The 269,154-nt window shown below is 40.2% G+C and overlaps 3 protein-coding genes across 5 annotated transcripts; all 3 read right to left on the bottom strand.

The window, feature by feature from the left end:
• Positions 1-54,829: 54,829 nt before the first annotated feature.
• Positions 54,830-55,126, bottom strand: LOC311177177 (transcription and mRNA export factor ENY2; the record flags this gene model as incomplete). The annotated part of the gene is made up of 1 exon (XM_084242997.1): positions 54,830-55,126. Exon 1 carries the CDS (start codon positions 55,118-55,120, stop codon positions 54,830-54,832), a length of 291 nt encoding a protein of 96 aa, XP_084099123.1. The 5' UTR covers positions 55,121-55,126.
• Positions 55,127-132,429: 77,303 nt separating this feature from the next.
• On the bottom strand, positions 132,430-156,661 carry CCDC34 (coiled-coil domain containing 34; the record flags this gene model as incomplete). Of its 2 annotated transcripts, none has more annotated exons than XM_084241622.1 (6): positions 132,430-132,644; positions 134,686-134,827; positions 136,186-136,344; positions 143,967-144,074; positions 151,125-151,257; positions 156,205-156,661. In XM_084241622.1, the coding sequence occupies 6 exons, from the start codon at positions 156,657-156,659 to the stop codon at positions 132,430-132,432; spliced, it is 1,212 nt and encodes a 403-aa protein (XP_084097748.1). The 2 variants fall into 2 exon arrangements, with proteins under 2 accessions (XP_084097748.1, XP_084097749.1); XM_084241623.1 differs by having other exon boundaries at positions 156,246-156,289.
• Positions 156,662-161,552: 4,891 nt separating this feature from the next.
• Positions 161,553-257,575, bottom strand: LGR4 (leucine rich repeat containing G protein-coupled receptor 4; the record flags this gene model as incomplete). 2 transcript variants are annotated; one of them, XM_084239488.1, is made up of 18 exons in its annotated part: positions 161,553-162,829; positions 165,242-165,325; positions 165,581-165,696; positions 166,511-166,636; positions 166,931-167,002; positions 168,739-168,810; positions 169,547-169,612; positions 171,346-171,417; positions 172,870-172,938; positions 173,269-173,340; positions 173,525-173,596; positions 174,508-174,576; positions 175,999-176,070; positions 177,204-177,419; positions 184,868-184,939; positions 186,165-186,236; positions 206,955-207,026; positions 257,391-257,575. In XM_084239488.1, 18 exons carry the CDS (start codon positions 257,573-257,575, stop codon positions 161,553-161,555), a joined length of 2,856 nt encoding a protein of 951 aa, XP_084095614.1. The 2 variants fall into 2 exon arrangements, with proteins under 2 accessions (XP_084095614.1, XP_084095615.1); XM_084239489.1 differs by lacking the exon at positions 206,955-207,026.
• Positions 257,576-269,154: the final 11,579 nt, after the last annotated feature.

The following is a 269,154-nucleotide window of genomic DNA, read 5'->3' as shown; positions in this document are numbered from 1 at the left end:
CTGTGACATCCTCCAGACTGGTAGAGCCAGGTTACGTAGTAGCTGAAACTCTAAAGCAATTTGGAGCAGCCTCCAGACTGGGAGTGACAGTTTCCCTAGTAGCAGAATCCCGCAAGCAACTTGGGACATGCTCCCGTCTGCCAGAAAGGGGTATAAAGACAGAGGAACCCCTAAAGAGACTTGTGACGTCCACCAGTCTGAAAGTGACACTTCAAATGGTAGCTGAGGCCTTCAAGTCACGTGGGACCTCCTCCAGCCTGTCAGAGAGAGGGTTAAAGGTAGCTGCACCCCTAAAGCAACGTGTGACATCCTCCAGTTTGGTAGAGACAGATTCAATAGTAGCTGAGCCCCTAAAGCAAGGGGTAATACCGTCCACTCTGGCATCAAGAGGTTCAATAGCTGAACCCCTAGGGCAGTGTAATAACAGCCTCCATCTGGTAGAGAGAGGGTTAAAGCTAGCAGAAGCTCAGCGGAAGCTCAAAAGCCACTTGCAACACACAGCCTGCACTCTGGCAGTGGTTTGGAAATGGCATTTTGGAAAACGCAGGACTTGTTGGGGAAGTTGTGAGTAAGGTCGTCGGGCCTGGTAGAGACCAGTTAAATAGTGCAGAAATCCTAAGCGAACCCGGGGCCACCCCGGTGGCTCAGTGGATTGAGCAGCTTGTTGTGAAGCCGTCTGCCGCCCAGCAGCGAGGGCTCATAGAGATAGGTAAGTACTGCAGATATCTTGAGGAAACTCGGGCCTCCCCCATGGCTCAGCCAGTTGAGCGCCTATGCAGCAAAGTTCCGCTGCTCAGGTTCGAGGCCCAGCGCAGCGCGGGGTCGAGTTCGAGACCCTGCGCAGCGCTAGCTCCCTGCTCCGTGTCTGCGTGTGTGGTGTCTGTCTGCGTGTGTGGTGTCTGTCTGCGTGTGTGGTGTCTGTCTGCGTGTGTGGGTGTCTACGCGCCTGTCTACTATACTGTGTGCCCCCTGCTCCTCTATCTCTGGTGAATTCTCTCACCTTCCTGCGACTCTCCTCTATGAGAGGGTGTTTTCAGGTGGTGGAACTATATTCAATTTGCAATAAACTGACACATCAACTCATAGTGTGAATTTTTTTTAATTAAAAAAGGACACATGGGGGGGTGGGGGGGACTGTTGTAGCACACCCATGCCGATTCCAAGAACGACCAAGACCGACCTTTATGGTCCACAGGTCCAAAATCAGGCAGTTTATATAGGCAGTTTCAGACACTTTCTCAGGATGGTTCATTACATTCTTACAGAACGACACTTGTGGGGGGTGGGGGGGACGGCACACAGCGGGGGTAGCTGTGGGTTCTCTTCTGTGTTTACCTTTGTTCTCTCCTCTCCACAGCAAAGGCCCTCTTCGTCTGGTTCACACAACCCTTTAGTCCTCACCCTCCAGCACATCCCAGCTTCCCTCCACCTCCCATCTTGCCATTCAAGGCCGCAGCTAGAAACCATGAATGTCAAATGGGGAAAAGCCAGACATACCCTACATTCCACCCCCCCGTCAGGATTTCACTGTACAATCTACCTGGCAAATATGATCACTGTCATGACCCACAAAAGGAAAAAAAAAAAAAATAGTGTGCTTCCCTGGTGGTGCCTGGGTTTAAGCACAGTGCTAAAGCAATCCGCAGCCTCTGCAGCACGGATTCCATGCCAAGGAGCTACACATATGGTGCTACCGTATGGTGCAGCAGAGCTCTCCCGTCTCGCCCGCTGCTCCCCTCAGCAGTGTATTTCATTCAGTCTGCCTGTTCCGTCCCCCCACTCTGTCTCTGGTGAATCCTCTCACCTCCCCGCAAAAAGTAAATAAAATACAAGTAAATACATTACTACAAATTACAACATAATGCAAGTAAACCAAGACAGGCCACCAACCTAGGTAAAATAATAAAGGTTATTAGCACAGCAGACTGTCAATCAAGTTTCCTACCCACAGGCTCATTCATTTGAGGGGGAGAACCACTATTCACTGAAAGCATTTGTGGTCACACACCAGGAGCCATCAGGCTTCCTGACCTTCTCAGGCTGGGGTCTCCGATACATGCAACTTACTGCACCCACCTCCAGGGTGTGGGCACCCTGACTGGCAACACTAACTCTCTTTTCTTGTCCAACACTTGGCTTTCAGATCCACCAATGTGACAGAAAGACACTTGAACTACAGCCAGGCCTTCCCACATACATGCGGCGGGGAGGGGAGGGGGTACCTGTGGAGGGTAACCTCCACATGTGGCCACTCTGGTCCCCTCTTTGTGGTCTCCACCAAGCCTTGTTCCCCACCTGCCCCAAAGGACTCTTCTAGCCTCTTCCAGTCGTAATCCTGAGAATGGGTTCCTCCACACCTCACCCTAATTCAAAATCAACAGGGCATCACACACAGCTAGTATTAAGAGGCTCACCTGCTTTCTGTAACTTCCTTTGGCTGCCTAACCACTGAGGACTTCCCGACCTTGCCACCAGCTTTTGCCTTAACCATATTGGCTTTTTGATAAATCTCTGCCTGGCTGCAGAGAACCTCACACAAGGCTGCTTAGGCCACCAAAACTCGCCAGCAACCCCTTGATTTTCATCTCCTGGGTTGCTGTAGTGTAAGGGAAAATGTCAGGCTTTTCTGTCCGCCCGCCATCAGGATAGATGATGGATCCTAGTGGTCCTGAATGCATGCCTGAGGGCGGGCACCTGGAGTAGGGTGTGGGCATAGGTAGATGGGATTCACCTGGGCTAAGACTGGGCTTTTAAGGGCGTTGTCATGGGGACGCCAGCAGAAGCAGAGAAAGAAGCCGAAGAGAAGCCGATGAGGGAAGCAAAGAAGCAGAAGCAGAGACCGCCAGAGAGCCCAGAGAGAGTGAAGACTTGCTGGGGGCTGGGAGGACTGCCAGCCTCCCAGCCTGCCATGTACCTGCTGAATCCCAATAAAAACCTGCAAAAAACTGCTGAGGATTCTGACTCCTCCTTTACCCAGTCTGCATGGGATCGGAAACCTGCTCAGTGGTCCGTTCCTGACTTTACAGTTGCACAAATGACATAACATCCAACCACCAAAAGTTCTCCCACCTTCTAACAGAACTGTTAGTCCAACTCCATCAGTTTTTTCCGAGCCCCAGCACTGGGTAAGGTCTATGTGACGAATCGTGGTCCTTTTCTCCTACATATCTGCTGTCTCAGGAGTTGTGGGCTATTCCTTGCAGGTTGTCTCCTGCACATGATGTCTGTCCTGTCCTGCAGCTCCTGGACCTTTTCCTCCTCCTGTGCTGCTATGGCGCCTCCAGTGTTGTCCTTGACTCCATTTGCAAAGCTGTGAGGAACACGCAACCCCCAGCCCTGCCTCCAAGCAGGCACCATATCTGTGTTCAGAGGCCTCTCCAACTGCACCAGGGACTCAGCCACCAATCACTAAAGCCTGTGGCCTGCCACCTCTCAGTCCCTCCTGAGGTCTTCAGAGGGCTCCATACCTGTCTGCACTGAATCCTGCTGACCAACACCAATTGTAGCAGCAGGAAGGCAGTAGGGCAGAGCAAGTAAAGTCCTGGAGCCCTCAGTGGCTTTTCCAAGCATTTAATGATCTCTCCACACCATTTGTAGTGTAGGGGAGGCAGGAGAGCCAGAGGGCTAGAAGGCAGGGAGGCCTCCTACCCCCAGTAAATCCTCAGGCTTTCTGGGGCTCTCGGGCACTCTCTAGCGTTCTCTGCTGCACTCCACTGCACATTCCTCTGCTGCTCACCCCATCTTCTGGGATGCCGCCCATATATGTGCAGTCTCTCAGCATGCCTACACCACACTCCAGCTGTCCATCATCAGGCATGCGCACCTAGACCCTACACGCCCGAGCACCTCCCACATTCAAGACCACAGGTGATAGCCATAGAGGCTAATGGCGCAGAAGCCTGAGTAATCTTCATTTACCCTATAGCTGCCCATGAAGAAAATGCCATAGAGAAAGGCTCCTACCCATCCCACTTTTCTCCCCCCTTGTGGTAGGCAGAGTGATGCCCTCCAAAGATATCAGTATTCTTACCCTGAGACCTCTGAGTATGTTGCCTCACATGGCACAAGGAACTTAAACAGGTATGATTAAGGACCTTGACATGAGGCGATCATCTAGGATTAGCCAAGTGGATAATCTAATCACACAGGTCCTCAGAAATGAAAAGCCTTTCCCAGCTGTGGTCAGTAGAAGCTGTGATTACAGAATGGTCAAAGAGGCAAAACAGCCCTAGCTGTGGAGACTGAGGAAAGGCCATGAACCAAGAAATGTCACCTCCCAAAGCGAGAAAAGAGGCTCTTCATTCAAGAAATGATCCCTGGGTGACTCCATAAAGGAATGCAGTCCTGCAATCTCCTGAGTTTCCTCCAAAGAGACTGCTCTGACTTCTAACCTACAGGACTATAAGATAATTCATAACTTATTTTAAGCCATGAGAGTCTGTGGTAATTTGGTATGGTGGCAACAGAACCCCGTATTTCCCTATTTCGATCAGAGTCTCCCCACTATTACATTTTCAGGATCAGCTGTGGTGTGATATTTTATTTGGGAAATTAAGCAAAAGGACATTTCCTGCTTAAAAAAATATAAAAAAAAACCATGGTGGTGGGTGTGGTAACCTACGCCCGAGGGGTGATTCCATACCTCTGAATCATACAATGCTGTAAGCCTGTGTTACACAGTCACACAGTGGCAGAGTGGCAGGGTAACAGGCCCAGGGTTTCTGCTACTCCAGCCCTAGTGGGTGCTCAGAAATGCCTCTCCTAAATTTCCTGGATCTGTGGGCTGTTACCCAGGAGCCAGTCCCAAATATTGGATGAAAAACTTGTCATGCAGTCATTCAATAAATATTCACAAGGATCAGGCACTGTGCCAGGCATGTGACAACAAAGGGGTGAATGCAAGTCTATTCCACCCTGGGAAACCCATAAGTTTCCCTATTGGAATAGGAGTGCCACAGTATGCAGAGAATGAAAGCACAAATAAAGCCTTCCTAGTCCAGTGCTGATGGTCAGGAAAGGCCTTCCAGAGAAAATGACTCCTACTGAGGTCCCATGATGACTCAAGAGTTGGTGGGGCACAGAAGGGAGAGAAGAATGTTCTGTGCAGAAGGAACAGTAGTGCAAAGGTGGGGAGAGGAGAAATGTGCAGCTTCCAAGAGATGAAATGGATGAAACATAGGATTCTAAGAGTAGGTGTGTGTAATGGCAGGAATGGGCACAGTGCAGGTTTTCTATGACCTGAGCAGATCAGGAGGAGAGAGTCCCAGAGCCCTCGGTGGCTTTTGCAGGCTTTTATTGGGATTTACCAGGCACATGGCAGGCAGGGGTGCTGGGGGGCCGGGAGGCTGGCAGGCCTCCCAGCCCCCAGCAAGCCTTCACTCTTCCTGGGCTCTCCCGTTCTTTCCGCTACTCTCGTGGTTCTTTCTGCTTCTATGCTCTCTTCTCTCATGGTTCTGCTTCTCCTGGCGTCCCCGTGACGCCGCCCTTAAAAGCCCAGTCTCAGCCCAGATGAATCCCATCTACCTATGCCCACACCCTACTCCAGGTGCCCGCCATCAGGCATGCATTCAGGACCGCAAGGATCCATCATCTATCCTGATGGCTGGAGGTCAGAAAAGCCTGATACCTTTGCACTTACCCTATAGTGTGTGAGAGGGAGGGAGAGGATTGTGAGAGTAGAGAAGCCAAGATGAATACAATGGACCTTGTAGGTAAGTTGCAAATATACAAGTTCCCATTCCCTGATGACAAAGGGAAGCCACAGGTCTCCCCAGATCTGTTGTAGAGAAATACCGAGCACAGGAACACAATACATGCATTCAGACTCTGAGTTCGAATGTCAGGATATGTACCGTCAAGGTGTGTACAAAGTGCAGTGGGAGAAAGGTCTGGCTAGCTCTTCCTGGAGGGATAGGAAGATTCAGAATGATGAAGACCCAGGACTCAAAGGATGGGTACAAAAAGGGCTTGTTAAACAATTTGCTTTCATCTGGAAAATCCCTTAGCATCCACTACTGTAACAGGGTGGTCCCCAGGAAAGGGGGAGGTTCCAGGTTCTCTGCCCCACCCAAGGGAGGGTGGAGCTGAGCAGGGAGAGAAGAAGCTGCAGAGGAGGCTGACGAAGGAAGCAAGGATGGAGAGCCAGAAGGAGACCTGGAAGAGGCACATGGAGCTGAGACATGTGAAGAAAAAAAAAACTGTGCTTGCCTTTTGGTCATGGACTGGGTGACACAGATGTGGGTGAGACTCGTGGGGAGGTGACAATGGCGATTTTTGTCTTGATTTTGATTTTGCTCTTTTCCTTCCAGACTTGACTTGTGGTTTCTGATCTTTTTCTGTGGGTCCCCACTGGAAGATGCTTTAGACCTGGGGCAGGCTTTGGGGCCTTGCTCTGGGCCAGTCCCACTTGGGTAGAATTTTACCCATGAGGGGACGGGTAACTTTGGGGTCTTGATTTAGAAATTATATTCTTCGCCTTTCCTGTACTGTTTCCTAATTGTATTAAAGTTTCCATTTCATTAGAGTCTCATATGTTTTGTGTTGATGCAGTGGATGGCAGAACCTATTTAGAGCAGGCAGGTTTGTGGGGTGTGGGCTGCCCTTCTCCCTGCCCTGTAACATTACCAGTCTTTAGAAGGCATCATAAAGCATCATATGCCTACACAGCATTCTGTCTTGAAATCTCTAAATTCATACCTATATTCTGTTTGTTTTATTCTTTTAAATAATGTGTTAATGATGTAACTTCATAGTGAACTGTTTACCTAAGGGTATATGACAGAAACAATTCTCTGCACCCAATAAACTTCTTCCTTGCCAACAGAATTTCAGTTTTATCCAAGACAGCAAGGTGTATTGACCTCAAGAGGACTGAGTCATAATTGGTGTCAGTCAGTCATGGATATTCCATTAATATTTTCCCATCACTCACTTTTCCAAACTCTTCTGTAGCTAAGGGTAGACATGAGACCCAGTTTTTATCAATAATATTCTGATCAATTAGAATTCAAGTCAATTAGAGTTCAAGTCAGCTGGCAGGGCTCCTAGAATATTTATCCTCCTTCCTTGATTAAATGGCTTAGTCAGTACAAGAAAAGAAGCCTTTGCCACTCCACCTCCCCACCCAATGCTACCTTTCTACCTTTGAGTGCGGTTGTGATGTCTGGAAGTGTGGTGGTCAGGAGGCAACCAGCAGAAAGCTCAGTCCTCTACATGCACATGGCGGATGATAAGGGGAAAGAGTAGAAAAGTATCTGGCATCTCGATGTGACACCACTGAATTGCTATCCTCACTTTAAACTACTTACCTCCAGAGTTCCTGTTATCTAAGATGATTAAACATATTCCTGGCTTAGGTCATTATCAGTCAGGTGTTTTGTTACTAGTAGCCATCCTGGCTTAGGTCATTATCAGTCAGGTGTTTTGTTACTAGTAGCCAAATATATCCTAAATTATTTAGTTATTTCCAGAAAGAGAACCACTTTCTTCTCACCAGAAGAAAGTGAAACACTACCCACAAAGTAGTGAAGTGACTCATCACATGAGGATCCAAGACGAAGTTACTCCAACCCTGGAAACAAATCTTTCTTCTTCCAAACCTCCCTGCCCAATGATGACTCTTCCTTGGCTGGGCCATATTTTGCTCTTCTGATTTCATGCCACCAGATATCAACCAATGTTTCATTGCCCTTTTATTTGCATTCGTCCAGGTCTTTGTTCAAGGTAGTTCCTCTGAGAGCCTGACTGGTTAGGAAAGTTGAACCTGTCAAAATTCAATGTCAGATTCCACTTGGCAACTGCAAAGGTAAGCTGTCACCAGTCCTGTCAGCAGTCACAGCAGAAAGAGAGCTATTTATTCATCTAAGACCTTCATGAGTCACAGTCTAAACATTCTATGAACCCTCCTCTGGCAAGTTATACCCTGCCCCAATCTCTGGAGAGAGTGCTTCCCACCCAGCACCACTTCAACACAGCAGACTCTTGGCTTTTGGCTGTCTAATTTTTGGGGCCTCATAAGTGGTCATGTTATTAACAACTCTGAGTCATTATTTAGGACATTCCATCTGGACTGTGTATGTGTAAAGAGTAGGAGAGGGACAGAGGTCTACTGTGCCCCCAAACAAAAGTGAAGCTTCTGTTGGTTATGCGTCTGCCTTACTATATCCCCTTCAAAATACAACCTGTTCTTTGAATAACAAGAATTCCATTCTCTCTACCTCTTGGTGACTGCCTCTTTTAAATACCTTCTTGTTTTTCAGTGTCAATCAAGAGTCAAAGAATTTAATTATACCCAGGTAAGACTACTCAGTGCTGACAGAGGGAGGTGAAAGAGAGGAGCTCTGACCTTTTATTATGTTATTAATGAGTCTTGAATTTTAATTTTTCATTTTTGTTTTAAACTTCTGCTCAGTCCCAACTTAAACAGTGAATAAGACTGTCCCATTTGGAGTAAGAAAATCCCAAGCTTGATGACACAATTACTGGAAAGTTTTACTCCTTACCAGTTCTTCACAAGTGTGGACATAGTTTTGTTGTTAAGTCTTTCAGAAAGTCTAATCTGATCTCATTCAGTGGTGCTGTTTTAATGAGTCCCTGTAACACCCATTACTTCCTTAATTAAAATGTTTATCATACTGCAATTGCCTTTTCTCATGTCAATCATCACCATGGGATTACAAGGCCTGGGCAAACAGAGTCGATATCATGTTGTCAGTGCCAGTTCTGTATTCTGTAACACACAGTAGGTGCCTCAAGTAATACGTAGCAAGTTAATGAAGTAAAAGGAACTAGCTTCCACAGCCAGGCAGAAACCAAAATTGGTGTGTGGATCTCTAAACTTGAAAAAGAGGATGATGGAGGTTAGGACTAACCAGAGGGATGTTTCTGATGTTCTATTCATGTGTGTTCATGAAAATATCAACTCCTTGAGGACATGGACCAAGTCATACATGTTTCTGTCCCAAAACAGGGAAACAAATCTCCCCTTTCACCTCTAAATCTCTACTGGATCATCTTCTGAGGAGTTCTGTTTGCATAACAACTCAAGATCTTGTGGAAAATGCTGCAAGGACATAGGACAGATAGGATTCCTCCAAAGCTTTGAAATAAATGCTGTGGAAATGGATAGACTCACATCAAAACAAGATTTCCCTGTGGGCAGGGCCATCATTCAGTGGAAGGAGAAAGTTAAAGTCCTATGGTTCTGTCTGAAATGTCATTGTCAGTATGGGCCATTTTTGTGAAAGAACTGCATGGTGCTACTCAGGGGTGCTCTAGCCTAAAATCAGGAAACAAGGCCCTCCTCCTTGAAGTCCTAATACTATAGAGTGGAGAAAAGGCCTCCCATGAGCAGGTAGCCAGAGTCTGCCGAGGGAGAAAAAGCACACCAATTCTTTGTTAAGAACTCCCTGGGTAGAACTGGCAACAGCCAGTAAAATTTCTGGTTACTAATTTGAGCACAAGGGCCTTGCAGGGCCCTGCAAGGGGAAAAGAGGGATGTATATGAAAAAAGCTCAAGAGACCAAAAAAATTGCTAAGAGGGGAAGTCAAGGAATCAGAAATCACTGGTTCGGCCCCGCTGTTTTCTAAGTTTTTAACCAATACCAGGTAGTATTGGTAGTATTGAATACCAGGTAGTTCTTCAGAGCAAGAGGGAGAAAGTGGGTCAGTATGTTCACAGCACCTGACCCATAGTAAGTGTTCTGTATACTATTATTAAGCAAATATTATCATCACCACCTAGGTGGGGGCTAAGAACCAAAGTCATTTTTTCTTCTTACAATGTGACCACTCATGCTTCTCCTCCTGCCTCCCCTGGTCTGGTGCTGCCAGAGAATTCCAAGCTTTATCTGGCTATTTTCCAATGCTAAATATACCACACAAGCCCCAACTCTACCTTCTGTCTTCAAACTAACATCAGGCATTCTCACATACTATGGATCTTTTCTAAAAATTCAGGTCATCTACATCTGTGCTTATCCTGGAACCTCCTCACTTGTAATTTGATCGTCTGCAGATCCAACCCAACTTTTCAGTTTGCATGTCTAATCTCTAGCCTCTGTGATCTTACTGAACTTTGGATTCTCTGAATAACTCCAAACCACCATTATGAACTCTGGCTTGAGTTTGTTATCTGCCGGCTCCCCCATGTTCCTGCTTCCTTGATAGGATAGCTCTGACAGATCTAGTCCCCCAAACAAGACTGCAACCAGCCCAAAGCCTTGGGTTGAGACACCTGGCACAGAAGCAGTGTCCTGAAAAAGTACATTGAATCAGTGGTTTCATGTCTCATAACCATTGCCAGCTCATCACTGGAATGAGATTGAGGCCCTACCCCCTAACCAGCCTAACACCTCAAAGGAAATGCCTCAGACCAAAGGGCAAGGAAATTGTTCTTCCACAGACAAATTTGAGTGTGCAATTAATCTGAATACTATCAGTTACCCTGACCCGAAAAACACAATCAATAAAAAAGGCAGCCTATCTGAAATAACCCAGAGAATAAACAAGTCCCAAATCGATTTCAGGGTATGAGTGATTCTAAATAAATCCCTTTTCTTGGGACCATGATAAAAGAAGGGAAGAAACTCATTGAGCACCATTAACTGCCAGCCATTTTCTCATGTCATCCAAACAATACCCTGTAACTAATAGTCCCACTTACACAGATCAGGTGAGTAATTTATCCTGAAAGTCACACATCAAGTGACTATACCTGGGCTCAAGTCCTACGTCTCCAAGCCCAGGTGTCAACCCTCTCACTCCCCAATACTAGCCATAAAAATGTAAACCTTACCTTCCCAAGGGGCAGTAACAACTATAATAACCATAGAGAGGTAATGTCTCTTACTGGAAGCCATTCCCATTCCAGCCTTCTTTCACTAAGGATTCTCTGTTGAGATTCTGGTCACTGAGCAAGCAATTGGACTATCATTTACTTAAGGCTTTTCCCTACCCCCAACATGCACCATCCACCTCATTGAATTTCAGCAACTGTTACTGTGAGTCAATTTTACAACACTTTGATGATTTTTCTACCTCACTGGGCAAATAAACTGAAGCAGAGAACAGTTAACTAGCATGCCCACGGCCACACAGCTCCTTAGATGTGAGTTTTAGATTAGAAAGAGGGTTTCCCAGTTCCTTATCTAGGGCTTTCTCTCCTCCTGTTCTCTGAGCCAAGAGACTGAAGAAGATATTAAGCTGTTGATGCAAGGCATAACTTCCTCTCCCCATGGTTCACCCTGTCACATGAACTACTGTCACCACAAACATCCATGTATTTATAAACCTACAAAATTAACCTCTTCACTTAAAAGCCTCTTGGAAAGTTGCTGGTTAAAAGCATTTCACATTCTATCAGAGAAACAAGCTCACGCTGCCATCTTGTCTCCATATGCCTTTGAAAACCTGCTCAGGGCCTCCCCTGGTGGCGCAGTGGTTGAGCGCCAGGCAGCGAAGCTGCCCACAGCCTCTGCAGCGCTGGTTCGATCCCCGGCTACTGGTGAGGGTCCCACATGGCGCGCAGACCTCTCCTGCCGTGCCCGCTGCTCCCCTCAGCAGTGTACTTCGTCAGTCTGCCAGTTCTACTCCCTGCTCTGACTCTGGTGAATTCTCTCCCATGCTTCTGACTGTACCCAGTGCTTGTATAAAAATAAATCTTTAAAAAAAAAAAAAAAAAAAAACTTGTTCAGAGCCCCCTAATCCCTCACCCAGGGACGTTCTCCTGCACTCCACTCTTCTAAGGTTTCCACCATCGGGTGTGGGTATTCTCTGAAAGCTCTTGCTTTTGAAAAATTCTGCTTTGAGTCATGAGGAAAAGAACACTGCCAAAGGTTTCCACATTTACATAAGCTCTTAATCAACCCTCCCATTTATTACAATGAAACGTGTCGATTACATTGCTGACCAGGGGGAGGAAGGGGGACTTGAGTCTACAGTTTTGACTTAGCAAATACAGCAAGACCTCAGAGAATTGTAATTTGCCAGTGGTGGTTGGGCCTTAGGAACAGGTACCAGCTTCTCCCTTTCTAAAAGCTTAATTTTCAGTTGCTTTTTTATTTATTCATTCAGTTTATATTTAATGGTTTCTGACTAGGCACCATGGGACTGTGCTAAGTGCCAGAGATGCAGTAAGTAAGACAGACATGACTTGGGGCTCCCTGGTGGCACAAGGGGTTAAGACACAAGCTATGAAGCTATCCGCAGCCACTGCAGCTCGAGTTTGATCCCTGTTCAGGGAGCTACCCACACGGTGCTGCAGACTTGTCCTGGCTTGCCCGCTGCTCCCCTCAGCCGTGTATTTCAGTCAATCTGCCTGTTCTGTTCCCCACTCTGTCTCTGGTGAATCCTCTCACACACACACCCATACCTCTGGCCTGTACCCCAGTTCTTGTATACATAAAAATAAATGTTAAAAAAATAAAAAAGCATGACTCCTGGCTGCATGGAGCCTACATTCTAGATGCAAAATAAAGGGTACTATCGAGCAAGCACAGCAGGAAGACATAAACTTGACCATGTCTGGGAGCAGGGAAGGCTTCCTCTGGCAAATGATGTTCCCCCTTTGATCTGAAGGTTTGGGAGTGGAACCTTGTAGGGGGTAGGATGACACAGAGCAAGTTCTCTACAACCCGAGTACATGGGGTAAAGGAGGAGTCCTAGAGCCCTCAGTGGCTTTTCAGGCTTTATTTGGGATTTACCAGGTACACTGGCAGGCCTCCCAGCCCCTAGCCAGTCTTCACTCTTTCTGGGCTCTCTGCTCTCTGCTCCTCATGCTTCTGCTTCTGCTGGTGTCCCTGTGACACTGCCCTTATAAGCCCAGTCCTCAGGCTGGGTGTATCCACTTATGCATGCTCACACCCCACTTCATGTGCCCGCCATCAGACATGCATTCAGGACCGCAGGGATCCATCATCAATCCTAATGGCGGGAGGGCAGAAAAGTCTGATATCATTTACTTATCCTACAATCCACCCCTTCAGGGTTTATGCCATACGGTCTATCTTCAGTTTATATACAAGTCATACACGTTTCTCTTGGCAGTATCACTGCAGCCATGGCCCACAAAAGTAAATGGTATACATCACAATATAACAAAATACAACAGAACTCAAATAAGTCCAGGCAGGGCACCAAAACTAGTGGCAAAAGACAAGATTATTGGCACCAGCAGATAATCCACCACTTCTGCTGCCAAAGGCACTGCTCATATGAAGGAGGGGAACCACTCAGGCATCTGCTGTCACACACCAGGAGCCGTCAGGCTTCCTGGCCTTCTCCGGCTGTGGTCTCGCCACAAGCCACACCCCGCATCCACCCCCAGGACACACTCACTCTTGGATTGTCTATTCCATGCTGTTGGGGGTAATCGCCAGCCCTCAGGGTTTCTGTCTGCAGTCGCTCCAACACTCGGCCTTCATAGCCACCCATGCGACTCGCAGACCCCTGCACTCAGGCCAACCCACTGCACAAGCACATGGGATCCGTGGATACCAGTTCCACATGCGGCCTCACTTGGGTCCCCTCTTTGGCTTAGCCTCCACCACAAGCCACGTTCCCCACCCGTCCCCCAAGGATGGGTTCCTCAGCTCCTCACCCTCACTCAACAAGCAAGGCATCACCCACAGGTGATTTTAAGAGACTCACTGGCCTTCTTCCACATATTCAAGGTGCTTAACAGCTGCTTAGGGCTTCCCAATCTGAGCACCAGCATTGGCTTTTCAAAGTTGGCTTTTTCTCTCCCTGGCTGCTGGGCAGTACACAGGTTGCTTTGGGCCACTGAGGCCCACTGGCCACCCCCAGATTCCCATCTCCTGGGGTGTACAAATGATACCATCCACCCCCAGGGTCCCCAAAATGTAACAACCTACCAAGGTTTCTCCGCCTTCTGGCGGGATTGTCAGTCCAAGTGCATTAGTCCCAAGTCCATAGGCTTCTTCCTTGTGTCAGCACTGGTGAGCTCTGAATTGTGGTCCTTTCTTCCCCGACGATTCTGCTGCCTGGGCGGTCTTGGGCTGGTCCTCTCAGGTGTCTCCTGCAGGTGAGGTCTCGTCCCGCAGCTCCTGGATCTTGTCCATCTCCTGTGCTGCCATGCCACCTCCAGCGTTGTCACAGGCAGAGTCTGCTGCTCCTCAGTCCCTCCTGAGGTCTTCAGAGGGCTCCATACCCTCTGCATGGATCATCTTGCCGACTTAAGCCAAAGGTAGAGGGCAGGAAGACACAGGGCAGGTTTTCTATGATTCCAGCAGACAGGTGAAGGAGTGAGTCCTGGAGCCTTTGGCGGCTTTTCAGGATTTATTTGGGATTTATCAGGTACACAACAGGCTGGGGGGCCGGGGGGTCGGGGGCAGGGAGGCTGGCAGGCCTTCCGTCCCCCAGCCAGACTTCACTCTTTCTGGCTCTCTGGCATTCTCTAGTGGCCTCTGCTCCTCATGGTTCTGCTTCTGCTGGCGTCTCCATGATGCTGCGCTTACAAGCCTAGTCTCTCAGCCCAGGTGTACCCACTTACGCATACCCACACCCCTCTCCAGGTGCCCGCCATCAGGCATGCATTCAGGACCGCAGGGATCTATCATCAATCCTAATGGCAGGAGGGCAGAAAAGCCTGATATCATTTACTTACCCTACAAACCTTGTAAGGTATTATATACAACCAGGATAGATGATGTAAAGAGAGAGCAAAAAAAGATGATGACAGGAAATATTTTAGAGCAATAAGAAGCTGCTGAGAGGCTGTAGCCACCGTGTCCACGGGCATCAGCATCCTGGTTCCTGGGAGCTGTTCTTCACTGTGTTACGGTTATTACTCTTTCATCTTGTAACAACTGTCATAATAGCTACCATCGCGGCACTGTACCTCCTAAGGTATTTACTTTGCATGTTCTATCGCAGTCAACCCTCAGCCCAACCCTTTAAGGAAAATATTCTCATTTTACAAATGAGCGAGCCTCCGAGTAGTACTTTCCTAAAGCGACACACATGAGATAATGGAATGTAGTTTCTCCGACTCCGGGTCCAAGTTTTGAACAACTCAATACAGCAAGTTCTGCGCAGGCTGGAGCTAGGTTTTTCTGATTTGGTGGCTTGCATTGCTAGTGTCCTCACCCACAATCATTATAGGTAGAATTGCTCACCTCTCAAAGCGTCCAGTCCACCACAGCCCAACTAATTACAGCTGACACTTTTGTAGTGCTAGCTGCATGCCAGGTGTAGTGGAAGCACTTTACCTAGATTGGCTCATTTTACTTTCTTCCACAGCCTATAAAATGGGTATCATCATTTTCATCCCCTCCATTTCACAGACAAGAAGAGAGAGTCACAGAAAGTTTGGCAGCTTAGCCACGACACACAGTAAGAAATGACCCAGGGAAGATTTTTTTTTTTTAAGATTTACTTATTTATACAAGCACTGGGTACAGTCAGAAGCGCGGGAGGGTGAGAGAATTCACCAGAGCCAGAGCGGGGAGCAGAGCAGGCATAAGGACCGAAGTACACTGCTGAGGGGAGCAGCGGGCGGCAGGGGAGGTCTGCGCGCCATGTGGGACCCTCTTATGCCACTGTGGATTGAATCGGTGCTGCAGAGGCTGCGGGCAGCTTTGCAGTCCAGTGCTCAACCGCTGCGCCACCAGGGGAGGCCCCCAGTGAAGATTCTAATCCAGGCAAGATCTACTCAAAACCCCTAGAGATTGTTAATCCTCTTGTCATCCAACCCCATGGGCATCCTTTACATGTCTTCACCTCCAGCTTTCACAAGTGTCAATCTCCTTCCTTCCTGTTCATTCTCCTGCCCCACTGCCTAACTTCATCATCCCTGGACTCCCTCTTGCCCATCATCCAGAGCTCGTGGTCAGGATCTGCGCCCCTATGGATGAGAGTCTCTCATCGCCCACCACTCAGCACAGAAACAAAGTATTTCAACTGAAGATTCACTTGTCTCCTCCCACGCTGGGCAAGGTGAAAGCTTCCAAGGCATCTCCACCACCGCCGTGCCTGGAAATCGGCAGGGGCTCTGTCGCTATCAGGAAATGTGTCGACAAAATACATAAGTGAGTGAACGCTGAATCATTCTTTTTTGTGCCCCATTGTGCTTGGCACCCAGCAGACCCCACTCAATGTTGCTGAATGAACAACCGAGGACACGATCTAATTTCAGAATTTACTTTTCCTCTTGGCTTTTTTCCTCCCTTTTTGTTTACAAAACCAGAAGAAAGATGACAAAATAGAAATATCAAAGATGAGACTTGAGGGCCTCCTGGTGGCACAAGAGGTTAAGCACCATACTGTGAAGCAATCCGCAGCCTCTGCAGCACTAGTTTGATCCCCGGCTGGCCAGGGAGCACCCCACATGGCGCAGCAGACCTCTCCTGTCTCGCCCGCTGCTCCCCGCAGCAGTGTATGTCAGTCAATCTGCCTGTTCTGTTCCCCATTCTGTCTCTGGTGAATCCTCTCACCCCCCCCACATCTCTGGCCTCTACCCCGGTTCTTGTAAAAATAGATAAATAAGTAAATCTTAAAAAAAAAAAGATGAGACTTGATTTACAGGAAGGGTAGAGAAAAATGAGAATCCAGGATATTTCCTGCAGCATATACATATATGTGTGCATGTATACATGTACACACACACGTTCAGCTATACGTATATGTGTATGTATCCCCAAGTTTATCCAAGGTCCTTAGGCTTTTGAGCACTTTTGAGCCTTGGCCTCCTGCCCTTCTGATGGTCTGCCTGGAAGCTCCAAGTCTGCAGCAGCAGCAGCGAAAGTTCCAGGATTCTGCTGAGAGCATGGGGCACCTGAAAGTCGCTGGAAAGCCGGTGTAAACTCTGATTGTTCCTGAGCCTCAGCGGCAGTGGCTGTTCTGGGCACTTCAGGAAGTACTTGCTCCAAGAGGCCCTTCCAGCTATTGTTTTTCAGGCAGAGCCTGCTGGGCTTGCACGGGGACAGATTGCCCTCTCCAGGCCAAGTGTCCGGCAGGGCACTGGGAACAGGAAGGTGACACTGGGCAGGAGGCTCAGTGAGGAATGCTCCAAGAAAGCAGTCTTAGCAGTCTCTCTTCTCAGGCCATTAATGCCCGGAGCTGCCTGCCTCTAAGTTTATTTCTGTCTCCTCTGGCTGTGCCCCAAACAGATGAAAGATAAGCCAGATGCTGCCTGTGGTTTGGTGGTTGGGCCTCAGGGACTTTCAGAGCCTTGAAGGAGCGTGGACTTTGGAGGGAGACCTACAGTTTGAAAAATGGACTTTGGAGGGAGACCTACAGTTTGAAAAATGGCTCCGCCCCTGCCAGTGCCCTGCAGCTTCCCCTTCCGCTTCTGTGAAAGAGGAACGATCACCACCTTACGAGGTTATAAGGATGAGCTGCGCTAAGATTGATGAAACTGTCAGGTACACAATGGCAGTGGAAAAGGCTGGTTTCCTTCCTTCTCCCAAGCAGCTGGACCAGGGAGGGAGGTGTGGGGACGCAGTGGGGCAGCAGATGTCACGTTTCTCTGCATTCCTCCTTATCACAGGCTGCCCGGCTGGCACAGAGCCCCACCAGCAGCCTGAATTCTCATGACAGCTGCCCTGCTTCTCTGCTTGGCCTTGCCCCTGACTCCTATTTGAAACAGAAAAAGTTTTACTTTGCTCCAGTTGCAGAAAATAAGAGGAATGGTGCAATGCTTATCTCTCCGGGCACCAGGCACAGAGGAAGCTCAGTCTTCCAGATCTCTACCCCAGATCCATTCCAGGATTGCCAACCAATTTCCCCCTGTTGCCAGGAATCCTAGCAAACTTCTCTGCCATGACTCCACCTGGCAGCAGCTCTGCCACCCCCTTGCCTCATGTTCAAGGCCACCAACCCCATTACTGAGGCACAAAATTGCCCAGAGGGCAGGGAAAGAGTTTCCAAGTACTCAGTCCCTGCAACCTGATCTTTAATAACAATTGTGACATTTATGAAGTACTGGGCACCCGGCACTCTCCTAAGCTCTTTATGTTAACACATTTAATCTTCAACAACACATTTTGAGGTAGGTACCACTTACAGCTCCATTTTACAAAAGAAGAAATAAAGTTGAGTATTTAGTTGCAGCCTAGGGCCACAGAGCTGGTGAGTAGCAGGTCAAATCTGAACCCACTTCTGCAGATGCCATGTCTCCTGTTTTTTGTTTTCCCACCATGCCACGGACTCCCAAACCAAACCAAACTGGCAGCCTGAACTCCTTTCAGAGTGACATAGCAAAATAGAATTTCCCCCAGCAAACCCAACTTTTAAAATTCCAAACTAAGTTTGAGGAGCAAAGCAGGGGTCTGGGTGTGCTTCAGAGGGAAAGGAAATGGAAAATGGGATGTGGTCAACTCTTTCAACCTTGAGCTACCGGTGTGATTCTGGACCAGGCAGCAACCCTCTCAGGCCCTCAGGGTCACACCTGTCAAAGAAGAAGGAAAAATTACTCGGATTTTGGAAGTGACCCCTCAGAACCCTGGCATTCCACGGCCCCACGAAACAGCTACTGTTTATTCAGTTTCCTCGGTGCCAGGTTGGGCAGGAGTATTTTGCATAATCACAAAATAACGGCAGCTAACAATGAGGGAGCACTGACCCTCTGCGGAGGTTCTGCTCTAACTCTGTTCCCCTGTGTTATCTCATTGCAGCCACAGAATAATCCCAAGAGACACATATTGCCATCCCTTCCCCTTCCAGGACAATGAAACTAAAAACAGTAACATGAATTCACCTTAAGTCAGTCAGTCAGTAAGTGAGGTGGGTGAGATTCGAGCCCAGCTTCTCTGACTGAAAACCCAAGCTTTTCATCACCAGACTAGTTAGTGTCTCCTCCACCTCAGGCAGGGACAGCCGCCAGGAAAGGCATTGTGGCTTCTCAACTGCCCCACTCGCTGTCCATCCCAGCAGCTTTTTTTTTCTGTTCAAATCATCAACAATGACAGCATGATTTAAATGGATTGGGGAGAGGGGGGACTCCAGCTGCCCCTGAGTGGCCATAGCAGCCCTCTGCCCACAGAGGCCTTCCTGTTGGCTTGACGGCAACATCTTCAGAAAGCCCTGCCTTTGAAAATAAACTGCTGTTTGGGGAGGGGGGTTCCCCTTATTTATTTAGTCACAGGCCCAAGGCTAAACTGGTGGCCTGGCAGCTCTGAGTGTTTTCTCTGAGCCGAAAAGCAACTCCAAGCGTTCAGAGTGAACAGGTTGGGAAACCTGAGAACCACACAGACCTCAGGGAAAATTCCATGAACAGATGCCTGTGGTGAAAGGACTGCATGAGCCCAAGTTCCCCCTCCCAGGATGACTTGCAAGCTGCCCCCACTTTCCCATCCCATACCTCCTGTCCCTCCCAACTAAGTAAACTAAAAAGCTCTAGGAAGTGGCCAAGCCTGGGGGAGCTGGCTTGGGTTGAGGGTGGGGGCGTGGAGGGGGTTTGGGGGGAGAGAGAGCCAAAGCCCTCAGGATATTTCTCTCAGGACTAGGCGGTGGGTCATTCAGAAGTCCTGACCTGCACCCAGGACTAATCTCACTGGTCCAGGCACAAACACTAATCCTCTGGGCTGCACTGCCCAGCGCTGACAGCAGAGAGGAGCTAGGAAGAAATTCCTCCCAGTCAGAGAAAAGGTACCCAGCTTGACTCTGTCAGGGAGAGCTTCTGAAGTGCCTTTCTCGGAGGAAACATCCAGAAGCCACATGGGCAGAGCTTGAACTGAAGAAGCTTCCAGTAAGAAAGCCTTTCTGTGAGCAGCAAATTCACGAGGTTAGACTGTGCCTCCCTCCCTCCCAGAAAAGTTTCTTTCTAGTATTCATTTAGAGCCTTTTTCAATCTATCAGTTGAAAAGTAAAACAAACAGCCAAGCACGGAATTTTGGGATAGACCCATGTTTGCAAACACTGTGAACCTGTCAAGAATTCCATCTCTTACCCATGGGAGGACCAGTCATAACCCCACATGGTGTGCTTCAGGTTTCACTGCTCCCCAAGGGTTTGCTCAACTGTGCTTCGAGGTACTACACATGACTTGGTGTGTGCCCGCTGCTCTCCTTCACACTCACATGGTTTTCTTTCTGGGAGCAGAGAGATGGTGGGCTTTGGCGCCCCAAAGTTCTGATTTCAGATCACAGCACAGTGGCTTTATTTCTTTAAGATCCTCAACAATCCACCTACACTTCCTACACCTTGCTTTCCCCATCTACAAAATGGGGCTAGTGCTATTTATCTTTAAAAAAAATTGTTAACAAACCTCGAGAGAGATTGTGTACAGAAATCACCTGGCACATCATAGTAGATTTTCTATAAAATAAATTCTTCCCCCTTTTTTCTCATTCCAAGAAAATAATACATTAATGAAAAAAAAAAAAAAGCAAAAGCCAATAAAGAAAAAAGGAAAAAAACAAAAAGAAAATCCCTTGCAGCCCCAAATCCCACTCCCCTCAAGATTTACTGTGGTTCCACCTACAATTCCTAATCTCTAAACCTCCACACTCTGATCCCTTAGGGTAAAAAAACAATAATGAGTCTGAAAGTCTCCCCTATGTCTATCAAAATGGCCCTTAAGTGCACACAATAAGAAGACTGGGGAGCCCTGTTGTCAAATCCCTGTACATGCTTTCAGCACACAGATGGATGTTGTTGCTCCATCTGATGTCACCATGACTCGGGGTTCTGCAGTGATGTCCCCCACCCTGGGATGTCACAGCAATTTTTGCCAACGTCCCTATTTCAATAACCATTTCACAATTTTTCAAAAAGGATCCTACTATTTCTGCCCAATCCTGCCCCCACCTCCAAAAAGTCATTAACACCATGAAGAACACCTTCTTTTAGCAAAAGTGATTAAGGACATAGACTCTGAAGTGAAGCAACCTGAGTATGAATTAGACCTGCATGACCCTGGACAAGTCACCTAACTACTCCCAGTAGAATCACGTCGTCCACAAGGACACCCCAGTGCTTATATCTGAGGATTCATTAAGGTCATTCATTTCAAATAGTTCACACACAACCTGCAACATAGCAAATGCACAATAAGCAATTGTGTTTTTGTGACCTAGCCACTACAAATGTATAAATCACTTCTTAAAATTCCAATTTTGGGAATTTAAAAAAAAAAAAAGAGGAAGGAAAAGGGTGATAACGTTTAGAGAAGAAAAATTTTCTAAGAATTTTTTATAGAAAGGTAAAGTGTGTGGGCTGGTCAGGCTCTGTTTTAGGCACTATGAATAATTTTCATGATACCCTTTAGAGTAGATACTTCCCTCAGTGGAAGGTTAAGTAGAATAATAACTGGGAAAAGACTGAGTCTGAACGCTGACTTCATCACTTAGCTATGTGACCTGAGGCAAGTGTCTTAACTTCTCTGAGCCAGTCTTTGTCCAGTAAAATGAGAATAACATTTAAAGGTGGTCATAAGGATTAAATGAAAAAACAAAAAACAGTAATAAGAGTATCAGACACACCATAAACACTCAATATATAATGACTACTATTACCTTACAGAACCTGAACTAGAAGTTCAAGGAGATCAGTTCATCCAAGTTCAGTGCTGGTAAGAGGTAGGGACAAAATTTAATTCTAAGTCAATAGGCCAAAGCCAATGGAAGGTTTAACCCCCTATTGTTATCACGTACCTGGTAAGAAAATATTCAGGACTTTTTCTAGGCAGAAAACAGGAGACCAAAGGAATAGAGCCTGGGAGTTAGGGGTGCAATGGAATTTCTGGCAGAAGCAGGAAAGACAGAGGTTTGGGGAGAACTGGTTTGGGGGAAAAGATGGTCAATTATATCATGGCATGAGAAGCTGTTATAGAGCAACCCCGATATTAAACGGGTTCCTGGCTGTGGGTCCTCACACGCGCGTTTTAAAGGGACTTATGAATACTCTACTACAGATACACACAAAAGGTTAATAAAAGGTTTATTTACAAGAGAAAAGGAAATAAGGAAAATGTACAACTCAGGGAGAAAATAGGGAAATAAAGTCTTTAATGCGTCCTACCCGATCCGACGACCTGGAAACCCAAAGTCACTCTCCGAACTGGCCGGAGAGCCAAAAATGGGGGATCCCCAAAGCCCACGTGTCTGCCTTTTATATCCACCTGGCTGCTTAACCCCACCCTCAGGTCCCAGCCACCTTCCCTTTGGTGGTGATGGGATTTGGAGTTCCCAGTGTCTTTGGCTTTGACCTGGGGTGGGGGTGGAGTCCACAAAGCCTATATGGAATTAGCTTTGGGACATCCTTTTCCCCCTAACAAAGCTACTTCTGCAAACAAGACAGCAATGTTTTGGGCCATCTTGCCACTTGTGAGTACAGCTGCCATTCAAACCAGTTTCAAGGTCCCTCCTGGAAGCGTTCCAGACATTTTTAATTCTGATGAACCCAGCGGAGGGGAGAGAAGTCTCTGTGGCTACACTTTTGCAGAGTTGGTTTTCCTATGCATAGACCTTCCCTGAGATCCAACCTGCAAGGAGGCATACATTGTTCCAAAACACTAAAGCAAAACTATTTGTTGCTTTCCTCGAGGCCCCATGCCTTCAGCTCACAGAACATGAAAACCTGGCATATGCAAACCACCCAATCTTGAGGAAAAACTGGGGGGCCTGGTGGGGTGAGACAACCAAAGACTTCATGTGACTGTCACAGGCTTCGGGATTAGCAGCGATTCCTCCTTTTCAGGGTTTGCTTGTGCCCTGGGCAGCTATTGCTCCAGTGGTTAGTAAAAAAATGTAGTTGAAGCACAGTGGTTAAAAAGCAGCACGTGTTCAGCTCTGGGTTGTGGGATTATCGTGATTTGTGTTGCTGCTTCCTTCTTTGTGTGTTTTGTTTTACTACACTATCTGCTTGGAACATGTAATGCTTAAGGATTGAGAAAAAAAAGAGTAAACATCAGTCAAACTCAAAAGAGAAAGACTTCACATGAGTGTGAGCTCTGACCACGGAGGCCTCCCTCGCTCCTGTCATGACATGTTGAAGGTGGAATTAGGTAATGTCCTCCCTCCCTGAAGAGAAAAAGATGCCAATGTGGGGGACTCCTCTCCCAGGGGTAGGGGCACAGGTTGTTTGTGCCACCAGTTCTGCCACACTGAGAGGCCAGCGTCTGTTTAGTGTGGTTTCCGTTCAATTGACTAGTCCGGTTATTTCTTACCAAATGAAAACAAATATGTTTTCACCTGATCAAACCAGAAAGGAAATATTCAGGTTCCCCAGAGAAACTTTTAAGGCCTGTTGATTCAAATGTGAACATATATGAGTTCCTAGGGGATATTATTTCTGCCAGGAAAGAACACACTTGGCCAAAGTCAATTCTCTCATTTTTTATGTTTCTTCTTTGGAAAAAAAGAATAAAGGAGAGAGGAAAGAAAGAGAGAGAAACATAGGGGATAGTGGGGAAGGAAGAGAGGGAAGGAGGAAGAAGGAGAAGAAAGGAGTGAATTATAAAAATCAAGGAAAGTAGGGTAACCATTAGAAAGCAAAGGTAGTATCTAGAATAAAGGGGCTTAAAAAATTATTACACTACCCCCCACCCTCATTTTCCTGATGAGAAAGCTACGCCAGGAGCAGTTAAATCATTTGCCCATTTCCAAAAGTTGTATGTTGAAGAAGCAAGATTCAAAGCCAAATTTCCCAATCCCAAAACTGGCCCACTTTCAACTCCACACACTGTGTGGGGAGGTATGTGTGACCCACCCAGTTTATTACAAAGGCCTTGACATTTAAAGGATTAAACATTTGGATCAGGCTGTGGTAATATTCCTTCGAGATAGTTCTCTCAAAAGAGGTGGATCAAAGAAGGCTGATGGAAAGCGGGGTCTATATCACTCAGGGTGCTTTCAACTGCCAGCAACAGAAAATCTTACTCAAACTGGCTTCATAATAAAAGGGTATTTTGCTGAAAGTGCAGTGATGTGCCACCTTCAGAGAAGGCTTGTTCCCAGCTCTAACTTAAGTCACCAAAGCTCTAGTTTCTCTCCATGTCCTTGCTCTGCCCTTAACAACATCATTCTTCTCCCACAGATCACTCCCCTGGTGACCCCAACTCAGCAACTCTCAAGACAGATCCCTCCCTCCCCTTACCTCAGTCCCCTTAGTAGTCCCAGGAGGGGTAGGTCACGGAAGATCTAAGCCCTCACCTACCACAGTGTTTCTCAGAAGGTGGGTCACCGTCCATTTGCATTAGAATGGCCGCTTCTTGCATTTGTGAAACCAAGCATTCCTGCAGCCTGGCCCAGTTCCACTAAGTCATAATCTCCTAGGAGCTTGGGAATCTGTGGTTTCAACAAGTCTGCCCAGAATGTCCTCAAGCCCATTGAAGTTTGATAAATATTTGTTGCCAAAGCAAGAGAACCAAGAACAGGGAATAAACCATGTTTCAGAGTTAAGAAAAGTCTTTACATTTTTAGAGAGTTGTGTTTAAAATATATTGTGTGTATATATGAAAAGAAGACTATGAAACGGAGGCCTTACATGGCTAACAAAGTCTAAAATATTTACTACCTGGCTCCTTACAGAAAACGTTTGCCAAACCCTCGCCTAGAATAATGAGGTCATTGGATGGTGGAAAGAAAGGCGGGGGGTGGATCTGAGCAGTTTACAGGGCTGAGGAGGCCAAGAATTCCTGGGAGCAGGAGTTTTCAATGTTCCATCAGCTCCATGGAGAATCAAAGAAATAAAAAAATAAAATGTGCTCAATTTCTGGAATTTGATTTTAAAAACATCTTTTCCCAGAGACCTCTTAGAGGGCCTCACTGGGTCACCCAATATCTAATGTTGACAGAGCATAAGAGTCAGCAAAGGCACAATAACGGTTCGGGAAGGACACCACTGGTTTGCAGTCTTTCTGTTCTGAAAGCCACCAAGTAGCTCTTATCCCTGCCATGGGGAACATTTGGGGCTCAACTTATTGTGGTTCTGTTATAGAGCAACCCCGATATTAAACAGGTTCCTAGCTGTGGGTCCTCACCCGTGCGCTTTAAAGGGACTTATGAATACTCTACTACAGACACACACAAAAGGGTTAATAAAAGGTTTATTTACAAGAGAAAAGGAAATAAGGAAAATGTACAACTCAGGGAGAAAATAGGGAAATAAAGTCTTTAATGCGTCCTACCCGATCCGACAACCTGGAAACCCAAAGTCACTCACAGAGCTGGCCGGATGCTGCGAGCTGGCAGAGAGCCAAAATGGGGGATCCCCCAAAGCCCACATGTCTGCCTTTTGTATCCACCTGGCTGCTTAACCCCACCCTCAGGTCCCAGCCACCTTCCCTTTGGTGGTGATGGGATTTGGAGTTCCCAGTGTCTTTGGCTTTGACCTGGGGTGGGGGTGGAGTCCACAAAGCCTGTATGGAATTTGTTTTGGGACAGCCTTTTCCCCCTAACAGTTCCTCACTGCACCTTCCCTTCAATGACAGGCACACACTAATCAGCTCAGGAATGGGCACTCAGACAACCATTCTGATTCAGAGAGGTGTTTTTCCCAGGGACATAACCAGGAAGACACCCCAGTCCTTCCCAGACCGCAGGCAAGAAGAGGCTCTATGACAGGAGCAATTTTGGGCAAACCCGAGGCTCTGGGAGTCGTACTAAGATCAAGCCCTGCTCCAATTCCTACTTGCTCTGTGTCTTTAGATTTGTAGGGTCTGAGATACTAGTCACTAGCCCCCTGTGGCCACTTAGATTTAAATTCATTAAAATGAAATAAATTTAAAATTCAGTTTCTCTGTCACAGTAGTGGTCACTAGTCAAATCACTAACTACATGTGACTAATGGCTAACATAGCAGAGGATGCAGGTGCAGAAAATTACCACCACCCTAGAGAGTTTGATGGACAATTGGTTCAAGTCTACCCTCAGCCTTTCTTTCTACAACCCAAGGTTCCCATTACTTGAGCCTCTATTTCCTGGAGAATAATGGTTATCAAATTTCAGGCTAAGTCTCAATTATCTCGTTTGTTAAGTGGGCATTATAATATATCTCTCTGTCAGGTTGCCTCGAAGGATTATAGGAGATAAAACAGGTAGAGTGATTAGCATAATACCTGGCACAGAGAGAGTGCTCAAAAAGTGACCCTTATTATTATTAGGTGCAAAATCTCCTGCTCAGTCATTGCTAATACTCTCCAATCTTTCTCTTGGCCTAGGTTCCAAAGTCTAGCAGGCAAAAGACTTACCTGGAAGGCTTGTTAATGTCTGGCTGCTTGGGTGTTCCTCCAGACTTCCTGGGAACCCGACAGTTTGCATTTCTAACAAGCTCCCCAGTCTTTATTTTTAAGGTAGAGTTAATAAAATTTCACTGCCATATAGAATTCATTGCAGCTGGCTTCATACTTCATAGTTGATATTTCCTTTTTGTAAATAAAAATACCATTTTTAAGCAGTCAATGAGTAGTTATGTTTTCAAAAGACATTAGACTAATTTATTAGTGGTGTCTTCCAGGAAATTCACACATCTTTTCCCCCTTAAAAAAAAAACAAAACTGGGAGGTTGACATGCATTTGACTTCACACTCTGAAGGACAGCCTCACCTCATCCACAAGGAACACCACATTGGAATACTTTCCAGAGAGGGAATGAAAGAAAGGCTTGATCATTTTGCAAGGTCCACATCACATGACTGAGAAGTCAGCTACTGTGAGTTTCTCTCCTGCACCATGTAAGGCTTCCTGAAAAGTACAATTGCTCTCAATCTTCACGACTTTAACTGCTGGGGACTGACAAGTCAGCTTCCAAGACTTATTGATGCAGCTATTCTGGGAAGAACACTTGAGATCTGCTTTTCTAGACCTCTCTTCCTAAGGCATTGCTGCCTCTTTTTTTTATTAGGGTTTATTTCTTTGAGGAGGTTGTTCTTTTCTGAACAAACTCTGCTAGGTTATCACCTGCCTTTGGACAGGCTATACTTTCTCTTCCATGAGTCCCTGCATCTGCCAGTTTTCCAGCCTTCACCAGACTCTGATAAACCTAGCCAACAGTTATCCTTCAATGCTCTGCCTCCAGGCTTAGCTCCCATGTCTCTGAGGCACTTCTTATATTTTGCTTGTTGATTGTTTGCTGTAGCCTAACAGCTATTTGTTTCCCTGTCCATGTTTCCTGACGAGTACAAGGTACTCCATTGGTGGTACCCAAGGCAAATTTTTGTGGCACATCAATGATTTCAGATGGTGCACAGAGAAATAATCATTGACCACAAGATCAGGAAGTTTTATTATTTTCAGTTCTCTCCAAGTCTACTAACAATACCAGGGAATAAACCTCAGTCTGGGGGTGTTATGTCTTTACCCCCTTCCTAAGAATTCTCTAACATGTAGATCCTGAGCCAGGTAATTCCATCATCATTATCATCATCGTCATCATCATCATTATCAAGATAATGACAGCTTAAACTCATTAGTGCTTTTTTGTACCTGGCAATGTCCTGAAAACTTTGCATATATTTACATAAATTAATTCAGTTAATCCTCACAATCCTATGAAGTAGAGAGAATCCTGATTCCCTGTTTACAGGTGAAGACACTTGCACAGAGAGTTTCTATGACTTGCTCATGGTCACACAGCTAGAAATTGGGAGAAACCAGGATTCCAGGGCAGGCAAAGTATCCAGAGAGTGGGCTCTTAACCATAGCAACAACAAACTAGAGCTTAATAGTGCTATTTTGTTTTATACTTATTTTTCATGAATATATTTGTTTAGGAGATGATAAAAAGTCTTTTTTTTTAAACTGAATTAGTATATGGTTTTAAAAAAATGAGACAAGTTAAGCAGAAATATTTAGCACATAACAGTAGAGCAAGTTCTTGGCTAGAACAGCTGTGAAGATGGTCTGCACCTGACAGATGTTCGGCAAAACTAGTCTAAGCAGACCGTGAGTTTCACAGGGACAAGACCCTGTCCTTGTCAGTCAAGGCCCAGTCCAGGAACAGATGGCACACCCAAAGGCTTAATAACAAAGAGTGCAAAGAAGGTGGTATTTGGGGAAGTTGTTGACTGATAAGTCAACTACTGTGAGTTTACACAGTAAACAAAATTTGTGAGGGAAAAAAAATGTGTAAATAAATTTACAGAGGTGTGTGCAGGACCCAGAAAATGGCAATGAGAAGTGACCTGCCAAGCACTAGTGCAAGGGGAGGCTGTTAGCACTCTGGACCCAAGGAGGGGAGACATGCTATTACCAGATTATGGTGGGAGCCAGCGTCAATAGTACTGGCGGAAAAGGTACGGGTAGAGAGACAGAGGTGGAGTCGGATGCTAATCCCATAGAAAATGTTGCCAAAGAGAGCCAGCTAAATGTGGAGAGGGCCAAACTGTTTCTCCTCTGGTCCTCTCCAATCTCCTACTGGCCAGCCCCTAACCGGGACAGAATCAAACTGGAAGCCAGAGGGCAAAAGAGCCTGGTATGTGGCTATAAACATCAGCCTCCCAGATACAGAGCGGGCCCGAGAAAAGTGAGGAAGTTTCTGGAGCGACCACGGAGTTTGCCCACCGGTACTGCAGCCAATGCAGTGTGTCTCTAAGAGGGCAGCGTCCATTTAGGAAGAGCACAGGGCACGTCTGTGCTTTGAACAGTGAGGAATCGAATGCAGAGATCAATTTCAGTAAAGGGCACTGCCAATAGGAAAGGCAGCCAGACCCTAGACCTCTGGGGTTTCACTTCCAGCTTATCTGGGCAAGTGAATCATCAGATTTCGCTGACCTCTTGGGGCCTGAGTCACACACGTGCGGGAGAAGCTAAGTTGCTGGCGCATGTAAAGTGTTTCAGACTGTAATTATATCTTCCACCTCCTCAGAGTGTCTAGACTAGATTGCGAGAGCTGGGGAGGGGGAGACGACTGTGGCTTTCTGTGACCCTCAAACAAGTAGAAATTCCTGATGGAGTCCTATTTCCAGAGTCCACAGGGGCAACCCCCCGAAGCCGCGGACACTTCACCATGAAGAGTGAAGATAAAAACAGCAAAGGGGTACTTCCTTTAAAATCTGTCTGGGAAAGAGAGGCCAGCCAAATACTGACAGCAGAAATAGGACTCTTGGTGCTCTTCAGGGGAAGCTCTTCTGTGACATTATTAGCAAAATATTAATGCTTCATATTTACCACAGCACTAGGAAGCATCGTACATACTTTGCTGCATTGAATCTCTACAATAGCTATGAAACAACAATATTAGTCTTATTTTTAAAAGAGAAAAATGATACTCAGAAAGGCAAAGGAAACAGTTTTAACTACAATTGATTGAACCCGTATGATGGAACTGGTGCCATTTTAGATGCTTTTTTCTGTCACAGTGGTTGTCAAAGTGAAGTCTGTACAACTCTTTGGGTCTCCAAGACCCTGTCAGGGGGTCTGCAAGGTCAAAGCAATGTCCATGATAACATCAGGACATTATTTTCATTTTCTAGTGTGTTTACCTTTGCACTGATGCAAAAGAAAAGGTGGGAAAAGCTGATGGCACCACAGCAGCCATCAAGGCAGGCAGCAAAATGCACTAGTGGCCATGGCGTTCCCATTCCCGGTAGGAAAAAAAAAAGCACCATTTCATTGAAGCCTGTCTTTGATGAAGAAGAGTAATTAATTTCATTAAATCTCAACCGTTGAGTGCTTTGGTGGTGGGAGAGCTACGATGACCACACCTAAGGGGAGAAATCCTATATTGGCAAATTAATAAATAACAAAGACGTTCAACAATGGTACTTCACTAATTAAAAAAAAATTACTCAACCCTTGAGCACATGTCTACGTGAGCACGTCTGTTAAGAGTCCGCATGAGGGCCTCCCTCATGGCGCGAGGTTTAAGAAGCAACTTATGAAGCAACTTATGAAGCAATCTGCAGCCACTACAGCACAAGTTCGATTCCCAGCCAGCCAGGGAGCAACCCACATGGTGCAGCAGACCTCTCCTGGCTTGTCTGCTGCTCCCCTCAGCAGTGTATTTCAGTAGATCTGCCTGTTCTGTTCCCCACTCTGTCTCTGGTGAATCCTCTCACCCCCCCACACCTCTGGTATGCATAAAAAAATAAATCTTTAAAAAAAAAAAAGTACACAAGGAGGGCCTCCCCAGTGGCGCAGAGGGTTGAGCGCTGTGCTGTGAAGCTATCAGCAGCCTCTGCAGCGCAGGTTCGATCCCGGTTGGCCGGCGAGAATCCCACATGGTGCCACAGACCTCTCCTGCCACATCCCAGTTCTTGTATAAATAAATAAATCCTATAGAAGAAAATATAGGTAAAACACTACAAGACATACATCTCAAAAACATCTTGAAAGACTCATCACCCAAAGCAGTGATAGTGAAGGCAAAGATAAACACCTAGGATTACATCAAACTGAAAAGCTTCTGCACAGCAAAAGAGACATTAACCAAAATAGAGAGACACCCCACAGATTGGGAAAAAATCTTTGCACTCCATCCAACTGATAAAGGACTGATCACAATGATATACAAAGAACTCACAGGGCTCAACAAAAACAAAATAAACAATCCAGTCAAGAAATGGGCAGAAGAACTCAAAAGACATTTCTCCAAAGAGGAAATGCAAATGGCCAACAGGCATATGAAAAAATGTTCAACATCCCTTATTATCAGGGAAATGCAAATCAAAATCACACTGAGATACCACCTTACAACAGTGAGAATGGCACATATCAAAAAAACAAGCAATAACAAATGTTGGCGGGACATAGAGAAAAAGGAACTCTCCTACATTGCTGGTGGGAGTGCAAACTAGTCCAACCATTATGGAAAGCTGTCTAGAGGTTCCTCAGTCTACTAAAAATGGAGCTACCATACGAGCTGGCAATTCCACTACTAGAGATTTATCCAAAGGGCACAAAAATATTGATTTAAAAGAACATCTGTATCCCTATGTTTACTGCAGCTCTATTTACAATAGGTAAACCTGGAAACAACCCAAATGCCCAAAAATAGATGACTGGATCTAGAAGATATGGTATAAATATTCACAATGGAATATTATTCAGCAATCAAAAAAGATAAACTCATGTCATGCGCAGCAACATGGCTGGAGCTAGAAGGAATTATGCTCAGTGAAATAAGACAGAAGGAGAAAGAAAAATATTGGATGGTTTCACTTATAGCAGGAATATAGGGGAACCAAATAAGACATCAGAGTAAAAAAAAAATAACAACAGTACAAAACACAACAAAGCAAAAACAGACAATTATAAACCAGAGACATCCTGCAGGGGAGGAGGAGGAAGAGGGGTGAGAGGGAGGGAGGGAAGGAGGAGCACAGGGGACTGTGGTGATGGTGCACGGGTGCCTTGGGGAAGGAGATTGTATGGGGACTCAATCTGAGGGGGTGGGGGGAAGCAAATATTGTCTTTAAAAATGTAAAAAATGATAAATGTTAAAAGAAAAAAAGATAACACCAAAAATAAATAAACAAATAAATCTTAAAAAAAAAAAAGTCCGCATGAGGAACTGGGAAGTCCACCTAATGCGTGTCTACTCATGTTCAAATCCATGTGGTTGTCTCAGGAACGGCACCTGCACAGTTGTTTGGGTTGCAATGGGGACTCAATTGGTCTTTTTCTCTTGGGTTACTATTTGTTCTCGAATGAATAAATGAATGAAAATCTATGGACATTCAGGCTTGGATAATTGGCAGACATGTCATCAAAAATTAATTAAGCCTGTTATGTAAAGGAAAACAACTGACAGTGTTAGTGGCCAAGGGTGGCAAATTACCGGCTTCCCAGTACTCAAAGACATCTGATGAGATCTGTGTAGCTTGAATGAATGTCATATTGTATAAAGTAATGTGTCACCATCCAGAAGACCTACATAATTCAGTGAACCAATATTTTCTAAATGTCCAATACATTATCTTACAAAGTCATACACAGGTAATAAAACATTGATTCAAAGTGCAAAATAGCCCACAGATTTTAAGATAACACAGTATGAAGATTCATTGATGTTTTCTGATTCCATATGACAACTAACTTTTAACAAAGTGGTGGTCAAATTTTGCTTTATGCCTTATTTCAGAAAAAATCTCTTAAAATACATCTCTACTTTCCAACTAAATTATCTGCATGAATCTAACTTTTTTCCTATACTGCAAGCAAAGCAGTACTTGGCAATACATTGGATGCAGATGAAATTATGAGAATCTGTCTTCTATTAAGTCACACACTAAAAATATTTGTAAAAATACTACTATCCTAACATTTTTTAGAAAAATATAGATATCACAAAAAATGTTCATCATGTAACATATAATCAGTTCATTATTATTTTCAAATAAATAAACAAATTATTTTGTTTTGCTAATACGATACATTTAAATTGCTATAATTCACATTTAAAAGTTTAATTAAGAATAAAAAGCTCTCTGGAGCCATTGGTAGTTTTTATGTGTGTAAATGTGTCCTAGTGCCAAAATGTTTGAGAACCACTACTGTATCAGAACCTCCCCATGCCATAAGACCACAGAGCCTAGAGCTCTTCAGGAGCCTAGAAAAATGTATGCAAACCATGTAGAAAACAGCTGCTGGCTCCAAATCTACAAAAAGAAAACAATAAAAAATTAAAATTAATAAATGTTTAATTAAATGTCTACAAATATACCAGCATGGCAACTTCATTCATGGTTAAATTTAGTATCATAAAGATTGCATTCCCTGGAGTAGAAGTTATAGTTTCAATTTTCTCACTTCACAAATCCCCTGTGTATACACAATAATTGTGGGGAGCTCACAGCCAATTGCAAATTAAATGAATAACATAGCACCCAATAATTTCTAAAGCACAAATATAAAATTCCTGACAAAAATTCTCAAAATATAAAAGCACATTTAATGTGAGATAGAGGTGCCACTAGCATGTTTAAGGTATTGTATGTGGGGGCCGCCAACTGTCAGAATTTGAGGGGCTCCTATTCTACTTTAAACTCTGCATCTTTGTGGTGCAAGGGGTTAAGACACAACGTATGAAGCTATCTGCAGCCACTGCAGCATGAGTTCAATCCCTGGCCAGGGAGTTACCAACATGCTGCAGCAGATCTCTCCTGATTCGCCCACTGCTCCCCTCAACAGTGTATTTCAGTCAGTCTGCTGTTCTGCTCCCCACTCTGTCTCTGGTGAGTCCTCTCATCCCCCAGTTCTTGTATGTGTAAATAAATAAATCTTAAAAAACAAAACATAACAAAACAAAACTCTGCATCTCATTACCTTTGAATTATAGCCCTCCTAGAAATATTTCAATGAAAGGAGATCTCTTTACCAGGCAAAGGAGATGTCTTCACCAGGCGAAATGCTTCCCTAGGCCTTTGGCAGGACCGGGGAAGAGAAGCATGTAATGAAAATACAATAAACCCGTCAACGGAGAAATAAAACCACAGGAGAAGGAGAGACCAGACACTCTGTTCTTTGCATCTGAGCAATGGTACAACTGGCCAGGCCTCTGCCTCCTGGACAGGAGGGATTAGTGGGGTGTTCTCACACCCAGGCTCTTGTCACTAAGGTGCGAGAAAGGCTGGGCTGATGACTTAGAAGAGGCCTGGCCTTCTTATCAGGGAAAGAAAGTTTGAAAGAAAAGACTGGGGTCATTTTCTAAAAGTCAGTCAGCTTGAGGCAAAAAGTCCCCCAGAGTTTGTTCCCACTTCTGTTCTGGGAGTACGGTGCCCTCACAGTTACCTCAGATTTACACTCTCTGGCCAGCAAACAGTGCCCCTCACTGCAGAGACCTTTCTGGACTTCACTCCCTTAAAAAGTGTCTTTCCCATCTTTCTCCCATTCCCAAGGCCCCACTGACCAGAGCAAAGCAATGTTGGCCTCTCATTCAACTCGTCGGGTAGATGATTTTGAGACAACATGGTTGCCTTTTAAAAGGAGTTTCCAGCGATGGGAGTCCCGGTAGGTTGCTTGTTTTCTTCCTCATCTGATTTTTCTGTTATTTCCACTATAAATTCACTTTATTTTATTATTTAAAAAAAATATTAGTAAAGTTATTCTCTCAAAATAGGTTTTCGGTAAATAGTAATCGCTTTATTTGGCATTGAATCAGACTGTGCATTGAATCAGCCATTTCCTGCACAGCACCAGGAACTCTCCACTATGGAGCGACAGGACAGATTCACTTCTGTTTACTGGAGCTGCCTAGTTTAATTAAAAAAAAGAAAGTGGTTTGATCCAGCAATTCCACTCCTAGGTATTTACCCAAAGGACACAGAAACATCAATTCCAAAGAACACCTGCACCCCTATGTTTATAGCAGCACTGTTTACAATAGCTAAGCTTTGGAAACAACCCAAATGCCCAAAAATAGATGACTGGATCAAGAAGATGTGGTACATATATACCATGGAATATTACTCAGCATTCAAAAAAGATAAACACATGCAATTTGCAGCAACATGGATGGCGCTGGAAGGGATCATGCTCAGCGAAATAAGCCAAAAAGAAAAAGAAAAATACCGGATGGTCTCACTCATAGCAGGAATCTAGAAAACTTAAATAAGGGACCAGGAAAATGAATAACTGTAAGAAAGTGAAAATCAAAATCAACAAAAAACTATGAACCAGAGACACTTTTAGGGGGGCGGGGGCGGGAGGGAAGGGATTGGGGTCAGAATGGGGGGGCTGCAATTGTATGGGGAATATAACAATAAAATTTATAAAAAAAAAAAAGAAAGTGGAAAAACAGGATTATACAAAATACAACATATTTGGAAAGTTTTGTTTAAAAAAAGCAATGCTTTACTTTGTAAACAACCCAAATGCCCAAAAATAGATGACTGGATCAAGAAGATGTGGTACAAGACACCATGGAATATTACTCAGCATTCAAAAAAGATAAACACATGCAATTTGCAGCAACAGGGATGGCAGGAATCTAGAAAACTTAAATAAGGGACCAGGAAAATGAATAACTATAAGAAAGTGAAAATCAAATTCAACAAAAAACTATGAGACACTCTTTGGGGGGTGCGGGTCGGGGAGGTGAGGGATTGGGGTCAAAATAAGGGGGTTGCAATTGTATGGGGAATATAAAAATAAAATTTATTTAATAAATAAATAGATAGACAGATAAATAAATAAATAAATAAATAAATGAAAAAGCAATGCTTTAAACATACACACACCTGCCAAACCACAATATAATAAAATTGTGCAACTGACAATATCATTGCAAGATTTATGAAAAGTAAATCATGCATTTCACATACACTGAGTAGGCAATGAAGACTGGTAAGGAGATCAGATATAAGGTAAAGCCCTATGACATACAACATTTTTCAGCCATGTCAGGAAGTTCTGCAACTCAATGGTATCATTTGGAGAAAGAAACAAAGTTCCGAAATTGGATTTCATTGCTACATTGCCTTCCTTAAGCATCTCCTCCCTTCACCAACACTAATAGATTCTGGCTGCCATTGGCCATTTATCCCTTGCATTTAGACCAGCATCTTTCTATGCAATGCCAGGGCTTTCCAACCCAAGTGAGATTTCATGCTTTTAACAGATATGGAACATACTCATTGAATTATTGACAGCTGTCAAATATCAAGGTTTTTTTTTTTTTAAGATTTATTTATTTATTTATACAAGAACCAGGGTACAGGCCAGATGCACAGGAGGGTGAGAGGATTTACCAGAGACAGAGCGGGAAACAGAACAGGCAGACTGATGAAATACACTGCTGAGAGGAGCAGCACATGAGACAGGAGAGGTCTGTCGCGCCATGTGGGACCCTCGCCGTTGGCGGGGGATCAAACCGGTGCTGCAGAGGCTATGGGACAGCTTCACAGCGCAGCGCTCAACTTCCTGCACCACCAGGGGAGGCCCTCAAGAGTTTTTTTTTTTTAAGTACAAGCTGTACAAGCTAATGAAAATGCACTTCTCTCAACTATGAATTAATATTTTCTTTACCTTTCTGACTCATACACATTCTATCCCCCCATCTTATTCTAACATATTAAAGGAGAAAACCTCAAATTAATCCCTTTTTCTTTGCTTTCCATCCAAATCTTTTTGAGTAAGGATGTCCCTCTCTTTAGCGCCCCTCCACAGAAGACTAGCAAGGATCTCTTGGCAGCTGTTCCTTTTGTCCCTCCGGAGGCAGACACCTCCTTGCATTGTTATTTCAGTTGATCCAGTTGTGACTAAGGCATCTGGTGCACTTTGTGTAAACATTCAACCTCTGATCGCTGAAAAGCAAGAGATTTGGATCATAGTCCCTGACAAGAATCTTCTCCCATCTGGTTCCATTTCAGGGCTGGCCTCCGATGGCCCTCTGTCTCACCCCATGATTCTAAGTGGGTGTGGAAACTCCTTGACTCTCTGGCAAATTGAGTAGGTCCAAGGGGAGCTGTTTATTTTTCCAAGCAAGAACAAGGAGAGCTTTTGTGTCTCAGCATCAAATAGAGGAGCCTGCCACCAATTCTCTTATCTCCAGAACAGGTGTGTGTGGTTTGACATAAAGGAAGCGCTGTTATTAGGCACAATGGCCTTTTAAATTATGATTTTGCTGTAAGGGAACAATGGTTGTTAAAAAGTTGAAGTAACTGGGGTCTCCCTATATCCTTTAAGGGTATCATGGAAAGATCCTTGCCATTTCCTCATTCTATTCCCTCTAATTGAAGCCATTACTTCTTATCTGGAAAACAGCAATAATTCCTAATTGGTCACCTGCCTCTCTTCTTGTCCTTTGCCATCTTCCTTCCATTTGCTGCCAGAAAAATTTTCTTGAAAATCTGAGCACAACTGCTTCCCTTGCTCAAATACCTACAATAGCTACCTGCTACTGGTTAAGAGAAAATACATTCAAGACACTATAACAGATGAAGATAAAACAATCAAAACTGATGGAATCTGTGAATAACATTCTTTTTTTTTTTTTAAAGAAGTTGTGGCATACCAGGCATAAGCATGAAAAAATTTGACCTATGGTGACCATATAAAAGTTTCACTCTGAGCTTTTACTCATGCTCCTCCAAGTGCCTAGAAGGACCTCAGTGCTGTTTGCCACTCCTGCTTCTCATCTAGTTCATTTCTCACCTCACAGAGCTCAGTTCCAATGTAGACTCCTCCAAAAATCTTTTCCTGGTAGTGAGTCTGGGTTAGGTTCTACCCTCTCCAGACTCTCACAACCATCAGCAGGCCCCCTATGGCAACAGAAACCACCCTGTTATTTGCTGGATTCCTCCTTAGACCAAAGTGAGACTCTTACTCCTCCTTGACTATTCAGAAAAAAATTCATTCCAGTAGACATGTGTTTGTCTACCCAGGACCTCCTCTTGCTTTTTCTTGGCAATACCAGCTGCTATCTTCTCCTTGAAGAAACTGTCCTTCCTCTGTTCCTTATGGTTTAGGCAAAGAAGACCCCACTCCCATCCTAATGTAAGACACATTGGTCCAAGATGGACCAATCAAATTATTTTACCTGGAAGTAGGGCAGAGTCCAACAAGAATGTAGGCAATCAGAGCAATGCCAGCTGGTGGCAGCTCTCTAGAGAGCCACATGTGCCCTAGATCTGCAATTCTCAAGACTATTGTGCTAGTGAGCTTTTGCTGTGTAACAAATTGTCCCCAAATCTAGCAGCATAAAATAGTATCTATTTATCTCAAAATTCTGGAGGTCATTGAGTTGTACTTGGCTAAGGTGGGCACATCTCCTGGTCTTGAAGCTGCAACCAGGCCCACACATGCTTTCAAGACCTGCTTTGGGTGACGTGGAGGAGGCTGGCTGGTCTAGGATGGCTCCACTAGGATTATCTCTGTTCTCCAAAGTATCTCATCTTCCAACAGGTTAGCTGGATTTATTCACATGCAGATGAACAGAGTCCCCATAGCGGAAGCATACAAGGCTTGCTGAGGATCAAATGTGGTACATCATCATCTCCACTGCATTCTATTAGCCAAAGCAGGTCACCGGCTCTGTGCAGATTCAAGGGGTGAGAACTAAGCTCTCCTCCTTGATGATAAGACCTACAGGTCACACAGTAATGGGTACAGAAACAGAGAAGGATGGAGAAACGTAGTCAGATCCACTTCTATTTAGTTCTCTTTCAATGCATCCTTTTTTTTAAAAATTAAATTTAGTCATTTGGGCCTCCATGGTGGCCTATGGGTTGAGTCTCAGAGCTAACACCATGACAGCCCATCGCCAGAGAGCTAACCCACATGGTGCGGCAGACCTCTCCTGTCTTGCCCACTGCTCCCCTCAGCAGTGTATTTCAGTAGATCTGCTTGTTTTACTCCCCATTCTGTCTCTGGTGAATCCTCTTCCCCCCACCCCCAGTACCTCTGGCCTACTTCCCAGTTTTCTATGCAAAAATAGTCTTTAATAAATAAATAAATAAATGTTCAAAAGGCATTATTTAAAAAAAATAAAGTTAGTTGATTCCTGTTGTTTGCAGTTTATAAGCTATTAACTCATACCTGCTTGGAAATGAAAGAATGAGTGAGTGAGTGAATGAATGAATGAGCATTTGTCCCAATGGGTCAAAACTTCACCTATGGGGCCTGCCCAGTGGTGCAGTGCAGGCAGTTGAGCGCCGCACTGTGAAGCTGTCCGCAGCCTCTGCAGCGCCGGTTTGATCCTGGCCGGCCGGCGAGGGTCCCACACGGTGCGGCAGACCTCTCCTGTCTCGCCCGCTGCTCCCCTCAGCAGTGTATTTAGTCAGTCTGCCTGTTGTGTTCCCCGCCCTGTCTCCAGTGAATCCTCTCACCCTTCCACACATCTGGCCTGCACCTGGTTCTTGTATAAATAAATAAATCTTTAAAAAACAAAAAAACTTCACCTATGAGAGTACTGAAGGAGTAGGGCGGAAGGGTGAAGACTACATTAGAGAGGGGAGGGAGTTACAGAGCATGCTACACGATGGTTTCCAGTAAGCACGTTGGAGCCAGGATACCACTTTCCAGTTTCTTAACTTACCCTTGCGTTCACAGCCACCAATAACTTGAGTCTTTTCAAAAGCGAGTACATGGAACAATGAGTCTTTCACTTGAAACTGCTCTCTTGTCACTACCTAAAGTGAATTTGAGACCCTGACTTACGGACACCTACTAGGTGACTATTCTGAGGTGTGTATTAAAATAGTCACATATTGTACTCCACATTGACTTTATATTACTACATGACTACAGGGCATACCTTTCTTAAAGGAAAAGATATTTTAAGCAAGGGGAAAATCTTAAGGCTGAAGAGATTAATGGAAATGGTCCTGTATTCTCCAATTTTAGCCTTTCTCACACCCCACTCCCACTTCTCAGTAAAAGCTCCATTCCCTTAGGGATTGATCAAAAGGATATCAGGGGAAAGTGAGTTACCTAACTAAATGATACAAACTTGGGAATGACTGATGTCTCACAGGCCTCAATTGAAAACATTTTAAAGCAGTTTTGGTTTGTGGTTATTTTCCGTAGCATTGGGGATGGTGTAAATAATTAACAAATAGTGTCGAGGCATAGTTGTAACAGTAGATGCTTATGATGCTTAGAATTTTCTCCTTTGAAATGCATGCTTACCACCACTTCAAATTCTCCCCTGCTAATTGGTGTGGTAAGTTACAATAAAGAAACACTGATCAAAATGGATAATTCCCCAATGTTTTTGTAGCCTCAAACCCAACATTTGGGGGTTAAACGGCACTCTCAGATGAAGTGTGTGCTCCTCCGGCTCCACGAGCACTTCTCCCCATCTGTAAACCACAAAACTGTCTCTCACTGTGCTGAGACACATCCTTGTGGGTGAGACAGGAGGAGCCATATCTGCTCTCACCATGTCTCAGGCTCGGGACACGTGCCAGAGCAGCCAGATAGGATCTCCAAGGCTGAGAGAGATGGTGTGATGTTCCCCATGTGGGAGGCCTCCCGGGGAGACAGAGAAGTGACCTCACTGGGAAAATGAAAACAGTTCAATAAAAAATACTTATCTTGGAAATGATCTGCTTGAATTTGAGACCAATGAAGGGATTGGATTTCCAACACCCTTTCAAAGAGAAAAGCCATTTTCCATTAATCTAGTATGGGAAAGAAATCCCACAGCACTCCTTGACTGTGAGATGATGATTCGTGCAAAACAAGTCTCAACTCCAGCTCTATATAAAGACACAGTAAAGGAATCATCTTGGAAAACACCAATTATAAAGTTTTCCTTCTAAAACCAGAGCAGAGATGTATTCCCAGAAGTACAGCTCAGGAAACACCCAGTCATACAAGTCACCTTTGACATTTTCTCCCCTCTAGGATTTCTCTCAGGATACTGCTGATGTCATCTACAGAAATGCTATGTGGCTCTCTTTATGGCCTAATGTAGTCAAAGGGGCAATGGTTGGGTGTTGCAAAATGGCATTCTGCATTTTACTAAAAATACAAAAACACAAAAAGGAGATGATCAAGAAAATGTCAAGTAATTTAGAAGCCACCTTAGGTATAAAATGGACTTCCTATTCCTCCAGAGTTGACCTATTTTGTTGAGTCCCTGGTCCTTGCCTAAAGAGATTTCTTGGCAATTCTCAGTAGCCACCCCTGGCACTCCTCAGGAAATTTCTTTCAGGAGATTGAAGTCACTCCCATTCAGTTATCGTGAGAGACAGTTTGGTGGAGATTTAGTATTCTATCACCATTAATACAACTGAATCACCTTTTCAAGTGATATTTACAAAAAATTAACCTATCAGAGAACTATCTCTTCTCTGATTTATAGTAGATTTGCATTTGGTTGTGGTTTAATTAGCAAAGGGCTCAGACTAGAGCACCCAGGAGAATTTGACACCCCTTAGGCTTTTTCTGAGTTCTTCTCTAGTCCCATATGTTTCTCAGCCTCTGAAGATATAGGCATTTCTGCCAACAATTCAGTCAATAGCTGTATTGCTGTTTCAATAAAAATATCACGTTCAAAGTCTGCATATGTCAGAACTTTCTATTAACATGATAAAGCTTAGCAGTACCCAAACCCCTTCTTTGCTTTGAGATCTAGAAAACTCAGTCAAATTTGCCATCCTCCCTTAGAAATTGTGCAGGATTTCATGTAAAACTTTCTGAAACAAACTGCACCTGTGGATTCATTCTATCCTTCCTTTTCTCTCTCTTAAATGTATCTATTTATCATTTTTTGTCCTATTTTCCATTATGCTGTTTTGTTAGACAGCTCAAATTCATTTTCTACCAATTCAGTAGCAGTAAAAGTATCTAAAGCTTGAAAAGCAATTGCTGGATGTTCTCCAAGTGTAGTGATCTTCTGACAACCTATTGCCTGAACTATTTACAGCTCTGTTGGAACAGAAGTTAGCTTTTACATTTTTGTATGGCTAATATGGAATTAATTTATTGTGGAACAGGTAATCTCAGAATTTATGGCTTATGACCTTGTTAGATAATGACAAGTTTTGTACCTAACTTAGTATTAACACTTTTTAAAAAAGATTTATTTATTTATGCATACAAGAACTGGGATACAGGCCAGAGGTGCAGGAAGGTGAGCAGATTCACCAGAGACAGAGAAGGGAGCAGAACAGGCAGACGGAGGGAAAACACTGCTGAGGGGAGCAGAGGATGAGACAGGAAAGGTCTGCCACATCATGTGTATATCTCCCTGGCCATCTGGGGATAGAACCAGCTCTGCAGAGGCTTCAGACAGCTTCCCAGCGCTGCTCTCAAATCCCTGCACCACCAGGGAGGCCCAGTATTAACTCTTAACTCATACTGAATATGCACCTTCTGCAATGTCCCTTGGACTGAATTTAGTACCTTTTACTTTCCTTCAGTGATCCATAAGCTAAATACAATCTCTGACACATATGTGTATGAAAGTAATTTTTTTAAACTCCTAGGAAATATTCCTTAACAACTAGTGGAGGGGGGAGGTAACACAATGTATTTGTCAAAATCCATAGAACTTTCCAACACAAGGAAGGAAACTTAACATGTGTAAACTAAAAATAAAACATTTTGGAGATCAGAGGAATCCTAGGTGGAATGTAGAATATGACAAAAGAATCAAACCAAACTGCAAATGCATAAAAACAAACCTCAGTTGGGGAGAGGGCAAAGCTACTAACTTAACTAACTTTGCAAATAAATGAAGTTTTTTCAAACTTGGCAAAAGACTGAAGACTACGGGAACAAGCAACTGCACCTAATGCGCTAGTTGATAAAACTGTTTCCCACAGAGATAGACATTGACAAATGGCCAACCACTATACATGCACACTGGAATTCACGATTAAGTAAAGGAATGGCAGATGGTAAGGAGCAGGTTTCTTACTGTAGGAGACAAAGTTGCAAATTAGCAAAGACAGGAGGTTAGATTAGAATGGGGGACATCAAAAACCCAAAAATTATGATTGGCTTAATATAGAGCTTACATATAAAAAATCAATAGATCCGTGCATTAGTCTATCCTAGCTCAGGCAGCCAAGAAAGCCTAGAAGCAACCTCAGTCCAGTAGTGTTGAGCATACATAACACCCCAACCTTGGTTCCTACTACTATTCTTAAGTAAAGGAACCAGGATGTCTTGCAGAAATGGTAGATTTTAGAACTGGGACTGGAATTATTTAAGATGAGGCTGAAGCATCTGGTTGTGCCAGAAAGTGAGGCGTGCCCTGAAAATCAAATAGATTTAAAAAAAAATGATGGAACTGTGTCAAAGGGGTATAGAAGCCAAGTGACAGAGTTTCTGATGACCAAAGTTGGAACAATCAGTGGATTGTAACTGTGGATTATAACCCAAAGTATGAAATAAATATCAAGCCCATACTCATATAAATAAGTGATTAAACATCCAGGAGAGATAAGGCAAATCTTACATGCAGGGGAATTCTTAAGTCACCCCTTAAAATTAGATTGTACGTAGTGACTTTCTTATGAACAGTGCAGTGTGGAAAAGGCAGGAGAAAACAACTTACAGTGGAGATATCTGGCAAACACTCAGTCAACGTACCAAGGTCAATGTCAAAGTCAAAATTTATGTTGATAGTATGTGCCTTTTATATGATGTGATAAGAATGACACATTTTACCTCTGTTGTCTTCCTCTCAAAAAAAACCATAACCCCAATCTAAATATGAGGAAACTGGGCCTCCCTGATAATGTAGGGGCTAAGTTTCAGCACTATCACTTCTGTGGTCTGAGTTTGATCCCCAACCAGGTTGCTAACCCACATACGACACAGCAAACCTCTACTGTTTCACCTGCTGCTCCCTTTAGCAGTGTATTTCAGTAGATCTGCTTGTTCTGCTCCCCATTCTGTCTGAGGTTAATCCTCTCACATCCCATACCTCTGGCCTGCACCCCAGTTCTTCTACGCATAAATTAATTATTTAATAAATAAATCTTTAAAACAAAAAAAAACACCAATCTAAACATGAGAAAACTAACAGAAAAATGACAAGAAAAGTCCACAAAATACCTGAGCTATACTCTAAACCATCAAGCCATCAAAATTAAGGAAAGTGTGAGAAACTTCCATAGCGTAGAGGAGTCTAGGAGTCATGACAACCAAATGTAATGTGGTGTCCTCATGGGATCCTGGACCAGGGAAAGGTAAGAATGGAGGAATGTTAACAAGCTATGGAGTTCAGTTAAGAATATTATATCAATATTATTTTCATTAATTATATGCCCCAAATATGTAATATGTTAATAGTGAGAAACTTGGTATGTGAACTCTGTTCTATCTTTGCAATTTTTGTGACTCTAAAACTACTATGAAATGAAAAGGTTATTTCAATAAATAATTGCAATAGACAAATCCAAATATAGATACATTCTGCAAAATATTTGTTTATATCATGAAAAACCGCAATAAAAAAAAAAAACTGTTACAGATCAGGGGGGACAAAGAAAACATGACAACTTAGAACAAGGTGATATCCAGGATTGAATCACGGAATGACAACAAAAAATAAACACTGATGAAACATCTGGCAAATTAAAAAAAAAAAAAAACAAAACCTCTAATTTAGTCAATGGAATATACCAATGTTAATTTCTTGATTCTGGGGCCTCCCCGGTGGCGCAGTGGTTGAGCGCTGGGTTGCGAAGTTGCCCGCGGCCTCTGCGGCGCCGGTTCGATCCCCGGCTGCTCCCCGGCCACTGGAGGAGGGTCCCACATGGCGTGCAGACCTCTCCTGCTGCCCGCTGCTCCCCTCAGCAGTGTACTTCGGTCCTTCTGCCTGCTCTGCTCCCCGCTCTGGCTCTGGTGAATTCTCTCACCCTCCCGCACTTCTGACTGTACCCAGTGCATGTATAAACCAAACAAATAAATAAATAAAAAACATGCCTCTATTAAAAAAAAAAAAATTTCTTGATTCTGATGAACTTGCATGATTGCATGAAATGTTAGGAAAAGGTGGGTAAAGGTATATTGAGATTCTGTACTATCTTTGCAATTTTTGTGTAAATCTACAACTATTCGGAAATTAAGAGTTAAAAAATAGGTGAGCCATAGGAATCTGTTCAAACCGGAAGCTAGGGGTACTGCCATCATTTGACCAACTGAGATATAAAATTCCCATTAGTGGAACCAAGATGTTTTAAAGAAATAAATGATGAATAAAAGCTTAAGGAAGACTGTCTGAATAATAGTGATTCCCTACCCAGGATGGGAGAACGTAATCATTGGGATAATAAATTTTATAATACCATTTGTCTTAGTAGAATTCAGGCCAAAGCTTAAGGAATTCTGATTTTCTTAGAACTCTTGGTGACAAAACACACCTCTCTTAACAGAGAGGTCTGTCCCAGACATTGGGTGTTACAGAAGGGGACACAGGAGTTAATGAGATCTCCTTTCCATATGATCCAGTCATCTGCCCTTTCCATACTCAAGAGCTGTGCCCTCATGAACACAAGTAGAGCAGGTCTTATCTCACTGACCCTTTGGAAGGCCAGCTATTACAGGAGAGTCACAAACAGCTGAGAGCCTGCAGAGAATGGGAAGAGCTTCTGATCCTTGCTTGGCTGAGCTTCTACTGCAGGCTTTTCCCAAGGTAGCCAGAAAAAGGTTTCCTGGAATTGTTTATGAGGATGCCAGAAGGTCAGCCAGAGTTCTCAGTCCCAACAATCACTCATTCTTCCTCCCTTACTAGAGTAACAATACCATATGTTGCCCCAAAAGAGTTACTCACCTATTCTATCATATACCAAGTACAGTGTTAGGTTATGGGGAACAGGGAGAGAGCCAGGAGGGGAAAATAAAATAACAATGATGTTACTGATAATGACGATGACAAATATGTGATAGTATGTAGTTATAACAAATCAAGCCCTGTGCTTCAAGCACTGACTCACTGAATTTGTATATAACTCAATAAGATAGATTATATTTTCTCCATTCTACAGGGGAGAAAACTACTTCTTCCTTCAGGAAGCTGGAGATCAGAGGAACTTGTCTAAGGTCATATAGGATGCATCAAAGTGGTTAAGAACATGGTCTTCAAGGTCAAACAGGTCTAGAATCAAAGCTCAGGTCTGCCCTTATTACCTGTGTGATCTTAGATAAGTAGTGTCACCTCTTTGTCAAGTAGTCACTAAGTAGAGGACAAAATCAGCACAAATTTATTGAGTGCTTTGGTCCATTAATAATGTCTGCCACAAGTTTGGGGATGGGAGCAACTCACATTTACACCCCAGAATTTGCCAAACTGTGCCAAGTGCCTTACAGGCATGAACTCAGTTTATGCTGACCACGCAATATTCAGTAAGGACTTACTATTTTATTGATGAGAAACTGAATGTTCAAAGAGGTTCAATGAACTTCTCAATGGTCGCCCACCAACTAAGTGGTCCAGCTGCAGAGTTCAGCTCCATCTGTCCCAGTACCTAGAGTCTTAACTACTCTGCTATATGCAATGAACAATCTAGAAACTCCAGAAAGCTGTTTCTGCTAAGTAACATTTTTCACTTGAACTGAAAGCTTAGGGAGTAAAACTTCCTGCCTGAGGGTGTCTCGGCTGGATTAGGTGGGCCCTTCATCACTGAAATCGGTGCCTTGGGAAGTGAGGAGGGTCCCCTGGGAAGCATTTAGAAGAAAAGGAAGTGTGGACCACCTGGGGGAGAAGAGAAAGACGGCGCGAGAAGCCTGGAGGACTAGGAAGGTGCTTCTTTCCATTTGGAAGTGAACCTAGAGTTTATCCAATAAATCTTGCCTTGGCTGAGCCCCTACCAAGAAGACAATAACTTCTCAACCTCAATGCTATTCAGGGTAAGAACAAGATGTTAACTATTGATTCCAACCCCTAAGCCAACCTTGATTCCTGGGAGAGCTGTATTAAGGATTATGATTCTCTACCCATGTTCAGCTGCACACAAAAAAAGAAACCTTGGTCCATTATTAATTCCTGCCACAAGTCTGGAAGTGGAAGAGGTGCACGAAGCAGCAGAATTTGCCATCCCTGCCTTAGGGGATGTCGCAATGCAGCCATGAATGTCTTCTCCAGAAGTTAACTGGGCATGTCCAGGAAGGGTGCCAAAATGTCCCAATGACACCCTGTTTCTGCCCACCTCGCAAACTAGGGCAAAACAGCATTGACAGCTAGAAAGGACCTAATTTGAATTCTTTTGGTTTTAATTATTTTGAAAAGAAAGGCAGGCCACCAATGCCAAGACCCTTTAGGAAGAACTAAAAACCAAGGAGATTCAGGCCAGCTGGAGGGGGTGGAGGGGGGAGTTCCAGCCAATTAGTCTTCCTTTGTGACATGGTCACCCTTCACCCCACCCTCCGGAAGCCTTAATAACACTCATGTGTCAACAGGACCTCAAGAGAGGGGAAAAAGCGGTGAGCCAAACCTCAAGAGTGAAGGGGAAAAAAAGCAAAATCTGGAATTTCGGCTAAAAGCTGCACCCTTGAATGGCTTAACTGCTGTCATTATTTTTTATAGAGCTCTCACTGGGCTTTCCTGACCACCAGGAACTTGGCCTCAGAGCTCCAGGGGCCACATCTACCCTCACCCGCCAAGCCCACACCCTCCCCAGCCTCGCTGCTGCCTTGCCAGACAAGCCCAACCCACCACCTCAAAGTCCACATCTACCACCGCCAACCTCCCCAAGTGAATTAAATTTCCCATGGCTAGACTATTAAAGGGGAAGCAGTCCTACTGTTTCCCTTAATAAGCAGTTTTTATGGGGTGCCAAATGCCCTTAAGGAGCCCAGAAGCCCAAAGCAGTCCCCCTAGGTTCCAGAAACCCCAGCCAAACTCAGAGGTAACCGGAGACAGAGACCCAGACCCAGACCCAGACCCAATCAAATTAATCTCCAGGGCATCTGTTTGATTCAAGTGTTGGTAGAGGTGAAAGATGCTAGGGTTACCATCGGCATTAGTTCAAGGCGCTGCTAGTTCCTTGGAGAAATGAACCAGAGTCACTTTAGTGGTGACTCTAAAGAAGGTAACAGAGAAAATTCCTACCATCCACCGTCTAAGGAAAGTGAAAGCTGTTTCATAGGAGCGCCATGATAGATTTGAATTCACAAAAATAAAAATGAAGCAGAATTTGAAGCTGGAGCAAATGGAATGACTCCACTCTACTTAATTGGTGGGGGTGGGGGGAATGGCGCATCCAGGACAGAAGGTGAAAGGGACCAGGTAAGAAGACAGCCTGAAATTATTTGCGAAGCACCCAGTGCAAGGTCCTGAGTTTGCTGGGAGAGGTGTCTGGGGGCAGGGATATTTAATGTTCAGTTTGAAGGTTTTTGTTTTTCAACAAAATAAATTGTTCTTCTATCCCCCAACTACACTCAAAAATTTAGTAAAATCTAGTAAACTATACATGGTTTATGAATGGGGCTTTTGTGCAAACCCAGGAAAGCCCTGCATTTCACTACTAGGTCAATGAGAAAAAAAGGTCTTTTGTATGTGTTGGCAAACTCAGAATGCAAGGGTTAGGGAACCAGGGTGACACTGGGTTCAATCCCCAAGAACTGACCAGATCCTTCAGTTTTTTCTATACTTCACTCTAAGGGGGAAGTGAACTGAATTGATAGTCTCCCTCTACCTTTTTCAATTTTCTTCTCTCTATATAAGACATAGTAGGATACTATAGAGAAGTGGTAATTAGTATTTAAATAGCTGGAGGCCTGAATTCCAGTCCACTTTCATGACTGTGATTTTGAAGCCTCAATTTCCTAATCTAAGAATGGGAATGAACAATGCATTCCTTATCATGGTCATTCCTTGTAAATGGAGAATGAGTTAAATTATGTGCCATGTTTACATGGTAAGACTCAATGAATGGTGGTTGCTCTAGTTCATCTCTTGCTGATGGATGATGTGATGGTGATGATGATAAAGATTCCACTGACAGTGACTATTCCTGATAGTGGAATGCCTATATTTAGGGGAGAGAAGGACTGGTTACATAGATTTTTAAGACAAAAGGAAATAAATCTTGCAAATCTGCTCTCCTAATTTTCATTGGACCATGAAGTGAGCATGAAATAAACTTTGCTGTGCTTGTCGCTGAGTTGGGAAGATTGTTTCTTAACACAATTAGCCTGGGTGTGCTCACATAGGCACCATTCCACACCAGTCAAGTTTGCTGGGGATATAAAAAGGAAATACATTGGGGAATTGGGTAGACTTTATACAAAGAGACAGGTGAATGATGACCTCTGTCCAAAGACTTAGCAAATCAATGTTATGCTTTACTTCTCATGCGATCTAATCCTTCCCATAACAATTCATGTCCAGGTGAATTATTTTTCTTCCTAGGATATTTTATAAAGATTTAGATAGATACAGAAATGTGCCTTCTGTGCCTCTTTGGATAGAACAATTACTTTTTTTTTTTACAAACTTTATTAAGATATAATTGACAGATAATGTTGTGTAAGTGTAAGGTGTATGTGAGGATTTGATTATTATGAAATGATTATCACAGTACATTTAGGTAATACTTCCATCACATCACATAATTACCCTTTCTGTTTTGTGATGGGAACATTTATTATCTAGTCTCTTAGTGACTTTCAAATATATAATGTAGTATTATTAATGATAGTTCATCATTCCTAGAACTTATTTACCTTATAACTACAACTTTGTACCCTTTGACCATCATTGCTCTATTTCCTCAACCTTCCAGCCCCTGGCAGCCACCATTCTAATCTCTGCTTCTACCAGTTTGGTTTTTTAAGATTCCACATGACAGTGTACTTGTCTTTTACTGACTTACTTCTCTTGGCATAATGCCCTGAAGTTTCGTCCATGTTGTCACAACTACTGCTTTGGGGAAGAGTCAAGTCAAACATTCCCGTTACCTTGATCTATGCATCTAGACTCATTTTTTGCTATTGTTTGTTTGATTTTGCTCCAACCATATGCTGGAACTTCTCCAATAGACTCCTGGGCTTCCATAAAAGCTCTCTTGTCCATGAGTCATAGTCTATAACAGTGTTCTTCAGGGCTCCCAGACCAAGCCCACACAGGGATGGTTAACAGGCTGTGAAGGACCTACAGTTGGGACTGAGGTCTGCATGCCTATTGCCCAATGCACAGCTGGGGAATACTCCTTTTGGCTTCCTTGGTGTGGGGTGCAAGATTTCAGAGCTCCCAGGAAGGCATTCTTGGCCCTGGGTGGATGCCAAGAGGTTGTTGAGACTATATGAATGCAAGACATCTTATTTGGCCATCTCACTGGCATCTAGAGCCCTCAGCCTGGATACCACTGGTCAATCTTCCTTCTGACACAGCTAGTCCGTGCTGCCTCCTTCTGGTTTTGCTCTGTCAGAGGAGAATGTTGACTAGAATCTGGCATACATATTTTACTGGGTTATCTTTGCCTGGGGCCCATCATTTTGTTTTCAGTCTGAAAGATAATACCTTCCCCAAGCTGTGAAAGCCAAAAGGAATTTACTTCCTTCAAAAGACATTACAGGAGATGCTGTATTTATTGTCTCCCTTGTCTCTGCTCACGCAACAGTCAGATTTTTAAAGGTGGGTTTAATGTGAAACTTAGACAATCCAGTTTTACTTTTCCATCCTACTTTCAGTACAAAAGCCCTACCTTGGAAAATGAGAATAAGCATTGTTTCATTAATCATAGGATTTCAGATCTTTCCAGTGGGAAGGAAGATGAAAATAGTCCTTTACTAGAATCAAGGTTTGAAGACACAAAAGCCTTCTAAAAGGAAAACTCCTTAAGATCAAAGGAAAAATCAATTGGTTTGCAAAAATAAAAAATATAAATGACAAACTCTCTTTGTGGGAAAATTAAAAAGCCATATTTCATGCCATCATGGGCATGACATTGATAAATATCCTTTTTATTGTCCAACGTCACTTTGAGGAGATAGGTTTCTTTAAAAACAAAACCGCTTAACATGCACCATAGCCATCATCACGAGAGTATTTCAGTATATGTTTTGTTAGCTACTAATCTTACTGTTGTCTCCCTTTAACTTGGTGAGAAATCTCACTTTATGCAATGAGATGAAAATTAACTTCAATCACATTTTTGTTATCTAACTTTCACTAGGTCTTAGTTTCTCCATAATTAAAATAGAGAAAATAATGCCTAATTTGTAGCTGTTTTATGGATTAAATGAAAAATTTATTTACTTATTAAACAATGTTTTATTATTGCTGCACTACTTATTATATGCAAAGTACTTTATATGTTATTTGTTCAATTAATCCCATATGATAAACACTAACATCAACCCCCTTTTGCAGATTTGAAAAGAGGCATGCAACAGTTAAATAACTTGTTCAAGATTACTTGCTGGAATAAGCAGAGAAGTGGGCATGTTTAAAAGGCAAAACCACGCTGAACAAAGATGAGGACTGAATGTTTGGGCTATTTATATTCCACAGGTGAGTGAAACCACCCATCGTGATGGATTCAGGGGCTACCCAACAGAAAGTCATCATCACCTCTAGACCTGAAGGCAATGGAGGGGAGACTGAAGTCGATGAAACCAAGTGAAAGTTGCACACAGGGGAGATATAGGCATCATGAGGCCCAGCCACCGCCAAATCCCCAGCTTGGCAGGAAAGGAGAGAGGGGATTAATTGCCTGATCTCCCTTTTCTCCCATTTTCTAATTTTCGGTCAGTGCCTCCCATTCTCCTGATCAAATTCAACTGGAAGTCATAGGTCAGAGGGCCCAGGTGACATGGAAGCCGGCATCCCAGGGCCGGCTTGATTGAGACAGACCAGGGAATGCAAATGGAGAAAAACTAAAAATCAAGGTAGTTAGGATTCAGATTCATATGCTTAGCCATTTACTTCGTGCCTCTTATGGGTAAATTAGTCTTTGACTAGTTTAGGCAAATAAGAGTCATAATATCTACCTACGAAAACACTGGTTCTTAGTCATTGTGTATGTACTTATATAAGGCTTAGCATAGTGCTAGCATAATGCATCCACAAAGGAGGACCCATTAAATGGAAATTAGTAGCAGCAGTAGTAGTGCTAGCAGCAGCAGGAGCAGTAATAAAAATATGTTATTGTTGGGCCTCCCCGGTGGCGCAGCGGTTGAGCGCTGGGTTGCGAAACTGCGCGCGGCCTCTGCGGCGCCGGTTCGATCCCCGGCTGCTCCCCGGACACCAGAGGAGGGTCCCACATGGCGCGCAGACCTCTCCTGCCGCCCGCTGCTCCCCTCAGCAGTGTACTTCGGTCCTTCTGCCTGCTCTGCTCCCCGCTCTGGCTCTGGTGAATTCTCTCACCCTCCCGCGCTTCTGACTGTACCCAGTGCATGTATAAACAAAACAAACAAACAAACCAGCAAACAAATAAATAAAGCATGCCTCTATAAAAAAAAAAATAAAAAAAAAATATGTTATTGTTACTTTGCCTAACTGACAAAAAGCCAGTATACAAAGACTGCAGAGAATGATAGGGAGACCAGGCTTCTGTGGGGACAGGGTGAAACACTTCCTGGAGTAGACACAGCAACGCTGATGCCATAATACATACATTTCTACTTGACTTTTCACGGTGACTTTTCACAACATTTTTGGACTATTCTCCAGAATCATTCTGTTAGGCACCTACATCCACAAGGAATTTTTTTTTTATAAGTTGCAGATGTTTTTCTTTTCCTGAGAAACACCCCAATGCATATTATTTTTCAAAATGTTGAATTTCATGCCATGAAAATTATATTCCTGGCCTTGAGTTAGCATGATATAAGAAACCTGAATAACCATGACCAATGGAGGGATAATCTTTTGGTTTTTAACTTTTTAACAGGCATTTTTTTCAATTGTCCATAAGTCTTCTACACTTTCAGACATCTGTCTGAATCAAAGCATATTTTCCAGTCCAAACATATAGCAGGCTTGAATTTGTTCCCATTACATCACCTTTGTTTGCGTCTACAATCTATCAAATATATTAAACACAGAAGACATATAAGGTGAAAGAGACTTGTTTGCAGATCATTAAATCTTCATCAATTTCCTTGCTTTAAATGGTAAACTTTAACACCCACAAAATGGGTAGTTGTGTGAGTGTGAATGAGACAAGGACTATGAAATGGAAATAGTATCACAGGCACAATATGGTATGAAAATAATCTGTTTCACTGAAAAAAATTACTGTAGCTATTTCTATTTCATTGCAAATTTTCATAGCAATTTGGATATAACCTGCGAATCTCACTACTGTCATCCAAAACTGACCTCTGCTCATCTCTCACTGTTCTGGCTTCTGAATCAGCACTCTCTTGATATAAACTGCCCTCACTGTGCTTCAGCTGCTCCACAGAACTCTTGTTACTGTTCTGCTTTTTGGAATGTGGGATGTTTGTAGGAATTATCCATCATTCTGCCGCATGTGCAATGATGGCAACATATGGGAATTAACACCCCAATAGGTGATTGTGAAGCACTAGGAGACAGGAGTTGAACAATTCTGAAACATATTTCTACCCAGGTGGAAAGTAGCCCCAGTTATCAGAATCTTCCACGTGACTGGATTAACTTTGCTTTTTTTCCCTTTCTAACACTTCCTAGTCTTCCACTTCTGGGAGTTAGGTACCTTCCTAAACAAACTATCTATACATAAGCCCTTGTCTAGAAGTCGACTTTGTGGAGAAACTCAAGCTTTAAACCTTCTAACTTTCCCAGGATTTTTTTTTAAGCATCTATAATCTGTTCTACAGCAGCCAGAGTAAGTATTCTAAAATATCAAGCACACTATGTCACTTCTTTGCTCAAAATCTTATAATGGCTTCCCACTCTCAGGATAAAATCCAAAGCCCCTTCGATGACTCCCAAGGCTCAGTGTGATCCAGACACTGGTCCTCCTTGACTGTGTTTCCTTTTTCTCCATAGCATTAGTAGTATGTGACCTTATATGTATATTTGTCTATTGATGGACCACCCCTTGTATTGGAATTCAAGCTCCATGACAGAAAGAACTTGTCTAGCTTGTCTGATACTTTCTCCCCAGTGCCTGATGAGGTAGACATAAAAAATATTTATTTGACAAATCTTTAAAAAAAAAACATTGTCAAATAAATAAATGAGGCACATGATTTTCATTATGCACATAGTTGTAATGCTAGAACTAACATTCTATCAGACAAAAAAGAAACAAAACACTGTCAGCTGCATTGTTTGAATGATTTCATGATATGTTTACCCAACAATGGGTGGAAAATGTGATAAAAATGGCTAAGAAGCCTTGTGCCAATGATAGTCTTGGTGAGGATTGAAAAACAAAGGCCATTCCTCTTGATCAAAAGCTAGATGTAATCAAGGCTGGATTTGCCCAGGGATATTTAGCTTTATAACTATAGACTTTAAACTATTTTTGAAAAAATAGTATTATTGAAGTGCCTGCAGGCAAAATTATTACTGTGAGTCTGGATATTCTGGCCCCAAATCCCTTATTTTCTCATTGAAATAATTATTTGAAAGTGATTTTTTTTAAAGAATAAAAAGCCTACTAAGATAGTGTGTTAATGTCAGGGAAACATTGGTAAGAAATATATAGGAATTCCAGATTCTCTTTGCATTTTTCTGTAAGCCTAAATTAACTCCCTAATAGTTTACTTTCAGAAAAATAAAGAGCTGTCTTAGGAATGCAACTTTAACACTATATAGCACAGATCATACCCCTGTCCCAATGAATAAGAGAAAGAATGGGATCCAATCTATAAGAAAGTTTCCTTTGGCCCATAAAAGGGAGTCTTAGAAAGAGTAAACTATGGCAAAGTCTTCCGAAATCATGGCTATAATCTTAAAAGGAGATGGGGCTAAAAAAAAAAAAGTCACCTGTTGAGACTGTCATTACTAAAATTAAGCCAACTCTGGAAGGCAATCAAGCTTTCAGCTGGTGCTCAGAAGGGTGACTGACCCTTAGATATACTTTAGATCTAACACCAATTAGCAAAGTGAGCCTGAATATGTCCCTTAAAGTTTGTGCCAAATGCAATTGGGGGCACAGGCACTCTCATTCACCTTGGATCCCAGCACCCACCACAGTGCCTGACATAACACAGAGGTGAGGCCTAATGAGGTGCAGAATGAGGTGAGGCCTAATTTGTACTCTTAAAAACTTAGTGTAACTTTCAATGAGAATCAACGTGAATTATTTCTTTATTCATTCTGTAGCCGTTCATTACATTTTTTTCAGTACTTTAACCCCAGGCTAAATTAACTATTCACTTCCATGGACCATATGACTTTCATGATATCAAAATTATTATTTTAAATTAGGAATCACAGTCAGAGAGCAGGGATTGTGTAAATAGAAAAATGCTTATATATTAGTTAGATTGGGTCTTACAACATAATTGTGGTTTGAAATTGCCTTTGAAAATAAAGATTTTTTTTTTTTTTTTACAAAAAAGGATTTTATTTTGGAAAATGATTCCTAATTTATGTCAAGTTTTACTTTCAGAAATAAAACCACAAAACAACACAATCTAATTCAATCTTAAAGGCTGGCATGCTGCGCAAGGAATGTTCTTATTCTTTGTAGAAGTTCCTTCTTTACACTGTCAGGTACCAGGGCTCTGCCTTTTGGTGTGATTTCAGCCACCAAGTCATCAACAGTAACGTGTTCTAGTCCTTTTTCTTTAATTACCTCTTTACAGTGTGCTTTCAATTGATCTTTCCAGCCACATTCAATTAATTTAGCTCTCAGCAACTCTTTGAGGCGTTCTCTTTCTCCAGTTTCTATCAACTTTTGGTTAATCGCTGCTCTCATCTGCGCATCTTTGTTCATCTTGCTAACCACACTCTTCGGCTGCCCAGACTTAGACCCTCAGTAGCTCCTAAAGATGGTTTTTCATTGAAAGAACATTGGCTGTTGAATCAGGAGACCTACTATGTGATTTTGGACTAATTACTGACTCTTTGTGAATCTCCGTATTTGCATTTGTAAAATAACTTTTTCTGACAAGATGAACAATCCTTCCCAGATTAAACATGAGCTGTGATTATTGTGGACACCAAGATGTATTTTGGAGCTATATCAGGGGATGTTTCCATTTGGTCTATCCAGGGCTACAGAAAGGGAGAAAGAGACAATATATCTATTACCTGTTGTTAAATAAACATGCCACCCAAAATTTAATGAATTAAAATAACAATGCATTGGGTTACCTAGGTTTATCTTCTCCTCAGGGTATAGCTAAGGGCCTGCAAGTGTTGCATACAGCTGTCAGCTCAACTGAGACAAGAATGCCTACATTATCTTTTAGGGTCTTTTCACAGAGTTTCTTATCATTCAATAGTCTACCCCAAATCCAGAGAAGCCTGGATTCTAATAAGTACATATGCTCCTATGAGCAAGTATTTATCAAACTTCTGCTTACATCACATTTACTGATATCCCATTAGCCCAAGCAAGTCACTTGGTCAAGTTCAGAATCAGGCCGAGGGGTGGGAGTAACATAAGAGTGTGAATACAAGGAGGTGTGGCTCATTGTAAGAGCAAGAAGGACTTCACCACACCATGAAGCAAGCCACAGCCTCTGCAGCACAAGTTTGATCCCCGGCCAGGCAGGGAGCAACCCACATGGTGCAGCAGACCTCTCCTGACTCGTCCGCTGTTCCCTTCAGCAGTGTACTTTGGTCAGACTGCTTGTTCTGTTCCCCACTCTGTCTCTGGTCAATCCTCTCACCCCCTGCATCTCTGGCCTGTACCCCAGCTCTTGTATGCATAAATAAATAAATCTTTAAAAAAAAAAGATGTTTCACAGAGCTTGATCATTTTCTCTCAAGGAGTCTGTCTCCTTATTCTCCAGATTCCACTGGAGGTCATTACATCTAGCTGGGGCAGATCAACCTCTTGAAATCATTAATGACTTCCTCCCCATCAATACGCCTCTGACATCAATGGCAATTTCAGCATCACAAGAGTTATCTGGGGTTCATCATATTTGAAACATTTTTTTGGCCACCATTACTCAGATTCACTAAAATGACCTGGTGAGTAATGAAGGAGAAAGTATGGTTTGACGAATTAAAAGAAGAAAGAATTCCAATTTAATCTTGCCTTTAGAAGGGTACAGAAACAAACCAACTGTGGTCCAGCAGTGTGTGCAGACATGCATTAGGGAACTAGCCTGTGACAAGAGAGGAGTAAAGTAAAAACTTCAAATTCTCACCAAGAAGGGCATAGATTTCTTTTTATTTATTTATTTATTTATTTATTTATTTATTTATTTATTTATTTATTTATTTATTTTAATAGAGGCATGCTTTATTTGTTTGCTGGTTTGTTTGTTTGTTTTTGTTTATACATGCACTGGGTACAGTCAGAAGTGCGGGAGGGTGAAAGAATTCACTAGAGCCAGAGCGGGGAGCAGAGCAGGCAGAAGGACTGAAGTACACTGCTGAGGGGAGCAGCGGGCGGCAGGAGAGGTCTGCACGCCATGTGGGACCCTCCTCCGGTGGCCGGGGAGCAGCCGGGGATCGAACCGGCGCCGCAGAGGCCGCGCGCAGCTTCGCAACCCAGCGCTCAACCGCTGCGCCACCGGGGAGGCCCAGGGCATAGATTTCACACACCCATTTACTGCACACCTCAGGATTTAACTACACCCCTGGCCCCACCATCGGGCTGGAGTTGCTGGTCTAGGTCTTGCAGACAGTGCCCTCCCTGCCATAGCCAACGTATCACTGCAGATGGAGAGAGCCCTGCCCAGGTCCCTGCCTTGCGCTCCCTAGGAGGTTCAGCCATTCCCTCCCTAAGTGCAGACACAATTACCACACAGCCTGGAAGTTAGATGCACATGTGCAAGCCCACGGGGTAGAGACTGTTTTGACCAGAAAGGGTGTGGCTAAGCCTTCACCAGGGACTGCGATTGAGCTGAGTATGCTGATTCACACTGGAGAAAAGCCATTTGTTTGTGCAACTAGTGGTCTGATCAAAAATTCAACACAAAAGCAAACTGGAATAGCTTGAGCACAAACATGAACATCAGCAGAAACATGTGGTTTTGAAGTTTGCAAGCAGACTTTTAAGAAAAATCTACCCAACGAACACAAAATTTGAAAGAAACCTCCACTCTCATGCTAACTGCAGCACATTACAATAGCCAAGTTATGGAAACAAGCCAGGCACCCAAAAACAGATGCATGGGTCAAGAAGATGTGGTATATAAATATGGCAGAATACTATTCAGTGATCAAAAGAGATAAATTCATGCCATTTGTAGCAACATAGGTGGAGCTGGAAGGGATTATGCTAAGTAAAATAAGCCAAGAGGAGAAAGAGAAATATTGGATGGTGTCACTTATATGTGGACTATCGAGAAACTAAACAAAGGACTAGTTAGGGACAAACATTAAAGCCAATCCTTAGAAGTTGACCATAGTGGGGAGGTGATAAGCACAGGGGACCATGATGGAGAACTGTCGATGTTTGATGGTGGGAGAGCAATGGTGACCACCTCTGAGGAGAGAATTCCTATTCTGTTAAAATAATAACAAGGATGTAAAATAATCTACTTCATTAAAAAATAGTTTGAAACAGCCCACTCAATTATGTCTTGGGCTAACCTTCAAATAAAGAAAGAAAGAAAGAAAAAGAAATGTCAGCAACTGAAAGTTTTTAGCACCAGCAGACCAATGAAGGGTACCCAGGAAGGAAGTGGGGGACACTTTACTCAAGCTGCAGGCTGAATTGTCTGTCACAGGAAGTTCCACGAAAGCTCCACATGTCAACAAGTATGTTTCTTTGACAAAAGCATGGACAGGATTTCTGACACATGTGAGAAACACCAATGAGGAGGAAATAGCATGTGAAATATGCCAGGAAACATTTAAATGCAAAGGTCATTTCAGCAACATATAAAAACATTTATGTGCCAGAAAGGGTCGTGTGCCATGTTCAAGGGGAGGTCGTGGTAGACCCCACACAACTGTTTGCTCTGGAGGCTTGAAGGAAGAATTGGATCTCTTAGGTAGCTTCTCGGGGAGAGAAGTCTGACTAGTTGTAGGTATACATTTAGGGTAAAATACACCAGGCTTGAGGTCCTCAGGCAGTCTGACTAAGTGAGATTTTCCAGTGTAAGGCACAGTTTGGCCCTTGGAGTTATGGGTGGATAAAAGGAAAGCCTTCTTAGAAGACACAACTAAAGTAAAATATAAGAGTGGGAAGAGACAGTGAAGTATAATAGGAATTCAGAGAAGACTTAAAACGAGCAGGGTGGCCTGTCCCTAGTAAACATCACCGGGAGTTGGAGAGCTGCCTAGGCGTGGGAAGTGAAGACTAGAATGAATAACTGAATGAACAAATAGGGGAAGAATATTAAGTTGCATCTTCTCCACATGGGATCTTGAAGAGTTGCATTTCCAAGAAGACAGAGGAAGTGACTGCCTTCCCGGTTTTATTTGAAGAGGGGAAATAGACTCTTCTTCCTGTAAAATGCTCTAGCAGCCCCATTACAGTGAATAAAATGTCCACCAACAAGCCACTCCTTGAAATCAGGAATTTAAAGAGCACTATTTGTTCAAAATGAGAGAGCTGTCACAGTGAAAAAAAAAAAAAGATTTTTCCACCCATATATTTTTAACCAAATGGATTTGATATATACTTTTTTGATATATACTTTTTAAACAGAAAGACCACTTCTTTTTTTTTAATTTTTTTTTTAAAGATTTATTTATTTATTTATTTATACAAGCACTGGGTACAGTCAGAAGCACGGGAGGGTGAGAGAATTCACCAGAGCCAGAGCAGGGAGCAGAGCAGGCAGAAGGACCGAAGTACACTGCTGAGGGGAGCAGCGGGAGGCAGGAGAGGTCTGCGCGCCATGTGGGACCCTCACCCTGTGGCCGGGGATCGAACCGGTGCTGCGGAGGCTGCAGGCAGGTTCGCAATCCAGTGCTCAACTGCTACACCACCGGGGAGGCCCAGAAAGACCACTTTTGAGTGATTGAAAAATAAGAAATTTTTTTCCTTCTTTATATTTTTCTAAACTTTCTAGGTTATTGTAGTGATCAATAATACTCTGGGAATTGGGCCTCCCTGGTGGCGCAGCGGTTGAGCACTGGGTTGCGAAGCTGCCCGCAGCCTCCGCAGCGCCGGTTATATCCCCGGCCACCTGGCGAGGGTCCCACATGGTGCGCAGACCTCTCCTGCCACGCTCTCTGCTCCCCTCAGCAGTGTACTTTGTCGTTCTGCCTGTTCTGCTCTCCGCTCTGGCTCTGGTGAATTCTCTCACCCTCCTGGGCTTCTGACTGTACCACAGTGCTTGTATAAATAAATAAATAAATCTTTAGAGTACACACGACTACTATTTAAAAAAAAATACTCTGGGAATCAAGGAAATAACAACAAGGAGATAGACATAGATGATCTGAGGAAATAGTACTCAGGGCAGGTAAACTTTGGTGAGGTCAGGAGAGCAGAAGAGGGGCACTAGAACTTAAAGTGTCACAGGAGTGGGGACAGTATGAAGTCATTACCGGGGGGCAGAGCAAAGATAAAAGGAAAAGGAAACTTTAAAAAATTGTATCCATTTCACGTTTTTTTCCCTAAAATTAAGTTTTGTAGAAAAACAATACCAGTACTACTCAAAAGAAAAAATAAACCAAACAGAACATGAGATTCGAGTATACTTTAGAGTGCTCCAAATGATAAAATAGGAGACTGATTCACAAATCTTAAAATGACTGTATGCATTGTATCACCTGCAGAACATCTCCTAATCCCTACTTGTCTGTGAGAGAACAAGGTTCCTTCATAGAAAGTATCAATTTTTAGAAGAGGAATATAACCAAGTCTTCATATAAATGTATGTTTTTCATTATAAATGTGAAAACCACATAATTTAAAATAGAGAAGAAAATTTGCTTGTAATATCATTCTGCATTGTGTTTTTTTCTCTTTACCATCTATCAGATTGCAGAACTATTATTCTGTGTTGCTACACGGTGTTCAAAATGACACATTTAAATGACTACCTCCTATTATAACATGTTGTAATTTATAAGTTTCTTTTCAGTTGAGTGTATGGAGCAGTCAATACACCCCATTGGAAATGTCATCTAGACAGCATAGAGCAATTCATTTCTTGGTTGAACAATTTAGCTCGTTGCCTTTCTTTTAATGCATGGGCTCATTAAGTTTTCAATGCCTGAAGATAGAACTCTCTAGGGGCATTCAACATATTTTCTTGTGAAATGAATGAGGTCGTAACTGGCATGTTTATCAAATTTCTTTAGGTTGATGTATAACCACTTTGGAAGATGACAGATTCTGAATCCAAAAAGGTTTTGATAGATTATAAGAACAATAGAATGAGTCAAATAAGAGCATATCACAAGGTAAAAGTTGAAAGAACTGGTGGTTTTGATTAGAAATAAGAAGTCTTCAAATGGATAAGTTGATGGTCTTCAAATATGCAGGAGGGGAAAAGAGGTCTTCATTATGAAAAAGGAAATCCAAAGAGTACTGTAAGAAAAAGTAACTATGCATGACTACAGGCACAAACTAAGAAATTATTCCATAAAAAGCAAGCTGTTAAACAAAAAGAAATCCACTGTCATTTGTTCATTCAATCCATAAATAGCCATTGAGCACACCTACTATGTGTCTCATTGTGCTAGTTTCCAGGCCTCAAGGTAGTCACTTTTTGACCAAAGACATAGGCTGAAGCAAAACATACAAAGTAATTTAGAAATTATAAATTATGTGCTATAAAGCTAACAACAAAAGGGCCTGAGATAAAGATTAGTAAGAGGGACTTGTGTAAATAAGCCAAGAAAAACCTTTCCACGTAGGTGACTTCAGCAGAGACCTAAAGAAAGAAAAGAAGTCTGTTAAATAAATAGCAATGGAAAAAAAATATTCCAGGCAACAGTTCTGAGGAAAAAAGAGGTTGTGTGTCTGCAAAAATGAAAGATGGCAAGCAGTTCTAGAACAAAGTGTGAGGTGAAGAACAGTGAGACAAAAGGTTGGAGAAATAGACAGCAGGACTTCATGGGTAGAGAGAGGAGTGTGGATTTAACCAAAGACCATGATAAGCTATGAAGAAGATTAAGGTAGGTGTGTCTGGATTGATTTTTGTTTTTAGAAGAACATTCTGCTGCAGTGGAGAATGTTTATGTAGAGAGGCTGATGCAAAAGTGGGAAGACCAGTTAGGAGGTTATTGCAGTGGTCCAGGCTGAAGCAAATGGAGGCTCAGACCAAAGTGGTGGCAATGGACATAAAGAGAAGTGAGCAAATGCAGGGCAGAATCCTGTTCAGAGTCCTTAGAAGAGGTCCTTCAGAGTTGAACCCCCACTCTTCCATAGGTCATAGAGGGCATTAGGTCTTTTACTGCCCTTCCAACTCTGTGACACCACCAGAGACAGAGAAGAGATTTTAGAAGAGACATTGGCATGTGAACAAAGTCTCTTGTGGGCTCAAGACATTATTCCCATTGATTTACAAGTACTGGCCTTAATTTTCTGAAAATTTTAGCAATGAAAGACACCAGGTTGGGCCAAATGCCTCCAAAGAGTTAATTATTGGCCTGGCCCTGTGAGGATCAGAATAAAACAGGAGCATGTGGAAGGCATCAAGCTTACAATGTGAACATGAGCAGCACTAATGGGAACACTCCATTGCCAGGCACCATCCCCATAATTCTACAAATTAGCCAGAGCCTCTGGAATCCCAGCTCTGCAGCTGCGGCACAGATGTGTGCAGAGCACTGGGATGGGAGCAGAGAAAGGAGGTTGGAGCAGAGCAGATTGATCCAAATCAAACTAGAACTCTTGGCATTTAAGAAAATGACCACCATTCCTCTCTCCACAGTGTAGCCAGAAAGAGCCTTTCAAAATGCAGATGTGATCATATCCTCATTCAGATCCTCAGCCCCATACACTGTTTAGCATTACTTTCAGGATGAAAATCAAAAAGCCTTAGCACAATTTCTACGTAAGGGCAACACTATCCTGGTTTACCCAGAATACTTGGGATTTATTTCAATGTTGGTCATTATTGATAGCTTCTCATGATAATTTATGTGGATCCCCTACTTAAAAGGTCCCATGTGATGCCCCATTCTCACTTCCTGCCATGCTCTGAGCAGCAGCCATATTGCACTGCTTTTTGTTTCCCCAGCTCTCCAGCATCCCTCCTGCTATGGCGTTTTCACATAAGCTATTTCCTCCAGCTGGGAGGCTCCTATAGCCCCCTCTCTTTCACCAAATCACTGCTACTCCTCCCTCAGATCCTTCCGACAGAGGAGTCCTCCTTCACATTAGCCCAGGTATAGTCATCTCCCCCTTAAAGTGGGTTTTGTTTTGATTTGTTTTGTTTATATTTATTTGGTGATTCTTTGACTAATATCCAACTGCCTCTCCCATTTGAATGAGGGCAATGAACATGTCTTCTTTGCCACTGATAGCTAAATGCCAAGCAGATTTTTACTAGCTGAATGAATGGACTTATTAGTGAACAAATAAATAAGTTAATTAACAAATTATGGCTATATAGTAACTACTGCTAGCAAAAAAAATACAGATAAAGAAAAACTTTCTAGTAATACACTAGGGAAAGGGTGAAAGATGATCTGATAGGTATCTTTGTAATATATTTACTGCTGTGGGGGGGCACGCACACACAAATCCATATTGACATCATAATGGTCACTTCATCTCCAAGACGTAGGAATAAGTCAGTGAATTTCTAACACTCCTCTTTGGAACTTGCCTGAAAAGTCTCAGCACATTCTATTGGATCTCCTCAATGATGGCAAGACTACAACTTACTTAAGGGAGCACTGATTTCTGGAAAGTCAACTGCCAATTTGTACTAAGTCTGATGAATGAGCCAGGAGACCAAGCCAGACAGGTGTGTTTTGGTCAAAACTGGGGTGCAACTTTACAGAGACCAAATCTCTCATGTATCTCCAGAACTGGCTCTGAAGGTGATTCTAAATACTCTCTGCACCCCCTGGGCAGACAAGTCTCAAGGGGGGTTAAGAGATAAGCCCTACTGGGTCATTTGAAAACAATTGTGGAAAATCACCCTGTGCAACAAATTCCTCAAAATGACAATCCCTCCTTCCAAAAGTGTGATGTTTTTGACCTTGTAAAGAGTTTTCCCCTCATTTATCTAAGATGCCCTTTTCAACAAGTGCTTAATCTAAGAGATTTTGTTATTTTCATTTCTGGAGAGCAAAGCAAATGAGATTGAGGAGGTAGGGATGTGGAATCTAAATTCTGCTAGGGTGGTGAGTCATGATGGCTTTAAAGAAACCTAACACCTCCTGGGACTAAGTCTGACTGGAAAAATAAATAACAGTTCCCTGTGCTAGCATCACAGTGCATTCCAGCCAAGGGTAGACATCCCTCAGCGCCCACCTGTTTGTGCTTCCCAAATTCACTGCAACCTGCCCCAGGATTGACAGACAAATTCAACTCTGAAATTCCATTGGCATCACCAAAAAGTTTGCCTGTTGTTTTCTGGGTAGAATAGGAGGAGAAAAAGCATTTTCTGATTACCACTTTAATGAGACAAGAGATGCAACCTATGAAGCTAACGTAGCCACTGCAGCACCAGTTCAATCCCCGACCAGGGAGCTACCCACATGGTGCAGCAGACCTCTCCTGACTTGCCAGCTGCAGTGTATTTCACTCAGTCTGCCTGTTCTGCTTCCCACTCTGTCTCTGGTGAATCCTCTCACCCCCAGCACCTCTGGCCTGTACCCCAGTTCTTGTATGAATAAATAAATAAATCTTTAAAAAAAAGACAGGAGTCAAGTGCAAGGAGAAGCTACAGAATATAAAGCTTTAGATCATGTGATCTACTTTATAGCTATTGAAATGCATTGATAAGAACTGCAAATGAATATGCTGAGGAGTACTAGTAAGCTCCATCTTAAAGGTCTCTCCATCTTTCCATTCTTAACTATCTAGTATCAAATCTAGTTACACTTTCAAAATTTCAATGCAATAAATTGGTCCAAAAATATCTTGCCTTCTTGCTAGCACTTATAAATTAGCCTTTTACTTCTCATTTAGAGTGCAAGGAATTTAAGCTATTTGGAGCACCATCTCCTCTATCCTGAAGATGAATCAGGAGACCAAAGAAGTCACCTAAGATTCACAGAAAGGCGTTCTTCATTGCATTCTTCATTGTGTCACTGGTGGCAACAAAAGTTCAAGGGAGCTGAAAACACAGTCTGGTCCTGGGTGGAGGCAGCAAAACCAGAAAGACAACTGAGACTGGAGAAGTCAGAGGTTAGATAAAGGTGACAGGATACAATCTGAGAATTAGCACCAATTTGGAAGTTGCTCAAAACACACCAGATGACCTAATACCCCCAAATAGCTACCCTCAAGGTCAGTGGCTGAGGAGGGACTCTTTTTTTTCTTGGACTTTGGCTACAAATAGAATCATGGCTGTTTTTCACTCTAGCTCATTAGATTAATTTTACCCAGGTCTGCTTCCCCTGGAATCTGTTATAGCTATTGAGAGCACAATTTGTTGTTCAACAAGAGATACAATTTATGTGAAAGTGGCATGAATAATTTTTCTGGGAAGAAGATTTACCTGGGACTGTCTCAGAAAATCCAGGACTTCCTACCCTTCTCGTAACAGATACGTTCTCAGTAGATGACCTCCAATTCATTCTGCGGTTCTCAAGGGAGGGAAAACAAGCAGAATGATGCTCCATTCTGAGCCAACTGAAACCACCCAACATGTCCTCAGGCCAGTGCCTGACAATATACAACAGGTCCTGAAACCACAAACCGCATCACCTACTATTCCTTGACAAACAAGAAAAGACCTGATATTTATCAGGACAACCAGACATGTACCTCCATGACTAAACGTCTTTTGTCCAGAGTCCCAGAGAAAACCACCACCTCCCCACATAGGCATGCAAACCCTCACCACTCCACCCCTGCCCCACCCCAACCCCATCTATTTTCCAAGGGAATGGAGCGCCTTCCGTGACCATGCTGTTGGGACGCCTCTGTGGGTTTAAGGTTTGATGACAGATTTTCAATGGGTTGCTTGATTTAAGAACATGATCAATGAATGCTATGGTGGTACAGCTCATGCCAATGAATCACATGGGATCTTTTTAAATGCAGGTTCTTTCTGTATGGGGTAGCACCTCAGACCTTGCATTCTAACAAGCTCTCTGGTGAGTTTGAGGCTGCTGGCCTATGGCCCACACTTAAGGTAGAAAGACTCTGCAGCATTTCATGTGAAGGCTTAAGGATATTGTGGACATCTTTAGTGTCAGCATGAGGAAAAGCATGCCAATTATGTCTCCACTCAAAAGGCAACACGCCGAAAGGAAAGAGAGGAAGAGGAGGGGAAATAGAAGAGAAAATGTAAAGGGCTAGATTGATAGAACACTGGTGGGGAAGGAAAGAAGGAAAAAATAGCTCAACCAAAGAAAAAAAGTAGAGTGAAATAAAAAGCAAGGACTAAAATCCACTGAATTATGTTAGGCTAGGAAGGAAAATAACAATGGTCTAGAGGGTTCCTTCACCATAAGTGAGAAGAAGCAGCTCCATCTTCTTTGCCCATAGCTTCAGGGAGAAGCTGCTCTCATGCTGAAAGAGGCTCAGCTCACTTCAATAAAAATCTCAAATGCTTTTATATTCATAATTGTTGGCCAATCACTTCCAGATCTATAGCATTGAGTCCTCTGGTCCAGTGACTTTGAAACTCTAATCACAACTCACCCAAGAAATACAGTTCATGTCGTGACCCCTCAACACACACTCTCTCTCTCCCTCCCTCTGTTCCTTCTCCCTCCACCCCCCACAAATGCCCTATAAAATAATTCCTTTAATTTGAGCAAAATGATATTTTCTATTCAACTCAAGGTCACACTCTCATCTAGTCCTTTTTCAGTTGATCAAATTGCAGTACTGATTGGAGGAGAGACTTGTCTGGGGTCATAGGGCTAACTGTAAACCAGGCAGAGCTTGATCTTCACTCTCCACCCACTTCACTTCACAAGACCATGCCTCGCTTGGGTTCACTTCACAGAGCAAACTCCAGAAGTGGACTTGAAGGCAGGTTATCAAGCTGAGATTTGGGCCATGTGTTAGGATAACAATTATTTTAAAATTAAGAGTTTCCCTCTCCTCCTATTTTCTGTTTCATCACCTCCAGCCTCACCCCTTAAGTAAGAGCGAGCTCCATGATTATTGTCTTTGAGAAGGGAGCAGGAAAGTGGAAAACACGTTTAGGTCTCTGCCTGCCTTTGGCTTCCAAAAAATTAAACCATTAAGGGAATACTAAGAACTGGAGCCAGAAAGGACAACTATATTTGAAGAGATTATCTCCCCACCCCAAATTATGAAATTCAAGTGAGGGTGAAGTAGAGGAATGAGAGAGAAGACAGAGTTAATTATAGAGGATTTATATAGGACGTGTACAGTGAAATTCTCCAGAGGGAAGGGTCTGCGCCTCTTTCCTGAGTAGGGTCTGAAGGAGGCATCTGAATTGCAGACACTTTGCTGGTAGAGAGGAATCCCCAAGAGACAATAGCAACAAGGTGTGTGTTCAGGCAGGTACATCCCTTTCAGCCTGTGATCTTTCAGCCTTGTGACCCAAAGAAGCCTGCAAGAGGTATATAGAAGGCCTCCCTGGTGGCTCAAGGGGTTAAGCATCAGTACTATGAAGCTATCTGCAGCCACTGCAGCACAAGTTTGATCCCTGGCCAGGGAGCTACCCACATGGCACAGCAGACCTCTCCTGACTCGCCTGCTGCTCCCCTCCTCAGTGTATTTCAGTCAGTCTGCCTGTTCTGCTCCCTACTCTGTCTCTGGTGAATCCTTTCACCCCCCGCACCTCTGGCCTGTACCCCAGTTCTTGTATGTGTAAATAAATAAATCTTAAAAATAAATTAAAAAGAGGTACATAGAACTCACCCAAGGAGAAAAGCAGATAGCAAAAGAGCATGTCTTCATGATAGTCAAAGCGCATGGAAAACCAGCCAAGCTCTCAGTGGTACCAGATGAAGTTCTTTGTGATCTCTCTCAGAATTTAAGCACAACATTGAGGAAAATAGCAAATTCCCACATTGGTTGAGATTTATTTTCTCCTCCACACAACTGATGACACAGAAAAAGTTGAATTAGTGAGTATCAATTTAAATTAAATTTTAAGAAAGCTTTACTTCTTGAATACCTGAGTTAGCGAAGCAAGAGTTTCTTTTCTACATATAAGATGGCATACAGATGTAGATTTCTCAAGTAAGCAATCAACGAATTACTTCTAAGAAGAGGTTTTGACTTTCACTGAATATATTTTTATATCTCTTGCATCTTCAAAACCTGTGCAAATATTTACTTTGCAATTTTTAATATCTCCTGTGGTTAACATACGCAATGGAAATTATGTATTAAAATGGTCATTTAAGACCAACAAAAGGATACTATATGGAATATCCATCGTCTCAAGAATGCATGAAGATTTCATAGAATACACAAAAAACTGTGAACACCTCTTCTATCTGAAGGTTGGGATAAGACAATTTCCTATTAATGTTACTATTTGAATGTGTCTTACCAGACATTACTTTTCCAATGCAAAAATATTGCTTGCTCCAAAACTGACTTTTTTTTTTGCCATCTTAATCATTTTTTTTATTTTTTAATATTTTATTTTATATAATTTTTTTTAATAATAAATTTTATTTTTATATTCCCCATACAATTTCAATCCCCCCATTTTGACTTCTTTTCTAATCTCCTGTCCTATCAAATGTGCACTGCACAGTGAGCACATGTGATCTTCATCACTGCAGAGAGCACAGGCTCCTCCAGTGGGCTGGTGATGGTGCTGAAGATGAAAGCCGGGTTAGCCTGCACTCACTCTCGCAGCACTAAGCACAAGTTTGGGGACACAGTAGGCATTTAATAGCAGCTTATTGATGGACTTTGCAACATAGTATTTATGTATGCACACGTGGAACCATTTGCTTAGTGATTTGTCTCCCTCACTGGGGGATTAATGACTGTTTTGCTTACCATTGGGTCTCTAGCATTTACCCCAGTACCTGAGACAAGGTGGGTATTCAACAGATATTTCCTCAAGAATAAAAGAATGAATAAATAGGCCATCGCACCACCAGAAAGTTCTATCATTCCTCTGGATGTCTCCATGTTCATTTTACTCTTTCAACTCTATGGACAGATAATTATTCAGTGAATTTTGTTTCTTGAGAGAATTAAAAGCATAACCTCATCTGCCCCTTGTGTCACAGGCCAGGAATTCTGTCACAGGGATGATTGTCCAGGATTTCCCTGAAGATTTAGGGCTAGTGAAAACAATAAGCTGTTTTTCCAAAACAAATCATTCCCAACATTGCTGTTTACTTCTTTTGCAGAAGAAGCCAGAATTGCAGCTAGAGATTCATGTTGGATATTTTTGGTCTAAGAGCTTGAGTTAAATCTTCGCCAATAAAGTTGCCAGACTGGTATGTTTCAAGTGATTTGGGGGAGGGGAGGGACTTTTCCTAGTAATTTTGTAAAGAACAAAGAACAAATAACACTGGGAGATGGGGGAGCAACAATAAATAATGAGAGGTTAGCTCTGTGTGGTAAGATTACAAGTAATGTTTAGAATGAATGAATAAATAGGCCATAGCACAGCCAGAGAGCCAAATCATTCCTCTGGATGTCTCCATGTTCATTTCACTCTTTCCATTTCAACTCTATAGACAAATAATTATGCAGTGAATTTAACTTTTTTGCCAATTTCCTAAAATAAATATAATGAAGATAATTATGAAAGACATTTATGTCTTCTGGCCCTCCCATCTTCCCATTCTCCCTAGTTGAAGAAATCATCATTCAGATACTCTCCCAAATCCACAACCTGGAATCTGCATCCTAAGTCTCCTCACTATGCCTCCTTTTCCACAGACAATGGGGCACTGTATACTGAGCTGACTATTGTCTTAGCTCAGGCTGCTATAGCAAAATACCATAGTCCATAGCAAAATACTATTTAAGTCCAAGTGACTTCAATAGATCTTTCTTTCTTACAGTTGCAGAGACTGTGATGTCCAAGGTCATGGTGTGGGCAGATTTGGTTCATGGTGATAATTCAGTTTCTTGCCTGCAAACAGTCACTTTCTCACTGTATTTTCCCATGGGAGAGACGAGGCGGTCAAGCGCCTTCTGGTCTTTCTTCCTCTTATAAGGACACTAATCCCATCATGAGGGTCCAATTCCCACCTAACAACCCCATCTCCTAATACCATCACATTGTAGATCAGGACTTTGACATTTGAATTTGGAATTTGAAAATACATTCAGTTCATAACACTATTGAACAAATCATCTCACAACTTGGTGCCTCAAAACAGTTGTTACTATCTATATGGGTTGACTGGGATCAACCCACTGGGGTGCTTCTTATTGGGGTCTCTCCTGAAGTTGTGCTCATACGTCAGCTGGGTGTCCAGCTTTGCCCATTCACATGCTGACAGCTAATGACAACTATCAGCTGGGAACTCAGCTGGAGCTGTCAACCCAAGTGCCTTCACACAGCTTGCCCGGGGACTAGCATGGCAGCTGGATTCTAAGACAAAGTGACATGGGAGGCCAAAAGACAGAGGTGATGGTTAAATGACTCCTGTATTAGTTGTACATTGGAAATGAGATAGAGAATCTTCTTTTCCTAATGCTTTTCTTTCTTTTTCTTTTAATTCAACTTTTTTATTTTCTTACATTGCTGTTCATTTTTGTACCATATTTGATTTCTCCCCTCAGGTGTAGTCTCCATAAATCTCCCACTACCACATTACCCATGAACCATCATCATAGTCCCTTGTGCTCTTCCCTCCCCGTAGATATAGAATCTTGACAAGATTCAGCTTCTACCTTATATTAAGCACATCTCCTGAGTAATATTGTGTGCTTCTAGCAGGTGGGACATGATACCTTGTTGTTAGCCTTTGTATGGTAACATGATTGATGAGCAAATGCCCACAGCGAGGACTTCATCAGTTCAAATTTGCAGTTTTCAAAGACCATAGTACAAATTATCTTAAAAGTGAGTAAGTGTTATGTGCAGCTTCATGAGCATGACAGTCAAAACCAAGTTGTTTGATAATCTTCGGATTTACTAGGTACTTCATCCTGGTTAGGTCATTTTAAGAGTCTCTAAAAATAAAGAAGTTCAAAGGGAAGAGAAAAAAAGGAATTAATTGTTTGGGGGCTATTCAATCACTGATCATCTAAAAACATTTCTGAAATAAAACATTAGCCCTAAAAAAAAAGAACAAAAATGTGTTTATCCCACCAACAAGATAAACTACAGGATAACTGCAGTCCTGTTAAAATAAGCATTGGTTTTCCTCAAATGATTCCTTTTTCTTTTCTTTCTCTTCTTCCATTTCTCTTTTCTCTCTCTACTCTGTCCTCGCCCTCTCACTTTCTTTCAAGTTAGGAAATATCCTGAGTATTTGGACAAATAAAGGCAACATATCAAAAATAACAAGATTATACACACTTCCGTAAAAACTGCTCTCATCTAGAAGTCTCCTGAACCGAGGGGTGCCCCATAGTCACAGCCATGGAAAGGCTTTGTTATCAGAAGGGCAGATTGCATTTCAGCAACAAGTCAGTCCAGGCTGCAGCACCTGTAAAAGGCAGGGAGGACAGAACCTGGGCTTGGAAGTCTGACAGACCTCAATTGGATCCCCAGCTTCATCACACACTGTGCTGTCACTGCTGTAGTTCAAAGCAAAGTGCTACTTCTGAGGCTTTAAGGGGCCTTCCAGCCACCAGCGGATTTTACTAGAACACAGAATCTGCTTCAGCAGTCCTGAAGTGGGGCCTCCAATCTGGCCTTTCTGACAAACTCCTATGTTGCTAAACTCTAGACCAAGCTCTAGAAAGACAAACTCTAGAATCCACAGAGCCACTGTCTCTGTCCTGAGAGAAAGTCAATCCTTTGTAAGTTTTTCCTCCATGGAATAGTAATCTCCCTCTTGGACCATGAGCATATCAAGTGACATCACCACTGCCTTAGTGATCCTTATTAGTTGAAAATGTTTCCCAAGTAACTTTATAATAAATGGTATCACTTACTCCTTGACTGCAGGGTATTATAGTCACTTACTCCAAGTAATGCTACATGTGAATAAAGAGCCCCAGCGCGGCCCTATACAAAGAGCAGACAGCAAGAGCATTTGGAAGCCCACCAAGAAGCAATACTCTTGTCTCTGTCCAAGGGAAGCCACGATTTTACCACAGGGCTGAAGTCTGGGTGGCCCTTTGGGTTTCCAGGCTGCATCAGAGGCACCAAAAAAAATGATTTTATGATAATTAGCCCCCACAAGCTGATTTCAAAGGAGGCATTATTAGACTCATGTTATAGGTGGAGAAACTATAGACATAGAGAAGTTATTTTTTCCCACCCCAGGCCACCCAATGTGGCAGGATGAAATGAGGCTAAGAACCAAAAGCCATGGGTAAGCAGCCCTCAGCATAAGCCATGAGACATTTTCTATGAGAAGTGTTTACGGGCTAGTTAAAAAGCCATATTAAAAGTGACAGTTCGGAAAGCACAGACAAGTTTTAGATAGGTTTTTCTATTATTGGCTGTAATTTGCCATGGTTTTTGAACTTTCATTTTCTCACAATCATCATCTTTTAAATGTTTTTTTTATGACTGTGTGACTGGGACATAGGATTCAATCTCTTTTTGCCTCCATTTCCTCACTGGTAAAAAATAGGGATAATAATTCCCTCTTCTACACAAAGTTGGGATCCTCACTAAGGATGAAATTAGATAATGCACGTAAGGAATTTGTGTAGATAAATTAGGTAAGTATTAGGTAAGTAACAGTCATTACTATGCAGAAAGCCCACATCTCCTCAACCAGGAGGTGTTTGCCCGAGATTGGAGACACTTCACTGCCCTTCTCTCCATGACGCCTGAGTGGTGCTCAACTTAGAGCAGGCTTGAAAAATGATTTCCTGTCTGAATCCCCCAAATCAGGGATTTTCTGTGTGACTCAATTCCCTTCCCACGTTTCCAAATGTGCAGACAGACCCTTATAACTTTCCCAGAATACTTACCATTGATGCCCCGTGAGACGCCCCATCTCCAAGATCATTTTTTAATTGATCATGATTTCCTCATGTATTATAATTTTTGAAGTGATTTCACAAATACCATCTCATTTAAGTTTATAATAAAGGCAAAATCTTAATATGTCCATTGTATAGAGGCTAAAACCTAGCCTTCTGATATAAAATAATTCCCTCAATGTCATACTGATTAATAGTAATCATCATTATTACCGCTAACATTTTGAACACTTTGTTTTAAGTTGAGCAAATGTGCTACCATTTTTTAAAAAAGATTTGTTTATGCATACAAGAGTTGGGGTGTAGGCCAGAGGTGTGAAGAAGATGAGAGGATTCATCAGACACAGAGTGGAGAGCAGCCGGTGAGACAGGAGAGGTCTGCTGCACCATGTGGGTTAACTCCCTGGCCAGGGATGGAACTCATTTTGCAGTGGTAGCAGATTGCTTCATAGTGCTGAGACTTAACCCCTTGCTCTACCAGGGAGGCCCAGTCCTATCATTTTAACCTACCAAAAAGATTAATTTCTTACTATTCAACGAAATGCTGTGTATTCTAAGCACTTACTCCTCATACCAACCCTGTAGGGTGAAAACAAATCCCCATTTATCAACAAGGGGGATGAAGGTTTAGCGGTAAAGACAATTAACCTGGCCACACAGCAGAGCCAAGATCCAAATCCAGATAAATACAACTCAAAACCCATAGTAATGACTCTCCCATGAGGTCTAAGAAAGGGCAGCACTTGCACTGTTCCCAGGATCTCTAGCTATTGATGCAGCATTTTTAGTATTAAAAATGTATTATGTTTATACTCACTCTCCATAACAACCACATAAGAAAGAAAAGACTCTGCCCATATTAAAAATGAGAAAGCTGAGGCTCAGAAAGGTTTCATGGCTTGGTCAAAATCAAAGTTATTAAATGCTGGGGTCGGGATTCAAACCAGGGCAGTGCAACTTCAAAGTGTGGGCTCTTAACTACCACATCAGTGGTTTCCAAATTACCCGGGGATCTTTGAAATGCTCCAAGTCCAGGTGACTCTGCAGACCAATTAAATCACAAACTCTTGAGGTGGTACACAGGTCTGGGGAGTTTTTAAAACTCTCCAGTAGATCCCAAAGTGCAGACAAGCTTGGGAACACTCCATTCCACCTACGTCTCCTACCACATGGCACCTACAAGCTGATAAAATCTAACCCCCGGGCCTCTAGTGCTCGTTCAGCCCCACGGTACTGATTTTAATCACTTCTTATACAGAGCGAATACCTATTTCCCAGACAATACTCTGCAGAGAGCTCCCAGAGGAACCCAAACAACTCATAGCAATGGGCCAATCACAGTTTCTTCCCACTGACAACAGAGGAAAACGCTTCATCAAGGGAGGTTCTCCCGATCCTGAGTGTTTAGCTGAGCTGTGCTGGTGCCCGGCTGAGGAAACAGGAGGGGGGTGTGGGCCCTTCTTGTGGAGTGGAACACCCTGTGCCCTGGTCATTTCTCACATGTGCCATGTAGGGTAAGCGCCAGGCAACTCAACGTAAACCCGGAGACCTGCCTTCCCTACCACTGTGGCCAGTCACCACCAGTCTAGAATACTTCATCTTTATGAACTTCACTTATTTTTTTAGAATATGCTTCTTTGATTCCTGCAAGCCAAACCCATGGAAAAATAACGGAAACCAAATGCCAGAGAAATGACGCCAAGGCAAACACATGTGAGCCCTGAAATAACAGGAGATACTGTGGTCATGTCTGACCTTCTGAACTGGGCTATGGATTGAAGCAAAAACAGCTCTTGCTGCTACTTAAGGGATGCCTGGTAACAGTTTATTTGTAATGCAGAAGAGCTTGGGTTTTAGAGAGCACGCCTTTTGAAACTGTAGAGACTTGACCAATGGGCCAGAAATAATATCATTTTAAGGAATGACTTAAAAATAAAGAGGAAAAAAAGGTCACCCTTCTCGGTGATCAGTAGGAGCCCAGAATCTTATGATTGTTAATCAGTCTAATGATGAATCTCTAAGACCTCTGGAGCTTCGACAACTGTTTCCCTTTGGCTGTACCAATATTTTGATGAGTTTGACATAGAAGCAGAAATGCAAGTTTACTTGTTTATTTCAGTAGCCTGCAAGAGAGAAAAGTGAGCACAGAGGAGGGTCTTGGTTTCCACCCTAGCCAGTTCAGTCCCCAGCAGGAGGGCAGCCCCAGACCTGTTGGGGGGCTGCCAACACTTACATTCCTGTGAGACGCCAGTAGCTGCATTCTTGGGCACACAAAACATGTCACCAGGAGGAATTTGCCCCATGTTAACATTACCAAGAAAAGACCACAAGCTACAGAGTTCATGCAAATAAAGACTGGCTCCCAGCGAAGAGATGCCTGTATTAAAATAATTGCCAAGTTTCATAGTTTTTCAGAAAATAATATTATCTTCCTTTAACTACATCACTCCCTACATATCTAGATGTGTGCCTTATAGAGAAAAAAAAATGTGGTTAAACTAACTGTATTATAATTATTCTAAGGAAAATAACTTACAAAAGAAAATATAATAGTTAATGCCATTAACACAATGCAGTTTAACTGCTTCTCATCTATTAATCCTCACAGTGATTACTATAAGTGTCCAGAACTTTTATTTTTATCTTAATGCAATACAGTTGTCAGTCTTTTCATCTATTCTTGCTCATGTTTAGGCATCAAAAAATCAAAACACTAAGAATTTTTTTAAATTCCTCCAGATCATAAAAATATTTCTCCTGTATTTTCTTCTACAAGGTTTATAAATTCAATTTTCACATTAGGTTAATAATTTATCTGGAATTTACTTTGGATTAAGACACGAGGTAGGAACTTAAAAGGTCTTTTTCTAAATAAATGACCAATTTTCCTAATTTTTTTTGTAGGGGAAGAGAAGAAATTTCCCCCAAGTCTTCAAGGTTCTTTTTAAGAACTGATTGGCCAAGTAATCAAGTTAATATCAGACAAAGAAGATATATATATATATATATATATATATATATACACACTAAGAATATATATATATAATATATTATTACAAACAAACACAAAGTTCACACAGGTTAGTGAGGGTATTTATCCTGAGCTAAGAAATGGGATAGATGCCTTGGGTTTTGAGGCAAAAGGAGGGGGACTCACATGATGAGGACAGGGTATTCAAATGACAAAGAACAGATATTCTATAGTTATCTACTTGCCCATCATATAGATTTCTTTAATAGAAAAGTTATTTGTGGTAAAAATCCTAATTCTGGGTAATACCCCCAATTTTCATTCTTCTAGGTAGTTAAGGGAGTGGTAAAGTTTCTCAATTGAGGTCATCAATTGACCTCATTTCAAGATCATTCCCATACCAACGTGGCACATCTGGGGGGAGGCCTGTTCTGAACGTATTAGGCAGATGTTCTTGCCATCTTGGGGAGACCTGCCCTTCAACTTATTCCCAAAACCCACTATCCTTACCACTAGCCTCTCCACTAGCCTTCCCTCACCTTTTTGAAGTCTATTTTGGCAATACGAGTAGAAGTGACATCTACCCTTTTGGGTCAGAAAAGTGTTAAGAGCCTCAGACTCTTCCCTGCCCCTGCACCCAGGAACATGCCAGATGGTGGGAGCTTAGGCCTGCCTCAGAATGAGGAAAATGTGGAACAGAGCTCCCAGCTGAATTATATCGGAAATGTGGTATGAATGAGAAGTGAGCCTCACTGTTTTAAGCTATTGAGATTTTTAGGTCTGTTCATTTTGGAGTATTATTTACACCAACCTGTTACAATGACCAAAAACCCTATACAAGTGTTTTCCCTTCTAATTTTCAAATGTGGAGACTAATTTCAAGTATAGTTTTCCTTTCAAGTTCACCTTTTATTGGAGTGTGTGCTTGGAGAGTATGTCCTGTATGTTACTGGGTTTTTGGTATTTGGTGAGACTTCCTCTGTGGTCTATCAAGTGATCAGTGATTGGGTTATATATGAGTAGACTAGTTTAAACTACTAACTCAGTTGTTCAAACTTTTCATCTCTTTAATAGCTTTTGACTTTTAAACCTAACAGTGACTAAGAGAGAGAGTTTTAAGAACCAACTATGTATAGACCTTTACATTTCTCTTTATAAATCAACAGATTTCTGCTTTTAATATATTTGAGACCATGTCTTTAAGTACATGCAAATGATAATTGTTTATGTTAGATAACGAATTGTTAGATTAGGCCATCTTTATTCCTAAAATGCATTTTATCTTAAAATGTTTGTTAGAGTCACTGCTTCTGACAAGTGCTCCAAAGTTACCGCTTCTGGAATATTACTGGCCTGAGCTCATTTTTTATATTGATTTCTGGGGAGAAGTTGTAGGCACTTAGGACCATGTCCCATGTGAGGTAGTCCTGTCTTCTTTGTCATCTTCTGCATGCAGGGCATTTTTTCTAGTCACCTTTGAGTGAAGACATAGCCCTTTGGTGGTTCCAGGTTTACTAAAGGGCTTTGGTGCCAAACCTTCACCTCCACCAGACCCATAGCTTCATCTCCCATCAACATACGTAGCCACAGCATCTGCTTTCAGGCTTTCTCCCTTGGTTTCATAACCCCATTCTTTTGCCCCTGGGGATTTCATTTATCAGGACTAGTACTTTCAAAAGCAGGTTTCCAACAGCAGGGGTTTATATTGCCTAGTACTAGCAGAACTAGAAGTCGTCTTAATTATATTTTATAACTGCACGTCACTGAAGCTTTTGCCCTTCTGAGCAAAAGTCAAGTGGGATGGAAAGGGCTATGATAGGATAGAAATGCTTCATGTTCTTATTCTTTGGAAGTTATTCTCTTTATTCTACCTACTACTCATGAAAGGATGATAATTACCATCACACCTAATATTTTTTTTATTTTATTTTTTTTAAAGATTTTATTTATTTATTTATTTGTTTGTTTGTTTGTTTATACAAGCACTGGGTACAGTCAGAAGCGCGGGAGGGTGAGAGAATTCACCAGAGCCAGAGCGGGGAGCAGAGCAGGCAGAAGGACCGAAGTACACTGCTGAGGGAACACTAGAAGAAGAAGTACACTCCCCAGCGGGCGGCAGGAGAGGTCTGTGTGCCATGTGGGACCCTCCTCCGGTGGCCGGGGAGCAGCCGGGGATCGAACCCGCGCTGTAGAGGCTGTGGGCAGCTTCGCAACCCAGCGCTCAACCGCTGTGTCACCGGGGAGGCCCACACCTAATATTTTTAAAATTTTCTTTGCTTTCTATTTCCCTCACCCATTATTTTTTTCCATGCAGGCAAAAATCAGGGAGAGGAGTTTTATGGAGTGTAGAAGGGTAGTCAGTGAAAGAACACTGTTGAAGATAAAAGCAGCATTAATGATAAGTTGATATCTCTTAACATTTAAATACACCAAGACCTGAGCAAATGCTTTACACATGTTTTCTCACTGAGTCTGAACAGCCTATGAGGCACTGGATCTTAGAAATGCTAAGCAATTTGCTAATGTACGTACACATACAAAATGGTAGCAATACCCCTCCTCCCAAACTTACACACACACACACACACACACACTCTCACAGAGTATCTGCTTAGTCCTTTCATTCTTGATCCTTTGATGGCAAAGGGATATTACACAAATACTGATTTCTGGAGGCTAACTCATCACTTGCTACAAGTTCCACCATCACTTGCTACAAGTGACACCTCCTCCAAAAGGCTTCCATGAATTCCTGTTGGCTCATTAGATGACCCACCTTAGGGCATCTGGAAGCATAATGAACCACAATTACTTAATTCTATGACTTTCTCCTACCAGTTTATAAGCCTCCTGGGACGACAGTAGATCTCTCATTCTTTTTTGTATCCCAAGCACATAACACAGGTCCCGCCACATGAAGGACACCTGATAAACACTAGAAGAATGAATGAATGAAAAATGTCTTTCAGGGAGATCAGATCCTTGGCTAAATATATTTCCAAGGATGAAGATGTTTCTTATTATTCATAACAAATATTAATTTATCCTACTTATGTTCTGACAACATGCAATGATCTCTCCAGAGATGCATAATTTTCCCATTTATGTGTAAGTCTTTTTCCAAATTGCCAGGGTGTCACAAGACAAGGATGGAAGCACCTGGGTTCCTATACCCTACTCAGAGATTGTGTGGACACAGGGAGGACTGTGGCCTCAGACTTCAGTCTCACTACATGCCATCCATCCAGTTATGAGGCACATTCTATTCTGCCCTGTGCCCAAGTGCTGCTCTCCCCTGTTGGGACAGCATGACAACCAGATGTTGCCTCCTCTGTGGGTGGCCACTCTGAGAAACCCTGTGAATTTTTGCAAACTGATGCATTTACCCTAAAAGCAGCAATTTTGTGTCTTCTTGTTCTTTGTCCCCAAAGGAGAATTTCAAGGGGATAGTCTTAAAAAAAAAAAAAAAAAAAAAAGTAACATATCTATGTACAGGTTTAAATCCACCTGGCCAGGACCAACACTGCAGGAAACTTTATTTTCCATTCATTAAAGGTGATGAACCATCTTTCATTTTCAGAAATAGCACTAAGATGTCTCAGTCACCCGACTCCTATTAAACCATACCATGCCCTGTGAGCCAAAGAGTTGCTGAAACTGGTTTTTTTTTTTTTCCTGAAAAAATAAAAACCACATTTAGTCATGAACACAGTTCTTTTTAATTGACCCCAGATGGGATGGGTTAGTATGCCTCCTCCCATTCCATAATAAATCTTTGTAATTAAATAACAAATACTTTTTATTCTTGTGTATGCAGAAGCCAGAAGCAGCTTTTTCTCAGCATAGAAAAGTGAGAGAAGTGAGAGCTGTGAGGATAGGGATGAGTTTGGTGGTAGTTTTTTCATCCTTAGATGAACTAGGAAGGTTATGTACAAGGTGGGTACAGCAGATCTTGTCTGAGAAATCTCATTCTGTTTCTGCTCTATTGGGTTGATCAGAGAACAGGAGTCTGTAGGATTAAGAACATGAGCCTCAGTCAGACAGACCTTAGCGTGAACCATATTTCTACAGTGTAGTATAGCTGTATGATACTAGACAAATAACCTAACCTCTCTGAACTTCAATTTGCTCGTCAGTACAATGAAAATAACTTTCTACATCACAGAGTTGGTTTGAACCTTAAATGAGGAATCTGTTAAACCCTAGTTATAGTACCTGGAACATAATAAATAACTACAATTAATAATCACATGCAGCAAGAGCTATTATTATTATTATTTATGGAGAACAGAACCATATAATGAGGAGTTGCATGACCGGAAACTGTGCTAAAGGGCCCAGGGAACAAAAAGTTTCTCATCTGTGATCTTATCATGGTCCTATCCCCCCACCCCCTTCTCCCCTATAGAGCCACTACCGAAGGGTCATCTGGACACATGTGTTGAGTGGATTAATGAATTATGATGCTGAGCAGCCAGAAAAAGCAAAAGCTATTTTACACATTATCGAGGATTTGGTAAGGGAACCAAATTTGTTAACAGCCAGGTTCATGTTGAATAAAGCCAGCTGCTGAGAGAATCAGATAGGGAACAGGTAAGTTTTAATGAGGGTAAAGGTCAGGAAAGCGGTAATGAATGGTTCAAGGCATAGAAGGAAACTGCCAAGAGGAAAACCTTGGAGATCAGGTCACCTGTGAAGCATAAAATAGAAAGGGTGGGAAGGTTTTGAAAGAGGGTAAGGACTTTTTAATTTTTGCCAAGTTCAATTTTTTTGCTTTAGGTGAGAACTAAAAAAAAAGAAAGAAAGAAAGAAAGAAAGAAAACTACTTCGGAAATTGGAGTCATTTCTAAAAGTCTTCTGAATGATCTGATTGTGTGATTCATGAGTAATCATGAATCCTTATCCTGCATTTCATTGAGGACATAAGTGAAGCTGGATATAAGAAAGAAATGCAGGAAATCTTAAGGCCCTGGAATGAAGCCGGGTGAAGTCCTTATGAGGAAGGACTGTCCGACTTCACCCCTGCTCATGCAATTTCTGGCAGTAAGTTCAGAACCCAGCCCCAGGTTTGTTGTTCAAGTCAGAAGCTGAAGCAAGTGAAGCAAGGAAGTGCCAAAGGCGCAGGCCCTAGGCCTGAGCAAGTCTTTTGCCCAACAATCAATCTGTATTGTCTCCTTTCAAGACAAAGGAATTGCTCTCCTCCCTCTCCACTCCCCAGTTAAATGGGTAGTGGGCAAAGCCATGGAGAGACAGCTGTTCATCCAGTGGGAGAAAAGGCTTCCTAATAGTCCACGCTGCTCACAGGATTTAGAAGGTAAGAGTATTGACAGTAAGATCCCCATCACCAAATGCATTTTAAGTAGAGGCTAACTTGTAGAAATTCAGACATTAATGAGGAAGTTGGGCTGGGTGAATATAAAGTTCATTGTGACTTTTCTAGTTCTATAAAATAGAAGTCATCACCTCTAATTATAACAAACAGCTTAACCAAAACAAAAACAGAAATTGTGGTAATAACAGCAACAGCAGATCCAAACAACATACAGTAAGTCAGGTAAGAACCTAACAACTCTGTACAAAGAAATTGTTCTCCTGAAAATATTCAAGAAAGACTTGAAACTTCTTCCACACCTGATAAAGACTTAAATCTTTGCGTAAGTGATAATTAGACTGGGTTCCTGATACTGAGGATAAGGCTGAAGCATATAGAAAATTTAGAGTTAGAAGAACAGGCACTCAAATTCTCCTGAGGTTCCCCCCTAAAGTTCCACTTAAATGTAGATGTGTATCAATAAAATTAAAAGAAAAATAAAAAAAAAAACCTTTGCTTTGCCATCCAATAATAATAAAAAAAATCAGACCCACTTGAATTCCGTTTTCTGCATGCGCACTCCAAGTCTATTCTCAATATTTTTCTTTACAATAAATTAGAATTCAAAGTCATGGCTTATCAAATGTAATTGTTAATTCAAAAGATAGAATGTGTGACCTCATGATTTCCCATGGGCTTTGCAATGATTACTTATCCATTTTTCATTTCTGAACAGTGTCTGAGGATCAGATTAGAAAAGGTATTTTTCATCTGACTAACATGTGTCAGCTTGAAACAAGAAATAGAGATAAATTACAACACTCAGTGTGGTCCAAACACCAGCAGCATTGGTACCACCAGCTCCTCCCAAACCCCAACCTCCAACCCCCAGATCTGTTGAATCAGAAGCTACATTTTAACAAAATGTATTTGTATCTATCTTAATATTTGAGAAGCCCTAAATTAGGGAGCAATGATTCTATCACCTAGCTCTGACCTCACACTCTGAAAACTTAAGAAGAAACAGCAGTCTCTGGAAAACCAAAGGGGAGAAAATTACTCACACTGTATTCATTAAAAGAATCATCGATCAAGTTGTTTGCATTGTTTTAATTTTTTCCTATATGCTAACACAATACAGCCATGTTTAAAAGTACTGGCAGAGCCTCTGGCTTGTTCTGACCCAAATCAGCCGATTAGTCTCACTTAGTTTTTAGACTACAGGGGAAAGGAGAGAAAAATCTTCAACAAGTGCCTCCACTAGGAAAGGCAGCTGTTTCTCATAAACTCCAGTGAATGGGCCTAGCAGGACTTCATCTTTTATAACCTGCAACCACCTTCCTCTGTCACCACAGAGAAATCCCTTCCTGCTCGGGTAATTTCTGAGACACCATTAGCTGCAATGAGAGTTCCAATATGGCAGCAGAGGGAGTTTAGTGAACATCCAGGTGTAAGAAATATATAATCCAAAAATCAAGTATTTTCTCGAACACATCATCAATACAGAAAGGACATTTAATGCTGGAAACACCATAGATTTAATAACAGCATTTCAGCAACAGCGGGCAACACTTCCTTAAATAAGTCACAGAAACATCCCCATTTTTAAAAAAGTAAAATTGAGGAGCCAGGGTTTGAGGGGCTATATCTAGGCCCCCAGAAAATGTGGCAGATCAGGGCTTAACAATTTCATTCACTGGTTTCGCTAATAGATATTATTACAGTTAAGTCTCTGCCTTGGTCCCTGGAAGTATATTTGAAATGTGTTTACTATAAAGTGATGTTTACTGTTTTCTGCAGGCATCAGTTTTGCTACAGGACTGACATACTGAAGGCTACAAGGAAGAGAACTATGAAGACTCGATAAATTTGGATTGAAAATCAGAGAAATCTAGGATCTTCATGCTCCTGCTAAATGTTGTTTTGTGATGATCTGGGACCTAAATCTGCTCACCTAATGCTCCATACTTCATGAAAACAGTCAAGCCTTTTAAATGAGCATGATTCCCCTTGCTCTAGCCCTAACCTGAGAAAAGCACCCCACCTAAGTGCAGAAAGTGCCATCAGGAAATGCAGAGGAAGAGTTCTAAGTGCAAGCCAAAGTTAGACAATGCAATTCCCCATCCTGCCTCATACCCTCAAACAACCATTGCCATGTGTCATAGAATTTACAATGAATCATTTTGCCATAGAAAAGATCTTTCTTCCTATGGCCTCCTAGAAAGTTATTTCCTACCTTTTTTTTTTTTTTTGGTTTTGATTTTAAATTGATGTGCATAAATTCTAGGATTTTCCATAAATGAAATATACCATAGAGAAAGTCAGAAGGGGGCCTCTCCTGGTGGCACAGGTGGATGATAGCCTCGATGTGAAGCTGTCCGCGGCCTCTGCAGCGTCAGTTCCATCCGGGCTGGCCAGCGAGGGTCTCACATGGCACAGCAGACCTCTCCTGTTGTGCCCTCTGCTCCCCTCAGCAGTGTATTTCGTCAGTCTGCCTGCTCTGTTCCCCACTCTGTCTCTGGTGAATCCTCTCACCCTCCCGCGCATCTGGCCTGTACCCTGGTTCTTGTATAAATAAATAAATAAATGAATGAATGAATGAATAAATAAATAAATATTTTAAAAAATAAAAAAGAGAAAGTCAGAAGGAAGAATCCTAAGAGTTAATTGGTGGAAAAATCTGTGTCACTATGAACTGTGTTCATATTCGCTTTTAGAGACCTTTACCAATTGTTTCTAAAAAGAAAAATCTACATGAATATTTATAAAATACAAGTTTGTTTTTTTAAAAAAGAATTCCTCTTAGAGACTTCAAGCCTTCAAGAAGTGACATCGCTGGCTTATCTTTCCCCTGAATCCTAAAGCTCCCTCTAGTGACCAAGAACACAACACTGGCTGCAGGTACAGAGAGGAAACACTTTTATAAGAGCCTCTGATTTTCAGAAAGCACCTCGAAGTTTCCATAGCATATTCACATACCTGTGATCACTTAACACAAAACTCATGTAAAGTGGAAAAGTACCCTTTCCCCCATTTAATAGGTAAATAATCTGAGGCTCAAGTGGAGGTATACAAGGTGTACAAGGTCACCTGGCTGTTAGCAAGGGGACTGGAAGTGGAGGGTCTCCACTGTGTGACTGCCATGTTATGTGACAATTATATGAATTCATGCATGAATAATCTCATTGAAAGCATTTTCAAGGAACTTTTAGAAGTGATTTTTTTTTAAGATTTATTTATTTATGCATACAAGAACTGGGGTACAGGCCAGAGGTGCTAGGGGTGAGAGGACTCACCAGAGACACAGTAGGGAGCAGAACAGGCAGACTGACTGAAATACACTGCTGAGGGGAGCAGTGGGCGAGTTAGGAGAGGTCTGCTGTGCCATGTAGGTCACCTCCCTGGCCAGGGATCAAACATGTGCTGCAATGGCTGCAGATAGCTTCATAGTGCTGTCCTTAACCCCTCGTGCCACCAGGAAGGCCCCTAGAAATGATTCTTGACTTTCAGTGGGTCTCTTTGAGAACCTGATGAGACTTACGGAACCACACCTACACATTTTTTAACACAACATCAGGAACCACCCCATTCATAACCATCCTGACAGCTATCTACTGACCCTCTAGGATTCCAAAGACTCCAAGTCAAGAAGCCATCAACATCTCCTCAGTATATTCTTGATATATTGATAGCTCAGGAAATATAAGCTTTGAAAAGCTTTACTTAGGATGCTTTAACTTTGTTTTCCATGCTTATCCAGTTAACTCTTTAGCCCCTTGTTCAGAGTATTTAAAAGGATTGAACAAATTAGTATCTACTTGCTAACTTTTAAGAAAAAGCTTGTGGATATTGACATAAAGGCATTCTAGTATTCCCACAGGCATGTCTGTGATTAGTGGCAAACTGGGATATTTCTAGAAAAGTAGCAATTTGGAAGCATGTTTTCCATACAACAGTCTTGCCAGCTGACTCTGAGAAGCAGCAACATAGTGAATGGCGTAGCAAAGGACTTTTTTCCAGGAACAAAAGCCAGAACTGTTTCTAAATTCCTCTTTTTTTTTTTTTTTTCCTGATGGTGAGTGATCCTACGACATTCTTGTTCACTTCAGAGAAAACAGCATTCATCAGATTAGCACAAAAGCTGTGGACTGACAGACACAGTTGCTCTTGCTTCTCTGCTGAAAGTTCAAAAACGACTGAGCAAAGCACCAGAGTCCATTGAGGCATTTTATTTGCAAATGTGTTTTACATCCCTAGAAAGAGTCCTAGGATTTTCTTTCCAGTGTGTTTTCGTCTTGCTTCTTCATGGCCCATGATGCCAGTGATGTCCATGCTATGAAACCTAACCTGGGAGTAGGTTATTCCACCATTATTTTAGATCTTTGAGTTGTACATGAGATCTTAGGCTGATGACTTCACATTTGTTTAACCTGCCTCTGAGGTTCATGGCAATTTTCCCAGCTCTATGATCATGGATGATTTCAAATACACCAATGTAACCATGGATGATTTCAATACACCAATACAACCATGCTTCCCACCACAGATGATGGTCAATGACTTTGGAGCCTATAAGAGCCTGGCATTTGCCTCTCTTTCAGCATTGTTGATGCTAGAGAGCGTCAGTCAGGACATTCATGTACACCATCACTGAGGCATGGAAAAATGATGGAAAGAATGTTCCAAATTCTTAACCTCTTTTCATCCTGCCAATGACTTTGAAAAACCTGAAGGAACAGTGACAGTTTACTTAAGTCTCTTCCACATAAGTTCCACGAGGATTGGGGCCATGTCTATGTTGATTACCTGTATTCCCAGCACCCAGCACCACCTCTAGCACTACCTCACACTCAATGACTGATATGAAAATGGCTGTCACTGAGTGAATGCTTCTCATTTATCCAGGCCTCTGGTTCCCTGGAGTATTCCTTATAATGATCCACATAAGCAACCTCAGGCTCAGGCTACTTGGCTGCTATTATGTTCTATTCTGTGACCCACAACCAAAGTCTAGACTGGATGACAAACAAAACTAAGCAATGATCACAGCTTCCTGCCTTTGCCCTCCCAAAAGGAGATATCATGATTTAAAAGGAATGAGTTAAAATTTGAGCAAAAATTCAGCATTCTAATGACTAGAACATTCCCATCAAGGCAGACTACTAAGGGTTCATCTGAGTTAGAAATCTTTTTTTGGATCAACTCATACATCTTCTACTCCTCATGGCCCAACAAACCTCTGACTTCTGTTGTGTAACTTGCCCCTCCCTACCCCACCCCACTTTCCATTGATCCCACCCACCTAGTGAAATATCACCTCGAAAGTGTCTTCTCCAGTGTCTGCTCTTTCATACAATTTAATGCCTTTATAATTGTGCTATGATAGTATCATAATTATAAATGTTGTCCCCTCTGTTCCCATATGCAGTACATTGAACAAGAAGGGCTGGGATGATGAATTCATGAGTAAACTATTTTACTCTCAGGTTTTATTTTTGCTTGATTCTGGTAAATCCCATTTTTTTTCAGCAGTTCCTGGTAGCATCGCCATGAAAACACAGGGGTTTCTCAGTGAAGAATTATGGTATGAGCCACTGCAAAGCTGTGATTTCAGGTGCAGCTGGATCTCAGCACCACTCACCAGTCTTTTCCTAGTGTTCCTCTTTTCCCCATTGACCTGTTGGATGTCTTATTAAATAAAAATTTCCCAAACTTTTGAGCACCACCTTTGGGATTTTGGACATATCAAAGTAGCACCTGAGCTAATATTTACTGAATACCTTTTTTAAAATTAACTCAATTCTTAAACAGCCCTTTTGTTTCATAAGTAATACCCATGCTATATTAGATTAGATGTGCTAATTATTTTTTCCTAATAGACATTAAATTAAAAACAAAGTTATTAAAATAAACTCATAACTATTGGAATTTTAAACACACCTTTGCCTACATACCCACAAAAAATCACTTCCAGTCTCATAAGAGATAGGCCTGCTCCACTTTGTGAAATGCTTTCCTAAGCCTTTGCTACCAACTCCATGACTTCAATCCAATACCATCCCTTCATTCTCAGCAGAATCCCTCTCCCTGAACACTCTCAAAGAGTCCAACAGAATTGAATTTCTCAGGCTTCTTACAGTATCTTCCCGTGCTCATCACACAACTGAAAGCTTATCTGCATCTACTCTCATCCTTACTCCTCCTACTCTGTTCTCAGAAGAAGGAGGGGTTGCCCTTCTTTCTGTTCAGGAAATGTCCGTTCACATGTGTTCTGAAGCCTGTTCCAATGCATCACTTCAAGGATCTCAGTTCACCAATTAACCTCTCTCGCTTGCATCTATCTTTATAATTTTAAATTGTGAAAACACAGTCATGCTTCGACTAATAAGGGGGATATGGCCTAAGCAATCCATCATTAGGCAATTTTGTTGTTTTGTGAATGTCATGGCGTGTAATTACACAAACCTAGACGAACAGTCTAACGCACACTCAGCTGCACCGTATAATCTATTGGGACCCCTGCTGCTCCTCATTGACCAAAGTGTCATTAAGTGACACGTGACTGCATATCATGCATACACAAGGCAAATAAATTTATCTGTTCTGATTAAATAGTAGTAAAAATACAAACATGTATATGTCCATCACCCACGTTTCAGCACTACTGGCACCCAAAACAAGCTTTGATCTTTCTGCACTGTCCCTCCCTCTCCCCAAGAGTAAGTCTGAACTTTACAGTTTTATATATGTATGTAAATTTAAGCAACATATTAGTTTTGCTTAGTTTTAAATTTTGTGTAAATGCAATCATACTGATTATATTTTGTAACTCATTTCTTTTACTCAATATTATGCCTTTGAGATTTATCTCTTTTGGTGTGTATAGTGGTAGCTCCTTTAATTTCATTTCTATTGAGTATTTCATTTCATGACTAATTCACAAGGTTCTTTCATTTTTATTTCTATAGAATATTCAATTATATGACTAACATACAATTTATTTATTATGTTACTATCATTGGATATTTGAGCTGTTTTCAGCTTTTTGTTATTATATGTAATGATACTATTATGGATATTCTTTTAATTTTTTCCAGTGCCTGTTAAGGATTTCTTTTTTTTTTTTTTTTTTTAAGATTTATTTATTTATTTATACAAGCACTGGGTATAGTCAGAAGCGCGGGAGGGTGAGAGAATTCACCAGAGCCAGAGAGGGGAACAGAACAGGCAGACAGACGAAATACACTTCTGAGGGGGGCAGTGGGTGCAGCAGGAGAGGTCTGTCGCGCCATGTGGGACCCTCACCAATGGCAGGGGATTGAACTGGCACTGCAGAGGCTGCAGGAAGCTTCGCAGCCCAGCACTCAACCGCTGCACCACCAGGGGAGGCCCTTAAGGGTTTCTTTAGGGTGCAGCTTTGAAAATATTTTTAACATAGCTCATTCTATGAAAGATATTTCATAACACTACTGAAAATGATTAATAGGAATATAAATATTACTTTTAGCAATGCCCCTCCCCCCAAAAACCAAAACGGTACTAGAAGCAATACCTTCTATTTTCCATTTCTATTCTATTCTATTCTATTCTATTCTATTCTATTCTATTCTATTCTATTCTATTCTATTCTGTTTGGTTCTATCAAATGCTGTTTTAGCTTCTTTAAAAAAAAAAGAAGAGGAGGTTGGTTCACCAATGTGATCTGACCCCAATCAAGAAAAATTAAAACTGCTTTAGGACATACACCTAGTAGGAACACAGCTGGGTTGGAAAACACATGCATGTTTTAACTTTCTCTGGTAATGATAAACTGTGTTCCAATGGCACTCTCAGTTTATACTCCCACCAACAGGATATGTGAATTACATTGCTTGTGACCTCACTAACTCGGTTACAAGTGAACTTACAATTTTTTTTCCAATTTGATAATACATGGTAGCTCATTGTGGTTTTAATTTGTGATTCTATGGTTGCTAATAAGATGGAGCATATTTCCCATGTTTATGGACCATTTGTTTTTCCTCTTCCATAAAATGCCTTTTCATACATTTAGGTAATTTTTCTATTAGGATATGTACATCTTATATATTTTCTAGATGTTGACCTTTTGTTGGAAATGAGTTGCAAATATCATTTCCCTCCTTGTGGATAGTATTTTTTCACTTTACTTTTTTTTTAAGATTTTTTTTTTTTTAATTTATACAATAGCTGGGGTACTGGCCAGAAGCGCAGGAGAGTGAGAGAATTCACCAGAGAGAGCGGAGAGCAGAACAGGCAGAAGGAACTAAGACACTGCTGAGGGGAGCAGCGGGCATGGCAGGAGAAGTCTGCTGCACCATGTGGGTATCTCCCTGGCCAGCCAGGAATCGAACCCAAACTGCAGAGGCTGTGGACAGCTTCACAGTGCTGTGCTCTACCCACCGTGCCACCAGGGAGGCCCTCACCTTACTATTTCTTGATGACCTTAAGTTATATAATACAGTTGAATTTTTCAATCCTTTGCATTTTCATTTGTTCAGTGTTTTAAGAACTCCTGTATCAGGGTTGCATTAAATTACACAGTCTCCTAAAAGCTCTATGCTCACTAATAAATCTCACTTGGGAGTGAGATTCCTGAGGTAAAGAGGTAGAGAGGGAGAGAAGGTCAGGGTATAAAGGATAGTGGTATAAACGATAGTGGTAGGAAGAGAATAATAATAATAAATAAAAGTTCTATGCTTATGCTTTCATAGTTGTCTTTCCCACCAAATTTGATTTTCATGAGGGGATTCCATTTTCTTTTATAAATCTACATGCATCATCCCAGCACCATTTACTGAATGTTTGATCATTTCTTCCGTGGTCTGCAATGACTGCACCATGACTCAAGCTTGAGTGGGTTTGTTTCGAGGTCCTCTATTCTGATCCATGGATCAGTTTGTGAACCTCTGGGTCAATACAATACCTTAATCATTACAGCTTAACAATGAGTCCATATCTTGGTACGGCAAGCCCCTTCATCCCTTTAAGTTTATGGTCTATTTTTTGACCTTTTTCTCTCCTACATAAATTACATAATCACTTTAAAGTTTCTCACAAAGCCCGTCCAGTTCCAGTTGAATTTACAGTGCATCTGGAGATGCATCTGGAGACACCTGGCATCTTTACACTGAGCTTTCTATTCAAGATGATGGTTTACTTCTGTCTTCATTTAAGTTGTTTTTAATGATGTTCAAAGATACTTTATAATTCTCTCTGTAAAGGGGTTTATATCCCTTAGAATGTGCTACTTTTGTGTTGACACTGTGAAAAAAGCAACTATCAGCTACTGGTGAATAGGAAAGCATTTGATTTTTCAATATTAACACCAAACAGCCACTTTGCCTAACTCTCTCTTTAAGTTAAGTGATTTCTCTGAGGAATCTCTTAAAATGATTTAAGCAATGGTAATAATTTTTATTTCTTTTTCTTATATTATGTGCTGGTCTAGACAGTAGATTCAGTTGCTAACTGACCTATTTTCCTAGTTATAGTGAATCCTTTCAATATTTCATAATTCATAAAACATATTTACATGTTTATTGTATTTTTTTAGCTGCCCTCATCAAATTAAGAACATTCTTTTCTATAGTTAGAGCTTGTATTATTTCCTTCTAATGGTACTTCTACCTCCCCAATCATTCCTTCTCTGTGATTCCTTTCTCTATTCATTTCTATTCAATATTCTAAAAAGGGTTTGCCCTGATTTTCTCTTCTAATAATCATCTTTCATCAAGTTTAATCAACCATATACTACTAGTTGCTAAACCAGAACCATCCTTCCTCTATCCTTAGTAAAAGCCCCATTTTTAGCTGGAACAATCTGCCCAAGATGCCTTACACCCAGCCCGCCTGGTCTTTAAATTCTTTGTATTTAAGTGACTCAGTTGCAGCCCATGATGTAGAAATGTTACATATGGTTTCCAGGAAGACTGTCTAAAGGAAGCTAATTCACCTGGGAGGGGCCGGTCTCTGAGGGTCTCTTTTCTCTGTCTCCTGTGTGGGCACGTGGGCAGTGAATGATTTGCTCCACATCCCTCTTGGAACAACAGGTGACTTTGCAGTTGGCAGCTATAAGTAAAAGGATAAAGTAAAAAGACAGGAACACAGGGCCCTACTGAGCCCATGGAGTCACCTCAGCCTAAACCGTCTGCTTGTGGACTTCTTTGTGGGAGACAAGCAAACCTTGTGTTTAACCCCCCTTACTCCAGAGGAGAGGGAAGGTGTTCTAACCAGCAGGTCTAGGCCTCAGTAACATATCTCCCAACTTTGAAATCTCAGTCATTCTAGATTCTTTTCTCTTCTGTGGTCTCCACATCTAACAAATCGTATTGACTTTGACCCCTGAATAGCTCTCAAAAATTCCCTTCTCGTTTCATAGTCCCTGAAGTACCTGAACATTTTTTGCTGAGGCTATTAAAACAAGTTTTCCAAAACCCAAGCCTGTCTTGCTTTGAACCATTTAAAGTCCTGTACAAGCTCATTATCTGTGGAATAAAGTATAAACCCTTTAACTTTGCTTCCTTGGCCCTTCACGCTCAGATATCTACTTTCTTTTCCTTCTACTCAGATTTTACTGCCAATAATATAAATATATATATTAGATAATGGGTTCTTTTTTCTTTTCTTGGTTAAGGTTTATTTATTTATGCATACAAGAACTGGGGTGTAAGCCAGAAGTGTGGGGGGTGAGAGGATTCACCAGAGACAGAGTGGGGAACAGAACAGGCAGATCTATTGAAATACACTGCTGAGGGGAGCAGCGAGGCAGGAGAGGTCTGCTGTGCCATGTGGGTTGGCTATAGCTTGATAGTACTGTCTTTAACCCCTGCACCACCAGGGAGGCCCTGATAATGGGTTCTTATTTATAAACCAGACCAGTGGCTTCATGCCTCTACTCTTTTGCACACATGTGCTCTGTATGGGAATGTCTTTCTCCCTTTTGCTCATCTAATTAACTCTTTTTGCCCTTTAATTTCCATGCATTAGCTTATCCAGCCAGTCTTCTTTAATGTCTTCCATTCTTTTCCACATTTCCTCTTCTCTGTTGACTCTTTATCTTACTCATATTTATAGCTTATACATATTTATATCAATGAATTTATTTTTCTCTCAAAATTACTTCCCCACTCCCATTTACCTCCAGTATGAGTGAACCCTGGTGGGGAACTCTATTACAGAGCTTAAGCAGCACTAAGTTTTGGCTTACATGTGTGCCCTCCCTCTGCACAATGAGCTCTGAGATGGGAAAAAATACCCTATTAATCTGTGTGCCCAGAAAATAGCATCATGGAGTTCTTAACTCATAATATGTCTTAAACTACGTACTGAATAAATGAAAATGCTTTATGAAAATTAAATGAGTGGAGCACAAAAATTGACAGCTCTAAAGAAAGAACATTTTCTCTATGCCTGAAGATTTGGCAATGGGGTTTTAACTAATTTAATACAAAGAACCATCAATGAAATGAATATAATAATAGCATCTACCTAATGATGGTATTGAACAAATTCTGTGAACTATGCTATAAAGGGCTTAGCAAAGTGCTTAGAAAATAATTAGCACCTACTGGCTATCAGGATTGTGCTATTATTAATGTGTGATTGGTCATAGAAAACCAAAAAAAAAAAAAAAAAGGTCATTTTACCTTTTATTTACCCTTATGTAATAGGAAGTTATCTCAGACACCTTTAAGACATTGCTGGGAAATTAGTAAATGTAAAAACTAGGGGGTTTTCTTCCTAAAAATGAATCCACTACACAGCTTCCTAAAGTGGTAGGTATTGTTTAGGGGTGGCAAGTAGCCACTATTTTACATGAAACTATCTGTGAAAATTGGAGCCATAAATCTAGCTATGTGACCTGCCTTTTTTACCTGCATGAGAAGCCAAAACTCCTAATCTCCTTTAAGAACTCAAACCATACTTATTTCCAAGGAGTTGAACGTGGGTGTTTGCATTTTATAAAAACGTATATATAAACAAAGCACTGTTTTAGCAGGATATGGAAGGAGTACGGACGGGAATTCCACCCAACGGACACACTGTCTAGCTTTCTCTGGTGTGAGATTAAAGGAGTGATCATAGCTTCACACATACTGCATGTTTGTGCAGCAATTACACTTTACAGTTGATTCTGGCTTCTCTATTAATGCCAAAGATTCTTTTTTTAGGATGTGATAAATCTTTTTGGCTCCAGCTTACTGGTTCCAAACATTCCTTGGCCTTTTTGTGCTTAATGGTGGAGTTTTAAAAGTTATACTTTATATTACTGGTGGTGGTTGGTGTGTGTGTGTATGTGTGTGTGTATGCTGGGGTTATGAATAGGACCAGGGATACAGGAAAGGAATTTTTTCTAACCTTAGGCATATGGTCTTAACCTCTCTGTGTCTCAGTTTTCTTATATGTAAAGTGGGGATAATAATAGTTTCTACTTTCTCAGAGTCAGCCTTCAATAAATATTATTTTGATGTTTGTGCTAATGATCACATTTCTTTCTAAATCAGGGCTACCCTGATTCTATGTAAGCAAGTTAAGGAAAAAAACATGACTGACTACACAGTAAAGTGACAACCGATTTTGAATGCATCTTTCACCTAAAGATATGATTCTTATGGACCTCCCTGGTGGTCGCAGGGGTTAAAGTCTCAGTACTATCAAGCTATTGCCAGACCTCTCCTGTCTCACGCACTGCTCCCTTCAGCAGTAGATCTGCCTTTTTTGCTCCCCGCTTTGTCTCTGGTGAGTCCTCTCACTCCCCGAACCTCTGGCCCATACCCCATTTCTTGTATGCATAAATAAAAATAAATCTTTTTTAAAAAAAAACATGATCCTTATATACTAAAGGTCCTTTTAATCTGCTTAACATTTTATTTCTAAATTTCTCTTTGAGCCTCTCTTGGAAGAACCCTAACATCTTTATGTAAGAATAACAGACTCAAACCACCTGAAATAACAAAAGTAGGGATTTTTTTTAAAGGGGATCTGTTTGTTCTGGAATACCATGAAAGAAGTCAGCTAATTCAGCAGATTACTAGCTTCAAAGCAGTTCAACTTGACCAACTTAGAAGTCAAAACAGTCTTCATGGTCAGCATGCAAATGTAAATTTAATGACTGGCCTGACAAGTGCATGATAAAAGTTGTATGTAAAAGAAAAGGATAAAATGGAGGGCAGGGAGAGAGGGCCCGCTTCATTTTGATGGGAGTCTAGTTTATGATTGCTAACTTGTTATTTCAACAATCATAGTTAATACTTTCTGGTGTCCGGTCTTGTTTCAGTTGTTACTCCCAGTTGAATTTTTTTTTTTTCCTGAAACATGGCTTGCTCTTCTTTTTCTCAAATAGCAAAGTATTTCAAATGATCTTCTAAAATCCAGAGGACTAACCAGGGCATCCTTCAAAATTAGGCTTGTCAGAACTAAAATTTATCAAACAAAATCTAAACTCCTACAAAGAATCAAATCTCTTATTAAAGGATTGCTTATCACATATGGCATCACTAACTCTTAATAATGCAACTTTTGAAAATGTGACCCAGATAGTTGCCAAATCATTTATTTGATTTTGGAATTTATTTTGGTATTTACATTTCATCCTAGGAATATCTGGAATTCTTAGGATTGGAAATGGAAACAAAATAATGAGGTCACACTGACTCAAAGAACCAGGAAAAGAAGTCCAGATTCTTGACCTTGAACTTGTCCCCAGCTCTGTCTACTTTCAGTCCTTCTAGGATTTAAGATTTCATTTGCTGGACTACCCACCTAGAAGGACTCCTCCGTTTTCAGCCTGCAATGTTTGTGCTTATACCTTCTATTTAATGAAATTGAAAGCAGTAGAAAGTGAAAATGTCTTCCTTTCTTTTATATATATACATATATGTGCATATATTATGTATGTATATGTGTATATATAATTTATTACATCATCCTTCATTTTTGTACAATTATGTTTTCCCTGTGAAATTCCCACCACCAATTCACCCGGGCACCATCACCATAGTCCCTTGGGCTCTTCTCTCCCCTGTCCTGATCCTTTGCCCTCTTCCTCCCCTACAGAATGTCTGGTCCTTGGTTGCTTGTTAATTTTGATATTTACTTTACAAGGGAAAAGTCTTCCTTTCTAATGCCATGATCCCTTTACCTACCAGCCAACCTGATTCTACTGAGTTAAATTTTGTTTTGTATGACAGCTCTGTTTTATTAACTTGAGGCTGAAAGAATCTTTGTTTCTGTCAAAACACATGGGGAATTATCAATCTACAGGTAAGAATTAAATAAACCCCACAAGAAAAATATATTTGTAAAAATCATTGCACAATAATTAAAAAAACACCACTGTTTATTACCCAGTCAGGGCATGAATGAAGGGATATATTTAAATTTAAAATGTCAATAGAGAATGTCCAGAGGGAAGAAAACATTGTAATGCTGACAAAACACAGTCAGAGAACCTCTGGTCTTTCTAACAAAAAGTCCTTTTTCAGTTGCCTGCAATTATTCCCTTATGTTATCCCAAATATAACAAACTTGTTCCGTTCAATTACTTGCCACCAGTAAGCAATATACTGTGTCACTTTTGTTTCATGGTGGGTTCATTATACCTCTGGATTACTTATTAGTGGCTTGTTTATTTAACTACTGGGACACAGAAGTCTGCAATATCTGAATGCTATACCTTAAAAAGCCTGGTCAACATATTCCAGAACTTCTTCACAATAACAATAAATGATGCAGGATTTTTAAAATATCAGTAAACACTAACTAGAATTTGGAGGGTTCAGTAATTGTTTTTCAACTGCATTTTCAGTTTTTGATTGGGTAATTTTTTCTTATCTTATTATGTCCTAAGAGAAACTTAAGAGTTAATCAAATAAGTGGTGTTTTTCAATCATTTTTTTCTGTTTCACCTCAGTAATTCTCAGGTTACTTGGGAGTTGTTAAATTTCTAGGATTTCAATTCCATGTCATTAAAATTATACAATTGTATCAATAACATTAATTTGTAACATGCCAAAAAAATTAACTTCCCAAATATCAAATTGAAATATTCATGCATGAAAAATACATTTCATTATTTATTATAGCACTATTTTTAAGAGCAAAACTATGGAAACAACCTAAGTATCCAACGAGAAATGAATGGATTAAGATGAGATATATGAACACAATGGACTACTATTCAGCTATAAAAAAAGTAAACTTTGCCATTTGAGACAACATGGATGGGAATGGGATTAATTTAAGCAAAATAAGGTAGAAGGAAAAATGACAAGTATCAGGTGGTTTAACTCATGTGTAGAAAATACAGAAACAAAACAGACAAAAGCAAACCAATAACACACCCCATAAATCTGACTATAAAATTGAGAATACCAGAGGAGGGCAAAGGGCCCCCCCAGAGGACTATGGTGGAGGGCTGTGGGTACCTTGGTGGTGAGTATGGTGTGGCACCATACATCTGAAAAAGTGTAAACCTATAGCTCTGAATCATATAGTGTTGTAAACCAAAGTTATCTCAATAATAATATATAAAAAAAGAGTGCATAACATTCCAAGATAATTTTTTTAGTGCAGATTCCTGGATACAAGCATCATACTTTATTACATAGGATGGGGCTCAAGGACCTCCATTTTAACCAACATCATAGGCAATTCTGATGTAGGTAGTTTGCAAAACACATTTTTTAAATGACCAAATTCTACTAATACATTCAATACATATGAAAAGGAATTTAGTGGCTATAACTGTAACCCATAACTTTTTTAAAATTTGCTATCTATTCCTAATTATAGGTAATTTACTAAAAATGAATTTAAACACTTTTAAATTTATTCAACTTAATAATACTGAGAAGTTAGGTATATATTGTAAAGGGGCATCTTTTTTGGTTCAGAAAACCACTAATTCAAATATTTATTTCATTCCTATTATATTGGTTCTGCACTGAAGCATATAAAAAATAAAGCAAACTAGATTCTATTCAAGAGGGCTTTATAATCTAGTTAAGGAGGCAAGATATAACCATAGAAGAAGTTAAGTCACATTACTTAGAATAAATAATTAAATGGCAAATTAGAAATCAGAGGGGTTATGTTAAAGATTGAAGTGAAAAAGAGGCCTTCCTAGGAGTGCAGGGGCAGGAGAGGGTAGTAACACAGACCTTGAGGCCACGTTAAAAACAAAACAAAACAGAGGAATGACTATACATTTGAGTGATTATACTCTTACATGCCAGAAACACATGACATCCCAGCGATGCATATTTTCCCTCAGAGTTCAGAGATGCCAACTGTAATTAAACCCAGATGTATATATAAAGTGACTGCTTACAGTAAAAGGGTAAAGTTCTATCCCCAAATTCAGACCCTCTCAAACTGTCTAATATTTTTAATGTCAAATATAAAAGAAAATAAAAACAATCCTCACCAGGATCAATATTTATCAGAGACTGGTCAAAGTTACGGGAGAAAAGACAAAGAAATTTAGCGCAGAGGAATATTTTTAAGAGAAATGAGAAAAGACTGTCTTTGATTAGTTCAAGTTTTATGCTGGAAGAAAGTACAGGAATGGAGGGAAAATGGAAATGACAACCATATTATACAGACTAGGAAATATAAATAGTAAAGTTAATGGGGGGGCGAATGGGAAAGCAAGTGAGACCACAGTGGGAAGCAATCACCAGTGTTAAAAGTTAAGGTTGAAATAACCCTACTGTCCATAGAAAACACTGAAAATATGATCATTGAAACAAAACAATATACACAAATATTTAGAACATAGTCAAAAAGTAAAAACAACCAAATGTGCACTTCTGTTAACAGATAAAGAAAATGTGGCATATCCATGCAATGGAATATTATTCACTCATGAAAAGGGAAAATGTAGTGATACATGACAAATCTTGCAAACATTCTAAGTGAAAGAAGGTAGACACAAAGATCACATGTTATAGAGTCAAATTTAAATGAAATATCAGGAATAGGTAATTCCAAAGAAACAGAAAACAGATAGATGTTTGCCAGGGGTTTGGAGGAGAAGTGGAAGGAGTGACTGCTTAATTCAAGCACAAACTTATTTTGGAGTCATGAAATGTTTTGGAATCAAATAAAGGTGGTGACTGCACAACATGATGAACGTATTAAATGTGACTGAATTGTTAAATTTGAAATGATTAACTTTGTGTTACATGAATTTTGCCTCAAGTTTTAAAACTGAATACAACAAAGGAGCTATGGAAAACTGGAATGAAAGTTCACACATTATAACAAACATCCACCACCCAGTCCTTGCCCAGTGCTGCTATGTCAGAAGATATATCCAGTGCTATCCTATCTTACTGTATGTAAATAGTGGGAACTCAGGTTTTTATATGAAAAAAATGACTATTTTCAGTATTGGTAACTAATTCAAAACATTTAAAATTGCATTAGGCAGCTCTCCTGTCTGCATGTGTCTATGCAGGCATCTCTTTTAAAAACCTGTCCCTTTCAGAGGCTTCCTGACTGCTTGTATCTACGCAAGCACCTTCTTCTCCTTTCCTTTCTTTTTTACATCATAAACCTGCCTTTTGGAGAGTTTATTTACACACACACACACACACACAAACAACCCACACAATGAAAACATAACCCAGAGCTAAATAAGGCCTGTGGACAAGAAATTTGTAAATTCTGGCATAGTCTATGCCAATTTAAGTCAGAATATTTTTACTAGTCCGTATGTTCACTATCCTGCTTCATGACTTCAAATTACTAGAGATAGATTAATTAAAAGAACAATATCTGAAAAATGTATGGATTTTTAATTTATAAATATGGACTTTTAACAAAAGCCACTATGACATAAAAAAAGACTTTTGCTCCCCCAATGACTATTGTGAAATTACAGTTCCCTTTCATGTTTTCAATCCGAAAGTATGCATTTTTCTCATGAATGACATTCCAAACACAAGTTCCACTCTGCTCAGAAAAAAACATTACTTTGAATAAAATGGTAGACATGCAAACAAATTCATAGCTGAATTTTCTACAGCCTTGATTATCTTATAACTCTACATTCCCTGTTTAGGACCTTCAAATAAAGTATAACAAAGCCCTTCTTTTAAGTAAATTCTGGGTAATTATGACTATGTTTAAATGCTCTTACCAAGTGACAAATTATCATGTTAAAATAGAATAATAGGGGCCTCCCTGAGGGTGAAAGGGGTTAAGCACTGCACTATGAAGCAATCCACAGCCTCTGCAGCACGAGTTCTATCCCTGGCTGGCCAGAGAGAATCCCACACGGCAAAGCAGACCTCTCTTGTCTCACCCGCTGCTCCCTTCAGCAGTGTATTTCAGTCTGTCTGTCTGTTCTGTTCCCCACTCTGTCTTTAGTGAATCCTCTCACCACCCGCATCACTGGCCTGTACCCCAGCTCTTGTATGCATATATAAATAAATCTTAAAAAAAAAACAGAATAAAAAAGTATGCAATATTTACAAGAAAAAAAAAAAAAAGCAAAACCTCTGAATTTGCTCAGTATGAATTTCAGGGACAGCATTTTTTTTAAGCTTTATATATGAAAATAATTTTAATTTACAAAAGTGTTGAAAACATAGCATTGAAAGTTTCTATGTACTTTTCATCAACAATCCCTTAGGTCTAACCATGGTATATTTACATAACATTTATATAAACATGGTTCATTTATCAAAAATAAGACATTAACACTGCTATAGGACTATTAACTAAACTATACACTTTACCCAAGTTCCTATTCCAGAATCTAATACAGAGTACTACGCTGCATCTAGTTGTCTCTCTAGTTTCCTCAATCTGTGATAGTTTCCAGATTTTTCCTTGTCTTTTATACCTTTGATGGTTTTGAGTAACAGAGGTCAAGTTTTTGTACCATGTCCCTCCATTCAGGTTCATCTGATGTTTTCTTATGATTACACTGAGGTTATGGGTTTAGGTTGCAGCTTCTCAGGGAGTCCCTGATATCAACCTGATGTTAACTTTGATCTCTTAGTTAAGGTGGTGTCTGCCAAATGTCTCTAATTTGCTTCCTTAAAAGTGGGACATGAAGTCCTGGCCACACTCAGTGGGAGAGAGGTAAGTTCCATGTCTTAGAGGGATGAGTATCAAAACACCTATAACCAAGTTAAAACTGTTACAGGATTGAATTGCAGTGGGGGTGGGGGGAGAGGGATGAAGATAGTTTGAAACTCTGTAAATATCATTTTTCTCCTTAGGGCTTCATCTGCTGACTTTAGAGTCATCATGGGTGGTGACTGCAGCAATTACTGTTGAGAGGTTCTAATGGTGATCCCTATTTCCTAATTCCTTCTTCATTTACTAATTGGCAATATTCTGTAAGAAAAATGTGTCCCTTCCCATTCCATATGTGTATTTATTTACTTACTCAATCTGGTATGGATATGGTTCCATGGATTTCTATTTTAATCTTTAGATTATAATCCAATGTGATTTTTATGGATTTTGTGGATCAAACTGTTCCAGCTTTGGTCGATTAGCAGCTCTTACAGTCCCCTTGCCATGACCTCATCTCCTGTTCACCCCCTTATTTTCTGATACTATAAGATGCTCCAGGATCCTCTTTTCTTTTTCCTTTCCCAGTGATAGAATCATGGAAAGTGGTGTCAGAATTACTACACTGTACCCCTGAGAAACACAAAGTTATGTGTTTACGTACAGTTCTTTTTGTCTTTATCATTATAGTATCTAGACAATACACTATTTCCCATAGTTATTTAGGTCAACTCCTTTCTTTTCCATTCTCTTCAAAGAATTTATTTTTTATATTTGCAGTATAATTAAGATTCACTTGTCACCATCTACTGTCCATTCTGCATTCACCTAATATCCTTCAGGTGTTTGTTTTGTTTACATACAGTAAAAGTCATACTTGTGATATACAATTCTACGAGTATTAAAAAATCCACAAAATTACGTGATCCAACACCACAATACCATACAGACCAGTCCTAGCACCCTGAAAATTACCCTGTGCAGTGCAAAAAACATTTTTAATCCTTTATCCAGACTTATTCTACTTTAACATTCAAATATACAATTGACTAAAATAATCATTTCTATACTAATACTCTTTCATATTCACTTTACTTTTTTTCATTCAAATTTCATGATCCACTTTAAGAAACCTCCATTATTTATCAAATTCTAAAATTAAATCTCTCTGGAAGAGCTATTAAGTCAGTTGTTAATGACACATATGAATCAACCACAGGACATTTTATATCCCAACTCAATTTTCCAATATGTCCATTTCTACTCTCTATAATCATTGCAAAAACATTTCTGTGGTCATCCAAAGAAAATCAGAAGAAAAGGCACAAAAATAACTTCATAATATAAATCACTAAGTACTTTTTAACTGTCCAGTGCTTTGAATTTTCTGTGTCATAGCTCTTCTCTTAGGCTGAGATTGGCAAAATTTAACAACTCTGCTCCCTTTTTCCATTAAAAAAATTCTATTTCTGCAAGTCAGAATGTTTTCATTACTTCCCTAAATTCTTAAATTTGAAAAGAGAATACATAAGGGTGAGTCATTTGAAAGAAGCTGAACTCAGAAGCCAGACAGGTAGAAATGAAGTGAGTCATGGTTGCTGGGTAAGGCTGAAGGAGGTCTATTCACAAAGCAAGGCACACAGAAGCACAGTGGCCAGTAGGCCTAAGTTAGGGACTTGGTTAATCAATAACAGGAATCCAAAAAATGCTCAATTTGCAGACAGGGCACTCTTGGAAGCACCAAGAAATACCTGGAGTCAGCCTATGACTACTTATAAGGATTTCTTAAGACCCCCACAGGTTTGATCCTGCTAAGATTTGAGAGGAGAGAAACAGCACTTTTTCCTTGAATATATTGCTTGCCCTTGTCTCCCAAACACACTTTGGTACCTGGTAGTGTAACTGTGTGCTGACGTGGGGGTCCAGGGAACATCTTAAGTGGGGATGGTTTAGGGTGAGGATGGGGGATGAGGGTGAGTGAACTATGTGTTTATGTGCCTTTGTGCTTTTAATTTTTTGAGGACAGAATGAATGATTTCATCAGATTATCCAAAAGTTCTGAGGCCCTCAAAAGGTCATGAACTCCTTCAATTTAAGATCTGGTTGGACGGGTTACATCTCCATGAATTTGTCCAGTCTGATTCCTTGGATTCAGAATCTTCCTCAGTGGATGCTGCTTCCGAGGAGCTGGAATCATATTCCAAGAGGAACTTTTCAGGACAGCCTCTCTGGAGCACCAGCCTACACTCACTTTCTGCTCTTTAGAAAACTCTTTCCTCCAATTCTTAATACACTAAGCTGGTTCTCCTTCTACAGATCTATCTCCTTAATTGGCATCTCTTAATCACTTTGTGTTTCCAAGACAGTTGTTGTCTTAATCATCGGACCTCTGTCCTTCGTTTCCTTCTCGACTCCTTGGAGGCCTCCTCCACTCTTTTCTGTAAGTTTCTCCAGTATGTACTGTAACTTTATTTTTCCAAATACACTGGAATATTTCCCATTTGGATAAATAGCACTAAGTATTTTTTTTTAATTTTTATGTTTGAACAAAATTATTTCTAAAGTTCTGTCCAATTTGATATTTTATGATTTTGGCTTCGTTCATCCTAATACTCTACTCTTGAATAATTTAGAATCAAAATATTAGTGTAAGTAAAGCCAAAGTATTATAAAATTTTTGAAATGAGAAAGAAAACTTAGAGAACAGTGAATATAGATACATTAAAACAATGATAATGACCATATAAAATTGTAATATAAGGAGACAAGTTTACAAGATCCTTGGTCATGAAAGAAGGGTCCCAACTCACTGGAGTAGGGAATCAGAGAAAGCTTTGCAGTGCTAAGTCACCTCAGAGTTGACATTTAATGGCTGCTTTCCAAACTGTAAGGGAGTTTAAGACATAGCATTACAGGAGAAGGTAAAAATGAGACAGTCCAGAAAGGAGGACAATAATAAGCAGACGCCTAAAAGACTGGAATCCTATGGTTTATACTGGGAACTTTCAGAAGTTGGGAATATAAGGAGTGAAAGTATCAAAGTGGAGAGGAGTAGAAGATGAGACTAGGGAGACAAGGCCTGATCAAACAGTGGCCCTGTACTGCATAGTAAGGTTGAACTCCTCATTAGGAAGGCATCCATCAAAACAGAGGGAAGGGGACAGGTGGTAGACAGAAAGCACTTTTCAAGTTGCCCAGACTATTTGAGGCCATCTCCAATATTCTGATACTCTTCCCCCAGGGGGAACTTCTTCAAATAGATAGCAAATCACTGTGTCTAATACTCACTGACAAACAGGTGTTATGCTGGGGTGTGCTATGGAGGTAGGGGGCAAAGAAGCATTACTATAGATGTGTAGATATAGGGGGTGTTGGAGAGCAAAGCGGTGACATGATTGGATTTGCATTTCCAGGAGATCAACAGGATAAACACGAGGGGGATAAGATCAGACACACAGAGACCAAACAGGAAGCAGTCATGTGAGAAGCGCCTAAGGCTGTGGTAATAGGGTGGATAAAAGTTAGATGTGAAAAATATTTAATAAGACAGTGGTTTCCAAACTTGTCTGCACATTGGAATCATTTGGAAAGCTTCAAAAAAGAGTTTATGGCTCAACAACAAAAAAAACAAATGACCCGATGAAAAAATGGGCAGAAGATCTGAACAGACACTTAAAGAACACATAGAGATGGCCAAGGGGTGCATGAAAAGATGTTCCTCATCTGTTTTTATTAGGGAAATTCAAAGCCAAACAACAATGAGATATCAATTCATACCTGTGAGAACAGCTGTTTGTTATTCAAAAGACAAGTAGAGCAGGTGGGGAGATGAGAACCCTTTTACACTGTGGGTAGAAATGTAAATTGGTGTCGCCATTCAGGCAAGCAGGATGGAGATTAAAAATAGAAATTCCAAGTGATACAGTTATCCTATTTCTGGGTATTTACCCAATGAATGAAGAAACAGATGTACATACTCACTCACATGTTTATTGTAGCATCATTTACTATAGCCTAGTTCTGGAAACAACCTAAGTACTGAGAGCAATGAGTGGATAAAGAATACGTCATACACACACACACACACACACACATACTCACACACACAGAAATGTTACAAAAAAGATGAAATCCTGCCATTTGCCACAACATGAATGGACCTAGAGGATACTGAGTTGAGTGAAGTAAGTAACACAGAGAAAGACAAGCGTGGTTTCACTCACTAGTAGTATATAAAGAAACGAAACAAATGAACAAACTACAAAAAATAAACTTTTAGATTTATAAGACTAAGTTAGTAGTTACCAGAAGGAGAGGGGGAAGGGGAGATGGGTAAAGCAAACTTGCAGTGGTAAATTGGACTTTCAGTGGTGACTAATGTAGTATATACAGATGTTGATTTATAATGATGCATACCTGAAACGTATGTTATAATGTAATGTCATTTCAATTTAAAATAAAACATTTGTGATATAATTGATCAGCAACATTGCTACAAGTGTTGGAATGCATAAAAGATCCCCAGATGGTTCTAAAGTGTAGACACTGGGGGTGGGTAGGTGGAGGGAATCACTGATTTAGGGAATAAAATCAACAGAAATCAGTTACTGATTAGACTGAGGTGAGAATATAGGAGAAGAACATCAAGGGTGAATGAACACCAGGTTTCCAGCACAGGACACTTGACAGAACTGAAACATCACCCAAGTAATCAGGACTTCGCACAGCCCCTGGCCCATGACAGATACTCTATACCTATCTGTTGAGCAAATCATTGAATAAGTGAACAAATGAGAAGACAAGAAGAGCAGTTTTGGGGAGAGCGGGTAATAATTTGAGGCTCATACATATTAAACTCAAAATCTTCATGCTTCCTTCACAGCTCTTGGATCAGTTTCTTTCTAGACTCACTGTCTCTACCCTGGTATCTGAGATGACTATGCTAAGACAATTTTTTTTTAATGTTTATTTTTGTGTGGAAGAACTGGGGTGTAGGCCAGAGGTGCAGGGGGTAAGAGGATTCACCAGAAACAGAGTAGAGAGCAGAACAGGCAGATCTACTGAAATACACTGGAGAGGGAAGCAGCAGGTGAGACAGGAAAGGTCTGTGGCACCATATGTGGGTTAAATCCCTGGCTGGGGGTCGAACTCAGGCCTTAGTGGTGACAGTGCTTAGACTTAACCCTAGGCCACCAGGGAGGCCCCCAAGACTCTTCAATCAGCTCTATGCTGGACCCCAATGTCAGATCAATATTCTGAAAATACAGCTTTCATCATGTCACTTACCTATTCAAAAATGTTTGCTCATGCTTAACTACATTCTCTTTAGCCTGGCATTCAGAATTCTTAAAATTATGGTTCGAACTTAACTTTCGTAATCTTATTCCCTACACAAAACTTGTTATTTGTCGATTCACTATTTCCTAAATACATCTTGAACTGTCCTGTCCTTTGGACTCTTGGATACTTCAACCTGTGATGCTTACCAGCTACCTTGCCAAGTCAAAATCTACCATCTGATCATTTCACAACAAATATTAAATCATTACATGGTATCGGAAACTAACAATGTCATGTCAATTATACCTCAAAAATTTTTTTTCTCATGATTCAAAATCCAGCTCCTGTCCCTAAGTGCTTCCAGGACTACTCTTTAAGAAAGTAATTTCTTACATATCAAAACCACAATGAAATGCCACCTCATACTGGTGAGAATGGCCCATATTAAAAAAATTGGCAACAACAAATGCTGGCGAGAATGTGAAGAAAAAGGGATCCTCTTACACTGCTGGTGGGACTGTAAACTGGTCCAGCCACTATGGATAGCTGTGTGGAGGATCCTTAAAACACTAAAAATGGATATACCATATGATCCAGCAATTCCACTCCACTCCTGGAATCTACCCGAAGGATACAAAAACACTAATTTGAGGGAAACCTGCATTCCTATGTTTATGGCAGCACTATTTACAATAGCTAAGATATGGAAACAGCCTAAATGCCCCCAAACTGACAATGGATCAATGTGGAATACATACACAATGGAATATTATTCAGTGACCAAAAAAGATAAACTCATGCCACTTGCAGCAACATGGATGGGGCTGGAAGGTATTATGCTCAATGAAATAAGTCAGAAAAAAGAAGAAATATATTGGATGGTCTCACTTATAGGGGGAAAAGAGGGAAACCGAACAAAAGATCAGGAAAAAAACAAACCTGCAGGCAAACCATAGATCTGAGGCATACAGCAGAGTAGGGGAAAGTGAGTGGTCAAAACAGTGGAGGGAAGAGCACAAGGGACTATGGTGATGGTTCATGGTGACTGGATGGTGGCTGAATTATGGGGCTTATACCTGAGGGGAGAAATCAAATATTGTACAAAAATGAACAATGTAAGAAAATAAATAAATTAAAAAATTTAAAATAATAAACTTTACCTTTCAAACCTTAAAAGAGATTTTTTTCCCTCTTTGAAATTACATAGTACTGTACCATAAAGCCCGCCAATATCTAACATTCCCAAAGATGATCAGAAACACATTCATCTTAGGAAGCTGATAAGGAAAATCACATGAATGTGGCATATGAAGGTGAAGGTGCTGAGAGGAGGTGGGAGCAATTGACACTGGCAGGTGGGACATTTATCACTGACTTCCCTTCGAGGGATAATACTCTAACATGGTGATAATAAAAAGCAGACCAATTCTATAGTTATAAAATTCTTGCAGATTAAATACCCTCTCTGTCTACACTTGAGCTCTGCCTCACCCAGCATGCCACCGAAGGCTGGGAGAACAGGATCCAGGCCCAGTCTCTAGCCACAGTTTGCAATCATTAGTAACTTAGAGTGCTGTGAAGGGCATCTCAGTGCACCACGACATGTTCCTTTTCAATTATTTTGTGACATCCGTACTTGAGGAAAACAACTACCTAGAACGTAAGACTTTGTAGCACAAGCTATGGAAGTGAATGCAAGTGTGGTGGCGTGGAAATGGGCCTCTCAGATTTACAAGCATATTGACAAATGGCCTCAGATGAAATGCTCTGAATCCACCAAAGTGTGCAAGCAAAGGCCACTCTTTCTGTGCGCTGCACCCACACAGCAACTGAGCATAACAGGGACTCCAGGAGAGCTCCACAACACAAGATGTGCACCCCTCTGATGGGCATTTGGGGTTTGGGACTCATAGGCCTTGCTGAGTGGTTCTTGGAGATGCACTGCAACCTAGGACATTTTTTCTACCCGATCTTCTTCTTTCCTTCTCTCTCCCTCAGGGATCCAGCATGCATCATTGGCTGGTGGTTCTCCTGGCCTCCGCTGGGCCCCTTCCTTTTTCCCCTCACAGACTGTGACTCAAATAAACTCTTGCCTGACTAATTCCACTATGGTGTCTGTTTCTCAAAGGATCCAAACATAATAAGGTTTTAATTTTTTTAATTAATTTTTCTGTTTATTCTTATGAAATATGGGAAACAACTCTCATAATGGCAGCCAAAGACAACTTAAATGCATTTCCAAGAAGCCTATTAACAAAGCTTCAAATTTAATTAGGCAAACCAGCTTAACCAGAAAAGCCAAAATAAGCCTAGAATTCCCTCATCAAATTCATATGAAAGATTTCTATAAAATCATAACCTTATGAAAGATTCCATAGTTTGAAAAGAAACTGCACAAAGCATGTCCTTATCTGAAGATGCTCCTGAAACTTTCAAAGAGCAAATGTTCCATAAAACGATGGGGGAAAAAAGGCACCATAGTGAAGAAAACATGTCAGTGGCATACATCCGGATTCCCCCTCAATTGTACATCTTGTCAGGGAATGTGCACCCTCAAAAAATCTACTTCCATAATGTATGATGCTACTTCCATTATCGTAAGTATATAAAATGATGTATTCAGCATTTTCTGTGTCTCAAACATTAGATATTTTAGATGGTATGTTAATTTTTGCAGTCATCCCATGGAGGATTATTGTCTATTTTTTAGCAAACTGAGGGTTAGAGGTGGAAACATGTCTAGTTCCCAAAGCACAGATAGCAGCACTCATCTGCAAGCTCAGGTGAGTCTCTGCATCTCCCCTGAGTCAGGCTGCCTCCTGGGAGAAGTTGGGGACAGCTCACAGGAAGGCTTCTGTGGCCAGATGATTTTTTTGTTCCCCTGAGGAAAACTGCCCTCACTATTTCTGCTAGAGATAAGCAGCGACCTGTGCCCACGCTGTAAACATATAAAAGTGAACCACGATAATGGAAACTTGGAGCAGGGAGAGAGAGGCTTTAGAGATCATCCAGGCTGCCTTCTTTGGACAAAGAAAGAAATGGGTGAGAACCTATTTTATTGAGATTTACCTAGGTGGGCACTTTGCATCTCAGCCTACACCAAAAAAGGAAAGCCCTTGGCTGAGGGAGTGGGAATTGTAGACAGGTAGACGCTGAATGGTTGTTTGGTAAATTTGTTCACGCTAAGAAAACATTCTGCTCCCACGCTACTCCGTGCTGCACCACCAAAGAGAAACAAAGATTGCTTCCCTCTCGCTCTGGCCCTCAGGTGGTTCCCAGGACCATGAATCTGGTGGGGAGGCTCCTCCTTTTTCCCAAGTTCTCTGGCTAGCTCTATCAGCTAGGAGCATATGAATGAGAAAGGGAAGAGGAGACATTGTGGTTTCTGGGAAAAAAAGAAGTCAGTATTCCTTTCCAAGTTTTTTTCCCCTGCATATAAGATCTATGGCTTTCTCCCTCCTGACAGATAATGAAATATTTTCCCATCTCAAATATTCCCAACCTTTCCAATTTTAAGAGGAAATTCAAGATACCACTGCACTTTCTGAAAAAATTTCTCTCTCAGGCAGACTGCCATTAACAACAGTAGTAGGTAAATATTCACTGTAAAGTAACTTTGTGTGTGTGTTTTTTTCTCAAGCCAACATATGAATTTAATTTAGCATATTAATGGGTACAGTAAACACTTGAATATTATTTCCTATGTTTTCTTTTTTGAATAAAAAATTAGTTTTTAGTCTAAGTCATAAAATATAATTTTTAGTATAGTGTAAACTACTCTCTACTTTGTTATTCATCTGGCCCACGGATATAATAAGCAAGTCTGTGAGAGTCCAAGCTTCAAATTGCTGATCAGATCACTAGCAATTTATTTTTAAATAAATAGCTCTGTCTGTATGATTTCAGATCCTGAGGCCACAGATGGTCTATTTTTATCATCAAACATCAAGGTTTATTTTCCCATGGAATTCTACAGATCTTCTTTAGAAATGACTAAGATCTTAGAAATTTCCCTTGTAACTTTGTAGTAGTGTGTCAATGTATATAAGCAGTCTCAAAGTCCCTTTGGTGTTCAAAAGCTGTCATATCACCTATCCTTGGACTTTGAAGGAAAAGTTACATATGGCATCACCATTGTTCTTAGCCTATTCCTTAATTGCCAGCCTCTAAAATAATTAAATGCTAAGTTTTGTTTATTTGGGTGACTCAAAACTGGAATTCAACTTAATCACTTCCTCCTGGAAGCTTTTCCGAATTCCCACAAAAGTTAGCTTCCTCTTGATATGCCCTCATCACTTGTGCTTTACAGTAAGTAACTGTTTCACTATTGTCTCTGCCAGAAGGTAAGCTTCAAGAGGTTCAAGATTAGGTCAGTCTTCATTCAGCAGAGGAGGGGGGAGGGAGAGGGGTTAAAATAGGGGCAGGCAGAGCACAAGATACTATGGTGATGGCTCACCAGTAACTTGATGGCGGGGAATTTTGTGGGGACTAAACCTACATCTGAGAGGAGAAATCAAACAATCATTGTATAAAAATGAACAATGATGGAAACACACACACAGACACACACACACACATATTTAAAAAAAAGATTAGGTCAGTCTTGTTGATGACTAAACCACTATATCCTCAGCATCTAACAGCGTGCTAGGAACACAATCAATTCTAGTAAACTAACTCAATAGAAGGCCTCATTCTATCGGAGGCAGAATTATCTGTTCCATTACCTACCAGGAGAGAGAAAGCCATATATCTTACATGTAGGGGATAAAAAACGGAAAGGAACAGGCCAGTCTCCCTTCCAGTCTCAAAGTGAGAGCACTCTTTTCCCATCCTCTTCCCACTTTTCTCATTATTCCCCAATGACTTCTTTCCCCTCTGCCTTATCTCAGTGCTTTTCCCTAGAGTTGAACCTAGTTCATCACTCCCTGCAGGCACATGGTAGGTACTTGATAAGCAGGTGTGGAATAAATGAATGAAAGATGTCCATGCTTTAAATTCCCTTTGGGAAATGTTATTGATCTCTGTAGCTTCAAGGACTATATTAAATGGATATCAATCTCTGGACTAAATTTCTCACCTGAACAACGAATCTGTATCTTACCAGCACACTCACAAGTAAACTGAGAATATCTAATTAAGTACAGCAGATTAATCACACAAAATTATCTTTTTTCCCCTCCCCAAACACTGCCAAGATGATGGCAAAGGAATTTCTTTAAGAAACAGAAACGTTACAAATCTACGAGGGCAAAGAGAACAGAATACTAAATAAATATTTCAGCAATTTTTTTCATCTCTCAGTATATTAATAACAGGTCCAATTTTCTTCCCTTTTAATTGGCAATGTTCCCTTCAGCGGCCCCTCCTCTTCCTTTTTTCTTTTACCATTTAAAGGTTTCAAAACATTGAAGTAAGATACAGCAGGGAGAGAAAAAAATGATTCAGCCTGCAGAGCCCTGGAAGGACTCAGCATACGGAGTCCCGGGACAAAGGAGAACTGAGCTTAAGTACCAGCTAGACTGAAATACAGGTGACAGTTTGCATAATGAACTATGATACACAGAGCTACCTTCTCAGACTCTCTCAGGAACATTGGTAGCTGCTAATATCCATCAGGAAGATTAAAAAATTCTTCTCTGAAAAGCTGAATAGCCTGAGGGAAAGATTTTCAGGTACTTATAAGTTCCCCTCCACAACAAAATCCACAATCAACAAGCCCAACCTGTGCCCATATAGCTTCCATTAAATTTTTTATTGTTCCATTTGTAAGAATAGTTAGGGATTAATATTATGAATATAAATGTCAGACAGGGAATTATAAACATTTTAAGGAAACTCTAAACAGAAAAAGAGAAAATGAAGGGAGGGAGCGGGTGGAAAGTTGCCCAAAGGAAACAGAGCAACAAAGTAAAAAACTGCAATTAATGTACTTAGAAATGAGAAAAGATATTATGCCGATAAAGTAAATATGCAATACTATGAAAAAAGTATAAACAAAAAAGAAAATATTTGGACTTTGAAATAAGGTAGCCATAAAAATTATCCAAGAATTAGAAAATGAAATCAAAGAAATTTCACAGGAAGTTCCTATCACCCAAGGGATACAAAAAGAAAAAAGAACATAAGCACTTAAAAAAATAGAGAACTGATTCAGAAAGACTAATAAATGCCTAACAGAATTACAGAAAAAGAGAACACAGACTAGTGTGGGGAGGAAATTATCAAAGAAATAATACAAATAAATATCTCTCTGGGGGCAGGATTATGAGGTATTGAAAAGTGAGGCAAAAGTTTCCATTAAAAACTTTTAGTACTATTTGATTTTATACTATATGCATATATTACTTTGATAAACAATTTAAAAGGGAAAAAAACTTTAATTACCCCCAAATCTGGCCTTTTCTGTATTTCCCTCTCCACTAATATGGCCATCACCAGTTAAATAACAAATAAACAAAAATAGCCCTTTATCAGTTAGCACTTCTAACTCAGATTTCTTTTTCCCATATACCTACTGTCCTCATCAGATCTGTCACCTCTCCCTGGAGAGGTTACACAACAAAATCACTATTGATTCTGTCCCTGATCTCCTGCCTCCCAAATCATCCTGCTATTGTCATGCTGTTACAGATTTTCATGCCAAAAATGAACTCCTGACAATGCTTCCCTGTGTACCTCCCCACCTCTGGGGTATACCTTGACTGCTGTCTTGCTAAGAAGTTACTCTGGTTTACTGAAAATCTAGAGCCAAAGTCACCGTCTTCCTGTCTGCCACTACTTCTGGCATTCTTGGCAACATCAAAGTCCATATTAAAAAATCCTTCCCATAGCCTTGCCTCTTAGTTTGTTTCTAGCCTCTATTTCATCAGTAGAGACCACCTGGATTTGGTATACACACTGAAATACTACTCAGCAATTAAAAAAAAAAAAGATAAACTCTTGTCATTTGCAAAAATATGGATGGAACTGGAGGGGATTGTGCTGAGCAAAGTAAGTCAAAAGGAGAAAGACAAATACCAATTGTTTCACTCATATGTGGAATACAGAGAAAAAAAAACTAAGGGTCAACTAAAACCAAACCAATAAACCCTAGAAATCTGACAGTAGAGCTGAAACTACTAGAAGGGTCAGTACAAAGTGGGGAGGTGGCACGAGGGACCATGGTGGAGGACTCGGTGCCTTAGTGGTAGGTGTAGTGTGGTCCTGAAGGGGGTGATCCTATACCTTTAAATCATAAAGTGTTGAAAACCAATGCTACCTCACTTAAGCAAGAAAAAATATAGCCTATTTTTGCCATGTCATACTCTGGGTTTTATCATCATGCTCTGATTACAAGCTTCTCCACCTTTCTAGTCTCCCCCAAGTACTCCCAACATCTGTTAACAGCACTGGAAATGCTCAAATGAGGACCTCTTCCTCATCATCCATCACCCATTTCTTGCTAAAAACCATGTTTCAGAGCTATAATCACACCCATGAAAACTCTACTTTATTCCTTTGTCTCTCCATTCTACTTGCAATCGATCGATCGATCGATCGATCGATAGATAGATCTTCTGCTCCTAAACCCAGTTCTTCAGAAATGGAGAAAAACATGATAGAGTTCTGCTAATTATTAGACCCAAATTATCAAATGGCATATAACACTTTCCACTATTCCAGTAGTTTCTTTGGTAATTTTGTTTTTCCCTCTTTAAGATGCTCATTTTGCTACTATTTCCTTATACTTGTCACAACTTACTCTATCCCTCTGCTGATAACTTGGCCTCCCCTCCATTCTTCATTGAAGCCATCAGATATAGCTACCTACAGGATCCTCCTATCACCGATGCGATTAATACAGTTCCATTTGAATCTATGTGGTGTGCGTTTCCTCTTTTAAAAACAAGAGAAATGGCTTTGCTTTCACATAAGTCATTATTTTTGCCATTTAAAAACTGCATTCATCAAGTCATCCTTAATCTCTCCTAAATCTCCTAAATATACAAGTTTCCTCTTCCATCTGGGTCACCATCACCAGGGAAACGTGTTTATTATCACCCAACTTGAGTAAAACAAATAGAAAAATGTCTTTGACTTCATGCTCAATTCCAGTGTCCTTCCCATATTTTGCCTATTAGAAAATTCCCTAGAGTTGTCTTTAGGTATGGTCTCCTGGTCTCCACTCTTTCACCTCCCATTCTTCAACCTACTTTGATTAAAGATCCAAACCAGTTTTTCTTAATATATATACAACATGGGAAGGAAATAGACCATGTTTCTTAAATTAAGCTTGGACTTTAACCTCTTGAGTGCTAGTCCCTGTTCTATGACTTGCTAAATATAAAAGCAACATAACTTCTCTGTGCCTCAGTTTCTTCAACTATAAATTGGGCTCTCCTTATAGGGTTTCTGTGAAGATTTAAAGATTCAGATTATATAAAAGCATATAGTTAAAAATGGAGCTACTATATGACCCAGCAATTCAACTCCTACAATCTACCCAGAGAACACAAAAACATTAATTCAAAAGGATACCTCAGAGGGGGCGGAGCAACATGGCGGCGAGGAGACGCTGCGAGTAAGATCTCCCATTAAAAAAAGTTAATAGGGAGGAAAAGCGGCAGGTCCCAGTGAGAACTGGGACACGGAAGATAAACGGACGACTCCAGCAAACTGCCCGAAGAAGAAAGTTGCCATAAAAGAGGACGAGAAGGGAGGGAAGCGCAGAACCCTGCTCCCCTCTCCCGCCCACAGAGCCGGCACTCTCCGACCGGCAGAGAGGAGGAAAACAACAAACCAAAACGGCCAACAAGAAAAACGGACGCAGCAAGTGGGACTGTGAGTGGAAAGGAACTATTGCAGCCACCACACCCCGTGAACGGGAGAGGCGAACCCTGCAGGATCCGCCGCGGAGGTGAGCTCCAGGCGCCATTAAAGAGAGCCACGCCCCCCAGGAGGAGACCAGCACCAGCACACAGCCCCGGCCGCCCGGTAAGGTTGCGTGCGGAAAGCGGCGCGGATCCGGACCGGATCGCAGCTGCCCAGGTCCCCGCGCCTGCGACCTAGGCTTGCGGGGAGACGGCGGAGGCCCTCCCTGAGTGAGCAGGAACAAGGCGCCCAGGCAGGGGAGCGGGATTCAAAAGGCGCCATTCCCGCGCCACTGATCTGGGCTACAGCCCGCGTCCTGGAACTGAGGGCTTTGGAACTGAGACCCGGGGCACGAAATTAGGGGGAGACGGCGGAGGCCCTCCCTGAGTGAGCAGGAACAAGGCGCCCAGGCAGGGGAGCGGGATTCAAAAGGCGCCATTCCCGCGCCACTGATCTGGGCTACAGCCCGCGTCCTGGAACTGAGGGCTTTGGAACTGAGACCCGGGGCACGAAATTAGGGGAAGACTGCGGAGGCCCTCCCTGAGTGAGCAGGAACAAGGCGCCCAGGCAAGGGAGCTGGACTCAAAAGGCGCCATTCCCGCGCCACTGATCTGGGCTACAGCCCGCATCCTGGAACTGAGGGCTTTGGAACTGAGACCCGGGGCACGAAATTAGGGGGAGACGGCGGAGGCCCATCCTGAGTGAGCAGGAACAAGGCGCCCAGGCAGGGGAGCAGGATTCAAAAGGCGCCATTCCCGCCCCACTGATCTGGGCTACAGCCCGCGTCCTGGAACTGAGGGCTTTGGAACAGAGACCCGGGGCACGAAATTAGGGGCGTGGGTTCCCCACGACGGTGGGGCACAAGGCAGACACAGCACCCCAAAGCCGTTGAGGTGTACCCTACCATCCCCGCTCTGCTCCCTGTCCCACGGGGTGGAAAATCAGCTCCCCAAGGGCTCTAGGAGAGATCTCTGGCACCACCTAGCGACTTGAAGCCAGCAGAGGCTCCTGAAGGAGCTAGTGGCCAGCTGGGGAGTTTGCCCACACCGGGCCCCTTCCGAACAAGTAGTCTGAGCCCACAGGGAGAGCGAGCACCCACAGCCGGGGCAGACCAGATGCGCAGAAGAGTGTGCCTGAGACCAGACACGCAGGGAGTGTGTCCCACATCACCATTTTAGAACAGGGACATTTCTTCAGTAAAGACTACCTGCAGAAGGCTTCCTCAGGAGCCAGAGGTGAGCGGGGGAAGTTCGCCCACGCCAGACCCCCTCTGGCCTGCAGTCCAAGCCCAGAGGGGAGCAGGAACCCACCGCCGGGGCAGACCAGGCGCACAGGGGAGTGTGTCCCTACATCGGCATTTTAGAACAGGGACCTTTCTCCAGTAAAGACTGCTTGAAACTGACAGATGACTCCTGGAAGAACCAGAGGGGAACAGAGAAGCCCACCCAAGATGCCGGCCAGTCCCAACTACACAGTGTCCCAACGCATACGGCAAATTAGAAAACAGACAGTAGGGAAGAGAAGAACCACACGCAACCTAGCAACTCTCCAGAGAAAAAGCACACCACAAAAAGAAAGCCAGCCCCCAGATTGCAAAGACAATAACTTGGAAGAATTTCTGAGCCTTCCAGAAAGAGAATTTAAAATTGCCGTGATTAAAAAACTAACAGAAGTCATAAAGGAAAACAATGATAAGGGAAAAATAATCAACGATCAGAAGAATGCAATTGAGTCCCTAGAGAGGGAAAACAATGGTCAGAAGAAAGAAATTGAGTCCCTAAAGAGGGAAGTAAAAGAAATGCAGGAGATCAAAGAATTAATGGAAGAACTAAAGAATTCTGGGAAAAGCAATGAAAGCAGAATAGATGAAATGGAAGAACGAATAAGTAATCTTGAAGACATAGAAATAAAAAGAACCAAAACAGAAAAGGAAAGAGAAGTACGAAGGAAAAAGAACGAAGAAAGACTTCGGGAACTATCTGACTCCATGAGGAAAGGAAATATAAGAGTTATAGGAATACCAGAAGGAGAGGAGAGAGATGTAGGAACAGAGAAAATATTCAAAGAGATAATTGAAGAGAACTTCCCAAATGTGAAGAAGGAGCTGAAAATTGATATACAAGAAGCAAGAAGAACACCAAACTTCCACGACGAAAGGAAAAATACAGCAAGACACATAATAGTAAAGCTCCCAAGAATCCAGGACAAGGAAAAAATAATGAAGCTGGCAAGAAGGAAGAAACAGATAACATTCAAAGGAAAACCAATCAGGCTGACATCAGACTTCTCCGAAGAAACACTACGGGCAAGGAGAGAGTGGAGGGACATAGTCAACAGACTCCAAGAAAACAGATGCCAACCAAGAATACTCTATCCCGCAAAGCTCTCCTTCCTCTTTGAAGAAAGAATATGGACCTTTCCAGACAAACAGAAACTCCGGAATTTCATTGCAACTAAACCCCCACTCCAAAAAATACTACAAGGAGTCCTAAAGTCAGAACCTCAGAGGGACGAATAACAATGAAAGAAGGCCAAAAAAAAAAAGTTATTAAAAGAATAAATAAATAAAATCAAAGGAAAGACAAACACAATGGCAAATACAGATGTTAACATATCAATAATAACTCTGAATGTAAATGGACTAAACTCTTCAATAAAAAGACACAGAGTTGCAGCCTGGATTAAGAAACAAAACCCAACCTTTTGCTGTCTCCAGGAAACACATTTAGCTACAAAAGATAAAAATAGGCTCAAAGTTAAAGGATGGAAAACAATCCTACAAGCAAATGGACCAAAAAAGAAAGCAGGAACAGCTATACTTATATCAGATAAAACAGATTTCAAACTCAAAAAGATAAAAAGAGACCCCAAGGGTCACTACATTATGATCAAGGGGACAATACTTCAAGAAGAAATAACACTCATTAACATATACTCACCAAACGAAGGAGCACCAAAATATATCAGACAACTGTTGTCCTCTCTGAAAACAGACATCAGAGAAAACACATACGTAGTGGGAGACTTCAACACACCACTATCAACAATGGATAGATCAACAAGACAAAAAATAAGTAAAGAAACTAAAGCTCTAAATAAGGACCTAGAGCAATTGGGCTTAACAGACATCTATAGAACACTAAACCCCAAAAAAACAGAGTACACATTTTTCTCAAGCGCACACGGATCATTCTCCAGGATCGATCACATACTGGGGCACAAGACAAACATCAACAGATACACCAAGATTGAAATCATATCAACCATCTTTTCTGACCATGAAGGCATCAAACTAGAAATAAACCATAAAAAGAAGGCAAGGAACTTTCCTACCTCATGGAGATTAAAAACCACACTACTGGAAGACCATTGGACTAATGAGGAGATCAAAGAAGAAATTAAAAAATTTTTTGAATTGAACGACAAGGAGGACACCAATATCCTAAATGTATGGGATGCAGCAAAAGCAGTAATAAGAGGAAAATATATAGCAATAGAAGCTCACATCAAGAAACAAGAAAGAACGCAAAGAAACAACCTAATCTCGAAGCTCAAAGATCTAGAAAAAGAACAACAAAAAAACCCCAAAACCAGTAGAAGAAAAGAAATAATAAAAACCAAAGCAGAAATAAATGAAATTGAAACTAAAAAAACAATCCAAAAGATCAATGAAACCAAGAGCTGGTTCTTTGAAAAAATCAATAAAATAGACAAACCCCTAGCCAGGCTCACAAAGGAAAAAAGGGAGAAAGCACAAATAAACAGGATCATCAATGAAAGAGGAGAAATCACAACGGACACAGCAGAAATCAAAAGAATAATCAGTAACTACTATGAACAGTTATATGGAAACAAGTTCAACAATCTAGAGGAGATGGACAAATTCCTACAACTCTACAATCACCCAAAGCTAGATAAAGAAGAAATAGAACACCTAAACAGACCAATTACAATTAGCGAAATTGAAATGGTAATAAAAAACCTCCCCAAAAACAAAAGCCCAGGTCCTGATGGATTTACAAATGAATTCTACCAAACATTCAGAGACGAATTAGTGCCTATCCTTCACAAACTCTTCCAAAAAATTGAGAAGGAAGGGACAATACCAAACACGTTCTATGAAGCCAACATTACACTAATACCAAAACCGAACAAGGACAACACAAAAAAGGAAAACTACAGGCCAATCTCCCTAATGAACACTGATGCAAAAATCCTCAATAAAATTTTAGCTATCAGAATCCAACAATGTATCCATAAGATAATTCACCACGACCAAGTTGGATTCATTCCAGGGGCACAAGGATGGTTTAACATCCGAAAATCAATCAACGTTATCCAACACATCAACAAAAAGAAATATAAAAACCATATGATAATATCAATAGATGCTGAGAAAGCTTTCGACAAAGTGCAACACCCATTCATGATAAAAGCCCTTGAAATTCTTGGGATACAAGGAACATACCTCAACATCATAAAGGCCATCTATGACAAGCCAACAGCCAGTATCATTCTCAATGGTGAAAAGCTGAAAGCAATTCCATTAAGATCTGGAACAAGACAAGGATGTCCACTCTCACCATTGCTTTTCAATATAATACTGGAAGTCCTAGCCAGGGCAATAAGACAAGAGAAAGACATCCAAGGAATCCAAATAGGAAAAGAAGAAGTCAAACTATCACTATTTGCAGACGATATGATATTATATATAGAGAACCCCAAAAACTCCACAGAAAAGCTAATTCAACTCATCAATCAGTTCAGTAAAGTGGCAGGATACAAAATCAACACGCAAAAGTCAGTAGCCTTCCTATACACAAACAATAAATCTGAAGAAGAAGAAATCAAAAAGACCATCCCTTTTGTTATTGAAACAAAAAAAATCAAATATTTGGGAATAAATCTAACAAAAGAGGTAAAGGACCTATACAAAGAAAACTATAAAACACTGTTAAAAGAAATAGAAGAAGACACAAAGAAATGGAGAGACATCCCCTGCTCATGGATTGGAAGAATAAACATTATTAAAATGGCCATCCTTCCAAAAGCAATATACAGATTCAATGCTATTCCAATCAAAATTTCAATGTCATTCTTCAAAGAAATAGAACAATTATTGATGAAATTCATATGGAATCACAAAAAACCCCGAATAGCCAAAGCTCTCCTGAAAAAAAAAGAAGGGAATGGAGGCATCACACTCCCAGACTTCAAACTATACTACAAAGCCATAATCATCAAAACTGCATGGTATTGGAACAAGAACAGACATACAGACCAATGGAATCGAATAGAAAACCCAGAAATAAACCCACAGATTTATGGTCAACTAATCTTTGACAAAGGAGCAAAGAATATGCATTGGAGCAAAGAAAGTTTGTTCAATAAATGGTGCTGGGAAAACTGGGTCGCTACATGCAAAAGAATGAAGCTTGACCACCACCTCACACCATACACAAAAATCAACTCAAAATGGATTAAAGAACTAGACATAAGACCTGAAACCATAAAATATATAGAAGGAAATATAGGCGAAACACTACGTGATTTGCACATCAAAGACATCTTTACAGACACATCACCCAAAGCAGTGATAGTGAAGGCAAAGATAAACAGCTGGGACTACATCAAATTAAAGAGCTTTTGCACAGCAAAAGAGACAATAACAAAAACAAAGAGAAACCCCACCAACTGGGAGAACATTTTTGCACCCAACACTAATGATAAAGGACTGATCACAAAAATCTGCAAAGAGCTGATGAGACTCAACAACAACAAAGAAAATAATCCAGTCAAAAAATGGGCAGAAGAGCTTAAAAGAAACTTCTCTGAAGAGGAAATGCAAATGGCCAACAGGCATATGAAAAAATGTTCAACATCACTTGTCATCAGGGAAATGCAAATCAAAACTACCATGAGATACCATCTTACACCAGTGAGAATGGCACATGTTAAAAAAACTAGCAACAACAAATGTTGGCGAGGGTGTGGAGAAAAAGGAACTCTTCTGCACTGTTGGTGGGAGTGCAAACTGGTCCAACCACTGTGGAAAGCTGTGTGGAGATTTCTGGACCTACTAAACATAGAGCTTCCATATGATCCAGCAATTCCACTCCTAGGTATTTACCCAAAGGACACAGAAACATCAATTCCAAAGAACACCTGCACCCCTATGTTTATAGCAGCACTGTTTACAATAGCTAAGCTTTGGAAACAACCCAAATGCCCAAAAATAGATGACTGGATCAAGAAGATGTGGTACATATATACCATGGAATATTACTCAGCATTCAAAAAAGATAAACACATGCAATTTGCAGCAACATGGATGGCGCTGGAAGGGATCATGCTCAGCGAAATAAGCCAAAAAGAAAAAGAAAAATACCGGATGGTCTCACTCATAGCAGGAATCTAGAAAACTTAAATAAGGGACCAGGAAAATGAATAACTATAAGATAGTGAAAATCAAAATCAACAAAAAACTATGAACCAGAGACACTTTTAGGGGGGCGGGAGGGGAGGGATTGGGGTCAGAATGGGGGGGCTGCAATTGTATGGGGAATATAACAATAAAATTTATTTAAAAAAAAAAAAAATCTGTAAAAACAAAAATAAAAAAAAAAAAAAAAAAAAGAAATAATAGGAATGAGCCAAGGATTTTCTTCTCACAAAATTGTTTGGACCAAAGAGCCCTCACCCAGAACTAACATTTCATCTCAACAACTAGAAAGCTGTTATACTCCAGCTTTAACGAAGACTGAGGAAAATAATTCAATGAGAAATGAAGCTTTATTGTAGGTGGCAGTACACACTCAGAAGTGAGTGCTGGCAGGTTCTGAGGTGAAATCACTGAGAAAATATTTTTATGTACATAACTTGTAGTAAATAAAGCTACTGAGGAAAAAAAAAAAAAAAAAAAAAAAAAAAAAAAAAAAGGATACCTCACCCCTATATTTATTGCAGCACTATTTACAATAGGTAAGATATGGAAACAACCCAAAAAAAAAAAAAAAAACTCATGCCATTGGCAGCAACATGGATGGAACTGCAAGGGATTATGCTAAGTGAAATAAGCCAAATCTGGAAATAAATAAATAAATAAATAAATAAAACAAAATTAACAGGCAACTATAAATCAGAGATTCTGCAGGTGGGCTGGAGGGAGAGGGATCAAAACAGGGAAGGGAAGAGCACAAGGGACTATGGTGATGGTGCACAGATGAATTGGTGGTAGGAATTTTACAGGTACTACATCTGAGAGGAGAAAGCATATACTGTACAAAAATGAACAAGGATGAAAATACATATATATATAAAAAATAAGAAAAATAAAAATAATAAAATAAAAGCATCTAGAATAAGACCAGGCATACAGAAAAACATTAAAACATTAAAAACTGCATTCATCAAGTCATCCTTAATCTCTCCTAAATCTCCTAAATATACAAGTTTCCTCTTCCATCTGGGTCACCATCACCAGGGAAACGTGTTTATTATCACCCAACTTGAGTAAAACAAATAGAAAAATGTCTTTGACTTCATGCTCAATTCCAGTGTCCTTCCCATATTTTGCCTATTAGAAAATTCCCTAGAGTTGTCTTTAGGTATGGTCTCCTGGTCTCCACTCTTTCACCTCCCATTCTTCAACCTACTTTGATTAAAGATCCAAAAACAGGACGCGGGCTGTTTGCAATAGTGGTCTTACCAAACTCAATAAAGGTTCTTTCCTGTTTTATTTCCCTCTCAAGCAGCACTGCACAGATTTCACAACTCCCTGCTTCTAACACTTGTACTCACGGATTCTATGACACTATACTATACTACTGGGTTCCCTTCTACTTCACTGGGGGCTTCTTTTCAGAATCTTGGCTGACTGCATTTTAACCTCAATATAATGGAATATTTAGTTCTCTCTATTGTCTGTTTCCTAGGTAACCTGATACAGCTCCACGCTTTTATTAAAGACCTACTTACTGATGCTGCCCAGATTTACATCTCTAATCAGGGCCCTGCCCTGATAATCAGAGACAAATATGTAAGTACCATTTCCACTGGAATATTAAATTGATACCATAAGCCTAACAGACTTAGGATAGAGTCCTCAAAGACCACCCTCCCCATATCCGCCACTATACCTACTCCTATCACATTTCTGATTCTGTTACAGATAGCATCATTCACCAATTCATACCCTCAATCTGACATCCAAATGCTAATGGTCCCATTTGGTCCACCATCAAAATATCTTTACTTCTTACCATGTTACTGCTGCCACATTTATCCAAACTCTCATGACTTCTTTTTGTCAAAATCCTCCCTGCTTCAAGACTGTGAGCAGGCCAATTTCCTCACAGCAGACAGAGAAATATAAAATTTAAACAGGATGGAGAGGGCGGAGCAACATGGCGGCGAGGAGACGCTGCGAGTAAGATCTCCCATTAAAAAAAGTTAATAGGGAGGAAAAGCGGCAGGTCCCAGTGAGAACTGGGACAGGGAAGATAAACGGGGGACTCCAGCAAACTGCCCGAAGAAGAAAGTTGCCATAAAAGAGGACCAGAAGGGAGGAAAGCGCAGAACCCTGCTCCCCTACCCCACCCCCAGAGTCAGCACTCTCCAACCGGCAGAGAGGAGGGAAACAAAAACTAAAACAACCAACAAGAAGAAACTACGCAGCAAGCGGGACTGTGAGTGGAAAGGAACTATTGCAGCCACCTCACCCCGTGAACGGGAGCTGTGGAGAACCCTGCAGCATTCACCACAGCGGTGAGCGAACGGCTCCGGGCGCCATTAGAGAACAAAGAGATTCTGGAGACGCGCACACAGCCCCAGGCCGGCCGGTAAGCTGCGCGCTCTGCGTGCTTGAAAAGCAAACTCGGATCGGGATCGCGGCTGCCCAGGTCCCCGCGCCTGCGACCTAGGCTTGCGGGGAGACGCGCGGAGGCCCTCACTGAGGTGAAAGTCCCTCACTGAGTAAGCAGGAACCAGGTGCCAGGCGCCCAGGCACGGGAGCAGGTGCAAAAGGCGCCATTCCTGCGCCACTGAACTGGGCTACAGCCCGCATCCTGGACCTGAGGGCTTTGGAACTGAGACCCGGGGCACGAAGTTCGGGGCTTGGTTTCTCCACGACAGTGGGGCACAAGGCAGACACAGCACCCCAAAGCCGTTGAAGTTTACCCTACCATTCCCGCTCTGTTCCCTGTCCCACGGGGTGGGGGGGGCGAAAAACAGCCCCCCAAGGACAATAGGAGAGCTCTCTGGCGCCACCTAGTGACCAGGAATAAAAAAGTCACTAACACCCCATAGAACAGGAAAATTTCTTAAGACTGCTTGAAAAGGGCAGAAGGCTCCCGGAGGAGACAGTGGCCAGCTGGGAAGTTAGCCCACGCCAGGCCCCTTCCGACCAGCAGCCTGATCCCACAGGGAACAGGCACCCACGGCCGGGGCAGACCAGGCGCGCAGAGGAGTGTGCCTGAGACCGGATGCTCAGGGACTGAGTCCCGCGTCGCCATTTTAGAACAGGGACATTTCTTCAGTAAAGACTGCCTGAAACCAGCAGAAAGCTCCCTCAGAAGCCAGAGATGGCTCCTGGAGGAGCTAGAGGGGAGCGGAGAAGTTCACCCAAGATGCCGGCCAGTCCGAGCAACACAGTGTCCCAATGCATACGACAAATTAGAAACCAGACAGTAGGGAGTAGAAGAACCACACGCAACCTAACAACTCCTCAGGAAAAAAGCACACCACAAAAAGAAAACCACCCCCCAGATTGCAACGACAGTAACTTGGAAGAACTTCTGAGCCTTCCAGAAAGAAAATTTAAAATTGCCGTGATTAAAAAAATGACAGAACTCATAAAGGAAAACAATGATCAGAAGAAGGAAATTGAGTCCCTAAAGAGGGAAGCAAAAGAAACGCAGGAGATCAAAGAATTAATGGAGGAAATAAAGAACTCTGGGAAAAGCAATGAAAGCAGAATAGATGAAATGGAAGAACGAATAAGTTCTCTTGAAGACACAGAAATAAAAAGAACCAAAACAGAAAAGGAAAGAGAAGTACGAAGGAAAAAGAACGAAGAAAGACTTCAGGAACTATCTGACTCCATGAGGAAAGGAAATATAAGAGTTATAGGAATCCCAGAAGGAGAGGAGAGAGATGTAGGAACAGAGAAAATATTCCAGGAGATAATTGAAGAGAACTTCCCAAACGCGAAGAAGGAGCTGAAAATTGATATACAAGAAGCAAGAAGAACACCAAACTTCCACGACGAAAGGAAAAATACAGCAAGACACATAACAGTAAAGCTCCCAAGAATCCAGGACAAGGAAAAAATAATGAAGCTGACAAGAGGGAAGAAACAGATAACATTCAAAGGGAAACCAATCAGACTGACATCAGACTTCTCTGAAGAAACACTACGGGCAAGGAGAGAGTAGAGGGACAGAGTCAACAGACTCTAAGAAAACAGATGCCAACCAAGAATACTCTATCCCGCAAAGCTCTCCTTCCTCTATGAAGAAAGATTAAGGACCTTACCAGACAAACAGAAACTCTGGAATTTCATTACGACTAAACCCCCACTCCAAAATATACTACAAGGAGTCCTAAAGCCAGAACCTCAGAGGGACGAATAATAATGAAAGAAGGCCAAAAAAAAAAAAAGTTATTAAAAGAATAAATAAAATCAAAGGAAAGACAAACACAATGGCAAATACAGATGCTAATATATCAATATTAACTCTAAATGTAAATGGACTAAACTCTTCAATAAAAAGACACAGAGTTGCAGCCTGGATTAAGAAACAAAACCCAACCTTTTGCTGTCTCCAGGAAACACATTTAGCTACAAAAGATAAAAATAGGCTCAAAGTTAAAGGATGGAAAACAATCCTACAAGCAAATGGACCAAAAAAGAAAGCAGGAACAGCTATACTTATATCAGATAAAACAGACTTCAAACTCAAAAAAATAAAAAGAGACCCCAAGGGTCACTACATTATGATCAAGGGGACAATACTTCAAGAAGAAATAACACTCATTAACATATACTTACCAAATGAAGGAGCACCAAAATATATCAGACAACTGTTGTCCTCTCTGAAAACAGACATCAGAGAAAACACATACGTAGTGGGAGACTTCAACACACCACTATCAACAATGGATAGATCAACAAGACAAAAAATAAGTAAAGAAACCAAAGCTCTAAATAAGGACCTAGAGCATTTGGGCTTAACAGACATCTATAGAACACTAAACCCCAAAAAACTGGAGTACACATTTTTCTCAAGCGCTCACGGATCATTCTCCAAGATCGATCACATACTGGGGCACAAGACAAACATCAACAGATACACCAAGATTGAAATCATACCAACCATCTTTTCTGACCATGAAGGCATCAAACTAGAAATAAACCATAAAAAGAAGGCAAGGAACTTTCCTACCTCATGGAGATTAAAAACCACACTACTGGAAGACCACTGGACTAATGGGGAGATCAAAGAAGAAATTAAAAAATTCTTTCAATTGAATGACAAGGAGGACACCAATATCCTAAATGTATGGGATGCAGCAAAAGCAGTAATAAGAGGAAAATATATAGCAATAGAAGCTCACATCAAGAAACAAGAAAGAACTCAAAGAAACAACCTAATCTCGAAGCTCAAAGATCTAGAAAAAGAACAACAAAAAAAACCCAAAACCTGTAGAAGAAAAGAAATAATAAAAACCAAAGCAGAAATAAATGAAATTGAAACTAAAAAAACAATCCAAAAGATCAATGAAACCAAGAGCTGGTTCTTTGAAAAAATCAATAAAATAGACAAACCCCTAGCCAGGCTCACAAAGGAAAAAAGGGAGAAAGCACAAATAAACAGGATCACAAATGAAAGAGGAGAAATCACAACAGACACAGCAGAAATCAAAAGAATAATCAGTAACTACTATGAACAGTTATATGGAAACAAGTTCAACAATCTAGAGGAGATGGACAAATTCCTACAACTCTACAATCACCCAAAGCTAGATAAAGAAGAAATAGAACACCTAAACAGACCAATTACAAGCAGTGAAATTGAAATGGTAATCAAAAACCTCCCCAAAAACAAAAGCCCAGGACCTGATGGATTTACAAATGAATTCTAGCAAACATTTAGAGACGGATTAGTGCCTATCCTTCACAAACTCTTCCAAAAAACTGAGAAGGAAGGGACAATACCAAACACGTTCTATGAAGCCAACATTACACTAATACCAAAACCGAACAAGGACAACACAAAAAAGGAAAACTATAGGCCAATCTCCCTAATGAACACTGATGCAAAAATCCTCAATAAAATTTTAGCTATCAGAATCCAACAATGTATCCATAAGATAATTCACCACGACCAAGTTGGATTCATTCCAGGGACACAAGGATGGTTTAACATCCGAAAATCAATCAACGTTATCCAACACATCAACAAAAAGAAATATAAAAACCATATGATAATATCAATAGATGCTGAGAAAGCTTTCGACAAAGTGCAACACGCATTCATGATAAAAGCCCTTGAAATTCTTGGGATACAAGGAACATACCTCAACATCATCAAGGCCATCTATGACAAGCCAACAGCCAGTATCATTCTCAATGGTGAAAAGCTGAAAGCATTTCCATTAAGATCTGGAACAAGACAAGGATGTCCACTCTCACCACTGCTTTTCAATATAATACTGGAAGTCCTAGCCAGAGCAATAAGACAACAGAAAGACATACAAGGAATCCAAATAGGAAAAGAAGAAGTCAAACTATCACTATTTGCAGATGATATGATAATATACATAGAGAACCCCAAAAACTCCACAGAAAAACTAATTCAACTCATCAATCAGTTCAGTAAGGTGGCAGGATACAAAATCAACACGCAAAAGTCAGTAGCCTTCCTATACACAAACAATAAATCTGAAGAAGAATAAATCAAAAAAACCATCCCTTTTATTATTGAAACAAAAAAAATCAAATATTTGGGAATAAATCTAACAAAAGAGGTAAAGGACCTATACAAAGAAAACTATAAAACACTGTTAAAAGAAATAGAAGAAGACACAAAGAAATGGAAAGACATCCCTTGCTCATGGATTGGAAGAATAAATATTATTAAAATGGCCATCCTACCAAAAGCAATATACAGATTCAATGCTATTCCAATCAAAATTTCAATGTCATTCTTCAAAGAAATAGAACAATTATTGATGAAATTCATATGGAATCACAAAAAACCCCAAATAGCCAAAGCGCTCCTGAAAAAAAAAGGGAATGGAGGCATCACACTCCCAGACTTCAAACTCTACTACAAAGCCATAATCATCAAAACTGCATGGTATTGGAACAAGAACAGACATACAGACCAATGGAATCGAATAGAAAATCCAGAAATAAACCCACAGATTTATGGTCAACTAATCTTTGACAAAGGAGCAAAGACTATGCATTGGAGCAAAGAAAGTTTGTTCAATAAATGGTGCTGGGAAAACTGGGTTGCTACTTGCAAAAGAATGAAGCTTGACCACTACCTCACACCATACACAAAAATCAACTCAAAATGGATTAAAGAACTAGACATAAGACCTGAAACCATAAAATACATAGAAGGAAATATAGGCGAAACACTACGTGATTTGCACATCAAAGACATCTTTACAGACACATCACCCAAAGCAGTGATAGTGAAGGCAAAGATAAACAGCTGGGACTACATCAAATTAAAGAGCTTCTGCACAGCAAAAGAGACAATAACAAAAACAAAGAGAAACCCCACCAACTGGGAGAACATTTTTGCACACAACACTAATGATAAAGGACTGATCACAAAAATCTGCAAAGAGCTGATGAGACTCAATAACAACAAAGAAAATAATCCCGTCAAAAAATGGGCAGAAGAGCTAAAAAGAAACTTCTCTGAAGAGGAAATGCAAATGGCCAACAGGCATATGAAAAAATGTTCAACATCACTTGTAATCAGGGAAATGCAAATCAAAACTACCATGAGATACCATCTTACACCAGTGAGAATGGCACATATTAAAAAAACTAGCAACAACAAATGTTGGCGAGGTTGTGGAGAAAAAGGAACTCTTCTGCACTGTTGGTGGGAGTGCAAACTGGTCCAACCACTATGGAGAGCTGTGTGGAGATTTCTGGACCTACTAAACATAGAGCTTCCATATGATCCAGCAATTCCACTCCTAGGTATTTACCCAAAGGACACAGAAACATCAATTCCAAAGAACACCTGCACCCCTATGTTTATAGCAGCACTATTTACAATAGCTAAGCTTTGAAAACAACCCAAATGCCCAAAAATAGATGACTGGATCAAGTAGATGTGGTACATATATACCGTGGAATATTACTCAGCATTCAAAAAAGATAAACACATGCAATTTGCAGCAACATGGATGGCGCTGGAAGGGATCATAGCGAAATAAGCCAAAAAGAAAAAGAAAAATACCGGATGGTCTCACTCATAGCAGGAATCTAGAAAACTTAAATAAGGGACCAGGAAAATGAAAAACGATAAGAAAGTGAAAATCAAAATCAACAAAAAACTATGAACCAGAGACTTTTTGGGGGGTGAGGGGTGGGAGGGGAGGGATTGGGGTCAGAATGGGGGGGTTGCAATTGTATGGGGAATATAAAAATAAAAATTATTATTTAAAAAAAAAATTTAAACATGATGATATCAATTCTCTGATTAAAACTATTCCGAGGCTTCCCAATATAATTAGAATAAAATTTGAACTACTGAAGAGCAGGATTGCGTGTAATCTGACCCTGCCCTACTTTCCAACCTTCCTTCCTTCTATTCTCTATCTTCTCTCCACTCCAGTCACACTGGTCTTTTTTCAAGCACACCAAATGAATTATTGCCTAAATGGCCATTGTTCTGGCTAGTTCAGCTGCATGTTAGCGGCTTGGGTTTTCAGAGAAGCTCATTCATCTAACATAGTGAACACTCTCCCACACCAGTCACTATTTATCCCAATACTCTTTTTTATTTCCTTCATAACACTTAGAGCCAAATAAATACTTGTTTAGTATCTGTTTCCGATCATGATCATAAAACATCCTATGAAGGCAACAGGAATACACTCTTTATTCACAGATGAATACTAAATAGCACATAGTAGGTATTCAATAAACATCTATTGGATCAATTTGAAGAAAGTAAAAAAACAGTATTCACTTTTTACTTTTAGTACAGGGGTAATGAAAGTCAATCTTAAACACTCGTAAATTAACTTATTTTTGGTATATCATCAGTCAAGATTGGTACATTAACCATCAGTTATTATATAAGTCAATTATCATTTAAGAAAAAGAATATTGGTATATCTTATCAGAGATATCATCATACAAAAATATATCATCATACTTCATTTTAAGTATTTTCACTAATTATTTTATATCCTGATGACACATTGTTAAATTAGACAAAATATCAGACACTGAGAGAAAAAACAAATGAAGCATCTTCAGATAAGTAGACAGAAAGCCAAGTCTCAAACATAAACTCAGATCTATGTGTTCTTTGTATCAGATCATGAACTGTTCACAGTACATGTTACCTACCTATTTTAAAGCAATTCCAATCAAAGAAGTATAGTAGAAGTTAAAGATCTTTAAAAAACTTAAGAGAAATTTAAAAGGTTACTAGTGTATAAAGTATATAAAACCTAAAACAATAGCAAGAATCTTAACTTTAAGAAAACTTGATTAAGGTTAAAAACATGAATCTCCTAGTACTCAGTTGCATTTACTGGTTTGAAGATATAAAAATTATTATCGATTAATAAATATATTATCTTAATAAATAATTTAAAAAGATTAATGAAATGGGATTTTAACAATAAATGAATTGGGTAGTCAAGAAAATCTTTTTAAAGTATATCACTAGGGTACTAATACTGGAATATCCAAGCCCACAGCATCAAGTCCAAATTCAGCAGCATGCAGAATGCTACACTCAGACCTGCTTCTCTCCCAGCTGCTCCTCACCACATGTCCATGAATGTGGTCAGTCCGATGCCCATCTGGAGAATTCCTGCTTATCTTTTAACAGCACAAATGGCCCTTCCTAACCCCTACACAGCTGAACTAGCCCTAATCTATATACCCAGACGAGCCCTGAACATGATTTTTTAGCATATTGTACTACAGAATGAACACTCTATCATTGGTAGTTGCTACATGTTTTCCCAACTAGGCTGTACATGTTTGCTGAATTAAAGAAATATATCATCAAATTCCGAAATCAATATGCAAAACATCTGTCACAGAGTAAATATTCAATTAATACTGGTCAAACTAATAATGGATTGCAAAAATTCTTATTAGGTGTTGGTTATCACTTAAGGTCGCCTAACTGACTTAATCTACTCTGTGAAATTGAAGGTTTTTTAAAGATATAACAATTATATCTAAAACCCTCAAGAATTCAGGCACTCAACAGGCATATGAAAAAATGTTCAAAATCACTTGTGATCAGGGAAATGCAAATCAAAACTACAATGAGATACCATCTTACACCAGTGAGAATGGCACATATTAAAAAAACTAGCAACAAATGTTGGTGAGGTTGTGGAGAAAAAGGAACTCTCCTGCACTGTTGGTGGGAGTGCAAACTGGTCCAACCACTATGGAGAGCTGTGTGGAGATTTCTGGACCTACTAAACATAGAGCTTCCACATAATCCAGCAATTCCACTCCTAGGTATTTACCCAAAGGACACAGAATCAATCCCAAAGAGCACCTGCACCCCTATGTTTATAGCAGCACTATTTACAATAGCTAAGCTTTGGAAACAACCCAAATGCCCAAAAATAGATGACTGGATCAAGAAGATGTGGTACATATACACCATGGAATATTACTCAGCATTCAAAAAAGATAAACACATGCAATTTGCAGCAACATGGATGGCACTGGAAGGGATCATGCTCAGCGAAATAAGCCAGAAAGAAAAAGAAAAATACCGGATGGTCTCACTCATAGCAGGAATCTAGAAAACTTAAATAAGGGACCAGGAAAAAGAATAACTATAATAAACAAAAAATCAAAATCAACAAACAACTATGAACCAGAGACACTCTATGGGGGGGTGGGGGGGGAAGGAAGAATTGGGGTCAAAATAAGGGGGTGGCAATTGTATGGGGAATATAAAAATAAAATTACAATAAAAAAAAAAGAAAGAGGTAAAGATGAATGTTCATATTTAAAGTATGGTTTCTCCCTTTTTTTCCCCCTCTGATTGGATGTCTGCTATTTCATTTTGTTTCTTGGTACAAACTGTTGAATTAAATTACTTCAACATAGATGGAAAAAATAAAAAGAATTCAAGCATTACATATAGTGTGTTTTTTAAAAGCACCATCCCAGCACATTCCACATTCTCTCTGTATAGGTGAGTCTGCACCAGAGAACTGACCGTGTGGAAGATTCACTGTGTCTGAGAAGTTCTGGGAAAAATAGTCACCAATATTTTGACCCAACAAACCCTACTGACTCCTTCCAAACAGTGTTCTGCTTAGAAGTAAATGTTTACAGATTTCTGATGACACGATACCCTTCAAAGATTCTACCGCTGTTTTCGTGTATTGCCCAAAAACAGCCCTGCAGGTTAATCACCAGAAACTTGTCTGAAGACTAACCAAGCAGAAACATGAAATGCATTCTATTGTAAATAGGAAGCACTTTTAATGAACTTATTGAACTTTATATAACCACAACAAATTTTTATTTCTTGATCATTCCCCCACAAAAATACAGAATTAAATTTTAGTAAAAAGGGCTAATTTAGTAAACCTTTGAACTATTCTTAACATGAATTTATTAATAAAATTAAATATCATGACATTTAATATTAAAATACAAAGTACAATTAATCCTAATTTCAAAATTGGCAACCTAATTATTATTAATATAGAAGTACTTTTACAAAGTGCTGCAAAATATTGTTAGTGTCTCAAGATTACTATGTATCAATCTAAGGCCCAGAGCACAAAACAATGTTTTAAAATTTTCCTTTTAAAAATTCTAAATTCATTTCCTTGTTATAAAACATGACTGATTATTTAAAAACATTTACAAGGGAAAATTATAGCACTTAGTATCTTGAGCATACAGTTTAGAAATGTTGGCTTGAATTTAATCTTCATAAACATAAACACAAACAACATGGCATATAAAAACGCAGAAAAAAAAATGCTGGTTTTATTGGTATTACAGTGTAGGCTTAACAGAAGCTAAATACAAAACCAACTGTTAGATATTTAGTCATTTATGCTGTGAAACAACATGTGAAATCAACCTTGACATATTTATAGGAATGAAAATGTCTATAAAATATTGTCCCCAATAAACTCTAAGGACTCCATATACACATGCAAAATTTGAGTTTGTCAATTAACTACATCAATGTTGAACTGTAAGGAGTAAAAAAATCAATCTCTAATTTTAAAATTAAATAGCCCCCAATACAAGCATGCAATTTCCCATGTTTACTATCTCTGTAGTTTGCAGAGAGTTCCAAGGCAAAGACTGCTTCCGGCTTTATGAACTACTAGAGATGGTGGCTTGTGTGGCTGACTTATGCTGGGCCTTTTGGTCTTCTTTCCTGATTGATCCTTAGCTTCTTTGGGAGGAGGCATATGGATTGGTTTCCATGGAATTGGATTATAAAAGGTTGGTTCTGGATAAGAATTTCCATTGTAAAAACCTAAAATTATTAAAAAATCAGAATAACACAAAATAAAAATAACCTTCTTGAGAACAAAGAAACTACTTATTTTAAAACACCTAGAAAAAATATTTAAAAATGTCAAAAAAAAAAAAAACCAACCAAAAGGGGATGCCAAAAATAACTTTGATTAATTTAAAATTTGAACTTTTGAATATTTTCAAACAAAGGACACTTAAAACACAGTAAATATTGCAGTACAAGTTAAAATAGAAAAGATAATTCCAAGAGTCCAAAGAATGTCAATATTAAAGACCCTAAAAATAAAAACTCCTATAAAGCCTTTACTAAGAAATCAATTTTAGAATTCTTAAGTTAAACAAGACTTCATTTTCTTAACTCGAAACTACAACTGATTGTGAACTAATTTCCCCTGGTCATACACTTTAAGTTCATAGAAAAAAATCATTTTGTATATATAGCTACAGTAAATCAAGATTCTTAGAATCAGTGAATCACTTACAATCACTGAAATTCAAAATTACTATCAAAGTAATAAAATATAATGTCACTGTCATTTTGAATACTAATTATGGCATGCTCCCTTACTGGGATGGATATGAAAGCTTTAAAGAGTTAGATACCTGACATCTAATAACTGAAGAAGCAACATTTTGGTATCATATCCAAATATTCCAATCACATAGTTAGTCATCTAAATTTCTCTATTACATAACTTGTATAAATGATAAGAATGTAAGGAATAAAAACTTAAAGGCAAGAGAGAATATGCAGCATTTGAAGACAAATATGGTATTTATTAGACTAAAACTCATTTACTAGAATGCAGATTAATATTTTTATTATATAAATTTTTATTTTATTATTTAATTTTAGTCTACTATATCATTTTTATTTTACTCTAGAATGGATTGTTTGTCTTTTTTTTAGCAATTAAATTCTAGTCAACATATATTCTCAACTGAAGTTTTAACTTTATTATCTCATCATCTAGTTAAAACCACTACTTATTACTCCTCTTTTCAAACAACAAAGAAAAAAAGAAGGCACAGCTCATGCTCAGTAGCTGTAATGGATGACCTCTGTGACATGTACGAGAGGCCCGAATTCTGACAGCAGGAATGTGTCATTCAGACCTGGGCAGCCCACTTTAACTGCATAGATATGTCAACACACACTTCACTAAGATGGTCAAAACAAAGTCTGGAATATGTTCCATTGTGTGAACAAAACAGAATGGGAGTATTTTTAATAATAAATCACTTAAACAAGTGAAGGCAGCTGTCAGCAAGGTATGAACTTCCAACACGAAACACAAAGGAAAACACGCATCACCATTTATAATCAGACGAAGCCTACAGGCCACACCATCTTGTGTCTGGCTCCTAGGCTGCTCAGTATTACACCCTGCAAAAACAAAGGGCCACAGCCATTGGAAGCTCTGTCTTAGAGAGTTAGAAGAAAAGGGGAAAAATGACCCTTCTAAAAATATCCTGATTGAGGCTTTATCATCCAAGAAAAGTAAGAGCTTTTCTTATATCTTTTTGTTAGAAGTTATTACCTTGCAGTTTTACAACTACTGCCTTAAGATTTTTTGGAGAATTACAATAAAGTTGTAGTATCTCCACAGCAACACAGTATGTTTTAGTCTTTAAGAAAAGAGTAATTCGGGCCTCCCCGGTGCCACAGCGGTTGAGCGCTGGGCTGCGAAGCTGCCCGTAGACTCTGCAGCACCAGTTCAATCCCCGGCCACCGGCGAGGGTCCCACCAGGCACGCAGACCTCTCCTGCTGCACCCGCTGATCCCCTCAGCAGTGTATTTCGTCAGTCTGCCTGTTCTGCTCCCCGCTCTGGCTCTGATGAATTTTCTCACCCTCCAGTGCTTCTGACTGTACCCAGTGCTTGTATAAATAAATAAATCTTTAAAAATAAATAAATGAAATAGTAATTTGAAAGAAAAATGATTTTTATACATTTCTATTTCTGTCAAAAGGAAACACAATGTGTAATATTTGTTCCTACGAACCATATTTATGTAAACCACATGACATAAAACCAACCTGTAAGCTTTCCATTGGCATAACCATAGCTCTTTGCAACTGGGCGAGGCTTATTTTTTGCATTTTCCAGCCATTCCTTAAACTTTTTTTCTGCTATTTCCTTTTTTTCTTGTAATTCAGTTTGTCGTTGTTTTTCTTTTTCCTTGAAATGACAAGACCAAAGAATCTCCAAGGATATTCTGTTGACTAAAAATTTCATTCAAAGTCTATTGATTTTTTTCCCCTAGTAGCTTCCCACCCAAATGGCTGACTGATTGATCATACATATTGATCATATTTCTATAATTTGAAAGCACAATTTGACAAGACTAGGGAAGGAATCTAACTCCAAGTTATAATAAGATACCAAACTCAAAAAGAAAAAAGCAATTTGTTGTTTTAAAAGAGTAATTCACAACAATAAAAATTTTGTATCTGACTAAAAAAATCAGCGTGTTTATTAATATTCTCAACTGAAGAAAACTATACATACATATTCAATCTTAAAACTTAAAACAGAGGGGTCTCCCTGGTGATGCAAGAGGTTAAGCACCGCACTTTGAAGAAATCCACAGCCTCTGCAGAAAGGGTTCGATCCTGGGCCGGCCAGGGAGCAACCCACATGGCGAAGCAGACCTTTCCTGTCTCACCCGCTGCTCTTCTCAGCAGTGTATTTCAGTCAGTCTGCCTGTTCTGTTCCCTACTCTGTCTCTGGTGAGTCCTCTCACCCCACCATCCCCGCCCCGCATCTCTGGCCTGTACCCCAGCTCTTGTATGCATAAATAAAATAAACCTTAAAAAAAAAAAAAACTTAAACACAGTAAAATAACATAAAAATAGATAATAGTGGGCCTCCCTGGTCGCAGCGGTTGAGCGCTGGGCTGCGAAGCTGCCCGCAGCCTCTGCAGCGCCAGTTTGATCCCCCGCCACCGGGCGAGGGTCCCACATGGCACGCAGACCTCTCCTGTCACCCGCTGCTCCTCTCAGCAGTGTACTTTGTCAGTCTGCCTGTTCTGCTCTCCGTTCTGGCTCTGGTGAATTCTCTCACACTCCCCCACCCCCCCATGCTTCTGACTGTACCCAGTGTTTGTATAAATAAATAAAAAATAAATCTTTAAAAAAAAAATAGATAATAGCTCATGTGATTCCTTATGCTAACATAGTACAGATTTCAATACTTTACTAAAATATAGTAGGCACAGGGGCCTCCCTGGTGGCGCAAGGGGTTAATATGCAACCTAAGAAGCTCATCGCAGCCACTAATCCCCGGCCAGGGAGGTGAACCATATGGCGCAGCAGACGTCTCCTGACTCACCTGCTGCTCCCCTCAGCAGTGTATTTCAGTCAATCTGCCTGTTCTGTTCCCTGTCTGTTCTCTGTCTCTGGTGAATCCTCTCACCCCCCAAAACTCTGGCCTGTACCCCGGTTCTTGTATGTATAAATATATAAATCTTTAAAATATAGTAGGCACAGATGTACATCAAAGTTATGTATTCTAACTGGTCATGTTAATAAAAATACCTTTTCTTTCTTCTTCTTCTCACATTCTTCAGCATTTTTCTTCTTTAGCCATTCTTGATATTTTTCTTTTGCTTTTTCTTGCAAATGTTCTTTCTTCAGTTCTTTAGCAGCTTTTTCCTCCATTTCTTTATTAATTTTTTGTTCCCTTTCTTTTCTTTGCTTCAATAAAAGTGGAGGAATTTTAATTGAATACCTGCACTTTTCCTCATATGAGGAAGGACTGTATTATAAAGTTACTTCTTAAACTTTAGTTATCTTTTAAAATAGGTGGCAAGACAGTGGTTGGCGCATGTGGCTTTTGAAAATATTTAACATACCTGCAAATTATAAGTCAATGCTAGTCAACTAGCTGGCCTATAACTCTCATGAGGGCAGGGAAGAGATTTACTCACTAAAGTATACACAGAGCCTGAAAGAGTGCTGAGTAAATACTAGGTACTCAATAAAAATGCATTGAATAAATCAGTGAAGAGAGATTACAATCTGTTAGATTGCCCTAAATCTTAGTATTTTTTAATTGATGTTTATCCTTACTCTAAAATAGAAGACACAAATGCATACATTTCCTGAACAGTTTGCCAATATGAATACTTGAATAAATCTTCACCATCAGTGAATTACAGAAAACATTCTGGCCCATTAAATATTGCTATATGGGCACATATAGGCAAAACACTGGCTATATAATTCTTGTAAGTCTTACAGGGAACTGAGGTTGCAAATTTATGGTCTGTTAGTCAAATCTGTTCCACCAGGCCACTTGTATTTATAAATAAAGTTTTATTGAAATGTATCAGATCTATTTATTTATATAATTATGGTGTACGGCTGCTTTTGCACTATACCAGAAAAACTGAGTAGCTGCAACAGAGACTGTATGGCCTACAAAGTCTAAAATACTAATTAACCGGCTGGTTACAGGAAAAATTGTTGACTATGTCTGATTTTTCCCTTTCTATTTCAAAAGATGATCCACCAACATAGTTAAATTCTAAATAACCAAAGACACACCTAGCTTGCTTTATCAAAAGTTTAGAAAATAATCTACAAGGCATAAAGTATATGCAATACAAATATCATATATATCACTCTTCATGGAACAAAGAAATGAGCCAATAAAAGAAATTCTTCCCTTAAAAAGTATCTTGTACAATATTTTAATACAGATAATGCAAATAATATCAAAAAACATTAATTACATACAACATATATCCTATGCTATGTGCAAAAGGCAGGTCTTGACAATCAAAGCCCAAGTTATTCCTCAGGTTGCTATATTTCCTCCTTCTTGGCCAGCCAAAAGCAGCAATAAGGAATTCTTTCTATGCTGAAAACCCAATATCTACTGAAACAATACTAAATGTTAACAATTTCATGCTGTCATAAAATCTACAAATTGAAAAGGATCTTAGAGCATATCATATCTGGCTCATGACCCTCCTCTATGACCTCATCAGCAAGGAGTCAAGTCCCCATGTTGTTCTTAATTATAACAGCTAACATTAATTGAGTACTAACTCTGCTTGTTATTATTTCACACACTTTACATGTAGTTACCATGTCAACTAATTCTTATAAGTCACAATATAAGATAGATGTGCTATTATATTCTCATTTTTCAAACGAGGACACTAAGGCACAAAGAGGTTAAGCAATTTGCCTAAGGTTACACAGACGGCAAGTAATAGGTGACTGCAGATTTTACAGACCATTAAAAACAATTTTATGTCATAAGTTCAACAATTTAGATGTCAAAATTCCTTAAAACATACCACTTTACTGATTTGAGAATACAGTATCTGAATAACCATCTACTTATAGCAACAATTCCGAATTAAAAACTATCCTACAAACAAAACTCTTCATTAGTAGATTCTATTACATATTTAAGGAAGAAATAATACCAATTACAACAAAAATTTTAGAAAAGAAGGGAACACACCTAAACTCATTTTAAAGCCTGGCATTACTATGGTATCAAAACAAGACATGGAAATTGTAAGATAATATCAGGAAGAAGGAAGATTACTGCTTTCCTCATCAAGAATATGAAATGCTTAGGGATACAGCTAACAAAAAATGCATAAGACCCTACTAGATAGAAAACTACAAACATTACTGACAGAAATCAAAGATGACTCAAATAAATGGAAAGAAAAATCATGTTTATAGATTTAAAATTTGATATGATTAAGATGACAGATTTTTTCAAAGTGATCTATATATTTAATACAATCTCAATGTCAGACACTATTTAAGCAGACACTAAGGAAATTAATAAACTAATTTTAAATTGCCTATGGAAGATGCAGACTACAATAGAATTCTGAAAAAGAAAAATGTTGGAGGATTCACGCTAATTAAAACAATCACAAATTCAAGAATTATAAAGCTATAGTAATAAGCTAGTATGATACTGGCATATGATATAAATCCATGAAACAATGGAATTGAGAAACAGACCCACACATATATGCACAATTGAAACAAAAGTGCCAAAGTAACTGAATAGGGAAAAGATTATCTTTTCAACATGTAGTCTTGACACAGTTGGATATCTATATGCAAGAAAGTTAACCTTGATCTGTAACTCATACCACACATTAAAATTAATACAAAATACACATACAGGCTAAGCTAAAGTTACAAAAACTTTCTGGAAGAAAACAATGGAGAATATTTTTACATCCTTGGGATAGACAACATTCCTCAAATAGAACACAATATCCACTAACTACAACAGTGAAAAACCAGAATGTGAAATTTCATCAACATTTAAGCTTCCGCTCTTTAAAACATACTACTAGGGGCCTCCCCGGTGACGCAGCGGTTGAGCGCTGGGTTGTGAAGCTGCCCACAGCCTCCGCAGCACCGGTTTGATCCCTGGCCACGCGCGAGGGTCCCACATGGCGCGCAGAACTCTCCTGCCGCCCGCTGTTCCCCTCAGCAGTGTACTTCGGTCCTTCTGCCTGTTCTGTTCCCTGCTCTGGCTCTGGTGGATTCTCTCACCCTCCTGCGCTTCTGACTGTACCCAGGGCTTGTATAAATAAATAAATAAATAAATAAATAAATAAATAAATAAATAAATCTTTAAAAAAATAAGTAAATAAAACATACTACTAAATAATTATATGGGAGAAAAAAATATATGTGACAGGACTTGTGGCCTGAACATATAAAGAACTCTCACAATTCAATAATAAGGCACACAATCTTTCTACAAAATGGGCAAAAAATTAATCCAACACCAAACAAAAAATTAAAGATGTGAAAACTAGTCAATAAGTAGTATGGACTGAGTTGTGCCTCCCCTCCTGCCAAATTCATATGTTGAGGTCTCCATCCTCAATCTAACTGTATTTGGAATTAGGACCTTTAAAGAGATAATAAAGTTTAAGTGAGGTTGTAAGAGTAGGGCCCTAGTCCAACAGGACTAATATCCTCATAAGAGGAGGAAGAGTCCCAGGGAGGCACATGCACAGAGAAAAGGCCATGTGAGGACACAGAGAGGAGGCATCTATCTACAAGCCAAGGAAGGAGTCTCAGGAGAAGTTAAACCCTGCTGACACCTTCATTTTGGAATTTTAACCTCCAGAACTGTAAGAAAATAAGTTTCTGTTGTTTAAGCCCCCTAGTCTGTGGTATTTTGTTATGGTGGCTCAATCAAATGAATACAATAACCTCATGAATAGATATTAAATATCATTACATCTCAGGGAAAAGAAAAAACAACAATGACGCACCATACACACTCACTAGAATGACTTAAAATGAAAAAGGCTGACAATACCAAGTTTGGCAAGGATGTGGTGCAAGTAGAGCTTTCCTACAACTGTGCTGGGCAAGCACTTATAAAAACGGTTTGGCAATTTCTTATAAAGTTAAACACACACTTACCATACAACTCAGCAAGTCAGCTCCAAGGCATTTTACCCAAGGAAAATGAAAATAAATGCCCATGAAAAGACTTGTATATGAGTGATTATGGAATTTTATTCATAATTCCCCACAACTAGAAACAACCTAAATGACTACCAACTAGTGAATGGATAAACAACCTGTGGTATTCCAAAGAACAGAATACCAATCGGCAATAAAAAAAATGAACAAACTTAATACATGAACTATCAGGAAAATTTAAAACAGAAAGAAGTCAAACACATACACACACACATACTCATGTGTGTATATATGTGTATACATGTATATATGTTTATACACATAAATACACATATATGTGTGTGTGGGTGTATAAATATAGCCTATTATTCTATTTAAAAGAAATTCTTAAAAAGTCAGATCTAATCCAAACAGACAGAAATCAGACTAATGGTTTCCTAGGAGCGGGCTCTGGATGGGAGTGGGGAGCAGGGATTCATTGTAAAGGAGTCCAAGGGAACTTTCTGGGTGATTGAAATGTTTTATGTTGACTGTGGTGCTGGTTATACAGATATATACGTGCATCATCAAACTTAGATGTATTTCACTACCTGTCAATTTTAGCTCAATGAAGTTGATTTTACAACTAGGACTTAAGCTAGAGAAGGGAGAATGGAATGCCTTTAATTAACAAAAGAACAGAGTAGGCACTCAAAGAGAAGTACTGAGAGTTGGTGGCCCATGGATGAGAGGCATTGGATTCTTCTGGCACTCTGATTCTATACCACACAGAGCACTACAATAAATCTTCCATTTAAAAAAAAAAAAAAAAAAAAGATGGCGACCTGAGAGAAACTTTGTTTCTTATAACTGAAGGAAACTGATAAAACAATGAGCTACATAAAGTTCCTGATTTTCTATCTTGCTTCTTTCTGCTTACCTGGTACAGAGGAAATGTGTTGAATATGGGTGATTCACTAATAGCAGTGCTATCAACCATATACTTTGTTGATCTGAATTAATTGTTTACAAAACAAAATCAGTTTCATGTCCTGAGAATTAGATTCTAATTGAGAATTAGAAATTTTTAAAGTACAGTGAAGATTTTTAAAAGTCCTTTTACAAAATATATGATAAAACATTTAAAAAGACAAATCTAGAAGATGAATTAGAATGGCAACAAAGTTAAGAGTATCAGACAAGATAAGCCATTTACTTGAAAAGGACTTAATGATTTACAGTTATATTATAAGAAACTAGATTTGTTAATGGATACATACATTCTTTTTGTCTATTTTTTTTTTTGATAGAACACAGTGAAAACGACTTAGAGAAAATAATGCCACAAATATAGCTAAAATGTGAATGAAGCTGGAGGCAGCAAAGGACCACACACCATGAAATATAAACAGAGGAGAAAAAAGTTCGATGCCAGACAGGAAGAGAAGAACCAGGAGAGCAGTTTTTACAAATAGAGGTAAATGTAACTAAGACTGAAATACGAAATCTGATAGGTCTTAAAAAAAAAAAAATAGCGTAATCAATTATTGCTTAACATGCACAAGAGTTGTCCAGATTAAGTAAATTTAATTTCTCAGGGTTCATTTTTGAACTATTCTCAACCTATGGAATCTTGCTTTCAATAATTAATGATTTAGTCAGGTCAAACCATTTCCTTCCAAAAGAAAGAAATTTTTTCCCAAATAATTGGATTAGGTCTTCTGCTACTAATTAAAACAGTGAATATATCATCTCTCAGCAGTATCTTACATTCTTAGACAAACAACAACCATGCTTGATTGGCATGGTAAAATGAGCTTAATGGAGTTAGAGATAAGAGAAGCTTTTAGAGAAAAAGAGCATATATTCGGTAGATGTAAAAACATTCTGTCATATAGTTACAAACTTCAAAAAAGATTCCAGAAAGCTTGGTAATAGCTACAGACTTATTTTAACTTTTGCATTTATCCACACACAAAATTTTTTCCTGTAGTATAGGATGAAGCAAACTTTAAAAAAATCAAGGCAATTTATTTCTGACATAAGGAAAAAAATACATGTAGGATTATAGCACTTGTTTTAGCTAATTTCCTCTTACAATGCTTGAATAAAGAAAACTATGTCATCTTCAATTTACTGAAAGTACTTACTTGGTAACTTTACAAATATCATTGGGCATTAGATACAAGAGTTAAGGACCACAAATTTGAATTCAAAATTTAAACTGACTTAACAATTTAAATATCTGACTAAATAAATAATATTGGATTATAATAAAAGCAGTTTTATTCTAAGTATGCAAACATCAAAATGGAAAACAAATTGACAAAAGTATGTTCAAAATTTCTGATTTGTGATCCAATATAAAAATGTAATAAACATACACATTAATATGTAAGAATGTATTAAAAGTGAAAGGAAGATACCATTTTTATTCTTTCATTCCAATAACAAATGCTTACTATATTGCAAAGCATGATGTTAGATCTGGAAATTGATAAAAATATAAAAAAATAACTCTTATCCTTGAGAGCCTTAAAGTTACAAAGGAAGTGAGGACATATGCATAGAACAAAACAGCAACAAAATATATACATAATACAGCACAGTACATGACTAAGTGTTATAAATGGATAGGATTCAGAGAAGGAAAGAGTTCCCAGCCTGGGATCAGCAAACACTTCATGCAGGAAATGCTTCGAGTGTGATAATAAAAGGAAAGGTGGAGTGGAGGCTATAATGAGATTCCATACTGATGAAATGTCCTATATATGAGAATAAGGAAGTGAGAAACAGCAAGAATAGAAAAATGTTCTCAAAATTTCTCATGGACAAGATATCCCTTGGGGATGGGGAACAGAGTTCAAAGTTCAAGATTTAGTTGAAATCTAGTAGATATCTTAAAAATAACATAAAATTTGTTCTATTCTTTAATTAGCTGTACTTGCTTTCACATAAAAATAACATTTTTTCCTCTCAAAAATTTTCCAGTAAAACTGATACTCCAAAGTATCAGCATACTCCCAAAAGAATGCCTGGAAGCAGCAGGGACGGGATCACTGGTAGAGGAAGACAGGGCCCACAGAGTAGAAAAAGTCTTTCACCAGTCAAGCTAGATTATAAAAAAATTATTCAGAGGCCAGGGGGGAATCATGAAGAACAATTTTTGAATTGGGGAATGGTATTAGACATCTTTAGCAAAATTAGTCTGACAAGGACACAAACAACAAATTTATTCATTCAATAAGTATTTGGGGACCTCTATTATGGGTCAAGTACTGATCAGCTGCTGGAGAACTGAAATAAAGAGACAAAAATCCCTGCCCTTATGGAGCTTACATTCCAGAATGGAGAAATCAACATTAAATAAGTTGAAAGATATAATGAGAACAGACAGAAAGAGATCACAGACAGGAGAGTGGTAATTGCAAAGGAAAGCAGATGATTACAAACAACAGAAGAATTCTGATCATGCCAAAGTGACTGAGATGAAGGAATTAGGAGAATTGTATTAATAACCAAAATGAAGGAATTAGGAGACTTGTTCTGTGAGGGGAGAACAGGCAAAAATGCATTTAGATCTTTAGGCTTACAGGTACCTACTGACCTAACAGATGGAAATCCAAGATTCCAGAAAATGAGGTTTAGAGAGAAAACTTCAAGACTATCTGCAGGAAGATGCAAGTGGAGGCCGCATTAGGGAAAAGGGAGAGAAGCCGAGAGCAAAGAGCAGGAGGCAGAGACTAGATAAAGGCCCATCTGGGCAGGGAAAAAAAAAAAAGGAAGCCAGAGAAGAAAGAATCTGAGAAAATACAAAAAAACCTAGGCAGTGAGGCATAACAGGAAGAAGGCTTTGCCAAAAAGCCATCAATAAGCGTGTGTGCATTTTTGTTACTCCTCACCTGTTCATTCTTTTTCTGAACCCATTCCTTGTGCTTTTCTTCAGCAATTATCTTTCTTTTTTCCCGTACTTCCATTTCTTTTCTTTTTTCTAGTTCTTGATTTAATTCCTGTGGATTTTATTCAAACAATAGGCAACATTTAATAGAAGTACTCAAATCACATATTTTAAAAAAGGCTGAGGTTAGCCAGATTAAACAAGGATATAGTTTCCTTTATAGAAAATATACCATTAGTGACAATGACTTACTTAAGTAACTAGTCTATGATGAAAAGAAAGCTTCAGTAGAAAGTATAAATCATTTTTTAGAAATGCAAATAACTGCTTGGCAGCGAAACACTAGTTTCTTAGACTAAACGAGCTAAATTACACTCATTGAAATCAACTTTCCCACACATAAATTTTGGCATCACTTATGTTATTGGCCGTATCTCAAGAGAATTATAACTTTTTTTTACAGTTATAAAAAGCTTCTAGTTTCTTGATGAAGATAAAGGATGGGAATAATCCTTAAATTAAAATTTTAATTCAGAATTTACCACAGAAGAAATGTAAAGAAACCATTCGATTTTCTTTCGGAGAAAAAAAAGAGAATCTAGGCTTTTCTTCACTGATTTTATAGCTGCTAGAGTGTAAAACAAAACCACATTCATATCCCAGATTATTTAACTGCTGTGCTGTCACTCGAATCTACACGTTTGGGCATTTCCACAGGAGAAAGAATGTGGAAGGTATGGCCAAATAAAACTGCGAGCTGAATGCCACCACTCTGTCACTCATCAGTTAAATTACTGCATTAGTTGAGAATGCTGTTCAAACTAGACTTCCTAGAACTCTAGGACCATAATTACTGGTTATTTTTCTTCTCCCTCCTTAGATACTAATAATCAGATCCTTTTATAAGTCTTTGATTAACCCCTAATCTTCCTTTCGAACCCTCCCTTCCCAAAGACCTACCTACCTGGGGATGGGTAGTTGTAGGAAGAGCAACTTTTCAACTCTCAGACAATCCAGTTTGTTACATAAAATGAAGACAAAATTTGACACCAAGAATGTTGTATCTCTTGTATTTTAGAACAACTGGTCACAGGAACCTCTCATCTATAAGGACCTCTCATCCTAAAATTTGCTGCATACAAAAGAGTTGCCCTCACTCATTCAGAAAGTCTTTCATTTTTTTTTTAAACTTAGTTTAACATTTTAATTTTTTTACATTTATTTTATTTATTTATATTTTACATCATTCTTCCTTTTTGTACAATGCATGCTTTCTCCTCTCAGGTGTAGTCCCTGTAAAATTCCCACCACCAATTCACCTGTGCACCATCACTATAGTCCCTTGCATTCTTTCCTCCCCTGTTTTGATCCCTCTCTCTTCCCCTCCCCTGCAGAATGTCTCTGATTAATAGTTGCTTGTTAATTTTGCTTTTTAATTTATTATAATTATTTTTTTTCCTGATCCCTTATTTGGTTCCCCTACATTCCTCCTACAGGTAAAACAATCTGGTATTTTTCTTCTTCTTCAGAAAGTCTTTTAAATACCATACTGCACCCTCCCAGTCCCTACCTAAAGTAAAAATTCCATCTTCATTTTAAAAGGATTCTTCATTACCTCTGAATTCCTTGACTACTGACTGAATACAGGAAGCTCTCATTTATCATTTTTAAGGTCCTGGAAACTACCACTTTAGGCATAATGACATAGAAGGAGAGTACACAGCCAGCAGGGATTTCTTTTTTCCTCATCAACATTACAATGAAACAACATTATTCAAGGGCCTGTTGTCCTTTTTAATGAAATGCCTACTATAAAAGTAGCAAGAACTGAGATACAGGGATAAAACTCCAGAAGTCTCTGATCTAATCTGATTCCATACACACACAAAAATTAAGTGCTCCATTGTGAGGTACTGTATATAACAGGAGTGCAGAAAAGGGGTAAGGAAGGGACGGGAAGATGAGAGGAGACACGGTGTGGACCAACGTCATCAGAAATGGGTATCATGAGAGGAAGAGAGGGAAGTAGGTGTAACTAGAAGGGAAAGTTGGGGGAAGAGAAACTTGAAAATGAGAGTGTGGCACTAATATGGAATAAGGTCTTTTGACATAGGTAGAGTAAACGGAACACCATGAAGCAGGAATACATTGCAGAAGGGATGATTTAGAGCTCTTAATGACAAAGGTTGAAGATCACATTTGAAGGGCTCGGAGCTATTGTGAGGGAGACTAGGGGGTTCCACAGCGTATGAGTTGTAAGGGGAATGAGGTCTATACTTGTATCAGAAAACAGAAAGGGGGAGCATGTGTGTGTGTCACAGGCTAGATACAGATCTGAAAACTATGCAAAATTTTCTAAAATAGTCCTGATTTTTATTTTCAGGAAAATTACTTAAATACAAAACTAAGGATATGATTGATTGTATTTATAAAACTTTTTAAGAATCCTCAAGTAATTATACTCAAAAAATCAGAGGAAAAAAACAAACTTTGTTTCCTTTTTCATGGTTCACAAATTTTAGCTAAATGTTGATAGAAGAATTAAAGATGAAGGTAAGGTCAAAAAGTGCCTTGAACATCCTACCACTGACCAAACAGTGCTCTAACCTCAGGATGTCTGTTCAAGTAATTTACCATTGCTGAATATATATCACATTCAGAGACACGATCCTCCCTTCCAACGCTGGCTCCTCTTAGAATTTCCCACCCTGAATGACTCCATCTGTTCAGTGCTGAGGCAGGTCTTTCTGGACACAGCTAGAGTCTCCTCTCGAACGAGGCCCCTAAGTTGTCTGCTGGTACACCACTGAATTTCAACAGAATTATAGCTATTTTCCCACAGAGTAAACACTTGATTATAGAAAACCAAAATCCAAGAGGGATCCTAAGCATGCATTTTTATTTCAATAGCTTTTGTTAACTTTCAAAGATCTTCTTACCACTGAAGATAACAATCAGAAAAACTGACAGCTTTTGAGTTTCACCAACTCCATATCCTGCCCTATTCCTTCATTAAGGGCAGATGAATAAAATGGCCAAAGGTAAGACAATGAAAAAAAAAAATGCACCTGCTTTTACAAACTAGATAATTTTTATAATTTACAACAGATTGTACTAAAATGCTAGCACAAATGTTAAAATTTAGAATCAACCAAAGGCCATAGAGAGTTAGGAAATCTTTTTAAAAAATAAAAATTTAGGTTGTTTCCACAGCTTAGCTATTGCAAATAGTGCTGCTATAAACATAGGGGTGCAGGTGCTCTTTGGAATTGATGTTTCTGTGTCCTTTGGGTAAATACCTAGGAGTGGAATTGCTGGATCATATGGAAGCTCTATGTTTAGTAGGTCCAGAAATCTCCACACAGCTTTCCATAGTGGTTGGACCAGTTTGCACTCCCACCAACAGTGCAGGAGAATTCCTTTTTCTCCACAACCTCGCCAACATTTGTTGTTGCTAGTTTTTTTAATATGTGCCATTCTCACTGGTATAAGATGGTACCTCATTGTAGTTTTGATTTGCATTTCCCTGATTACAAGTGATGTTGAACATTTTTTCATGTGCCTGTTGGCCATTTGCATTTCCTCTTCAACAAGAAGATGTGGTACATATACATCATGGAATATTACTCAGTATTCAAAAAAGATAAACACATGCAATTTGCAGCAACATGGATGGCGCTGGAAGGGATCATGCTCAGCGACATAAGCCAGAAAGAAAAAGAAAAATCCCGGATGGTCTCACTCATAGCAGGAATCTAGAAAACTTAAATAAGGGACCAGGAAAAAGAATAACTATAAGAAAGAAAATATCAAAATCGACAAACAACTATGAACCAGAGACACTCTATGGGGGGTGGCGGGTGGGGAAAGGCGGGCTTGGGGTCAAAATAAGGGGGTTGTAATTTTGTATGGGGAATATAAAAAATAAAAAAAGAAAGAAAGAAAGAAATACCAAATAAATAAATAAATAAAAATTTAAATAATAACTATGATCTATAAAACCAATATAGTGGTTTTCATATACATTGCATAATACATTAGTATTATGTATATTCAAATTTGTCATGTTTATCATCTTAACATAGTTACAAATATAACCATTTTGTAAATGGGTAGTTTTATTGGACTAAATAATTTTTTCATTCAATCTTACAAAGATGTCTAAAAAAAATCTAAATGTGTGTTGCTGAAATTAAAATTAAATTTATGAAAGAGGATGATCTTTCTAATGACCAAAATACCCTTTAAATTGTCAAAGGAGAAAGTTAAGAATGCCAGGGTACATTCAAAATTAAATACCAGGTCTGACGTATTTATTGCTAAATGTTATCTTGACACCGTGGAAAAATTTTGACTTCAGTTGGAAGCCAAAAAAAGTAGGATCAAGTCCCAGCCCTGCACTAACTGACATCTTCAAACTTTTTTTCTTGACAGAGTTACTTCTCTGGACTTCACGCTTTAGTAGGGATGTGGGATGAATTGTTCCTTATAGTTAAAAACCTGTGCTTTTAAAATGGCCAATAGGCGTATGAAAAAATGTTCAACATCACTTGTAATCAGGGAAATGCAAATCAAATCTACAATGAGGTACCATCTTACACCAATGAGAATGGCACATATTTAAAAAACTAGCAACAACAAATGTTGGCGAGGATGTTGGGGAAAAAGAAACTCTCCTGCACTGCTAGTGGGAGTGCAAACTGGTCCAACCACTATGGAAAGTTGTGTGGAGTTTCCTCAATCTGCTAAAAATGGAGCTTCTATATGATCCAGCAATTCCACTCCTAGGTATTTACCCAAAGGACACAGAAACATTAATTCAAAAGGGCACCTGTACCCCTGTTTATAGCAGCACTATTTACAATAGCTAAGCTTTGGAAACAACCCAAATGCCCAAAAATAGATGACATATCAAGAAGATGTGGTATATATACACAATGGAATATTTCTCAGCAATCAACAAAGATAAACTCATGCCACTTGCAGCAACATGGATGGAGCTGGAAAGGATCATGCTCAGCAAAATAAGCCAGAAAGAAAAAGAAAAATACCGGATGGTCTCACTCATAGGAGGAATTTAGAAAACCTAAATAAAGGATCAGGAAAAAGACTAAGTATAATAAAGTAAAAATCAAAATCAACAAGCAACTATAAAGCAGAGACATGTTATACGCTATGGGGGTGGGGAGGAGGGACTAGGATCAAAACAAGCGCGGGTGGGAATTGTAGGTGGACTATAACCAAAATGAAAATGCATACATTGTGCAAAAATGAAAAATGATATAAAAATATATATAAAATAAAAAAAATCTGTGCTTTTAATGCTGATTTGTAAACAAGTTAGAGAATATAGTAAATAAGGAGAGAAAATAAGGAATGTGTGGATTTAGAAAATAAACAAAGGAAAAAAGTATGAAAGAATGTGAGTACCACAACAACTCAAAACTGTCTTATAACAAATTGAGTAGCTGGTCTATTATATTATGGTATCTTTGGCATGACCGATACAGTAAAATTCATACTATTTTAATTGCTTCAGAGTTATGTAATAAGTCTATTACATCTATTAGCTATAAAAATGGCAAACTACTAAATACTAAATCAAAAGATTTCACTCTTTCAAGCAGTTATATCTTGCTACATGCTCAATCATTATAGGGAATTTATCTTGACTACTTTAATCTGTTCTTAAAACAAATTTTTGGTAGTTATTATCTCCTTTCACACATAATAAAAATTTTATTGAATGCTGCCTATATATGAGGCCACATCCTGATGTTTATTTAATCCTCATAACAACACTGTGAGGTAAATATTCTCCCTTGTTCACTGATAAAGAAATCAAGGCACAGACAGGTTAAAGATTTGCCCAACCCCCAAGTTTTGAATCCAGAAAGTATGATTGAAAAATTTACACTTTAACTTCTCTCTCCCCTACTCACTCTTTAACATCTGGCGTATAGGTAGAGACTGAGGCTCAAAGAATTAACTTTTCCAAGTTCACAAAGTTTGAATGGAAACTCTAAAATTCAGTCTTGTGGAGCAGCCTCCAAAGTCCCGGCTGCTCCCTTAGGAATTTTCTATAATCTAATTAGCTTTTTATTGTAAGATGACTCTAAAATGACTTGAAATGACCCTCCTTTTCTTAATCTAACAAGTGACTTCTGAGACTAGAGATAAAGCTGAATACCATAAAATGAACTCCAATTCACCACTAGCTCACTAAATCAGTATTTTCCAAACTAAAAGTCTAAAAGCCATTGCATGGGTGATAACCAGCCTTAAAAAAAGAACAAAATAACAGTTTTTACACAACATTAAGATATTATTTCAGGTATATGTATGTTTCGATGTGTGTGACATACATCTAAATGTAGGCGAAACCCTATACCCCCAAATCATATATGGCATTATAAACCAACATTACCTCAATACAAAATAATACAATTAAAAATGAATGAAATATTTTAAAGATGGTTTTAAATATGTAGCTGAATTTACCTTTAGTTAAATGTACATATGGTGAAGCTCCTATAGATGTGTGGGTGTGTGTCTGTTGTGTATACATATACTAATTTACACAGAAGATAATCTGGTAGACTATCCACCATAATATTAACAATGGTTATTTTCAGGTGGTAAGATTAGAGATTTAAATTTTCTTAATTATGCTTAGCTGTATTTTCTAAATGTTCTTACTATGAATATATATCTACAATGAGTTATTAAAATTGATACATCAAACCAACACAAACAATGAAAAAATTTTGTTTTGAGGAATAGTATCATTAACATTTCAATTTCAATAGCAACTATCCTTTGTGAACTCATGAATTCAATAAAAAGCAGCCTGTCTGGGCCTCCTTGGTGGCACAAGGGGTTAAGCACAGCACTATGAAGCAATCCACAGCCTCTGCAGCAGGATTTCAATCCCAGCCAGCCAGGGAGAAACCCACATGGTGCAGCAGACCTCTCTTGTTTTGTCCACTGCTCTCCTCAGCAGTGTATTTCAGTCAGTCTGCCTGTTCTGTTCCCCCGTCTCTAGTGAATTCTCTCACCCCCCTGCACGTCTGGCCTGTACCCCACCTGTTGTATGCATAAATAAATAAATCTTAAAAATAAAGAACTAAAAAAAAAAAAAAAACAGACTGTCTGGTTTTACCTCTAAAGCTTTTTGCTGCTGACGATCACGTTCTTCTTTCTCTTTGCCAACAAACCACACTTCCCATGGTGTCAGGCTGCTTTTTGATAAGGGCACCTGTTTCTTTTCTTGGTTATCTTCTGAATCAAATTCACTGATACAAAAAGAGAGGCCGTTAGAGCACTTGTAGTACAAAACTCAGCCAAAACCACTTAGGCATAGAGAGAAAACAGAATTTAATATTTGCAATATGGTGATTTACAAATACATATAAACTAATCTATACAAATGTACAATGAAAGATCATGAAAAAGAAGTCAGATATTTGAATTAGCTTAATCACCAAGCTGCCTTTGCATTCTTTCATCTTCTAAACTCACATTATTAAAAACCCATTGGGATAACCCACACACAGTCCATTTGCCTCAATAACAACTATTTTTTATTCTTAAGAAATCCTGTATTTGGACAACTAATTCAATATATGATCCTTATCAGATCCTGGGGCAGACTTTTCCCTTTTCCTTCCTTAAATAATTCAGGGGTAAAAAAAGAATATGTCTATAGACAGAAAATGATAACGCAATTATGTTAACAATTAGAGATTCTGAGTGAAGGGTGAACAGAAGTTCTTTATAATCTCAAATTCAGGTAAGTTTGAAATTGTTATAAAATAAAGTTACAAAAATGTTTGGTTGATGCTGTTTTGTCATTTTTGTGGACAGGGTGTCCTCAGCTGTCTATAGCTTCCTACCTCCTACTATTGTCTCCACTTCTACCATGCATCTCTGTCAGCCAGTCTCTTCTGAGAACAGAGAAAAGTAACTACACAGCCAAGCTAAGGTAAATGGAGGAGAAATACTCATAATACACACGTAAATAATAAAAAAACAACAACAGGGGCATGGCTAGCTAAACAAGCCTCATACAACTTTGCAAAAGCTGAATAATTAGCCCCCAAGGAAAGAGTGTTTTTTCAGAACGCAGGGCAGCTCTAGAGACTGTTATTAAAGACTCAACTCCTCTTTGTCTCTTTACTATTCCTGCTTCTCCAGCAAGAAAAAGAAAAATATCAGATGGTTTCCCTTACAGGAGGAATATAGGGGAACCAAATGTGGAATCAGGAAAAAAAATAATTACAATAAATAAAAAACCAAAATTAACAGGCAACTATTAATCAGAGACATTCTGCAGGGGAGGGGAGGGAGAGGGATCAAAACAGGGACGGGAAGAGCACAAGGGACTGTGGTGATGGTGCACAGGTGAACTGATGGTGGGACTATACTGGCACTATACCCGAGAGGAGAAAGCATACATTGTACAAAAAGGAAGAATGATGTAAAATCTATATAAAATTAAAATATATATATTCCTGCTTCTGGCAACAAAATGCTTTGTCCACTGCTATGTACTTATTCCCACCTCAAAGTTTCAGTTTACCTGTGCTTTTTTCCCCTGCTATTCCTTATTCATGCATGCTCTTAAGGAATCTGTACGTTAGTGGGAAAGAGGCTCATGATGAGGCGCCATGTGCTTGTGCTCTGCAGCTATGCCTAAAACTGAAATTCCTTTCCTCCACCTCCACACTTGACCAAAAGTAAGATTAGATTTGGGAGTAAAACTTCTGGGGTAAATCTGTATCTATTTTCTTCTTGCCGTGTACATGTTTCAACCTAGTTAAGCCTCTGCTTTTCATCTATAAAATGGAGATAATAGTAGTGGGAACCTCACAGTACTACTTCATAAGCTGGAGCATGATAAAGCACACAACACAATTCCGGATACTTGGTGCATTTGGTATATGTCGGTTAAAAGTACGGTTAATTCCTACTCTCTCCTCAAGATTCAACTCAGGCACTGTCTCTATTGTCTCACAGTGAAATTCACTGCAAAATATGTGGAATAAGGACCTTGGGCTTTGTCACTTGTCCATCTCTGCTACAGGACATGAATTCCTTAACAGATAGAAAACATGTCTTAACTCATTTTACTTCAAGAGCCTAGCTTAGGGTCTAGAATACAGTATGCTCTAAAAAATATTTGTTGAAAGAAATCAGCTTTTTAAATGACACTGTAAGTATTAAATGTCTTGCCTTAACATTTTTAAAATTTATTTATTTATGCATACAAGAACTGGGGTACAGGCCAGAGGTGAGGGGGGTGAGAGGATCCACCAGAGACAGAGTGGGGAACAGAAAGGCAGACTGACTGAAATGCACTGCTGAGGGGAGCAGCAGGTGAGACAGGAGGGGTCTGCTGTGCCATGTGGGTAGCTCCCTGGCCAGGGATAGAACTCATGCTGCAGTGGCTGTGGCTAGCTTCACAGATTACGTCTTAACCCCTTGCGCCACCAGGGAGGCCTGATGTCTTAACATTTTCAACTTGTGTTCAAAATGTGTAACATATATATACACCACAGCTCTAGCAATAATCAAGAGAAGCATGATAAAAACCTTTTATGACCAAGCCATTTCTTAAGACATGGGTTTCCTAATGCACAGAATGATATAAAAACAAGGATAACGCTGAATAAACAGCAGGACCAAATTATATTATCAAAGACTTCAGGAAAAGCCTACTCACTATCTTTTCTGATGTCTGAATATATCTCAAAAAAGCCTTGTCCTATTATTTTTGACACGGTCAGATCACTGTGACAGGTGAAAGATGGGAAGAGAGCATAAAATCCCACCCAGCTCCAAGTTTACTTCTTGATCCACACAGAGGCTGCTCATTGCCTAGAATTATGGTTGCCTCTTCTCAGCCCCTCAGCCCCAAAACCATTCAGCTGGGGCACCAACTGAAAGCTACAAGTAGGGAGAAGGGATAAGAAAACTTTCTAAACACTTCATTTTCCTAAAAGGAAGTGCTATCTTTTTGAAGCATTTGAAAACTTTATCATCTGTTCTCCAGGAAGTCGGAAATAGGCACAATCACGTTCTGAACACACGCAAGGTTTGACAACCACACACTTGCCACACACAAGGTTTGACAACTCCTGCTTTCCACTCCAAAACTTACCTATTTTTTTTTTTTTTGATGCTGAGGGAATTAACTATGAGCAGAAAGGCAGGCTTAGCCATGGGATACTATAAGCTCATTCTGGCATGTATAAGCACTAAAAATAGTCAAATAACAAAGACTACTATTCCTTTTCTTAACAATAACAAATGACTACAATTTAAACAGACGTTACTCGTTCTTCCTTTACTATCAACCACTTCGGACACCACTTTCCACACCAAGTCACTGCATTAATGTTTTTTTCCTGATGCCTATGCCTTGATCTTGAGCTGACTGCCTGCCTGATGTTCTGGAATTCTAGGCAAAGGAATAAATTTTGTAAACTTTTTATTATAGAAAATTTCAAACATATATGAAGTAAGCACAAACCATTGGTATTGGATAAGGAGTCTCTAATAAGGAGATACTCAGTGATTTTAAAGTTTTACTTGATAGAACTCTTAAGTCACTCCTCAACCCAATATCCCATCTTTGTCCCTGACCTCGTTCTTTATTAGAATTCCAAGGAGAGAAACAAGTGATGCTCTGCTTCCTGCCCAACACCAATGTGGGATATTTCTTTCCATATCACTCCTCATCCATCTTCATGCTCAACTCAATCTCTCTTAATTCCTTGGGGAATTTTAGAAAATGAAAAGCAACTGAGCTGTAATTTTGACAGGCATCATTCTTTAGGCTGCCAAACTATCTACATTGCTTAGTCCTACTGATTAGATCCAGAAGGTATTTCCCAAAGCCTTTAAATTAAGATCAGCTCAAGCTGATGAAGACCCCTATGAAAATGGACTCCTGAAACTCTGATTCTGCCATTGAGTTCTGCTATCAGGTTGATCAGAAAAGACTTGTTTCTTGTTGCTACAATGAGTCTGGACAAGTGGCTTGCTTGGTTACTCTTGTTGATCTCCATTCCTACCATTGTACTGACTTCTAAATTCTCATTCTTGAGACTCAATGCTGTTAACTGTGTGTGTGAGTTTTTTCATATAGCTCCATTTTCCAGTGCACTAACTCCAGGTATGAAAGCCTTATACTGAGGGGGCTATCTTGCTGCCCTATGGTCTGATCTCCTGTACTGTGGCTTAGAGCTTGATAATCAGAAGCTTGTAAATGCTTTCTGAAGATGATGTAGGGAGTCTATTCCAGAATGGACCTGAATTACTAGGCCTGTCTCAGAAAAAGATAAACTTCAGGGATAGGCCTTTGGGTCTATATTTCTATATAAGCAATAACAGGCAAGTAGAAAAGGGAAGCGAGAAGGTAACTGCTATACCTTAGTACCCAGCTCTGTTAATAACTAGGTATATACTTTTCGTCAGACTTGTTATTTGTATCCTGCCTCAATTTTGTTATCTGTAAAATGAGTGGCTTGATCTAGGCTGTAATTCTAGCAATGTAAAAATCATGTCTATCTTGTTTTTGGTCCCCAGTGTCTATGCAACCATGTGGCACAAACTAAATGTTCGCAGAATGAGTAACTGTAAAAATAAATAAAGGTGGTTTTAGCAATCTCTTCAGTTCTAACAGTCTCTAATTCAATGACTTCTATTCCACTGTTTAGTGCTCAAATCAGACAGCCTTGTCTCTGGATGCTGAGGGTGACATTGCTAAAATCTGTGATTCCACTCATCATTTATAACATTGAAAGTATACTGCTTACCACAACCTAATTCACATTTTTTTCAAAATAGTTGGCAACTCTTTTGAGTTGCCAATTCGATGTTAAGGGTTTGGACAACAGATCTGGAGCTCACAATCAGAGTTTGGAATACACATACAATCCCTACAACGGTAGTAAATTTTTGTGTGTTTGAGACTCTGTGCGTTTTTCCAAGGAGCGAGGTGGCAGCAATCATATTTTCAAGAAAAAATATTAAGAACTGTATTAGGCTTGTCATTTATAAGAACTGGCTCAGGACATTCTATGTGCCCAAAAAAGGGGGGGGGGCAGCCCCCCAGTGTGCACGGGCCTGCACCGTCTTGGGGGTTAAGATAAGAAGGTGTCTGGCCAGCAAAGGGCACCCAGAAGGGTCTAAAGGAACTTGGGCCGGGTTGTAGGGGCCGGCAGCCTCCAGTTTACCTGGCGCACCCCTGTAACTCCGTTCCTCTCAAGCTCTGCACCTTGGTCTCTGAGTCCCGCGCATCTTCGTCCCCGTCTTCCTCATCCTCCCCGTCACCATCGTTGTCGTCAAACGGGAAGCTCTGGTGGCCGAGGGGGGACAACAGAGACATGGTGGAATTACTAGTGCAGCTCAGCGGCGGCGACAGCGAGCACCCCGCCACCGCCTCCAGGCCCTGCCCCCGGGCACCCGCCATGACGACGGAGGGGCCCGAGGAGGACCGCGACCTGGACCTGCTGTAGGCCGGGAACCTGGTGTCGCGAGGGGGCGAGGCAGCCCCCCACCGCCCCGCCGCCCACATCAGGCCCGCCACGTTCAAACCGGCAGAGCGGCGGCGGCGGGGACGTGCTCTCCCAGCAGGCCCCGCGCGCGCCCCGCCAGGCCAATCCGGCGGGCACGGGCCGCGCGTTGCCATGGCGACGCGTGGAGGCCGCCAGGGCTTTGTCCCGGCCTGCCTGGCTTGGCTTGGTCCGCTGGGCCCTCTGTCGCCCCTAGAGCTGCTCTGGGGCCCTAAAGGGGGCTGCTTGCTTGGGAAGTTATTTAACTCCACGCACGGGCAAGGTATGGCTCCCGACTGACTTCTTGGAGGGCCTGAATCCCCTGTTTGCTATAGTGTTGCTGTTTATTTGGTGCATGAAATCTACTCTCCCTGGCTTAGGCATCTTTTTTTTTCTTTTTTTTTTTTTAAAAGAATAGCACATTGTAAGGAATAAAGATGTAAGATTTAAAGTTTTAATTTATTTTTTAAAGATTTATTTATGTATACAACAACAGGCCAGAGATGCGGGGCGGGAGAGGATTCACCAGAGACAGAGTGGGGAGCAGAACAGGCTGACTAACTGAAATACACTGCTGAGGGCAGCAGCAGGCGAGACAGGAGAGGTCTGCTGTGCCATGTGGGTACCTCACTGGTCAGCCGGGGATCGAACTCGTGCTGCAGAGGCTGCTGACCGATTCATGGTGCAGTGCCCAACCCCTGTGCCATCAGGGAGGCCCCAGACATCATTTTTTTTTTTTTTTTTAAGGAAAAGAATCAGAAGTCAGATTTGTCCCCTGATTTTGCGAGGTCAGGATTGTAAGCATGATGTCTTTCAGCAGAGGGCCATGTTATGAGGGAAGAATGGTGAACTTTAGCCAAATTCATAAATGTATCTGATAATGCACTTTTAGGACAATCTCACGATTTTTAGTAGCACCTCAATATACCTGGTATCTTAAGGGAACCAACTTGTCTTTGCATGTGAATTTGAGGGCCTCTTTAAAATCTCTTGTGCGCTAGGGCCTGTGCTAAGCATTGGAGATAAATGAATAAGATTAAAGCCCCACCTTTACAAGTTCCTCATTCTTTTGTGGCAAAGGATCATACCATTAAAATATTCTGTAATACACATTTTATGAGAAAAGAAAACATTGTGTGGGACCTCGAAGGAACATTCTCTTAGGGAAGGGAATGATAATTAAGGTAGCAAGAGAGAGGTGATAAACAATAAAGCTGAATGCTGTATTTATGCTGACAAAATGCTGTACACTAATAAATAAATATGGCTTTGTCCACCTCATAATGACTATCATGATAGACTGTCACAAAGTAAAAACTGACAATGTCTAAAACAGCACACAACATTTATTATTAATCAAAAGTGATACAAATTTGATGAAATTTGAATCTGCAAAATTTGACACAGAATTAGATTTGATGGAAATAATAGCAATCACCGGCAACTCAAAAGAGAAGTTGCAATGACATACTTTAAACTATTTAAGTGAAATACTAATTTTGTTAAAATTTTCAGTAAAAAAATGAAAGTGAGGAAAATTGGAGCAATTTGAGTAATAAAATTCATCACAGAATAAAACTGGTTTAATGGAATTTTCATTCTCTACCTTATTCAGTATTGGCATACCTGGTTGAAACCTATCAGAACATCCCCAGAATCAATAAAAATAGCATCAAAAGAACCTGAGCCACTTTAGGGCTTCTTAATAGGTAAACTGAGGTCAGCTATTCCCAATAGTCATAAACTGATACAACTGAAGCACAGAAAACACAAGTTCAATTATGAAAGGAACCTGCATTTGAAAGGGTGGTTTGCCCCTTCCTCCGTGGGTTTCCTTAAACAAGCTGTTTGACCTTTCTGAATTCTAACTCTGTAAAATAGGGAAATAATCTGCCTACTGGTTCTACTATGTCATTCATTAATCTTCCAAGCTTTTAGCATAGAATATGACAAAAGAAATGATGAATGATAAATTGTCAAACTCCTAAACTTCCATTTGGTTTGAAAATCTAAAATGTCATATACTTCTCTGCCTCCTTTTACAAAAGTTGCTCCTTGTGATCATCATTATGACTAAGTATTGCATCATGTTCTAGTAACACAGGCATTCCAAGACAAAGAGCAACATGGTCCTAGTGCTTGAACACCGTGCTGTGGTCTCTCTTACAGTGCCTTTCCATTACAGGGACTGAGAAGCCTTAATAAAATTTAATAAAATGTAAAAGTTTATGAATAAGTTCAAAAGAGGGACTCTTCCCTTATCTTTTAGGGTACTGACTTAGCAGCTTCTTTCTTACTACTCCCTTTATTTTCACTTTCATGGCATAATTGAGAAAATCTGTGTTTTTGCTGGCTTTGAAACCGGTGGGTAAATGCAGTGACTTTTGCCTAAAAATGTGTGACTTTGTTACAAAAATAATACCATTTAGCAGCTGGCTCTGGGGCAATCTGTTAAGTAACTGTTAAAAATGTATCCCTGGATATACTGAATTATTTACAGATAAAAGAATATGCCTTAGATTTGCTTCAAAATAATCAAAGGGGTAGAGGGATGAAAGTGGGTAATGAATAAGCTGATGATGAAACAAAGTTACCATGTACTCTTGATAAGGGTGGTGGGCAGCCTGGGTGTAGAGGGGCTGAGAGGACGAAGGGAAGGCAATTACAGTATTCTCTCTACTTTTTGTTAGGGAAATTTCAAACACATACTAAAATTTGAAACAAATTTTTTTTTTTTTTTAAAACGATGTTGGTTTGTATTCTAATTTGCAGTGTGACTTAGGTAATTCACTTAAATTTCATTAAGTCCTCTATTTGCCATTCTCTAAAATGAGGTCTTATTGGGAATATTGACTAATTTCTAAAAAATTGGGCAATAGGTGTCATACAGGTTTTCAAATCGTTTCCTTTTAAATAAAGATCTAATTGGTGGTATAACTTAAATTTTACAATTTGTTTTCTATAACTTTGATTCAGACTCAAAGATAGAGTAAAACCTTACTTCTATATTCCAGCAAAGTATTCTCCCAATATTTCTTCTCATATCCTTCACTTTAAGTGTTTTTACTTTAATCTGCTTCCTTTTACATTAAGCAAATTCATTAGTATACCTAAAAATTATGGCAAGGTGGTTTTCTAAAAACTTTAATAATTCAAACACTACATACAATATTGTATTTCCTACCATCCATATAACACAATTCACCACATATATTCAATGTTGTTATATTTTTAAAATCAATGTAATGAGATTTTTAGTACTTTGAATTTTGAGGAAAAAAGTCTTTTAGCTAAGATTTTTTTTTTACCAAGTTATGATTTAATATTTATCAGATATGTAAATATACAAACATGATATCGATTTTAAAAACATGTGAATGGTAGGCCTTACAAAATTACAACACGCTGTAAATAGATCCCTCCCACATTTTACACAAACATGATTTTGATATACAAAGATTCTGTTTTTATTACACTGACAATGTACAACCAAGACTATTTACAATGCAAAAAAGTATATAAACCACAATTTAACATTCTGCTACTGGCAGCCACTATAGTTTAGGAGGTAGCTTTAATTAAACAAAATGAACAGAAGCCACATTTCCCAACTTGTGTTCTAAAAAATAATTTACATAAGATAAAAATTCATTATATGCACATTATATACAGTTTAATTATTAAACTGCAATCTAGCTTAATGTCATTTAGTGTATCCTGAATCACTAATATGGCAGTGAGTTTGCTATTGATTTAGCATATTGTTCAAAAAACATATTGAACATCTTTAATTTTAAGACTCCACATAGTGACATGTCAAAAGTTCATCAATGAGAATCAAGTAAAATTTTTAATTTTTAAAGACACAGACCCCAACTTTATTCCTTTTTTTTCTTAATGACATATTTATCTTGTCTCACAAGAACACATCATCTGAGCTGTTGCATAGGCTCTTTCATGAATCACAGTATGGGGGAAATGTTTGGAAGCTTCTGTGTAATAGCACAGGTTCAGGAGAATCCAGCTTACTAAGAAATACATGTAAGTGCTTTGTGTCATAATTACTCCCAATTCTTGCAATTAAATGCAACTATTTATCACAGTTTACTTTCTGTATAGTTCAAACAATAAAGTAACATACCAACAAATTTGGAAAATATTGGTAGAGCCAGATATTAGGAAATGTTTATTAACGGGAACATTCTAGGGAGCTATCAAATCCCTCAGCTACTACTTAAATCCCATATTAATTAGTAGTTTAGTAAAAATCTACTAAACCCACCCAGCAAATAGCCCTTTACTTTACTGTAGTAGTGTGATCACATAACACTGAGGAAATAACTGCTGGAATCACACCAAAGTGATACATAAAGACCGAAAACAAATGTTCAGTTATTTGTTTTAAATCTAGCAGTTGTTAATATTGTTTTAAAAACATCTTCAGGTTTCTAAGTTACAAATGAATTAAACAAAATTTGTGATTCTATTATGTCAAAGACAGAAGTAGAAAATGCAATAAGGTAATGCCTACAACATACTCTCACAGTTCTACCTAGGAGACAGTCCCTTTTTGGCCCTGCAGTAAGTTGTCCTGAGATTAATGATGAAAACATTAGGTAAATTAGCATGACTTTTTCTTTAGTTATATAAAATCACAATTTAAAATATTCTTTAAAAAATATTAACAGCTGTTCTTTATCTTGTGCTTAATTCAAATAGGTACAAATTTGCTTCTTATGGATCCAAAAAACCTAATGTTACATTGCTATGATATACACATCTTTTTCAAGTTACAAATTTGTTTTAAATAGACCACACACTGCGTGGACATCACCTTTTCCACCAGTTGATAGTTTAGGCACTTGCTCTTTGAAAATGTCTGGTTTAAGAAATAAACTGCCACCTTCTCCTTCTTCTAAGTGACACCAGGCAGTGATCACAGAAGTGCTTCCCAGATGAGATCAGACCAAGGTTCCCTCTATAAACACTGTGATTTTGGTTGATGGGAGAAACAGTCACAACATATTCATTCAGTCTTTGACTCTTGGTAGATTATAAGCATAGCGCACCAAAGGGAAGCCTCTACTCTGATAGAAGCAGGCTCGTCCACAGGCCTGCACCTGGTCAGAACTGTCCGAGACAAAGGAATCTTCTTCATCGGCATAATCGGAGTGGGCCGATTGTGTCCCACAGTCGGACCAATAGCCATCTGGTCTTTGGCAAGAACCCACTGCCAGTGCAGGACAGCTGTGTGATTTGATTAAGTGTTTGCATGATACTGGCTTTGTCAAAAGAAATGATTCGCAGCAGTCACACACAGCCAGGTTGCCCTGCAAGTGGGAGTACATGCCACAGTCATAATAGAAATCCTGTTCCACACAACCAGCTTGGCTACTAATGGAAACTGACACTGATCCACTTTTCTTGGTAATATGTCGCTTCAATATCTTCCAGTCTTCTTTAAACTTGGGGTTGAAGAAAACATACAGGACTGGATTCAGGCAAGCAGGCAATGGAAAGAATATCAGAGTCACAGACTTCATTATTTCGGGGCTGATAGAGATCGCAGTGATCAATGGGGCAAATGAAAAAAATGCAACAGGACAGAAAAAGATGCAATTGGTGAAGATGAGCCAAGCAACGTGCTTAATCATGCTAGAATGTGAGTTCTCGGAAAGGTCCTCTTTTTCCAAGTTGCAGTAAAGTTTAGTGTAGATAATGGCCATTAATAAAAACGCTAGTGAGTTTAATAGTACTAAGGTTACAGTAAATCCTAGTGACGGTGTTTCTCCTGTAGGAAATGGCAAGCACAGGGGAGATGCGGAGTATTCCCCTCTGTGGAAAAGTGGGAAGCAGCCTGCTACAGCAGCACCCAGAAAAGCAAAAAGGGCAGCAATCCGGAACTGTTTGAGATGATTGCTTTTTCCATTTTTCATTATATCTTTTGCAGATAAACTTCTTTCAACGGCTGCTAACATTAATAAAAAGATGGCACTTTCAGAGGAGAAAATGGCGAGAAACCCAGCTATTTTACAGCCACTGCCACTCTCCCACCAAATGCCAAATTCAGCAAATCTGCCCCAGGACACAGCATCCAAAAATGTTAAGATGCCAGTATAGGCTCCCATGAATAAGTTAGACACAGCAATCAGGCCTATGAATAATTTGGAGGAAGGCAGTGATGTACAGGATGCAAATGTTGTTAAAATGACAACCATGTTGAAAAACAACGCAACCAAGAAAATGAACCACACAGTAAGACGGATCATCCAACTCCCCAGTAAGTATTCACAGGGCTTAAAAGCACCTAAAATGGAGAAAATGAGAGAAATAAAAGACAATTTAGAAAACACTATAATCCATATAATATAAATTGATAGAGGAATAATAGTTCATCCAGAATTGATAAATCTGCTACCAAACTAAATTAAACCAAACGGAAACGATTATATCTTAGATAAAGTTTAGTCATTGCACTAGGCTAGGCTAATTTTAATCAATTCAATTTTCCTGTATTAAAGACTTGGTAAAGTCATATGAAATTTAAAGGAAAATTTTCGAGTTTCCTTATACATAGGTTAATGTACACAGCACACGTACATGAAAAACATTTGATATATACCATTGGCCTGGCATTGGCCAGGAACCCTAAATTCAGACTGCTGCTTTTACTTGAAAGCCATCTAAATCTCCATAGATTTCATTTTTCTCACCCGTGGATAATCCTATTTCACAGTATAGGGTAGCTTAAATAAAATGACATAGAGAAGGTACCTAAGAAGCCTCCTGGGCACACTGCTCGACTTTAGTAAATATTAATATTAGGTCCTTTCCTCTTTCCATCCTAGTCCTAATATACTTCATAGTAATTCTGTATCTATACATATTTTTTTGTGCATGTCTCATTGTTTTCAAAGGCAATCTGATCGTGAAGGTTAAGATAGTTATAAGTATCCTCATTTTTCATCCAGAGAAATTGGAAGAAATTTCAAAATGTTCATTTGATCCAACAAAGATTATTCAGTAAAATAGTATAGTTAGGAAAAACCATACTAATGCTAACTATTGATACAAAGCTATGTCCAATAAAACTCTATGGAACTTAAACTAGGATTACAACAAATAGTTTAGTAGCTAAATGATATGTTCTACTAACTGACTTAGACATGCTAGTTATATCACAGACAACTGTTTTGTTTAAAAATTAGTAAAGAAAAACACAATTTTGCCTACAAAGCACAAGAAAACTATTTATTGTAATTGTTCTGTTTTATTTTTCTGAACTGTCATGAAGTTAGACACATTCTGTAAAGAATTTTAAATACTGAGATATTCACAGATCTAAGAAGCAAAGTCTGCACCATTTATATCTGACTTCTAAATAACACAAGAAACTTTTAAATATGACTTATCTTTAAATTGTTTTTACTCCCCTCCTCTACCTGAGCTCATTCTTCTTCTTCAAGGAAGAAGGGGTAGCTCCTCGGATCTAGGAGAGCAGGATGCTCTTTGGGAACCAGTGTTTGAGTAATGGGTACAGTTATTTTTTCTTCAAAAACATGGGAAGAAAGCCCCACCTAGTCTGTCTTTGGAAACCTCCTGCCTTCCCCAGTTCTAGCCCAAAGAGCCTGTTCTCCTGCACTTGGGGCTTCTGCAGTGTACAGTGGTATACTGTGACAGAGTGGAAGAGGCTCATCCCAACTGCAGCACAGTTGGGAGGAGCACAGATCAAATTTCCTCTTGGCTGACCCTAAGATTTAAATTCTCATACCCCTCACACCTCTGGCATGTACCCCAGTTCTTGTATGCATAAATAAATAAATCTTTTTAAAAAATAAATAAACTCAGTGTGGAAGAAATGAAACCTGTGTGTTCAAGTCTAGCTTCCCCTTTAAGCTGTTCCCTTTTTACTGAGTTGTCAGTTCCCAAGGAAACTCTCCAACACAAGAACCCCAATGGAGCAAGTGAGCAAGCTGTGCCACTTAATCTCCAACAGTTAATATAGCAAATAAGTAGAGTGAATTTAAATGATTCTCGTCAATCCCAATCACTCATATGGTAACGTAAACCTTATTCTCTACACAAGGTACTATACTAAGTATTAAAAGAACACAAGCAGGGCCTGCCAATAAGCTCACAATTTGGACATAATCATTAGAGAATCCATAATACTAAACGAACCTGAGTTACAACATTAATGTTCACATCATCCTCTGTTATTATACTAAAACAGGAATCAACTTCCTAGCACACAGTTTAGCCAATTATTTACTCTTTTTTTCAACAGTAAAATTCTAAATCCATCATGACCAAAGATTTGGCATCAATTTAGCAACATTTCCCAAGTCTAATAGTGCTCACTGAAATAAAATAGAAAAGGGAATGTATTTAAAGTAAAAGGAAAAGACTAAAAATCAGTGACTGAAGTCCTCATCCCAGAGTTGAATGGGCATAGAGGAAGTGTCTCTTGAACTTGAACATGCAGAGCCTCCTTCTGAGAAGCTTGTTGCCACCAAGATCCTGATTCAGTGGGCCTGGGCCTGAGATTGTGCAAGAGAGGCTGAGCTTCTGGGCACATAGACCACACTTTGAGTCAGGAGACCTTAGGCAATCATCTGGTCCCACTCTACTACAGAAATCATGGTTCTCACAGAAGTTTTAGATTTATCTGCCTAATGTTCATTTAAAGTGAGAAACTACAGCGATGTGCTGGGCATACCTGTGGAGGGTGTACAGTGGATGATTATTTGACTGTGTTCTTCATTTTCAGCACTGCTTGTGATACCTGCCCCATCCGTGAGACCTGAACATAGAACATAAACTGTGTTTGATTCATGTTTTTAGGCCATTCCAGAGAACCATGTTTTTCTGCAATCTGCAGTCTTTTCTTTTTTCCATGATGTAAATCTGGCTTCACAGCATATTAAGATGCCAGTAACACTGTAAATGCCCTTTTTCTTATAGACTTCATGTCAATCCTTCACAAACTGATTACAGTAACAGAAACTTTGATTAATGCCATAAAGAGTGTGCTGGTTGAAAAAGTTCCTGCACTTGCCTTTGTCCTTTGCCACGCTGTGGTCTTGGAGGCTGTTATCTTCGCTGTTTACATGTGCATAAGAGTCACAACCCCAAAATGCACAGCACTGATAAGCATATGGTACAGATAAAGACCTGGAAAAAATTGTAAAATCCACATTGTATACCAGCTTAACAGACATGCTTTTGTTTTGTCAAAAGCTTTTTATCTTTGAAAGTCCCAGCCTAGGAGTCAGAAAGACTTAACTGTCACAAACTTTAGGTTGGTCATTATCTATGGGCCTCAGTTTCCTCACCTGTGAAAAGAGTTCTAATATCAGAAGATACCAGAAGTTTCTCCAGTGAGATGAAACATGCATTTAAAATCTAAATTTAAATCCAACCATTTTAAATGTAATAGCAATACAGCTATTACAAGCTTATCAGATTTCTTTTATAAATGAAATAACCACACCCTACTTGTCATATGGAACTGGCAGTTTCACTTAAAATTAATGCCCCAGGTCATTTGTCACTTTATTCAACTAAATCCATTTACTCTGTTCATATAACTATAGTGAAAATGTTTATTCTCTTCTCTTGCCAATAATATCCCCCAGCCCTCTATCTAATGAGGCTCCCCACCCCGAAACTGTAATGTGAAGTAGTAGAGTGTTGTATAAACATTCTGAAGTTCACACTTAAGTGGTTTCTACCATCTGGTTACTAGGGACAAATCCACTATTAAAAAAATAGAGTAATTTTATTATCATTCTGACAGCATAATGGGCTTCAAATTCAAGTTCCTAAAAACTATGGAAGGATGTTCATGCTCTATTCTTTACTAAATTTGTAAGGATTGATGTAGAAAATACTCTTAAACTATAACTTCCCAGAAAAGTAACAGCACACTCTATAATTTGAGGGCCTACCATCATTGCAACAAAATGGAAAATAAGCCAAAACACACCTGAGATTAACAAAATCTTTTGCTGCTAAAGCTTCTTTCAGCTTGAAGTTGCCCACAAGTTTCAGTTGATTTAGACCGCTCAGGCCTTCCTTAGGAAATGAAGTTAATTCATTGAAACTTATGTCTCTAGAATGTGAAAGAGATTTCTAATTAGATCCTAAGATACAAATAAAAACATCTGTACATAGGTTAACATCACAAATACCAGAGTCCTGGGAGGAAGTTTAGATGTGCTAGAATATAGGTTAAACATTCATCTTGCCATCTTAGAAGCCATTCTATACCCTTGCAGCTTAGCATTTATATAAGGAAAAAGAACCAGAAAAATATTAAAATATTTTGAGAGGACAGTGCTAAACCACAGGATCCTGTAGACTATTTACTATTTTTGTAGTGTTACTGAGTAAAAGATCAACTTACAGGTTAGTTATTGACCCAAGCTTGGCAAAAGCTGTGTTGTGAATTTCATGGATCCGGTTTCTACTGAGATCTCTACAATTATAAGAATAATATGTTAATATTTTCAAACCAACTCAAAATGCAGTTGCTCGGACTGCAAAGTGAGGTAGGCAGACATTCCTGAGATGATGACAAAGATCTTAAATCTTGTCCAACAACATTTTTTACGTTTATGTTGTATTCCTCTCCTATTTCTCTTCCATGGAATGTATCCCATGCAGCAGTAGTTGTAGCTGGCATCTATTTCAAAACAGTTGTGAATTTTCTCCACTTTATCATTCTGGTACAAGTTCAAAAATATAAATGATATGACAGAACCTTTGGCACTATTATCTAGGTGAAGAAAAACCAAGCTCTTGACAAAGCCGAAAATAAAAACAGGCTTTATACTATTTGCCTTCTCAAAGGTTAGTGATAAGGCCCCCCAGAGAAGACAAATAATCAATATGCAAACAAGAGCATTCTAGAAGGGCTTCAGATATCATTCTTTTCCCAACCAGGAAATAAAAACCTATCATTATCAGAACAATACTCTCCTCAGGAACACACCCAGAAGGATTCTGAGTTCTGGGAGTTAATAAAACAAAGAATCTAAGACCACATTTAAAGCAGGTCTTCTTTTTTAATTAATTTATTTATATATATTTTATATCAGTGCTCATTTTTGTACAATATTTGCTTTTTCCTCTCAGGTATAGTCCCCATAAAATTCCCACCACCAATCAGGTCTTAGTGGAAATTTAAAGATTGAATAAAATCACTCCATAACACATCTCCTGAATAACAGGAAAACTCCACAAAGTGGGTTCCAAATCATGAAAAGGGCAGCTTTTCACTGGGGTCCTTTATCAGCACTCTGGAAGTGATGGCAGTTAGAAGCCAGTCCTCTTCCTCCCTTCTGCCCAGACCCACAGTAAGCCTGTCAACAACACGGAAAGATCTGGCAACCAACTATGAATAAAATATTTTCTAGCACAATGCATATTTAATTTCTTAATGGCTGTCAACTGGAAAGATAATCAATATATGTAACTTCACTGTCAATTTGTCATGTTTTGGGTTTTTTTTCTGTATTAAAAAAAGTTCACTAATTTAGTATATTGTGTTTTGTGCACTAAAGTTCTGTGAACACAGAGACAAGGTTTTTTGTAGTCAACTTTCTTTCCTCCAGTGCTTGGGGTACCCAGCACAAATATACACTCAGATACAAATTCTTAAATGAGGACTTTTGCTATGTGTTAGCTGTATTTGTCATGACAGACACCCCAGTGCAGAGGTCAACAGTTTTTCTGTAGAGAAACAAATAGTAAATGTTTTTCACCTCTGGGGGGAAGTGGGGGGTGGTCACATAGTCTCTAGTGCAACTGTTCAACTATGCCATAGTATATGGTGAAAGCAGCTTTAAATAACACTTAACAAAAGAACCTGGCTGTGTTCCAATAAAACGTAATTTAGAAAAACAGGAGGCAGGCTGGATCTGGCCCACAAGCTGTGGTTTGCCCACCCCTGCCCTAATGGACCAACAAACCTTATTATTATGACTTGAAAACAAACAACCTGCATCTACACATTATACTTGTTCACTGGCTAATGTAGAATATCATGAAATACTGAAACCAGATTATTATAAAGTGCCAGATGAAAAGATTCAACAATATTTACAAATAATAACACCTATCTTTTTATCTGTTACAGTGGGACTAATGACACCGTAATTTATATTTTGACCAAAAATTTAAGTTGTCTTGAATAATTATACAGAAACTTACAGAATCCTTAAGGATATCAGGCCTTGAAAAGTACCTTCCTTTATTTGGCGGATTTGATTACGTTGCAAAGAACTGGAAGAAGGAAAATAAAGAAGAGAATGTGGGAAGGGGAGTGAAAAGACAAGAAAAAAATTATTTTTCATTTTGAAAAATATAATTTCTCAATGAAACCTTTTCTTATTTTAAATACTTTTATTTTAAATATTCACTGATTGATCTCGTGGAAAGGGATTTGCTGTTGCCTCACCTACAAGATGAAAGGATTAGACTAATTGGTATTCATTCCAAACGACACTGGGAATTGAGATGCACTATCTACATTCCGTGTCAACCCCACTCAGATGTGAGAGAGGGACAGCACATGAGAAAAGCTCCAAGGCAACATGACCATAACCAGCCATTACAGAAGGTGAGAGGAGAGAGATAAAAAATGAGAGAATTAATGCCTCCTTCATTGCATCTCCTGGCCAGCTTTCATCAGGGTCGTCCTTATAGGTACACTATAAATATATGATCGCCACGTCTGGATTCCCTCAACAGCCAAGACAAGCTTTTGCCTGTTTTGTTTTTGTTTTTTTATACAGCACCCTCCCTGAATGTATCTCATAGAATTCCTGATAGACAGGTAGGTGCCCAGTAAAAGCTGGCTACATAAACACACCTAGTAAGAGTTTGATGTTTATTCGTAGATATACCTAGTTATATGAATTCCTAATTTCTTAACATGAAAGCCATTCATTAAGATAGGAAATGCCCAATGAATTAACAATACACCACAGCCAAAGGAGTAAGTCAAAGACCAACTTACATTTCTTCCAGAGAATGACATCCATCAAAGCTTGGAAGGTCTTTTATATTGTTGTATGATAAGTCCCTTAAAACAATGGGAGTTAAAAATTAATTTCATGTTATCAGAATACTATATTAAGAAGAGTTGTACTGAGAAGAACAGAAAGCAGCGTTAGGATCTGTCATAAAGATTCATGGCTGGGGGCCTCCCTGGTAGCGCAGCAGTTGAGCGCTGGGTTGCAAAGCTGCCCGCAGCCTCTGCAGCACAGGTTCGATCCTCGGCTGCTCTCCGGCTACGGGAGGAGGGTCCCACATGGCGCACAGACCTCTCCTGTCGCCCGCTGCTCCCCTCAGCATTGTACTTCGTCACTCTGCCTGCTCTGCTCCCCGCTCTGGCTCTGGTGAATTCTCTCACCCTCCCATGCTTCTGACTATACCCAGTGCTTGTATAAATAAATAAATAAATAAATAAATAAATAAATAAATAAATAAATGAATGAATGAATAAATGAATAAATAAATGAATAAATAAATCTTAAAAAAAAAAGATTCATGGCTGAACAAGAAAGCAACTAGGCTTTTTCTAGTAAAACTTGTGAGTTTCTGAACTACCTAAGTGATACAACAGGCTTAAGATTTGCAAACTTCAATACATAATGTTAAGTATAGACTATGAAATATATTTTAAAACAAATATATAAAATTAAAGATATAAAAACATACTGCAGGAAGTAAACATTATGTTCAAGGGATAATTATGGATTTTTAACTTTGTTTTATAACATAGGATATATCACAATAGTTTCTATGTTAAATTAATTAAAAAGCTATAGGAAGTGGGCCTCCCGGTGGTGCAGCGGTTGAGAGCCGGGTTGCGAAGCTGCCCGCAGCCTCTGCAGCGCCGGTTTGAACCCCGGCTGCTCCCTGGCCACCGCAGGAGGGTCCTGCCGCCCGCTGCTCCCCTCAGCAGTGTACTTCGGTCCTTCTGCCTGCTCTGCTCCCCACTCTGGCTCTGGTGAATTCTCTCACCCTCCCGCCCTTCTGACTGTACCCAGTGCTTGTATAAACAAACAAACAAAAACAAACAAACAAATAAATAAATCTTTAAAAAAAAAAAGCTATAGGAAGAGCATGCATATTCACATTCTAAAAACATTTACATTATGTTAAATATTGGAACTAGTTAACCCTCAATCCCACTGCAGTTTTTCCTCAGTGATGACTTCTAAGTTTGATACTCCGTGACACTCTTTAATTACTTGTTTAATCAATTGGTCACTTATTCTATTACTGTCTCCCTCTACTGAATACTTATTAACAGCTTAGTAACTTAATTGTTCGTGCCACGTTTTTACATTCTTTATTTACTTTTAATTTCTAGGTCAGCTTAAATGTTTTTGGAAGCTTCATGCTTAATGGTTCTTGATCCAAGAAAGATTTGGGCTTTGGATGTTATATTAAAGATGAAAGAGCAGGATGGTAATAGAGAGTTAACACCCCTGGGGCAGCCAGAATAAGGATAAGGAGCTGGGACAAGAAAAAGAAAAAAAAATGAAGGACTAGTCTAGCTTGGTTTTATTCAACTCCTTCTATCACACAAGATATGTGATATAAACATGTAACTGTAAAAACCAAATTCAAAATATACATTACCAACCCACTCTGAGGATCACTAAAGCACCTGTTCATTTTTCCACAAAGGGAAAAAAAAAATTATACCTTAAAATCATCTAATGAAAATAGTTCATTAAAAGTAAAACTCAACATGGGATAAATTTGTGCAAGGCAGGCTGCGATAGGAAGATGAATCCCACTTACAAAGTCCTAAGCATCTTTTGTTCTTGGCACAAATTACTGGATATGCTGCTTATCTTCGTACCTGTCAAAGTCCTGTGGAAAAAAAACAGTGTCCACCTAAGAAACGATTCAAGCTGAAATGGTAAACAAAATGCTATTCTCATATGGAAAAACAAATGCTCCCAAATTTGCATGTGCACTAGAGTGTCTCCAGCCCACTGGCTAATTATCCCTAAAGACAGGCATTTAGGAAGGTGAATTAATTCTCAACACCAATACCATTTTCATAGTTATGCAGAAAAGCTTGTGGTACAAGAAGTTAATATCATCAGATGACCAGACTGATTTCTCATATTGGCCAACACCACTAATCACTGTCACAGCATTTCCACAAACACCTACAAGCTCTGTCATCCCCTCACATCCAAAATAGGTAAAAGCAATTTAGCATTCTGCCCCTGAACCTTGTCTCTCTTCATTCAGTCATTTGACTCAGCATTCTGAAATTTTCTTTTATTTGCCTCCCTCTCTTTGTTTTTATGGCTACTGTGCAGATCAGGGATAGCATAAGGCAGAGAATGGTGAAGAAATTTCAGGCCAAAAGGAGGAGGAACCCTAGTGATGAAGACACAGAACCCTTGTGGTTAATGTGTATATTTCACCAAATAGACTAATGCCTCACCATTTTCCTAACACTAGTCTCCCTTTTCAGTGTCCTCCCACCATCTGCTCCACATTCTCAACACCAATAAACTGCCTTAAAAGTTAAGTTTAAATAATTTAGCTCAGTGTTTCCTAACTTCTGGCTGACATCTTGTCACATGTGAAAATTATTTATGTTCACGTGACATATTGCAGTAAGGTTCCTTTGGTTAGAGACCCCACCTGGCTGCCTGGAGCTCAGATCATCAAAAGCTTGAATGCATCTGTAACCTAGTCATAGTCCACCCATTGATAAGCCATAACCAAATGTTCAATGTGCAAGGTCTGCCATTTTAAAATTGCAACCCAATTTTCCAAATATCTCTATATTACTCCCATTCCATAATAAACAGGCAATTCCAGCATGCTTAGTCATCTGTGTGCTATCCTTGAGTGTATTTTCATATTCTCCATTTTACCAGATTCTGCCTTACAAGGAGTCTAAATCCTTACTTACAAGGAGTGCAAATATAAGACACAGTCCTGAAAAACCTGATAGCATTCAATTTGAAACACCTCACTTCCTCCATGAAGCATGCTCTAATACTCTATATCCAATATACTTCCTAAAATCCTAAAGAAGTCTTCTAATATGGCACTCAGTTAATGCTTTACATTTTCAGTAAACTTTTCAGATCTTATCTCCACATTCAAGACTACACTCCACCTAATATGACTGACCCAAACCCAACATACTTATCTCCATACATGCGTGATATTCACAAAGGGAAATTGTAGGGATTGATAAAAACTCATCATCATTATCACCAAAAAGCAATGACTCCCCCATGGCAGGCCAGTGCATTATCTTTACACAACCCATCTTTGAAAGGTCACACTTACAGACTCTCCAGATGGGTAGTCCCAGTCAGATTAGGGAAATGCTGCACCAAGCTTGCGCCACGAATGACCCTTTTAGAAATTGGGAAACAAAAATAAATTCAAAATCAAAAGTTTTCATAGATTACGTTTTCATTCTATTTTTTAAACAGTTTAAAACTATAGTACTACTTTACCAAACAATAAAATTAGTTTCCCCTCTTAAATGTATCTGAAAGTGTGATAATTGGTGCTCACTTAAGTAAGAACCATCATAAATTTTCAGAATTGTCATTTGGACTTCTGTCCGAGGAAAAAAATTGAAAGATCTTGTTTTCTGGAGTTACTTTAATATATTCTTATTTCCCACTAAATCAATTGTATAAATATTCAGGTTTGTTTTTAAATTTGTATGATACTTACAAGGAGTGCAGATCAGATAGATTGTGAAATGCTGAGTTCCCCACAAAAGATAGAGGATTATCATGCAGATGTCTGTAAAAATACCCCAGAAAAGCAAAGTTTTCATATGTTCGCAAGCATTCCAACTACTAAATCTATATTCACTAAGCCTATTTATCTAAAAGCTTGAATTGCCATTCTTCATCCAGATGTTTGGCACAGTACAACATAGCTTTACATGACTATATACTAAAAAAAATATCTTAAAACTACTTACATCGTTCTTAAGAGTGGATTACCATCAAATGCTCCATCAGGGATAACAGAAATGGAGTTACTATGAAATAACCTAAAATAATAGGAGAAAAATGTTTTGAAATGCATATCACCTGTAAAATAAGTTAAAACACAAGTTATCTACTGCTGTTCAGTATGATTTAAAATACAACTGAGTGTGCACAAAAATTTTAAAAATGTAGGGAAACTGTATTTTTTAATTCCATCTCATCTTCTTTGGGACTCTATCTAATTCTTTCTAAACCCACTGTTTAACTTGGTATCTGTCAGGGGTCCTGTACATGGACCTATTACTTTATCTTCAAAGAACTTTAGACTAAGAGAATCATAACGTATTCTCATCCCAAAATATTTCTGTTGCCTGCATTTGGACTTTAAGCAACACAGCTTACAATATTAACTGTCAATCCATAACTCAATTCCTGGTATGCCATACACTTTCTTATCTCTGGGAGATAAGAAATTTTGATAGAAAATTAATTTTCTTATGTTTTCTTGACAAATCCAACATCTGAAATGTAGCCTCATCCCTTTCATTTATTTATTTCCAGTCTTTCAAGCCCAGTCAAATTTATTCTTTTTATAATGATGCCCTTTTTTATCAACCTCAATGAGATTTTCTTCTGGAATGATTCATTTGTTCTATTTAGGACAAGTCTACCTAGAAACTACTACCTATCTCCCTCTCCCATATGGTCAGCTTCCCCAATGAGACTAAGATTACAAGCTCCTAAGAGACAGAGAACATACATTACAGGGTTATTTTCACCAGTATCTATCCCTATACAGTTTTCTACATTCCACATTGTCCATGTTAACTAACGTGATATAATCTGTATGATTGTGTCTGCGTTTTGGCACATGTAATGGAAAAACGATGTTCTAAAATCTCGTGGCTGTAATATTAAATGGTAGGTTCTAGGGATAGATATTAAGGAATAAATAGAGCAAAGCAATACTCACAGTTCTTTTAGGCTAGGGAGGGCTTTAATAGCCTGTGGAAATTCCCCCAGGTTATTATAATTCAAGTCCCTAGAAAAATTGGGAAAATATGTCAGAGTACTGAAAAGTCATAATTTATAAAGTATTTTGGTTGAAATGTACTTTTAAAAAATTCCTATCCTCTGGATGGTAATCTTTCTTAACCAATTATACTGCCACACTATAGGAGTTTAACTGAATTTACACCTTTTCTTGAAATAATGAACAAAAAAGAATCATAATTCTTCTATGATGTTTTTAAATCAATCTTGAAAGTTCAAAGAATTATCATAATCACATAGTACTGATGGCATTAAATAACCAAATCAGCTGAATGGTATTTCTCAGGGCATTGGCCATCAAATAAAATTTGTTGAATATCTACTTAACAATAGCAATGACGTCAAACTGAAGTTACCATTTGGGGTTTAGAATGGTATTCTAAAATTCTGGCATGAGGGCAGCTGATTCTCAGCCCTACCACCAGCAGGATGACCTGAGATAAATACGAAAAGCAGTTAAAGAATTGCTGGAAATGTTACATTAACTAGGAAAGAGAAAAGCAATAGTGATCTAGCCTTAAAAAATCTTAATGCTGGGGCCTCCCTGGTGGCGCAAGGGGTTAAGACGCAGCCTATGCAGCAATCCATAGTTCGATCCCAGGCCAGGGAGCAACCCACATGGAGCAGCAGACCTCTCCTGACTTGCCCACTGCCCCCTCAGCAGTGTATTTCGGTCAGTATGCCTGTTCTGTTCCCCACTTTGTCTCTGGTGGATCCTCCCGCCCCCCATGCCTCTGGCCCATAGGCCAGCTCTTGTTATCCATCCAATTGGGAAATTCTCTGAATCATTAACAATACCACAAAGGCAAATATTTTGTCTTTGAATAAAGGTAAGTAATATAAACTAAAACAAAAATAAAGATCCTACTGTGATCCACACAAAGCTGTACAAGGTTTGTTATTCTATATAGCAGTGCAACCTACAGTTGAGACAACCAGAGTATCTAAATACTTTAGTAAAGCAACAAAAGCATCCAAAGCAAAATGAAAACCTTAATCACATTTAACCTATGAAAGCAGAGATAGATTCAAGTCCAATGCTAACAATTAGCAAGATAATTCACAATAAGGAAAAAAGAAAATGTTTTCCAGAATTAATTTTATAAGGAACAAAGTTCCAAAACTATCATTTTACCAAATCAAAAATTTTGCAAAAATTATACAGCTGAGCACATTGAACTGCTCTTATTTTTAATGTGGACTTTTAAAAGAAATATCAAATATTAACTTTTATGCCATCTTTAAACCATAAGCTTAGATTTGTGTTCCTATCTGCTGTTTGGTAGCAAGGATTTACTCCATAGTCATGGAGTAAACTGGGTAAGTTGAACTCCAGATCATTACATTTTCCTTTTTCTGCAATGAAATAAAAGTTGCACTATCAACATCATAATGTGATGAATAAACTTACAAGGTCTCCAAGTTGTCTAGTCCATCGAAACAGTGTTGACCCAGGCTTTTAATTTTATTGTTATGAAGATGCCTACAGAAAAAAATATCAAAAGGACATTTACACCAGTAACCAGCTACAACATAACTATTGTAAATGCATTACGCATCTAACTGGCTTAAAGAATGGTATTGCTGGGCCTCCCCTGGTGGCCTAGTGGTTGAGCGCTGGACTGCGAAGCTGCCAGTCAGCCTCTGCAGTGCCGGTTCAATCCCCGGCCACTGGCGAGGGTCCCACGTGGTGCACAGACCTCTCCTGCCGTGCCCACTGCTCCCCTCAGCAGTGTACTTTGTCAGTCTGCCTGTTCTGTTCCCCGCTCTGGCTCTGGTGAATTCTTTCACCCTCCCACGCTTCTGACTGTACCCAGTGCTTGTATAAATAAACAAACAAACAAATAAATAAATAAATATTTTTTAAAAAATTAAAAAAAAAAAAGAATGGTAAGAATGGTATTGCTGAACATTTTTAACTAAAAATTAAAAAACAAATAACATTGGGTAGTTATGTACACTGCAGAGACTTGTGTATACTGAAAACAGAACACCAATGGAGAAGGAAGATATCTCTAGTGGTAAATGGCATACACACTCAAGATCCTTTAATATTTACCCACCAAAACAAAAGTTTTGATGTGTTTTAATGTACAGGAAACAAACTCTGATGAGTCCTCCTGCTAGAGGTGAAGGGAATCGAAGGAAGCATATGAAAATTAGTTACAGATTTTAAAAGAAATGGTGCTTTCTTTATGCCCAAGTTTCCAAAGATCAAAAACACAGAAATTACATTTTTTTTTGAATAGACAAGTTGACAAAACCATGATATACGACTGAAATTTATTTTCTGTCAGCATGTCAAAATGATTCTGCTTCTATTGACTACATCGATTGTCCCAGTGTTGGCTAAATAGCCCAATTCCTTCCCATGATGACAAGTGATCATATATTTTAGAGATTCAACAGTTATCAGACGTTAATTTTTTAATTATCCTGTTTTGCGTATTAAAAGCCAGCACGTATAATTTTGTTTTAAAAAAAGGCAACACCCACACAGAGCAGCTTTTCAAGAGCATAATCAGTGAGGTCCTTTCATAATAATTTGTAGTAAGACATCTGCTTTGGCTCCTAAATTAGCACAAATACATGTGATTAAAAGGGGTGGATACTTACAGAACTACCAGGCTTGAAAGGTTGGTGAATGCAAAGTCAGGGATGCTAGAGATTTTGTTGAGCGCCAAGGTCAGCGCCTGCAGAGTTGGCAAATTGCTGAGGGGGTGCACAGGCACCTCAGTCAAGCTGTTGTCATCCAGCCACAGATGTCGTAACTGCGCAAGTCCCTCAAAACTGTCCCCAGGGACTGAGGTAATATGGTTGGCATCTAAACGCCTGACAGAAACAGAAAGAACAGCGTTCAATATCGAATTCTAGTAGCTAGAGCCAATGCACATCAAACAGCCCTCAAGAGTTTTCCAAACAGAAAGGAGTTATAAAAATGACCAAGGCTGTGGTATCACCACTTTCTTTAATTTCACTAGGAAATTTCATTAATTTCTTTAATTTCATAAAATCTAATAATGCCCAGTGTCCAGAAGTCAGTACTATCCCTTTCTTTATGACAAAGGGATGCATCCAAATCTGAATCCTTCAAGAATCTTTGACTAAGAGTAACTTCTATTGTAAAAGTTATGAATGGTATATCGTAAAGTAGAAACCTCTCACAAAACTCAAGCTAGCATTTCATATTTAAAAATATATATTTTGTAAACTATAGATATGCAACAAGAAACTCAACTGAGAAAAAAAGTTACCTTGCATTTCATATTGTTAGCTAATATTTGATATTAAATCTAACTGATATTCTGACATGGTATAAAAGAGGAAAAGAAGAGGAAAACATTAACCAAAAGATGTTTTATAGCATGAAACCAGTTCAAGAGAGTCTCAGCAATTCTTATTACCACCAAACAAGTTAGAAGTATTGGGGTCATGTACTGGCAAAGCAACCTTCTCCTCTTCTCTTAGCTAAGCACTTCTGAAAATTCGGTTGTCAAAATTAACAAGTATTAACAAAAGGAAAAACTGTCCATATGAAAAACTGAAGAGCTACTCGGATCACTGTCATTGTGGCTTCAAAGGTTCTTTCATTTTTTTCCAAAAATTTTGGAATTAAAGACACCTTGCTAATGGGATTACTCATAGGTAAAATGAAGTCCCAGTTTGAAAATGTGGAAAACTCAGTCCTTCGTGTTATTGTTGGCCCAACCAGGCATAATTGTTGGAATAATTGTTTTTCAACACAAAGACAACCTGATATTAATATGATGAGGGACAGCAAATCACAAGGTTCTTCACAAATCCCTGTAAATTCACACCTCACAGGCGTAGTGAAAATTAGGAAATACAGAGAGAGAATAGATAAAATGTCAAAATGACAGCATATTTTTAAAGAAGTGGAATTTGGCAGCATTCTAGTTCAAGAAATCTGACTTTTAGAGTGGGTTTCACGTCTCCTGTTTTCTTACACAACTTCTTTACCCCTCCGGCCCCCAAATAACCTCCTTCCCAGAAAAGGCTCCTTGGTGGAGGCAGATGAGCAGGGATTAAAGACCCTTGGTCTCAAGGAGGATCTGATGGGAGATTTTTTTTTTTTTTCAGTTAGGATAACTAAAAGGGCACTTAAAAAAGGGGAGCTTAAAACTGAGCAGCTGCCTTAAAAATCCACTTAGAAGGGCCTCCCCTGTTGCACAGTGGTTGAGCACATTGCTGTAAAGCTGTCCGCAGCTTCCACAGCGCGGGTTCGATTCCTGGCCAGCCAGGGAGATTCCCACATGGTGCGGCAGACCAATCCTGTCAAAACTGCTTCCCTCAGCAAAGCCTTTGGTCTGTCTGCCTGTTCTGCTCCCCACTCTGTCTCTGGTGAATCCTCTCACCTCCCCCTGCACCTCGGGCCTGTACCCCAGCTCTTGTATAAATAAAAAATAAATCTTAAAAAAAAAAAAAAAATGAACCCAATTAGAAACAAACATTTCTAGGTTTGTTTATGCCTTGGGTTTCCAGAAGATACTCCTGAGAAGAGACAGGCGTCTTCTCTATGATGACTACAAAGTAATGGTTTTGGAGCAGTTTAGAATAATGCAGTGAGTGTTTCTCTCTCTCTCTCTCTCTCTCTCTCTCTCTCTCTCTCTCTCTCTCTCTCTCTCTCTCACACACACACACACACACACACACACACACATCTCAACCTCAAGGTTATTTTATTTAGGACAGAGAGACAACAAACATATAATCATACAATTCATCACAAAATGATAAATAGTTAATGTAATTAAATTCTAGTTGGAGATGACTTAGTCATTTGCATTTCTTTCAACATGTTTAAACTGTTTAACATCTTGTTAAACACAAAAGACAAAATGGTGAACCCAGCAGGCATAAGGTGTGTGTCCTCAAGAGACATTCTAGAAGGAGGTGACACGTAATACAATAATCAAGTTAAAAGATGATTATAAAGTGCTTTAAAAAGTACTGTGAAGTAAATAAACAGGGTGCTGGGGTAAAAATTAAAAGGTGCTAAGGGGGATGGTAGCTATTTAAAATGCCTTGGTCAGGAAAAGCATCTCTAGGAAGATGCTATTTAAACTGAGCTGAAAAAATGAGCAAGACCAAGTCTCAGAGGGAGCTGGGCAAGTAGTAGGAGGGAAGATCGAGGGCAAGGGACTCAGGAGCAGAAAATAGCTGCGTGTGACCCCAGCAACTTCTAGAAGGTCAGAGTGACTAGAACTCAGGAGGAAGGGAGTGTTCATGGAGACACATCTAGAGATGAAAACAGGGACCAGATTAGGCAGACTCCTGCCAGCCAGGTAGGAAGCTTGGGTTGTAGTTTAAGGCCAAATTGAAGTCATCGTGGTCTTTTCCCTCTCTGTGCCCCCAGTTTCTCAGGTTACAGAATTTTGTATGTTTGAATTGCTTAAGTTATCATATTGATGATAATGTGCATTCTCATTCATCAAAATCATGAACCAAGTACACTGACATAAACAGGACCCCACTGAAAGTAAATCCTCTCTATAAAAGTATTTTATGAAGATGTGGTAAAATACTGCAATAAGGAAAGTCATTGATCCCCCTTTAACATAAATACAGAGTTATATACATTATTTTTGCTCCTGCAGAATTTTGCACCATGTACCATCAAAAAAAAAAAAAAGAAAAAGAAAAAGCAATGGCCAACTGTAGCGAGATAACTAGGGGAGTTTTGAGTTAAAACTTTATCTTCTGTGTAAAAAACCAATGCACAGACTCAATTTCCTCTGTGCTATAAATGCCCCCAAATTCAAAGTCATATATGATTAAGAGATCAGAAGGAAGAAATTAGGAAAATTGGCCCCCTTAAATAAGAACTTAAATGAGAAACAGCATTTGTGGTGACTCAAATTGTTAACTCTTATGCCTGAATGCACCTGTGGTATTGGTGGCACACCCATAAAAGAAAAAAGTTTTACTTTCACACAGATCAATGTTTCACAGAACAATTGTCTTAGAACTGTGGCTTTGTATGCCCATCACCTACATTATTGTATTTATCCTAAGAGGCCAAGAAAATACTGTAACTGATGTTTTCAGGAGACACAGTAAATGGTATGAGGTACCCCACAAAGTGAAGTCATTGTGCAATTTTTTTTTTTTGTGCAAATTTACAGCATTCTACCATTTTAACTCCATGCAAAAAGGGCTAACACTGAAATATACTTTAGTTAAAAGGTTAAAGAGGTATTAATTGAACTCCCTTACTGTTTTTCTCCTGAAAATGTGCTTCTATTCCCTACTGTCAAGTCTGTTTTATATCTTAGTGAGTTGAAGTTGTTTTTTTTTTTTTGCCTTAAAGTCTCTATGTAGATATTTACTGACAAATGTCTATTATCAATTAACACCTATTCTGTGTCACCCTTACCTCTCCTTTTTTTCTCTTTACTTCTACTTTACAGATACTGTAAGTTGTGTAGTGTTACATTTTGTTACTAGTTTCTAATTTATTTTTTTTTCTTTTATAGAGGCATGTTTTATTTTATTATTATTTTTATTTGTTTGTTCGTTTGTTTCGTTTATACATGCACTGGGTACAGTCAGAAGCGCGGGAGGGTGAGAGAATTCACCAGAGCCAGAGCGGGGAGCAGAGCAGGCAGAAGGACCGAAGTACACTGCTGAGGGGAGCAGCGGGCGGCAGGAGAGGTCTGCGCACCATGTGGGACCCTCCTCTGGTGGCTGGGGAGCAGCCGGGAATTGAACCGGCGCTGCAGAGGCTGCGGGCAGCTTCGCAACCCAGCGCTCAACCGCTGCGCCACCAGGGAGGCCCACTAGTTTCTAATTTAAAAGTTAGATTCTGTTATTGTGGAAGACCTAGGAAAGTTAGTCTGATTTCCTTTAATATTTGATACAAATGTGATGGAATGTAAGGAAAAAAATTAGTGGAGCAAATTCCAACATGTCATTTTTAATATCTCATGTAAGCAGCCCTGTAGCCATCTTTCTGGGCTTTGTAGAAGGCTGTAATGCTATCCCTTTATTAATACCAACCTTCATTGTAAGGTTTTCTAGCCATCATCACACACTTCTGGTCAATTTTAATCCCTAATGAACTTTGCTCCTTTTAAGAAGCAAAGTCCTACTTCAAAACCACAAGGAAATCTTTCATGTAATTCGGGTCTGAAGATCAGATTTTCAAACTAACTCAAGTGCTGATAAGACTGTTTTACACCAGGACAGAATTTCAATTGTATCTAACTTGACCACTACACCCACTATGCTAACAAACCCATGAACATTTCCGTCTTAAATGAAACACACCTGACACATAACTCCTTGTGTTTCTGGCACATAGAGAAACATCCCCATGCCTTATTTGACTCTTCCCATTCCCCCAATTTTAGAGATAAACTATGTAATTCATTCAATGATTGATGAGCACAAAATGCTTTAAAAAAAAATAAAAACCTTATTTTAGATGAGAAACCTAAGGTTTCTGTGAAAAGCACTTTTAATCATCTAAAATACCAACAAATGGGGCCTCCCTGGTGGTGCAAGGGGTTAAGATGCAACTTATGAAGCTATCCGCAACCACTACAGCACAAGTTCGATTCCCGGCCTGCCAGGGAGCAACCCACACGGCACAGCAGACTTCTCCTGACTTGCCCGCTGCTCCCCTCAGAAGTGTACTTTGGTCACTCTGCCTGTTCTGTTCCCCACTCTGTCTTTGGTGAATCCTCTCACCCCCCACACCTCTAGCCTGTACCCCAGCTCTTGTATGCATAAATAAATAAATATTTTTTTAAATAAAATAAAATAAAATATCAACAAACGTCATGTGTGCATTAACACATTTATGACCACAAACCAAGGAGAATCTATTGATATGTCTTCTTGGAAAATTTTTTGTTCTAAAGTTTAAATATTTGTATTCTCTTTTTTAGTCTTCACACTAGGCAAAATGATTGAATATTTTGATCATTAAGTCTTAGAAATCAGAGAAGTTCTATATAAATTCTGCATGAAGCCTAGAAGTAAAATGAATGGTGAAGAAGTAAAAGAAAATGAGAATGATTACCAATGTCTAATGAATTCAGTCCAGTGAAGGTAAAGTGTATATCTGTCCAATGTTAGAAAGGACACAGAGACAGAAAAACTATATTGTGTAAAGGAATTTATTCCAACAGATTTACTGAGAGTCTAACTCAGAACCTACTCAATTAACTGGTCACAGTGAATAACAAATCCTTCTATTCCATAACTAAGCATTTTGGCAAAATGAGCTACTTAAGATATTTTTCTAACTTAAATATCTATTTAAACTCTTACAGAAATTAAATGGCCAATACCCGGATACTCCTTGTTTATGACATTAGATACATTTTAAAGTTTAACCTTTACAACATATGATATGCTTTATTAGTATATACTTTTATTTTCACACTCACTTCCTACTTACTACTGGAATATCTAATCTAAAATCAAAAGGTCATCTGCAATTTACAATTTCCAGTAATGTGTTCTTACTACAAGTAAAAAGCAAGTGGAAGTGACAAAGGAGCGCAATCATTTTTTCCTAAGTCTTCTATAACTTATGTGTTGCCTATACAGGCTTACATTTACAGCTGTTTCAAAGGACAATAAAAATCCCAAAAAACAAAAAAACAGATTCTATACACACATATGATGTAGTTACAGCCTAATTTTATAACCCAGGACACCTAAGTGTGATTACTATTACAATTTGTTATTCAGAGTGATTCTCAAAACTTCTTGTACAATGGAAATATGAGGAAATTTTTTATAATACAGGTTCCTGAACCTTTCAAGAGTATACATTATTACCTTGAGGATATGTCCTAGGAATCTGCATTTTAGTCATCTCCCCCTATTAGTTCTTTTGCAGTTGATCCAAGAGCAACTATGCCTTCATCTCATTGTATTTAGTGTTAGGGACACAAGCTGAAGATATGTAAGTTTACATTCATTATTCTAGAAGAATAGCAAACTAACAGAGCTCCTTGTTTCGAACAATACTTCTTCATTACTTTCAGACATTCTCTTCACCTAGTTACACAAACTGGTAAACTCATAATCAAAGAACTGATAAACTATGTCATCATTATTATTAATATTACTAGACTGTAAATGTTTACTAAGTACTTACTACATATCAGCTGTTGTTATAAGTGCTTTTCATGCATTAAAGTACATGGCAAGTAATGAGCAAACTACTAATAGAGAATTTTTAGTAATTTGCCCAATATCCACAGCTAGTAAGTGGCAGAATGGGGATTCAAAACCAGATAGGCCTGTTTCAGAATTCTCATTAACCTGAGCTTCAGCAAGAGCATATAAACATTCTGATAGAAATATGCAAAGGGCTTTCCTTAAATCTGGCAAAAGTCTAATTACAATAAGTTCCCTACAGTGCTTCTCAGCCTTTGCCTTTAAAATGCCCTTAAAGACAGGGGGACTTGATCTTCTACCCCAGGAAAGCGGGAACATAAAGCTGTAGTCCTGACAATACTCCTCAGTGACATATGTTCAGGTCACTAACAAACACCTGTGTATTTAATATGAAAATGGCTGTTTCTTCCTATGTTCTGGGGATTAGCGTGGTCCCTGTGACACCACTGCTCCTACCTCATCTATCCTGACTCACTACAGGGGAGACAAGGGCTTGCAGATGCAAATCATGGCAGCAAGGGTCTCCATGCCTCAAATTCAACAAATAAACACACACACACACGAATGAAAAAAATGTTTGAACACGCCACATGAAACCTAACTCTCCTCAAAAAGAAAAACCTGGTGAAAAATACATTTGTAGAGGTTTGAATCTATAACCACTAAAACAAATACAATGATGTAAACCTGACTGTAATTCAAGAAACATAATTGGAAGGAACAGATAAAATTGATCTTAGAGATTTTAAAAATGAAAGAAAAGCCTTGGAAGAAGGCAGCACAGGTAATGAAGCTAGCTCCCCCAACATGTGTTCACTATCCACAAATGAGGATTTATACCCGTTTGTTCTCTTCTTGTAGCTGTTTCTTGACACGATGGCACAAGGCTCTAGCACTTTTGTACACTTAGTTCTAGTTCCAAAGAGATGATGATCACCAGCCACAGGCAAGCTGGTGGAAATGCATCTGGAAGTGTGCAGCTGTAGCTTTCTCTCAGCCTCTGAGAGAGGCTGCCATTTCTATGGCAGCAACTGGCCATCTCCAATTTTATCCCTTTTCCCCTTGTAGCCAGAGTGTTCTCCCAATGACACTAGAAGGTGGAAAGTCAAAAGGTTACTTACAAAGACTGCAAAGCACTCAGTCCTCGAATGGCTTCACTGGGTACTGTTTTCAACTGATTGTTTTGGAGGGTTCTGGAAGGAAATTTTTGGTTAGTGGATAACAAGCAATTGTTAAGCTTTTTTTTTTCATAGAAGAATGCAGGGCCCTTTCTTTCTAAAACATATTTGCAGTGGTAGTGAAAGTGCAAAGAATTGCAAAAAAAAAAAAAAAAAGGGATTTGTTGTAAAGCCAGAAATGAAACTCCAAGCCATTCCCTAACACGGATCTGCTGGGTAATCCTCATCTCCTGGGGTTGCCTCATTCTCAGGAATTAGGGCACCCCAACTAGTTGTTCATCACTCTTGGTACTGCTCATGTTAATTGGAATGTATAGCAAATTAACTAGGAGATTAAAAAAAACCAAGCCCATTTGAATTGCCAATGACGTCTCAAACTGGGATTAAGAGGTGCCCAGAAACACAGACATTAGGGAAAGCCAATTTTGGCATGAGGATAGCAGACGCTGGGCTCTTTAGGAAGTAGCAGCTGTGTTCTCAGGGCCAGGGCAGAAATAGAGCTTTAACCATCTAATAATTATTAAGATCTGGAAAAATTAGGCACAGATCGATACTGAAAAGGAAATCATTCTAACTTTTGCCTCGGCCACTTCTCATCACACTAATAAAAGAGCAGCCTGACCACAGGTTGCAATGAGAATCATGACCACAGGCTGCAATGAGAAAGGGCCCACCCTGACTCACTGAGCCAGAGAAGTCTAGTGCCTTGCAGGTGACCACTCCGCGAGGAAGCGGCAAAAGTGGGGCTGGCCATCAGTTCATCTATTCCCCAATCTGCCACACTCCACACTCGTGCTTACCACCAGGGACTTATTTCCTGATCCATTGCAAGCAAAATAAATCACAAGCATCTCAATTCCCTTTAGTTCTAAAATGATTTTAACATGTGGCACTCTCTGAAACCATTCCTTGTAAGGCCAGCTAATTCAAAGTTCTTATGGCTATGAAATAAGTAGAAACCCTATCATGATTTTGATTCAAGGTATTTGTCACACAAAAGCCTAACATTCAACTGTCTACACTGGAGGTCAGAACACCTAATATTTTGATTTTAACTTTTGTTATCTAGACCCAAGTTTGCCTAAATCAACCTCTAGCCTCCTACACTACCCACTAGCCACTCCTTAAATCTTTTAATCCTGAACTAAAAGAAACTGTGCTTAACCTAGCTCTAAGCATGTTGACTATGCAGAAAGAAAATACACAGCCAGCTGTGAAACTCTAAAATTGCATTACTTACAGAACTTTGAGTTCTTTCAACCCAGACAAGGCCTTTGGGTGGATAAAAGAAAGGTCATTGCCAGCCAATCGTCTAGAAAAAAAATAAAGTAGCAAAAGAAAAAATTAGCAATTCAGACTCTTAAAATTCAGAACTCACAATGACTTAATCTGTGATTAAAGCTCCATGGTAAACATTTCTGAAGTCTATCTGACATTAAACATGGACTTAAACCTTTGCTAAAGTGATCTCAAGATTCTCCCAATAAGATAAATGTCTCCAGAATTTTTTTTTAACTCCCAATACAATAATTTAAACAGGCACATTTTTATTCTGGTGAGGTCAAGCAAGCCAAAACACATTAAACCAAATTAAGTTTGCTATTCATGGTCACTCTCTGCAGCTTGCGGCATTTTTCTAAGTGCCTCATAAATATAGACTACTGGTCAGCCAGCAAGAGTGTTTATACAGATCAGACAAACCAGTCTGTCAAGGAGAAATGCCTGCAAGAGGCAAGACAGCCTGTTATCTCTCTACAACCAGAAGGAAGCATATTCTATGCAAAAGAGAGGCAAAGAGTGAAAATCATGTAAGCATAACTTTGCCAACAAAGGCCTGTGTATTTCTCAGAATGTTTTCCTAAAAAACTTTCAAAGTGACGAATGGTTGAATGGTTAAGGATTTCTCAGGATTCTTCTGTAAAATATCTGAGCACACAATCATACTGAGCCCCAATGCTCCCATACTCCAGAGCGATCACAGAAACAGGAAGAAAAATGAGTCAGAAAAAGACTTCAGGGAAATAAGCAGGAGGACTGCAATCCACATTAATATCTTGTAAACAAGTGAACTGGAGGAAGGTTTTCAAATATTGCCTTAGACAGGATAGCCGTGTGCCCTTGTCCTGGTTTCATCAGGGGGTTTTCTCCCAGGCAACTACATTTCATATATAAAACTTTTTTTTTTTTGGATGTTTATTTATTTTCTTGTTTCTGCTGACTTTTTTTTTTTTAAATAGATTTCTTTATTTATTTATACAAGCACTGGGTAGAGTCAGAAGCACGGGAGGGTGAGAGAATTCACCAGAGCCAGAGCCGGGAACAGAATAGGCAGACTGACGAAGTACACTGCTGAGGGGAGTAGCGGGCGCGGCAGGAGAGGTCTGTGTGCAATGTGGGACCCTCACTGGCAGCTGGGGATTGAACCGGCGCTGCAGAGGCTGCAGGCAGCTTCGCAGCCCAGTGCTCAACCTCTGCGCCACCAGGGGAGGCCCATATATAAAACTTTTTAAAAAATTATCTATCTCCCTCTCTCATGTTTTGGTATCTCATAGTCACTAGTTACATTAATTGCTCCTTTAAAGCCTATTCCCATAGTCATTTGTCTTCGTTCTTATAAGCACCTGAGCCTTACCAATGCATTCATTCACTAAAAAATTTCATTCAATAACAAATAAGTACTAAGAACAGGACATATTACATCCTTTTCTTAGACTTCCAGTGCCCCCGCTACTCCAATTTAGTTTTCTTATACAACCTGATTTTAGGGAATTGAGGAATGTTCCTCTACCATTCCTAAAATTGGAAGTCATTCCGGCCTGAAACTCTATACACTTCTTAGATGCACTATTTTCTCCTGAAGTTTTCATCCCAGTTAAAATGTAAATGGCCGTGGAATAGATAAATCTTGATCCTGAACTAGACTTAACATGGAAATGTGTGCCAAAGATGTAAAGAGTTAACACTAAACAACCAGGATGCTCAGAAACCAGAAGAGTGAGTGTGTGCATTTTTCCCTATATAGCAAGGATAACAAAGCTTTCATAGGCAGCACCACAGATTTAACACAGGGTTCATGCCCCTAATTGAAGTTCTTTCCCCAAGTCCCCCACAAAAGGCACATTCTCACAAGGAACCCTGGTACCCAAGCTCCACACAGAATGCTTTTTACAGTTTCCCACAATCCAGGCTCACAAGAGCACACCTCCTTGAGTCCACAATACCTAAAATGAGCAAGTTGAGAAGATGGTTTTAAGACCTCTTCATGCTTCCAATTTAAAACTATTTTTCTTTAGTAACTCCTCTTGATTCTAGACTAGCCAGTTTCACTACTACAGCTTTAAAAGCTTCACCACAAAATCTCATATTAAATACCCAACTCTAGTACTAATTCCCATGAAGACTTCAGCTCTTCATTCAGACCATGTCCTATGTGTGAATTCTTAGAACTCATAAGCCAACTTGGTCACAGAATACCTTCGACTCCCTACAAGATTGGTTGCTCGGAGACTTGTAGGAAGTATATGATCGCGTCCAAGAATAGGGCATGCCTCTCACACTTTGTCACCACCCAGCAACATGTTAACTCATTAGCCAGAAACTGCTTTCTCAGAATTTCCTCCTCAAAAATGCTCACCATTCCTATGTGATACCTAACATCCCAGTCTACCTTACTGCTGAGTACAAACCCTCCCAAGGGTCTGTCTTCATCCTGGGACCACTAACCAAATTCAATTGATAGTGCTTACAGCCAGCCCTAACACAGTATGTAAAAGATAACATTTTTTTTTAAATATCAAATTGCATCACAGGGACCATGAGGGGCACCCAGGGCCTCCAGTGGTCGCTGACCCAGGACTGCTTCCAAGGTGTCTGGAAGACCAGCCTGAATAAGCCCACGTCCACCAACACCAACACCATAAGCAGACCAAGGCTGTTCCAGATTCCCTGCTCTTTTGTCTCTAATATTAATTTTCAGTGTCCCTATATCTTCAAACTTTTCCTGAGGACTACAATCCACTACACTTGGGCTCATGAAAGAGTATTTTTTAAAGTCACAAAGGAAGTGGCAAAACGCGGAGCACCTGGTTACTTGTCAACAGAAAAGAGTATTTACCTACATCAGCCAAAATATTTGTTCCTTTGCCCAAATCTCTGCCCCTTTATAAGTCATGGGAAAACTAAAGTAACCTAACTTCAAAATGCATCCTGTCTTTCGCCATTACTTATCATTAATAGAAATGCTCAGATGAGCTCCTTGCAAGCAGCTTACCTGAAACGCAAGCCCACTATCTGGAGAAATAAACACTACTGGGACAGGGTAGCTGATGATAATGCTGAGCAAGGGGGCACACAACCTCACACTACTTTGATTATTTCATTTCTAACTAGAGTAAACATAGCATGCAGAGACTTCAGGAATGCATCTGCCCACGCCAACCAAGCTGCTGTGTCAATGAATAATAAATACAGCAGCTCAGTTAAGGCTCTGACACTTCAGCAGTCGCACCCTCCAAAACCTCTTCACATTTTGCTATTTTATGAGGCATTATTTCCTATACTAGGCCCTGGGGATCTTCACATCCAAAAACTCAGATCCAGAAGAGAGCAAAGTGAATAAATAACAGGGCTAAGGACAAAGTTCTAGAATCTTTGGAAGAAGAAAAAAAAAACCTACTTTGTAATGAGCCCACAGTAATTGCAGGCACAAGATGGGTGGTGCAGTGACATTCTTTCATTTTAATCACTTCATGACAATAACCTCCTTCTCTAAGTCCCGAGAAGTTAGGTGACTTGGCAGAAGTCACCTAGATGGAAATGGAGGAGCCAGAATTCGAGTTCTTACCCGGCCGGCTCCAGTGCTTATCCACTTTCTCTTACATGGCCTCAGTGCTTCTAGTGTCTCACCAAGAGACTGAAAATGAACCTCTGAGAGGCAGAACAAAGGATCTGGCAAGTTCAGAGCCTTGTTTGAATAGCCACAGCTCTCAGTAGAGAGCTCGCAAGCATTAGGAGCTCAGAACTGCCATTATGGAATCATTTCCAACAAAGTGATGGTGCCATCCTTCCCATATCCAAAGATGGCCAGTGGGAAGGTGGGACCCCTGAAGGCGTGTGTGAGGGCAGAAGGGGAAGGATCCTTAAAGTCACTGGGACTCTGTTTAGGATATATAGAACAGTCTCTCTTGTGAAAAAGAGTTGGCTGATGAGTGGGAAGAATTTTCCCATAGTCCTCTACAAGCAAAGAACAGCAACGTCCCATCCTGTGCCTGAGGTGGTCTGTGCTAAACCCAACCACTCTTTTAGTGTCTTACTTCATGAAGAACTACTGGCTGACCCCTGAAAATCTTTATTTGCTAAATGAGGATATTTTATATATATATATATATATATATATATATATACACACACACACACACACATATATATACATACATATATAAATTTTTAAAAAAGATTTTATTTATTTATTTATACAAGCACTAGGTACAGTCAGAAGTGCGGGAGGGTGAGAGAATTCACCAGTGACAGGAGAGAGAGCAGAACAGGCAGACAGACAAAGTACACTGCTGAGGGGAGCAGCGGGCAGCAGGAGAGGTCTGCGCGCCATGTGGGACCCTCGCCCGGCAGCCAGGGATCGAACTGGCACTGCAGAGGGTACGGGCAGCTTCACAACCCAGTGCTCAACCACTGCGCCACCGGGGAGGCCCTATATATATCAATTTTTAAAAAAATTGTCTTCCAATGACTATGAAGTCCCCAAGGGTAAAAATCATTAGGGTGAGAACTAAAGGGTGAAGGTGGTATACAGTATACAGTTCTGTTTGCTAAGGATAGAGTGTGCCAGGCATCACTTCTCTCCCATCTGAACTCTGTAGTTCCTCAGTTTCCCCTGACTGTGGTTGCAATAAAGTTTCAATCCATCTACTCTCCTCTCTGACTCTTCCTGCTGTCATCTAAGGGACATTTTCTTTCCTCCTGGATAACTACTATGAACTTCCACAAGACTCCAGGCTCAAACTCCTTATTTTTAATACTGTGTGACCTAAATCTAAAACAACAACAACAACAACAACAAAAAACCTCTCAGTATATTCCTAAAGGCTTATTTCTCTGAATTCGTCATCAGCCCTTCAGTATGAGCTATCCCCCTGTCTCACCTACCCCCTGTGTTTCTTGTATCTACAATTTACCACACCAGGCTTTCCCACCTCTGACTCCTTGCTGCCGTCACTTCCTTTTTCTGAAAATCCCCCACTCCAGCCTCTGCCATTTGAAACTTTTTATAATCATCTCTGTCCAAGTTGGACATTATCAACAACCTAAAAGTGTCACGTCACCTTTCTTTGATTCCACAAGTACCTGAGAAGAAGTTCTCTCAGGGCCATCTTATTCTGCCTCTAGTTACTATGAACTAGTTGCAATTCCTTCCATTGTTTTAAATATCCCCTGTGGGCAAGAGACAGGTCATACACATTGGTATTCTCTTGCATGTGACCTGACATGTACAGTTGCTTGGTATTTGCTATGTTGCCTCAACCGAGTCCCAATATAAGACCCTGGACTCCAAAAGTAATTCTGCATCTTAAAGAATGAGGAGGGCTTACTGATGACCTTTCTTCTTCATGTTTTCACCTTTTATTTCATCTCTATTCCTCTACTCTCCTTTATTCTCCTGACAGGAAAGAACTCCTTGGCTAGATTTTGAAGTGCTCTGGCAACAATTTCCCCTCTTAACATATTCAGGTAGTTTATTTTCTTAAGGGCGGGGGTGGGGGGGGACACGACTTTAAACATGGGACACCAGGTCATTGGTGAACAATATTATCTCAACACACTCCGTGTTGTGCACATGATCACACAGAGTTAAAACAAGTCTAGCAGGACTCCAAAGTCAGACACAGTCCACCTCAAGGCAACTCCTATTTATTCTGCTTGTTACAACAGTCTGAGAAGCAGAGAGAGCAAAAATAGAGGGGGAGAGACAGAGAAAGGGTGGAGGCAAGGGAAGCAGCAACCCATTCGACTTCCGCTCTCCCACTGGATTTGGAATCCTTCCAGGAAACAGGGTACAAGAGGTTCAATGTGTAATGTCTTTATAAATCTATTTTGTGTACATTTATTATTCATAAAGACCATGAATTCACATTAGGGGCTCCTTCCAAGGGAGGCTAGAGTTTTCAATTATATCCTCTATCCTTAATGCATATGCTACATGATAGTTTTGATCTGTCATCTCTCCCAAGAGGGGGAAAACCAGGAACAGGGCTGGTTATATGGACACTGGTTAACGGTATGTATGAATGAGGAGGTCGCATTTCAGGAGGAAATCTATGCTAACAGATTCAAGTCTGAAATAAGCTGAATGACATTGGGATTTCTTCACTTGGGAAGCAATTTAAAGTAACAAGAGAGGCAAGTGGAAAAAGAGAAGAAACCAGTTGTTGATGTATCACTGAGAAGGACCTGAATTTAGTTTTCTTCTAGGCTACTACAGATATTTTATTGTTGCCATCTGGCAGGAATTCTAGACAAGACTTAGTGGAATAAGGAGACAATATAGGCACTCACTAGATATAGTATGGAGCTGGGGGAGGGAGAATGAAGGCTCAGAGGCTTCCAGCAGCTGTTGCGAGGGGGAGTGGTGGGGTGGAGTTGGCAGAGGGAAGCAATGGAACCATAGGCTTCACTAAGCCCCAGCATGCTTTGCATAGGAACAATAGAGAGCCTTACTCCGGGCAATTTCTCCACCACTAGATGGAAAGGTTAGGGAATAAGTGACAAAGTCAGAAGAGTGGCCACTGCCCCCATCCATTTGCCTCCTTTATTTCACCAAGCTGGATGCCAGGTGGCCTGACCAGGTACTGCTGTCAAGTCCTAACAGAAGACCACCCCGAGTTCCACCTCCCTGCAGTACACATGTATCTGTCCCTCAGCCATATTTTCTCCTCCCGCACTGTTTCTTTCCACACCTATGCTTCCCATCCAACAGATCTTCACTTGAAATCACACAGAGAACTATCACAGGTACCCAAACACGTTCAGACTGCCCCTCCTGCAATTTAAGCCATTAAGTTCCTTCAAGTGGGTGGATGAGCACAGCATCATGCTATGCGTAAAATGCAGTGGACTCAACCATCGGCCCATGATGCTGCCTTCACAGACAGCATTTCCAGTTGAAAACGGAAGTCGGCAAGCTTGGCCACAGGAGAGTGTCCAGCAAGAGGAGAGGGACATTCTCCTATTAAATATAGTGTGAAATCCACTGGATCCAAAATATCAGCAACACTTGTAAAAGTAAAATCAAGATAATTATAACCCACACTTCTACATTCTTAATCAAATATTTATATGTTAAGTCCCTACTTTTTCATGCTCAGAACTATGCTAGCTCCTATGAAAAGAAACAGCCCAAGAGGTATACTGGCTCCTACTGAGGAATCAATACTTAGTAACAAAAACAAAAAAGGAACATGTATGTAGCACTCTGCATTTTCATTTTCCTACTATATTGGCCTTTGCAGCAAGACAGGCTTACTGCCTCCACATCCCTCCTGTTTTACATTTTTAAACTGGTGAGGAAAGTGATACTCAGTTTCCTACATGATTTGCCCTAGGTCCTACAACACAGCTAAAAAATGTAAATCCTAGCATTAAAACAAAGTAATTAACAGAAAATAATATAAATCCTTAGAAATAAAACAAAATGAATAAAATAATGTAAATCCTAGAAATAGGACAATGTTGCTTTGCTTTACTTTCTATGAATGATTGGAGGCCCAAAGGATGTGGTTATTTCCTTAATGAACAAAGAGGGTTAACAACTACATAGCCTCTGTTAAATTCCCCTCAGACAATCTTCCTATTAAGGTTAAATAAACCTCACCTCATACAGTAGATCAGAATCCTGAATCAATTAATGATGTTTTCCTCACCCTATTTCTGCACACAGCAGGGAAGAGTTTAACATCTTCATATAATTTTCATTAAGTAGATGTAAAAATTGAATCCATGCATTTCATGAACATGTATGAATTTAACAACCCTTATTAGAGAAATTTCCAAGATTTTTAAAGTAGTCTTCCTTCACAGAAAAGGGGAAAAAATATTTCATGTGTATGTATCATATTGCATATTTCTGGCTTTTTGTTTGTTCATTTTTGCATAGAAGAACTGGGGTGTAAGCCAGAGGTGCGGGGGGTGAGAGGATTCACCACAGACAGAGTGGGGAGCAGAGCAGGTGGGTCCATTGAAATATACTGCTAAGGGATGCAGTGGGCAAGTCAGGAGAGGTCTGCTGTGCCATCTGAGTTAGCTCCCTGGCTGTGGATCAAACTCAGTCTGTAGCAGTGGCAGTGACAGCACTTAGAAAACCCCTAGGCCACCAGGGAAGCCCACATACTTCTGTTTAAATGCACAAAAACTACAGTAGTAATGTTTAACAAAAAAAAAAAAAGGTTGTCCCTGATAACACTCAGTCTACAAACCACGCAGAAGTCTTACATGTACTAAAAAAGCTTTATTCAATTTAAGAAAACTTTAGCTCCATCTGCACCCTTTTGCCCTCTGCATCTCAGACTTCCTCTTAAGGCAATCCATACAAGATTCTATTTCATAGGTAAATCAATAATACCCTGGCAGTGGTTACAGTTCCATAGCAAAGTTATCCTGAAAACCTAATCATTTATCGTCTGGCAATAAACATAGGCACTATCCAGTCATATGAGGAAATATGTTACAGATTAAAAAAAAATTTATAGTTAACATCAACCAATAAATATTGGCCTTCTAATACAGGCCAACTGCCAGTGTCACAAGATTAAGTACTGAATTTTCCTGAAATATTTCTCTTTTCATTTCTTTAAAATAAGAATAATTCGTTCAATATAAAACTTCACTGGAATTTAGTTTTTACATAGGCTGATAAGGTTTCTTACACAACACATTCAATATAACAAATTGCTTGTTTGAATGCCGCCCTCAAATGTGTTTGCTGTCACTAAAGGTCACACAGGAGAGATGTGACAATAGGTCCTGCCCTTAGAGAAAAACCCTTGGAGTTGAACAAACAAGCATACACTGACCTGGAGCACAAAATCACAAGGCACTGAATGTAGCACCAGTGGTGAGGAGCAGGGGAAGTGCAAAAGGGATTTGGAAAAGACCAGGAAGGTGTCCTATAGCAGAAAGGGCTCTGAGTGGATGGTATAAGAATAGGTAGACTGTCAATGGCATAAAGCGGAACCATGACAGACACTGCTGTTACCTACCAAACACCTATCAGTGCCTTATCAGCGCCTACCTGGCAAAGCCAGACTCTGTTCAAATATTGCCTCCTTCAATGACTCAGCAACATGAGTCAATTCCGACTGGTCTTAATCTATCCAGTTCCAGCAACTGGGTGAGGGTGGACTTATGACTTTAGTTCTGGTCATAGGAACCTGATGGGGGTTTCTGGCAAAGGTAGCTGTTTTCCTAGGTAGGGATAACCAGAAGCACTGACTTTCTCTTTCTGGATGCCATCACGCCTGAATATACTATGTGGAGGGACTATAGCCCAACACTGTCCTTCCTGGGAATTGCAGGCTAAGGAAGATGAAGAGCATTTGGGTTCTTGAGGATATGGCTGAAAACTCCATGAATCAACCCTAGAATAGTTCTACCACCTTGTCACCCAAGATAATATATTTCCTTAATGTTTAAGCTGCTTTGAATTGAGCTTGGTTATTTTGCAGCCAAGAGTATCTTAACTAATTGCCTAACCAATAATCATTCTTTCCCTTTTAAAAAAAAAACAAAACATTTATTTATTCATATAAGAGCTGGAGTACAGGCCAGAGGTGTGGGGGGTGAGAGGATTCACCAGAGACAGAGTGGGGAACAGAAAAGGCAAACTGACTGAAATACACTGCTGAGGGGAGCAGCGGGGGAAACAGGAGAGGTCTGCCATGTGGGTAGCTCCCTAGCCGGGCATGGAACTCATGCTGCAGCAGCTGTGGATAGCTTCACGGGTTGCTTCTTCACCTCTTGCGCCACCAGGGAGGCCCCTTTCTTTCCTTCTTACATAGTACTAGAACTCTGATTCTCACCCAGACATTAATATGCCCACCTCAGAAGTCATATTTCCCAGCATCCTACTGTTAAGTGTGTCCATGTGACTAAGTTCCCACCAATGAAAGATGAGCATAACTGCAATACGGTACTGGTTCAGATAAGGCTCCTTGAAGCTGGCTGCTGTGAAATACCCCCCTTTCTTTCCTTCTTCATCCCTCTTGATACTGAGAACTGGATCAAGATGGCCACAGCTCCAGCAGAAGTTATTCTGTGATTTTGACATAGCAGCTGCACACTAAGATTGTGAGTGAGTGTGTGTGTGCACCTCATCTCTTTAAACCCTGTTATTTTGGGGTTTCTCTTCTATACAGTAAAATCTAATCCTGATATGGGGTTTAGGAAAATTCCACAGCAGACCTCGGTAGAAGCAGCACAAAGATAATCCATTAAATACACAAAGACAAGGAGGATAAGAATGTTTCTAAAATTGCTGTTTATAATAACACAGATCAGTATGAGATTGGTTACATAAAATATGATACATCCAAGTGATGAAATACCATGTATTCAATTAAATGATGGCAAAAACTATACTATTAAAAAGGAAACATAACATACTAAATGATATAGTATAAATAGCCTATAAAGTTTGTTTTTTTAATAAAAGAAATGAATTATATACATATACTCAGAGCAGACTGGATACAACAAAATATTAATCATGGGTCTCTCTCAGTGGTGAGAGAATAGGTGATTATTTTTCTTTCCTTCTTATTTTTCTACACAGCCCGATTATAAAAGTTGCGCATGCATTAATTTTATGATCCTAGTTTCTTTTAAATGATTCTTTTCTTAAAAATCCAAATGTGTCTGTGATACAAATATTTCAAGCATCTCCAACATAATCTATCTTGATAAATACATAATTATATATGTATGTGTGTGTATGTGTGTGTATGGTCTAAACTAATAGGCATTTATGAGGGGAAAATAACAAATTCTGAGACAAAGGTTCTCAACATATAATATTATTGCTCGATAAGTCTGGTTTGACTAAGTGGATAATACATGAGGGAAATCAGCCTGTTTCCCTACTAGAACATTCAGTCATGCTAGTGGAAATCAAATACATTTTCCTTACTTGTAGTCACTATCATTTTTAGTCAAAGAACACACATTAGCTTTGATTAAAATAAATATTTATATTTTCTATAACCTATTACCTAGTTTTAGCTGGGACCTTTCTAGTCTTCAGTAATCCTTTGTTCATTTCAGACTGACCCAATTAAACATGTCTCATAGTTATGTCCATTAGATTCTCATGGGCTATGATAACAGATTTCTTTCTCTCAGGCATGTCTTTTCCCGGCCCCCTGCTTCTTTGCTGGGATGACTTTGTCACCCTAAGCAGGGGATGAGTAGGGGATGTGTCCATGACTCAGGTTGGACCATATCATCCTGAACAGAGTGCATGGTCCAAGACAGGCCCATGAGGCAAGTCTAGTCAACCAGAGTCCTCCCAGGAGTTTTCTGCTGAAAGTAGTGAGGAAGACTTTAGATATTTACTTTGGAGCTCAAGATGCAAAGACACACAAGGGGTTAAGGTTGTATTTCCCATGATAAAGAGACAGGCCATTTACAACAGGAAGGAATGAAGTCAAAAGTAGAGACAAAGCTAAGAAATAAAGAACATAAGAAAACTCTAACTTTTTTTTTTAAGATTTATTTATTCATTCATTCATTCATTCATTCATTCATTCATTTATACAAGCACTGGGTAGTCAAAAGCGCGGGAGGGTAAGAGAATTCACCAAAGCCAGAGTAGGGAACAGACAGGCAGACTGACGAAATACACTGCTGAGGGGAGCAGCGGGTGCGGCATGAGAGGTCTGCGCGCCACGTGGGACCCTCGTCCCCTTGTTGGCGGCCGGGATTGAACTGGCACTGCAGAGGCTGAGGGCAGCTTTGCAGCCCAGAGCTCAACCGTATGCCACCAGGGGAGGCCCAGAAAACTCTAGCTTTGACACCATGAGATCCAGTACCATAGGAAGCCAACTCTCTTGAACTTTCTACTTCTACATGAAACAATAAATTTGCTATTATGCTTCAAATGGGCTTCTGTCTTAAACCCTGTGGACTTCTGTCAAATACAGCACATATTCCAAGCTTTATCTGTTCTCCAAACTAGCAGTCTCCAAAGGCCTGTCTCTTGATGAACTGCTTCACCCTGAAGTCACTCTCACGATACCAATGAAACGATTCCTTAAGAAACTTAAATTCAAGGCCTTCTCTCAATATCAGGCCACAGGCACCTTTTTCCAGCAATGTAGATCCTTAATTTCTTGTGAAAAAGCTCTCCTCCCACAGCTCCTGGGGCATAGTTCTGCCCTAGTTCTCCTGCTCCTCTGGCACTTGGTCTTCTTCCCACACCCTAATTCAAGTGTTTCCCAAGGAGTTGTCTTTGGCCTCCTTCCCTTTTCTTCTACCCTCTCTCCCTTGGCAAGCTGTTTCAATCTCATGTTTCCAGTAATCACCTCAAAATAAAAGACTTTCAAATTGTACCATGCCACTCTATTCTCTAGTCTACACCCATGAATCTCTATGCCTGTGTTTCCAGATTCCCCTATACATATCCCACCAAATTCAACATGCGCAGTTAAGAACAATCTCTTCTAAAACAATTTCTCTCTCTGCATGGCTTTTAATATTACCACAGCACCACCAGATTCTTGGAAATCCTTTTTTTTAAAGATTTATTTATTTATTTTCATGTACAAGAACTGGGGTATAGGCAAGAGGTATGGGAGGTGAGAGAATTCACCAGAGACAGAGTGGGGAGCAGAACAGGTGGATCTCCTAAAATAGACTGCTGAGGGGAGCAGGAGGCGAGACAGGAGAGGTCTGCTGTGCCATGTGGGCCAGCTCCCTGGTCAGGGATCAAAACCATGCTGCAGTGGCTGGCAATGGCTTGATAGTGCTGAGACTTTAACCCCTGCACCACCAGGGAGGCCCAGATTCTTGGTAATCTTAATATTGAGTGTCATAAATGTCAGCCCAATCATCCCTACTGGATACCTCTTGATTCTATTCCGTCACACCTTTTGCATCAGTTCTATCCTCCTTCTCACTGCTTCTCAGCTGCCTAGTTCAGATTCTCCTCTTACATGGACTATGGCCATTAGCATCTTTGTCTCCCTGTACTCCTGCAATTCTAAACATCCCACTCTCTGCAAGGTCATATCTGATCAAGTCACTTCCTAGCTCACAAATTTCAGTAGTAACTCAAAAGTTAAAACGCCTCATTAGTCTGTCAAGAAAGGATCTCAGTCTGGCTTCATTCGCCTTCCAAGGTTTCCTTCCCATAACTTCCTTTCAAGAATTCAACCCTTCACCCAAACCAAACACCACATCATGACTACCACCTCTGCCATCCTGTCTCTGTATCATTGCTCACGCTCCTTTTGCCATAACTCCTCATGAATAACTCCCACCATCCCTCCAGGCTTTCCAGAAATGCCAACTGTTTGATGAGATCTTCCTGAACCATTCTTGCTACAAGTTATTTCTCTTCTCCTTTGTAGTTCCATAACTCTAGCACAATATTCATCCCTCTTGCAGGTAAGAATCCTATTTAAAGTCAACACTAAATGCACTGAACGTTGAATCAACAAATTATCTAACAAATCTTTCCTCACACTCTCCACATCAACAAGAGCACAGCCTGGGATAGAAATCAGATCCACTACTAACTACTATGTTTTGTGGCTTTGGGCAAGTGACTTAACTCCTCTGAGGAAAAATTCAGCTTCCATGTCAGCAAAACGGGGATAAATGCAGCACACAGTGTTTTGAGTTACAGCAAAACAAAATAATGGTTGTTCTAGGAAGGCTTATCTGGTACACAGTAGGTTCAATTAATAAAAACTCTTTTTCCATTTCTCTTTTTTTCACCTTTACTCCCATATCTGAGCGCTCTCCAAATAACACGTAGGAATGATATGAATCAGACCAGGAGTCCTCCCTTGCTAGCTCACTATGCACTTCCCACAGCAAGGGCTGTGATCTTTCTTTCCAAGTTATCCTGCAAAGTGGAACTTGACAACACTCCTAAGAATGTATTTTTTAACTGTCTAACATCACCGAAACAATTGAGGAACTCTTGCTTTTTCTGGGAAATCACTACAACTGATAGAGCTTATCTGAGAAGCCTTCATCAGGTGAGTAAATGTTAAGTGGGTCAAACTTTAGTTTGGAAGCAAGGAAAATTTCTTGTAATTATTGAAAAAAGAACAAGAGTCAGTGACTTTCTATAGTGCTGAACAACCCAGTAAGACTACTAGATATTGGGCCTCCCCGGTGGCGCAGCGGTTGAGCGCTGGGTTGCGAAGCTGCCCGCAGCCTCTGCAGCGCCGGTTCGATTCCCGGCTGCTCCCCGGCCACCGGAGGAGGGTCCCACATGGCGCGCAGACCTCTCCTGCCGCCCGCTGCTCCCCTCAGCAGTGTACTTCGGTCCTTCTGCCTGCTCTGCTCCCCGCTCTGGCTCTGGTGAATTCTCTCACCCTCCCGCGCTTCTGACTGTACCCAGTGCATGTATAAACAAAAACAAACGAACAAACAAACAAATAAATAAATAAATAAATAAATAAAAACATGAAGACTACTAGATATTATTTACACATCTCAGTGATAGAAAAAAATAATATAGTGGACATGGCACTGAGCTGTGAAGGTGTAATTCTGGCTCAGTTACATATTAACTGTGGTACTTGGGCAAGCCATTCCTCTGCTTGGGCCTTGATGTTCTTATCTATGAAATGGTATGACTAGTGAAGAAAATCTCATTCTGGGAAGAACACCTGGTTAATAAATACTTTGTTCAGTGAACTTAGGGAAATTTTGGGTCACCAACTACCTTTGACGGTTAGCTGTGAATATACTTAGAATTGTAGGTGTGGTAACTGGCTGGCCTTTCAAGCTTCCTTCTAATCCTTTGCAATTAGAGCTCAGAAATTATAAGAAAAGACTTGAATCAGTCTGATTCATTTTCAAATTCGGTCTCTGCTACTTACTGTAAGACCACAGGGAATTTGTTACCTCTCTAAAAACCTCCATTTTCTCATTCATAAATTGATGATAATACTTTTATCTCATAGGGATAGAGGACTTTGTGAGCATTAAATAAGGTAGTATATTAAGTTTTTAGAATATACTAAGTTCAATATATATTTGCTATCATTATTTTTATTGCATAGTTTCCCTTTACCAGGTTTGGCCAATTTTAATTATTTGCTTTAGCTCTAGCAGAGACTACAAAAAATAATTTTAGAGACTTAAATTGAGACACAGCAAACACATGCAACCTGCAGTTCTAGATTATATGTTGAACCAAAAAATTTGTTTCTTTTTCTATAAAAAAATATTAGCTGTTTAAATTTCCATCAAAAATTACAGGTCAAATGTTAATAGATATAAATGCTAGCTTTCTGAGTTTGACAACTTCATTGCATTTATTAAAGCGACTCTCCTTATGTTTTCAGAAGAATGCAATTATTTAGAGGGAAAGGGGCATGACTCAATAAGATCCTAAAAAATGTACATGCATCTTACATTTCAGATTGTGTATGTCTGTATGTATGTGGCGGAAGATAGAGAAAGAGAGGAAGTAAACATTTGGGGAATCTGAGTACAAAAAATTCCTATACTTCCAACTAATTTATAGTCAGAAATTTTATTATTTGTGTGTACAGTTTCACATATAAGTACTGATCAAATTTTTTTTTAATTTATTTATTTATTTTTAAGATTTATTTATTTATTTATACAAGCACTGGGTACAGTCGGAGCGCAGGAGGGTGAGAGAATTCACCAGAGCCAGAGCGGGGAGCAGAGCAGGCAGAAGGACCGAAGCACACTGCTGAGGGGAGCAGCAGGCGGCAGGAGAGGTCTGCGCACCATGCGGGACCCTCCTCCGGTGGCCGGGGAGCAGCCGGTGATCGAACCGGCACTGCAGAGGCTGCGGGCAGCTTTGCAACCCAGTGCTCAACCGCTGCGCCACCGGGGAGACCCTGTACTGATCAAATTTAAGTATCTAAAATCATTTAGTTTTAGATTTGACCTACTCTATATATGATTTAAAATCTCACTGTTTTAATTATTTACTAGTTCTCTTTTTGTAATATAACACTTCCATTTAAAATTACTGTCCTACAGATCTTGAATTAGAACTCAAGAGACCAAGGTTTCACTTTAGCCTTGTGAAGTTTTCCAAAGTCAAAGTACATTTTGAAAACAAAAGAATTATCCAAGTCCTCTAGTACATATTAAACAATGACTGTACAAGTGCCAAAGCTGGCAATGGTTTCTACTGCTGTTGCAACATCCAAGCTCAAAGTAACATCCATGAATTTTTTCAGAGGTAGCCTATGGAAAAGTAGTTAGATATTCCTTCTGCTGCTTCTCATTAAATCAATTTCACAACTTGACATTTCAGCCATTCCCCAAATGGCTACCAATGCCCAGACAGGTCTCAAGGAGGCCTGAAAATAGTTGTGGCAGCATCACACCAGAAAACAGATTCTACTAATGAAAATGAATGTTTTCCAAAAATTCTGGCTTTTCTTCGCATTGCTAACAGAAACCCATAATGGCCTACTCCAATACCCATCTTCAAGCAAAACAACCTCTTCCCCAAATATTTCAAGAAAAAGGGAGACTGCCATGTTTAAGAGGATTGGTGAAATTTACTCACTAATATGCATTGTACTTTATGGCCACAAAGAACTTTTACATCAATTATCTCCATTTTCCCTTTATAATAGTATTATGAGAGGTACCACTTTCAAAAGTAGAAAATTGAGGTGCAAAAAAAATCAAGAGATTACAAATTTAGATGTATTAAATTTGCAGCTAGAACCTATACTTCATATTCTCAGAGAGAGGGTGGAAAAATCACTGGTTTGATGTTTAGAAATTGTCAAAGTAGGTTAAATGTAAAAAAAGTTGGGAGCAGTTATTAGGAATTATCTAAAGCACATATTTACTGAAAAAGTAGGATGAAATACCCCTTGGGAATATGTACGATTCACTCTGTGTTTCAGAAGGATGGGGCTCTGCACCTCTGACATCCCAGCAAAAGTATAAAACAAGCACGTGAACTTGAAGGAGGTATTTAGGCTCTTCAGCTCACCTTCTGCTCTTACAAAACTCTAACTCCTCACAGAGTTATGAGAATGGACATTTGCGCAATGTAAAGCTCTATTTTCCATCTTTATAAAACGGAACTCTTCATGAATCACACAGATGAGCTCTCTGGGTTCCCAGTCTCAGTAAATGGCATTCAGTCAAAATCTCAATCTTGAACCTGTCGCTCACTCACTGTCATGTTCATTTCAACTCCTTCAGAATGAAATCTAAACTCCTTAGCTTAAATAGTCATGACCTGGCCTCACCCCTGGGATCACTCTCTCTCTTAGTATTTCAAATTTCTCTGTATTTCAGTAGGAATAACCACATCATATGTTCTAAAACTTCTGAAATATCTACATATTCTAAGGTTCTTCCTAGAGCATCCTTCTTCAAAACTCACCGGAAGTTTATTCTGGGAAGCCTTCCCCCAATTCTATAGTCTCAGGTACATGTAATGCTTTAGGTTTCCACCGATCCTGTACTCACCTCTATGACTGTCTCTGCCACACCACACCAGGTGTCAGTTCCCTCTCTTCCTCTAGACTGAAGTTGTCCAACTGACCTGTCTCAATGCTGGCAATGTTCCGTGTCTGTGCTCCCCAATACAATAAGCCAGTAGGCACAGGTGACTACTGAAGACTTGAAAATAGTTAAACTAAGGAACTGGATTTCCTTAGTTTAATTAAACTAAGGAATTGAATTTTATTTAGTTTTAGTTACTTTAAATCTCAATTTAAGTAGCACCTGTGGCTGGTGACTATGATACTAAACAGCACCACTCTAGACAGTCTGTCGATTCCAAAGACAAAGACCACACTTAACGTGTCTCTATCCCTGGCATCCACCACAGACCCAGGCGCAGAGTGGGATTTAGTGTTTGTAGAAAGAATAAGCGAATGTGCAAATATCTATAAACACATAGGTATCGCTGGAAAATAAATTCACCCACTACTACAAGCAGTCTGGATTAATTTGGCCAAACCAGTCACCTCTTGTAAAGTACACCTCATTAACTATCATGGGGGAAAAAGCCCTCAGTAAATCATTTATTTTCTATTCAGGGCACTTCAGCTCATAATCACTCTTAAATGACTTCCAGATGACTTCTGGACAAATGGTCACATTGTTTATGAAATATTACTGTAGTCAATGCAGTATCATTTTGGAATGTCAAAATCAACAACAATGTCTTATAAAGAAAAAGGAAAAAACCATGAGCCTTTTACCATACTTTTAACAAAGAAAAGAAATTCCTTTGAATGCCTGAAGCATTACCAGAGTATTAAGACAATCCTGATGTATTCTTTAAAATTAACTATCAGCTTCCTAAATGAATTCATTTTTGAAATCCCTTACAACATTTGGGGAATCTATAACAACCTGACTTGATGGGCTTCATCAGCGCAACTGCAGACTATGGACAGAACATGACCTAGCTACAAGGAGCTAGCACTCGAGTTGAATTTGGTTCTAATTAAAAGTCCCAGTTGACAGAATACATAAACTGAACATATGCTTGGTCATTTGAGATTTTAAGAAATCCAAGATGTGAACTTCACAAAGTGGTGATTAACCAGGTTGGTCTCCACCCCCATCCAAGCTCTCACAGAGAAAACCCTCAGGGTGGGACAGGCAATCAAGTGTATTTAGAAAGGTGGGCTGCACCCCCAGGGCCCAAGGAAAAGGAGAGCTCTGGCATTTCCTATGTGGAGTGTCCCACAGTCCCCAGACTACACAATGGCTGAATAACCGCTGATTCAGGCCCTTTCATAGTACAATGACTTCTGTAAAGGGAGACTAATCCTGAAGTCCAAAACTACACGGTGAAGTAAGAAGGAACAAGCAAAGCATCTCAAAGTTTCATTTTGGGGAAGGAAGGCTTCGGATACAGTTTACAACTTTTAAATCCAATTTAAATTTTTAATTAAAAATAGATATTTATTACAAAATAGTTAATGTTGACGATAGAAAGAGCAAAATTTAAATAAAATATGCACTTTATCCCTTTACCCAAAGATAACATTTAGCTTTTTTTCCCCCCTTATGATATTTTAAAATAGTAAAATAAATACTAGCTAGCATTTACAAAACGCTCACTATTTCATGCACTGTCCTGAGCATTTAACATCTATGAATTCATTCTGTCTTCACCAGAATACTAGAGGGAGGGACTCTCGTTATCTGCACCTTATAGACAAAGAGAGGGAGCAGAGGGAGGTTAAGTAACTTGACCCAGTTCACAAGCTTGGATGTGGCAAATAATCTCTGTTCAGTTTTTGCTGTGGGAACATTATGTTCAACTAAGTAGTGTGGGAAGAAAACTTTCTCTTTAACATTATTAAATCCCTCCACTGCTGTTTCAATGCTCGGTCAGAAGCAGGGAACACAACCTGCATGGCTTATATTTGATCCATGTTCCCCGCACTGGGGGAGGGGCCGAGCTGGGGGAGGGGCCGAGCTGAGCGAGGAGACTTGGCTAACTGGGATCTAATGCTCAACAGCTGGGCTGCAAGACACACTGTAATAGGAATTTAGATTCTTTCAGGGGTGTACCCCTCTCTTTGATGTTCTTACTCTCAAACTGTCACTTCTTACCTCCACATATCACGTTTTCCATTAACTTGGACATTTATGGCCTACATTTAACTTGATTCTGGCCTGATTTTCTTTTTCCACCCTGATTCTTAAAATGTATTACATACTTCCCAATTCTTTTAAAATCGAAAAGTGACTGGGCCTCTCTGGTGGCTCAGGGGTTAAAGACAGCGCTATCAAGCTATCGCCAGCTCCTGCAGCATGAGTTTGATTCCCTGGCCAGGCAGCAACCCACATGGTGCAGCAGACCTCTCCTGTCTCTCCTGCTGCTCCCCTCAGCAGTGTATTTCAGTGGATCTGCCTGTTCTGCTCCCCATTCTGTCTCTGGTAAATCCTCTTATCCCTCCCCCAACCCTGCACGTTTATGCCAGAGGTCCATAAATAAATAAATCTTTTTTTAAAAAAAGTATCCTTAGAGACTGGATGATGTTCCATACCTTCACCCCATCCCCCAAGGTCACCCACAAATATCCAAAGGGCCCTATGGTCAGTCTTTCGCTCCCTTGCACAATAGGTGTTGCCTGCTGCATCTTGACCCTGAAATGCCTTGTATTATTTTTATTTTATGGTTGTGTTGCCCGTACAGCAATTCCTTTTGGCAACAATGGTAATTACACAGCAGCCTTGTTATCATGGGATAACACTATAATTAACTTGTGTCACTGCAGCATTCACGGTTATAATAATTGCAGCAAAAAAAGTCGTGTGGAAGTAGCATTTTTTACTTTTTTTTAAAGATTTAATTATTTATGCATACAAGAGCTGGGGTACAGACCAGAGATGCAGGGGGTGAGAGGACTCACCAGAGACAGAATAGGGAACAGAACAGGCAGACTAACTGAAATACACTGCTGAGGGGAGCAGCGGACGAGACAGGAGAGGTCTGCTGCACCATGTGGGTAGCTCCCTGGCCTGCCGGAGATCGAACTAGTGCTGCAGAGGCTGTGGATTGCTTCATAGTGCAGTGCTTAACCCCTGCACCACCAGGGAGGCCCAGAAGTAGCGTTTTTAATCCTGACTTTCAAAAATAACACCAGCAATGACATTGCTTAATAAAAAATCAAGTTTGTTTCCCCCAAAACATGATTTCCTCTGCACAAAGCCTACTGAAATCTATGTCGCTTAAGAAACAAACTATCCTAAGAGCTTTCAAAGAGGACAGGAAAGCGCAAAAACTATTTCTCAAAATAATACTTACAGCTCTTCTAGAAAAGGGAAGTTCTTAAATGCATCTTCTGGTAACTGAGTAATGTTGTTCATACTGATATCCCTGGAAAACATAAAATTAAAAGAAGTTGGTTAACTAGGAGATATTACACTTTAAGCACTTAGTTCAACAAAAAAATAATTATGCGCTGACATCTTGTCAAGAAGCAAGAAAAATCAGCAGAGAAGACAGACATACCAATGGTCATACTATGGCTTCAGAAGGCACAGAAACAGAAAAGTTTGATCTTTTATTATAATTATGTCATATCATTTGGAAACATGTCCAGATCCTGGGTTTTTCCCCTTTAAGGATCCATGGAAAAAAGGTCTCAAACTGCCTACAGCGAGGGAGCAATGGTGCCTTCCCAGTGTTCTGTATTCAAAGTGCTGTACTTGATAAAAATAAAGAAATGAATACCCCAGGGTTTGGTAAAGAGATTTGCAGGCAAGGGTGGCTTCTTAAGCCACTGTCAGGGATAATAAAGTAGGTCCCAGCTGTAGCCCTGTCATATTTTCTGCAAAACCTATAAAAGTCCTCCAGGTAATAGTTGTAAGTGGATCTCATGTTTAGCCTATGAACAGACGCAGGCTGGAGACAAGTGTGTACATGACAGGTATGCAATCCATTTCCAGTTTTTCCTTAGAGAGGCAGCAGAAAGAAGAGAACTCACTCGATGATATAAATCGACAATTAGCTATTTCAAACAGCTGAAAAAATTACTTAAGAACAAATTTCCGTCTTCCCTGACAGCTGCCTGCTTTCTCCTTCCCTACTATCCTTAACATAGTCACCACACCACGGCAGACAGGTTAAGGCAACCTTAAAGGACAGTCCCAGCATGCACCGGGTTGGCTGCCTGCTTCAAGTTCATGTGCATCTTATCTGGTGAAGCCAAGTCCTCAGGTGTCTCCTTTCCAGAAAACACCAAGAACATTCAATGTGTGACCTTCCAGAACTAGATTAGACATATCAGTCTAAAGAGGCAGAAGAGAAGCAAGCAAGCCAAAGTCAGCTAACAATAAAAACACTTATCCTCATGACTTTGGGCAAATAACAGTTCCTTTTATTTATTTATTTTTTGGTTAAAGTGTGCATCATGGTGATTCAGTGGGTCTCTTCTCCACACCTTTCTTCTCACTAAACTTTGGAAGTGAAAATGTGCATCCTCCCTTACTAGCCCTTTGCCCTGGCAGGTTTAGAAAAAAATTGTTGGCTTGGGAATAACAGTAACAGCAGCAGCAGAAGAAAAATAGCCATAGTAATGAAAAAAAAAAAAAAATAGCCATAGTAGTGGCAGCTAACACGCAAAAGACACTGTTAAGACACAGAAAAACTTGACTTTACGAACGGGGAAATGGAGCATAATGAAGGGTGAAATAACCTTCCCAAGGCCACCCAACAAGTGGTGTAGCAGGTCCGGAGTCCACAACCTGAATGGCAAACACTGAGTGTTCCTCAGTATGCTCTGAATCCTGACTTCTCTCCCTTCAATCAAAATATAAAGCAAACCCCCAACTCACGAAGGCTAAACAGAGGCACAATCTACAGTGAATCTCGGGAAAAATACTTTTGCTTCATGATTTTTAAAAAGAACTATCCATAGCTTTAGAAACTGAGGAATCAAAGTTCATATACATTTCTCAGAACATGAAATTTCTCCTAAGAAGAATCCTATGGCCATAGCATCCCATGCATTCTAAAATTTTCTATCATTGGAAACAACTCAGATTTTATTAATAACTTGTAAGAAAAATAAAATTAATATACTTCTCAAGGGATCATTTTTAAATACCGCCCCAAATGCTGTATTTATTTTTTTAAAGATTGATTTATTTATGCATGCAAGAACTGGGGAGCAGGCCAGCGGTGCGGGGTAAGAGACAAAATAGGGAGCACCAGAGACAAAATAGGGAGCAGAACAGGCAGATCTACTGAAATACACTGCTGAGGGGCGCGGCGGGGGTGACAGGAGAGGTCTGCTGGGCCACGTGGGTCAGCTCCCTGGCTGGGGATGGAACTCATGCCCCCGGGGCTGGTGAAAGCTTGATAGGGCTGAGACTTTAATCCCTACACCACTAGGGAGTCCCCCAGTACTACTTTAGATAGTTGTCTTTATGTCTGGGAAAGTGGAGGGAAATCCTTTGTTTTTCATAAACACTCAAGTAAGATCCTAGAGAAACAGCACCACAACCAGGTCAGGAGAAGCCAGTTCAACTCCTGGCAATGCCACTGAGCTACTGTGGAAGCCCAGGTCTCAGTTTCCTCATTTATAAAATGGGGGAGTTGAACTGATTATTTGGGCACAAGTATATGGTCTCACATTATATGCTTCTATGATTCATGGTGGATCCCACCCCACCTGACGAAAACACATGAGGTTCATTTTATAGAAAAGGCGTGTTTCTGACATTTTTGCCATGGCACACAATTTAGAGACTATTAGTTTGTCATTATAAAACTCCTGAGTCACTCCCACTGGAAACACATTTGGCCTTAACCAATAAAATTATGAAGAACACAACAAAACATTTAATCATACTGAAAGGCAAAATAACAGTCTGAGTAAGCAGTGATTTCTGTAAAATATTACACAATTTTGGTGCTCTTTAGTCATTCCAATAAAAGGAGAGAGAAGGACAAGCATAATTTAGGCACTTTCTGCAGTTTCCTCTATATTTGGCACACCTTGAATTCAGGCTGAGCATCACTGGAACAGAAAAACTGATTAATTGCCTCACCAGAAAAAGACACATAATTAGAGAGAATTTACACCACACTATTCTCTGCATTCCAATTTTTAAAAACACATACACCTATATAATTCTCTCGCTTTTTCCCCTTCAAGTAACAAGACATAACAGGTAGTTTTGCTGTGAGCTATAAGTGCAATTAGTGGGACTCCATATTTACAAACTAATATGTGTTAACGACACAGTGGAGTTTTGTTTCAAAGCTTCAGATTCAGGAACAACACTTGTTTTCCAAATTGTTCTGAATTCCACACACCCAGAGAGGCTCGCTCTTTATAGCTGTTTTCCCTCATACCTTCTGGACTTCAGTTACAAAACATTTGTGAATAAGTTTTAAAAGGGGGGAGGGGGGCTTGAGGGAGTGGTACAAGATGTTATCTCCAGAGAAGTTCTGGAAACATGTGGTTACAGAATATAAGGTGGGTGGGTACTCATTTAAAATAATGAGGGCTAATGGTGATAAACAACCTACAGACTGCCTCAAGAGTGGATTCCAGACCTGACGTCATCGACACCAGCAAGAGAGCTGAGGGTTACAAAGGATGCTGGGGGTGATGACTTAACTGCAGCAGTTTACAAATGGAAGGCCTATGCCAATCATTACAAATATACGAGGCTCATAAGTCATATACATTATTAAAATACTTAAAGTTGTCTGCAAAAGTTTCAGCTAGAAGATCAGTGCCTTCCTTGACATTCACATGAACAGCACCAACTCACAAATACCTCTACCTCTGAAGGATAATTTCTAGAGAGCCGATAACTTTATTGGTGCTAGTCTGGCAGAGTTGGAAATGTAAGGCTTAGGAGCCACACAGACAAGAGTTTACCTATGGATTCCTTACTACTGGCTACATGATCTTGGGAAAGCTGCTCATCTTTTCTGAACCCTGGCTTCATAGGGAAAAAAATGGAAGCAGTAATAACTAATCATTGTGAATCAGATCAGAAAATATCAAGTCACATCTAAGATGTTTTCATACCATCCTTTTTGTTCTTGTTGCTCCTGGAAGCTATCTGAATCTAGCAGAGCAGCAACTTGTAGGTGGGTGCTCTTTTCCAAAAAGAAATCACTTTACACCAGAGAAACACTAAATGGGACCGAAGATCTATTGCCACTAAGAACAGTGGCAATATTAGACTCTCAACTCCAGAATTCCAGGAGTAGAAGATTTTAAGCTGAAAGAACTCTTCAGGGTCAAATACTTGATTTTAAAAGAACAAAGTTGAGGTCCAGTTATTGATAGAGTCAAGCATTCTTTTAAAAAAAATTACATTTTTATAGGAAGGTTTTAGAACAACATGGGAAAACTAGCTATTTTCAAAAAGAGCAGGTGACCTCAAAGCAGTTTAGTAATAAAGCAGAGGACAGAAAGTAGAACTTCTCATTAGTAAGAAAGAAAAAAAAAAATGCTTGGATGTATGTTTTCTATCCATATTTGTCCTACAACAGATTTCTTTATAATTGGGTCTCTCAGGGTACGCCAACTGGAACAGAGAACAGGGAAACATACTACACCCACACGATGCAATACTCCCAAACTTTTACCCCGAGAGGTCAAAAATACAAAAGTACATCACCCCACTAGAAAAACAAAGCCGGATACTCCAACATCAGCAGTCACTGATTTCAAAATTAAAATTTAAAGGTTTCAATTGTTTAATTGAAACTGCCAAATCTCGCTAGTGGTTAAACTCTCATCTTTTTTTCCCTCATAAAATTCACTAATGTTAAAGTATCTATGGAATAAAGAGAAACATCATGTTTCAACAAGGTACCTTTTACAATCCCTGTAAAATGCTCCCTGAGCGAGCCTAACCTGTTTGCTGTGGCAGAGCATGGACTCTGCCATGGCGCGCTCATCAGGTCTGGGCCTCCTGCCACGGATTGATTTAATTTTAAATATACCGTGATTGACCCAATGTTATCTAAATTTGAATAAGCCCTCCTATTTGTATTAGATAAAACTGTAATGCTGCTGCCATATTACTGATGATATCTCAAATATTACTGAGTAGTTTAAAAAGTCACTGAATTACATGCAGGTTGGAGAAAACGCAGAGTTCTCAAATTCGTTCTCCAGAAAACAGTGCTGAGGCTTAAAACTCAGCAAACACAGGTTGCTAATGATTAAGGAGTCATACTATCCCAGTGACTTTTCCAGAATCTTTTATAACAAACAATTTCAACCCAGTGGCCAATGAAGTTATTTATAGTATGAACAAAAGCCAAAGAACCAAAAATCCTAAAACTGAATTTGGTAGAACAAATTTAAAGGGAATGGCTTTCAACCACAGGGAGTGTACACACACACATGACACCAAGTTTCAGGCAAGGCTTATGAAGAGTTTCATTTCTCTTCTGACATGATTGTCTTTCTTGGGACAAGCAATCTCTTTTTCCCCACGTCCTTACAAGAACAAACCTATATTAACCACAAAATATCCAGTCATATTTCACAGGTGCCTTTATATTATTTTTCTATATATGGTTTATACTTTTACAAATGAAAAATTATACCTTTATGAAAATGTTTCTCCCTTGACACCTAAGATTCTTCACTGGCAGAATGAAGAAAAAAAGCTTCTTCTCTAAACCTGTCTTTTAATGAAACTGTAAATATTCAAGTCTAATCTATCTCAAAGCTATTTCTGGCAGGCCACATACATCATGGGATGGGAACGTCTGTTAGTGGAAGTCAGTCTGCCAAAAGGAAAAGAGATTAATTAAGGATTTTCCTCGACAAGAGAAAAGGAGATATCCTGTCACCCATTTGGCAAACATTTACAAACTACGCATCATCCACATATGTGCAAGGTACTGTGTTAGTGAGGCTTTTACAGCAAAAGATGTGTTCATGATTCTTTTTAAATTTTTAATTAAAATACATCTGTCCACTCTATTCTTAAGTTGCTATTACTAAAGACACTGTTGCAACATTCAACGGAATTTAAATTTTTTTAAATGCATTATTGCATTTTTCAAAGTTCAAAGAACATGAACATGAAATGTATGTGAAGATACTGCTCTTTGTACTTTAGAGATGGGACCAAAATAACGAGTATGCTGGTTAAGTCAGATTTTGCTCCAGAAATGTTTTTCTGACCTTAGATGTTTTAGTCCGGCTAGAATCCAATTAGATGCCACAACAGACACCCTTCTAATGCAGGGTGCAACATTTCCACTACAGTTTTACAGATAAGATAGGTGGGATCCTATCAGGCATCTTCCCTGGTGTTTCAAACACAAAGGCTCATTGCTGCCCAGAGAATCCAAAACTTGCTTCTCTATAGCCTATCCTTCAGAGGATAAACGCTACAACATATTGACACTTAAAAATGAATGCCAATTACAGTCCAGCAAAATTATCATCTTGTAAAGTTGTTATATATTTAAGATACTTAAACATCCTAATGTATAATCTTCCCAACACCACAGAAAGACTAAATATGTCAGCTTCAAATCTTAAATAAAAACAAAAACTTTTTACTACAGCAAATATAGAGAAGACGGTTTCATTCATTTTATGATCATCTACTTTCATAAATTTAAACCTCTCTTTTGTGACCTTTTTGAATTTTTCCATTAAAGATATTCAAGGAGTATTGCCTTGTGAAGAAAATGAAGACACAAAAAAGACAGAAAGGAATCGTTTATAAAACATACTGTTAGATACAGAACTTGTATCTATAAAATAGAATTTTCAAAACTCAGAAAATAAACCTAATTTTAAAATGGGCAAAAAGATTTGAATAGCTACTTCACCAAGGACGATTATACAAACAGCAAAAATGCACACACAAAAAAAAATGTTTAACATTAGTCATTAGGGAAATACAAATTAAACCATAGCACACAACTATCAGAATAGCTGAAATGTAAAAATAATAATAGCAGCTGACAACATCAAGTGCTGACAAGGATGCAGAACAACCAGAATCTCAATATACTGCTGGTGAGAATGCACAATGGTGACAACCACTTTGCAAAACAGTTTGGCAGTTCTTTCTAAAATAAAACATAGGTTTATAACCTATGATCCAGCAATGCTAGATGTAAATAATTTTATTGCCTATGACTGAAAATAGCCTGAATATCCTTGAACTAGTAAATGGATGAAGAAACTTTTGTACTTCTGTACAAGGGAATATTACTCAGCAACAAAAATGGAGTATATAATTGATACAAACAGCAGTGTGTGTGAATCTCAAATACCTTGTGCTAAGTCACAGACTCCAGACCAAAGGGCTATGTATTGCACAATTCCACTTATATGGCATTCTGGAAAAGATTAATCTCTAGAAACAGAATATTAGATCAGTGATGGTGAGCCACGGCAGGGGGGAGCGGGAAATGCAGAGAAAGGCTGGCCACAGAAGGGCAGGAAAGCTTTTTGCAGTGATAGAAATGTTCTCGATTTTGATGGTTACACTAATACATATGTTTATTAAAATTCTTACAATTGTATATTAAAAAGTACAAATCATACCACATGGAATTTATACCTCATTACCTGTGACGGTCTTTATATAGAGCATATATATTAACCACCACAGTTCCCCCACAGGAAAAAAAAAAAATCATCCTATGACTGGAGGTCTTTTTTCCAGTCCTACCCAAAATCAACGAATGCAACAGCACTGTTCAGAATCAGGAATCCTGCAGGGGTTGTTTTAGGGTTTTTTTGTTTCTTTGTTTTCTTTTTTTGGTTTGGTTTGGTTATTCTGACCTCTGCTATCTGCTGGTAGCAGGGCACTGGGCCAAGTCTCTCCATTCTTGCTTTATTGTTCACCTATTAGGTTTGTGCCTATGTGCTGGGCACTGGGTATATAAAGGAAGGAAAACAATCACATACTGTGATACATGGGACATAACAAGGGCAGATGGTCAACCAAACTTGCAGTAGAGAAAGGCTTCACAAGGCAGGACTATTATGCTGGGGTGTGAAAGACAGGTATTACTTTACAGAGAGCTATTATTTCAATCTGTGGTCTCACTCAGAAGGCTGGCAATGTTTCACAGCGGAGACGAGCAGGATAATTCTTCATGATTCAAGACAATCTTGCTGACCACGGGTACTTGGCATCCCTGCTCCCCTTGGCATGCTCATTAGTACAACTAAAAACATTCCCCAAACACTTTCAACCTTCCTGTAGAACAAAAAGGGATGTGAAGTCTATCGAGCAAGTAGTAAATGGCATTTTTTAAAAAGAAATATAACGAATGGTTAATATCAAAGTTAAATAGCTCATAGAAAAAAAGAGTATTGTTCCATGACAATTATTGCTGACATATTGGGTCATGATCTCAATGTAGTCCTCACGGGGTTTCAAGGCAGAAAAAAATTTAAAGCCTCTGAACCAGGTAACTTGTTTGTTTGAGGTCAAAGGTGCTTTCTAGACAGAGGGAATATCGTGTGTGAAAGCATGGTCAGATGAGAGAAAGCCACGTGTGGTCAAAGAGATAAAACTATATAGGAATTCATGCATTATAAGCCATGTGGCTACTAGTGACAAGAGAAACTACCAGGCAAACAAAAAATATAATTCCAAAAGGCCTTCAATGTGACCTCTTGAACTCAGGACTTTTTTCTAAAAGTATGAAAAGCTGCCAGAGGAAGTTTAAGCATGTCAAGTTTGCTGCAGAAAGAGCACTGGGCAGCCATATATTAAACTGGGATGAAAGGAGGGGAGTTGGGAAGAAGAATCCCAGCCTCCTGGAACTCAGCTTCCTCTACTGTAAAATATTTTGTACTCGCTAACTTCTAAGGTCCTTTTCCAATCTATCATTATGACTCCTACTTTGGCATTCCTGCTCCTGCACATTCCATGCATATTAGTAGAAAATAAGAAACCCTGAGAGATTCATGATTTTCCTCTATGTACAGGCACATTTGCTTGTGTTAGCAAGTGTGTGAATGAGTATAGACTTAAACATACCCCCTTCAGAATTACAAGGATTCAGCAATTAAGAAAGACGCATGACTTCATTTCCAAAGGTAATATTTTATGCTGTAATTGTTTATGTTCTCGATGAAGCAATACAGCCTAGGAGACATTTAAGGGTGTGTTCTTCAAGGAGATGCTAACCCTACAAGTTAGAGAAGAGAACAAAACACTAGTATATAAATATCATACTGCAAAGAAAGGCATGTGTGGCTGAAATGACACAGCCTTAAAGGGTAACTTAGGAAAGATAAAGCTAGTTAGGCTAATTCCATGTTTTCTAGTTTTGAAATAAGTTTCACTTATTTACAGGGTTTTTTATTTTTGTCTTCTTTAACAGAGCTCAGTTTTCAAGCGTGGGGGGGGGGTTCTAAAGAGAAAAAAATATAAGATATTCTAAATCTGAAGCAATCCTTACTCAGCAGCAAAGAAAAAATGAAATCCAAAGACCAAAAGAACACTTTTCTTTTCTATAGTTTGATCAAGGTCTCTAGCACCTGGCATCACATGGAACAGACAAGGGCTAAACTATAATACTCCTTGTTTTCTTGGTACTTAACGGGTGTTCTCAGACATTCTTTGGGTGTCAACAGCTGTTCTGGTAACCCTAACGATAACACAACAGTGCTCATTACAGCCAAGCCACACAGACAAAATGCTATTTCAATAGTCCATTTAACATCAACAAGAAGTATTGTAAGGATCGTCGGCTGGGCAGACTGGAAACACTCAATTACTTCATCCTAGCAGACAAAATGCACTATTCATAAAGAAATCAATCCAGCAGCATTTATTATGGTAAATATTCTAATTAACTAAACGGTTTATGTTTTATTATGGCTACACTTATTAACACCACTGATAGGAAAACATTACTTCATGGCCCTTGCCTTCAAACATGCACACCCACGGAAACTTCTGTTTGGACGCGTATTTCTTAAACTTCAGCTCACAACCAATTTAATCAGTTGTGAAATCATTGCAATGGGTCAGAGCCAACTTTTTTATTAATTGAAATGAGAAAGAATAGAAAACAAAAATTTCAGATTGCATCAAATGTAGTAAAGGGATGTATTGTTTCAGGCAATTTGCTTCGGCCTATGTGTGCTTCATATTTAAGAAGTCTCAAGTTCATATTTATCACTTATTCTCAAGTTCACATAAGACATCCATACATATAACATAATCAGAACCATGAGTTCAAGAAATGTGTTAGTCAAACCAAATGTGTCCTATTCCTTCACCAAAATGGAGTCAAAACTACAGCTACCTCCCAGCACCATAAGCTTAGCTCAAGTGCTTTTCTAACCTTCACAGTCTTCCTTCAGGGCCTCCCTGGTGGCCAAGGGGTTGAGTTTCAGCTCTATCACTGCTTCAGCCTTTGTTTCATTCCCAGTCATGGAGCTAACCCACATATGGTGCAACAGACCTCTCCTGTCTCGCCCCTGCACCCTTCAGCAGTGTATTTGAGTCGATCTGCCTGTTCTGCTCCCCACTCTGTCTCTGGTGAATCCTCTCACCCCCTGCACCTCTGGCCTACACTCCAGTTCTTCTATGCAAAAAAAATAAAAAATAAAGTCTTCCTTCATCTTAGCCTATACCCCTGCACTATCCTAGTCACTTTTTTTTTAGTGGCACTAGTACTCTGAAATATGGACAGTAGCAGTATGAAAGACAAACACTGCGATTCATGGGGCATTAAAAGACTTTATTACACTGCTACTTTCAACTGTTTCAACACAACTGGCAGTAAGTAAGCTGAGTTAGCTAAATTTTGACTTGGTTATGCTAGGCTCCATTGGGGTTTTGAGAAGAACATGATAACATCGAGACATTTTGCACTTACTGTGCATAAAAAAAATCATTCAGTAATGTAATGATTTAAAAATTAAAAATAAAAATGGACCAAAAAACCCCCACCAATGATATTTACCCTTCAGTTAATCCCTTCAAATGCTTCAAATCCAAAAGCCACCTCCCAAAACAAGCACTTTTGTGCACTCAATAATCAACCTAGGCAAGAGAAGCTCTGATTTTCAAGATACTGAGGCACTGACCTCATTATGTTGAAGTAAAAGGAAAGTCTAATTGATGAGGCATCTATAACCTGAAGGCCAGCTGCCCGACGGTCAAGGCCCAAGAGCAGGGGCAGGCTCTCTGGGATTTCATCATCCCCATAATGCAGGCTTTGTGGGGCAATTGCTTCCCTTTGGGCCACCAGGCATGTAATACCCTCCCAACACAAATACCACACACTCCCCTTCTCCCCTCTAATGGTCATTTTTAAAAAGGCTTATAAAATATATTCCATCCTTAAAGGAGTGAGTCAAAATTGTAACTGCGATGACTCAATCATTTCTGTTGACTGTAAGACAACAGACATTGATAATGATGGTTTATAGAAAGTCATTCAAGATATTCCCTTGGGAATGAGTTACAGCTCATTAAAGTCACCAATGATTTATTCAGTATAGAAGAAGCTATGTAATCAAATCATCATGAGATTGTCCTGGATCTCTGGAAGCAAAAATTCTCACCCTGAGAATTTCCACTTGTGATATAAGTCATTAAGTTCTAAAAAGTTCCAGAACTAAAAAGTTCAATTCCTTCATCTTTTTGCAATCAATATGGGTCATATAGTCATTTGTTTCTAGCCTGCATGGGAAAACAATGGGCTACTGTGAAATGTTATTAAAGGGGAGGTGGGGGGGAGCCTAGAAACTCCAGAACATATTCAGGGTTACTAAGGAAGACCAGCTAAGAGAATCTTTCAAATCTTCAGTTGTTATGATGAAGCACTTTTGTTACTAAGTTGGTAAGCAAAAATGTCTTATAAAATAAGCTTCTAAAAGGAAGAGAATACTAAATCTCCCAGCCCCAGTGAAACCAGATACACACTTCTAATTCATTCATACACACACACACACACACACACACACACTCCATAGAAAGCTTAACCATAATTAAAGAATGTAAGATTGGAAGGTTAATTCAGATACTAATAACGAGAATGACATGATACTCCAGTATGCCTGGGACAATCCCAGTTTACAACTACTGTCTAAGCATAATTACGTAGTACTCCTTTCCACTCTCCAAGATACGGTCATTTAGATGATAAATTAAATGATTAGCCCACTAACAGCAGTAGGTCTGACTGAATGATGTTGAATAGTTGTGATAGGAAGAAGTGGAAAATCTTGATTTGGGTTGCCCTAGAGAGGGTTTGAATAAAAGGCCAATTTCTCATCTGCGTAATATTCTGCTGATATTAATAATATGAAAGGCAACTACAAAGCGTGTGTAGAGTTTGTAACTATTACTTTGCTGAATTTCCTCTACCTGGATCTTATGCCACCAGGGCAGAGTCTGTATTTTACTCACCGCTCTATTCCAAGTCTCTGGCACACTATGTGGCCACAGACCGACAAATTATGTGCTAGATCTGCGATAAATGCTTGACAGTCATGGTAGCTCATACTTATTTCCTTGGCATTTCCAAAAAAAAGAAATGTTAAGAAAGGCTTAATTCCCCAATCACCTAAAAGAATACAAAGACTTGGCTGCAGTAGGAAAGGAGGGACATATAAAAATAGCGTCATCTTTACAAGGGACACCTGATCTACTTCTGGGACAAACAAGCACACATTTTTAATGAGAGCAAAGAGCATTAATGAGAGATTTCTCCCCAAAGCCAACTGCAATAACCAAATAATAGCCTTACATGCAAACACATTTGGGGAAGAAAAAGAACAAGAACAAGGCTTTCATTTAAAGACAAGTTACTGAATTTAAAAATAGCTTGGGAGGAATGATATAAAATTGGATTTCAGTAAAACTAATTTTTCTTCCTCAAAATTTCAAAATACAGGCTTTGTCCTATAAATAGCATCTCACTAAACCACCAAACTAGAAAGCATAGTAGTTAAAGGTTTCTCCCAGAAGCCAGACCAAAAGCCCCAAGTCTCACTACAGTTCTGTTCACTTACCAACTGTATAACTCTGGGGCAAGTCTCTTAATCTCTCTGTGCCTCAATTTTTTCAAGTATAAATGGGGACAACACCTCTGGCGACAGAACATCACTGTGAGGATTAGATAATGTGACCGCTGGCCAATTCCCAGCATGGTGCCTAGCCCATAGCAAATACACAAAGTCAGCTATTATTATTCTTACTATTATCATCAGCCCATCACCATCTAATCTACCCATCTTGTTTGAATAATGAGAAAACTGAGACCCAAAGGGGTGAAATTAATTAATCAAAGAAACAAGATCAGAATCAAAAAGGTAAGTGCTAATCCAGGCTTCTTTCGATTACCCTAAACTGCAATAACATTTTAGCAATATGCTTTGGAACTTGGGAAACAGCATCCCTAGCAGCAATATATTACATGACACTTAGTGAGATTATGGATAGAGATTGCTGACTCCTGTACTGTCTTTCAACTAATGAACCAATGTTACCGAAACATGGGACCAAACCAATCAACACTACCTGTAATTTGAAAAGCCTTTTTTTTTTTTTTGAAAAGCCTTTTTTTTTTTAACCTATTAAGTATACTGATCCTTGCAGAAATAGTAAGTTTAAAATGAGGCAAATGTCCAACGTGGAATTCTGGGAATCTTCAAAAAGTGTTGATGTATTGATGATGATGTATTCAGTTCCAGTTAAAGAACTCACAGCTTTTCTTGTTTTTTAACAAATCTTTAATGGTGTGATAAGTAAAACACTCTCTCTGATCTTTAAAAAAAGAAAAAAAGGAGCTATAAACAAGCCAAGTAAAAAGATAGAGAGACAAGGCACTCTGAAGTGAAAGGAACAGTCTGCCTGAAGGTGGACTGTGAAGGACAGAGTTGCTCAGGAAACTGCAAGTAGCTATGGTTTCAAGGTCAGGGGCATACCTAGAAAGGTAATAACACAAGCTCAGATTACAGAGGACAATGAATGGCCATATAATAGTAGGAGCACAAGAACAAGAAATTATGAAGGTTTTTTAAGGAACATGAAGCAGGTTGTTTTTGAAGAAACTGGTGGGTGGGCACAAGTCTGACATTCTCTACACCTTGATAACTGCTGCCTTTAATGAAATCACACATTGGCACTCGAACACTGGCCCATGCTGGGCAATGACAGTAATGCCAGCTCCATGCCCCTGAGTACTATGGATAGTGTAAGAACACCACGGAGCAATGACTCATGAACCGCCACAGTATTCCCTTTTATCAAAGACCTTGGGGGAAAATCTTGTGACCTCAATTCTAAAAACTATGTTTCTCCTGCACGGCACGTTACAGAAGAAACACATTATGGACAATGTGGAATTACAGAGGTGATTTGGCTACTAATATTTGAGCCAAAACTTTCCCCCTGTTATAAAGATATCCCTTAGTTGGGTAGCTTCAGCAATCCCTGTCTTCAGCTGAGCTTTTCTTATCCTAATTTGGGGGTAGTGGCCGTCCTGACCTTCTTATGCAGTTATTCTGTACTGCATCTTATGCATTTTGGGGTGGGATAAGCCATTGTGAATTTTTGTTGGAACGAGGTGGATCATATCAGTATTTTATGAGCACTGCCTATGTGCCTGGCAAACATAAGCTACAAAGGCACATCAACAGTTTGGTGGGAGAAGAAAAGGGTGATTGTAGAGCAAGAAGATTGAAGTGTAGAAATTAACTGTGAAGGATAATGAGATCTGGAATCAAAACAGCAGCACAAGGGGCAGAGGAAAAGAAAGATCAGAGGCTTAGTAGAAGCCAGAGCTGCAGACCCAGTGATCAGAGGTTGGGGGAAAAGCACAGGCGAACTTTGAGGAAGACACTATGGGCTTTCTGTCGATGGACCTGGGAGAGGGACACAGTAATCCATTGGAGACAGGACAGGAGAGATATGTTTGTTGTCTGTCAGGTCACATGGCAGTGGTCAATGCACGCCCAGAACTGAGAAGCTATGTCAGCAAGGCTGAGTGGGCAACTTGGAGAATGAAAACTATGGGAGTGAGTGGCTGTGCCCACAGAGGATGGCGGGCAGGGAATGGAGAAAACGGCTGGGGGAAAAGTTTCAGAAATAACTCAGTTTGAGAGACAGAAATGGGAAGGGGAGCAGGGAACCAGAATGATCGGGAAAGTGAGAGTAGAGTCTGAAGGAAGAGCTTCCAGGAGATAAAGTGCTGCGTTGCCAGATGCTGCCAAGTAATCGGTAACTATATTAGCCATGGGATTTGGTAATTAGATCATTTGTCAATAGGTTTATCAGAGCAGAAATCTCATGCATATGAACCATGACTTTATTTTTTTCCCTTATTTTGGCTCCAGGAATAGAACAAAGAAAGGGAGAGAATTTCCTGAGGTAACTGGGCAAGATTTAAAAGAGAAAAGGAAAAGAAATACAAGGTTTAAAGAGGATGTGTGTAGACATGCGAGGAATAGACTGCCTGAGGTGGAACTGACTGGGCTCAGATCCTGAGACAGGGAAAGGGGCCCTACACGGTGACTGCTCCTCCTTCGGGGGACGGAAAAGCAGGGTGCAGAGGGCAGAAGGGTGGGTTCCCCCACCAGTGAGCAGCAGGGGCTTCCAGCTAACAAGACCTCCTAAGGGGGCAAAGGTGTAGACAGGACCCCAAGATCTGTGAGTATCTGGCTTGCATTCCCTCATTCTCTAAGTCCAGAGTACATTTATACCCGGCTCACTCTCAATGGAATGTATTCCTTTCACTCCTACATCACATCACAACTATCTATTTTTTTCCTGATGTGTTTTCCCAGCTCTTTCTCAGCTACAGTAATTAATTCAAATACACCATCACTTAAGTGCCAATCAAAGCTCCATCGAGATCTAAGAAGAACAATAGTGTGCTTATATGCACAGTCTATTAATTTAAATTACCAGTTGAGTCACTACATGCCAACAATTAAGCAATGACACACACAGAGAGATTATACTCCACATTAATATAGCTAAACCAGAGATCTCGGCAAAGGAGTTGTCCTAGATAGCCAACTCTTCCAGAAAGAAAGCTGAGGGCTTGCCCTGGGGGTAACAAAGCAGGGGGAAGAAAGTGCAGACATTCAAATAACTGTTGATAACAATGATTTTTCTAAAATGTTCCTTGTACACTCTGCTTTGTAAAACAGCACAGATAAAATATAAACTGTTTCATGGAGCTCCACCGTGAACATCCAATGTTAGACTAAAACCCCAGATACCAGAGCAGAGGCATTCCTCTCCTTCCTCCCAATCTGCCCAGCTCCTCCCAATCCAAGCCATCACCAACTCTCCCTGGACCACTATAGCAGCTTCTTTCTGGTCTTCCTGTGCTTCTGCCTCTCCAATCCATGCAGAGCTTGGCCACCAAGACAATCTTTTTGAAAGCAACACTTCATGCCACTGCTCTGCTTAGAAGTCTCTTTGTTGTAAGTCAAGGCCCTATGCTCCTCCCCAACCTCACCCCAAACCATTCACACCCCTTCCCCAGCTCACCCAAGCTTCCATTCCCTTCCCAGGTGTTTGTGCTGGGATGTGCTCCCAGCCTGGATTGTTCTGGCCCAGCCCCTTTCATAGCAGGCTCATTCTCACCTCTGAATTCATCTCATCTGCCATTCCTTCAGAAAGCCTTCCCTTTTTTTAAAATTGAAATTAAACTGCCATATAACATTAGTTTCACATGGATGACATGATTCAATATTTGTGGATATTGAGAAAGGATCACCAGAGTCTAGTTAACATCTGTTCCCATACACGATTACGAAAACATTTTTCCTATATGAGGACTGCTTAGTCCTCTTGCAGTAGCTCCCAGTTAACCCTATTTTACCATCCAGGTATTCCTCTTTCTAGTTCTTATCATTTGAACTATATTGTTGCCTCTTCATTTATTTTAAAACTCTCACATAGTATTTGCTAAATGCGAGTACCAACCAGTCAACCAGGGGTTCTAAAAATGTGGTCCAGCTTCATTACCCGGGAATTTTATAAAAATGCACATTTTTGGGTCCTACTCCAGACCTACGTCAAACATCCTAGACCTTCTGTTCCCAAGCTCTCTGGGTGACAATGATACATGTGCAAGTGTGACAACTGCTGCAGGCTATCAATGCGATATCTTTATGTGTTAATGGTCTTCCTCAACAAAAAGAACATTTAGAGGGCAACCATCCAGTGTGTGCACCACCAATTTTCTAACTGCTACCCCAGGACCTAACATACTGTAGACTTTTATGGCGGACTCAGCATCTCCTTCCATAACCAACATCCAGGCTACTATCTAAAAAGCTACGTAAATTTCACAGATGTTCAAATGAACTGTTGTCTTCCATCAGCCCCCAAAGACACTGCTGAACTTGAGCATGCTCTTCCTTCTGTTTTTCTTCCTTCATGACACTTAGGTCACTTTAAAAAACAAAACAAAACTTATTTCTCAGCTCAGGATAAAAAGGATTACCCCTTCAAAAGGCTAACGCATGCTAGACAGTCAATCCTCAGAGCACTCGCTCACACTGTGTGATAGTATCAGTCTCAGGGAACAGAACATAGGGCTGCCTAGGCTCAAATCCAAGCTCCTTTCCATATGAACTATGTGGTCGACTAATTGATCAATGTTTCTATTTTAGCTCCGCGGAGGAATCCAACATTTCTATTTTAGCTTTCCCATCTGAAAATAATCAATAGTAGTGGCTCACAAGGTGGTTGTGAGTCTTGAATAAGGTGAGTAAATCATGCCAGTCACATGGAAAGCACTTCATACATGTTAGCCTCTAAATAGCACATCCTGAAGCTTACTAGCCCTAGGACTTTGGCAAATTCTTAGCTATTAAAGCTTAGGACTGGGCCTCCCTGGTTGCCTACTCTCAGTGTTACTACCTCTATGGCCTGAGTTCGATCCCAGCCAGGGAGCAAACCCACACAGTGCAGCAGACTTCTCCCTTCTCGCCCCCTACTCCCCTCAGCAATGTATTTCAGTAGACCCACCTGTTCTGCTCCCAACTCTGTCTCTGGTGAATCCTCTCACCCCCGAACCTCTGGCCTACACCCCAGTTCTTCTATGCAAAAATGCAAATAAAATAAAATACAAGCTTAGGACTGAAATATTGGTCTATATAACACTCACTCTCTTGTGGGCAAAGAATAAAAAGGCATTCCATGTATCAGGAGTATCCACCCTGCTTGAGATGGGCTATCTTTACAGTTCTATAGAACCCTGTCCCTACAGTTTTGGTTTTCTACTGTATTCCAGCAGCCTATTCTACCCCAAAATTCCCTCCCAACCCTCATCTTTGACCTTGCTTTGAAAATGCTCAAAAACAAAACAAGTGTTTGTTTAAAGTTAGAAATTTTCTGAAAATGACTGCAGTTAAATGCAACTGCACAGAGATGGTAAAACGATAGGAGGGGAAATGGGCTGACATACTGGAGACAGACGTGTCCACCCCAGAAAAGTGCCAATGGCAAGATTTGCGGAGGAAGATGCAGCAAAAGCAGCCCATCTCTGTTCTTTAAATGACATACCAGGAAAATGAGGAAGAAAACAGAAAAACAGAAATCATGGAAAAGTTACTGACAAGCAACAAAAAAGTTTAAGATATACACAGAGTTTCCGGACAGCAAAACAGCTAAGAGTGTCACAGCAGAGCACTGACAAGCCAGCTGTCTTGCTCACAAATTGGCAGAGACTCTCCATTGTTTATGGTGCCAATTGTAAGCCCCCTCCTCTCTCGAAGTTGAGATTCTCTAGCAGTTAATAGCACCTCCTTGGTCCTTTTATTCCCACATTTTACCTACACTGCTCTGGCTAGGTCTGCCTCCCTGAGAACCCCTTCGCTCCTTGGAACCCTTTTGCCATCACCGCCTGCTCCTCTCTACTTGTGTTCAGACTAGGCCAGTGCTACTCAAAATGTAGAGCAGTCTGTAGGCCGACAGCAAACCACAATGAAACGAGCAGAGAGATTAAAAGGTGGTATCGTGGTGACTTGACAAAGTAATTCTACATCTTAAATCAAATAATCCAAACTTTGAGTTTGTACTTTGTGAGTTGTCTTTATTCCATTTTATTTCTCTAAATTTTAATTTTTAATGTATTTTATAAAAGTATCATGCTGGATACACTGGATCAAAAATTGCAAAAAAACTGGCCCATCGCCAAGATACGCTAAGGAACAATGCAAGTGGCCCTCTCAGATGAGACCCCCCCCCCAATCTTTTCTCCCACAACTTAATCTCAATGTGGACCTTTTCTCCAAAGGTTAAGTCCATCATCACTCAGCTCTGGAAATATTTTTAAGGAACTAAACAGAAAGGCAAAACAAATCTGCTCCTGTGCAAATTCCTTGCACTAAAGACCACTGTTTTATTTGCTTAATGCTTTTCTTCACCCATTGCGCAGCACAAAGGCCACACAGTGTAATCATTCAATTTCTGGACTAAAACCAGACTTCAAAATGGAGTCCAGTCCCCAAGGACCACCGCCAAACTCTGGCCATGTGGCCTGAGACAAGCCCCTTAACTCTTCTGAGCTTCTAGCTCCTCTCCTGGGATGCGAGGCTGGCATGGTGTGCAAATTCTTCCCAGCTCTAAAATTAAATGATGTCTCCTTGTTCTTAGAAAAATGCTCAGATTCCTCATGGGCCAATGGGAAAACATCTGCCTGCTACAGGGCTGGGGCAACAGGAGAGTGTTTTTTCAAACTACAGAGTGCTCGAGGAACTTGAGGTATTATTATCACTAACCTGCATAGCCTGGGTGCCTAGGCATAGGGCATGAACCAAATACCGAAACTTCCTGTAGTCTGCCTCTAAACCTGATGGCTGGGATGGTGGGAGGGCCTTGGCACTCTCACTGGGGGAGCGTCTGTGAAGACGGGATATCTCATCTGGATAAGATGAGATTGATGGAGGACCAAAGAGCACTCATGTCAATCAAAGAAGATGCATCTTCACTACTGTAGAGGAGAGAAGGAGGTACAACGGACAGGTGCTATAGATGGAAAGGAAGAAGAAAAGGAACAGTTCCTTAGTGTCTAATATATGCTTAGTGTTTGCATCTATGACCCCTTTTAATATTCATGACATTCTGATCCAAAGCAAAATGATATTTAGAGCAGCCTAAATTCAACTGTACTGAATAGGGAGGCAGAGGACATCACAAAACATGACAGAGAAGAACAAGGCTAATGCCTTAGAGCTGTGAAGTAAAAGAAGTCGCCACCTTTCACTGGAGACACTTCGACTATGCCTGGAAGACTGTGTGTCAAGAGCATGAGGGATTCCTGCCTAGCGCCTCTCCGAATTCTGATACCTTAAATGACAAAGTACTCACACCCCAAAGCCTTAAAACCCTGGAATCAACACAGGGTTGGCATTTTTTTATTTTGAAATGTGAGAACATTTACAAAACAGCTATCAATTATCTTAGGGAGGGGATGGGACTCTGATATCAAATAACCTTAAAAAGCATCATCTTAGGAGATGGCACGTTAAAATGACTAAAAGTAGACATTTAAATACCACAACACTGCCAAGTTTTAATAGATCACCTTGTGCTGGGAAGCAAAGCATTACATCTGATGGCCTTTTCTGGCCACTTGTAATTTTAAAATTCAAAAGAAAACATTGCAACTGTTACAGGGCAGCCCTGATGCAAAACGGGGTGCCTGACTGTGGGTCCTCACCAGCGCGCTTAAAAGGACTTATTAATACTCTACTGCAGGCACACACAAAGGTTAATAAAAGGTTTATTTACAAGGGAAGGGCAAATGAGGAAATGTACAACTCAGCGAGATAAGTGGGAGACAAAGTTTTAAAATGCCTCCTACCCGATCCACCGATCTGGAATCCCAAATGGCACTCTGAGAGCTGGCTGCAAGCCACAAGCCGTGAAGCCAGGAGGGGAAAGAGAGAGCCCCCAAGCCCCACGTGTCTGGTTTTTATACCAAACCTGGCTGCTTAACTCCACCCTCAGGTTCCAGCCACCTTCCCTTTGGTGGTGATGGGATTTGTCTTTCCCAATGTCTTGATGGCTTTGGTCTGGAGTGGGGGTGGAGTCCACAAAACCTGCATGGAATTAGCTCAGGACATCCTTTCCCCCTACAACTGGACACAGACTGTTTCAATTAAAGGAGCAAAGTCTAATCACAGTATTATCTTTTCTAGATAACATTTATTTGACCAAATGCCACTAATCAATACTACTGTCAATGCTACAATTCTACTAATCAACACTACTTTCAATAATGAAAGTGCTGGCATTTAGTGCCAGGCACTGTGGCAAATGATTCGCATGTCTTTGTCTTCATGACAATTCTGACAGGTACTGCTGTTCTGATTTTACAGAGTTGGAAATAGAATTGTCCAAAACAAACTAGCAGAGGTATCAAGCCAGAGTTTGTACATCCAGGCAGCCTGCCTCCCAAAACCCTATCTCCATAAACACAACCCCATTATGCTTTAAAAAAAAAAAAAAAAAAACACCAAACTGTCATGTGCAAACCAACTATTTGAAGAAATACTGTAACACCATTCATTTCTCTGGGATATCTCTAAGAATATTAGTTTCACTGGCTTGGTGGGAAGTAAAGCCATTAATACAATTGAATCATAGTTGTTTTTTTTTTATCAGATACATGAAGAAAAATAAAGAAAAAGCTCAGGAAAACAAGTCATGACATCAGTAGAGATGTTTTTGAAGGGCCCTACAATTTTTGTAATTATAATTTACAACATGGTAGTGAAAATCACTACTAGATCAATTGCCATTGACACAGGTATTAACTTAGTACTGTTTGTTCATGATGTTATAACATAACTATTTGCAAGTAACTCATTTGCAAGTAACTCCAGGACAAAGAGTGTTTTTGCAATTCCTGTATCTGTGCATATTAAGCCTGTAGCTTGGCAGTAGGTTAGTAAGTCATTGCACATAAATGGGGGTGGGGGGTGTTGAGAGAGTAGGAAGGGGTGACACTGAAAAACATCTGCCTGTTTGGTTACTAACTAGTTTTAATTTCAAATAATTCCCTCCAATTTTATTTTGGTTCTTCTGTTGTTTCCACCCAATATTTAGATAGCAACATGAGCCATAAAAGTTGGGATAGGTCTAAAATTTGGGGGATGGCAAGAATAAAATGCTTGGCCTGAGTGCTAACTGCCACTTATGTGGGTGAGCTGGGACAACCAACATAAACATGTAAGTTAGTCCAAATATACACACACTCGTTTTTATTTTAAAACTTATTTTGCATCTTAGCAATTTCTTCCTTAAAAATAACCAAGGAACCCTACTGTTTTGGCCATTTTTTTTTATAAATTGTTATTTTTGAAAAGAAATCATAATTATCCATGCATGGTGGATAGACCAATGACATGCTGCTATTTTCTAGAGTTGAAAAAAGTTTCAAAGTGGTACCTACGAGCAATCATTAAATCCAATGTATCTCCATAAAGTGCACTTTTTACAAAGTGCTTTAAAAATAAACCGTGAGTTAAAATTGGGAAAGAGTAACTACTTTTACTGTATGCCACCTGGGCAGGTATTTCCTGTAAGAACAGGGACTCCTAATCCTGGCCATGTTGGGCATGGAAAGAAGATGGGTCTACTTCTAAAGTCCTTATGGATTTTTACCTGAATTTTACAGAGTCGTGTGTGTGTGTGTGTGTGTGTGTGTGTGTGTGTGTGTGTGTGTGTGCAAGCAGGAGCCTGGGTGTGTTTATGCTAAAGCCACAAAATGATCTAGTTCAAGCCTCCTCCACCTCCAGCCCCACCCCCCAGATTGGTACTAATGAGTAAATCTAAGGACACAAATGGGAAATTTTCTTTTTACAAAGCTGCACAACCAGAATGAAAACCAGAAAATAGGTCTCTGCATGTCCGGCATTCCTTCCAATAAAGACTGGTCATTAATATATATTACAAGCAAACATTAAAATACTAGTACAAGTTTAGAAAGTGCATGTACTTCCCTTACCTAAGAAATATACCTGAAAAATGTATAGCAATGATTCTCAACCCGAGGCTAGTGTGTCTCCTAGGAGACATTTGGCAAAGTCTGGAGCTATTTTTAGTTGTCACAACTGAAAGGGTGGGGGTTGCTCTTGGCATTTAATGAATACGGGCCAAGGACATTGTTAAACCTTTTGTCATGCAGAGGACAGGCCCTATCAATTTGACTGGGCCAGGAGGTGGCCAGATATTTGAGGGTAAACATAATTCTGTATGTGTCTGTGTTGCTGTTTCTGGATGAGATCAACATTTGATTCTGTGGACTGAGAAGCTGATTGCCCTCCCCAATCCAGGTGGGTCTCATCCTATCTATTGAAGGCCCCAAAAAGGCAGGAAAGAGAAAATTCTCCCTCTCTGCCATCTATGAGCTGAACCAGTCTTCTCCTGCCTTTAGACCCATGCTTGACTGGAACTCTACCAACTTTCCTGGGTCTTAGGCCTGCAAACCCAGAAACACACCACCAGTTCTTCTGGGTCTCACTGACCAACGACAGATCTTGAGATGCCTAGCCTCCAGGACTCTGTTAGCTAATCCCATATAATTAATCTCTTTTACATATATCCTCTATATAACCAATAAATATTGTATGGGGTTCCATTTCTCCAGATTACCTAGAATAACACAGGCCCCCACAACACAGAATTACCCAGCCCTGGGCCTCCCTGGTGGTGCAAGGGGTTGAGCACCGCACTATGAGGCAATCCGCAGCCTCTGCAGCATGCGTTCGACCCCCGGCCGGCTAGGGAGCAGCCCACGTGGCGCAGCAGACCTCTCCGGCTCGCCTGCTGCTCCCCTCAGCAGTGTATTTTGGTCAGTCTGCCTGTTCTGTTCCCCACTCTGTCTCTGGTGAATCCTCTCACCCCGGCATCTCTGGCCTGTGCCCCAGCTCTTGTATGCATAAATAAATAAATCTTAAAAAAAAAAAAAAAAGAATTACCCAGCCCTAGTGTCAATGCTGAGCTTGTAAACCCCAAGGAATACAAATATTGACATTTTCATAATGAGATGTCATGCTATATATAACATAAAATTTATCATGATAACCATTTTTAGTTGTACAGTTTAGCAGTTTTCATGCAACCATCACTACTATCTGCCCAAAGAACTCTGTTTTCGCCTTACAAAACTAAAACTCTGTACCCATTAAACAGTAAGTCCCCATTTTCCGCTCTCCCCAGCTGCTGACAAGCACCATTCTATCCTGCTCTATGAATCTGACTACTCTGGGCATCTCATATGAATGGAATCCCATACAGTATTTGTCCATTTCACATTCTTCAGTTGCATTTTGAATTGGCAAGCCTTCTGATATCTCAAGTTTTCTTCTGCCACCTCTCTGCCTGGCTCTCTGTTCTACTTTCATTCCTATACCCTCATGTCTTTCAGGATGCAATATTTTAAAAATAGAAGCACCCTTAAAAAAAGTCTCTAGGGGACAAGCTTCACTATGACAAGTCACCTTCTGGATTCCCTTGAGGTTCAAATCCTATAATTCATCCTAGCCAGGGTACAGGGTGTGGCGGGCATGGAGAACATGGCAAGAAAACACCTGCCTGACCAGAGATGAGCCCTTCCTTCTCCAAGCCTATTCTGACAGCCACTTCTGATTCTAGCCTATGAGACCCAATGGGAATAATTCTCATCTTGAGTTTTTTATGTGGTACTTTCTTCGAGAAAAAAAAAAAAAAAAACTTCTAATTTTTGAGATTTCTTATTTATATACACCTAGTGGTAAAAGACTCTGGTTTTAAGATATAGAACTACTATAAACTCTCAATCCAAATCCAGTCATTTCCATGAGCTATTTCTTGGGGGAAACGTAGTTTTACATATTTACACCCAAGACAACAGTGAATCCAAGGTGTTCTGGAAGAGTTTGTATTCCAAATAATTGGTAAATTTGTCCCAGTGAAGACCCTTAAGCTTACCTTGGCCTCTAACTTAAAATCCTGGTTACCATGCCTACGTGGGGCTATTTGAAAGGCTAAGAAAGTAATGGCCCATAGACCTACGACTCCTGAGGACAGTGGTTCGCTGTGTTCTCAGGACTAGCAGCATCAGTATCAACTGGGAATTTATTAGAAATGAAAGTTATTGGGGCCTACCCCAGAGAACCAGAAACACTGGGGGCTGAGTCCAAGTATGGGGGTTTTATTTAGTTCTCCTGGTGATCCAGGTGCAGACTAAAGTGAAACAACCAAGAACCACAGCCTAGACCTTAAAAAGTGCTCTATGCTCCTGCAGTTACTTGAACTTTATGACAATCTTGTGAGGCAGGCAAGGCTGAAGGGGGTAGGAGGCACAGTGCTCCTTTTTACGAATGGAGAAGAATCACCTGACTTACCTAAAGTGACATAGCTAAGGAAGTGGAGATTGAGAACAAATGTTTTAGTTAGGGACTCTCGTTATACAGATGAGGCAACTAGAACTCACAGAGGTTACAGGATCAGCGTCAGACTACACAGCATCGCAAAGGAAAGTCCTTTTTCCATCAGACCATTCCATCTGAGTTGCGAGCCTTCAGTAATTAACTACCTCCCCCCAGGATGAGTCTTTCATATCCCTGAGGCTCATGTGAAAAAGTACTTAATTTGGAACTTACAATGTCTTTCACACACAAACAAATTGGTAAAGGTGACTAAATAGACTGCTATCATCATTAAACAAGTCACCTTTGATAAGATAATAGGATAAGAAGGTTAAGGATACTGGCAAGAGAAACTGAAGGAATGAACAATGGACCTTAATTGACAAGAGAGAAAATGAATACATAACGGAAAATAAAAAATTGGTGCAGTGGCAATCATGAAGAAACTAAGCTAAAAATGTTTTTTTCTAATTAAAAATAATAAAAGGCGGGCCTCCCTAGTGGTGCAAGGGGTTAAGACGCAACCTATCCACAGCCACTGTAGCACGAGTTCGATCCACAGCCAGGGAGCTACCCACATGGCACAGCAGATCTCTCCTGACTCACCTGCTGCTCCCCTCAGCAGTGTATTTCAGTCAATCTGTTCCCCTCTCTGTCTCTGGTGAATCCTCTCACCCACCACACCACTGGCTGGTATCCCAGTTCTTATATGCATACATAAATAAATAAATTTATAAAAATAATAATAATAATAATAATAATAAAAGGGTTCTGGATACCGTCTTCCCAGTACCAACATGGCCTCAATGTTCACAATAAAGCTGGTAGTCTCTGCCATGAACGCTGCTCTGAATCTGCATGCTTAGATAATGAGGTTGCCCTGCTTTCTGCACCTGCTCTCCATGCACCACAGCTGGGAGCTCAGAAGACTCTGGGCCCAGGTGCTGCCAAGCCTGGTACCGACATAGCCTTGTTGCTCCCAGACCTCCCCAGCCCTGCCTGCTGAAGGATCAAGACTAAGGGCATCCTCAGGAAGCATTGCGAAGACTGCTACTGGTGCAGTGGAGGGGCTCGTGGTCCATCTATTACAAAATCAACCCGAAGTACAAGCAGAGGCAGATACAGCTCCTCTTTCATGAAAGTAATGTGCAGAAGTGTGCATTTTCCTGGAACACAGGGTGACCTTATACAGAAGAAAACTGAAATGAAACATTCTATTGTCGAAGAAATAGTAATAATAATAATAATAATAATAATAATAATAGGTCATTGTCAAGAGGTATTTAGCAGTCTGGAAAGTTAGAAAGGTCCAGGATGTGACCCTGGGAGGAAATGACTGAAGGAGAATTGAAACAGGGCTCCCCAGTGTGATGGAGAGATGAAACGAGGAGCAAGGGTGTTGGAAGGGTTCCCAATGTGGAGTCAATGATAGAACTGAAGGTAGCATAGAGGACACAGAAATGAGAAGTTTAGCACCTAATTCTTCAAAGGACCTGGCAGAGAAGCCAGGAGATGACAGCATTTGTAAGGGATCCTAACTGAGGGTCCTGGACCACAGATGGGGCAGAGATTAGAAGTGGGAAGCCTGGGGCCTCCCCTGGTGGCGCAGCAGTTGAGCACTGGGCTGTGAGCCTGCCCGCAGCTCTGCAGCACCGGTTTGATCCCCTGTCGCTGCGAGGGGTCCCACAAAAAAAAAAAAAAAAAAAGAAGTGGGAAGCCTGTTGAGCTCCAGGTAGCAACAGCAGGGATGAGAATGTCCCTGTCAGTGGCGTGGGAAGATGAGCAGCATCCAACCCACAGGCTGCAGGGAGGCAGCGTCCTCAGGAAACCAGCAGTGAAGAAGCTGAAGATGTTGGAAAGTGTATCTATCTGAAAAGAGTTTCAAAAAACAAAGGATAAGGGTTTGGGATGGAGAGGAGGGATGGGAAATGAAGTGAGGGAAGAAGCGAGAGCCAGCCCACCTCCAGCACCACCTCTTCTGGAGTCAAAGCAGAATTATTTTCCCATGGGAATGGAAATGCTTATCCCAAAAGACACTGGTGGGCCCCAAATTGAACTTCAATATTAAACAGCTTGTTCAATGGAAATAACCCCATGCAGCTACACAACCAGTTACTTAACTTGCCACAAAATTTTATTTTTGTTTGTTTTATAATTTTGGGGGACATCGCCCTTCCGTTTTAATGTGGTAATTTTCCGAGTTCTTTAAAACTACTTATGATATAATCATCTTCAAAACATACCCGAAAAATGGATAGTGAGTTAAGTGTTATCATTATCACCAATGAAGAGACACAAGTTACATGACTTTCCCAGAATTACAGAGCCAAGACAGCCAGGTCCAAAAAGATCCTTAAATGGATTACGACAAGACCAAGTCAATATTCCAAGCTGTCCCCAGATGGTCTATGAAACAGGGAGGAGTGAAGCTGGTCTATCCTAGACCCATGAGGAAGGAAGGGCTGAAGTGAAAGTCTTTAATTCTCATTAAATTATCCCCAAAAACTCAACCCTTTCCAACTAATAGAAAATCTCTTGCTCTCTTGCTTTAGATTTAGTTATGAGGTGCTACCCAGCAACAGAGAACTGGAATTATTACAGGTTAAATATTTCCTATGTGCCAGGCATGTGCACTGTGCTAGATACACACCATGCTCCACTCATTTAATCTTCACAACCACTCTGGAAGACAGTTATCATTAACTCCAACTAGTGGAATCAACTGAGGCTCAGAAAGGTTAAGAAACTTGCACAAGGAGGCTGGACATGATGCTCTGCCCACTCTCCCAGGCTGCCTCCAAAGATAAGAAGATCAAGAGTCTTGCTGAAGGAAACCATGGCTGACCCCTGGCCCCTCGAGTTCCCCCTACTGCTCCATCATCCAAAAGTGTATCACTAAAAGTATATGAGAGTAAAGTGGGTCCTGTGAACTGACCCCTGTGTTCCTCCCCTAGCTACACCCCATCATTATGCATTCATCTAACACCAAGGTACAGGAATGATTCCTTCCAAGTTATCACTAAATGCTGGAGAGGCTAAAAATCTCAACTAATGGGTAAATAGTCTGGGACCCAACTGTACCATCTAAGTAGGCTAGATCAAAACTGCTTAAGACTCAGGCAAGACCCAAGTGTCTCCCAATAATTACTCTGCAACCTTAACAAGTAATAGGGGGTGGAACTATTAAAATAGGAAAAGCTGAAGCAGCTTCCAAATGGACATATTAACAAATATCTTACATACTATAGTGCTGGAATCCTTGACATAAAAAGCTGTTTAAAAATGTGTATACATACGTATACACACACTATTTTTTTAAAGAAAACTTTGGAGCAGCTAGAACATTAAAATCACCCTTTTGTGATAAATTCCAGGGCATATTCATAACAGGAGTCAGACAGATTTTGTTTTCTACCGCATAGTTCTATAAAAATAAACTGTCAGTTGTATCCTTGTGGTAGTAAAAGGCCATATTTGCCTGCAGTTAAATCCAACAGCAGCTGCTCTATGGAAAAAGACGGCCCAATAATTGGCTTCTTTCACCTCTGTTAATCACGAACAAAAGTGTCATTCAGTTTCAAAATGGACAAAATGCTCCAATGGATGGTCAGCTAGCTGAGCCAATGGGGTGGAATAACAATAACCCTGTAGCATTTTCCTTTTTCCTTTTGTTTGGTCTTTCAAAGCCCTTAATTAAGACCTGCACAAAGCACCCCTACAGGCTTTTTTCAATGAGGCATTACACGCCTGTTTTCTTGTATTTAAAGAAAAAAAATAGCAGGGATTTTCTGAAACACATTAAACAGAATACACAATTTCCATTTATTTGCAACTGAAATACTGTTAAAATTTTAGAGCTTAAATATTATCATCAGTAACAAAGCAAGTTCTTTCCATTTCAGACTTGGGGAGTGCAGGGTGAATAAGGGGTTTTTTCCCCGAAGGGAGGTGGAGAAAGCTGGAGCTGGAGTAAGAGTGCCAACTTGAAGAAGCCTTGAGCAACCATTTCTCCAGAAATAAAACTGTTAACCAATATAATTTAGAAAGCTCTACTTTGGTCTCCTAAACCTCTCAATAGCTTAACATAGACATACTGAATGAAACAGCAAAATTCGTGAAATAGTCTTAACGCAAACTGGACAACTGAGACAAAGGGTAAAAAAAAAAAAAAGGAATTGAATATGCTGCTTACAAACTCCCTTAAAAATATCACATAGAAAAAAGATAAAGTATTTCTACAATTAAACAATCTAAGAACTTTGTAAAGTTCTGTAATTGATTTCTGTCTCTAATTTTTCTTTTTCTTTCTTGGCCTTAACAAAGCTTTGTATAATTATAGTGACTAAGAATCAGAATACTTAGTTTTAAAAATACCCATAGCCTAATTAACTTTCCATTATTCAATTTTCTTTTTTACGCAACTTAAAAAAGGCTGTTGTGTTCATTTTTAAGTGCTCTGGAAATATAATCTTTCCGGGGGCTTAGACTGTTCTGAAAATACCTACTTCTACCCATAATTTGTTCTTCCCTCCCCCTCTTGCAAATATCCTGAGTGACAATTTAATGTGACAGCTTTCTTGCCACAATTCACCAAAGGGGAGTGGCAGGTAGGGTTTTCAGAGAACAAATACCTAACAAAGCCATCATTCTGGGGAGTTACTTCCAAACTGTCAATCCAATCCATCAAGTGGAATGCGTCTCACTATTCTCTTGTAAATGTGCTTATTTCAGACAAGGCAGAACTCGGGCAGCTGCCCTGCAGAAGACTAAATGACCCAGCTCAAATGTCACCTCTGTGCAAGCCTTCCAATTCCCCAAGGCAGAGCAAGTTCCCTTCCTCTTTGCTCCCACAGCCTTTGTTCATCCCTCCTTCATGGCACACTCCCACACTGTACTTTATTTGTGTTTATGTCTGTCTTCTCCACAAACCGGATCACCCATGGACACTGGGGAGACTGCGTGGTAGAGTGGAGGAGGGGCAGGCTGGCAAGTCCTACTCTCTGGGTTCAAATGCAGTTTAGAGATGATAAAACATATGACCTTGGATATATTACTTAAACATCTTTTTTTTTTTTTTAAGATTTATTTATTTAGGCATACAAGAACCAGGTTACAGGCCAGAGGTGCGGGGAGGGGGGCAAGAGGATTCACCAGAGACAGAGTGGGGAACAGAACAGACAGATCAACTGAAACACACTGCTGAGGGGAGGAATGGGTGAGTCAGGAGAGGTCTACTGCGCCATGTGGGTAGCTCCCTGGCCTGGGATCGAACTCATGCTGCAGAGGCTGCGGACAGCTTCAATGGTTGCATCTTAACCCCTTGCGCCACCAGGGAGGCCCTACTTAAACATCTTGTGCCTCAGTGTTCTCAGTTTAAAATGGAGATTAAGTATATTTCCTGTACAGTTGTCTCAGTGCTCAAGAGAGCTAACAAATGTAAAGTTTTTGTCCAATGCCTGGAAGAGTCTGATCAAAATGAAACTGGAAGAACAGTCCGGGTCTCCTGCTAACCTTCTACCCTCCCACTGTCCCTGCTCTGTGTCTCCATACAGTAGTACAGCTTGAAGAATCTTATGCGCACACTGGACGCTAATAGTATATATTTTTTGCTAAGCAAGTGAACTTATTAATAAACGTCACTGTAACAGGGTGGTCCCCAGGAAAGGGGGAGGTTCCAGGTTCCCTGCCCCACCCAAGGGAGGTGGAGCTGAGCAGGGAGAGAAGAAGCTGGAGAAGAGACTGAGAAGGAGGGAAGCAGGATGGAGATCCAGAAGGAGACCTGGAGGAGGCATATGGAGCCTAGAGACGAGTGAAGAAACTGCGCTTGTCTTTTGGTCATGGTCGGGGTGACACAGATGTGGGTGAGACCCATGGGGAGGTGACAATGGCAGCTTTTATCTTGATTTTGATTTTGCTCTTTTCCTTCCGGGCTTGTCTGGTTGTTTCTGACCCTTTTCTGTGGGTCCCCACTGGAAGATGCTTTAGACTTGTGGCAGGCTTTGGGGCCTTGCTCTGGGCCAATCCCATTTGGATGGAGTTTTGCCCACGAGGGGACGGGTAACTTTGGGTGCTTGATTTAGAAACTAGACTCTTTGCCTTTCCTGTATTGTTTCCTAATTGTATTAAAGTTCCTTCCCATTAAAGTCTCATGTTTTGTGTTAATGTGGCGGATGGCAGAACCCTATATAGAATAGGCAGGTTTGCGGGGTTTGGGCTGCCCCTCTCCCTGCCCTGTAACATCACCAGTTAAAATACAATTTCCAAAGGCAATCCTTCCAAGTCCTTCAATGTTCTCAGCATTTAAGAGACTATTATGTCTACACAGAATAAATTACAAGCCAAGGAACAGCCAAAAAAATGCTGAGTGAGACTTGATTCTTGCCCTCAGAGAGCTTACAAGCAATTCTGAACATGACACATATCTGGCAATAATGTCTACTGTATCAAAGACTGACTGCAAGATATATCTAATATGCTTTTTCTCAACGGTGTATTAAATCATCAAATATTTTAAAGACATAAAACCAATGTGTCTCATTTGCTAAGAAAGCACGAGTTGAGGTAGATTTCATATGTTTCAATGAACCCTGTAATTCTTACTAATTCTCTACATTAATACAGCACATGCCCTGGTCCCAGGTCTCCATAACTTGTGATAGCAGGTATTGCTCTCCAGAGCATTAAAAGAGTCAAAGCTACTTATGCATGAAATTAAAAGAATTTGGGTCATGAACAAATATGTAGCAAATTATTTTGTTTCCATTATGCTCTTTTCAAAGACTTCACCATTAAATACAGGATTACTTGTTTAAATGTATTCTAGTAAGAACTACTATAATGAAATCATTACTAATTTAAAAACATCAAATCAAAAGAAACCATCTAGGATTTTACTTGTTCTTCTATTGAAAAGAATGTATGGAAACAAAGTGATTTGCTGCACATTTGCTGATGGCCAAACCTTTTGTTGATTCCAAGAGAAGATACGTATCTCCATTTGACTATGTCATGCTGACTCACTGCATCCTAGTTCTTTTTAGAGAATAAAAACACATCGTGAAAAATTTTGGTGGTTTCTCTTATTTCTCTGTGGGAGTATGCAAATGAAGGGGGACTAACTCAGGAGTTAACGTCTATATTAAGTTAATGAAGTTAGAGTAATAAATCAAATTGCATGTCAATAGTCTCCTTATCTTCATCCAAGAGAAAAGCAATGCCCATCATCTTTACAGTAGGCATAACCCCATCCAGACTGGCTATGTGCAAAATGATAAATGTCTACTCAAACACAACGAATCCTTAAAATATCTCTGAAAGTTTAGAAGAGAATAAGATTGAATTTAGCACAGCATCAGAATATTTAACTTAAGAGAAATCTATTTTAATATTGCATGAAATTTTGAAGTTATCATTTATGAGCAAAAGTCCGTTACTTGCTACATGACTTCAGAAATCATGGGGCAAATGAATTAGGCTGAATATTTTGAACTCTAAGACTACTCTAAGAAATCTATTACAAAAGGCTATTGTTTCTGCTATGATTTCCAACTAATTCTTTACCTACATCTCTCTAGTAAATGTTCCTTCCATTTCTTATGTTAACAAAATGAGTTGGTTCTTTTAAAAACTGATTATTTAAGGTAAGATGTTTGTTTTAAAAGAACCTGGCTATATACATAAAACACCTTCCTTAAAAACATTTTTAATGAGTATGATAAATGTGAGCTTATTCTTTTAACAGGGTAGCTGTACCCTCAATAACAGAACTGGCAAGTTATTTTTATTGTAGAATATTTAATCACCCAAGATGCCATTACAGAACCTTCTATAAAAGAAATGGAACAGTTAATACTGATTTAGGAAATGGAAAGAAACAGAATTTTGAAGCTGGTTACAGGGGCCTCAGCAGTAAATCTCTAAAACCATGCTGCCAAAAAATATGTGATACTAAACAAAGCTGGTAGGGCCTCCCTGGTGGCACAAGGGGTTGAGTCTCAGCACTATGAAGCTGTCGCAGGGCAGCCACTGAAGCACAAGTACAAGTATGAGTTCGTTCCCCAGCCAGGGAGCTAACCCACGTGGCACAGTAGACCTGTCTTGGCTCCCTGCTGCTCCCCTCAGCAGTATATTTCTGTCAATCTGCCTATTCTGCTCCCTACTCTGTCTCTGGTGAATCCTGTTACTGACCCCCACCCCTGCACCTCTGGCCTATACCCTAGCTCTTGTATGCATCAATAAATAAATCTGAAAAAAAAAAAAAAAAAAAGCTGGTGAATTGTCTATAAGAACAAGGGCATATTTACTCTCCTTAGACAAAGTGCTGGGTAGAATATTTTCAATTCCCCCCAGCAGGATATTTTCAATTCCACGCAGAAAAGAAACACTTCCAAGTCCACGCACTTCCACTTGGAAAATGAAACAATTTTCGATATTGTTGTTGTGAAATAATAGAAAATAAATCTCTCCCAGAAAATGCTGCTTTCATCTCCATTCCTTGCTTGAGGGCTCTGCACCTATATTAAAAACTAAACAAAGACTTGTCTTTGCCAACTCTGTATAAACCTCTCCACGTCCTCCAGCAGGTCTGACTGATCCTCAAGCTTCAGTGACACTTTCCATGCCCGTGCTCGAACTGTGCCTACATGTGGCTGCCTTACAAAAACACTTCTTAAAAAATACTAAGGTTTCTTTAAAAGAGTCTAATCTTATTTCCGAAAGCTGCCATAATCTTTCACATAAAATAAGGAAATATCCAATTGAAAAAGAAAGACCACAAGAGAGCAATTCGTACCATTTAGTCATGAACTTTTCTTCCAGCAACTTCAAGAGAAATGCATCAGCCACAGCAGTAATGGAGAGCACCCCCCCACCCCACCCCCATCATTTCACTCCAGAACTTAGGCCTAAGTCACTATGTCAAAGGTATAAATTATGGCCCAAAGACAGCTCCAGGCACTGCTGAGCTTGGAATTGCTTACTGAGCAACCATGTTGTTCCAAACAAACTAAATGCTTAAGAGGCTAAAGGGCAGTGGAGGCAATTATTGGAAGGAAATTTCTCACTAGGCCAGAAAGGAATAATTAAGTCTTTGCATGCTAAATCACATCACTGGGGTTAACAATGAAGTAATCAAGTGTAAATGGTGACAAAGCCCATCTATAGGACTCATGAAAGGAAATTAAGGTTGTGGGTAATCTACACTATTGTTGCTTAAATACCACAAAAATTAGTCCCTAAAACTTCATTCATTTATCCTCTCTTTATACAAATGTGTGTGCTTTTTGTGGGAGGCAAGAAATTGGTTAATCCAGCAATTAAGGCAAATATACTGAATCATCAGAAGTAAAACACCACTCAGCTACTAATTCACAGGCAGAGATCCAACATCATTCCCCATACCACTCACACTGTACAAGCACTCGGGAATGAACTATACCCCTAACAGGAGATGCAGGTGTATTTTACTCAAATGTAAAGCTAAAACCACTTAAATGATCAACCTACTGTGTGCTTCATATATTACACACTCTCTGCTATAAGACAAAGAATTCACATACACACATATACAGAGCTGAAGTGGAAGAGACAGAGGGAAGCTGGGGAGAAAGACGGAGGACATACACATATCTCCCTACAATTGCTCAACAGCAAATAAAACTGGTTATGCTCTGAAGAAGCAAAGTAATGCTGACCTTGTCAGGGGGAAAAGGTAACAACCTAAGAATTAAAAGTCTGGATTTAGACTTCAGTTCTGAAACCTCAGGTTAACAAGCCACCACAGTCTCAGCTGACTCTAAACTTATTTGGTATGTTTGTTTTTTGAAATAATCTAAGACTCAACAGAAACAGTAGAGTTGTTAGGTAAACTTCACCCAGCTTTTCCCAATAGCAACATCTGACAGGACCATAATACATCAGTTACACTAAGAAATTTACTTTGGTACAACCCTATCTGCCATCAATGGAATATCTTAATCAGTAATTACATTAATCACTCCATTCAAGGCTTCCCTGACTCCCTGACTTAAATAGGGACAACTTTGTCTTATTTTATCTTTCTTGACAGTAGTTAATAATACCTGACCTTATATGTTTATTGTGTTTATTTTTTTATTGTCTATCAACAACCCTATCCCACTAATCCCTGCCAGATAAGTTGCATGAGGGCAGGAAAGTTATCAGATACTGTGTCCCGAGCACTGAGAATCATTAAGAAACACTTAATAAATATACAAACAAGTCAATGTTTTAAGTACTGACTATCTCAGTAATTATTAAAGTTGAAAGACTTTAATATTGGGCCCAGGGGACTGGATAAAAGACAAGGAAATCTTACCATCTGACAAGCCTAAGTCACAAATAAAACAAGTTAAAAGTCTTATTAAATGTTAAAGATTTACATAACCAAAGAAAAGTCCATCTATTCTGATAATGTGCTTCCTGCTGCTCTGTTTTGTTTTTAACATACTGTAAGGTTATCAGTGCATCTACAAGTAAATTTAACTGGATTTCTTCCCTGTTACATAAAAAATCTGAGCCAGGTGAACTGCTTTCTACGAGTTTTTAACAAACGTGGACAGAGAAAGTGGGGGAGATCTGAAATATATCAGCAAGAACTCCATGTTATAATTGATGTAACTGAAAGGCAAAATAATAAATAGGTAAGTGTAGAAACACATAAGTGTAAATACACATCTTTAAGGGAAATGCACTCTTTGTTCCTTCCATGGAAAGACCTACTCACTTTGATGAGGGGCCCATCACTCACACACACTCACACACACACACACGCACACGCACACGCACACACACACGAGTTTTATTTAGGACCATACGATCTTCAAGAATTATTACTTTTTTTTTATTATTACTTTTTTTAACCAAGTTTTAATATTTTTTTAAATATTTATGTTCTTACATTAGTGTTAATTTTTGGACAGTATTTGATTTCTTCCCTCAGGTGTGGTCCCCTTTGCTCTCCCACCACCATAGTACCCATGACCCATCACTACACAGTCCCTTGTGCTCTTCCCTTCCCTTTTTTTACCTCTCATCCTCCCCAAGTTTTAGAAGCACCCAAATGTCCATTCTAAGGAGCTGAGACTACCTCAAGCAGAGGACAAAACATGTTAACTTCTCCAGATCTAATTCTTCTCCTATAAAATGAGTAGCTCATGATGTCAACCACATTATAAATAACTATATCTAGGAAGAACACTAAAGGACATGTGTCATGCAACACACTCAACCAGATAAATCTGGACTGAAAAACCAAGATCCAACACCCTATCCACATAACCTTATATGTTACCTGCCCTTACTCTGTGGCTTTTCCACGTCTAAAAGAGAGAATAGGGCCTCCCCGGTGGCGCAGCGGTTGAGCGCTGGGTTGCGAAGCTGCCCGCAGCCTCTGCGACGCTGGTTCGATCCCAGGCTGCTCCCCGGCCACCGGAGGAGGGTCCCACATGGCGCGCAGACCTCTCCTGCCGCCCGCTGCTCCCCTCAGCAGTGTACTTCGGTCCTTCTGCCTGCTCTGCTCCCCGCTCTGGCTCTGGTGAATTCTCTCACCCTCCCGCGCTTCTGACTGTACCCAGTGCATGTATAAACAAAAACAAACAAACAAACAAATAAATAAAACATGCCTCTAAAAAAAAATTTAAAAAGAGAGAATAACAGCATGTACTTTAGAAGGTATTAAGAACTATTAAAAAATAAAACAAATAAAAAAGCACTTCGCATTATATCTGATGGTGATATTTTTATCAGTAGCATCTAAGTTAATCACAAGATGGTGATGAGGGTTTATCTAAATGGCAAGACAGACCATAAAGTAGAAGTTCTTCATAATGAAGAATGAAACTTCAGTGAAATCAAAAAGCAAAATATTTCTACAAGACAAACTTAAGAACCACCAAGCAAAGGGCTGTCCAGGATGGGGCTAGCTATCAACGTGGCCACAAATTCAATTAAAAACAGGCCAGCTGCTAAAGGAAAAGGCACATTGATCCAAATAGGAACCCATCCAGTCTGTAAAATATTAACAGCTTAATAAACATCAGCTCATACAATAAACAAACACAGTGTTCAAGTCAGCTGAAGAATACCAACTAAATTAATACCAAGTTGACTAAACGACATGCCTGGGGAGGGGGGGTAGGGCACATGGGTGATTCACTTTTACGCTGACTTCCCTATAAAAACATCTTCAACAGGAGAGGCAGGAAATTCCAGTGAATGAAGGGGGCAGCTATATGGAAACCATCATCCTGCACACTCTGCTTTTTCATTTACTTCAGGGTTTTGGTTTCAAGCAACACACTCAGAAATGCGTTCCTTAAGAAATAGGAAAAGCGACTATTCTAATGGATCTAAGCCTATATACAACCCAAGTGAATCCCACAAAAGAAAGAAAAGCAAGCCAAAATGATTGATACTTATTCTCACAACACAGGAAAACAATAACAACATAGAAAATGATATGAAAGCTTTTAAAATTATGTACAAAAAACAGAGACTAAGTGAGAAATCTTTTTAATCATGCTGTGAATAAAAGATGATTTTTACACCCTAAATACACTTTTGAATATTGGCTACTCAAATTGAATCACAGCCTCCTTCCGCATGTACACGTGTGGGTGTGTACAGGCTTTTCAGTACACTTTATTTTCAGTTCTGATATGTTTCCCCTGTAATAAATAACCTGTGGCTTCTCTGCATTTTGTTATTTCTTTTACTTTTCTTCTAATAAATCCTGTCACTATGCAAGCAAACTAGAGGATAGGCAAGCTTAAATAAGAAATCCTGAGCTTCACAGACCCACTCACTGGACGTTTGAGCAACTTACCTAACCCTTCCAACCTCAGTTTGCTCAGCTACAAAATGGGAACCATGCCAAGGACCTAGAATGATCTGTGAAGAAATTACAGTCAACATGTGTAACATGCCCAATACAAAATAATCCAGCAATTCCTCACCAAATTTCCATTTTTTTTTTAAATTGCGTTTTTTAAAATCCAAACATGAAAACACCAATAATTCAAAGTTCATTTCATTGTAAGCAAAATGTTCCAGATTGGGACCATTTCTACATGAGTCCTTCGGGGGGGTTAGTCTAGGAAGTGCCAGGTATCAAAATGAGGGCTATGAACTCCAATCTTTTAACAGTATAGACATTTAAAATAAGTTTGTAACAGCTTCTGCTAATACCACATATATACCATGATAATATACTGACGCTACAAGTAATTAGTGATATCAAATCTCACTACAGCTCTAAGACATTAAAATCCAGACCCACATTTTTCTTATAAACACATATACTTTCTCTGTGACCCTGGATCTCACGCCTAGGTTTTTATTATACAAGTGAAATGAAAACTTACATTCATACAAAATCTCTGTGATGTATGCCCAAAACCGGAAATAAGGTAGAAGTCCCTCAACTGAGGAATGAATAAATTGCAGCACATTCATATAATGAAACACTCCTCAGCAATAAAAAGGAACATTACATACTGACTCATGAGACAACTTGGTAGACTCTTAGATGCATTCTGATAAGAACTAGGCACAAGACTACATTCTGTTTGATTCCACTTATATGACATTTTGATAAATGCAAAATAAGAGACCCAAGGCTGCCAGGGATTAAAAGTAGGGACAGGGGTTAATAACAAAGGACACAAGGGGAGTGACTGGAATGTTCTAGATCTTGACAACACTGGTAGTTACAGAACTGTAAATGAAAAAGGGTGAATTTTAAGTCTTGGGAAGTTTTCCCTACGAATTCATAGTTACAAGGGTCAGTTAAGTAGTTAGTTAAAGGCGGAAGATGGAACACCCAAGATTAGTTATTTTAAGATAAAAATACGGAGTCACTAAAAGAATGAGGAAGAGCACATATAAAATTATTTATAAAGAACCACAAAACCTAATTATTTTTAAAACGTGACCTTCCAAGAGCCAACAAATTTAAAAGAAATCTATTATAATCAAAAACTGCAAAAGGAATCACTCTCATGAGAAAATGTAAAAGGCACTGATTTCTTTTAACAATGTTTTGCAGCTAGTTTTCAGTAATGATACCAAGACCCATCAGAAATATCTTCCAGATGAGATGAGCATATAAATTTAAATATTTAGCTATATATGGGATAAAACAGGAGCTTACTTTCTTTTAAATAAATCATCAACTCCTGTCAAAACCATCTCCCATGTCTTAGAAATAATGAATGTAGATATTCAGGCATGGCTAACTTTGGGGGTCAGAAAGGACCCTGACAAAAATGTATGTCATTATTTCCTCTGCCAACATCATGAATCTTTTCATCTTTGGATACTGTAGAGTTGTGTGTTTTTGTTTTCTCTTTCTGGAATGCCACCTCAGCAAGGAAGGTGCCTGCGAAAATTCTTATAACACAGAAGACCTGGAAAAGACAGAACTTGATTTATTCCTCTATTACACATTCTTGGCCCTCTCCTGGCCCTCCCTGGTGGCACAGGGGTTCCAAAGACTCAGTGCTATCAAGCTATTGCTAGCCATTGCAGCATGAGCTAACCCACATGGTGAGGCAGACCTCTACAGTCTCACCCACTGCTCCCTTCAGCAGTATACTTCAGTAGATCTGCCTGTTCTGCTCCCCACTCTGTCGCTGGTGAATCCTCTTACCCCCGCCCAACCTCTGGCCAACACTCTAGTTCTTGTATGTATAAATAAAAAAATCTTATTTAAAAAAAAAGTGAGATGAACCAAAACCAGACCCAAGCAGAATATTGGTACTTTGCAATAGAAACCTCTACGGAGGGGGGGGCCTCCCCGGGGCGCAGCGGTTGAGCGCTGGGTTGCGAAGCTGCCCGCAGCCTCTGCAGTGCCAGTTTGATCCCCGGCTGCTCCCCGGCCACCGGAGGAAGGTCCCACATGGTGTGCAGACCCCTCCTGCTGCCAGCTGCTCCCCTCAGCAGTGTACTTTGGTCCTTCTGCCTGCTCTGCTCCCGGCTCTGGCTCTGGTGAATTCTCTCACCCTCCTGCGCTTCTGACTGTTCCCAGTGCTTGTATAAATAAATAAATAAATCTTAAAAAAAAAGATTTAAAAAAAAAAAAACCTCTACGGGTTAGTGCAGCAGGGCCTGGCTAACCTGAGAACAATCAATCCATCCCACTCTGTGGACTGTCAAGGAGATAAACATAAAGGCAGACAGTCCTCAGGCATGTTCTATTGGAAATCAAGCATCTTGTTCCCAACGTGGATATCCATCAAACACGCACCATATAGCAAACCTGGAAGAACAACATCTAACTGTCCTGTGCACATACATACACACGCACACACATGCACGCACAGAAATTCCCTTTGCTAAAATAATACAACTAATTAAAACACCCACCATGGATGCAGGTTGTACATACTTAATTCAAACTGATAGTAGAAAATGCTCTATCTCAAATACAAGATTTCCTTTCTACAAAATGTAATGGGGTTTTGGAAAACGCAATTTGATTGCTAACAGCAGAGCCTGTGGTTAGTACTCCAACTTGCCAACCTACCATGAAGTGTGGAGCCTTCTGCTGCATGCCCTCACAGCCCCAGACTGTTTGCAAAGGACAGGAATGAAATATTCCATATGTTTTCTTTGTCAGTGACATGGCTATTGAAAGCAAGGCCATGGTAGTCTCCCCGCTGAGGGACTGGGTCAAGCTATTCATGTGTAACCAGGCAGATGTCAAGATGGTAATGGGAAAAACATCTCAAACTTTAAAAAAAAAAAAAAAAGAAAGAAAGAAAGAGACCCAGGGTAGAAAATGCACAACTGTATCTGAACCACTTGGCCAACCTAAATAGATTGTGAGCACTGCTGCCTATGTTAGCTGCTGTTCTGGCTGTCGAATTCACTTTCAAATCAGGTCTGAATGAAAACCCAGAAGGCATTTTTAAAGCTTCTGAGAAAGATTTAACTGTGCTTAGTAAAAGTGCCATGTCACTTTTTAGAAATATGGAAGATTTTAAAGAAAGGATTTTAGTTCTAAAATTTCTTTTAAGATAATAAGCTTTTCTTTATCCACAAAATGCACACATTAGTTTCAAATGTAAAAAAAAAAAAAAAAGAAAGGATACACAGGTATCCAAAAACCAGCAAAAATATCACTCCCAAAGTATGTAAAAGAAAAACTTTCTTACAATGTGAAAATTTCTAGAAAACAAAGTAGTGCAAAGAAACAAGAAGACAGCTAAACTGTTGATCATGACTGCATCTCCTCCCCCAGCACAGGGATCTGGAGGAACCCATCGAGCACCCCTTACATGAAGCTGCCCATCAGTGTTGGGGTTCCAAATTCAGAAGTGAGGCTTCCCAAAGAATTGTTAAAGCATCTATTAATGAAAGTTCTCAGTGCTCCAGAGTCTGAGCATAGAAAATGTGTATCTAAAGGTCACACTGACACTGTCTGAGGGACAATCATGTGAAGAGAACATGGGGCCTCCCTGTGAAGACAGCACCTTTCTAGCTGACCAGCTTTTGCAAGGAAGCAGTGCCAACTCACACACCAAGGCAAGAGAAGATGACTTCCCCTGAGCTGCTCCTCCAGGGAGACTGGGATCCCTCTCCAAGTTTTCCTACCCATAAAAAGGTATCTTGAAAAAAACATCTTTACTTCTTCTACACCTGGACCTACCAGAGAAGTGGCCTTTTTTCCATGAACACACTGCTTCACCTGTGAAGATGACAGCAGGTTTTGAACCTGGTACACATTGAAGAACCAGAAGAATGGGGCTTAGAATTTTATTTTATTTTATTTTTTTAAAGATTTATTTATTTATTTATACAAGCACCAGGTACAGTCAGAAGCGCTGGAGGGTGAGAGGATTCACCAGGGACAGAGTGGGGAACAGAACAGGCAACTGATGAAGTACACTGCTGAAGGGAGCAGCGGGCACGGCAGGAGAGGTCTGCGCACCATGTGGGACCCTCACCGGAGGCCAGGACCGAATCAGCGCTGCAGAGGTTATGGGCAGCCCCGCAGCCCAGTGTTCAACTGCTGCGCCACCGGGGAGGCCCAAGGGTTTAGAATTTTAATCACAACAGTTTAGTTGTTCCCCAAAGAAATGACAGCCAGTCAGGTCCAAGCTGTCATTCAAAGGGTGATGGTGAAGTGTGTGCAGCCTGTGACCCTTGAAGGTGCAGTCAAGCCAACTCTTCTAGCAGAAGGAAAAGCTGGAGTTCATAAGCCCAAGCACACAGGTTTAGGAACTAAGGGGGCTTGAGTTCCCATGTCTCACTCTCAAAAACAAACCCAATTTTGAAGGATTATTCATAAAAATAAGCCTATGCACAGAAGAATGGAGAGCAGAGAGTAATGACATAAAAAGCTGATGACATGACCATGGACTAAAAATGACCTTAGAGAGAAAAAAAGAACAAGAACATTTTCCTTTGGGACAAAGTTAGGAAAATATTAAGACTTAAAAAAAAAAAAAAAAGAATCAAAGAGATTAGGTACATTAGTAACACTTTAGAGAAAAATGAAAACTAGGATGATGATAAACTGCTAAATACCAGTTAGCAAACTCATAATGCATAATTTTTTGAAACTTGACACTTAAATATTTGAGATGGAGTCAACTCAGTATTTCCTTCTTAACACTGATCAAATTATGAGAATTCTGTATATGCTTCAATTTGTAGGAACTAAGGAAAGCTGAAGACCCACAGTGCAATTAACACATTTGGAAAACACAAAGACTGAATTAATTTAGTGCCTAAAACAGAAGAGAACATGAAATGTGTTCAAGAGCACCAAGAAACCTGAAGATTAGTTCACATTATTTGTCATCTCTTCCCTAACCTCCCCCAGACCCACCAAAAAGAGTGGATAGAATTTAGAATAGAGTTCCTAAGATATGATTCAAGAAACAATACTGTCACTCTTAAGAGAATTCTCCAGCAAGACAGCATGGTCTCCTCTCTTCTAAGACAATCCAGTCGGCCAAGTCCTCCTCATATTGGCCATAGTTTCCCCAAGTGCTTCTGAGTGTGAAAATGGGGAAAACCCAGAAGTTAATCAATCCCTGGAGTTTCAGAGAAAAAGCTGGCAACTTGAAGCACTCCTTTAGTTCTAATTCTTCAAAACAAGTGGTGTGGAGTGAGATTTTGAAAGGGAGAATGATAACTTCCATCTACCTTCCTAGGAAAAGAGTTCTAATAATCAAGTTCTTTAGGTGAAGCTTCGAGGTGATCACTTGTACTGAGTGACTCAGAGATCTATATGAAGCAGGGACACCCCACAGCCTGAGGGGAACAGAGCCATGAGACCTGAAGTAATCCTAGGCGCATTTCTCAGCCATGTCTCAGTTCCAAGGTAAAGGCTCCATCTACCTGTCAAATTTATGGCACTGTCCTACTTAGGAGGAAAAGTTTCCCCAAATAGAACTTTAAGAAAATACAGGAATGGGGGGAATCCTATGCATGATTTTTCTGGATACCAAGTTCTAATATCTTATTCAAATATCAACAATTTTGTTGCTACAGTGCATTGAGATTTTCATTCTTTCACTTGTCAACTTTATATTTAAAACTTCATAAAAAAAAAAGGGGGGTGGCTCCTCCCCAGTGGCGCAGTAGTTGAGCGCTGGGTTGCAAAGCTGCCCGCAGCCTCTGCAGTGCTGGTTCGATCCCCGGCTGCTGGGAGAGGGTCCCACATGGCGTGCAGACCTCCCCTGCCGCCCACTGCTCCCTTCAGCAGTGTGTTTTGTCAGTCTGCCTGTTCTGTTCCCTGTTCTGGCTCTGGTGAATTCTCTCACCCTCCCACGCTTCTGACTGTACACAGTGCTTGTATAAATAAATAAATAAACCCTTAAAAAAAAAAGGCTATATTTTCCCCATGTAAAAATAGAGAAAGAAAATGACTTAGGGGGCTTTGGGCAGCATTTAACTCCTCTTGAATTAGAATACTTAAAAACAAATTATAAAGGATAAAGAACCACTAAATATCTTGCTATATATTAAGTCTGCTCTCTCCACACATGCTCTCTCGCTAGCACAGACAACAGTCCAGCCTGGGCTTTAGTATACCCAGTCTTGGCCCAGCTGCCTCCCAAAATATCTATGGTTTACATTTCCATACAAGGAGATTTTTATATTCTTTTGAGGCAACATATTGCCTGGGGGGGAGGGGGGAGGGGTTTTCAATGCATTCCCCATGAGGCCTTTAGTAGAGAACACTAAGAGAACTACAACAATATACATATTTTTAAATGTTTGTTTCTTGGACCTAGACTATCAGTAGGGCATTCCTGAATTCAATCACTTGCATCTAAATAAGAGATGCATAATGCCAAGGGGGAGAGCCCCTTCAGTACCCGTTTTTTTTTTTTGTTTTTGACAATTCAAATATGGAATGATATCAAAACATGCTTCAGATACTAGGAACAACCACCCAAACATGAAGTTTCAACTGCCAGTACAGACACAGACTACTGCAGTACATTTTAAGAAAGTGGCTAAAAATAGTTCCAGTCATATACAAAGTTTAATAACAAGTATATCTCTTTGGGGTGGCAAACACTGAGTGTTGCATCTTGACACTTAAAGGGGCATTTGAGTAGGAACATGCTAAACTCTTTAGAAAGTTGAAAGGTTATTAAAATCCATGCGAAGACTGATTTCTAGACTCTCCCAATTTCAGACAATAGAGTGGATACCTGGCCTCCAGTGCTTACTAGCACAAAAGAAATGTCAAGAAAGGCAGACAAATTAGCCATTGTTTAAGAGCAGTGACTTGCTAAATGCCCTAGATTTTTTTTCTTCACTCAAAGAATTCTAAATTAGAGCTGTTTATAATCCTGAAATGTTTGAAAAATACACTGAACAAAGTTGGAGGGGAAAAAGGAAAACATGATCCATATTCTTTCACATACAGGAAAACAAGCTTTGAGCACTGTCCCAAACAGAAAGGTGCACAAGTCAGTGAACGAGCAAGCTGGAGACCACATTTCAAAAAGCCAAAACCTTGAAATCAGTTTAAAAAATTAAAAGTGCAAAGCTGGCTTACCAAGAACACTCTCAGTTACATTAGATATGTTTCTCACAATTAAAGACACATTTGGCAGTTTCACCAGGTAAAACAAGTCTTGTACTTTTATGGAAGTTTATCTTTCTACATAAAAAAGTCTTAGAAAAATTCCAGTGAATCACTAAATGCTTCTTACCACTTGATATTCAAGACAGATTGGAAAAAAAAAAAAAAGCCATGAGACATTAGCCATCATCTAGTCCAACATTCATTTACTATTGATAAGAAAAATGGGGATGAAAGGAAATGTACAACCAAGGAGACCAGAAACTAAAATCCAGACTTGTCAGTACTTTCCACTATTATAAAGATGATTAAAATAAGAATTTGAGAGATAGACTGACATAGGCCAAGAAAATGCCTAAACTTGCCTGGATCCACCTACCAGCACAGAACTTTGATCTTCCCTAACAGATTAAGTTGTCAAAAGCTACCTTACAGTTTTAACGTTAAGAGCCAAGTGCACAGACGTTAAATGTTTGTGATACCATAAGTGTCATTAGCATTTCGTTCCACTGGAAATCATAAAATATTGCTGGTTACTAGAAGCCTTAAGAACCCTAGAATGAGAGAATGACTGGTTCAAGTCCTAGGGCTTGCTGACACCACACCCAGCACATTGTTGCCTTATGAGGCAGTGAGTTCCCCATTCAGGGGATTATTCCAGTAGAGCTGGACCACTGGAAAAGTTTCCTGGATGGTGAGACATTCTACAATTTAGACACCTAACTTAACACAACAGAGAAGAGCGGAGAAATGTATACAAAACCCAAGAATCAAATTAAATAGAGAGCTCATACCAGTAGGAGTTGTTTACTTCCTTGTTTTACAGGTGAAGGAAGGCCCTGAAGGATTAAGTATGTCACCCACTCAAGGTCACTGGTGGACTTTATTGACAGGTGGGGAAGCCAGCTCTCCCTGTTCTCAGCAGAATGCTCTTTCCTCTCTGGCATTTAAAGAGAACCTGAGGGTTCAGTGATTTGTAAACTAAAAGAGCTCTACTTAAAGATGTCCACAGATTGACCATGTTCAGAACAAAGGTCACATGTATGTAATGCACACTACAAGGGCCTTCCTGGTGGCACAAGGGGTTAAGACACAGCACTATGAAAATATCTGCAGCCACTGCAACACGAGTTCTATCCCCAGGTAACTTACATAGCACAGAAGACCTCTCCTGACTTGCCCACTGCTCCCCTCAGCAGCATATTTCAGTCAGTCTGCCTGTTCTGTTCCCCACTCTCTCTCTGGTGAATGCTCTCACCCCCCACACCTCTGGCCTGTACCCCAGTTCTTGTATGTGTAAATAACTAAATCTTTAAAAAAAAAAAAAAAACTAACACTGAGACTTTATAGTCATTCAAAAAACAAGAGATATCAAAAGTCTCCCATCAAAAAGGTATAAACATTTAGCTATTGTTTTACTGACCTGCCAAGAAATGCAGTAGACTTTGGAAAAAAACAAAAAAAATAATTTAAAATGATGCTATAAAAGAAGAGAAGTGTTAGGTAAGATGAAAAAATATATACCTAGGGAAGAATTTGAGCTGCTGCTTTCAAAAGGGTAAGAAAAAGCAACAGACTATTTAAAAAAAAATTCAAAGTCCCTCAGGTAAGCACCTATTCGATACAGAAAGCTCGGTAACCTGCCACAGGATACACTCACAGTGAAGGCTGGAGAGATTATGATAATTATATGGAAGTGAGGACGTTGAGTAACTTTTTGTACAGTATCCAAATTACTGAAACAGAGTGATTTTATTTTCCAAGTGTTAAGCCATACCCACAGGAAACAAGCAAGGCTATTCTACCCCAGCAAAGCGCCTTAGCTAGTCATGCATTCTGCAACAAGTCTCCATGGCAAATTTCCTAACACACACTACTAAACACAAAGAACTCCTCCTCCAAGCCAGTGGTAAGAAATAGGCTTGTGCAACTTCAACTGGAGGATATTCTGCTGCTCCTGGAATCTTCTTAGGAGAGAATCACAGCATTATGGCCACCTTGCAATTCTAATATTGTCCAAATTATCAACATAGAGAACTTCTAGAAGCTATAAGCAGCCTTGGACATAATCATTTTTCAGATGAGGAAATTGTCACTAAAAAAAAAAAAAGGTAGAATGACATGCCCAAGGTCACACCATTATTTATTGCCTCCCTGAAGCCACATAATCTTAAAACTGTGCACCAGATATAATCTGGGATGTGGAAACTTGCCACCTGCTTTGTATTGCAGGTCTAGAGTTCCCAAACCTTAAGGGACTTGCACACAAACCAGAGGACACATGTGCCCACCACCACTGTCACTTCATCTTTTTTCCCCCAATCAAAACATGTTGAACTGTAGGTGAATAAGAGTGATCTTAGAAGCATCAATATAACAATAACCTTGAATCCTTCTGATAATGTAAACTTTGGGATCTTAATACTAGTCAGTAAAATCAGTTCTCCTTTGAAACACCTCAGGGTCAGTTGTGACAAGTCAGTGCAATGTGACACAGGATTGGAACCGCTGTTGCAAAATATAAATAATCACTACAGGTGCAGCAAATGGTGTGAACATGGGAATGCAGTCAACAATAATGAGGATTATATCTGCCTCTGCCCCCAGACTCGGATAAAGCAGCTTTCAACAGGAAATAGGCACTGCTGGAGTGAACAAGTTTAAACGGGCCTACAGGAGGGGAAGCAGGTATCCTCGCTGGTGCCTTCTCAGATCTGGACAAAAGACTAGATCTAGCTGAGAATGCTGAATGTGGCAATGTGTGTGGGAACGTCTCATTTCCAAGCCCAAGTTCTGCCCCTCGGTGTGGCCTGATGCCCTTTTTCATTCACTGCAAGTTTTGAAGCAGCCTCTTCATATCAGGCTCTCTAGACTCCAAGGTGAGTAAAATAAAGTTCAGTTCTGTCAGCCCTGGAGTCTCCAACAAGGGGTGTATCCTGAGGAAGGTGAAGGTACTATGCCAAAGAGGATACTATAACCATGAAAATAAAAACTTTGATTCACCTTTTTCACCTCTATTTTTGCGTTTGTTATTTGGGTTTGTTATTAACTAAATAGGCCTTGGTACACATGCTCCAGAAATTCCGAAATGGTGAACAAAAACGTTTGGGGACCGTGGATTAGGCCCTCAATCTAACCACGGCTCACTCAGGGGAGGATGGGAGAGCAGATCACAAGTACTTGGAAAAGACCCCAGGGGATCTCCAGGTGTCTTCTAGAGAGCCACTGAGCATCCAGGCCCACAGTGCCTGCCTCCCTAGTCCACAGGGGCTGGTGAGAATGTCTACATGAGCTGCTGAAAATGCAAATACACTGCCCTTGGAATGCCTTTTGATAGATCTAATATATACTTTTGAGAGTGAAATGAAGGGTATTAGGGTGAAATAAGGAGTTATCGGGGTACACAATCTATCCATAGGTCACAAATGGAAACCATGCATTCAGCATTGCCAGCCTGGTTCAGTAGGTGCTGAGCTGATGCTGGTTTAGGCAATGGAATCTGGACTGGCGCCCATTCTCATTTCTGTTCCCCAAAGCATGAACAGCAACTCCTGTAAGGCTCAAGGTTGGGAATATAGCATTTCACTACTTCTGGTGAGTTCTAAAGGAAGATGCCTGATGCTCCACAGAGGAACGTGCTCTCATAAAAATGGGATATTTCTTTGTGGTTTTAGGTACTAATGTAAAACAGCCCTTTTCCTGGTAGGGCAAGTCTACTCATTAAAACTCGAGGAATGTGCTAAACAAGCTCTTTACAACTGGTTAAAATAGTAAAATCATGCTTTTCTACAACAGAGAAGTTTGACTGAGGGTTCAGGTAGACACCTCCCCCATGTGAATTCCCTAAAAGTTTCAAGAGGACACGTGGAAAGAAATAGACCCAGCTCATCTACCCAGGTCGTCTTTGCTTCACTTCCACTCAACCCTTCCCACTTAATGCACCTCTGTGGGCATAAAAAAGTAAATTTCACTATACTGAACACCTTAAACTGAGGGGGAGAGGGAGGGACTGCAGCATGAGAGGAGTCTGGAGGCCAAAGAAAGATAGGTTCCAAGGCCAAAGGCCTCACTACTCAAGGGCAGGTGACAAGCAGAACACCTCCCACCGCCCACCTGGAAACACAGCTCTGATCTCCGCCTGCAGGTAAAGCATTTTTCTCCACAGGGTCTGTTACTCCTTTAAAACGGTTTATTCCTGAGAGGTTCCTTTCAGTAGCTATAAGGTAAAAGGAAATTCCCTTTACCTAAGGGCCTCTCAGAAGCCCATCCTGTCCAACAGTTCTTTCATTGCCTTTGATTTGATTATCACTCAGCTGGCCACACCGCACAAGAAGGACCAACAAGAGCATACACCAAGGCTTGCACTAAATTACCCTATTCTCTCTTTATTGGTAGCATTTGCCACCACTACCTCCAACCCCTATTTCAGATTCTTCTCCTTTCCTGAAGGGACTGTGTAAACTCTCAGGTCCCGGTTTGAGGACTGAAACTTTGGAAGTGAGAACCAGCCCCAACCCCAGCCAGCTCAAAGCAAGTTTCTGCTGGTGAAGGTATGGCAGAAAACTGGTGCCCACTTTTCGCACTGGACAGAGCATATGCTCTGCAACTTTGAATTCCTTCCAACACCCTCAACTTCTGGTCAGCACGCCTCCTTTAAAAGGCCTTGTTGGGCAAGAAGAGTATTTTCACTAAGAGAAACCTGCAATTTCCCTCTCCCTCTCCCTTGTTTTGCCGGCTTCCCTGCACGCCCCTGAAGCCTGGGCGTTAGCCGGCGAGTCCAGGGTGGCACTGGACCGAGGTGCCAGATCGCTGTACCTGAATAGGCCAAACTGGAAGGCGCTTCGCCCTGATTAAGCTACAGGTGTTTCTTCTCCCCACATGCTGGCACCTAGGCAGCTCCAGGTGCTTCCCCATGAAACGTGCCTGGGTGTGCAGACTCAGGCCAAGTCCTAGGCGCCCTCACCCCCGCCAACCGCAGAGGTCTTGCCAGCTGAGGCAGGGGCCCGCAGGAGAAGCGTAGGGGCAAGCATTTCCAGATTCCACACTCCTCCTTGGCCAAGACGCCTAGGGGAGTTGGGGGGCCAGGGGGGCGCTGAGAGCGCCACTCGCGGGTCGGACTCCGAGTGGCAAAGTCTGGAAAGCCCGCGGCGCGGGAGTGGGTGCCCAGCACCCAGACACACAGGTGACCGGCGCCCCCACCTCGCGACGCCGGGGGTTGGGGCCGGCTCGCCCACCGGCTCCGCCCCCCAACGCTCCCTCGGGGCCCCCCACCCCCCGCGCCCGCGCCGCCCGCACTCACAGCGCTAGGGTGAAGGCGCTCAGCCCCTCGGGCACGGCGGTGAGCCCCTTCCCGGAGCAGTCCACCCGACGGTCGCCGTCGCAGCTGCAGGGCGCAGCGCAGAGAGGCGGCGCCGCGCCGCTGGGCTCGGCCGAGCCGCGCAGCCCCAGGGCGAGGAAGCAGAGCAGCCCCAGCGGGCCCGGCATTGCTGCGGCCGCCTCCCGCGCCGGCCTCTCCCGCGGCGCCGCGCGCTCGGCGCCTCCGCTGCGCTCCGCCGCCCCCCGCCGCCCCGGGCGGCCGGCCTGCGCGCTGGGGCGGGCGCGCTCCTCTCTCGGCGGGGGCGCGGGCTCGGCCCCTTCAGCAGCCCGCCGCGGCGACGCAGGGACGCGGCGCTTCGCAGTCTCGCCCTGGCCGCTGCTCCATGGACGCGCCGAGGCAGCCCCGCGGCTCCGGCGGCTCAGGCCAGGCGCCCCGGCCGGGCGCAGCTCCGGGGGCCGCGCGCTGCCATCGCACCCGCCTCCCGTGCTCGGCCTCCCGCCGCGGTCGCTCTTCAAGGTTGCGGGGCGCAGCCTCCAGCCATGCCGGCCCCGCGCCCCAGCTCCAGCCCCAGCCCCCGCCCGGCTCGCCTGCAAACACCCAGGCTTTCTCCCCAGCTCTCGCCGCCGCGGCGCAAGCTCCTCCAGCGCTTTTCCCTTCTAGGGTTGCGCGCTCGGGTGCCCGAGCCCCCGGCCGCTGGGGTATGCAAATCACTTAGGTACATGCAAAACTAACCCTGCTTCCGGAGCGCCATTGGCCCGGGGAGGTCTCGAGCTCATTACTATGCAAAGAGCGAAGCCGCTATTGGCCAAGAGTGGGACCAGAGGGGTGTGTTTTCCAGCCGTGAGTGACAAGGTGGTGCTGGTGCTGGTGGTGCTGGTGGTGCTGGTGCTGGTGGGTCCAGGCAGGATCTCTGGCTTGGCTCTGTTGGCGTGGCAGGTTGTGGATTGAAGGTAGAAGGATCTGAAGACCGAGAGTCTGGGTTTTCCTTCCCCCACCCGTCTTCTGCCCTCTGCAGAAATTGGATCTCCTCAATTGGATGACCTGAAAAGTAGAACTTGCCTCCAGCCTTTAGTTAAGTTTCAAATGACTCTCCACGGTTCCAAAGGGCGTGATCGTTGGGAGCTGTGCTAATGGAAAAAAGATTTTGAAGAAGAGGGGAAAGTTTGCCTTCTTGGGACATAAACACAGTGTAGATCGTTTTAGCTATACACTTATTAAAACAGTGTCACCCCATAATTCTCCCATTTCACCGGAGTTTTTTTTTTTTAAGATTTATTTATTTATGCATACAAGAGCTGGGGGACAGACCAGAGTTGTGGAGGGTGAGAGGATTCACCAGAGACAAAGGTGGGAACAGAACAGGCAGACTGACTGAAATGCACTGCTGAGGGGAGCAGTGGTGAGACAGGAGAGGTCTGCTGCACCATGTGGGTAGCTCCCTGGCCAGCCAGGGATGGAACTCGTGCTGCAGTGGCTGTGGACAGCTTCATAGGTTGTGTCTTAACCCCTTGCGTCACCAGGGAGGCCCCCTGAGATCTTTACATCTGCCTCTATAGGCAGCTGGTAGCCAAGTCTCTGATTAATCAGCTACCCTGCAGAGTTTTGGTGACAGAAATTCAGACTGCTTTCCCACATACCCTGGAATCCCAAAGTACAGGAATCTTGTAAGAAAGGGTAGGAGAGGGTGTTTTTGAACACTGTGCAATTTTTCCAGACACAAAACATTTGTCTTGAGAAATCAGAAGCAACCCTAGGGTTAGAGAATTATCTGTCTTCTTTCCTCTCTGGACTTCTGTGGCTTAAGAGACCCCCACAGAATCATCATTTGTACCAATTCTGTTCTATGACCATCTCCTTTCTTCCTTTCTTTTGGATTCTTATCCTTTTGGGTTGTTTTATTCTCTACTGGAGACATTTTTAATGAATACCTTTAAGGCAGGCAGGGCTAAAAATGTCATTCATAAAATTGACTAGTCATATCATGTTAGTAAAATTAAAGAAAATGGGAGCAAGTTGATGCAGACCTAACAAGTTTAAAATGAAAAATGTCCATCATCTTTGCATTCATGAGTTTATCTTTTAAAATAATGCCCAGTTGGGCACATGACTAATAGACAATTAATTTATCTGCACAGCAGAAAGCCAATAAATACAGATGTGTCTTGACTGCACTTTTTAAAAATAATGTATTTCCTCTAATTATAGGTCAGAAAGATAATTTAAAGATAGATGGACAAACCTCTGATTTTATAGATAAGAAATCTAAAGTGCTGAGCTACTGTGCCCAGCCAGGATAGTTACAGAGAGGCGCCTGGGTTCCTGGCTCCTTATCTGGTGCCCTCAGAGCCTTCCCCCTAAGTGGGCCTCCGTTGTGTAAATCATGTCCATTATTTTCTAGCAATTCTTATAAGCAAATAAAGTAAAGAGAACATGGAAAAATTGCTTTCTCTAATAAAGTCCTTTAAGACCTGTCTTTTAGGGCCTCCCCGGTGGCGCAGCGGTTGAGCTCTGGGTTGCGAAGCAACCCGTGGCCTCTGCGGCGCCGGTTCGATCCTCGGCTGCTCCCCAGCTGCTCCCCGGCCACCGGAGGAGGGTCCCACATGGCGCGCAGACCTCTCCTGCCGCCCGCTGCTCCCCTCAGCAGTGTACTTCGGTCCTTCTGCCTGCTCTGCTCCCCACTCTGGCTCTGGTGAATTCTCTCACTCTCCCGCGCTTCTGACTGTACCCAGTGCTTGTATAAACAGACAAACAAATAAATAAATAAAAATACATGCCTCTTAAAAAAAAAAAAAAAAAAAAAAAAAAAAGACCTGTCTTTTATAACAACACTGAAAAATGACAGATCAGTTTCTCTTACCAAGACATCAATTTCTTCTGTTTTTAAATAGCAATTATAGATTATACTGAATGAATTTATTTTGCCTAAATAACTCATTGCCTCTCTCTTAAAGTAGTGGCTTTCAAAATTTAGTAAGAATCACATGCAAAGAATAAAAATTTAAAGTGATTTAGGAGCTCTAGAGAGCCCAGGAATCAGCACTTTGATGCATGTTTGCATAGATCATGAACCACGCTTTATTCATTGGGTTCAAGAAATAAAATCTTAGGGGCCTCCCTGATGGTGAAGCTATCTGCAGCCTCTGCAGCATGAGTTCTACCCAATCCCCGCCGGCCAGGGAGCTACCCACATGGCACAGCAGACCTCTCCTGATTCACCTGCTGCTCCCCTCAACAAAGTATTACACTCAGTCTGCCTGTTCTGTTCCCCAGACTAGAAAGCAACCAGTCTGAAAGCAGAGTCTTTATTTTTGCCTTGCCACCATATAATTGGTTCATCTGGATCTCCTTCTATGTCCCTGTGGTTTATCTAAGAGCCGATCATTTTTCTTCAGTTAAATAGGATAGTATCTTAATTTTTTTTAATTCTTAGCACATCTTATCCAAGAAGTGAAGATTAATTGGCCAATTCATATTTAGTGCAAAGTGTAAATAATGTAGGAACTATAAAAAGTACCAATACTTTAATAAATCTTACTTCTTTTCTTCTCTACCCAGTACTTTATTCCTGATAATTGTCTTCTAGGACAAGATGCAAATTTGAATCCTCCTTCTTCATTTGATAGACAATAGGAATTCATTCCTTAATAAAATGTGCATCTCCCCTTTCTCCAAAATCTCAATCTTTCTTTCCATTTAAATTGTCTGTCCTAAGATTTTATTTCTTTTTTTTTTTTAAAGATTTATTTATTTATGCACATAAGAACTGGGATACGGGCCAGAGATGCAGGGGGTGAGAGGATTCACCAGAGACAGAGTGGGCAAAGAAGAGGGTATCACCTCGGGGTGATGCTCCCCTTGGGCTCTTGTGCAAAAGGCACAAGGTGTGTTGATTGGTGGACAAACTGGACTTTGGTCCCACTCACCATCTTGCCCAGACACTCCTATTAATAAAGACCCTAAACTAGTGTGTGTGGAAGCCCTACCTGCCAGTTGAATGTGCCAAGATGCTCCAGGAAGGAAACAAAAACTGGAGATAATAGCAGCTCTCCTGACGTGTGATAAGGTTGAATTGCATTAAAAGTCCTCAAAATAATTATATGAAGTACTTCCAACTACAAAAAGAAAAAAAATCTGAATTTACCGCACCAATTTAAGAAATAAATTGCAGGGTATATATGGCAAATTCCGCTGTCACTCCAGAAGACATTTTTTTAGCAATGAAACAACTAATCAGACCTTTGTAAGAATTTAAAAAACACTAGCCACACAGGCAAAAATAAAGAAACATGACAAATTGGGGGAAAACAAATAAGTAAGTTGCAAATGTACTTGAAGCTCCCTTTATATGCCTCTTCATACTTTTTTAAAGATTTATTTATTGATGCATACAAGAACTGGGGTATAAGCCAGAGGTGTTGGGGGTGGTGGTGAGAGGATTCACCAGAGACAGAGTAGGGAACAGAACAGGCAGACTGACTGAAATACTCTGCTGAGGGGAGCAGCGGGCAAGACAGGAGAGGTCTGCTGTGCCATGCGGGTAGTTCCCTGGCCAGCCAGGGATCGAACTCATGCTACAGAGCTTCATAGTGCTTAACCCTTTGCACCACCAGGGAGGCCCTCTTCATTCATATTTTTCACCTTATTCCTCTCCCTGCAAAATAAGCACTTTCTTAAAATTTATAATTAATTCCCATACGTACTTCCATGCTTTTCATGTGTATGTTCCTAAGCAATCTAGAGTACTGTCTTGAATATATAAATATTATCTTCTTGAATTTTTATGCAACTTTTTTCACTTAATCCATGACTATCCATGTTCATGAAATATGTGGCCACTGTTTTTCATTCATTTTCATTACTGTATAGTATCCCATTTAAATAATATACCCAGTTTTTATTTATCCATTCTCTTGCTAATTTTTAACTTATTTTTATTTTTTTCTAACAATGCTACCATGAATACTCTTGGTTTAGTCTCCTTGCTCATATTAACCAAAATTTCTCATAAATACATTTCCTTTTAACAATGTGTTTGTATGGGGGCCTCCCTGGTGGCCTAAGGGTAAAGTCTCAGAACTATCACAACTATGGGCCCACCGGGAAGGCCTGAGTTCTATCCCCAGCCAGCGAGATAACCCGCAAATGGCACAGCAGACCTCTCCTGTCTTACGTACTGCTCTCCTAAGCAATGTATTTCAGTAGATCTGCCTGTTCTGCTCCCCACTCTGTCTCAGGTGAATCCTTTCATCACCCACACCTCTGGCTTACACCCCAGCTTCTATGCTAAAATAAAAGAAAATCTACAAAGAAAAAATATGGTGAAGCCTGTTAACCAAACTTACTAAAAAAAGTGTGTGCGTGTGTGTGTGTGTGTGTATGTATCTAGAAGTCGAATTGCTGGGAAATAGATCATGTGCACTATTATTGTATATTATCAAATTGCTCTAAAAGTGACTATTTGTTGGAATTCTATTCAGCAACCAAAAAGACAAACTAATGCCATTCACAGCAACATGGATGGACCTAGAAGGAATTATGCTCAGTGAAACAAGTCACAAGGAAAAAGAAAAATATCAGATGGTTTCACTAATAGGAGGAATATAGGGGAACCAAATAAGGCATCAGGGAAAAAAAATAATAACAAAACAAAAACAAAAAGACAATTATAAACCAGAGACATCCTGCGGGGGTGGAGGGGTCAAAAGGAGGGAGGGAGGAGCACAGGGGACTGTGGTGATGGTGCACAGGTGAATTGGTGGAGGAAATTCTATGGAGACTACACCTGAGGGGGAAAAAAGCAAACATTGTTTAAAAATAGGAAAAAGTGACTACTTTTAGGAAAAAGTGACTACTTGTGCTTCCTTCAGCAGGGAATAAGAATCCACATTATTCTATAACCTACCAACACCTGATATTGTAAGACTTAAATATTTGCAAACCTAATGCCTATGAAATGAAATCAGTGTAGTTAAACTTGAGTTTCCCTGATTACTGCATCTTTTTATGTTTGTTGGTGACTCTGGTGTGCTCATCTCTGCCTAGTCATTCCTTTGGCTGTTTGTTTTCTATTAAGTCACTCATATTTGTTTTTATTGTTTAGGGCCAGATAGTAAATATTTGGGGTTTTGTGGGACATATGGTCTCTATCACAGCTACTCAACTCTTTCCATTGTAGCACAAAAGAAAACATAAATCATAAATAAATAGATGTGGTTATGTTCTGATAAAATTCTTTTTCCAAAAATAAGTATTGGACTGGTTCTGTCTCATGGCCCATCATTTCCCAACCCTGTGTTATAGGTGCTAATCCTATATTGGAATGTGAATATTTTTGAAAAATCTTTAGTGGAGTTATGTGAAATTCACAGGGGAACACACTTCAAAGGTCACCTTTTCTTGCAAATTGAGATAAAGTATTTCAAATTTCTGGTCACCTTAGTTAGTTCATGCTGAAGATTATGTTGCAGGATGAGCCAAAAAGAACACATTATAAACTTAAAAAATGCCCCCTTTCTGAATGAATGAATGGCCCAGAAGTTGTCCTGGACACTTAGAATTTACCATAAACCCTCATCCTAAAGATAGACCAAATAGTTTTGACCTGAGACAACCAGATCCTGTGAAAAATTACTATAGTTATTAACATTATAAAAACATAGTTGGCAGCCCCCCACTGAAGTTAGAAGAGGGATATATATTTTAAAATTATATCTGTATCTACATATGTACACACACACATATTGGATATCTACATGTACAAATACAATATTCCAAAAGAGGATAGATTTAGGGGGAAAAAAGAAAGTATCACTCACATCAGACATCTGATAGGTATCTACTCTGACAATTGAATCCTCAAGATAAAAGCTATTGTTCCATTGAATGATGCCTCCATTTCTATCATTTGTTTCTATACTGTGAAGCCTCCATATTTGCATTTGGGCCTTTCGGATAGAGGAGTTCCTACCCTGAGTCCAGAGACCTCAAGTGCTTCCATTCTGGCCTTGAAGAGGTGCCTTCACTCACTTTTCCTTTTTTCCTGTTCTCAGTGTCCCTGTTGTGCACAGGAAACAGCACTCTCAATTTTGGGGGCATAGTTAAAAATAACAGTGATTATTTTGAACCACAAACACTAACAATATAATATTGTGAACAAATTGAAAACATCCTTTTAAGCATCACTTGTGGCCAAATTTAGGCTTCAGAGCCATCTTTCCTCTTCCCCACCTGAAAATGTGACTTGAAAAGGACCCAAGGCAGCAAATCTCACCCATGCGTATTTGAGAAGTGACCACTGGCAGTGAAACTTCTATTGTGACAAACTGAAGATATTTTTGACTCCAGTCCTTTTCAAAATGCCAGCACACATTTATTAGCATCTGAACTGGTCGGTTTCCTGGGGCTAGATATTCTTTTCAGAACTCCTGGAAGCCCATAATAATCCCAAACTTCAAAATATTTGGATGAATATCAGAAATAACTTTCCCATTTTTGCCTAATCCTTTTAAAATCTGATTTTCATTCCCCAGTGTTTCCCTTTCAAACTAACCCAAGAGAAGAATGAAACTCAAGGAAACAATCTTGGAATTACGGAACCACATGTGGATCCCCAGATCTGAGAGCCTAACCTACTGGTGAAACACAAATAAGCAAAAACCGAAATGAGTGTTAAAGAAACAGGACATCCTCATAGGTAAAAAAGTAAAGAAAGAAAAAACAGAACTGGGCCTCACTGGTGTGCAGAGGTTAAAGTCTCAGCACAATCATACTATAGACAGTCACTGAGGCCTGAGTTCAATCCCCGGCCAGGGAGCTGACCCACATGCCTCAGCAGATCTCTCCTGTCTCGACTACTGCTTCCCTCAGAAGTGTACTTCAGTAGATCTGCATGTTCTGCTCCCCACTCTGTCTCTGGTGAATCCTCTCATCCCCTGCACCTCTGGCCTACACCCCAGTTTTTGTATGCATAAATAAATAAAAATATTTTTTTTTTTTTTTAAGAAAAATCAGTATAGAAACCCAGGAAGATGTAATATCATCAGGCAGAGAATTTGTTAGGATGAAGTATTTACACAAAGTTCAGTCATAGAATTGGGTTCCTTTTTTTCACTCTCTCAGAATTTTAAATAAAACTCTAAGGATTTTAGAAAGACATAAACATAAACCGATGTTTTCAAATAGCTATATGCAAAATTTGTGCATCCCACAAAATGTATGCATGCAGAAAACCAGCACTTAGGGGAGTGGGAGTAGGTAGGGCAGGGTCTTTCAGCTGCTGCTATTGAAATGTTCTGGAAAGCTCTTTGCCTGTGTAAACATACTCAGAAAGGAATCTAGAAAACAAGACAATAAGAGATATTAGACTGTGGTAGGATGTGGGGAGAAAACTTACAGCCTGTAATTTGTCTTTTCCTGACCTGGACACCAAATGCAGTCTGAAAAAAAAAAAAGTCCTCATAAATACCTTTTGGGTATTTCCCAAACTTTTCTTTTTGTCTATTGCCAGCTACCATGGTTTTTTTCAAAATAAGAGGAGTGGCAATTTGAATGAAAACTTTTTACAATGCTAGCACATTTGAAAATGTCTTTAAACTCAGTTTCAAAATTAAAAATTTTGAGTCAATGCTTTTAAAAACACACACAAATTACCATCAATAATGTTCAAGATTATCTTGGAAAGGCAGAGCAGAGAAGGCTATGGAGACTGGAGCAAAAGTTCTGGAATGATGCCCAAATGCTGATTTAGGGGATCTGGTTGGCAAAATCTGGTACTATTAATTATACTTTTTATTTCTTTGCCTCATGTTAGTGTTAAAATACATGAATTAATTCGGAAAACACTATAAGGAAAGTTAAAAATATTCAATACAAAAGAGAATATGCGGACCCTTCAGGTGATGTGTAAATACCACAAACTTGCAAACTTTTCAACAAATTTTGGATTTTTTTCAAGTAATAATTACTTGAATCCCTGTTCCTCAGAATCTACTCTGGTAGGGATTGAAGAGTTTAGATTAATGCAAACAAGTCTACATGTAAGTCACCTGGAGATTTAAGAACACAAATTCCATCTCCATTGTTTCTGATGATGAATGTGGGATGGGCTCTGGATTCTCCATATTTAAGAAGTTCCTGATTCTGATGGAGCCCTGACCTAAATGTATGACTCTCTGCTAGAGGGCTGTGCAAGATTGAGTCCTTTGAGAAACAGAAGCCAATACAAGATCACACATGCATATTATTAGGGAGATGTTTGAGGTGAAAAGGAAAGAGGGCTGAAGGAGACAGTTAGGGCTAGGCGACTGAGATGCAAGTTTGACTCCAGGTCAGATAGAGAAAGAAGAGGTTAGGTGAGTAGCAAAGTCCAGCAAAACCAAAGGGGAGACCCGAAGACAAACCCACTCACCAGGAGTTTTCTGAACAAGCCTGGTGTGCTCAGTCACTGACAAGGACCAAACTGGTAGGAAATGGGGGACAGGATTCCCCTGTGGGATTGCTAATTAATTAGTCTCCCTTAAGTTAGAGATCTGAGTGTTGTGTTTTTAAGGCAGCCTCGGGAAAGGCATGGGGCCACTCCCATCAAGTAGCTTACGTAAGGAATTTAGAAATTTAGGATCAGAAAGGCCCTTAAGGCTAGTTCAATCACTTGCCTCAAGCTCAAGAATGCTCAACAAAATCCCTGCTGTTCTTGGATACACCTAGCATTAGCATATTTTTTTCTCCATAGGAGTTGAGTCCATCTCTGGACAATTCTTGCCGTTAGAAAGTCCTGCCTTAGGTCATGCCAAAGTCTTTCTCCTTGATATTTTAAAGATCTTCAGAAACAGAAGGAGCTTAGAATTCACTCATTTAACAGTAAGAAATCAAACCCACAGAGAATAGCAAAATTACTCAGGCCAAACTCATGACTGGCAGAACAGAATACTTATGTTAACCGCATTTTTTACTTTATACAGCTTTCCCCCATTATCCAAAAGTAGAGCTTTCCTACTTGGTATGAGTTGGTAGGTTCTTTTTAAGAGTGTTCCCAGACCCAAATATAACCCATCAAATCAAACCAAATAGGACCATTCTACTTTTGGAGAACAGAGGAAATTTGTCCCTACTTTATACATTTTCATGGAAAAGAAAAATTTTGACAAATTTAGTGTCATTAAATCAAGTTAATCTCAATGCCTCAGATGATTTTTGGTTTATATAAAGGAACTTGCCATTTTCCTTCTGAAGCAATTTTTCTTCTAATCAACTATTCTATTGAGCTTGAATGAAGATACCTAAGTGAAGTAAAGTTAATTTCCAGCCAACTTAGAAGGACCAACACAATACTAACTCAATCCTTCTACCAACTCAAAACCCATACAATGAATAATATGCATGTAATTTGGTAATTTACATAGGTTTTCTTTTGGGGTGTGTTTAGAATTTTTGCTACACATTTACAAAGCTTTTAAATTTTATTATTTTTTTAATTTTTAAGCTTAAAAAAACCCCTCTATTCAGCGATAAAGGCTAAAAACAGATTGCAGGCTGATGTGAACAGCAAAGTTGTATAACTCTTCATGTTCTCCAAGAACTGGATTCTTACTACATGGAAAACATAATGTACTCTGTATGGAGTTAACAAGGGGCTACATACTTTACATCAGTTAACATTAAAAGGTCTGCTTCTAGGTACTCTTCAGTTTGAGCTATTGATAGTTATCATTGTGTAGAAGTTGGAATTTATAACATGCATTAAAATACTCTTTGGAATTTAAGCTTAGCCTGATCTTTAGTTAGAAAGAAATGCTAAAAATTTCTAAAATAAATAGCACTTTGGTGCCACCATGTGGTATCTTAAAAATAGTGCAAGTATGTAGTAATTGTTAAGCGTTTAGGGAAGCCCATTTTATGGAGGTTCCAATGAAAAGTCAAAATAGCTGCTCATATATGGTGGGCCCACGTACCAGAGCTCACTTTAGACAGCCCGGTACGAGAAGAGACTGGAATCACTAGTAGTAAACCTTTAGGAGTGATTCAGTGTCTTACTCCCCGGGACTCCCTAGGCCTCTACACCTGAGAGTACATTTTCTTGTCCTTCTGGCTCTCCCACAGGATTATGAGCCCCCTCATAAGCAGGACTTTGTCTTTCTTACTGCAGTATCCCAAGGACACTTTCCAGTACATAATAGATGCTCAATAAATACACATTGCGAGATGAACTCATGAATTAATGTTTTATGTCTAACTACCAAGAAGATTCAAATTCAAGTTTTTATTGAAATTAATAGACCCATAATCAGTAACTCTTATTCCAACTTCACTTCCTTCAACCATTTTTAGGTAATTATTAAAATACATTTTGTAATTTTAAAAGTTTTTGGTAGGGCTATCACTCACTTTAATTGCTGCCGTTTCTATAGCAGTCAGTTGGAAATTGCTACAATCTACTTACTATTTTGTGATACAGTTACCTACAAGGTAGAAAGTGGTATTTTCAATGTGCTAATTCAATTTACAAGAATGATAAACTTTGAGCCTCCCTGGTGGTGCAAGGGGTTAAGACGCAACCTATGAAGCTCGCAGCAGCCACTGCAGCATGAGTTCAATCCCTGGTCAAGGAGGTGACCCACATGGCACAGCAGACCTCTCCTGACTCTCCCACTGCTCCCCTCAGCAGTGTATTTCAGTCAATCTGTCTGTTCTGTTCCCCACTCTGTCTCTGGTGAATCCTCTCACCCCCCCACAACTCTGGCCTGTACCCCAG

The sequence above is a fragment of the Talpa europaea genome, assembly GCF_964194135.1.
Source record: "Talpa europaea genome assembly, chromosome: 1".
In the NCBI taxonomy this organism is placed as follows: Eukaryota; Metazoa; Chordata; class Mammalia; order Eulipotyphla; family Talpidae; genus Talpa; species Talpa europaea.
The sequence above is the reverse complement of the archived record's forward strand: the minus strand, read 5'-3'. Positions and strand labels throughout refer to the sequence as shown.